Genomic DNA, 272,670 nt, shown 5'->3' with positions numbered 1-272,670 from the left:
TTCAGACGTTCCTAAGACATGAAATCTTTTCGTTTAAATAAGAGTTTGGGAGTCCGTCATAAGAACTGGATAACTAATGGCCCAGTGACACAGGAACATATGTCAGAGACTTTATTCAGAGAAATAAAGTAGCTCAATATGTGCCGATAGCAAAAGGCGCATGGGATCTACTGTGATGTGAGAACAGCTAGGTACAGAACAATATGTGCAAGGTACAGAACCATATCTGCAGACTTTTTCTGTAAAGGGCTGCATAGAAAATGCTTTGGGCGTTGCAAGCCGTACAGTCTGTGTTGCAGCTGCTCAGCTCTGCCATTGTGGCTCACATGAAAGCCATCATAGGCAGTGCACAAAGCAGCTGGGCTGTGTATCAATAAAACTTTATCTATGGACACAGATGTACATTGCATATAATTTTTGTGTGTCATAAAGCATTCTTCTTCTTTCTTTCTTTCTTTCTTTTTTTTTTTTTTTTTTTTTTTTTTTGAGACAGAGTCTCTCTGTGTATCACAGGCTGGAGTGCAGTGGCGTGATCTTGGCTCACTGCAACCTCCGCCTCCTGGGTTCAAGTGATTCTCGTGCTTGTCTCTCGAGTAGCTGGGACTACAGGCACACAGCCACCATGCCCAGCTAATTTTTGTATTTTTAGTAGAGACGGGGTTTCACCATGTTGGCTGGGCAGGTCTCAAACTCCTGACCTCAAGTGATTTGCCTGCCTCAGCCTCCCAAAGTGCTGGGATTACAGGTGTGAGCCACTACACCTGGCCTCAATTTTGTTTTGTTTTGAGACAGTGTCTCACTCTGTCACCCAGGCCAGAGTGCAGCTGTACAGTCACAGCTCACTGCAGCCTCAACCTCCCTGGGCTCAGGTGATCCTCCTGCCTCAGCCTCTTGCGTAGCTGGGACTATAGGCCTGTGCCACCACCCCCGGCCAATTTTTGTATTTTTTGTAGAGATGGAGTCTCCTTATGTTGCCCAGGCTGGCCTCAAACTGCTAGGCTCAAGGTCTGCCCGCCTCAGCCTTCCAAAGTGTTGAGATTATAGGCATGAGACAACGTGCCTGGCCTTTCTTTCAAATTTTAAAAATCATTTAAAAACGTAGAAAGCAGCCGGGCATGGTGGCTCACACCTGTAATCCCAGCACTTTGGGAGACTGAGCTGGGGGGATCACCTGAGTTCAGGAGTTCAAGACCAGCCTGACCAACATGGTGAAACCCCGTCTCTACTAAATACAAAAAATTAGCTGGGCATGGAGGTGCATGCCTATAATCTCAGCTACTTGGGAGGCTGAGGCAGGAGAATCGCTTGAACCCAGGAGGGAGAGGTTGCAGTGAGCCCAGATTGCCCAGCGCCATCATACTCTAGCCTTGGTAACAAGAGTGAAACTCTCTCAAAAAAAAAAAAAAAGTAAAAACCATCTGTAGCTTGCAGGCCATACAGAACAGTGAGACAGATTTGGCTTGAGGACTGTAATTTGCCAATCCATCTATAAGCCCCCGGCAAAACGAAATTGTAGAGAAACACCAGAAGTATAGAGAGGCATGCTACATGTGCATGTGTGCGCGTGCGTGCGTGTGTGTGTGTGTATGTGTGTACAGCTGGCCCTCCATACCCATGGGTTCCACCCATCCATAGATTCAACCAGCCATGGATCACAAACATTCAAAGAGGCTGGGCATGGTGGCTCACGCCTGTAATCCCAGCACCTTGGGAGGCCGAGGCTGGTGGATCACAAGGTCAGGAGTTCAAGACCAGCCTGGGCAACATGATGAAACCCCGTCTCTATTAAAAATACAAATATTAGCTGGGCATGGTGGCACACACATGTAATTTCAGCTACTTGGGAGGCTGAGGCAGGAGAATTGCTTGAACCGGGGCCTGGGAGACAGAGGTTGCATTGAGCTGAGATTGCACCACTGCACTCCAGCATGGGCTAGAGAGTGAGACTCCATCCAAAAAAAAAAAAAAAATTCAAAGAGGCTGGGCACAGTGGCTCACACCTGTAATCCCAGCACTTTGGGAGTCCGAGGTAGGTGGATCACCTGAGGTTGGGAGTTTGAGACCAGCCTGACCAACGTAGTGAAACCCCATCTCCACCAAAAATATTAAAAAATAGCCAGTGTGGTGGCACGCGCCTATAATCCCAGCTATTCAGGAGGCTGAGGCAGGAGAATCACTTGAACCTGGGAGGCAGAGGTTGCAGTGAGCCGAGATCGTGCCACTGCACTCCAGCCTGGGCGACAGAGTGAGACTCTCTCTCTCTCTCTCTCTCTCTCTCTCTATATATATATATATATATATGTATTCAAAGAAAAAAATGTGTCTGTACTGAGCAGGTACAGACTTTTTTCTTGTCCTTATTCACTAAACAATACATTAAAACAACTATTTACATTGGCTTTACAGGGTATTACATATTATAAATAATCTAGAGATGATTTGAAGTGTACAAGGGAATGTGCATAAGTTATATACAAATGTTACTTTATTTTACCTAAGAGATTAAGCTTCTACAGATTTTGATATCTGTGGAAGGTCCTAGAATCAATCCCCCAGGGACAACTGGAGGGACAACTGGAGAGAGAAGGGGAGAGAGAGAGACAGAGATTTGTTTACATCTCTAAAAGAACACACTAAAAACTGGCAACAGGAGGTGCTTCTGTAGAGGGGAACTAGGAACTGTCAGAGGAAATGAGAAGGAAGATATTTTTCACCACATGCCCTTTAACACGACTTGAGTTTTTCTCCACATGCTTGTGTTACTTTTACAAAGCAGAAAACATTCGCCAACGCAAGAAGGATTACTATGCCACAGACAATACAAATGAGACGCTAGAAACAAATATGCACAGTCGCGCATCACATAACGACATTGGTCAATGATGGACCACATATACGACTGTGGTCCCGTAAGACTGTAAGGCAGTATTTGTACCGTATGCTCTCTATGCTTAGGTATGTTTAGAGACAGATACTTCCCATTGCGTTACCATTGCCTACAGCAGGGGTCCCCAACCCCGCAAGGTACCAGTCCATGGCCTATTAGGAACTGGGCTGCACGGCAGGAGGTGAGTGACAGGTGAGTGAGCAAAGCTTCATCTGTATTGACAGCCACTCCCCATCGCTCACATTACCACCTGAGCGCCGCCTCCTGTCAGATCAGTGGCGTCATTCGATTCTCATAGGAGCTCGAACCCTTTTGTGAACTGAGCATGTGAGGGATCTAGGTTGTACACTTCTTATGAGAATCTGATGCCTGATGATCTGTCATTGTCTCCCATCACCCCCAGATGGGACTATCTAGTTGCAGGAAAACAAGCTTAGGACTCCCCCTGATTCTTCATGATGGTTAGTTGTGTAATTATTTCATTATATATTACAATGTAATAATCATAGAAATAAAGTGCACAATAAACGTAATGCACCTGAATCGTCCCGGAACCATCCCCCTCACACTGGTTTTTCAAAAAAAATTTCTTCCACAAAACCAGTCCCTGGTGCCAAAAAGGTTGGGGACCACTGGCCCACAGTTTTCAGTACCGTCACGTGCTGTACAGGTTTGCAGCCTAGGAGCCACAGGTGGGTAGCCTGGGTGGGTAGTAGGCTATGCCATCTAGGCTTGTGTGAGTACACACTGATGTTCTCACCATGACGAAATCGCCTAACAACGCACTTCTCAAAACATAGCCCTGTCATTAAGGGACGCGTGACTTCACAGGCAATCACAGCACAACTCCAGGGGGAGCCATTCACTGGGCCATTTGTAGAATGGAGCCATGGCACACCCCACATGGCAGTCCTGTTGGTAACAAAGCTAACACCAAGAGTTTCTATGAAGTGAAATTTGTGAGTAAATATTAAAGGAGTAGGGTCAGAGTGGAAGTTGTGGGAGGGGAATAAAATCTCACTCTTTCCGTTTTATGCTGTTCCTTATCAGGACCACAATAAAGCCAATCTTCTGCCAATATTTGCTTTTGATTTTTTTCTCCAGAGTGGAAGAAAAATGCCCAGGCCTGACAGGAATCGGACAGTAAGATTGAAAGTTGGAACAAGAGCAGGAAGCTCACCCGGAAGTAAAATCGTCTCCAGAAGCTCACGATGAAAACGCCACTTACTTCACGGAAACACTCAAAAGCTGACTCCACTTGCGAGACACCCCTCTTGTAACTCCAGTCAGCTTTCCCAGGTATATTGGGATTCCATAAAACCCATCTGCAAGCATTTTGACCCAGGTTGGAGTCTCAAACAGCAGCCTCCCACCTAAGAACATGGAAGATGTGGATTTTTGGTCAGCAGTGGTTTCAAAATCAAGACATTTCACATAAATGCAGGAGTTTTTGGCTTCTCTTGAAACACTTGGCTCTCTAGCCACCCTGAGCCCACATTCCCACGTGGAAACTTCAGGCTGCAGTCAAGTGGTAATTGTTCCTTCCAGATGGGGCAAGAGCTCCCAGTTTTGCCACAGTCCCCACCACTCCCTGTCACCCTCCATCAGGATCACTTCACTCAATTCTTTTTTTCATTTGTACTTCATTCACTCAACCAATATTTATTGAGCACTTACTATGTGCCAGAAAGCTGCAAACAAAACTGACACAAATTCCGCCTTCATGCAACTTATATTCTGGTTGGGGAGGCAATGAACAAAAAGAAGGAAAAACATAAATGCCAGAGGGTGAGAAGTTCTGCTGATAGTGAAAATAGTGCTGCAAAGGTGGAGGCATGCTGGGTGTGGTCAAGGAAGGCCTTAGGAGGAAGGTGCATTTGATCACAGACCTGAAGCAGGTAAGGACAGCAAGCCTTGAGGATATCTGTGGAAAGAACGGTCCAGCCAGCAAGAACAGCAAGTGCACAGGCCCTGGGGCAGGACTGTTCCTTGTGTGTCTGCAGAGCAGTAAGAAGGCCAGTGCAGCTGGAGAAAAGTCAGTGAGGGGGAAGGGGGCGGAAATGAGGTCAGACAGGGGATGAAGTACCAATCTTGTAGGGCCTCGTAGGATCTTTGACTTTTACTCTAAGTGAGGCGGGGAGCTGTGGAGGATTCTGAGCAGAGGACAATGTGGTTGTGTGAGTGATAGACTCCCTCTAGCTGTATGTGGAGACTGGACTGTGTGTGTGAAGGGGGTGGGGTGGGATGGTGGAGAAAGGTGGAAGCTAAGAGGCCAGCGAGGACCTACTGCAGTGGTCCAGGTACAGGGTGGCAGTGGCAGGACAGGGCGGTTCCCATGGAGGTGGTGACAAGAGATTGAAGTCTGGACATACCGTGTTTCCCGGCTTTTTTTTTTTTTTGGAGACAGAGTTTCAATCTTGTTGCCCAGGCTGGAGTGCAATGGCGCGATCTCGGCTCACCAAAACCTCCGCCTCTTGGGTTCAAGCCTCAGCCTCCTGAGTAGCTGGGATTACAGGCATGCACCACCACACCTGGCTAATTTTTGTAGTTTTAGTAGAGATGGGGTTTCTCCATGTTGGTCAGGCTGGTCTCGAACCCCTGGGCTCAGGTGATCCGCCCACCTTGGCCTCCCAAAGTGCTGGGATTACAGACATAAGCCACCACACCTGGCCTTCTTCTTCTTCTTCTTCTTTTTTTTTTTTTTTTTTTTTGAGATGGAGTCTCACTGTGACACCCAGGCTGGAGTGCAATGGTACAGTCTCGGCTCACTGCAACCTCCCCTTCCCAAGTTCAAGTGATTTTCCTGCCTCAGCCTCCCAAGAAGCTGGGACTACAGGCGTGTGCCACCACACCTGGCTAATTTTTGTATTTTTAATAGAGACGGAGTTTCACCATATTGGCCAGGCTGGTCTCAAACTCCTGACCTCAAGTGATCCTCCTGCTTTGGCCTCCCAAAGTGCTGGGATTACAGGCATCAGCCAACATGCCTGGCCTGTTTCCCAGCACTTTTTGGCACTTAGGAGAAACTCCCCTCACTCACTGTACTCCAGCCACATTGTGCTTGCATGATCCAACCTCGGGGCCTTTGCACATGCTGTTCCCTCTGCCCTGCACGCCCCGCCCCCAGATATTCCCAAGGCTTCCTCCCTCCCTTCTCAGGGCTGAAGCTGCTGAAATCGCCCACATTCCTGACATTCTCCTCCCTCGCTCTGTTGGGTTGGTCACTACAGTGAACCTCCTGGCCTCAATATACAGGAGACATTTTTTCTTGTTGTTGAGTTGTCTATCTCCTGCCGTAGGGCATCAGCTTGGGAAGGAAACCAGTGATGTCTCTTTTTTTTTTTTTTAAATAGAGTCTCGCTCTGTCGCCCAGGCTAGAGTGTAGTGGCACAATCTTGGCTCACTGCAACCTCCACCTCCTGGGTTCAAGTGCTTTAGCCTCCTGAGTAGCTGGGATTACAGGCATGAACCACCACTCCCGGCTATTTTTTTATTTTTAGTAGACATGGGGTTTCACCATGTTGGCCAGGCTGGTCTCGAACTCCTGACCTCAAGCAATCTGCCCACCTGACCCGCCCAAAATGCTGAGATTACCGGCATGAACCATCACTCCTGGCCAGCAATAATTTCTCTCGTTCACTGCCGTATCCCCGAGTCTAACTATGCCTGGAGCAGAGTAGACCATCAGTGAGATTTGTAGGAAGAATGAGAGAAGGCGTCAGAGATCGATTTTGTTTCTGTCACTCATTAGTGCATGACCTGTGCAAATGGCTTCTCCCTCCATCCCCAGCATCCTCTTCTGTGAAATGGGTCTCTCTACATAACCTCTATAGAGCTGTTGTGAGGATCTGGGAAGCCTTAGGCAGAAAGCCTTTAGCACCATTCGGGGCTCTTAGAAGCTGTCTGTGTTAGGTGTGGCTATGAACCTTCAGAGGGAATGAGAGGATAGCTGGAAGAGAGTCACCCCTGCAGAGGCCAAGAAGGAAGAGAGAAACACATTTGTCCTAAGATGGGACAAGGCTGTTTTTTCCAGGATTTTCAGTAAGAAAACGAAACAGCATCCAAGAATCTCAGAGCACAGGCTGCAAGCTTCTTGGCTGTCTGGCCTCTGCCCGTCTTTCCTGCTCTCTGCTCCATCCTATAGCTCCCTTCCCCGCAGCCCTGCGAGCCCCTCAGCTGCCCCAGGACCCTCTGCTCCTCTGCTCCTCTGGGAATCCAGTCCCCTCTGGCTGAATGCTTCACCTTCCCCTGGGGCTGCTGCTCAGCCCTCTGCAGCCAGCCCAGCTCCTGTGTGGAATTCCCGGACAACTGGTATGAGAGGGTGCCTGGCATCCCCTCCTCAGCCTGTAACAGTGGATAAGGGCCAGCTGTTAGCATCACTGTTTTTATTACTATTACACGAACCCTTCCAATGGATCCACACCACCTAAACAGCACCAGGAAGCCAGGGAAATGCCAGAAGCAATAACAGTCAGCAACTGTGTAGTACCTACTGGGTACTGTGCTGTATTGCACATAGGTACCGTTCCAAGCCCTTCGTGCTATTAACTCATTTAATTGTCACAACGTATGAGGTGGGTACTATGTTAACTCCATTTTACAGATAATGAAACAGATCTAGAGGGGTTAAGTAACTAACCACTGGGAAAGCTAGGTTCAAATTTGAGGGTTGGCTCTAAAACCCGTTGTTTTAATTAACACTACACACTGCTGCCTTATGGCATTTTATCGTTTGAAATAATAACACTTCCTGAGCACTCACCATGTGCCAGTTACTAGGCTCAGAATTGCCACTCTTCACCCCCAAAGACCCTATGAGTTCATTTGATTATTAAGTAGTCCCATTTTACAGAAGAAGAAACTGAGGCATAGAAAGATAATGCCTCACACAGTGTGGCAAATTGTGTTTTCTTTTCTTTTTTTTAAATACAGTGTCTTGCTCTGTTGCCCAGGCTGGAGTCCAGTGGCCAGATCATAGCTCACTGCAGCCTCCTCGGCTCAAGCCATCTTCCCGCCTTGGCCTCCCAAAATGCTGGAATTACAGGGAGTGCACCCAGCTGGGCATCGTGCTGTCTTAAGATGCTCACAGCAGCATCTCTCATCCTCATGATCTGTTTCTTCTTCTTCTTCTTTTTTTTTTTTTGTAAAAAAAAACCCCCAGCTTTATTGAGATATAATTCACATACCATAAAACTCACCCTTTTAAAGTACACAATCCAGTGGGTTTTGGTGTATTCACAGAGTTGTGCAATCATCGCCACTATCTAATTTTAGAACACTTGCATTGCCCCCAAAAGGAAGCTCACACCCGTTAGCAGTCACTCCCCCTTCCCACCATGTTGTAAGGAAACCCAAACCAGCCCAAGTGAAGAGACCACACGGAGAAGTCATGCACAGGTGTCTTTCTGATGGCCCAGCTGCGGCAGCAGCTGCCAGACACACAAGTGAAGACTCTCCGACTGAGGCCAGCACCCCAGCCACCAAGTCACCCTCGGCCTCCAGGCTGTCCCAGCTGAGGCCCCAGCCACTGTGGAGCAGAGACAAGCTGTCCTGCTGTGCCCTGTCTGCATTCCTGACCACAGGATCTGAGAGCTATCATTCCAGGTGAGTAGAATGGCTGCTTTACACCGCTGCGTTCTGGGGTGGGTTTGTTATGCAGGAGGAGTAACCAAGCCACAGCTGGTTAGGGGCAAGGCTCGGGTTTGAACCCCAGTCCACCTGGCTTTGGGGCTGCCCCTTAAACCACATATAGGCTGAATGATCCCCTGGATGTGGAAGAGTCAGTGTTCCCTTTCTTGTGCAATTGACTCAGTGCATCGGGGTGATCAGTGCATCGGGGTGATGTGCCCTTTCTCTAGCTGACCTTCCAGAAGCACATAAACGGGGACAGATGTGCTTTCTTTTTGTTTTGTCAGTTTATTGCTGTGCTGCTGCTGCTGCTGCAGGTGTTATTTAATATATATGAATTATTGTTCTTATTTTTTGCTAGTTAGAGTAAGGCTGGGCGTCGCGGCCCTCACCTGTAATCCCAACACCTTGGGAGGCCAAGGTGGGCAGATCGTTTGAATACCAGAGTTTGAGACCAGCCTGGGCGTAGTGGTGAAACCCCGTCTCTACAAAAAAAAAATACAAAAATTAGCCGGGCATGGTGGCATGTGCCTGTAGTCCTAGCTACTTGGGAGGCTGAAGTGAGAGGATGGCTTGAGTCTGGGAGGCGGAGGTTGCAGTGAGCCGAGATTGTGCCATTACATTCTAGTCTGGCCGACAGAGTGAGACCCTATCTCTCAAAAAAAGAAAAAAAGAAAGAAAAGAAAAGTTAGAATAAATACGTAAGGAAACACAAAAAATCCATGTGCCATCCCCACCACGCAGGAAAATCCTCCACGTAACACTTGAATCTTGTAGAATTGTATCTTCCAGGCATTTAACTCATGCAATTTCACTGTGCATCAGTGGGCCAAAAAGGGTGACAGAGAGAGTGACAATCTTTTTTTCTTCTTCTTCTTCTTTTTTTTTTTTGAGACAGTCTTACTCTGTTGGTCAGGCTGGAGTACAGTGGTGCGGTCTCGGTTTACTGCATCCTCTGCCTCCCGGGTTTGAGCTATTCTCCTGCCTCAGCCTCCAGAGTAGCTGGGATTATAGGCACACACCACCACACCTGGCTAATTTTTGTATTTTTCGTAGAGATGAGGTTTCACCATGTTGGCCAGGCAGATCTCAAACTCCTGTCTGCCCGCCTCAGCCTCCCAAAGTGCTGGGATTTACAGGCGTGAGCCACAGAGCCCAGCTGAGAATGACAATTTTCATATGGCAAGTGAGTGTAGCTGGCAGATCCTACTTTTTGTTCAACATGGCCCCAAACACAAGATGACCCCCTCCATCCAGAGGCTATTTTGATTTGCTAAGTGTTTATAACGCACCACAGTTGAGAGGAAATTTAACATATTTTTCAGGATCATTTTTTATTCTAAATAAAAAGAGACCTTTTTTATCCCTTCCAAAAATGGGACTGAGCTACACAGATGGTTTTGTACCTGACTTTTTCACGTAACAACGTACTTTGAACTGTCTTTGTGCGGGCAGCTTTCTCCTGGCCTTCATCATGGGATGGAAGCACTCTGGGAGTCCACCTGCACTCTCGCAGCGTGGCAGTCAGGGTCTACCGGAACTCCCCAAGCCATGCAGTCAGGATACTGAGCGAAAGAAGCCAGATGGGAAGAGCACACACTGTGTACTTCCCTTTGTGGAAAGTTCAAAACCAGCGAAAGTCATCTATGGGGTTAGAATTCAGGACAGCCGTTAACCTTGGGGGCGGTGGTGGGGATGATTTACCAGGAGAGACATCAACGGGGCTTCTGGAATGTCCTGTCTGTATCTGGGTGCTCATTCCACGAATGTGTCCACTTGGCGAGAATTCACTGGGCTCTTTATGTATGATGTGTGCACTTTTCCTTGCAATTAAAACTCACATACAAACACGCAGATGCATGTGTGTGTGTGTGTGTGTGCACGCGCGCGCACACACACACACACACAGTGTTCTTAGAGCACAGGCTGTGTTTAAATACATGTTTAATGCTTTTGCCACATATGGGCATAGGTGAATGTTGAGAGGACTGGGTATGAAGTTGGGAGCCCAGGTCTGAATCCTGGCTCAGCCATTGTTAAATGTGTGACTTTGGGCAAGTTACTTAACCTCTCTGAGCCTCAGTTTCCTCATCTGGACTCTGTACGAAGCCCACAAGACCACAGGAGCAGCCCCTGCTCACCTCTCCATCTGGCTTTTCCGTTCTTCTCTGGCTGCCTCTCTAAGCCCGCACCACACTGGCCACCATTCTCGTTCCTATCACAGCAAAGCTCAGTGTGGCTGGCCTCAGGGCTTTTACCCTAGGTATTCCTGCTGCCTGGAGTTACCCTTTCCCTGATTTCCTTGTGGTTGGTTCCTTTTCCTCCTTCATGTCTCAGTTCAAAGGTTACCTTCTTAGAGAGGAGAGCCCCTCACTGACCACTCTCCACACCAGCCATCATCAATTTCATTCCCTGGCCTCAGTTTCTTCCCAGTGCCTCTCAGGTTCTGAAATGGTCGTATTTGTTTTTTGCATGTTGTTGCTCTTTACTTGTTATCTGCTTGGCACTCCCCCTAGACCCATGGACTCTAGGAGATGAGGAATCATGATTGTCTTGTTCATTGCTACATCTCCATCACCTAAAACTATACGTTCAATTTGTTGAATTAATCGATCAATCTCTACAGTGATCTGATGCTACTTTATGGAATTCTCGGGAAGTTTTGAAAGGACATTTTAAACAGCCAGGTTTGTAAGAATGAGGGAACTTTGAAAGCTCTGTTTGAATGTGGTTAACTCTACTGAGAAGAATCTAGATAGGCCCAAGATGCTTCGTGGGCTGTGTCTTCCATAATCTCATCTACACTGAAAGTCGCTATACCTTTTGCGACCACCCGTCCCCCACCTCCACCTTTTGCTATTTGCACCTTTTGTTATTGGCCATTTGGCTGGAACAAAATCACTAATATTCTTATTAGTTTATTTATTTCTATATTATATTAACATTTTTTTTGTTTTAGGGGGTTTTTTTTTTGAGACGGAGTTTCACTCTGTTACCCAGGCTGGGGTGCAGTGGCATGATCTTGGCTCACTGCAACCTCTGTCTCCCAGGTTCAGGAGATTCTCCTGCCTCAGCTTCCTGAGTAGCTGGGATTACAGGCACATGCCAGCAAGCCCTGCTAATTTTTGTATTTTTAGTAGAGACGGGGTTTCACCAAGTTGGTTAGGCTGGTCTCAAACTCCTGACCTCAGGTCATCTGCCCACCTTGGCCTCCCAAAGTGTTGGGATTACAGGTGTGAGCCACCGCGCCCGGCCAACATGGTTTTAAGATGGTCCAAAGGTACAAAGAGTGTACAAAGAGGAGTCTGTCTCCCTCTGACTCCTGCCCTAGAGCCAGTCAGTGTTTCCAGGTACCTAGTAAGTGCTTCCAGAAATGTTCTGTGCAGAAACAGGCATATGGGCTATATCCTCATCTTTCCTGTTTACACGGAAAGGATCTAGTTCAATACACTGCTTTATGTCTTTGCTTTTTCTTTTTTCTTCTTCATAATTGATCTTGGAGCTGTTTCCATATCACACATCGTATGTGTGTGTTTTAGTTGCACAGAAAGCTGTATGCATCAAGAGCTCAGAGTAACTGGTCTCTCTCTCTCTCTCTCTCTCCCCCCCCCCACCATCTCTTTCTCTCTCTCTTTTTCTCTCCCTCTCTCTCTCTTTCTCTTCTTTTGAGATGAAGTTTTGCTCTTGTCACCCAGGCTGGAGTGCAGTGGCCTGATCTCGGCTCACGGCAACCTCCACCTCCAAGGTTCAAGTGATTCTCCTACCTCAGCCTCCTGCGTAGCTGGCATTACAGGCGTGCACCACCACGCCCAGCTAATTTTTGTACTTTTAGTAGAGACAGGGTTTCACCATGTTGGCCAGGCTGGTCTCGAACTCCTGACCTCAGGTGATCTGCCCGCCTCAGCCTCCCAAAGTGTTGGGATTACAGGCGTGAGCCATTGCATCTGGCTTTTTTTTTTTTTTGAGACAGGGTTTTGCTCTGTCACCCAGGCTGGAGTGCAGTGGCAGAGTGGCATGATGTTAGATCACTGTAGTCTCTAAGTCCCAGGTTCAAACAATCCTCCCAGCTCAACCTCCCAGCTCAACTTCCTGAGTAGCTGTGACTGCAGTCACTATTTTTAAAAACCGTAGAATACTGATGGACACCTCAGGCAGCTCCAGTCTTTTGCTTCTGCAGGCTGTGCTGCAGTGATGGTCCTTGCGTGCACCTTTGGGCCCAGGAAAATCACTGAGTCCTTTTGAATCTGGTAGAGCAGCCTGAGAGTTTACCACTGCCCAACCTCATCTTCACCCGTCAGCCCACCCCACCCTTGCTGGTGTTTGTGATTTGGCCTTTTAAAGACTTTTTCAAGATTGACTTTGGCTTCTTGGCCTGAACTCTGAAGTGTTTGAGCTGATAAGATAGCAGGCTTGGCTGAGGGGGCCGGGAGTAAACAGTGACCCTGGGGGCCTCCGCCCCAGTGCAGGAGGGGCCATGGCCCCAAGTCTGTCCCGTCTCCAGCTGTGGGAGCAGGCGGTGTGTCTGGAGGAGGAAGCTGAATTGCGTTGGGCTCCAGACGGGTTTGGGAACCGGAAGGAAGTGGGAAGCTGGCCCCACATGGAACCACTTCTCTGGGCCTTGGAGAACAGTGCCAAGAGGCGCAACATGGGCTCAGTATTTGCTGGGGCCTCTCCTAAACCAAACAGGACGCCGTGGGCAAGCTGGAGCAGAGTCCTGCGAACCTGAAGACACATCCCGTGGAGCCCCAAGGAGCCGGGGGTCACAGGAGGGGCCCTGCCTCCAAGGCTGTGGCAGACAGAACTGGCACCATCTCCACACAGCGATTGTAACTGCCCCGCTCTGATCTAGGCCACAGAAGTGAACAAATCAGTTTGGATTCCCACCCTCTAGAACTTTCTTCAGTTGAGGAGGGAAGAGAGAGGATAAACAGGCAAAAACTGGCCAGGTTGTAGGGGACTACAATGGAGAATGGCCAGGCTTCAGGGGCAGAGCAGGAGCACTGCTCAGCCTGGAGGGGGAAGGCCTCCCCAGTCATGCCTCGAACCAGCTTAAAATGCTTCGGGGCCTCCCAGGGTTTCTCAGGGCTCCTGGGACCATGGCCTCTGCATGATCTTCCCTGCCCACCGCTACCAGCAGGGTCAGTGGTGCCAGCTTGGCAACACTTGCTGCCCATATCTACCTGGGGTCCCTGCATGCCTGCTCCCTCTGCTGGCAGCGCCCTCACCTCCCACCTCCCACTCGTGTTTCAGCTCTCAGCTGAGATGTCACCTTCTCCAGGAAGCCTTCCTTGATGTCCCTGGATGGTCTTGGGGCTATCACATGCTCCTGTACATTCCTCATCCCTGCTTCAGTCACTCTGGATTGGGGTTACTTGTTTGCGGGTGGCCCAAGGTGGCCCAGCATGGCCAGAACCCAGCCCTGTGGCTGACCCTGCTGGATTCAAATGCTAGCTCCGCCTCTTAGCTGTGCAACCTGGGGCCTCAGTTTTCCCATCTGGAAAAAGGGCATAGTGATGGCCTCTACCTCACAGGGTGGTTGTGAGGAAGAAGCAATTTAATACAAGTACTTAGAAAGACATCTGGCACCGAGTTTGCACTCAGTAAATGTTGGCTGTGCCATTCCGCCTGTTCTCTCTCCCACAGAACACAGCGGGTGCCCACTTCGCATGTGCATGCTAAACCAGTGCAGCCCTTCAAATATGCTCAATGCGGGGAAAGGCTTAGGTAATTCAGATGCTCCTCGACTCGGGTTGGGGCTGCAGCCTGATAAACCCACTGTAAGTGGTTTTATCATTAAGTCAAAAGTGCATTTAGCACACCTAACCTACTGAACATTATCATAGCTTAGCCTAGCCTCCCTTAAAGGTGCTCGAAACCTTTACATTCGCCTACATCGGGCAAAATCATCTAGCACAAAGCCTATTTTATAATAAAGTGCTGAATATCTCATGTAAAATTATTGTACTCCGTATTGCTAGCCTGATAAGAGATTAAAATTCAAAATTCAAAGCATGATTTCTACCAAATGCCTATCTCTTTCGTACCATCATAAACTCGAAAAATCCTAAAATGAACCATCGTTAGTTGAGGATCATCCATAATGGAAAAATTTTTAAAAACACAAAAGTAAAGAGTGGAACAGTAATGATTTACAACTGCAACACACACACACACACACACACACACACACACACACACACACACACACACAGAGTCCAATACCCTGACTTGGGGAAAAGAAAGAAACAGACTGTTTAGTGTGGTTTTGTTAGAAGGATGGGACAAAAAATAATTTTTCTTCTTTCTTGTTTGATGTGTTTTTTTTTCTAATCTTCTTTAATAAGCATGGTTTCAATTTAAATGGGAGAAAAATAACAACAAATCTAGAGAAGGAACCCGCAAGCCCTTTCTGCTCCACACAAACTGGGGCAGGGGGTGGGGGAGGTGGGGTGTGGCAGGGTGGTCAGAGAAAGAGCTGCTCTTTAGAAATTAAGCAAGAGCAGGAAAACCATCGTGTGCCGGGCGGGGTAGGGTGTCAGCTTGACCAGGGGAAGCTGTGGCGACAACAAAGCAACTCCTCTCCCAACTCTGGACATGGCAAGACATGCTGGATGCCCCCACTCCCCAGACCCCAAGATGGAGCTAGCAACCCTGCCTAACACCACAGTCCTGTGTTTCCCTGCAGCATAACACATGTCACATGGCAGCGTCTGTAAAGAAAGGGCCTTGCCACCTGCCCCTACTCGCATATGTTACCTCACCTCACCTGTCTAACCCTGAAGACCTGCCTGCAAGGAGTAAGGTACTACTGTTAGCCCCATTTCCCAGAGGGAGAAACTGAGGCTCAAAAGGTGTAATAATTTGCCCAAGGTTGCCCAGTTGATCAATGACAGAGTCTGAACTTAATACCATTTGGGCTGGATGCGGTAGCTCAGACCTATAATCCCAACACTTTGGGAGGCCAAGTCGGGAGGATTGCTTGAGTCCAGGAGTTCAAGACCAGCCTGGGCAACATAGTGAGATCTCATCTCTACAAAAATTAAAAAATTAGCTGGGCATGGTGGCATGCACTTGTATTCCCAGCTACTAAAGAGGCTAAAGCAGGAGGATCTCTTAAGCCCTGGAGGTTGAGGCTGCCGTGAGTCATGATGGTGCTACTGCACTCCAGTCTGGGTGACAGTGAGACTCACAAACACACACACACACACACAAATTTTAACACCATTTGGTTCTATCATTGTCTGATTTGTCATTTCCACTAAAGTAGATGTTAACAAATGGAAGGCTGGAAGAATGGATGGATGAATGGGTGGTTGGATGATAAATGGATGGATAGATGGATGGAAGAAAGGAAGGATGGATGGATGGATGGATGGATGGATGGATAGATGGATGAATGAGTGGGTGAGAGATGAATAATGAGTGGAGTGATGGATGAATGTATGGATGGGTGGGTGGATGGAAGGATGGATGGATGGGTGAGAGATGGATGATGGATGGAGGGATGGATGAATGGGTGGATGGATGGATGGATGAATGGATGGGCCAGTGGATGGATGGAAGGATGAACAGATGGATGAAAGGAAGGATGGATGGATGGATGGATGAATGGATGAGAGATAAGATAATGGCTGGAGAGATGGATGAACGGATAGATGGATGGATGGATGAATGGATGGTTGGCTAGGTCAGGGATGGATGATGGATGGAGGGATGAATGAATGGATGGGTAAATGAATGAATTAATGGATGACTAGGCGGGTGGAATGCATGCATAGAATGCATGGGTGGCTGAATACATAAAAGAACTAACTAAATAAATAATGATGAAAGGCAGGGGGCACTAAGAGGGTGAAAGGGTTTATTCCTGGACATTGAATGTGCCCTTTGGAAAGATTGCAAACTGGCAGTTATCAGGGTAAATTGAGCTGCAGACATTTTGTTTGATCTTCACAGGGTTTTTAATTTTTTTGAATTATCATTATTTTAAAATTAGGAAATTTCACATTAAAAATCTAGATTTCTGGTTTCTCCTGCAAAATTGGGCCAGCACCCATACCAGGAAATAATATACCAGGACTGACGGGGCTGAGCCCTCTGAGTGCTCACAGTCCCCACTGCTCCACAATGCAGCCCTGCTATTGAGGTTGTGTCTGCTGCCATTTATCATGGCTGTTTGGGCTGGTGTTTTTCTCAGTACCATTACAAAGAAAAAGAAAAATCTCTTACAGCTGGCTCTTCATCAAAAGTGGAAAATGAACTTAGGTAAAGAGGAAATTGTGGGAGATGTATTTATTTGTGGCCATGGATGTGGATTCAATGGACCAGCAGTGCATCTCGCCTGAGCGGTTAGGGGCACAGACGCTAGAGCCTGATGGCCTGGGTTCAAGCCCCGGCTCTGCTACATACTGGCTGTGTGGCCTCGTGCAAGTCACTGAATGTTTCTGGCCTCCGTTTCGTCATCTGTAAAGCAGAGGTGGTGTCAGTCCCCGCCTCACAGAGTGTCAATGATTTTCTCCCTGTGGGGCTCTCGAGGTGTGAGCTGCTATTATCTGACACAGGGCTGGCTCCTGTCATGTATGTGGCCTGCCCACCCTGGGCGTCCACAGCAGCGGTTATCAACCGAGGGCAACTGTGCCCCCCCAGGAGACATGTGGCAATGTCTAGAGACATCTTAGGTTGTCACAGCTTGGGTGGGGAGGGGCTACCAACATCTTACGGGTAGAGGCCAGGGAGACTGTGAACAGCCTACAAAGCTCAGGACAGATCCCTGCAGCAAAAGATTCTGCTGCCCCGTGTACTCCACCCCGTGTACTACTGCTCAGGCTGAAGAACCCGGATCTACAGGAATCCAAGTCCCCACAGGGGCTGAGCCATGGCCAGATATCTAGGAGTCCGTGAAGGCTACCAGAGGTGATTTCCTCCACACGTGGCAGGAGCCATTTCCTCTGGCCTGAGCCACCTCAGCCCTCAGGATCATCAGGCCCCAAGTACTGCCCCGTCCCAGGGTGCCTGGCCCCAGCCGGCTCCCAGCCCCACACAACAGGCAAGAAATGTGTCCCTAGTGCCTCCTGGTGGCCCGGCCCTAAACTACATGACTCTTCCCAGCCCAGGGTGGTGGGAGGGGAGGATGGGGACGTACCTTCCGGATGTTTAATCCAGACTAGTTGGGAATGTGGGGATTTAAGGTCGTGGAAGGCGGTAGCCAATGTTTCAAACACAAATTGACATGGATTTGAATCTCAGATCTTCCACTGACCATCTGGAAGGCCTTGGACAAATCCCATGACTCTCCTGGGCCTCAGTTTCCTCATCTGGAATGGGGATGATGTTATTTACGTCACAGTTTTGTTGGGAGGATTAAATTAAGTGCATAAACAGATGAAACATACGAGATGCTTAGGATTAAATTAAGTGCATAAACAGATGAAACACACGAGATGCTTCACAAGCCTCCTCTTGGATACTTGTTATTGCTGTGCTCATAGCAATTCAGAGCCACTTGTGTTTGATGAACTTCCAGTGTACTCAGAGGGATTTTTTTCACTAACTATCAACAAATAATTTTGCTCAAAGAAATACAGATATGGGAAAGGATGCACAATATATTATCAAATGACCACAGGCCTCAGAAACATTGTATACAATGAGATCTCATTTTTTTTTTTTTTTTTTTTTTTTGAGACGGAGTCTTGCTCTGTCACCCAGGCTGGAGTGCAGTGGCCGGATCTCAGCTCACTGCAAGCTCCGCCTCCCGGGTTCACGCCATTCTCCAGCCTCAGCCTCCCGAGTAGCTGGGACTACAGGCACCCGCCACCTCGCCCGGCTAGTTTTTTGTATTTTTTAGTAGAGACGGGGTTTCACCGTATTAGCCAGGATGGTCTCGATCTCCTGATCTCGTGATCCGCCCGTCTCAGCCTCCCAAAGTGCTGGGATTACAGGCTTGAGCCACCGCGCCTGGCCGAGATCTCATTTTTTGTTTGATGTGTCTATATCTGTGTGTGTGTGTGTGTGCGCGCGCACAGAGAGCGAGCGAGAGAGAGAGAATCTTGCTTGTTACCTAGGCTGGAGTGAACACGACTCACTGCAGCCTCCACCTCCCAGGCTCAAGCAATCCTCCCACCTCAACCTTCCGAGTAGTTGGGACTACAGGCACCTGCCATCATTTTTAGTAAAGACAGGGTTTCAGCATATTGCCCAGACTGGTTTCGAATTCCTGGACTCAAGTGATCCTCCAACCTTAGCCTCCTAAAGTACTGGGATTACAGGTGTGAGCCACTGCACCCGGCCTGATATATCTATATATATATATATATTTTTTTTTTTTTTTTTTTTTTTTGAGACGGAGTCTCACGCTGTTGCCCAGGCTGGAGTGCAGTGGCGCGATCTCGGCTCACTGCAAGCTCCGCCTCCTGGGTTCACGCCATTCTCCTGCCTCAGCCTCCTGAGTAGCTAGGACTACAGGCGCCCGCCACCACGCCCGGCTAATTTTTTGTATTTTTAGTAGAGACGGGGTTTTCACTGTGGTCTCGATCTCCTGACCTTGTGATCCGCCCGCCTCGGCCTCCCAAAGTGCTGGGATTACAGGCTTGAGCCACCGCGCCCGGCCATATCTATATTTTAAAAATATGAACACTTATAATATGTATGAGAAACAAATACCTCATTTTCTTAGTATATAAAAATCCCTAGCAGATCAACAAAAAGACAATTATCCAAGAGAAAAATAGACAAACAACTTGAATGCTTTGCCACCAGAAAAGAAATATAAACGGTCTTTGAACATATTTTTTAAATGTCCAATCTAACATACAAACAATGAATATGTAGATTAGAACTATGGTGAACACCTTTTCCCCCTATCAGCAAGGCCACAATCAAGAAGTCCAATAATACTTGGCCTTGGCTAGAATGTGGGGAAACCAGAGCTTGCGTAGGTCACCGGTGCAAATGACGATTGGTAGGTACAACCTTAGAAAGCATTTAGACAACTAGCGTCAAAATGTTTAAACGCACCTGCCCTATGACTGGGCGATTCAGTTGCTAAGAATGCATCCATCAGAAATAGCTCTGAATACATGGAAAGACTTCTGTGAAAGGGATGCTAATTGCAGCATTATTTGTTGCAGCAAAACCCTGGAAATACCTCCGTGACTATCACCAGAAAACTTGTTAGATAAATTATTATATTCAGACAATGGAATGTGCGAAGAATGCTCTTCTAGTGCTGATCTGGAAAGATCTGCCAAGGTACATTGCTAAGTTGAAAAAAACAAAATCCCAGTGAAGAACAGGGTGTGTGGTGTACTTCTATTTAGAGAAATGAATACAGGAATCCATGCACATATTTGCTTATTTATGTTCTGGATGTCTCTGTAATGATCCCCAAGAAATGATAACCAGAATGGATTATGGGGAGGGAAGGATTAGAGGGGAAAGACCCACTGTAAATCTTTTGGTATCTTTTGAATTTTTGCATATGAATACATTCCCTCGTTAGTTTTTAAAAACTGAACTTTTTAATGCATTGATAGATGACAGAGAGAAAAATGCCTTGAAGGATATGCTCTAAGATGTCAACAGCACTTACCTCTGGGTGGCTGATGTGAATTAAAAGCGACTTTTATTTTGTTCTTTTCTTTATTTCTCCAATCAATTATTTATTTTGAGACAAGGTCTTGCTCTATCACCCAGGCTGGAGTGCAGTGATGCGATCACCACTCACTGAAACTTCTGCCTCCTGGGCTCAAGAAATCCTCCCACCTCAGCCTCCTGAGTAGCTGGGACTATAGGCACTTGCCACCATGCCCAGCTGATTTTTAATTTTAATTTTTTTTTTTTTTTGTAAAGACGAGGTCTCACTAAGTTGCCCAGGCTGGTCTTGAACTCCTGGGCTCAAACGATCCATCTGTCTCAGCTTCCCAAAGTGCTAGGATCACAAGTGTGAGCCATTGTGCCTGGTCTGTTCTTTTTTAAAAATACAGAGCCAGGGTCTCACTCTGTCACCTCGGCTAGAGTACAGTGACACAATCATAGCACCCTGCAGCCTTGACCTTCTAGGCTCAAGTGATTCTCCAGCTTCAGCCTCCTGAGTAGCTGGGCCCACAGGCATGCACCACCACTTCCGGTTACAGCTTGTTCTTTTTACTTAGATTTTCTAATTTTAAAAAATAATTACCAGCCGAGTGTGATGGCTCACGCCTGTAAATACTAGCACTCTAGGAGACCAAGGTGGGAGGATCATTCGAGCCCAGGAATTCGAGACCAGCCTAGGCAACATAGTGAAACCCCGTCTCTACTAAAAATACAAGTACAAAAAAAAAAAAAAAAAAAAAAAAGAAATTAGCTGGGTGTGGTGGCGCTCACCTGGAGTCCCAGCTACTGAGGAGGCTGAGGCAGGAGAATTGCTTGAACCTGGGAGGCAGAGGTTGCAGTGAGCCCAGATCACACCACTGCACTCCAGCCTGGGTGACAGAGCGAGACTCCGTCATAAAATACAATACAATACAATACAATACAATACAATACAATACAATACAATACAATACAATACAATACAATACAATACAATACAATACAATACAATACAATTTATCAAGGTATATTCAGATAATTGAAAAAAAAATTAAGTAAGTAAACACCTCAGTGTTCTCTTGGTAGTCAGGGGAAAACTAACTTCCACATGAAAAAAAGAAAAGACCAAAAAACACATACACTTTTCTAAACAGGCAGATTATTTTCATTGCCAAGGACATTTACAGAGACTGAGGTCAGGTGGTTGGAAATACATTCTATGAAAAATCGAGAATTAATACAACTGTCCTACCATACACTTTCTGGGCATCAAAACGCCAAGCTTCTAACTCAGATCTGAGTTCAAATTCTGACTGCCACTTACTAACTGGGCAAGTTGCTCCTACGCTGTTGGCCTGTTTCCTCATCTGCAGTCTGAGACCACATTGCTGCTGGCAGGCTCGAGCGAGATCATGCCTGTGAAGTGCTTGGCTCAGGCGTACTCAGAGACTCAGTTCAAACAGGGAACAGGCAGAAATTCTGCATCCCCCAAGGGTGACAGGGCGGAGGGAGGACAGGAGGGGCCCCTTTGCCAGACTGAGGATCAGCGTGCAACTAGCTGGGCCCGGAGTCCCTCACAAACCGGCCAGCTCAGAGGGTCTTCCGACAGTTTGGAGAGAGTGACACCAAGTGGCCAAGTCTGAAACTACACCTTCGAGCCTGAGGGTTAGAATCTCTCTCCCCGAACCCCCTCCAGCTGCGGTCCTGAGCCAGGCACTGAACTTCCCTGAATCTCAGTTTTTTCCAGCTGTGAAATGGAGGCAATGCTGCCTACCTGGCAGAGAGGAGGTGGAAATTAAATGAAGTAACCCGCAGAGAGTCTCTCCAGGACCGCCATGTTGCACAACTTCAGGGGCCCCATTCATGAAATTGTGCAAGGCAGCGGCACCCCTAACAGGTGACTGTCATATTATCATCACTCCCTCAAACACCGAGTTTCCTTCTGTACTCCCCTAGAGCGATTCTGAAGCCGGGTCTTCCAGAGTGCAGACCAAGTACCAGTGGGGATTCATGGAGAGATCTTGGTGGGCACAGCACCCCAGTATGGAATAACATTTCATTCTCTGTCAATCATTCTGATCGCATCTAGGCGGCAGTCTCAGTTTGATAGGAACACGACGTTAATGCCTAACACTCATCTGCCTCCCTTCGGAACTTTCTGTTTGAGAGTGGGCCTCAGACTTAGTGCCTTCAGAAGGCAAAATTATTTGGCTAGAATTTAATAAAGTTACATGTTTTCATAATATTTACTTTTTGTGGTCACCTTCTATTGAGAGCAAGTGGTGCTGGTTTTCCCCTTACAGTAGATGTGGTAGATTGTATTATTGTCGAAGTATTTATCCCATTGGCAATTCCCTGGTGACCCTCCCGACTGAAGTCAGGCTTGGCTGTGTGACTTCCTCTGGGCAACAGAGTGTGAGCTAAACTTTTGAGAAGTGGCTTTGTCGTGTGGTTTCTCTCTGCTATGGGAATAGCCTGCCCCAGGAATGGGCTGTACCTTTAACCTATGACCCAGAGCAGAGCTGCAGCGACCCGCAACCAACAAATAATGAGACAGTAACTGAGGATTCACATCCTCAATCTGAATAAGAAATCGACCTTTGTCATTAACGAGCTCCTGAGATGCTGGGACTGTTTGTTACTGCAGTAAAACATAGCTCGAGTTGACTGATGCAGTAGAGATATCAAGTTTCCTTTAAAAGTAAATATACTGGGCCGGGCACGGTGGCTCATGCCTGTAATCCCAGCACTTTGGGAGGCCAAGGAGGGGATCATGAGGTCAGGAGTTCGAGACCATCTAGGCCAACATGGTGAAACCCTGTCTCTACTAAAAATACAAAAATTAGCTGGGTGTGGTGGCACGTGCCTGTACTCTCAGCTACTCAGGAGGCTGAGGCAGGAGAATCACTTGAACCCAGGAGGCAGAGGCTGTAGTGAGCCGAGATTGCGCCACTGCACTCCAGCCTGGGCGACAGAGCAAGACTCTGTCTCAAAAAATAATAGATAGATAGATAGATAAATAAATAAATAAATAAATAAATAAACAAACTGGCCTGGTGCAGTGGCTCACACCTGTAATCCCAGCACTTTGGGAGGCCGAGGCAGGCAGATTACCTGAGGTCAGGAGTTTGGGACCAGCCTGGGCAACATGGTGAAACCCATCTCTACTAAAAATACAAAAAAAAATTAGCCAGGCATGATGGTACACTCTTGTAGTCCCAGCTACTATGGAGGCTGAGGTGGGAGGATAGCTTGAACCCAGGAGGCGGAGGTTGCAGTGAGCTGAGATTGCGCCACTGCACTCCAGCCTGGGCAACAGAGCGAGACTCTATCTAAAAAATTAATAATAAATAAATAAATAAATAAATAAACTGGCCTGATGCAGTGGTTCATGCCTTTGGGAGTCAGCACTTTGGGAGGCCAAGGCCGGTGGATTACCTGAGGTCAGGAGTTTGAGACCAGCCTGGACAACATGGTGTAACCCCTGCATACTCCTGCCCTCCTTATCCTGTTTGGTTTTTGCTGTTGTTGTTATTGTTGTTGTTATTGTTTGTTGTTTGGTTGGTTGGTTTTTTGAGACAGAGTCTCGCTCTGTCGCCCAGGCTGGAGTGCAGTGGCATGACCTCAGCTCACTGCAACCTCCACCTCCTGGGTTCAAGCAATTCCTCTGCCTCAGTCTTCAGAGTAGCTGGGATTACAAGCACCTGCCATCAGGCCTACCTAATTTTTTGTATTTTTAGTAGAGATGGGATTTTACTATGTTGGTCAGACCGGTCTTGAACTCCTGACCTCAAGTGATCCATCTGCCTCGGCCTCCCAAAGTGCAGGGATTACAGATGTGAGCCATCACACCAGGCCTTTGCTGTTTTGTTTTGTTTTTTGCTCCATATCACCTATCATCCTCTGACCATATTTCACATGTATTTGTTTATTTTCTGTATCCCTGTCCCCATTAGAATATCCTCCTTGCCTCCTTAAAGGCAAGGATTTTGAGGGTTTGGGGTTCCCCCCCCCGACTTTATAGCCCAGTGCCTAGAACACTGCCCGGCACATAGTAGGTGCTCAGTAAGTATTTGCTGAATGAAGGAATGAGTACACGATGGCAAAGGTAGACAACAGCAGCTCCAGGCCCGTGCTGCACTAGCTTCAAGTCCAGCTGAAAACACTTCTCTTTCAGCTGGGCACAGTAGTTCATGCCTATAATCCCAGCACTTTTGGAGGCTGAGGCTGGCAGGTCACTTGAGGTCAGGAGTTCAAAACTAACCTGGTCAACATGGTGAAACCATGTCTCTACTAAAAATACAAAAAGATTAGCCAGGCATGGTGGCAGACGCCTGTAATCCCAGCTACTTGGGAGGCTGAGGCACGAGAATCGCTTGAGGCCTGGGAGGCAGAGGTTGCAGTGAGCCGAGATCACTCCACTGCACTCCAGCCTGGGTGACAAAGCAAGTCTCTGCCTCAAAAACAAAAAACAAAAAATCTCTTTCCCAGTGTTCTGAAAAAAGTACAGGATTGAATCCTTGGAATGGAGCACACTGATTATCAGGCCTGGGTCGGATGCCTGTATTCAAAGCCAGAAGTAGGCTCAGCCCCATTTAACCAGGTGAACTGACAATGAGCCAGGAGTCTTCTCTGCAAAAACTGTGATGCTGTTACAGAGGCCGAGGAAATGGGAGCCAGGTAGGTAAAAACAATAGTCACCCATCACAAGAAGGAGGCTTATTCACCCAGCTGAGTGCCTAGGACTTAGTATGGGTCCCATGAATAATTTGTGTTCACTTTCCTTCTTTCCTTATATGGAATCAAGTTGTATTCAGGTGGTGGTGGGGGCAGGGATAGTCTGTTAATACCAAAGATTAGACTAGTATAAGGGGCAGGCGATTCAGGCCCTCCCTGGACACTAACATATCTATGGAATTAAAATACTGCTGAAAAAAAGTAGACGCCTAGAGCCAAAAAAAAAATCTTGGTTTTTCTACATGTAACTTCTTACATAATCAGCAAAATATTAATTAACCTCTCTTCTGACACTGACAAAGACACCCTTGAGAAGAAATTTAAAAAGAAACGTTGTTGGCTCGAATCTATTGCTGTTGATTAGTTTGTAATCCCACATGTGCTTATTGCATTATGCAACCATAAGGCATATCACAAACCCCAAGACCAGCCAAGTGGGCATCCTGAAATTGGCAGTCATGGTCAGCTAAAATTCTGAAACCGTATGGCACAGTGCTGCTATTGGGAATGAGTAATCTATTTTGTTCCAGAATCTAAATTCTAAGCTCTTTAATAATGCCTCCAGTTGTAGAGTCTGAGAGTTGTCCCCAGTATCAGTTTTTCCCTTCTCCAGTGATAAATGCTCCATGGAAACACATGGCTGGTTGCAATAAAGACTACATTTCCCAACCTCCCTTGCAGCAAGAAGTGGCCATGTGACTGAGGTATGGCCAATGACATGTGAGCAGAACATGGGACTGGCATTTGGTGATCAGGCATTTGGACCTCTGGATGGGGTCAACATGCTGGTGAGAATGGGACAAGTTAGGGGCCCAAGCCTCTGACAACTTTCTGGTACAGAGCCATCCACCCATCTCAGACATCTCTGTGAAAAACAAATAAATGCTTATCATATTTCAGTCTCTTATTTTGTCTCTGGGCCCCACAGATGAAATTATATTCTAATAATACACCTCTAAAGAAGTTGGCCTGGCATATATAAATAAAGCTCTTTCTCCTTTTCTTTTCTTCCTCCTCCTCCTCTTCCTTCTTTCTCCTTCTCCTTCTTCTTCTTCTCCTCTTTCTCCTCCTCCTCTTCCTCCTCCTTCTTCTCTTCTTCTTGATTTTTCTTCTTTTGGTTTGTTGGTATTTTTTTGAAACAGAGTCTTGCTTGACACCCAGGCTTGAGTCCAGTGGTGTGATCATAGCTCACTGCAGCCTTGAACTCCTTGGCTCAAGTGATCCACCTTGGCCTCTTGAGTAGCTGAGACTATAGGTGTGCACCACCATGCCTGGCTAATTTTCTTTGTAAAATTTTCTTTAGAGATGCAGTCTCACTGTGTTTCCCAGGCTGGTCTCAAACTCCTGGACTCAGGTGATCCTCCCTCCTTGGCTTCCCAAAGTGCCTGGGATTACAGATGTGATCCACCGCACTTGGCCTTCTTTTTTTTCATTTTTATTTTTTAACAGAAGGAAGTATACAAGTTTGATTCACTTATATCAGTTTATTCCTGTTCAATAAATACTTAAGACCTTCTAAAGGAAGATGCCTGCCAAGGAGGCCCCTATGTTATAGCAGCATTAAAAAAATAACAATAACTTGGCCAGGCACAGTGGCTCACACCTGTAATCTCAGCAATTTGGGAGGCCAAGGTGGAAGGATTGCTTGAGCCCAGGAGTTCAAGACCAGCCCGGACAACATAACGAGAACTCTTCTCTATTAAAAATAAATAAATAAATAAAACCTACTCTTTGGCACCTTTAGCTTAAGTCCTCCAGGGAGCTGGTTTCCAAAGCTGGCTGACTATCAGCAGCATATGGGGAGTCTTAGACTCCTGGACCTTGGCCCATTCATTGGAAGAAGTAGGACATTGGAAATTTGTAATTTTAAAAACACTCCCCTTCTTACCAGCTGTGTGACTTTGGGCAAGTGATTTAACTTCCGAGTGCTGCCATTTCCTTATCAGTGAAATGGGGACAATAATCATACCTACCACATAGGTCTGTTGTGGGCGTGAATGTATTTCATATGTACAAAGCCCTGAGCATAGTGCCTGGAACAGAGCAAGATCTCTATGTGTGAGTTATCATTATGTCTGTTGGTGGGAATATAGATTAATGCAAACTGGCTGGGTGCCATGGCTCACACCTGTAATCCCAGCACTTTAGGAGGCCAAGGTGGGAGGATCACTTCAGCCCAAGAGTTCAAGACCAGCCTCTGCAACATAGCTAGACCTCGCCTCTACAAGAAATTAAAAAAAAAAAAAAAAAGCCAGACGTGGTGGGGCATGCGTGTGGTCCCAACTACTTGGGAGCCTGAAGTGGGAGGATCACATGAGTCTAGGAGGTCAAGGCTAAAGTGAGTTGTGATTGTGCCACTGCACTCCAGCTTGGGTGACAGAGTGAAACCCTGTCTCAAACAAAATAAAACAAACAAACAAAAATTGATGCACAATTTCTGGAGGACAGTTTGTGCTATCTACCAAAGTATTAAATATGTACTCTTTGACCCAGCAACATGGTAGCTCATCCAGGGCACAAGAATGCTCATTACAGCTTAGATTTATTCAACAAGTTTTTATTGAGCACCTACCACAGTACTTTAGTCAGAATAAAATAGGCTATGCTGTAGGGACAAAGCCAGCATTGCAGTGACTTAATGCAGCAAAGGTTCATTTCTTGCTTTGCATTATGATACAAATTGAGTACTTTTCTCCATCTGGAACAGGCTGATGCAGATGAATCCCAAAATCGGGGCTCAGCCTGGGAGGGTTCTTGGCTTCACTCAGGAAAGAATTCAAGAGTGAGCCAACAGTGAAAGAAAGCAAGTTTATTAGAGCAGCAGTGTGCAGCAGAGGGACTGCTCTGCAGATAAAGCAGGGCTACTCCATAGGCAAAGCAGCCCAGAACAGCAGTCCCTGCAGACCAGGGCTGCCGATATTTATACCCACTCTTAATTATATGCTAATGAAGGGGCGGGTTATTCAGACTTTTCTAGAAAAGAGGCAGAGGGTTCCCAGAACTATATAAGGTAACTTCCGGGTCATTGCCCTGGCATTTGTAAACTGTCCTGGTGCTGGTGGGAGTGTCTTTATGCTAATGAGCAGTGAGGGCAACTAGAGGTCACTTTTGTCACCATCTGCTGGTTTCAGCCAGTTTCTTTACTGCATCCTGTTTTGATCAGCAGGGCTGTGATTTGTGCTTGGAAAATAAGTCCTACTGATCTCCTACCTCACCTTCTTTATCTGGAACAGGAAGTCTTAGAGATGAACACAGCAGGCAAAGAAAGAGCTAGAAGGTAACATGGAATTTTTTAACGGCCAGACCAGGAAGTAGCTTTCATCACTTTTGCATATCCCACTGGGCATAAATGAGCCATGTATTTCCAACCTTACTGCAAGGAAGGCTGCGAGAGGTAGAAGAGCATGTAGATATTGAGTGAGGGTTGTCTTTGTGACATCTACTATGTTCAAAGGACAGTGCTAGGAGCTGGGGCAGTCATGGGGGAGCAAGACCAGCAAGGTTCCTGCCCTCATAGGTCCTCCCTTCTAATGAGGGAGATAGACAATAAACCTCTGCTCTAAATACGACCCCAGATACATGTCATTTTGCACTTGAGCAAGAATATCTGACAGATACATTTTCAGAAGCTGTGGCTGCTGCATCAAAGAGTATATATATATTTGTCATTTCAACAGATATGGTCAAATTGTCCTCCATAGGATTGTGCCAATTTCCACCTCCACCAACAAGGTACAAAAATGCTTTTTTTTTGCCTGCAGCCTTGCCAACACAGTGTGTTATCAGACTTTGGGATTTTTTGCCAATCTGATAGGCGAGAAATGATCTCTGTGTACTTTTAATTTGCATTTTTCTTATTATAAAGGAAGTTGAACATCCTTTCATACGTTTATGAGCTATTTGTATTTCCTTTTCTGTGCACTTGTGTGTATATATCCCTCATCCATTTTCCTCTGAGTCATTGGTTGAGGATATTACTAAATGAAAAAGTGAAGGGACAGAACAGAATGCATAGTAGAATCATTTTTGAAAATGAAAAGTGAAACAATATGTTGGCATGTACATATAAATGTACTCACATAGGCATAAAAATTTTCTATTTTACTTTCTTTTTTTTTTTTTTTGGCATAAACATTTTCTAGAAGCAGCCAGGTGTGGTGGCTTATGCCTGTAATCCCAGCACTTTGGGAGGCCAAGGCCGGTGGATCACTTGAGGCCAGGAGTTCAAGACCAGCCTGGCCAACATGGTGAAACCCTGTTTCTACTAAAAATACAAAATTAGTTGGGCGTGATGGTGGGTGCCTGTAATCCCAGCTACTCAGGAGGCTGAGTCAGGAGAATCACTTGAGCCCAGGAGGTGGAGGTTGCAGTGAGCTGAGATTGCGCCACTGCACTCCAGCCTGGGTAACAAGAGCAAAACTCCATCTCAAAAAAAAAAAAAAAGGTGAACACAGCTACAGATGTCCACCATGAACACCTCCTGTGTGCAAGGCACTGTGGAAGCTGCTGGGGATACAATGGTGAACAAAATATGAGTGGTCCCTGCCCTCAAGGAGCTAACATCTTAGTGGGTAAAAGAAGAAGGGCAAATTAACAAATGTTTTAGGTCAGGTGTGGTAGCTCACACCTGTAATCCGAGCACTTTGGGAGGCCAGAGTGGGTGGATTGCTTGAGCCCAGGAGTTTGAGAACAGCCTGGGTAAAATGGCAAAACCCCATCACAAAAATTGGCCAGGTATGGTGGTGCACGCCTGTTGTCCCAGCTACCAAGCAGGCTGAGGTGGGAGAATCACTTGAGCCCAAGAAGTTGAGGCTGCAGTGAGCCGTGATTATGCCACTGTACTCCAGCCTGGGCATCAGAGTGAGACCCTGTCTCAAAATAAAAGAAAAGATGAATAACTCAGTGGGAAAATGGTCAAAAAAAGGTCGAAGAGAGGAAAAAGCAAATGGCTGTTAAGCATATCAAAAGATGCTCAATTTTGGCCAGGCACAGTGGCTCACGCCTGTAATCCCAGCACTTTGGGAGGCCAAGGCCGGCAGATCACTCAAGGTTGGGAGTTCAAGACCAGCCTGACCAACATGGAGAAACCCTGTCTCCACTAAAAATACAAAATTAGCCAGGTGTGGTGGTGCATGCCTGTAATCCCAGCTACTCGGGAGGCTGAAGCAGGAGAGTCACTTGAACTCGGGAGGTGTTCTGGTGAGCCAAAATCGCACCATTACACTCCTGCCTGGGCAACAAGAGCAAAACTTCAACTCGAAAAAAAAAAAAAAAAAAAGCTCAATTTCATGTATAAAAAGAGAAATGAGATACCATTTCCCACCGCCACCCCCTCCCCCCCACACACACCACTGCATTGGTTTAACCAAAGTCTCGAACTGACAATCCGCTGTGTTGGTAAGCGTGTCTGAAAATGAGCACTCGTAAACTGACGCGATTCCACATGAACATTATTCATGAAGTTTAAAATGACCATAGCTGTTACCACGGCAATTCTGCTTTTAGGAGTTCTTCCTACAGATTTATTCACACACAGCATGGACTCATAACATTTTAAGGGAGTGGGGAGGAACAGAATATATATTCACATTTGCTTGTACATGCATAAACCATCTTAGAAAGATATGCAATGGACTAATAACGGATTGTGGGAAGAAACAGCATATGCAAAAGGCCCCAGGCTGAGAAAGAGGTTGGTGTACTTCAGGAACTAAGAGTGTGCCTGGGAAGGATGACATGTGACAAGTGGTGGCCTGAGGCTGCTGAGCCTTGTAGATCACCACTTAGGAGTCTGGTCTTGAGTCCAAATGCAGTGGGAAGACATTCAAAAGAAGATAATCTGATTTCCATTTTAAGAGCATCTTGCTGCCATTTGGAGAAACTACTGGAGGAAGGCAAGACGCAAATCAGGAGACTGCTCAGCAGGCTGGACAGTTCCCTGAGGGAGGGACAGGGAGCCAGGGGCTGTACCTGAGAGGTGGCAGTGGTGAAGATGAGCAGGCAGATTGAAGACAGTTTGAAATTGCAATGGATGAGTTGGATGTGGCCCAGGAGAGGTAACGGAGCAGACTCGAGGAAGATTCAAGGCCGACTTCTGGCTTATGTGGCCACATGGGTGGTGATGGAGTCTACTGGGCTGGGAAGGCTAGAGAAAGGTGCCCAGATTTTGCTTGGGTACCCCAGGGCGGGGTGTGTTAAGGTTGAGAAGTCAATAAACATCTGAGTGGCAACTTCCCCCTCTCTCCGCTTCCCCAACCCTGCCTAGGGCCATGGTGAGGGTGGGGAGTGGGAAAAGGGCAGGGCATAAAAATAAAAAATAAAAGGCCAAGCACGATGGCTCACACCTGTAATCCCAGCACTTTGGGAGGCCGAGGTGGGCAGATCACTTGAGGCCAGGAGTTTGAGGCCAGCCTGGCCAATGTGATGAAACTGTCTCTACTAAAAATACAAAAATTAGCTGGGCGTGGTGGTGTATGCCCGTAATCCCAGCTACTAGGGAAGCTGAGGCAGAAAAATTGCTTGAACCCGGAAGGCAGAGGCTGCAGTGAGCCAAGATCGTGCCACTGCACTCCAGCCTGGGCAACAGAGCAAGACTCTATCTCTAAAAGAAAATAAAAGAATGTTCATAGCAGCTTTATTCATAATAACCCAAAACTGGAAATGGCCCAAGTGTTCAACAGCAGAATGGACAAATGTTTACTATATATATATGAATGTGTACATATGTATGTATGTGTGTGTATATATATACACACACACACAAATATATTATTTAATATATAATCTGGGAAGTTTACTGAAATAGTCTAAATATATTATTAGTATACATCATTTTAGTGCATATATATATACACACACATATATTAAAAGGATGAAAATGAACAAACTACTGTTACAGCCCACACAAATCAATCTCACAGACATTCTGTTGAGCAACGGAAGCCAGACACCAAGGAGTACGTATTGTCTAATGCCATTTATTCATTTAATTTAATTAATTTATTTATGTATGTATTGAGATGAAGTCTTGCTCTGTTGCCCAGGCTGTAATGCAGTGCCACAATCTTGGCTCACTGCAACCTCTGCCTCCCGGGTTCAAGTGATTCTCTTGCCTCAGCTTCCCAAGTAGCTGGGGCTACAGGCATGTGCCATCACACCCGGCTAATTTTTTGTATCTTTAGTAGAGACAGGGTTTCACTGTGTTGGCCAGGATGTTCTTGATCTCCTGACCTCGTGATCCGCCCACCTCAGCTTCCCAAGGTGCTGGGATTACAGGCGTTAGCCACGGCGCTCGGCTGTCTAATGCCATTTATACGGACTTGTGGAATCAGCAAATCTAACTCGTGATGAAAGTCAAAACTGAGAAACCAAGTTTCCTGGAAGCACAAAAGGCAAGGCAAGATCTATTTTGAAGCAAGCTCAGTGTGATGGCAGATTATGTAGGGGCCACAAGGCAGCCTTTAAGCTGCACCTCAAAAATAGCATCTGTCCCCTGGATATTTTAAGAGTGTCCTCTGCAGGGCATGGCAGGAGCCAGGGGCCCGTTTGGGCATCTCCAAGCATGCACCTAAAGAATTTATCACCCAGTCGGGCACGGTGGCTCATGCCTGTAATCCCAGCACTTTGGGAGGCCAAGGTAGGTGGATCACCTGAGGCCGGGAGTTCAAGACCAGCCTGACCAACGTGGTGAAACCCCGTCTCTACTAAAAATACAAAAATTAGCCAGGCAAGGTGGTGCATGCTTGTAATCCCAGCTGCTGGGGAGGCTGAGGCAGTAGAATCACTTGAACCCAGGAAGCGAAGTTTGCAGTGAGCTGAGATTGCGCCAGTCTAGGTGAGAGATGGAGACTCTGTCTCAAAAAAAAAAAAGAAAAAAAGAATGTATCACCCCGCCTCTCTTTGACCCTGAGCACCACCCGGCTCCGAAGCTGTGTCAGCAGCAATATAAATGGTGCAGAGATAAAGGGAGACATTTAATTAGAAGATGATTTGGAAATCATCTTCTAATTTAGGAATCAAGTTGCAAAATATCTTTCTCCCTTAATGGCACAAATGGGGAATTTGGACTTTGAACCTTTTCTCTTGTCAGGCCACCAAAAATGTCTTCATGTATTAATAGAAGGCAAACGTAAGGATTCAGGGCCAGGAAGGCTGTGGGTTGTGGGTCTTGGATTGTGTAGAATTGGAACATTAAGAACATGAGAGCCCTTTCTGGACCTTTTTGTTTATGTGGAGCTTCTGCTGGGGCTTATAATCACCTCATCACTGCTGTTATTTTTGTGGTAATTATTAAGCACTTTAATATGTGCACCCGGCATGTGCAGTCCTTCAGTTACACTGCGCCTGCCTCATTGTCGGGAGGCGAGTTGGAATTGTTCTCCTTGTTTTGCACAAAAGAAAGCAAAGGCCTGGGTGAATGAACAAGTTCAGGGTCGAGTATGAGTCAGCACAAGGGAGATGGCAGGAGGTGGGTGGAAACCCAGCAGGCACTAGTTCCCGCCCAGCTTGAAGTGCTTGCAGGTCTAAATTCAAGGCGTATGCTACGTCCTTGAAGAAGTGATCGAGGGCCGGGCGTGGTGGCTCATGCCTGTAATCCTAGCTCTTTGGGAGGCCGAGACAGAAGGATTGCTTGAGCCTAGGAGTTTGAAATCAGCCTGGGCAACATAGTGAAACCCTCTCTAAAAAAAATAAAAAATAGACCAGGGATGGTGGCTCACGCCTGTAATCCCAGCACTTTGGGAGGCCAAGGCAGGCAGATCACTTGAGGTCAGGAGTTCAAGACCAGCCTGGCCAACATGGCAAAATCCCATCTCTACTAAAAATACAAAAATTAGCCAGGCATGATGGCAGGTGCCTGTAATCCCAGCTACTCAGGAGGCTAAGGCAGGAGAATCGCTTGAACCCGGGAGGCAGAGGTTGCAGTGAGCCAAGAGCATGCCACTGCACTCCAGCCTGTGACAGAGTGAGACTCTATCTCAAAAAACCAAACCAAACCAAACCAAACAAAACAAAACAAAATTAAACAAAGAAATGATTGAGGAGTATGTGCATGCATGTGCATGTGCGTGTGTGTGTGTGTGGTGTCTGTTTCTGTGTATATGTCTGTGTGTCTGTATGCTAGAATCTCTGTGTAGTGTTTCGTGAGTCAATCTATGTCTGCTTGCGTGTGTCTGTATTTCTGTGTTTGCATGTGTGCTTCTCTGTGTGTCTGTGTATCTGTCTATGTGTATAGAAGGAGGGACAGTGATGGGAGAGCGAGGGTGATCAGGAATCAAGGAGAAGATCCATTTAGTAGACCTTAGAATGACAAAGATGAAACCCTCTTAGAAATCATCTGGTTCAGGCCGGGCATGATGGCTCATGCCTGTAATCCCAGCACTTTGGGAGGCCGAGGAGGGTGGATCGCAAGGTCAGGAGATTGAGACCATCCTGGCTAACATGGTGAAACCCTGTCTCTACTAAAAATACAAAAATTAGCTGGGGGTGGTGGCGCGCACCTGTATTCCCAACTACTCGGGAGGCTGAGGCAGGAAAATCGCTTGAACCCAGGAGGTGGAGATTGCAGTGAGCTAAGATTGCGCCACTGCACTCCAGCCTGGGCCACAGAGCAAGACTCCATCTGAAAAAAGGAAAAAAAAATCATCTGGTTCATACTAAGATGTAATTGTTAATTTTGGAAGGTGTGCTAATAGCATGATGGTTTCACAAAAAGAAAAAAAAAAGAACAACTTAGTATCAACTACTGGTGAAGCAAGGAAAGGCTTACAAAGAAATTGACAAAATGTGGACAGTTGCTGAAGGTGGATACTGGAGAGTTAGTTATATGACTCTATTTTTGTAGATGATGTTTGAAATTTTCCATAGTACATGTTTTGAAATTGTATAGACTAAATGTTGCAAACTTGTATCTTGTGGGTAAAATGCTGCTCATAAAAATCCTGTACCTCCTTTAGATGGGTCCTTGGCTCTCACTGTGCCACAGTCCCCACCCTTCCCTATTATAGCCTGACACTGTTTATCATCACTTTTGGGTCACTGTTTTTGTTTAAGTAGAATTAAAAGGAAACTGAATGAGTTCTCTTGGGGCAAGACTGTTATTTGCCATCCATATGTCCAACCTCTACTTCTTTCTTACTTATAGAAACTCCTACACTATTGGCAATGCATTTTGAAATAACATTTCCCAGTTTCTCTTGAAGCTAAGAATTGCCCAGTGTTTCTCAGTCAGAGCCGATTCTGTCCCCCAGAGGACATTTGGCAAAGTCTTGGAAGACAGTTTTGATTGCCACAACAAGGGCAGGGAGGGAGGCAGGAAGTGCTCTACTGACATCTGGTGGGTGGGTAGAGGCCAGGATGCTGCTGGACAGCCCTCTAATCCCCAGGTCTCCCTCCCACAACAAAGAATTATTCAGTCCAAAATGTCAGCAATGCCTGATTGAATGGCCAAAGAATGGTAAGTGGAAGTTGACGGTGACGGTGGGGTTTCCAAGAAAGCCCTTTGGTGTCTTGCCATTCTTCCTGGAATATAAACATGATGACTGGAGTTTGAGTGGCCATTCTGTGACCTTGAGGAGGTAGGTTCTATGATAAAGATGGAAGGAAATGGGATCCCTAACGACATCATAGAATTGCCGTATCTGTTCTTTGGAATGCAGATTTTCAGACATGTTTTTATGTGAAAGAAATATCTCTCTAATATGTTTAAGTCACTGAAATCAAGTCTCTATTACTGTCAGCCAAGTGCAGTTTCTAAATGATTTGTCTCTGTGCCCAGTTCTCTATGCTAATGGAGAAAGGAAAGATAGACTAAGAGGGCCACATGTTTAAAGTAAAAAGAAAATAAAATAAAAGGCCTGGGGCAAACTGGCTCTTGCCTGGAATCCCAGCACTTTGGGAGGCTGAGGTGGGTGGATCACCTGAGACTGGGAGTTTGAGACCAGCCTGATCTACATGGAGAAACCCCGTCTCTACTAAAAAATACAACATTAGCCGGGCATGGTGGCGCACGCCTGTAATCCCAGCTACTCAGGAGGCTGAGGCAGGAGAACTGCTTGAACCGGGACCCCGGAGGCAGAGGTTGCAGTGAGCCGAGATTTCGCCATTGCACTCCAGCCTGGGCGACAAGAGTGAAACTCCGTCTCAAAAAAGAAAAGAAAAAAAACGAGAAAATACATTTCTTCATAACAATGAAACAGTTCATTCCCTTCATTTATGTCACTTCTTGATCCCTGCAGGCATTTGAGTTTGCAACTCCTGGACTGGTCCTTAACCAAAAACATGAGGAAACTGAGGCCCTCAGCAGGTTAATGATGGGTTAGGAGCAAATCCACAACCTAGTCCCTCTCCCCACATTTCTAAGGTACCAAGGCCTGCGCACTGGTGAAGAATATGGTTTCTACAGCCAGACAGACTTTCGTTCAAACACTGGTACCGACAGGGGAAAAGTTCCCTTATGCTCCTCCAAGGGCATGCGATGGGGGTGTGGCTCACTTCCTCAATGCATCGAGGCTCAAAACCCCTAGGGGGAGCAGGCAGACGGGCAGGTTGTGGGGCCTCGCGGTGTCTAGGCCTGAATGTTTACAGCTCCTGAGGCCCCAGTGGGCGTGTGTTACAGGGTGCTCTTTTCGTTTAACTGTCCATAGACATCTTGTGTTAGCTCAATTAGACCCCCGGCCTTATCTCAAGGACAGAGGCCTTTCTGTATCCTGGGGTTTCTTGCCTTGGTGTACGTGAAGAATTGGATCACACGTGGGCTTGGAGAATGAGCACAAGGTTTTATTGAGTGGAGGTAGCTCTCAGCAGTTGGGAGAGCCAGAAGGGGATGGAGTGGGAAGATGGTTTCCCCTGGACCTGGGCCACCAAGTGGCCCAGGCTCTCCTCCAACCACCCCAGCCAAACTCCACATGGTTCCACTGGTCGATGGCCTGCCGGCATCTGCAGGTGCCTGATGGTGTGCTCTTATGCCGGTTCCTTCTTCTCCAGGTCTAGTTGCTTGTGTCTTTGTGTATTTTCTTTTTTGCTTTTTTTTTTTTTTTTTTTTGAGATCGAGTCTCGCTCTGTCACCCAGGCTGGAGTGCAGTGGCGCGATCTCGGCTCACTGCAACCTCTGCCTCCTGGGTTCAAGCGATTTTAGTGTCTCAGCCTCCTGAGTAGCTGGGACTTTTTTTTTTTTTTTTTTTTTTTTTTTTTTTTTTTTTTTTTAGTAAAGACAGGGTTTGATGGTGTTGGCCAGGTTGGTCTTGAACTCCTGACCTCAAGTGATCTGCCCGCCTCGGCCTCCCAGAGTACTGGGATTACAGGCGTGAGCCACTGCACCTGGCCGTCGCTTGTGTCTTCTTCTGCCAATATGTTCTTCTTGGCATCCAGCCACTTGTGTCTCTGCCTGCTAGGGTCTCGGGGTTTCTATAGGCATAGGATGGAGGCATGGCAAGCCAGGGTGGTCTTAGGAAATGCAACATTTGTGCAGATAAACAGACATGCCTGTCCTCACCTAGGTCCGTGGGCACAGGCCCAGGGTGAAGCCCTACCCAGGTACCACGCCCTTCCCTTCCCAGAACTTCCCTGCCCCCACTCCCATATCAGTACCACTAATTACTAGCTCTGTGGCTTTACGGAGCTCACTTAGCTTCTCTGTCTCTCAGTTTCTGATGTGTAAAACAAGGATGACAATAAAGGCACCTATTGCCTAGGGCCATTAGGTGGATTCACTCAGTCTGGGCCCTGGCAGGAGGAGAGTTTTATGAATGGACTGTCTATAAAATGTAGGTGGGGACCGTCCATTTCTCCATCAGCCACGAAGGATGTTGGTGTTGAGGTTGACATACCTATCAAGGACAGTAATGACCATGGCTTCCGGTGCGTTGACAAAACCTCCGATGCATGGCCTTCTTGTCAAGTGTCTGTGATTTCATATTGTTGGAGTATTCATGGTATCCCTGGCAGTTGCAGCTTTCTGTAAGATTGCTATGGCTGAACCAAGAAAGAAGGCATATGCAGATTTCTACAGAAATTATGATTCCATAAAAGATTTTGAGATGAGGAAGTCTGATATCTTTCAAAGTGCAAAGTGATCTTAGACTATGAAGAATTTCTTTGAGTTGAAATACCTAGAAGTTTGCACTGACTTGTGTTCCTGAACTATGAAACATGAATATGTGAGCTAAGAAATAGTTTCTCTTGGTCAGGCGACATGGCTCACACCTGTTATCCCAGCACTTTGGGACGCTGAGATGGGCAGATCGCTTGAGGTCAGGAGTTTGAGACCAGTCTGGCCAACATGGCGAAACCCCGTCTCTACTAAAAACTAGCCGGGCATGGTGGACACCTGTAATCCCAGATTCTTGGGAGGACGAGGCAGAATAATTGCTTGAACCTGGGAGGTGGAGGTTGCAGTGAGCTGAGATTGCAGCACTGCACTCCAGCCTGGGCAACAGAACCAGACTGTCTCAAAAGAGAAAAAATAAAAGGAAAAAAGAAAGAAAGAAAGAAAAAGAAAGAAAGAAAGAAAGAAAGGAAGGAAGGAAGGAAGGAAGGAAGGAAGGAAGGAAGGAAGGAAGGAAGGAAGGAAGGAAGTTTCTTGGCTGGGTGCGGTGGCTCGTTCCTGTAATCCTAGCACTTTGGGAGGCCAAGGCGTGTGGATCACAAGGTCAGGAGTTCGAGACCAGCCTGGTCAACATGGTAAAACCCTAAATATACAAAAAATAATTTTTTTTGTATACAAAATATACAAAATTTTCCCTCTACTAAATATACAAAAAATAATTAGCTGGGCGTGGTGGTGCTCACCTGTAATCCCAGCTACTCAGGAGGCTGAGGCAGGAGAATCACTTGAACCTGGGAGGCGGAGGTTGCAGTAAGCTGAGATCACGCCATTCCTCTCCAGCCTGGGCAATAGAGCGAGACTCTGTCTCAAAAAAAAAAAAAAAAAAAAAAAAAAGGAAAGGAAAAAGAAAAAAGAAATAATTTCTCTTGATAAATAATTAACAACAAAAACAACAAAATGTAGGTGGGGTTTACAGAACCCAGGGATGCTGCATCACTCCAGGGATAGTAACAAAGGAAGTTTATCACGGCTAGATACTAACAGAGGGGTCCTTAGCACCCCCATATAGTAACAGTGGCCTGGAGGAGCAAAGGAAGAAGTGGTCTCCAGGTCCGGAGAGAAGGAGCTCTACAAAGAGGCCACCCAACAGAAGCTGTGACCTCCTTCAGTCAAGGGACACAGTAGACCATGGTGACCCCACAGGAGAGCTGGAGGAATAAACAGCTCCTCTGGAATTGAGATGTTCATTGAGCCAAGTGCATTTGTTAGCTCCCCAACCACTCTAAGCTCACGAGGGAGCAAGAGAAAGCATGCCTTCCTAGTAGCTACCAAACAAATCCTGAGATGAACTCTGATTGGACCAATTTGTACTACATACCCATCTCTAAGCCAATCATCATAGTTTGTTTGTTTGTTTGTTTGAGACAGAGTCTTGCTCTGTCACCCAGGCTGGAGTGCAGTAGTGCAATCTTGGCTCACTGCAACCTCCACCTCCCAGGTTCAAGTAATTCTCCTGCCTCAGCTTCCCGAGTAGCTGGGATTATAGGCTCCCACCACCATACCTGGCTAATTTTTGTATTTTCAGTAAAGACAGAGTTTCGCCATGTTGTCCAGGCTGGTCTTGAACTCCTGACCTCAGGTGATCCACCCACCTCGGCCTCCCAAAGCACTGGAGATTTACAGGCATGAGCCACCGTGCCCGGACAACCATCGTAGTTATTGTACCTCCGCTGCTCTGGTTGGCTGGTGCTAAGTCACATGCTCCTTGTTGGGTTACAGGCTCAAGGGAACTTCTTAATGGAGAGAACTTCCAGAACGGATGGTTCCCAAATGGAAACTCAGGTTACTTGGCATGGAAGAGAGTGCCATAGATGCAGGGTGGCCCCAAATCAACAACCATCCATTATATTCACGTTATAAAATGAAAGAACATTCAGAAAACAGCATAAAGTAGCATGATACCATTGGTAGGCCCTGTGGGATTTCCCATCAGCCATCTGCAAAACTTATTTTTGGCAAATGAAAGTGTTGGACTAGGGTAACTCTTCCCTGCCAACATTCAACATGTGTGACTATCCCCAGAAAGTAACTACATAGGAACAAGAATAAGAGATGCTCCCAGCTGGAGCCCCAAGGGATATTTCCAAAGCTACCAACAGAGCGTCCTCTGTGTTTCAGTGGGGGTAACTTTCTGCAAAATACAACAAAGATGTTCATGTGAAATAAAGGGGGTGATTTATGTACCAAAGGGTGGGGTGTGAGGCTTGTGAATGCCATGGGAAGATGAGGTCCTTCCACTCAGGGAATAGGAGCCCTGTGGTTTGGCCCCAGATGGTAAACAGGAGTGCTGTTTAGTTGAAGAACAGCATGTTCCATTCTGTTCTTTTGGGGAGATTTAAAGAAAGACTGTTAGCAATTGGATCTAATTGATAAGTGTCTTAGTTTGGAATCCCTTGTTAGCACGCCTCATATCTTAGTTTAGATTCTCCAGATACAGACCCTGAGACAAAGGCTCAAGGACACATTACTTCTTTGGAAGGCAAAAGAAACATGAGTAGAGAAGAAAAGAGACCCAGGGAAAGGACGACAACCAATATTAAGCAAGTTACTGCCCTAGGCAAGTGAAGCTTAATTCCACCTGTGTACAACACATATCTCAGAGTTATCCTACCTGAAGGATCAGGGGGGAGGCTAAAGCAACTCCATCTTGGAAGCTAATCCACCATGTCGGCTTCTGATTAACCCCTGTTCCAAGAAGGCCTCTAAGATTTCTAGTTTATCTATTATTCCTTGTGTAAGAGCAGGTCCTGACCCTAAATTCTGTCCTCAGGTCAAACAACCTTGATGTTATCTTACTTCAATTGTCCTACACATCCCTTCTGAACCACCCCTCTCCTATGGTATAGAAGCCCTGGGTCTGGGAGATAATGGAGTGGGAATCCACCATCTTGTCTGGCCACTGCAGGAGACACAGACACGGCATCTGTTTCTAAGTTTCTATTAAAAGTTTCTTTCTAAGGAACTGAGTATGTCAGCATCATCTCTTCAGCCTCTCAGCTTCCTTGGACTTTGGGGTAAGTCTGCATAGACCTGCCCACTGCAAAACAATCAGGAAGCTGGGGTATTTATATACCACCTCTATCCATTCCTTGGTTGAAGGCAGCTGGAAAGAAGAGAAGGAGTATTCATTCTCCAACCTCCTAGGCTGCTTTGCTCCAACAACCAGAAGAAAAAACCAAAAAAACTCATAAAAAAAAGATGCACATGCTACCAGTTAGAAGATGGGAAGATGGCCAGGGGCAGTGGCTCATGCCTGTAATCCCAGCACTTTGGGAGGCTGAGGAGGGCGGATCACCTGAAGTCAGGAGTTCAAGGCCAGCCTGGCCAACAGGGTGAAACAAAATACAAAAATTAGCCGGGCATGATGGTGGGTGCCTGTAATCCCAAGTACTTGGGAGGATGAGGCAGGAGAATCGCTTGAACCCGGGAGGCGGAGGTTGCAGTGAGCCAAGATCATGCCACTGCACTCCAGCCTGGGCAACAGGGCAAGACTCTGTCTCAAAAAAAAAAAAAAAAAAAAAAAAAAAGAGTTAGTTACCTTTATGGGCAACTGGGGCCTAGTCCCAGAGGGGCCCTCAGGATTGTCTCAGGAAGGGTTGGAGAAGCTGTGCTGTTTATCCGCAATGACCACTCTCAGTGGTTGAAGGTGGTGCCTGGGGCCATCAACTCCAACACACTTCCCTTCCCACACATGTGACCTGCCATGCGCACACCAAACACACGGGCTCTGGGCAGAGAGATGCGGGTGCTGGAAGTTGGATATACGTCACCGGCATTTATAGAACTGTCCATCTAGCTTCAGGCAGCTCTCTGCAGTAGGCTGAGGAGGATGAGTGAGGACTGATGCTGGCCAGGAAACTTAAAGAGAAGGAGGGGAAGGGAGAAAGGAACAAAACTAACATTCATAAAGTGCAGGGTAGTTGCCAACCATTAGCACAGTTACTTTCGTTTTCTGATTCCCATTTTACAGATGAGAAAAACCGAACTCAGAGAGGGAAAGCGACTTGCTCTTGGCTATGTGACAGTTAAGTACTGGAATTCCAGCTCAGATTGAGTCTACAAAGACAGTGTTCTCTATCTCCCTCTTCCTTTTCTCCTTGTCCTCCTCCTCTCTCCTTTTCTCTCCCTCTCCCTCCTCCCCACCCCCTCATTTATTTTTTTCCAAATAATATTTAGAGTTACCAAGACAGTAGTCAAGAGGAAAGCTTTCTGGTGTCCTCAAGATATGCTTTATGAAAGATCGTTTTCATTTGCTCTTTTATTCATTCAACACATTTATTAAGCACCTATGATATGTAATATATAGAGAACAACACAGACACAATCCTTGCCCCTTGGGCTTTATACTTTAGCAGGAAAAAGAGGCATTAAACAACTAAATACACATGGCGGGGAGGGGGCAAGGGAAGCCAAGATGGGGAAGTGGGGGAGTGAGATGGGAACAGGAAGGCAATCATGAAAAAAAATTAGTTGATTACGTTGTGATACAGGTTTCTCAACCTCCGCATTAGTGAAATTTTGACTGGATCATTCCTGTAGGCTGTTCTGGGCATTGTAGGATATTTAGCAGCATCTCTGGCCTCTACCCACTAGATGCCAGTAGCATTCTTACCCTGGTTGTGACAACCAAAAATGTTTCCAGGCATTGTCAAATGTCCCCTGGGGGGCAAAATCACTCCCAGTTGAGAACCACTGTGGTAAATAAGAAAGGCAGATACGAAAACATGTAACAAGGAAATAGAACCTAGGCATACCCCCAAGAAAGTGCCTTCAGGACGAGATCCATGTGACAATAGGCATTAGCCAGGCAGAAAGCAGGAATGGCATCCTGAGTAGAGTAGATGGCATGTACAAAGGCCCTGCAGCCAGACCTGAAAGGAGACTGGAGAATAGAGAGTGGCCTGGTGAAATGGGCAGGGCTTAGTTCACACAGAGCCTTAAGAGTCTGAGTTATAAATTTTAACCTTTATCCATGGTCACTTTTCCTTTTTTTTTTTTTGACAGACTTTCAGTCTTGTTTCCCAGGCTAGAGTGCAATGATGCAATCTCGGCTCACCACAACCTCTGCCTCCCAGGTTCAAGTGATTCTCCTTCCTCAGCCTCCTGAGTAGGCATGCACCACCATACCTGGCTAATTTTGTATTTTTAGTAGAGACGGGGGTTTCTCCATGTTGGTCAGGCTAGTCTTGAACTCCCGACCTCAGGTAATCCACCCGCCTTGGCCTCCCAAAGTGCTGGGATTACAGGTGTGAGCCACCACGCCCAGCCATTTTTACTTTTAAAATCCGTTTCAGCATGGTTAAAATAATGAAGATAAACTAAATGACAACAGACAACATCAAGTGCTGACTAAGACACAGAGCAACTGGAACTCTCATGTGCTGCTGGTGGAAATGCACAATGGTACAGCTTTTTTGGTTGTTTTTCTTTTCTTTCTTTTTTTTTTTTTTTTTTTTTTTTTTTTTGAGACAGAGTCTTGCTCTGTTGCCCAGGCTGAGGTGCCTAGGTACAAGGGATTCTCATGCCTCAGTTTCTTTGGAAGTTTCCAGTTCAGTTTCTTTGGAAAACATTTTGGCAGGTTTGTTTGTTCATTAGTAAAGTTAAACCTATGGTTATCATACAACTCAACAATCCTGGCCAGTCATGGTGGCTCATGCCTATAATCCCAGCACTTTGGGAGGCCGAGATGGGAGGACTGCTTGAGGTCAGGAGTTTGAGACCAGCCTGGTCAACCCAGTAAGACCCCATTTCTATTAAAAAAAAAGTAAAAATGCCACTTCTAGAAATATACTCAAATGAAATAAAAACTTTTTATTTAATAAAGCACAAAAACCTGTACAAGAATGTTTACAGTGGCTTTATTCATAAAGGCCAAAATATGGGAAACCATCTAAATGCCCCTCCACTGAGGAAAGATTGAACACACAGCAGTACATCTGTACAATGGAATACTACTTACCAATAACAAGATAAGAACTCTTTTTTTTTTTTTTTGAGACGGAGTTTCGCTCTTGTCACCCAGGCTGGAGTGCAAAGGCATGATCTTGGCTCACTGTAACCTCCGCCTCCCGTTTGCAAGCAATTCTCCTGTCTCAGCCTCCTAAGTAGCTGGGATTACAGGCACCTGCCACCATGCCCAGCTAATTTTTCTATTTTTGGTAGAGACAGGGTTTCACCACGTTGACCAGGGTGGTTCTGAGCTCCTGACCTCAGGCAATCCAACTGCCTTGGCCTCCAAAGTGCTGGGTTGACAGGCGTGAGCCATCACGCCCAGCTGAGAACTCTTAATACACACAATGATGTAGATGAACCTCAAAAGCATCAAAAAGCCAGACTCATAAGGTACATTTTATATGATTCCATTTATATGGTCTTTTGCAAAAGGGAAAATTATAGGAACAGAAAACAGATAAGTGGTTGCCAAAGGCTGGGGGTGGGCACAAGGGTAGACTACAAAGGGTCCCCAGGAAATTGGGAAGACAAGTAATAGAATGGTTCTAAACCTCGATCGTGGTGGTGGTGGTTAGATGACTGCATTTGTCAAAAAATACAGAACCCGGCCAGGTGCGATGGCTTATACCTATAATCCCAGCACTGTGGGAGGCCAAAGTGGACAGATTGCTTGAGCTGAGACCAGCCTAGGCAACATAATGAGGCCCCATCTCTACAAAAAATAGAAAAAATTAGTTAAGCGTGGTGGCGCCTGCCTGTAGTGTCATCCCAGTTACTTGGGAGGCTGAGGTGGGAGGATCACTTGAGCCTAGGTGGTTGAGGCTGCAGTGAGCCATGACTGCGCCACTGCACTCCAGCCTGGGCAACAAAGAGAGACCCTGTCTCAAAAAAAAGAAAAAAAATCACAGAACTGTATACTAGATAGGATAAATTTTACTGAGATAAATAATGCCTTTATTTTTTAAAAGTAAAAAGTTATTATAAAGAAGACTCTACAGTAGGCCTATCAATTGCACATTTGGGGGGAAATCAAGCTGGGTTCTAGTTCAAGGGAAAAAAAAGAAGAAAGGTAAGAAGAAAAAGAAAATAAATTTTAAAATCTAAAAAGAAAAAGAAAATAGTCCAGGTGTGGTGACTCAGGTCTGTAATCCCAGCACTTTGGGAGGCCAAGGCGGGCAGATCACCTGAGGTCAGGAGTTTGAGACCAGCCTGGCCAACATGGTGAAACCCCGTCTCTACTAAAAATATAAAAATTAGCCGGGCATCGTGTGGGCACCTGTAATCTCAGCTACTCAGGAGGCTAAGGCAAGAGAATTGCTTGAATCCAGAAGGCAGAGGCTGCAGTAAGCCGAGATTATGCCACTGTACTCCAGCCTGAGTGACAGAATGAAACTCTGTCTCAAAAAAAAAAAAAAAAAAGAAAAAAGAAAGAAAGAAAAAAAAAAGAAAATAAATCAAGCTTGGTAAGAACTATGAAGCAAATCTTGACTCCTGGGGGAACTCGGGTAACAGGAAGCTAGAAAGTCCAGGACTTGGCCATGCTCACCATTTGAACCACACTTACCTACGAGCAAACGAAAGAAAGATAAGGCAATGCAGACATTTGTTGCTGGTTGAGAGGAAGGACTGTTTTCCAGCACATACACAAAACATTGTTCCAAACAGGTAAATGCAAAAGCACTCTGGGGAGACACTGCTGGGTCCCACACTTACCTTTGTGAGCTCAGCTCACGGATAGACCAACCTGCAGGAGGAGGGGAAAGCTCAACTGAGCTGAAAATAATCCTCAGACTCTTGGCCATCTTCAGAGTAGACATGTGTTTAATCTTGACTCCATTTCAGGAGCTTTGCAGATTTTCTATAAATGTATCATGAAAATTCAATCTCAAAAACAGGAGGTTGACATAACAGTGAAAATTCAGCAGATCTTCAAAGTTACATCTGGCCCATCCAAACCCCAGATCGAACTTGGATTTCATCTTTTTAAATGAGACCCTTTGGTGCCAGTATCAATAAAGACTGTCTAAGCCTGGCATGGTAGCTCATGCCTGTAATTCCAGCACTTTGGGAGGCCAAGGCAGGTGGATCACTGGAGGCCAGTAGTTCAAGCCCAGCCTGGCTGACATGGTAAAACCCCATCTCTACTAAAAACACAAAATTATTAGGGTGTGGTGGCAGGTACCTGTAATCCCAGCTACTTGGGAGGCTGAAACATGAAAATCTCTTGAACAGGTGAGGTAGAGTTTACAGTGAGCCGAAATCGTGCCATTGCACTCTAGCCTGGGCAATAGAGCAAGGCTCTGTCTCCAAAAAAAAAACCACACAAAAAACTGTCTAGTGAGTCAATGACCCTTGCAATTTCAAAATTGCGGTTTTCATCTGATGGCTGGTGGGACTTCCACAGAACTCACAATGTTAATTCCAGAAAAAAACAATGAAAAAAATAGCAAATGACAGAGGCATAGACCAACATCTGTATGTTTACATGAATCCAGATAAATCCTACATAAGTGGTGTTTTTAAGTACCACCATAAATAGTAAGGCTAGCATGTGTCCCTGGCTCTGCAAGTCGCAGCTGTGAGGCCTGAGGAAGTCCCTTCGTCTCTCTGAGTACCAGCTTTCTCATTTCTGAAATGCTGATGGTAATAGGACTCGTCCCTCAGGGCAGCTGTGAAAATTAAATCAGATGATGTGTGTAAAATGCTCAGTAAGGTGATGTCTTAGTTTTCTATTGCTGCTGTAAGAAATTACCATAAATTTAGTGGCTGAAAGCAACACAAATTTATTATTGTATAGTTCTGGAGGCCAGAAGTCCAAAAATGGGTCTTGTGGAGATAAACTCAAGCTAAACTCATGCCTTGCTTCTGGGGAAGAATCTGTTTGCCTGCCATTTCCAGCTTCTAAAGGCCGCTCGCAGTCCTTGACTCATGGTTGGTCCATCCTTCATCTTTAAAGCCAGTGGCATAGCATCTTCCAGCCCCTCTCTGACCCTGCTTCTTTCCTCATATGGCCTTCTCTGACTTTGACCCTCTTGCTTCCCTTTTATAAGGACCCCTGTGATTACATTGGGCCCACTGTGCTAACCCAGGGTAATCCCCCACCACCCACCTCAAGATCCATATTTTAATCATACCTCTAAAGCCCCTTTTGCCATATAAAGTAACATTCACAGGTTCAAGGGATTAGGGCACAGACATCTTTGGGGGAGACCATTATTCAGTCTACTACAGGTAGCTCTTGTATCTTGCTGGTTATGAAGACGCTGTGACCATGTAGAATAATAATGATGACATAAAAGGAAAGAAAAAAAGAGATGCTCTCAAACTGCTGGATTGAAAACTTGTGTAAGAAAAAAATAGTGGAAGAATACACAACTAAATGCTGATTGTGATTAGAGTTAAATCGGTGTAACTAGGGGTGTTTGTTTTTTCCCAAATTTTCATGATGCTTTTTTACTTTTATAATAAAAATATTTTTAACTAAAATATGAGTGATACAGTGGATGTTCATGCCCTCCAAATCTCATGTTGAAATGTGATCCCTAGTGTTCGAGGTGGGGCCTAGTGGGAAGTGTTTGGGTTATGGGGGCAGATCCCTCACAGATGGCTTGGGGCCCTCCCCATGGTAATGGCTGAGTTCTCACTCAGTTCGTTCACTCAAGAGCTGGTTGTTTAAAAGAGCCTGGCATCTCTCTTGCTGCTTCTCTCACCATGCGACATGCCTTCCCCGGCTTCACCTCCTGCTGTGAGTAAATGCTAGCGCCATGCTTCCTGTGTAGCCTGCAGAACCATGAGCCAGCCAAGTAAACATTTTCTTTATGAACTACCCAGCCTCAGGTATTCTTTTTTTTTTCTTTTTATTTTTTTCAGGCAGGGTCTCACTCTGTCGCCCAGGCTGGAGTGCAGTGGTGCGATTGTGGCTTATGCAACCTCCACCTCCCAGGCTCAAACAATCCTCCCACCTCAGCCTCCTGAGTAGCTGGGACTTACAGGTGCACACCACCACATCCAGCTACTTTTTGTATTTTTAGTAGAGAAAGGGTTTCACCCTGTTGGCCAGGCTGGTCTCAAACTCCTGACCTCAAGTGATCTGCTCCCTTCAGCCTCCCAAAATGCTGGGATTACAGGCATGAGCTACCATGCCCGGCTAATTTTTTTATTTTTTGTAGAGATGCGGTTTCACCATGTTGCCCAGGCTAGGTTTTCCTTTATAGCAATGCAAAATTAGCTAATATGATTAGTAAATATGAAAATAGAAATATCTTTATTTTATATGTATATTATATTGGTGTATTTTTCCAGTTATCAATTGCTGCATGACAAACTACCTCAAAATCTAGTGGCTTAAAAACGACAATTATTTAGTACCACTCACAGTTCTGTGGGTTGACAGCTTAGCTGAGTGGCTCTCACATGGGGGTCTCTCATGCAGTTGGCTACTGGGACAAGAAGTCCAGAACCGACCCAGCATCATTTCCCTTATTTTCTATTGGTCAAAACAGTTACAAGGTCAAGCCCAGGCCAAATTCAAGGAGGTGGATGGGCAGACCCCATATCTCAAGGAGGAGTGACACACACATATGGGGAGGGAAGGAATTGATGACAGTCATCTCTAAAGTCAAGCTACCAGGCTGGCCAACACGGTGAGACCCTGTCTCGACTAAAAATACAAGAATGAGCTAGGTATGGTGGCGCATGCCTGTAATCCCAGCTACTCGGGAGGCTGAGGCAGGAGAATCACTTGAACCTGGGAGGTGGAGGTTGCACTGAGCCAAGATCATGCCACTGCCCTCTAGCCTGGGCAACAGAGTGAGATTCCATCTCAAAAAATATATATAAAAATAATAAAGCCAAGCTAATATATATTGTACTCTCCCTCTCCTCACCCCTCCCCCATATCATTCCAGGATGTCTTCCTCTTCTTTGTAAGAAATGTCACTGAGGAAGTTCATCCCAGTTGAGGTGGGTTTTTTTGTTGTTGTTGCTTGTTTAACATCCGTCCCACTTCCCATGCCAGTATCCCAAGCTTCCTGTGGGGGAACTTCAGGCCAACCACAGTGCCTTGTCCTCTACTAGTCTGTAAGTGGGCAGGTGACCCAGGCCAAGCCAAACAAACCCTCTCTGAAATTTCAATCTCAAACAGAATGACAAAAAAAAGTTCTGAAAGAAAGTTTGCAGTGGAAACTGTGGATGACTCTCACCAGGCTATTATACTCCAGGAGCAGGGATGTGCCTGATTTGTCTAAGCCAAGGTTTCTCAGTCTCAGGACTGTTGATATCTGGGGACAGTTCATTCTTTTCTGTGTGTAAGGGATGGGAAGGAGCTGTCCTGTCCATTATAGGATACATAGATATATCCCCAGATTGTACCCACGAGATGCCACTAGCACCTCTCCTAGTTACGATAACCAAAAATGTCTTCACACGTTGTCAAATGTCCCCTGGGGACCAAAATCATCCCTTGTGCCTCTTGCTGATGATTCGTTCAGGAGTGAACAGGCCCAAGCCCGTTTTGCCCAAAAGGACACCAGGAAAGCTGGCTGCAGTGGCTCACACTTGTAATTCCAGCACTTTGGGAGGCTGAGGTGGGAGGATCACTTGAGGCCAGGAGTTCAAGTCCAGCCTGGACAACATAGTGAGACCCTGTCTCTAGGAAAAAACATTTTTTTAATTATCTGTGGTGGGGCACTCTTGTAGTCCCAGCTATTCAGGAGGCTGAGGTGGGAGGATTGCTTGAGCCTTGAAGGTTGAGGCTGCAGTGAACCATAATCACGCCACTACACACCAGCCTGGGCAACACACTGAGACCCTGCCTCAAAAAAAAAGATAGATTTCTTGGGGACTTCTGGCAGCAACATTTCCTTACTCTCAAGAGAGAGCTATGGGGAGACACTCCCTCTCTTTCACACTGGATGATTTAGCAAATGATCTTACTTTCATAATCACTACTGGCAGCCTGCCCTGTTTTGCAGCCACAGGGAACCAGCTTTCAGATAAAGCCAACACATGGATAGTAATGGGAAGAAAGAAAGAGAACCCTGGATCTCAATTACATTCTTGAACCTCTGAATCAACCAACCTTGGTGTTGTCCTTCCTACCAATAAACTCTCTTACTGCTTAAGCCAGGTTGAGTTGAGTTTTCTGTTACTTGCAGCCAGAGCGTCCTGAGTGCCGCACCCTCAGAGCTGAGGAGCACACTCGTGACTTGATGCCAGCAAGATCCCCCAGCGCATCATGTGACCAATTTTTTCTAAACTTGGTTCCAGAGCTTTCTTGCTCCATTTCCAAAAAGCACCTTACATCCTTCTAACAAATTGCCTTTCTGTTTCTGTTGGTAAGAACCAATTTCCTTTCCTTTTCTTTTTCTTTTTTTTTTTTTTGTTGCCCAGGCTAGAATGCAATGGCGCCATCTCAGCTCACTGCAACCTCCACCTCCCAGGTTCAACCGATTCTCCTGTCTCAGCCTCCTGAGTAGCTGGGATCACAGGCGCCCGCCACCATGCCCAGCTAATTTTTTGTATTTTTAGTAGAGATGAGTTTCACCATGTTGGCCAGGCTGGTCTTGAACTCCTGACTTCAGGAGATCTGCCCACCTCGGCCTCCCAAAGTGCTGGGATTACAGACATGAGCCACCACACCCAGCCTGACCAGAACCAATTTCTGTGATATGCAATGGAAGAATTCTGTTACCTCAGTTGACTAATTTCAGCAAAAAGCCCCAACATTCTTAGTCACCATAAAACTCGTTTGCTGAGTATGACTGACTCACCTGGTATTTCATAAAGTGCTACTTTTGAGACCCACAAGAAAGATTAAGCCAAATGTGAACAGGCTGATGGGAAATCCACACAGAAAATATTTTGGTAAGTTCTAAAGCAGCACCGCATGCTTTAGAAGGTCATGACAAAGGCAGTCCAATGGGGTCATCCCCGTGCATCCAAAGGACCCACCAGCTCCAGGAGGAGAATTAGGTAAAAGGGCAAGGAGAATAGCACACAAGGTTGCAGAGACCCTGGCTCCACCACCAACTCGCTCTGTAACCCTGTGGGAGTGAGTTGAGGGAGTGCATTTCTTTTCCCTCTGAGCCTCAGTTGCCTCAATTGTCAAACGAGCATTCACTTCTCAGGGTTGATGTGAACTTTAACTGAGATGACACATGTCTAACTGGTTCAGGGACACGTCTCAACTTGTTGAGGTGTAACTATGAAACCACTTTATTTTTACAATAATTGCTACCAAATGGTCTCTGTTGAAATTTCTTTTTTCCCTCTGGGGAATGATCAGAATAACAGAGTAGTGGTAGTCAAGGCAGAAGCAGAGGTAGTGGCAAGCTCCTAGGTGGCCCTGCCTCTGTGCCAGGCACTTGCCTCTGCTCTTGGCATACATTACTCATCGAATCTTCACAGTGAGTTTCTGAGATAGGGACCAATAGTTATCCCCCTTCTACAGAAATAGAGAAAAAAAGAACGGAAGTGAGTTGTCCAAAGTCATGGAGCTACTAAGAGTGGGCTTCCTCAACCAACCTCTCAACAATTCCATAGCATGCCTGACTGACGCTTTGGTTACCAAAGCTGTCTATTTCAGGTCTTAAAACCCAAACCTCCTCCACTTAGAATGCCAGTCTCAACCAGTGAAGCACAACGAGACCCAATCTCACGGTCGTGATGTCGAACAAACGAAGACAGATACCAACGCATGCACGGCATGATTTCATTTATGTGAAGTTAAAAAATAGGCAAAAGCAATCCAGGGTGTTAGCAGGATAGCGGTCGCCCTTGGCAAAGGGTAGTGACTAGGAGGGGTACAAGGTAGCTTTCTAAGGGGCTGGGAGAGTTCTGTATCTTGATCTTGGTGCAGGTTATGTGAGCATGTTTAGTCTGGGGAAATTCATTGAGCTGTGCACGTATGATATATCTGTGTGTGTGGACATACATATACTTTTCTGTATATGTTTTATAGTTGAATGTAAATTTCCTTGGAAAAAAATTTCATTCTCAGATTTGATTCAAAGTTCTTCTAGATCCCCTGGCCCCACGTCACCCAGTTCAAGCCAGACTCATGATTCTAGTGGCTTGGAGCTAGGACAGTGGGTAGGGGGAGCAGAAGCAGCAAGGCGTGCTCTCTTTCCCCTTCTCCTACTACTCTTGCCCGCAGTAGTATGGGCATAAGGATGGGCTGCCATTCTGCTGAAATGACTCCACAGCGAACAGTGAAAGAAGGTGGCTGACCCCAACTACTGAATGACCTTTGAACTTAGGCCAAGAGACTCAGAGCACCCCTAACATCATCCTGCGGCACATGTAAAGTGCCTGGCACATGTAAAGTGCCTGGCACAAAGTAGGTGTGTAATGCGGGGGTGCTAGATGGAGATGCAATATTTTTGATATCTTGAGGACTAAAAGTTGGGATGATCTGCTCTTTTAAATATGCCAGAAATTTTTGGATTCACAATCATTTAAAGAAGAAACTTCTGTTTGAAGCCTTTTAGTTAGACAAAAGGAAGAGTGAAAAGTCTGCCATCTTCATCTGAGTTCCTCCAGAAGCCAACTCCGAGACAAGGATTTAAATGCAAGTAATTTACTCCTGGGGAGATCCTTGGAGGCAGTAGGTGAGGAGTGGGAAAGTGGGGAGCTAAGACCACAAAGTTTCTTATTTAGGACAGTGGTGACAAGTTGATGCAGGTGGTTTCTAAAAGATTTTGACTTCCAAGGCAACTAGGGCTCCGGGGAAGGAACATGACTGAACTTCAGACCCATAGGGCTAGAGGAAGATAGAGACAGAAGACAAAGACCATGTACCAGTTAGCATGCTCGCAACTACAAGTAACAAGCCAATCCAAAGTGGCTTAAACAGTAAAAATGCTCCTGATGTCTTCAAATAATGTCTTCAAATAATGTCTGGGAAGGGACATGAATGAGCAGGTTCCCACTGGGTCAGTGGGGCTCAAACCCACCCATGCGAGGGCCATGCCTACATATTGCCGTACCTGAGAAGCAAGGAGCTGGGGTATTTATCTCTTTCGCACTTTGGGAGGCTGAGTGGGCGAATCACCTGAGGCGTGGTGACACATGCCTGTAATCCCAGCTACTTGGGAAGCTGAGGCAGGAGAATTGCTTGATCCCAGGAAACGGAGGTTGCAATGAGCTGAGATTGTGCCACTCCAGCCTGGACAACAGAGTAAGACTCGGTCACCAAAAAAAAAAAAAAAAATTTGATAAAAAGAGAAAGAGACAGAGACGGAGACCTGGAGAAAGACAGACAGAGTGAAAGGGGAGGGGTTAGAATAAAGGGAGGATGAAGATCCAGATGAAGTGACAGAGAGACCTAAGAACTTGTGAAAATGTGCTTACCAAAACGTGAGCAGTGACCAGCACAAGTAGTAAGAGTTAAAAATAAGTTGTGGAAGGCCGGGCGCGGTGGCTCAAGCCTGTAATCCCAGTACTTTGGGAGGCCGAGACGGGCGGATCACGAGGTCGGGAGATCGAGACCATCCTGGCTAACACGGTGAAACCACGTCTCTACTAAAAAAATACAAAAAACTAGCCGGGCGAGGTGGCGGGCGCCTGTAGTCCCAGCTACTCGGGAGGCTGAGGCAGGAGAATGGCGTGAACCCGGGAGGCGGAGCTTGCAGTGAGCTGAGATCCGGCCACTGCACTCCAGCCTGGGTGACAGAGCGAGACTCCGTCTCAAAAAAAAAAAAAAAAAAAAAAAAAAGTTGTGGGCCAGGCGCGGTGGCTCATGCCTGTAATCCCAGCACTTTGGGAGACTGAGGCAGCAGATCACCTGAGGTCGGCATTTCAAGACCAGCCTGACCAACATGGAGAAACCCTGTCTCTACTAAAAATACAAAATTAGCCGGGCGTTGTGGTGCACGCCTGTAATCCCAGCTGCTAGGGAGGCCGAGGCAGCAGAATCGCTTGAACCTGGGAGGCGGAGGTTGTGGTGAGCCGAGATTGCGCCATTGCACTCCAACCTGAGTAACAAGAGTGAAACTCCGTCTAAAAAAAAAAAAAAGTAAAAAAAGTAAGTTGTGTATATTTTATATGCACTTTTCAAGTTTTCTTCATTAAATGCGTATTCCTTTTGTGATAGAAAAAGAAATAAGAACAACAAAAATGTCCTACCTCCAATGCTAGAACTTCCAGCTCTGCGTGTGAAAACACCCAGTTTAAATTTTTTCTCTCTTTAGTTCATCCATTGTTTCTTGAAATGGTTTAAATACAGGCAGAGTTTCCTTCTCTCCCTCCTTCCTTCCTTTTTCCTTTTTTTTAAAGGAGACCAAAGTCAGAGTTGCTCAGTGCTGACCCACTGTTGAGGTTGAAAGTGGGTAGATTAAGGGTAATTTAAGAAGGCAGGGATTGAAAGCTGCTTTGGAAATGAGAATTGGGTTAACCTCTTCTTCATCCTCACTCTCTCTCTCCCTGCAAGAACCATCTTGCCCTAGAGGAATGCAGGAAGGCAGTGGGGAGGGAAATTGACTCTGTTTTGGGAGGTGATAAAATGGGATGTGATGATTAATTCTTCATATATTTATTTGACAAGCATTCAGGAAGCACCTCTTCTCGCCCAGGTCCTGGGCTAGGCCCTGGGGACATAGAAAGATGAATACTACAGGATCCACAACCTTGAGGGCTGACAGTCTGCTGAGAGAGACACACGTGCAGGTTGCTAAGACCAATATGAGAGGATCATTCCGTACCCAAATACAGAGTTGCATGAAGGCTGAGGTTCTGCTTTCACCCCACCAGATACCAATCTCGCTCCTGAAATGAAGAAGTAAGGAGTGACCAGAAAGAATCTTATTTAGCAGGCAGTGATGATAAGTTAATACAGGTAGTTTCCAAAAGATCTTGACTTCAAACAACTGGTGCTCTGGGGAAGGAACATGTCTAAACATGAGACCCACAGGGCTGAAGGAAGGTAGAGACAGAAGACAAAGACCCTGTATCAGTTAGCATGATCTCAGCTGCAGGTAACAAAAAAAACCAACCCAAAGTGGCTTAAATAGTAAAAACATTTATGATGTCTTCAAGTAAGTTCAGAGCTAGGCAGTCCCAGGGACAATTCGATAACTCAGTGATGTCAAGGACCTAAGTGCTTTTTTATCTTTTTGCTCCTCTATCTTAGCCTGGTGTATAAAATATATATATATATTCCTCCCATATGTCTCTCTCTCTTTTTTTTTTTTTTTTTTTTGAGACGGAGTCTCGCTCTGTTGCCCAGGCTGGAGTACAGTGGTGCAATCACGGCTCACTGCAAGCTCCGCCTCCCAGGTTCCCAGGTTCATGCCATTCTCCTGCCTCAGCCTCCCCAGTAGCTGGGACTACAGGCGCCCACCATCACGCCTGGCTAATTTTTTGTATTTTTAGTAGAGACAGGGTTTCACCATGTTAGCCAGGATGGTCTCAATCTCCTGACCTTATGATCCACCCACTTTGGTCTCCCAAAGTGCTGGGGTTACAGTCATGAGCCACCATTTCCGGACTTTTTTTTTTTTTTTTTTTTGAGACAGAGTCTAACTCTGTCACCCAGGCTGGGGCATAGTAGCACGATCTTGACTCACTGCAACTTTCGCCTCCCGGGCTCAAGCAGTCTTCCTGCCTCAGCCTCCTGGGTAGCTGGGATTACAGGTGCCTGCCACCACGCCTGGCTAATTTTTTGTACTTTTAGTAGAGACAGGGTTTCACCGTGTTAGCCAGGCTAGTCTTGAACTCCTGACCTCAAGTGATCCTCCCGCCTCAGCCTCCCAAAGTGCTAGGATTACAGGCGTAAGCCACCATGCCAGGCCCCATAAGTCTCTTTTACAATAAGGGAAAATCTTTCCCAGAAGCTCTTGGGCAGATTTTGCAATACTGCCATTGGCCAGGATTGAGTCCCATACCCATGCCCTAATGCAAAGGAGGCTTGGAAGGGGCCTCCTAGTTTTTCAGGCTCTGTTATAATGGACAGGCACTGTCAGCCAAGAAGGGGGAAGAGAAAGATAAGCAGATAGACAACCAACAGTGTCTGCCTCAGAAGGGAATTAACATTCACTGGGCCCTGTTTATAACCCCAGTTGTCCCCCAGATTTCCAGCTTCCTCTTTAATATTTAACAACAGAACCCCATGACCCTAGGAAGACCAAACTTTCATCAGGTTCTTTCTGCAGGATATTACTCAGAATCTCTGGGGGATGTTCTCATGTCCCCTGGACCATGCTTGTGGTTGCTTGGCAACCACAGTGAGCTGTTTCTCCCAGGGCATCTACTGCCCTTGTCTGCCATCTCCTAACTGTCTGTACCAGGATGCTGCTCCTGTCACTAACACCATCTCAACTTGAAAGTAGTACCCAGCCCTCTTCCTTAACAGCCCCCAAAACATGGCTGGATTGATTAGAATATAAGTTCAATTACTATAACTGAGACCCTCATTAACAGTGGTTTAAACAAAGCAGAAGTTTATTACTTTTTTTTTGAGACTGAGTTTCGCTGTGTCACCCAGGCTGGAATGCAGTGGCGCGATCTCGGCTCACTGCAACCTCCTGGGCTCAAGCGATTCTCCTGCCTCAGCCTCCCAAGTAGTTGGGACTACAGGTATTTGCCAAGATACCTGGCTAATTTTTGTAGTTTTAGTAGAGAAGGGGTTTCACCATATTGGTCAGGCTGGTCTCGAACTCCTGACCTCATGATCTGCCCACCTCGGCCTCCTAAAGTGCTGGGATTACAGGCGTGAGCCACCACGCCCAACCCAGAAATTTATTTTTAACCAGTCAGAATGATATGTACAAGCAGTCAGGATGACTGTAGCTGTGCATATCAGCTGAATATCAGCCATTTTATGTCTTGCTCATGTAACAGTGTGTGATCAGTCTGGGGCTAATGGGGCTGGCCCATGGGGTCAGAGTCTCAGGCTTTTTCTATCTTGTTTTCTTCCATCCCTTCCATGTTGCTCTTGTCCACCAGTTCAAGTTGGTGCCACCATGTCACATTCCAGGCAGTAGTACGGAAGAAAAGCTGAAAGAAAGACCCCAACCCAGCCAGGCGTGGTGGCTCACACCTGTAATCCCAGCACTTTAGGAGGCCGAGGTCGGCAGATCACAAGGTCAAGAGATCAAGACCATCCTGGCCAACATGGTGAAACCCCATCTCTACTAAAAATACAAAAATTAGCTAGGTGTGGTGGCACGCGCCTGTAGTCCCAGCTACTCAGGAGGCTGAGGCAGAAGAATTGCTTGAAACCGGGAGGCAGAGGTTGCAGTGGGCCAAGATCGTGCCACTGTACCTCCAGCCTGGTGACAGAGCAAGACTCTGCCTCAAAAAAAAAAAAAAAAAAGACCCTGACTCCACCCCACACTGTCCCCTGAACCAAGTCTTTAAAGGCATGATTTAGAAATGGCGCACATCACTTCCACTCAGATCCTATTGGTCAGCATGTAGTCATATGGCACATCTAGTTGCAAGGGAAGTTGGGAAATGTAGTCTTTAGCCAGGCAGGCATGCGCCCAGTTACAATCCTGTTTCTATGAAAGCGAGAACTGACATTGGGGACAATTAGTATCTGACCCAGCAGCTAAGATGAGCCCATAGCAGTTAACAAAATTTTACTGAAGCCCTGGGGATAGCAGGTGAGAATTACAATGCAGAAAAGGGAAACGCAAAATGAAATTGTAAATAAATCGTGCTTGGAGGTCATATAACTGCTTCATGCTTTCTTTCCAGCTGGTCTTCACCCTCCTTTCTCTCTAGCATGCTATCATGCTGTGAGAACAAGCCTACTCCCGTGGATGATGGCTGCCTAACTCCTTCTCCCTAGAATTTAGGACCCCCTCTTTCTCCTCTTTGCCCCAGATAAAGCAAAAGGTCCTCCCCTTCCCACAATGCATCTGACTTCCTTGCCTACCCCAGAATAAGGGCATTTTCTCCTGAAGAAAGTATGATTCCCCATATGGTTCCCCTTGCAGCTCACTTCCCTGTGGCCTGGGTGGGGCCATCACAAGAGTTGTAAGTGCGATCCCCCAAGCCTGGGTCCCTCCACTTTCAGTTATTCCAAATGGGAGTCCTCTCCATGGGCTTCCCACCAACACAAGGAGAAGGAAAATTCAGGTCAGCCCCTCTTCTCTGCACAGTCAAGTCTCAAACAGAAGACCATTTCCATCTTTAAATACAGAAACTACTGGAGCAAACACTTGGCCAAAAAGATACACATCTCTTTCAAGGACTTCAAGAACCCTTCTAGCTAAATCAAAGCTTAGAAATTCATTCCTCTTTTCTAAAAGGCTATGGTCCTAGTACAGATCTACCCAACTTACATGCATTATCACAATGCTGGTGTGAACAGTGGGCAAGTCACATATCACTCCAAGCCTCAGTTTCCTCATCTGTGAAATGGGGTTAATGACAATTTCTCTTACACAGTTGTTGGGAAGATCTAGAGAGATGATAAAGGTAAAGTGCTAGCTTAGTGCAGAGCCTAGTCTTTAGTCAAAGCCCAATACACGTAGCTAACATACCTAGTGTTATTAAACAATAAGAAACAGTTCAACATGGGGAGTCTGCATCTGGATAACATCAGTGTCTTAGGATTCTCCCCAAAAGCAGTGATTTCTCCCAGAATAATGGCGGAAGAACATTCCCATCTTCAAAGACAAAAACCGCTCCAAATCTCCTTCAAAAACTTGAAAAATCTAGACTTCACCTCCAGAACTGTTACATAAGCTTAATGCAGAATGAATATGCAGGGCTCCTTTTTCAAAAATTATTACTAATTTCAGCTGGGCGCAGTCGCTCACACCTGTAATCCCAGCACTTTCGGAGGCTGAGATGGGCTGATCTCCTGAGGTCAGGAGTTTGAGACAAGCCTGGCCAACATGCTGAAACCTTAACTCTACTAAAAATACAAAAATTAGCCAGGCGTGGTGGTGGGTGCCTGTAATCCCAGTCACTTGGGAGGCTGAGGCAGGAGAATCTCTTGAAACTGGGAGGCAGAGGTTGCAGTGAGCAAAGATCGTACCACTTAACTCCAGCCTGGACAACAGAGCAAGACTCATCTCAAAAACAAACAAAAAAGAATTTCAAGGCAAAGACAGCAGAGCAAACCAAGTGCAGGCCCCTTCTGAGCATGCGACTCTGCAATCACACAGGTTGCACACACACCATTGAAACCAGCTAAGTTCACCTACAGCAGCAGAACAAAAAATAGGGACATAAAATTGCAGGTTGCAACATATATTATGAAAACTTCTGAAGACAAATGGTAGCCTGCTTTTTTCCATTCAGCAATTTACACAACTGTAGAACAACAGCAAATTTTTTGAGTCCTTGCTGTGAATTAGAGACCAGGCTGAGTGCTTTACACGCATACTCTCATTTAATCATCACATCCCTGCCTTCTGTAAAAGATGGAAAACCGAGGATCGAAGAGGGTAAGGAACTTGCACGAGGACACATGAGCCCAAATCAGCCTAATTCCAGAACCCACACCCAGAACCACCATGCGTGCAATGAAAGTGTCCACGCAAGTCTCAGCCCCGCAAACTAGAGTGTGGAGGATGTTGCAGTGGCCTCTGGAAACCCTCCCCAGACTCCTCCTTTGCTGAAAGCATGGGGCTGGGACTGGTTTCCATTTTGGGGTCCAACTTCCCTCCTTGAACTTTCCCGCACATCTCTGACACTCCTTTCTCAGAACACATGTGATTCCCCTAGTTCCCCCTGAATGCCTCCTCCTCCCCCATCGGGGAAGTTGCTCTTACCAGACAGGCAGTGTGGGATTATATTTATGCATTTATTTTTGTTTCTTTTTAATGACTTGCTGTAAAGCTTAAAATGTTTTCCGGGTGGTAAAGACGCAGGGGAGTCTATAAAAATGAAGCCCGGTAAAAATGAAGCCCAGTAAAGATGTGAGTGGGAGATTCTGGGCTGCTAACCTTCCCGTGAGTTCTGAAACAGTGCAGAACTCATATATTTAATACAATTTCAGAATTGGAAGCAGCAAATAGAGCTGAACTGGGTTCAAATCCCAACTCCACCATTTCTCATCTGTGTGACTGTGGGCAAGTTGCTTAACCTCTCTGTGCCGCGGCTCAAATGGAGATCATAATAGTACAGGCTCCACAGTGGTGGTGTTAATGAATGATTATCGTTATTATTATCCTCATTGTTATTACTATTGTTTTTAGAGCTCATGGGAGTCCTTGGAGAGACTGTATAGCTTCATGGCTGAGAACACAGATGCTAAAATCAGGCTGCCTGGATTTAAATCCCACTTGACTACCTACTGGCTGTATGACCTTGGTTAAACAACTGGCCTCTCTGAGCCTCAGTTTTCTCATTTGACAAATTCTCCCCTGGGCAGAGGGATTGGATTAGAGATGGCATGTGAGCTTCAATTGGATCAATAAGACTCAAGGCCAGGACTCAGGGCCCAGCAGGGAAAAGCAGCTCTTCCCACTGGAGCTGCTGAGCTGACAGGCTGTGAGCCTGGAGCTGCTGGGGCCATCCTGGTTCCCTCTAGAGGACAGCCTGCTCGAGAGTGAAGCTAGCACAGGGGGAGAAAGATGAAGAGAGCGGGGGAGAGACAGAGCCACAGTGATGTTGTTTGAGGCCCTGGATCTGGTGGTGCCTGAAGCAAGCCTCCTTTGGACTTCCCAATTTCATGAGCCAGTAAATTCCCCGTTTGCGAAAGCCACTTTTCGGTTGGGTTTTTCTCACTGGAAAGTATCCAAGCTGACACCAGGACATCCATTAAGCAACTTAACCCAGGCCTGCAAGCTAGTGAGTAGCAGCCTCAGGGGTTAGAAGCTCCTAGCTCTGTACCACGGTGCTCTGTCATTCGGCGTGCAAGCCAGCATTCTGTACTGGGTGTTCATTTCTTTCACCTCTTTAGCCTCTCTGAGCAGCTATTTTCTCATCTCTCAAAAGTGGATAAACACCAGGCTTGCAGGGCTGTGGGGAAATACAAAATTCAAAGTAATGCTTTTAGGCTGGGCGTGGTGGCTCACGCCTGTAATCCCAGCACTTTGGGAGGCTGAGGCGGGGCAGATCACCTGAGGTCAGGAGTTTGAGACCAGTCTGGCCAACATGGTGAAACTCCATCTCTACTAAAAAAATAAAAAATAAAAAAAATAGCCAAGCGTGGTGGCAAGTGCCTGTAATCCCAGCTACTTGGGAGGCTGAGGCAGAAGAATCACTTGAACCTGGGAGGCAAAGATTGCAGTGAGCTGAGATCATACCAGTGCACTCCAGCCTGGGGCAACAAAGTTTCCTTCTTTTTTCTTCAAAAAAGAAAGAAAAAGTAACGCTATTAGTTAGCATGGTTTATGGCTGAAGGTTGGAGTTCTGTGTACCCAGTTTCTAGTGCTTTTGGCCTTGGCTTTGCCCCATACTTATTCCATCGCAGGGACGTCTCTGGTTGTCCCTAAGTCAGCCAACCAGTCAAAGTGCCCAAACTCTGTTAGGTGAGCATAGGTGAATCTTGGAGGGAAGAGCCACCTTCCTTCCTGGCTATGTGTACCTAGTGGTGAGTGGCGGAAGCTAGATGACCTTGAGGATTCTTGAGCTCTGAGTCTATGATGTATAAAGAAGCCCTGTTATGTTCATTTCTAGAATCTTCTAAAACTGATAGGCTCTTCTGGGAATGATCTGTAGTGCAGGGAAGACAGCAATGAACCAAATCGACTTAGTCTCTTTCTTTAAGAAGTTTACATTTACTGGCAGATACAGATGATAAACACATAAAACAAATATACAACATCATATCACATGGTAACACTAGGGAAAAAATAAGTCATTAAATGCCTGGTAAGTGCCAAGAAGAAAAAGGAATAGAGTGATAGAGCACTGTTTATTAGAAGTGGTCAGAAGGGGGCTCTCTGAGGAAGCGACATGTCAATAGAGACGCAGTAAGACTCATTCAGGATCACAAGCTCTTAAAACTGTGCCATCTCCCAGGAAGAAGATCAGGACCAATTTTTCCAGGAAACCTGCTGACCTCACTAAGTCGGGAGTCAGTGATCTGTTGGAGGCTTGGTAAACAGCCATCCTTCTCTACTGACGACTCTTAGGACATTTAAAAAAGTTTAATGGGTCATTGATTTGTAGTGCTGATTTCCTCCATTAGCTAAATCCATGAAGGAAAGGCTGGAGAAGCCGCGTGAGACCATTCCTCAGGCCTGCCTGCCAGGAAAAGGTTTTAGCCATCATGTCACATGATCATTTGTCTATTTCTAACCAGTCATCACTAAAGATTCCCAATCACCACCATCACATCACTGGAAGATCCCAGGGCATGGCTGCTTCTAGGTCAGGCCTTGGCAGGGAAGTGCCAGAGCTTTGCAGGTCAACACCAAGCCTCAGAGAGTCAGGGTAGACCTTGAGTTCCTCCTCTCAACCAAATATCAAGGAGACAGACAAGAAGTCGAGGTCCCTGCCCTCCTAGAACATGACAATGAGGGGCAGGAGAAGAAAACAAGTCAGCAAATAAATAAGACACAGATGAGTGCTAGGAGCCACCAGAAGCTAGAACAGGAAAGAGAGGATCCTCCCCTAAAGAGTGACTGGGGACTATTTTAGGGAAGGTGGTCAGGGAAGACCTGTTCGGGGAGGTAACATTTGACCTGAGACCTGAAAGCTGAGAAGATCTGCAAGAAGTGTGATCCAGGCAGAAGGAACAGCTGGTGCAAAGGTCCTGGCCTGGGAGCCAGCCCCAAATATTTGGAGATACACCTGAGATTGCAGGGAAGTAAGCGAGGGGACACAGTGAGGGGCCAAGTCACGTGGGCCTTGTGGGCCAGGATTAGACATAATTTGGGTTTTCTTCTAAGTAGGATGGGAAACTGTCAGAGGATTTTGCATAGGAGGGCTTCATGATCGAAATCTTAAAAGCTATGTACACAATGAATGGAAGGGCAAATTAACTGGTACCTGAAATTAGGGGTTTCATTCAGGATCAATATTTGTGGCAAGGTTTTACTCTCTGCCACTATAGTAGATTGAGTGGAGGCCTCCAAAAAGATATGTCCAAGTCCCTGTACCTATAAATGTGACCTGTTTGGAAAAAGGGTCTTTGCGCATGTAAGAAATTTAAGGATCTTGAGATGGGATTGCCAAATCGTTCTGGATAGGATGAGCCCTGAATCCAAAGAGAGGCGTCCTTGTAGGAACAAGGCAGAGGGAAATGGCACAGGCAGAACAGGATATACAGAGAAGAAAGTCTGCCAAGACAGAGGCAGGGATCAGAGTGAGGCAGCCACAAGCCAAGGAATGACTGGAGCTACCAGAAGCTGGAGGAGGCAAAGGATGACCCTCCCCTGGAGCCTTCAGAGGGAGCAACGCACTGTCAACACCTTGATTTTGGACTCTGGGCCTCAACAACTATGAGAGAATAAATTTCTGTTATTTGAAGCCACCAAATTTGTGGTAATTTGTTACAGCAGCCACTGGAAACAAGTACAGCCTCTAAACAGCCCAAACTTGGACCCTGCTTGAGGCTGCCTCCAACTCCCCTCTCCCCCACCAAGACCCGGTGTATAGCTTTGCCCCCATTCAAAGGCTACTTCAGGCTGGGTGCAGTGGCTTATACCTGTAATCCCAGCACTTCAGGAGGCCGAGGCAGGCAGGTCACCTGAGGTCAGGAGTTCGAGACCAGCCTGGTCAACATGGCAAAACTCCATCTCTACTAAAGGTACAAAAATCAGCTGGGCATGATGGCACACACCTATAACCTCAGCTACTAGGGAGGCTGAGGCAGGGGAATCACTTGAACCTGGGAGGTGGAGGTTGCAGTGAGCCAAGATCACGCCATTGCACTCCAGCCTGGGTGACAGAACAAGACTCTATCTTAAACAAAACGAAACAAAACAAAAAAGGCTTCTCCAGTCACTGGGTGGCACCCGCTGCAGGCGTGAGGGCCACTTGGGCTCAGGATGGGCATTTATTTACTTACTTAGCTTGACATACAGGGATAGGAATGAACCAACTCTGTTTTCATTCCAGGATGCTCCCAGGGTTGTGAGTTCCAGACAAACTAGAACTCAAAAAGAATAAGGGTATAAGGGCGGGAGGAGCACAGGAGTCTGGACGGTCACTTAAAGGAACTAAGACTTCAATTAGGCAGCTTCCAAGTGTGGCAGCTCCCACAGTTTTCACTGGAATGGGCATCTTTTGTTCAATTTTCCCCTATGGAATGCTTGCTTTCTAAAGATGTTGGTGATCAAGTTAATTGCATGTATTCAGTAACATTTCTTTTTTCTTTTTTTTTTTTTTGAGACGGAGTCTCGCTCTGTCACCCAGGCTGGAGTGCAGCGGCCGGATCTCAGCTCACTGCAAGCTCCGCCTCCCGGGTTTACGCCATTCTCCTGCCTCAGCCTCCCGAGTAGCTGGGACTACAGGCGCCCGCCACCTCGCCCGGCTAGTTTTTTTTTGTATTTTTTAGTAGAGACGGGGTTTCACCGTGTTAGCCAGGATGGTCTTGATCTCCTGACCTTGTGATCCGCCCGTCTCGGCCTCCCAAAGTGCTGGGATTACAGGCTTGAGCCACCGTGCCCGGCCCAATAACATTTCATTTATCTCCTTTATTTGCTATTATTTAAAGATATGTAGTAATGACAGTTAATATTTATTTAGCCACTCAGTATACTAAGAGCATGATATGTACTCATCCAATCTTCACATCAGCCCTATGAGGTGGGCACTTTTATTATCTCTGTTTTACAAAGGAGAGCAGAGATCAGAGATTAATGAAAATTTGCCCAAGCTTGCACCACTAGTATTTATTCAGTTGGAACTTGGACCCACAAAGCCTGGCTCCGAAGCAAGCTCTGGAGACCAGGTTAGAATGCAGGTTTCCATACCAATGTGCAATGCTACTCTGGACAAGTAATTTTGCCTCTCTGTGCCTCAGTTTCCTCATCTCTCTTTTTTTTTTTTTTTTTTTTTTTAAGACAGAGTCTTGCTCTGTCACCCAGGCCCGAGTGCAGTGGTGTGATCTTGGCTCACTGCAACCTCCGCCTCCCAGGTTCAAGCAATTCTCCTATCTCAGCCTCCCGAGTAGCTGGGTCTACAATCACACACCACCATGGCTGGCTAAGTAGAGATGGGGTTTCACCATATTGGTCAGGCTGGTGTCGAACTCCTGACCTCAGGTGATCCCCTACCCTTACTTAGCCTCCCAAAGTGCTGGGATTACAGGCATGAGCCACCGCACCCGGTCCCCCCTCATCTAATTTTTTATTTTTATTTATTTTACTATTTATTTATTTATTTTTTGAATGGTATCTTGCTCCCGTCGCACAGGCTGGAGTGCAGTGGTTCAATCTCAGCTCACTGTAACCTCCACTTCCCAGGTTCAAGCCATTCTCCTTTCTCAGCCTCCCAATTAGCTGGGATTACAGGTGTGTACCACCACACCCGTCTATTTTTTGTATTTTTAGTAGAGATGGGCTTTCACCATGTTGGCCAGTCTTGTCTTGAACTCCTGACCTTAGGTGATCCACCCGCCTCAGCCTCCCAAAGTGCTAGGATTACAGGTGTGAGCCACCGCGCCTGGCCTATTTTTATTTTTATTTTTTTGAGACAGGGTCTCACTCCATCATCCAGGCTAGAGTGCAGTGGTATGATCATGGCTCACTGCAGCCTCAATCTCCCAGTCTCAAGTGATCCTCCCACCTCAGCCTCCTGAGTAGCTGGGACTACAGGTGCACGCCACCACATATGGCTAATTTTTTTTGAGACAGGATCTCACTCTGTTGCCTGGGCTGGAGTGCAGTGGCACAATCTCAGCTCACTGCAGCCTCTGCCTCCCAGGTTCAAGTGATTCTTGTGCCTCAGCCTCCCGAGTAGCTGGGATTACAGGCATGCACCACCACATCCTGCTGATTTTTGTATTTTTGGTAGAGATGAGGTTTCACCATGCTTGTCAGGCTAGTCTTGAATTCCCGACCTCAAGTGATGCGCCCACCTCGGCCTCCCAAAGTGGTGGGATTACAGGTGTGAGCCATCACAGCCAGTCAGTTCCCTTGTCTATAAAATGGAAATAATAGCACCTGTATTGGAGGGTTGTTGTGGAGATTGAATGGGAATGTGTACTTAGAATTCCAGGCATAGTGCCTGCCACAAGCACTCAAGGAATGAGCTGGAATTCAGCTGATAATACCAGGCAGTGGCTCTGGGCAACACGGAATGAAGACAATTCTCTCTTCTAGGTTTTCAAACCTCCTGGAATTCACAACGTTCACATGACATGCCAGGCCCAGAGGGGGATGTTTAAACTAGAGCCTGCAGGAAAGCAACCTGACCAACCTGCTCATGGGTGCTTCAAGGATCACAGGTACCAGAATCAGCTGGAGTTGTTGGTGAAAATGCAGATTCCTGGCCTCATCCCTAGACCAAAGATATCGGAATGATTTGGAGATGGGTCCAGGAACCTGCATTATTCAACACACTTCCCAGGTGATTGTAAATGTCAAAAGACAAAATTATAACAAATTTTTAGTTTAAACATCTTAATTGGCTTCATTTGTGATTCTAGAATCGGGCAAGACTTCATTCCACAAAGCAGCACAAGTGTCCCAATGAGCTGAGCAGAGGAGGTTGGTTTTATAGACAGAAAAGGGCTGAAAAAAGCAGAAACAAAGAACAAAAAGCAGATTGGTCATTTCAAAGCTACTTTCCTTGTAAGGCAGGAACAGGGAAAGAGAACAAGAGAGAAATAACTGATTGGTTCGCATCGGGTTACTTCAGGTTACTTTTTGTTTTAAGGATTAAAGCAAAGCGAACTTCATTATGTTGATTAAAACGGTCTGTTTGGGAAATCAGGGTGTGTATCTCTCTTCTGATTTCAGGAAAGGTTATCAGTCTGATGATGTAGAACTTTAGCATGAGTGACTCCATTTTGATTTTTAGTGTAGTCTGTTGGGACCCTATGCCAGAACTTTTTCTGTTTGTTTGTTTCGCTCTTGTTGCCCAGGCTGGAGTGCAGTGGAGCTATCTCGGCTCACTGCAACCTCCGCCTCCAGGGTTCAAGCGATTCTCCTGCCTCAGCCTCCCAAGTAGCTGGGATTACAGGCATGCACCACCACGCCCGGTTACTTTTTTTTTTTTTTTTTTTTTTTGGTAGAAACCGGGTTTCACCATGTTGGTCAGGCTGGTCTGGGACTCCTGACCTCAGCTGATCCACCTGCCTCGGCCTCCCAAAGTGCTAGGATTACAGGTGTGAGCCACCGCACCCAGCCCTTTTTTTTTTTTTTTTTTTTTTTTTTTTTTTAAAGACAGGGTCTCGCTCTGTCACCCAAGGTGGAGTGCAGTGGCGCCAAAACAGCTCACTGCAGCTTCCACCTTCTGGGCTCAGGTGATCATCCTGCCTCAGTCCCCAGCAGCTGGGCCCCACCACACCGGCTAATTTTTTAACTTTTAGTAGTGACGAGTTCTCATTATGTTACCCAGGCTGGTCTGGAACTCCTGGCCTCAAGGCATCCGCCTGCCTCTGCCTCCCAAAGTGCTGGGATTACAGACATAAGCCACCGCGCCTGGGCTCCTATGATTTTTATTTAACATAACGCACCGTGGAATTTGTGCTCTGCTTAGTTCAGTCTGAGCAGGAGTTCCCTGATACTCTGGGAAACACTTAAAATCCTTCCATCCCTATCCATTCATTCCTGCAGCACCCAAGTGGAAATTCTGCGTTTCAGACAGGGACACTACCCTTAGAGAGTAGTGGGTTCCCCAGCAGCGTGGTGAAACATGACACTGAGTTTCATGAAAAGAGGGCAGACATCTGGCCAGAGCTGGGAGGCAGGAAATAGAGCACGGTGCCCTCCGCCCATACTCCAGCTTGGATTACCGAGGCCGGGGCCCAGGCCCTGCAGGAAAGGAGGTGCATGACTACTTTAAGGCCACTCACTCTGTGACTCAACGGGCCGGGTGGAGGCTGGAACTCAAGGCCCTCCCGGGCCTGGAGAGCCCACGCGCCGTGGGCAGGGCTCCCGGGGTCGCCTAAGCAACGGGCGCGCGCCACGCCCGAGCCCAAAGCCCCGGAGCGGAGGAGGGAGCGCGCGCAATTAGATATCTCGCGGTGCTGGGGCCACTTCCCCTAGCACCTCCCCCGGCTCCTCCCCGCGGAAGTGCTTGTCGACATTTTCGATCGCTGATTGGTCCTTCTGCTCGGGGGCGGAGCCCCTGGCAGGCGCGGTGCGTAGTTCCGGCTGCCGGTTGACATGAAGAAGCCGCGGCGGCTAGGGCGGCGGTAGCGGCAGGAGTCGGTGCTTGCTGCGGACCTCAGGGCTAAGAGCGCGACGCGGCCTAGAGCGGCGGACTGCGCAGTGGGCCGAGAAGGAGGCGCAGCAGCCGCCCTGGCCCGTCATGGAGATGGAAAAGGAGTTCGAGCAGATCGACAAGTCCGGGAGCTGGGCGGCCATTTACCAGGTGCGGGAGCGCCCCGGAGCGTGGCGGGCCCTTCGCTTAGGCCGCTTGAACATCCCCTCAGACCCCCAGGCTCCAGACTCCCTCTGAGTCTTGCCCTCTGCCTCGCTCCTCCTGCTTGAGGATTCGATGGGACAGGGACGCACTGCGTCCCCCCCCCCTTTTGTCCCCGGGGTGGGCCTGTTTCTCGCCGCAGCCTCGGAGCCCCCTTCGATCCCCCACCTCCCTCCTGTTCTGCAGCCCGGGTGATCTCTCAAGCCGGGGATCGCCTGTCTGTGCTCAACGCGAATCCCTCGCACCCCGACCCCGCCCCCTGCCTGTCCACTCTTTGTCCCCTGGGGTGATTTAGCACCCCCACTGTTTCCTTTTCTGGACTGGACCACCTCAGACTCTCTTCCTTTGTCTCCCTGGGGAAAAAGGTTACTCCCCCCCTCCCTCCTTCACATTTCCTTTTCCCTAGTCTCAGTGTGCGTCGAGTCCCAGGGATGACTGTCCCCTTCCCCCTTTCTGTTCATTCATTTATTGGATAGGAGTTGGCGAGCTTATTCTGTGCTAGGCACCGCTTAGGCATTGGAGATGGTGTTTGCTAAACAGGACAGGCAAGATGCTAGCCTTAGTGGAGCGTAGAGTCGAATAGGGCAATCAAACACAAAAGCAAATAATTTCAGATAGAGACAAGTGCTGTGAAGAGAACGAATTCCTAACGGGGTACAGGGTGACTGCATAGAAAGCCGGCTACCTTAGAGAAGGGGATCAGGGAAGGCCTGTCAAAGGAAGAGACATTTGCTTTGTGAGCTGAACCAAAAGGAGCAGAAAACCATGCTAATATGGGGCTAAAGAACCTTCTAGCCAGGAGGCCTGCGGTACCCACTCCATTGGGGCCATGATATTATCCTTTCAGGCAGGGAATCAGGAAGGTTAACGTTTTAACCCTCTCTAAAATAGCATCTTTCCTCAGTGAGCAGCTTAGTCTTTGGTCATGGCAGAGATGACCTTGTCTTAGGAGTCTTCATCTCCTTGTGTGTTAAAAAGTTAGGAAAGTAGGATTTCTCATAGATCTGTAAAACAAATAGTTAAAAACACAAAGAGCTCTTCCTTTCACAAGCAGCTAAATCCTCTGAAGAAAATACATACTCCCAATTAAATGTCATTGCGGGGGTTGTGAAGATATACTAAAACCACACTTGCACAGTATCTTAAGCGATATACAGAATAGAGAGATTTTGTTACTTGTGTAAAGGGAGACGGCAGTTGATTCTGGTTTCAGCTTATAGGCTCAAAAGGCAAATTGTGAGATCCATCAGCTGTAGTATTAAAATCTATTTTGAGCACTGCTTAGAAAGGAAAAAAGGTTTAAGCAGTTCTTTGGTCTGCTTGACTAACAAAAGCCTTTTTTTGGCAGCCTTGATTTTCATGTGGATTTACATCAAGCTTATTTGACAGGACTCTTTTTATTTGAACTGTAGTGTGTATATTAGTTTCTGCTAGACTAATATTTCTAACCACTGTAATCTATATACTAATAAGTATGATTGATCAGTATATAAAATTTGTATGCCATATCTGGTCTCTGAATTAGTTGAATGAATTCCACAAGTGACTTTGAGAATGTGTAGACAAATTTTCTGCATCAGTTTAATGCAGTAGAGTCTAAAGTGCCTTTAAATGAAAATTGTTGATCTGAAGTGTTGGAGTTGATTATGATACATCCCATCACAGTGGAAGCATTGTGGAGAAGTCTTTCCACTGAAACTGACTGAGTTGACAACAAGAAATACGTATTGTAACTTAGTTCTTAGTTGAATTTTATTTCTTACAATTTAAAGCCAGAGTGGGCTGACCTGTCACCCAAGCATTGTTAAAACTGTATTAAGCATGCAACTAGCATGGAGTGTGTCAGTCTTCAATTCATTTCCTTCATTGTTCATAAGTTTTTCTGCCATAAGGAAACTCCACAAGTTAGTCAAGGTGTTGAGATTTTCCCTGTTTCTTAATGGATTGCCACATTCCCGGAGGTAGTTTCTTTTGGTCTTGGAGAATTGTCACGGAGGGCTTTTCTCACCTCCACTGTATGGGTATTTTTCTTTTCTAGAATCTTGAAATCAGAAGCTTTTCTCCTTTCTAAGTGTAAAAGTAACTCTTTGTCATACAACTGTAGGGTTTTCTGAAACAGAGTTCAAATGACCTTGAGTCTAAAGTGGCTGACTTTCCAAGGTGTGTATCAGTTTACCAAAACCATTATTTTTCAGGGATTCAAAGAAATGTGTTTACAATTGATAGAAAATGGAAGTTTAAAAAATTAATATTTTATAGATGTCGAAATGAGGGCAGCCTTATACAAAGTCATACTTTGAGCTTGCCTAGCCTATTGTGATTAGAGAAATAATGTAATTTTTGCTTACAACTTGGTAAACAGGTCAGTTATTCTAACTTATTTTCTAATTAGAACAAAAAGATGTAAAAACTTGAAAACTATTGGGGAAAGAATCAAGAGTGAAGAGGACTTTTGAGTGCTGAGGAATGTGGTGGCTTAGAAAACAAATTTTCAGGCAGAGATTCTTTGCTAGGTCAATTTGATAAAGTGAGCATAACCGTATTTTTAATGAATAGCATAGATGCTAGTAAGCATCTAGGTCTATAAAAAGTCAGCTTTGATAGTGTATATAGATGGCTTTAAAGACATTGTTTTCTAGCATTTAAGCACTTTCAGATCATCCCGTTGCTAGATTGGGCCTAGCTGTCTAAGAGGAGAGAGCGAGCCCAGATGAGGAAAATAGATTGGTTTTACTGAGCTAGAATGAGAGGAGAGAGGGTTGAGTGAATGAAAAGAATAGCTCATGTGCTGCCCTCCATCTGTAGTTTAAGAGGGGTTGGGTCCGGTGTTTTGCTTGTTTTCTCATCTGTAAATTCTTTGATTCTCTGACACCATTCACTATATTTCAGTGTGAATGATTTGATTGTTTCAGATAAAGGGGACTGCAATAGTAGCTTGTGACATGAAGGCAAGATTTATTCATGTTAGAGGCAGGCTTTGTAAAATGGGCCACTCTTCCAGTTGACATTTGTTTTTATAGCTGTTTTCATTATGAAATACAATCTAATGCCAGACTAGGTTAAAACTGTGTAACAATAATTCACTAAAATTCCTTACTGATATACAGCTTATGTTGTTATATTCCAAAAAGATGAATATTAAAATTTGCCAATAACGTTTACTTAAATACCATTTTCTTCAGAGGAAAAAAAAAACTATTTTATGCAAAGGAGAAAGACCTATACACTATGACTCACTTCACTTAAAAAAAAAAAGACAACGGAAATGACATGGAGAGACTGGGAAGTTCTAGTCATCTTGAGTGACCCATTAGATCTAAATGTTCTTGTTTAGCCCTGGTTTGAGTGAACTAAATTTAGGTGTCTGATCAGTACTTTGGAGATGGTGTAAATACCTTTGTAATTGTCTGGACTGATATTAAATTAACTGGGAACACAAGTAGAAATAGTGAAGGGAAGAACTTTTTGCTATTGTTATTTGACATCACTGGCATTTTTATAGGAATACTTTGATGTTTTTGGAAGTAAGTAAACCATACCAGATGGTTCCAAAAAGTCAGTTGGGGGGTAATGGTAATGCCGCTTTTTCTTAGCCTCAAGTTATCTGCCGTTGCTTCTCCTCCATTTTGCATTTTATCATGAATAGCTCCTCAAAACCTATTAAAATACCTAGTATTGAATAATGTAATTGAATGTGTACTGAATTTCACAGTAGAAATGAATAAGAAATTTCCTGTGGAGGTTTTTTGACTTAGCTACTGAAATAATGGCCTTTTCTTTTGTGATTCTTTCCCTTTTCTCTTTGTTAAAGAAAACTGTCCTCTGATCTTGTAGATTACAGAATCCTTTTGGCAATTTTTGTTCCTAGCAGTGCTTTTTCTTTCTTTCTTTTTAAAAATAGAGATGGGGTTTTGCTGTGTTGCCCAGGTTGGTCTTGAACTCCTGGCTTCAAGCGATCCTCCCACCTTGGCCTCCCGAAGTTGGGATTGCAGGCGTGAGCCACCATGCCTGGCTTACAGGTACTTTCTCTGAGGCCTGCCTGAGCCTATATATATTTTGCACAATTTGACATTCCTCCCTACAGTGTTTATGCTGATTTGTTTCTGGTAACAACTACTACTGGCAAATAGGCTGGGCATGTTGCTTTATGCTGCCCCTGTTCAGGAAAATTGGAATTCTAGCTGGGTCATTGTTCCCAGATGATGTAGTTTGGCACCAGCCATTCCATGTTCACATTTTGAGTATCCAGAAGGGTTGGGGACTTTGGAGTAGTTGATGATTCCCTCTGCCACATTTCATTGGTTGGTTACTATGGCATCCTTTCCACCACGCTAGTAGTCTAGGTTCTCAGATGTTGCTTATGAGCCTGCAATGGTTTCTAGTTTCACACTGCAGAAATGATTGAAACCGGTTACCCGTTAATATGGTCCCATCATCACTAGAGTAATTAATTGGTCTAAAACCAGACCTGAGCCTGTCACTCCTCTGTGTAACTACTTCTGATTCTTTCATAACGCTTGTAAAGTCCAGACTCCTCCTTAGCATGGCAGCCAGCTTCCAGTCCTTGCCTCCCATGTGGCTTCCATTCTAGCCAGACAAGAAAAGGGAGCATTCTCCAAACTCATCCTCACCCTTCATTCCTCTATACCTTTGCTAAGTACTTTGTTGAGGATGCCTCTCCCATTCAGTCTAGCTTGCGTCTTCCAGCTCAAATGTGTGCTTCCTTGCACCGGAGTTTTACTCCATCACCTGTGTGTTTTCATACAAGCTGGCACATATCTCTTCTAAAGTCCTGCTGTCATTGTAGCTACGTCTGTAAAATTTTTTAAAAAATTTTTATAAAGTCAAGGTCTCACTATATTGCCCAGGCTGGTCTCAAACTCCTGGGCTCAAGCAAACCTCCTGCTTTGGCCTCCCAAAGTGCTGGGATCATAGGTATGAGACACTGTGCCCGCTGTAGCTGCTACTTTATATCCCAGGTCTATCTCCAGCGGAGCCCAAGTTTCCCGAGGCCACCTGTTCTATCTTTCTCATTCATCTCGAAGTCCTCTGCTCCTGGCACAGAGTAGGTACCTAACAGAAGTTGGGATTGAATTGGTGGTCAGTACTTTGCTAGCCTGATGGTATAAAGATGTACAAAACATGGTTCCTGGCTCCCACTCTAGGGGGGCAATGATGGAGACTAATAGATTAGCCCACATTAGTACCAATAGCAGAGGTCACTCTGGGAGAAAGTCCTAGCACATTTTGAATCATGGCCTAATGAGGTAATTTAGTATTGCCTGCTGTAGTGGCTTTGGAAGAAAGGCTGGCATTCTTATCCAGTAGAAGCTGATACCACTGATTTGTTTCACAGAAGCTTTAAATGTAACAATAAATTTGTACTTGGCCTACGGTGAACCTTACAGGCAACTTGGAGGTAATATGTTTGTCTCTCTAAGAATTGTTGAATTCCTCTGCCGTCATCACTCCTCACTGGTTCTCACAAGCCTTCTAGCGGGCTTTTGCATGTGGTTGGTTTGTAAAATATTTTTTGATTTGGGGATATAAAATATAGTTCGCCATAAAATAGCGACCGTTACCAAGTCTTTGATTTTTTTTTTTTTCCGAACTATAAATGGTAATGACACTTTTTGGCCTTTGATGAGACCACCCTTAGGGCCAAGAGAGTAGTTTCATGTTTTGCTTTTTCTAGTGTCCCCTGTGTCTGGGTATGGTTGTAGTCTCAGCTGTCATACTAACAGTGCTGAGTGAGTCCCTTACTTTCTTTGGGTTTTGATTTCTCCCTTTGTCAAAGTGATCCTGGACTAACAGATCGTTAAGTTCAGGTCAAGTAATAAAAATCTTTAATGTACTCACAAATAGAATTTAATGTTCCTGAATACTCCTTGTAAACACTGCAGCGGTTACTCAGTTTGGTAAGGTGTGGGTGGGTACGATTAGGCTCAAAAATTTATAGGAGGTTTGTGAGTATAGTTAACAACTCAAAAGAATGGGGTGTTTTTTCCCAAGGGGCATGAAACGTTTTTGATAAATGGAGTTCATTTGACTTAGTAATGTGGGAAAATGAGTAGCCCTGACACGGACGCTGTCCCTTTGCAGTTTTTCTCTCAAGTAGCAATTGGGTGGCTTTTCCTGTAAAAGATAGAGGAACTGATTCTTGAGAATTTACGAAAGCTTCAACCCTAACTAGGTACGCAAAGAATAGCTGCCCTTTATGTTGTAATTTTAGGAGGAAACCTAAATCTGGTCTAAGTTTCATTTGAATAATATGATAGTTGACACATCTGCTATATTTGAGAAGAAAGTACCTAAGTCTCCAGGATTTTAGAAATAATGCTTTACTTTGTGTAGAAATGGTCTTCAGAGTTTACTAGCTGGTGCCCTCTCCTTTTTCAAAGCAGCTTGACATAATCATGAGTATCTTGCTGACAGCTTGTAAATTTTGATTGTATGAAAACTGGAAACAAGTCCATTTCACATGGAAGATTCCCTCCTGCCCTGAAACAACCAAAGAAAACTGTAGCCATCAAATCTATTGATGTCTGCGCTTTGGTACAAGTCACACTACAAATAAAATAATACCAAGTACTTATAAATTTATTTATAAAGTCCTTTTAAAATTTATTTTTTTAATACTTTTTTTTTTTTTTTGAGATAGGATCTTGCTCTGTCATCCAGGCTGGAGTGCAGTGGCACAATCTTGGCTCACTGCAACCTCCACCTCCTGGGTTCAAGTGATCCTCGCACCTCCGCCTCCCAAGTAGCTGGGACTATGGGCATGTGCCATCACGGCCAGCTAACTTTTGTATTTTTTTTGGAGTAGAGATGGGATTTTGCTGTGTTGCCCAGGCTGGTGTTGAACTCCTGGGCTTAAGCCATCTGTCTGCCCCAGGCTCCCAAAGTGTTGGAATTACAGGCTGAGCCGCTGTGCCCGGCCCAATCCTTTTTTTAAGAGACAAATGGGTGACATGGTTCGATATACTGAATGCTTATGGTTTTACCAAGGCAGTAAGGTTTTATGGATACCCTATGGTAATTAGATAGAATTAGTGCTCTGAAGTCAGCTCTGTAATATGGACTCAGAGTAAACATGGCAAAGGGACACTTAAGGTCTACATTTTCTCTGAGAAATAAACATATTCTTTACTACTCTGAATCTAGTGCTGGAAAATTCTAAATCCTTCTTGAGGATTAACCACTTGTTGAAGTAAAGTTTTGGGCCCCAAGTAGGCTTGTGTCCCTGTCTCCTTGTCTTTACTTTTCAGATATTTCTTCCTAGAGACTGAGGTATGTTTTACTTTCACAGATGAAGAAGGAAGCCTCGGCTGTGTTTGTGGCTTTTGTGGGTGAGCAACGTCATTCGCAAAGATAAGATGAGCATAGCAAAACTAGGTCTTCAAAATAATTTTAAAAAATTTCTTAGTGATTAGAAAAGGAAAACTCTTCCCTTATCTCTGTTAAGAAATGTTTTTCGACATTTTTTCTTTCTTAATGGATCTTTTATTGGCACATCTCTTCCTTTTGCAGAATCTTACTTAAAAGTCACCATGTTAAATTATAGCAAACAGCTTAGCTAATTTTTATTCAGATGGGCACTGGTTACAGGATTGTACACTATTGCGAATTTCTTACAGGAAAGTGAACATCAACTAATTACTCCAAATAGAGTTCTCTTACAAACGTGGGTTACTTAAAAATGTCTAAGGATGAAGTCACTTCTGAATATAACTTCACTCGAGAACAAATAAGCAAACTGCATTTAGCATAACGTGGTAAATTAGCTTTAATTCTCCTTGATGGTTGAATATTTGTCACTGTCAACTACTGTTTTACTTTTCAAATAGTCAGGACTTAGTTTGCTTCTGTAAGGATAAAGGGAAAATACGCCTTCACTGAGTCATAAATATTTTTGTGGCTAACTTTTGCATAGAGAAAAGCGGCCTCTAAGAAGGTACCCTGTGAATTTTTTTTCGGGCCTGGGGAGGGAATATCATTTTTTGGTTTGTTGTTGTTGTCATTGTTTTGCTTTGTTGTTTTTTACTCTGATCTGAACTGTATCTTGACAGGACTTTTGAGTTAAGAGCATTACTATTATTGTTCTCCACTACCTGGACGCTGCCTCCCTGTTGCCAGAGTGTTAAGGATCATCCTCCGAGGTGGGGTGAGGCAGAATGGGGCCAAGATCAGGAAGTTACATTAAGCTACATCAGGTTTATACAAGCACAGAACCAAATTTTTGGAGCAGTCCCCAGCGTGCAAGCTGGTTTAGCCACACCTAAGAGTTGCTCTTGAACATTCCTTGAGAATCCACATCCCTAGAATGCTGGGTTTTAATGGGCCCTTTTATGTACCTATCATGGTATCATTTCTGAGCATTTCTAAATATTCCTTCATGCCTTACTGACAGTTTTTCTTGGATAAATCTTAGGAATATTGGTGCCATTATCAGTATTTTGTTTGTCCTGTTCACACCACAAATAACTACCCAGGTCTGCTACTTGCCCCTATTTCTCTACCTGCTGATGAAAATGCTTTTGAAAGTTTGAGTAACAATGTTGGAGTGTGCACAGTGGTATTGGTAGGTTCTCTTCTCATCCTTAACCACTTGTTTTCATCCTTTGTGAGCTTGAAGTGTCTCCAAAAAATTTATCACAAAACTTACCAGACATAGTTAATACACTCAGAGAGAGAATCACTGAAAAAGTAGATGTAGTTTAACAAACCCAGTGACTTTTTTCCCCCAAGATTATATATTTGTCAACTAAGCCTCATTTTGCAACTTGTTCCACTACTCGAATGGTGACAAACTTTTGGTTTCCCAATAGACTTGGAAGATGTTGCTTTTGAAAGTAGGAAATAGATGGCTTTAGAAGATGGAAGAATACTTTGGTTTGAAGTGGGAGTGTGGTATGTCCTTAGCTGTCTGTGAAATGCAGCTGGAGATGGGTGTGGGCCTTCATCTTCATTTCCCATCTTCAGTTTGAGGAGGTAGTTACCTTTCTAACCACTTAAGAACTGCGTGGTACATGCTGTTTTATTTACAGTGCAAAACTGAGCTCCCGTGGTTTCCCTGGTGCTTGCTCGCCTTCACATTAATACAATGTCATTGTCTGGCAATGTTTACGTGCCAGGGTCCATGTTAGAAGGAGGAAAGGGTAGAGCTAAAGTTAAAGGGCGCAGCTGGCCTCCCACCTTTGGTTTTGTAAGTGCCTTTAAAGTTTGATTTTTGTAGGTTGATCATAAGGAAGTGATAAGTATGTTAAGTTATTTGTGGTTTTAGCTAATTTTAGTCTCTTTTTACAGCTTGCTTTGTATCCTTTGCATTAAAACATGCTTTCTAGAAAGACAACTTTTGAATGTAGGACACAGTCTATATTCTATACTTGGCTACATTTCAAAAAATATTTTCTCAGTACTTTGGAAGTTGGACAGTTTGAAGCATAGTGACAGTATTTAAAAATCTTTGATTCCGGCCAGGCGCAGTGGCTCACGCCTGTAATCCCAGCACTTTGGGAGCCGAGGTGGGTGGATCACTTGAGGTTGGGAGTTCAAGACTGGCCTGACCAACATGGTGAAACCCTATCTCTACTAAAAATACAAAATTAGCTGAGCATGGTGGTGCATGCCTGTAATCCCAGCTACTTGGGAGGCTGAGGCAGGAGAATCACTTGAACCTGGGAGACAGAGGTTGCCGGGAGCTGAGATCGCACCATTGCACTCCAGCCTCTGCAACAAGAGTGAAACTCCATCTCAAAAAAAAAAAAAAAAAAAAAAAAAAACCTTGATTCCTTTGCTTTGTGACACTTCTACTTTTCCAGCAAGTAAATTCTTTCATACAGGTATGGAATTCTTGTTCCAAGCCAGTGGTTAAAAAGGCACAGTTGATATTAGAGGATTTTTAAAAGATTTTGACCATGCCTGCAATGTATAGAAGCAAGACTCTGCTGGGCTGTGTGTAGGAAACCTTCCCCAGCCTGTGCCCTTGGTTGATAGAACATTTTGCTCCTAAGGGTAGGGGCCTGTATCTGTCTCCAGTGTTGGTTAGTTTCACACAGAACAGTTGTGTTTCAGAGCTTTAGTCTCAAGCTGCCCTGCTCGCCTGAAGCAGCCACCCTGAACATGTACACTACTCACAGGAGGGGACATGTGAGGTCATGGAAGAAGACAACTCAGGACACCGGGTTTGGATTGTGACTCTGCCTTTGACTGTTGTGGGATTTTGAGGAGTTACATACAAGATCTGTAAAATGTAGTCATTAGACTAGACAGCTATATAGCATTACCTGGGTCTCACATTCTACAAAGACACGGTCACAGGAGGAGACCAGAGCGTGGGGTGATCTTTCTGGAAAAAATGGCCTACTCATGCGGGATTTGGTAGCATTATGTGGCTGTTCCTGATCCCCCGATCTAAAAGTGGGACAGAACTTTAAAATTTCATACTAACTCAAATTAAAACTTAAAAAAACCCATTATTTCCTTAAAAATAATAAAATGCCCTGTTGGGGCATAAACCACATTATATTTTAAAATTCCTGAATGCCACATGGATGAATGTAGTTCCTTTTGAAATTCTTCTTTTGTCTAAAGAGGAATGTTGGATTTTGTAATTGGACTAAAAAATCTTCCATTTGAGAGAGAAACACACACAGTCTGTGGCATGTTCTACCCTTGTTCAGGATAAAACCCACTAATAGCTAACATTTATTGAATTCTGCGTTGTGCCTCAGGCACTGTGCAAAGTCCTTTACATGAAGCGCTATTTATTATATACTATCAATTGGGTCTATAATAGCAGGAAATGTTTTAGGAGGACAGTGAGGTCTCAGGCCCTCAGTCTTCTCCTGTGTCCTGGATTCAACTTCACAGTAGCACTGTGGCAGTGTGGCCATTGCTTCAGCTTCTAAATACATGGCTGTGAAGAAAGACAGGGGATTGTGCTAAGCCTCCCCGATTTATTAGGACATAGGAAGAGAGAGTTTGTAGTTTTTGACCTTTGCCTAGTTTTCTAACCTCTTACCTAGATGTCACAAATTGGCCACCGACAGTCATATTTTGCTTGCTTCACACAATGTTTTTTTAAAAAGAGAAGAGTTTAATTTGTGCCATCGTTTATAAATGAATCAGGAGAAATGACATGCAACTCTGGATTCTGGCCTCTCTCGAAAAATCTGAAAATCACACCATCTGATCCTGCACTGGCAGTGGTCTGCTGGACTGAGGGACACAACTCCTTTTGGATGGACATTTGTGTGTTCCAGAGTTTACCACAGTCCCACAGTGGGTCACGCTGTCCTTGTCGGTGTGCACTACCTAGCACTTGAGTTTGCAACCCCTACCCCAAGCTGGGTTTTCTCGTCAAGCTTGATGTTAATGTTATGTGATGCTTGGCCTTGTGTAGGTATTTGGTGTATTATCGTTCAATAAAATTGAAGCAAAGGGCTAAAGGGTTAGTGGCCTGAGGGAGTGCCCTTGACCGTAAAGTCCGGGATAAAATCGTTGGCCAGGTGCTCCTTCCCTTCCTGCTCTTCCTCTTTTCTCTTTATCCTCAGCCCCCTTCTGCTATTTTGAGGAAGTTAGAAGCCACCACCATTTTTTCCCACCTCAGGCAACTGAGTGTGGCTGTATTTCTGTCGTATGTTCAGTTGTTTCCAGGAACTATTTTTGATGACCAACTTGAAGTTAAATTGGGTGGGCCTAATGGGAGCTGATAAAAGAATGACTTGCCCAAATATGCTTGCACCGAGACGACTACGAAGTAAGGTTTTTTTTTTTTTTTGTTTTTTTTTTTTTTTTTTTTTTTTTTTTTGAGACGGAGTCTGGCTCTGTCGCCCGGGCTGGAGTGCAGTGGCCGGATCTCAGCTCACTGCAAGCTCCGCCCCCCGGGTTTACGCCATTCTCCTGCCTCAGCCTCCCGAGTAGCTGGGACTACAGACGCCCGCCGCCTCGCCCGGCTAGTTTTTTGTATTTTTTAGTAGAGACGGGGTTTCACCGTGTTCGCCAGGATGGTCTCGATCTCCTGACCTAGTGATCCGCCCGTCTCGGCCTCCCAAAGTGCTGGGATTACAGGCTTGAGCCACCGCGCCCGGCCGAAGTAAGGTTTTTAATGACTTGTTTTGTGACTGGGTCAGGAGTGATACGATTTGTCATGTGTCCAGCTTCCTGACTAGATGGTTGCTCTACCTTGTCCTCATAGCCGTAAGAAAAGAAAACCCATACACAGGTTGCAGGGAGGAATGTATCTTGTTGAAGGTCTCCCTTTTAGCAACAGAAGTACATATTATGTTGTAGGACATGCTTTTTCTTTGATCCTTCTTGAACACCTGTTACTCTATAGAGGTATGTCGTGTATGGCAAATTAGAACAAGCAATAGATAAGGATGATTCTTTACCATTATAACCCAGTCCAGGTCTTTGTCCTAAGTTTTGTATCTTTCTCCAAAGGGAAAGGTATTTGTTTTTGTTTATTTATTTATTTATGAGACGGAGTTTTGCTCTTGTTGCCCAGGCTGGAGTGCAATGGCGCGATCTCGGCTCATGGCAACATCCGTCTCCTGAGTTCAAGTAATTCTCCTGCCTCAGCCTCCCGAGTAGCTGGGATTACAGGTGCCTGCCACCATGCCCGGCTAATTTTTTTTTTTTTTTTTTTTTTGGTATTTTTAGTAGAGATGGGGTTTCATCATGTTGGCCAGGCTGGTCTTGAACTCCTGACCACCCGCCTCGGCCTCCCAAAGTGTTGGGATTACAGGCATCAGCCACCGTGCCCGGCCAGGTATTTTTAATCTCTATGCCTTACTGTCTCAAATCAGGAGGATTTGGTGATTTATTGAATGTGGGGGAAGGGGAAGAAAAGGAAATGGAAGGAATGTTCCAGATTAGGGAAATAGATAGCTAGATGAAAGATGCAGCCCCTCACCAAGGTGGGGACACAGGAAAAGGAACAGGTGTGCAAAGAAGATGGTGATCTGGTTGTGAACATGTCAATAGAGGATGTCCAGGGGAAGCATCTGGTAGGTGGTGGGGTGTTTAAATATAGAACATTCGGAGAATGCTCCGAAGCTTCAGAGAACCCTTCCCAAAAGGACAAAAACAGCTCAGTGTTTTAGCACTCTGGGATAATATGGCATGACAGCATGGCTGCTTTATACTTTTTTGTGTATGTGAAATTAAAACGACTCCGGACCAATTTCTCTGTGAAGCTTTTTGTCCATCTTTCATTTGCTTTTCTACTCTAGATTGTAAGCTCCTTGCAGCCAGTGTCCATTGATTCAGTCATTCAACAAATAATACATGAACAACTACTAGGTACCAGGCTGTGTGCTGGGCAGTCAGGATATGTGGTGAGGAAGAAAAACTTGGTACCTGCCCTTAGGAAGTTCAGTAGTCCAGCAGACAAAGTGTCTGCATAAAGATAATCCCAGTTTACGGTGATAAGAACTCTTACAGGCTTAGGCTCCAGGTGCTGTGGGGATACTCAGGAAAGGGTATCTAATTGGGATTGGGAACAGGCAAAACAAATAAAGGAGAGTGTATAAAGATAGTATCTAGTTGAAGTTCTGAAGGACAAGGAGGGTATGTTCTCTGAGTCCCTCCCTAATCTGGGATTGACTTCTTGTCCGTCTCTGTTCATATTAAGTGTCACCTAGGCTTGAAAGGATGAGATCATATTTCAGTTCCTTCCTCTTTGGTCTTAACCTTTCTCTGCTACCCCCTCACACAATGCATATGCATTATTCTCTTATTGTATATATTTTTCCTCTCTTCCTTTTTATGTTTCCTCTGCCATTACTTTTAACCTTGACTGCCATATGGCCTCTAAATGCTTCCAGAAGGGTAGCCTAGTGGAGGTTATTCCATCATGACCTTGAGCTCATGAGACCAGATAGTGAAGGCATCTGTGTAGGTGTCTTCTCCAGGAGGATAATATTTGTTTCATTGTAAATTTTGTAGCCCTAGAACACCAACAACAGTGCACTGTAATTAGTAGGCAGGCAGTATAGTATTCATTGAAGTGAAGTGATAACTTTTATCCAAGTATGTGTGCAGATAATCTTTGATTTGTACAAAAAAAACAGAATTATATTTTAATATATAAAGATTTTTTAAAAGAATCTTCAAATTTTAGCCTTCCCACTAGGAATATATTGAAAATATGTGCCTAGCTCACTGACTTGCAGCCGACACTATGAGAATAAAGGTCTCATTTAGTTGTTGTGAATTTCAAGGGATATTTTCAATAATGTTGGCTGGTTTATCCCATTATGTGGTCGTCTTTTTTTTTTTTGAGATGGAGTTTCACTCTGTCACCCAGGCTGGAGTGCAGTGGCGCGATCTCAACTCACTGCAGCCTCCGCCTCCCGGGTTCAAGTGATTCTGCTGCCTCAGCCTCCTGAGTAGCTGGGATTACAGGCGCCCGCCACCACGCCCAGCTAATTTTTGCTATTTTTAGTAGAGACAGGGTTTCACCATGTTGGTCAGGCTGGTCTCGAACTCCTGACCTCATGATCCGCCCACCTCGGCCTCCCAAATTTCTGGGATTACAGGCGTGAGCCACTGCACCTGGCCTATGTAGTCTTACTAGCAATTCTCAGTACACAGATAGCTTTGAGTGATTCTTTCAAGTCAAGCACCTTATTAAAAAAAATTCAAGTGTACTGATAATTATCTTTTAAATGGCTAAGTGATAAGACTGAATTTTTAGGCATTGTAACACTTCAGATATGATCACAGATATTTTTGTGGTTACTTAAGTTTATTTATTTATTTATTTTTGAGATGGAGTTTCGCTCTTGTTGCCCAGGCTGGAGTGCAATCGTGCGATCTCGGCTCACTGCAACCTCCGCCTCCCAGGTTCAAGCAATTCTCCTGTCTCAGCCTCCTGACTAGCTGGGATTACAGGCACCTGCCACTACGCCCTGCTAATTTTTGGTATTTGTAATAGAGACAGGGTTTCACCATGTTGGCCAGGGTGGTCTCGCACTCCTGACCTCAGGCGATCCGCCCACCTCGGCCTCCCAAAGTGCTAGGATTACAGATGTGAGCCCCTGCGCCCGGCCTGGTTACTTAAATTTACATACAAAAATTATGTTGAGGCCGGGCGCGGTGGCTCAAGCCTGTAATCCCAGCACTTTGGGAGGCCGAGACGGGCGGATCACGAGGTCAGGAGATCGAGACCATCCTGGCTAACATGGTGAAACCCCGTCTCTACTAAAAAATATACAAAAAACTAGCCGGGCGAGGTGGCGGGCGCCTGTAGTCCCAGCTACTCGGGAGGCTGAGGCAGGAGAATGGCGTAAACCCGGGAGGCGGAGCTTGCAGTGAGCTGAGATCTGGCCACTGCACCCCAGCCTGGGCGACAAAGCGAGACTCTGTCTCAACAACAACAACAACAACAACAACAACAACAACAAAATTATGTTGAGTAATTCTGAATGATTTCCTGATTGCTCCCCGTTTTCTATTCACACATGTATTAAATTCTTCCCTTGTCATATAGAAGCAGTCCCTATGCCATCTATGCCACATAGATAGCAGAACTAGCTGTCTGCAAACCATTGAAGTTGTGAAAACGTTTCCCCTTTTTTCCTATTCCTAATTCTAGCTGTGAGGATTATATATAGAAGTAGTCCTGGATTTGATTTTTTTTTTAATAGTTGTTGACTACAAATCATTTAAACATCTGAATGGGGAAAGGTTTTCCTTAAAAATGGATGACAAAGGAGAATAAAAAGGTACTTTGACTATTTTTTTGAATGGTGAGATTTTTTTTCCCTTTCTATTTTCTTTTGGAGTCATTTGTGTGTCAGTGAGTGGATACCATGGAACATATGTGACAGAAGTACATGTATGGGGTAAAAAACCCATAGTTCATAAACTCCTTGATAGAATCACTGAAGTGTGCATTATATGGCCACACTATCACAGGGGGAGGCAGCGGTTTTGAAGAAAGGGATGAGTAATAATGAGTGATAAAAAGGCATCCTGGTTAGAAGTCTGAACTCTGGAGAAGACCCCAGTTTGTTGATTATGCTTTTGTTTTCTGATTTGCTGAGAAGAGTGAAAATGCCTGGGGGGTGTGGGGGAGCACATAGGGGGTGTGTGTGTGTGTGTATGTATTTGTATGCATATATATCTTAGCAGTTAAGCTTTCTAGTCAATAAATTGCCATAGTGGGGAATTGCTTACTTGCTTGCCTTCTGTTTTTGTATTTAATTTTATTTTTAATGATTTTTTTTTTTGGTTGGGTACAGGGTCTTACCATGTTGTCCAGGCTGGTCTTGAACTCCTAAGCTTGAGTGAGCCTTCCACCTCGGACTCCCAAAATGCTGGGATTACAGGTGTGAGCCACCATGCCCAGCTTAGTTGTATTTTAAATGGGCCCCTTTGCAGCACTCCCTACTCCCCTTAGTTTACTGGCTCACAACCTATCTTTCCATTTCAAGGCTCTGTCACCCCTGGCCCATGTCAGTGCATTTGGGCAGCCCACCCAGCATCATCACCTCTTGTCCCAGGGAACTTCCTGTTCCTCTCTTCCAGCTATTTCCCTCCCTGGCTGTTGAGGTCGTCTCTACCTTTCACCTATTGTTAAGCTCAGACCTTCTGCTCTCTAGTTACAGCCTCTGTGCTTCCATGTTCCCTCGCTCAGTCACTTTCTTTAGTTTGGGTTTTCTCCTTCATTCAGATTTCCAGCTGTTTCTCCCCTCCTGCCACCACAGCCTCCTCACTTCCCTCCTTCTGCAGTGGAGACTGTGGTCAGTCACTTTAGATGCTGCTTCTCCACTGTACTTGTGGCCATCTTCTTACCTACCACCTCTAGCCCTGGAGCAGGCTCCGCACCTGCCTTTGTCTTCCTGGGCCCAGGCTCCTAAGTGCTGCTGGGAAAAAAATCTCCCAGTATTGAGCCCCTAGAAATCCAGTCTTTAATCTCCAATCTGTCTCCCTCGGCATCTGGCCATCAGCTCTAAAGCTTACCTGTCATCCTTCCCACCTCATTTCTCTCACAGGGGAAAAGGAGCCTTTGCTCCTTGTCTGAGGCAACCTTCAGTCTGCGCTCCTGACCCCTTCCCATCTCGCCTGTTCAAGGCATCTTGCAATAAGGGGTTGGTGACTCTCTGAGGAATGGATTCCAGGCCCTCCCAATTATCATCTTTTGTATGCCAGTTCAACATTCTCAGCTTCCTCCAGCCGAGACTGCCCCTGCAGCCGCTATTTTTTACTCTTCTCCAGTTGAAATTTTTGAAGTAAATAGGTCACTGTGCCCATCGTTCATCTTCCAGTCACTCTGTGTTTATCTTCCAGGGAAGTGAGGCTCTATGCTACCAAGCCACTGAAATAATTCTTTTTCTTTCTTTCTTTCTTTTTTTTTTTTTTTTTTCCCAGACAGAGTCTTGCTCTGTCGCCCAGGCTGGAGTGCAGTGCCACAGTCTTGGCTCACTGCAACCTCCGCCTCCCGGCTTCAAGCAATTCTCCTGCCTCAGCCCCCCGAGTAGCTGGGACTACAGGTGCCTGCCATCATGCCCGACTAATTTTTTGTATTTTTGGTAGAGATGGGGCTTCACCATGTTGGCCAGGCTTGTTGACCTTGTTGGCATGTTGACCACGTTGGCCAGGCTAGCCTCAAGTGATCTGCCCACATCAGACTCCCAAAGTACTAGGATTACAGGTGTGAGCCACCGCACCTGGCCTGAAATAATTCTTGACAAGATCTGCTTCCTTGTTGCTAATACAGTGGATAGTTTGCATCCTAATTTTAATGCAGTTCAGTGTGGCAGACCTGTGTTTGCTTATTGAATATTCTCTTCCCTGTTTTAATAACTCTATTTTTTCCTTTTCTTTTATATCTCCTGCTTCTCTAGCTAATCCTAGACCTCACTTGTCGGTGTCTTCTCTGTTCCTCAACTTGAGGAGTTCCTACAGGATTTACCCCATCTGCTGCTTTCATTTAGCCCTTTTGTTCTTTTTGAGCCATCTCATTCACTCACCCAGGAAGTAGCACTGGCCCTTGAATTCAGAGTGTGCACATATCCACCGTGCACTCTGGGACAGCCGTCAGAGGCACTTTGTTCCTGAAGTTGTGGTGGTCTTTGCCTCTCATGGAGCCTTGCATATGCTGTTTCCTCTGCCTGGAATATCCTGCCTTCTACTTAACTGACTCTTGTTCTTCTTTCCAGTCACATTTTGCACATTTCTTTTGGGATGCTTTCTCTGATTTCCCCTTTCCACAGGTCCAAGTTAGGAGCCTTGTCTAGGTCCTCCCATGGCCCTCTGAAGGCCTCCTTTCATAGCACCATGTCTGAGTATACTGTAATAACACGCATTGCTCTTAATAGTCTGTTTACTTACCTATTGCCAAGTAATCTATCAAATCTCATAAAGGGCGGGACTGCTTTTGTTCTAGTGTATCTATTAGTACCCAATATAGTGTTTGGCATATAGAAAATACCTGATAAGGCCAGTCGCAGTGGCTCACTCCTGTAATCCCAGCATTTTGGGAGGCTGAGGCGGGCAGATCACTTGAGGTCAGGAGTTCGAGACTAGCCTGGCCAACATGATGAAACCCTGTCTCTACTAAAAATACAAAAATTAGCCAGGCATGGTGGCGGGCGCCTGTAGTCCCAGCTTCTTAGGAGACTGAGGCAGGAGAATCACTTGAACTGGGGAGGCTGAGGTTGCAGTGAGCTGAGATCACTCCACTGCACTCCAGCCTGAGTGACAGAGCGAGACTCCATCTAAAAAAAAAAAAAAAAAGTAAATACCCAATAAGTAGTTCCTGAATGAATAGGTAAGAATGGTATTTAGAAGGTTCATGAATTGGAAACTGTGGTTGATAGGGAGGCTTTGAGTTTATGGTATTGTATTGAACCATGTGTTACTTACCCAAGATCAATTTACATTTTACACTTTGTTTTTTCTGTCCCTTTTTATATTCATTTTCTGTATGTGGTGTTTTTCCCCTGTGAGATTGTATACTATTTCTGATTGAGAACTATGTGTAAATGCTTGGTAGCTCCCTCACGGTGCCTTGCATGGAATTGGACTGAATTTCAGTGGATCTAATCCCAGTTATGTTAATGCTCGATGGGGCTAAGTCTCATCTCGAAGCAGTTCGTGTCTTCATCAGCTGGCCCTGCCTCCATGCCCTGCACAGACCATGCCACTCTGGAGAGGTGGTTTCCCTGTGGCTTATTAGTCTTGTGTTCCAGTGTGCTGGCCAAGTATGAGAGACGTCGGTAGTATGAGAGAGTCTCTCTCATTCAAACTTCGTAGGTTTGGTAGCTGGGACTGACCAGTGCTGACTGGAAATAGAGGCATTTATTAAAAGCCGGAGATTTTTCAACTTGCAGGAAGCAAAGCTCTTTTTAGCATATGATTTTGTGGTGGGTTTGGTAGTCCAATATAAAAGTAAAAACTGGATGACAATGGGAGGAGCATGCTTGGGTCTCCAAAGATCATTTTTCCTAAGTAATTTGTCTTTAGACTTTTATTGGTTTGGAATTTCCTGAGATTTTGATCTTGTCAGAAAGTTTATGGCAAAAGTTCTGAGCAGGTGACACTTTTGCATCTGAAACCAAATCATTGTTTTTAACTTTTTTCTTAATATATTATCCTTAGTTCAGCCCTGAAGATTATTCTTTTATTTGTGGATCTCAACTTTCCCCCCATCTCCTGGATCTTTATGAAATAAATGGTATTATTTGAATAGAGAAGGAAGATATAAAAATAAACTTAGTCAAAAACTTGTTCTTGACTAGGCAAGTTGGGCTTTATAGCTTGGAGCTGATGACATGTCTATTCTTGTGGAAAAGGGATTTTTAGGGTAGGTTTGGTTTCTTGTTATATTTGATTTATTATTAGTATTATCATTATTTTTGAGACAGAGTCTCACTCTGTCGCCCAGGCTGGTGTGCAGTGGGTCAATCTCGGCTCATTGCAACCTCCGCCTCGCAGGTTCAAGCGATTCTCGTGCCTCAGCCTCTGGAGTAGCCGGGATTACAGGCATGCACCACTACACTGGGCTGATATTTGTATTTTTAGTAGAGACAGGGTTTTACCATGTTGTCTAGGCTGGTCTTGAACTCCCAACCTCAGGTGATCACGCCCGCCTTGGCCTCCCAAAGTGCTGGGATTCACCCAGGCTGGAGTGCAGTGGCACAATCACAACTCACTGCAGCCTTAACCTCTTGGGCTTGAATGATCCTCCTGCCTCAGCCTCCCAAGCAGCTGAGACTACAGGCATGTACCCCTGTGCCCAGCTAATTGTTTTGTTTTTTGTTTTTTTTTTTGTAGGGACGGGGTCTCACTATTTTGCCCAGGCTAGTCTACAACTCTTGGGCTCAAGCAGTCCTCCTGCCTCGACCTCCCAAAATGCTGGGATTACAGGCACAAGCCACTGCACCTGGCCAAGGATTGTTTTTTAAGTGAATTGAGACCCAGCCTGATTAGTGGTCCCAGAGCAGACCTGGGACCCGAAGGGAATCCTTTTCTCCTGGTCCAGCACCTTTCCTCTGATGCACTACTTTCCTGGAGCCTTTGATTGCCTGTCATCAGAGTAACTGAGTTTGAACAGAATAGACGGTTCCTCTCCAGACCACTGCACTCACCGGCTTTCATTCTGCTTTTCTCACTTAGACTGTGGTTCTGAATCCTCAGTGCTATTTACTGAGTGTTTTTAAACATAAAAATGCCTTTTAATGAGATTGAAGGCCAGAGGTGGGACAGTGGAGAACAAAGTAGAAATAAAACCTTCAAGGCGGGGTTGTTGGTGGGAGTCTTTTTTTTTTTTTTTTTTTTTTTTTTTTGAGACTGAGTCTCACACTGTCACCCAGGCTGGAGTGCAGTGGTGTGATCTCAGCTCACTGTAACCTCTGCCTCCTGGGTTCAAGCGATTCTCCTGCCTCAGCCTCCCTAGTAGCTGGGATTACAGGCGCCTGCCACTATGCCCAGCTAATTTTTGTATTTTTGGTAGATACGGGGTTTCACCATGTTGGCCAGGCTGGTCTCGAACTCCTGACCTCAGGGGATCTGCCTGCCTCAGCCTCCCAAAGTGCTGGGATTACAGGCATGAGCCACTGTGCCTGGCAGGGAGTCTTATAGAAGCTGTCGTGGACAGTGTGGGAAGTAGAGATCCTTTGTATTCCAGTATGCTGGGCTCTGCCATGCTTGCTCTGTCCTCCTAATCGTACTCTGTGTGTTACTGAGTCCCCACCCACAGCCATACTTTTTGTCCTGCTTCTCTCCTTACCATCCTTTCCCTACATGGCCACCACAGCTACCACTAGCAATTACTGACATGTGGGATCTTAGGGCTACTTCCCTATAAGGCTGCAGGGCATGTGGTGTTGGCTATGCACAAGGTAACCATGGTAGCCCTGTGGTTCTCCACATGTGCGCCTTGTGACCTGGGATTGGCTGCAGACTAGTAATAAACTGCATCTTCTGGTATCGAATTTGTCTGTAGTTGTACTTTCTACCTCTGTATTTAAGGGGAGATCTGTGACCTACCAATGCCGGTTGAAGAGGATGGAGGATGGAGATGTTAATAAACAGCTGAAAAACTAACTATAATAGCCTGCAAAGTAGAACAGCATCTTTTTGTGGCAAAACTTTGTGTCCATGAGTTTGTTTTTTAAATATCCTCATATAATCTGTTTTAAATCGAGAGGCTTTGGGTAAAAGCCATGGCCAGTCTTACATGTTATGGAGTACCTAGCTTGTGAGGTTCACAGTTTATTGTTTACAGAGTGTCCCCTTAAATCTTCTTTGGGTCAGTTCAGAGAATGATGCTCAGATGGACTTTTTTAGCTGACATGGAGTCAAAATGGTAATCAAGCATGAAAGTACAGACAGTCCTTAACGCACAAATGTGTCATGCTTGAAAAGTTGGAAAGTTGGAAAGTTGGTTGTCTGGAGCTCTGATTGTATTGTCCTGTAGAATCCGTGTTGGGAATGGTGGTTAAATCCCAAATGAGTCTGTAGAACCTGTGTAATCTGCAACATACCTGCAGTATTCCAATTAATATGTAATTCCCCTATGGAACTATGTATGATAATGATTTGTATGTAATGTATTTAATATTACACATAATAATGATTGTATGAATAAAAAACATTCTGGGTTCCATGTGGACGATCGGGGGTGTGTGTGTCTGTTTGTGGGTGGGTGTGTATTCATAGATCCCCTTCCCTGCAATCCTGGCACTGGAATTGGTTTTATCATTTCCAGTTAAGTTTCGTTCCCATGAATTTTGGAGTACAGACTGGGTTCAGGGATGCAGGGTGTATACTAGAGCCCTGAGAAACAGGATTAGGCTAGAATTCCTGGGGTGGAGATCAGTAGCTTCCAGGAATACTTTTTGGGCCTGGCTGTCTTCACTATCCCCTTTTGTTTTCTCCTGGGGTCCGCAGCTATTGCCCTGTTTTGTTCTTCTAATACCACTTTTTTTTTTTTTTTTTTTTTTTTTGCTTTTGACCAGGATTTTTGCCTCTGGTCTGCAACTGAATATCCTATCACAGTCTCTTGATTTTGAAATAAATATATAGTTTTTTTGATGTGTTCTAGCGAATTTCTAAATCTAAATGTTGTGGCAGAGTTATTACATATTAATTTTGCTGTGAGAAGTTGTAGAATCCCAGATGACTAATCTTGTAAACTGTACACACATTTCCATCTAATTCTCCATTGTATATATCACGTTGCAGAAAATAACAGCCTCTAGAGTTTACATTGCCTCCCTTGACTATATTTCTTATTTAAGATTAGTTTTCAGACAAGACCTTTTCATGGCAGTACATAACTGTACAGAGGGCTTCCAACTTGTCTTGGGAGCTCTCATGTCCGGGAGACATCACTTTACCCACTGCCCCCCGCCCCCTACCTGGATACACTCAGCCTGTACCCCATTTCTGTCCTCAGCCAAACACTGCTGAAATGCAAGAGCATTCGATTGCTAGCTGATGAAGATGCAGGCTAAGGGATTTCCATGTAGAAGCCCACTCTTTTCAATGGGCTTTTTTCAGCTGGCTCGTCGAGAGCTGGAGGCCCCTTGCTTGTTCACATGAGGCTTTTTGTCCCAGACTTGGTGGCTGCTGTTTCACTTCTCAGCAGAAAGGGGCACCCTTGCCCCCTCCCAGAAAGGAAGATTTGATGTACGACTTCCAAAAGGTTCAGTCTGGCATCACTGTAACCAAGAAGATAGGTCAGGTGAGGCTGGAGGTGGAACAGGGCTGCTCCCTAGAACTCCAGATTGTTCCACAAGTGCCTTCTGGCAGAGAGTGATGGAAGTTTTCATCATTTTGTTTTTCTCCTTAATAGTTATGAGCACAGAAGAGGGGCAGGTTGTCTGGCTGTAGAAGCTGTCGTATTTTTTTTGTTTTTGAGATGGAGTCGCTCTGTCGCCCAGGCTAGAGTGCAATGGCATGATCTCGGCTCACTGCAACCTCCGCCTCCCGAGTTGGAGTGATTCTCCTGCTTCAGCCTCCTGAGTAGCTGGGATTACAGGCGTGCACCACCATGCCCGGCTAATTTTTGTATTAGAGGCAGGGTTTCACCATGTTGGTCAGTCTGGTCTCGAACTCCTGACCTTGTGATCTGCCCACCTCAGCCTCCCAAAGTGCTGGGATTACAGGCATGAGCCACTTTGCCCGGCTGAAGCTGTGATATTAAATAGCACTTTCTGCTTTTAGCAAATTTAATTCAAATGAGACTTTAGATTTTCTTGCTCTGACTTACCAGCAGTTCCTTGTAACACGTTTAATTATTTTTGCCAGAAAATCACTCAAGCACTTAAGCTGTATTTTTATCCTGTGAAAATATGCTACATTGTTTTAAAATATATCAGAAGTCAGTTACCCATAAGATTTTATATGTTGTCTAATGTATTCTCTAAGCTTTCTGCTGCTTTTGTTTGAAGGGTGTATTTTGTAATGTAGAGGACTGCTTTATCTGTCTTGTAAGCTTGATTTTTGTTTTTACTATAATACTTTTTTTCTTTTGCTGTATTGAGAAATACATTGAGTAATTATAAAGTCAGTGGACACATTTACAAGTTAATATTTGTATCTATTCCTTAGTTACTCTAACTCAAAACCTAAAGTAATCTTCAACTCTAATTTACCCTAACATCCAGTTGACTGCCAAGTCCTCCAACTTAATTCTTATCCTTTTTTTAAAGAGACGCGGTCTTGCTTTGTCACCCAGGCTGGAGTGCAGTGTTGCAATCATAGCTTACTGTAACCTCAAATTCCTGGGCTCAAATGATCCTCCCACATCAGCCTCTGGAATAGCTGGGGCTACAAGCTCGTGCCACCGTGCCCAGCTAACTTTTTATTTTTATTTTTTGTAGAGAGAGTCTCACTGTGTTGCTCAGGCTGGGCTTGAACTCCTGGCTTCAGGTGGTCCTCCTGCCTTGGCCTCCCAAAGTGCTGGGATTACAGGCCCAATTTTATTCTTGGGATGTATGTCTGAAACTCTTTCCTTCACTTCCTTCCCATGCCTTAGTTCAGGCCCTTCTCATCTGTGGTCTTCAAAGTCGCCTTCAGCTGATTCAGGTCCTTCCTTTCTGCTGTATCTTTTGTGGGAGGACATGTGATGTATTACTGTCCTACTTGAAAACTTCCATTCCCCATTGATGAGGGTGTTACCTCCAGATTCCTAACACAGGTGCTGAAGGCATGCCCGGATAAAGGCACTCCCTTGCTCTCCTGGCCAGGCCCCCGTACACCTGCAGCGCATGCTCCACATTCTGTGTTTACTGATGCTGTGTCTTCTGCCTGCAGAGCCACCCTCCGTTCTATTCACAGCCCCTGCCTCAGCAGAGCACGTGCCTCTCTCTTCCTACACTGAACTGTCCTTTCTATTGAATCCCCCCTTTTTTGTAGTATGGGAAATATTTTATTATGAATACTCTTTCTCTGTTGCGTCTGTGAGCGCATTAACTTTGCCCTAATTCGCCTGAGGACTCCGTCTGCCTAGGGGAAAGTTAGGATTTGGTTACAGAAAGCAAGCTGCTAGAAAGAACAGTCTTTGGCTTCTGACGGGCAGAATAGGATTTTGTAGCATCCTCTTCCTTTTTAATGCTTAGACATTTTATATGAATTAATATTTTTATTCAATTGCTTATGCATTACTTTCTTTTTAGCTAGAATGTGAACCCTATAGGAACATGGGATTAACTTTAACATCTTTGTATCCTCAGTACCTAATGTTCAGTGACCCTATGGGCTTGTGTCATCCATACATTAGCCTTCCTTGATTAAACCATATGTACTGCTCCCCATCCCCCACCCCCAAAAAAGAGAGAAATAAATTCCTTGAACAGCACGTTGCCAATATCAAACCACACTTTGATATCCTCTGGGGAAAGGGAGGCATCTGTTGAAAAGAGAAAAGAGGTTAAAATCTAGGCATTAAAGTGTCTAAGGCTTAGATGCTGGCAATTTAAGGTATGTTTTCCTGAGGTTAATTTTGATTGTGTGCAAATTTTACCTCATATCTAACTATAGGATTTAGTGACCACATAAGATGAGATACCTCCATAAATCCTTCAGAAATGTTTGTGAAATTAAATAAAGCCTTATTGAAGACTCAGCTCTTGAGAGTCATCTACCTACCTAACAGTTATTCTTGAACAGAAAAGTCTTACTTTTCCCTATAAAGCAGCGTGATAGCCATCTGTATATTCATGTAAGTTATGTTGGCACTTACTTCATTAAAAATATATTCTGGGACTGCAGTTGTCAGGCGGTGTGCTGATCAGAAACGCATACCCATGGCCTCTTTTATAGTCGTAAGAGGAAGACCAATGTGAAACAGTCACACAAATGATTAATTTTTAATTGTGGAGGAGTGCTGGGAAAGAAAAATAAAAGATGCAATGCAAGTGTTTACTAAGGAGCTTTGAGCTTGTTTGAAGTGGTCCTTGGGCACTTAAGCAAGGCCTAAAGAATGATGTGATTAGAAGTGGCTTAGCAATTTTGAAGGACACAGGGAAGGTGTGTGGCCAGAACATTGGTCCCTAAAGTACGTCGCCTCCTGACATACCATTCCCTTAAGTTAATGTTTTACCACTATACATAGGCCCTTCCCTTTGTTTACCCAGATTTTTTTAATTTTAGGGATGTTTTTAATAACTTAAAATCCTGTGATTTGTTGAACAGTCCTGTATTCTCTTTACTTATATTCCTTGAGATTTTATAAAATATTTTTTACATGTCCCAAGTCTGGATTATATCTTTTTACCTTTTATTAAGAAATACTTTTTTTCTATTTTTATACTGTATTTCATGTTTACTGTGGAAAACAAAAAAAGTAAAATTTTTCTTTATTCCTATAACTGCAGCTTATAAGCACTCTAAACATTTTGATCTGTATTTTGCCAATCATATATTTTAATTGAAATTGTTGTTGAGATAATTGTAGATTCCTGTGCAGTTGTAAGAAATAATACAGAGCTGAGCGCAGTGGCTCAGGTCTGTAATCCCAGCACTTTGGGAGGCTGAGGTAGGCGGATCACGAGGTCAGGAGTTTGAGACCAGCCTGGCCAACATGGCAAAACCCCATCTCTATTAAAAATACAAAAATTAGCTGGGCATGGTGGCAGGCGCCGGTAATACCAGCTACTTGGGAGGCTGAGGCAGAAGAATCGATTGTACTCCGGAGGCAGAGGTTGCAGTGAGCTGAGATGGTGCCATTGCACTCGAGCCTGGGCAGCAAGAGCAAGACTCCGTCTCAAAAATAATAATAATAATAAATAAAAATAAAAAAAAATCCCATGTACACTTTGCCCAGTTCCCCCATCCACTACCCATAACATGAACTACAGTACAGTATCACAACCACGATATTGACATTGATATAGTCTACTCGTCTTATTCATATTTCCCCAATTTTACTTGTATTCACTTACGTATGCATTGTGTTTTCAATACTCTTTTTTTAGTAAAGCTGTTTTTAATGTGATTCAATTCTAGGTTGTTTTGTTCTGCCCTCAAAAAGCATCCCCTCTCCTAATCATATCTCCCTCATATCCTTGTTTGTTTTCTCTAAACCTGTTTTAAGAAAGCAGCTATCTGTAAGAGAAATAATGAGATTGAAAACAGAATTCCGATCTGCTTGTACTTTATCATCCTATTGATTGTTTAGATACGGTTTAGCCGGTTTATAGTTGGCCCCGTGGCTGCTGAAAGGTATGCTGGATGATACCTAACCAACAGAGAACCGTTGAATGCTGTGCAGAATGGACTGAAGCGTCAGCAGTGTCTGAAAAAGGCCTGATGGTAATGTACATGTCAAGTGGCCTATAATTTAAGCAGAGTAGAGTAAGTAGAAGAATAAACATGGGGAAATTACCAGCAACAAAGGAGGCTTTGAGCTCTTGCTCTTCATCTTGAGTGGATGTTGTTCTCAGGTAGTAATAGACCATCGAACTTTCTCCCCTGGTTGCCTCTCTGGGGAACAAATAACCGAAAAGATATTCACCACCCTGATTGGTACATAGGTGGTCAGTTGATTTATACTTCTTGGCTTTCATTGTTGCTTGAATTTTCTAAATGGAAACCCAGTACCTTTATAATCAGAAAACAATCCCAATTTTTGATTTGAGGGTGTTGTAAAAAATTAAAAAAAAAAAAAGTGAAATTGAAGTTGTGTTAGAGTATTTGGAGTTGAGAAAGCATGAAAAGGACAGAAGAGAAGCTGGTTGTCAGGTTGCATGGGGTAGCTATAAGCACACTGACCAGAAAGTCAGCTGGAAAAAAATGTAGAAACGGGAGATAAAACGGCCAAGGGGCTATGCAAGCAAACAGCAAGGACCTGAGAAGAAAAACTAGTCAGGTGTGACTGTCAGAGTCATGTGGACAGTGTGATGCTATCTGTGTAAAAACAAGCAGTAAGAATTCGCTATTTATGTTTGCGTGTGTTTGGAGAAGAGTGCGGAAGAGTAGACACTGCCAGACCGAACACTGGTTAGGTTATCGTTATATCTTTGTATTATATACGCTGGACATGTTATTTGTATAATATGAAGAGAAATTTTATAAATCATTAAATCTTTTGGTATTTAGGAACATTTGTGTTTTCTAATAGTTGCTTCTATACTAATATCTTTATTGTATGCCCTTCATCTCAGTTTTGGGCTGTTGTTGTGATTCCCTTGTGTGAGCAGTGTTGAAGTTAGCTAATATTCATTTCTTCTCCCTACCTTCACCCTCCCCCAGAGTCTGATTTGAAGTATTCCTAGCTGCTGCTTATAAAACCAATAAGCAAGATTGTTTTACTTTTCACAAACTCATCCTGTTCTGTGCTCCTGCCTTGGACATAGCCGTAGTATAGAGTGTTGTCTCCCTTACATCCTTCTATCTTAGACCTACTAGTAAATATTAATGCTCACTTGTCGCCCGGGCTGGAGTGCAATGGCATGATTTCGGCTCACCGCAACCTCCACCTCCCGGGTTCAAGCGACTCTCCTGCCTCAGCCTCCCGAGTAGCTGGGATTACAGGCACGTGCCACCACGCCTGGCAAATTTTATATTTTTAGTAGAGACAGGGTTTCTCCATGTTGGCCAGGCTGGTCTCGAACTCCCAACCTCAGGTGATCCACCTGCCTCGGCTTCCCAAAGTGCTGGGATTCCAGGCGTGAGCCACCGCACCCGGCCTCTTCTCTCAATTCTTCCTAAAGCTCTTTCTGCCCTAGATTCCTCAGGAAGGGCTTATGGAAACGATATTCTGTGAATCAACAGTACACATTCATAATAGTTTGTCAGCAGCCTATTATTTTAAGGCCATTTTGTCTGTATATAAAAATGTTTGGATCACATTTTCTTTCTTTAAGGTAAATATGTTATTCTATTGTCTTCTGGTATAAAGCATTGCTGTAAATGTTTGACAGTCTAATTATCTTTTGCTTATAACTGACTTAGGGTTTTTTGCCTAGGTGCCCAAAGGATTTTTTCCCTCTTTCTTTTTCTTTTTTTTTAAACAGACAGGATCTCACCCTGTTGCCCAGGCTTTAGTGCAGTGATGCAGTCATAGCTTACTGCAGTTTTGAACTCCAGGGCTTGAGGAACAAAGGATTTTTTTAAGCTTTTAATTCAAAGTCTAATCATTTATTCAACCATGTCTTGGTATTGGCTGTTTTGGGTTGTTCTCCCTCAAAAATCCGTGTGCTCTTTCAATATGTAGTTTTAAATCTTTTTTTTTTTTTTTATTTCAGGAAAATCTTGAATTAGAGTTTTCAGTTTTTCATCTGGTACATTGCTTCGGTTTCCTTCTTCAGGAACTCAGCCTGTTATATGTATGTTTGATCTTCTTTGCCTGTCGTCTGTTTCTTTCACTTCCTCTCACTTTTTTTAACTTCATTTATTAAAAAAAAACAAATTTTTTTCTTGAGACGGAGTTTCATTCTTGTTGCCCAGGCTAGAGTGCAATGGTGCAATCTTGGCTCACTGCAACCTCCGCCTCCCAGGTTCAAGTGATTCTCCTGCCTCAGCCTCCCAAGTAGCTGGGATTACAGGCATGTGCCTCCACACCCAGCTAATTTTTTTGTATTTTTAGTAGAGACGGGGTTTCTCCATGTTGGTCAGGCTGGTCTCGAACTCCTGACCTCGTGATCTGCCTCAGCCTCCCAAAATGCTGGGATTACAGGCATGAGCCACCGTGCCCGGCCTTATTAAAAATTTTTAAAAACATAAATTTAAACTTAACAGAAAAATTATGAGAGAGAAGGGGGAGGTGCCAGACTCTTTTAAACAACCAGCTCTTACATGGACTCGTACAGTGAGAACTTATTACCATGAGGACAGCATCAAGCCGTTCATGAAGGATCTGCCCCCATGACCCAGATACCTCCCACTAGGTCCATTTCTAACATTGGGGATCACATTTCAACCTGAGATTTGGAGGGGGCAAAACTACAAACCATGTCACTCAGGGATTGGAGGAGCCATTACCACCTGTACTTTGGACTCAGGTAGAAAGGCAAAATATCCAGGAAATAAGCTGCTACTGTCCAGGGTTCTGCAGAGGTACCCATCAGTCTGCAAGTACTCAAGAGTCCATCCTTTAGGGATCTAATCATCACGGTGGGCTTTTCGAGGCACAGGGAGCTGGGAAGACAGTACTTGCCACCCTTGTGTCTTCATTGGGTCTTACTGCCACTGGGAATGCTGTGGATTATACACTCTATCTGGCTTGTTTCGGGGCTCCGTGTGAAAATCTTCTTGATATCCTAGCCATCCACCTGCTCAGTCCCTAGTTTGCAAGGAGGCTGTGAGGAGCCTAGATTCTGTGTCAGATAGAACGTACTACATTCCGTCTCAGGAATGTACCACATCAGAGAACAGTGCGACCTGCAGGAGAAGTAGAGGTGAAGAGGCACATTCTTCCGAGAAATGTTTCTCTCAACACCCGGCCATTCCCTGGATATCAGCAGGAAATTACTCACTGCTGAAAAATGCCCCATGAGCCTTCTGTTAAGGAGGTCAAGGAGAGAACAGAGAAAGTTCTCAAAGTTGACTTGGTCACTGGTGCTTTCTTATGCAGTTCTTATTTTGTTTGCCATAGTCATCATCATGCTATGTCTATTTTCTCAATCCACATCCACTGCTTTCACCTTGGTTCTTCCTGGCCTGTTTGGCACACTCATTCAGTAAGTCCTTATGGAGGACCCAGTGTCTGCATAGTTGTGCTGTGCTGATGACCAAGCCAGACCTGCGAGTGTCGGCTCCTTTGAGATGTATGAGGCGGCTCATCTATCATCTCCTCTGGGAAGCCTCTCCAGGCTTGGTGAACAGTGGCAAGACATTTAGCAGTTGTCCATGTGTCCCATGTTCCTTTCTAAGAGCCTGGGCAACAGACCCAGTCACAAGTCATCGTAGTATGGTGTGAGCTTCCTCTCTTCTTTCTGAACCTTTTGTGTTGATGGCAAGAACCAACAGAGTGACACAAGCAGCAGGCTTCTGACGTTGCTCTAGCCTCAGAATGGCCATCCCTTCTCCATCCTGGCCCTCATTGCTGAGGTTTCCTTTGAAGCAACAGTGCTGGAACAGACTAGGGGAAGCAGCTTGGACGCAGCTGTATGATTTATTACCACCCATTGAGGCCAGCCAAAGTTGGCAAGGAGAGGTAGCAGGTCGCTGGTGCCTGGAAGCTTCCTCTTTCCTCTGCACCAGATGTGGCTGCTCTGCAACTACTCCTGAATTTGCTACTCTTGTTTTTACTAGCCAACCTTGATGTTTTTCCCTTCTTCCTGTAGAATAGACTTCCCCTCTGATCAGTACTTTCTACTCAACACTATTTGTGGCCACAGTGGGAACTCATTGAGGACAGGGACCATGACAAAGTCACCTGCCCCATCAACACTTGGCATAACTTGAAATGCAAGGACAGAAATTTGCTGCATGTACAATGTGGACTTCACTCTGAAGGTGATCCTTAAAACTTGGCTTTGGCATCATATTGCCTTAATACACGTAGGGGGTTGGGTAAAACCAGTTACTTTAAAAGAGTTTTACAATTCTGGCTTTCTAGCTATCTTGGCCTCTTAAGAGCACAAGAATATCTTTATACTGTTTGCTTTGAGTAACCTTGTGAAGATTGATTTTTAGCACAGCAGGAAAGACATATTCTAATAGTGATTTTTTTCCCCGAGTTTATATACTGCTGTTGCGTGAAAATCTGACTAGATTTAATGTTGCTAAAGTTCTTTGTTCATCCTGATTTTTGCAGGTCCTAGGGCTTTGTTTTCCTCTTAGCCTAACTTAGATGTCATCATTTCATGAGCTTTGGAGGAAGAGTGTATAGCCAATTGTGTAATATCTTTAAAGGATATTATCTCTGCAACAGCTGTTTATAAGGCCTAAGTTATTTATGTAATAATAGCGACCCCGGATCTGTTTCTAGCAATATGTATATGGATTTTGGTTCCTATATAGTTTTAGTTGTGGCTTTGAGATATTGAGCAAGCCCTCTTAAGAAAGGATTTGGCATCCCTCAGCTTTCAAAAGCTTCTAAAAATTGATCATATGTTATTAGCAAAGGTTTACTGCCTGCTTGTATTGTATAGACAATTTATTTTTTATGTATTCCGTTCTAAGAAGGCAGACAACCAAAATATCTTCCATCTGTTGTTGCCCAAGGCTTGTGACTAGAGAGGAAAGAGATAAGAACACTTTTTTTAAATCCCATTTTACTAAATATTTTGAGGAAGTGGTAAGATATATTTGTTGAGATTTTGCTATTTTATTGACTATTACATGAAATAGATACTCTGAACATTGCTTCTTAATTAAATATATTTGATAAAATACAACTTGCTTCGTTGGAGTTTAGAAGTTTAGAAGTCAGATAACTGCCATGGAGAGCTATGCTTTCTTTGTTTTAAATATCTGCATATGAACATGGTAAACAGAAACAATTTAATGTTTCAGTATTTTCTTGTATTTTACTACAAGTTTATACACAACATAAATGTGGGGGAAGGGGGAAGTGTTTATACCAGAGCCGTCCTGCCCATTCTTCATACAGAAGGACAAAGAAGCAGTATTTAACTACAAAAATACTATTGTAGGTTTTAAAAATTCCTTATATTTTAATCTTGTGTTCCTCTTGACCTTTAATTTGCTAAATAGTTGCAAAGAATGAAGGTAACCTGCATCATCTTCTTAAAAACCAACTCTATCTAATTATAATAGTTTGTCTATCTCTGAAAAATAGTGATGTGTTCATTCTGAAATCAGAACTACCGGATGCAGCTGCATTTTGTTACTGTTTGAATTTCGGGAGCTGGAGGAGGATGCAGCCTTTTGAGCTACTGAAATACACAACGCAAAGTAGTGGAACTGTGTTTAGCTGACCAAACCAGAAGAAACGCCTGTTCTCAGCATAGTATGAGACGTAAAGGCAATATAATGGGCATAGTTGAAAATTGTAGAAGGAAAATATAAACTCAGATGGTTTAATGTTTAATGCTTTTTTAAAAAGGTGATATTCCCATATTGAGGAAGAAGACTTTCTACTTTTAGAAGCAATAAAGGAAATTGCAGAGGAAAGGGTCAATAGGTTGGAATACATAAAAATTAAAGACTACTTTTAAACTTTCTTTTTTTTTTTTGAGACAGAGTCTCACTCTGTCACCTAGGCTGGAGGGCAATGGTGCAATCTTGGCTCACTGCAACCTCCGCTTCCTGAGTTCAAGCAATTCTCCTGCCTCAGCCTCCCAAGTAGCTGGGATTACAGGCATGGGCCACCACTCCTGGCTAATTTTTGTATTTTTAGTAGAGACAGGGTTTCACCATGTTGCCCAGGCTGGTCTCAAACTCCTGACCTCGTGATCCGCCTGCCTTGGCCTCCCAAAGTGCTGGGATTACAGGCATGAGCCACTGCACCTGGCCTAAATTGTTGCAGTGTTAATTTTTTTGAAACAGGATCTCACTGTTGCCCAGGCTGAAGTACAGTGGCCTGATCATGGCTAACTGCAGCCTTGACCTCAGGGCCTCAAGGGATCCTACCACCTCAGCGTCCCGAGTAGCTGGGAACACAGACATGCACTACCACACCCAGCTACTTGTTTTATTTTTATTTTTGTAGAAATGAGGTTTCACCATGTTGCCCAGGCTGGTCTTGAACTTCTGGGCCCAAGCAGTCCTCCTCCCTTGGCCTCCCAAAGTGCTGGTATTACAGGTGTAAGCCATTGTGCCCTGCCTGATTTTTTAAATGTGCAAACAGATAAGTTGGGAAAGTGATTTCTAGTAAAGATAAAGAGTTGATGATCTTAAAATATATAAAGAGCTTATATGAACAAGAAAAACACTAACATTCCAAAAGATTAGAAGGCAAGGGACAGAAAGAAACAAATCACGATGTCTGGGAAGGGACATGAATGAGCAGGTTCCCAGTGGGCCAGTGGGGCTCAAACCCACTGGGGATGTCTGAGAGACTGCGAGGACCATGCCTCCACATTGCTGTACCTGAGAAGTAAGGAGCTGAGGTATTTGTCTCTTTCACACTTTGGGAGGCTGAGGTGGACGGATCACCTGAGGTCAGGAGTTCGAGACCAGCTTGGCCAACACAGTGAAACCCCATCTCTACTAAAACTAGAAATAATTAGCTGGGTGTGGTGGCACATACCTGTAATCCCACCTACTCGGAAGACTGAGGCATGAGAATTGCTTGAGCCCAGGAGATAGAGGCTGCAATGAGCACAGATTGCACCACTGCACTCCAGCCTGGGTGACAGAGAAACACTCTGTCTCAAAAAGTAATAGTAATCGTAATAAATAAAATAACATTAGATTGTTGGCAGAAGTAGCCACAGGTTTCTCCCACCTCTCTGCAAGTTCCTGAGTGTGATTCCCATCAAGAGGTACAATGTCTTCCTTTACTTTTTATTTTATTTGTTTTATTTATATTGTCAGTGTTGTCCAGGCTGGTCCCAAACTCCTGAGCTCAAGTGATCCTTCTACGTCAGCCCCCCCAAAGTGTTGGAATTACAGGCATCAGCCACTGCATCTGGTCCAGATACATTTTCTTGAGTAGGAATTTCGAGTCACCCTGAATATTGCATGACGTCGTAGTGGGGAGAACAATAGAAAACCGTAGGCCATGGGCTCAAGTGAGTTTTGTTTCTTGTAACATCATGACAAGGCATAACACATCTTGGCATAGTAAATAGTAAGCACTCACTGAACTGATGATTTTAAATCTTTGCTGTTTATTCAGCAACATCTTAAATTAGCTCTATGTTAGTGGAATTGCATCTTCCTTGTGGATTAGTCTGAAAAAGATGAGAAATCTGTATGTAGACCAAGTTGTCCTTAAACTGCTAATAATGTATGATACATATGGTTTTATGCGTACCGTCTGGCACCATTGTTCTCAGGTACTTTTTTCAGTGCCAGAACTCTTAATCCCCAGAAAGAAGCAAAAAGAAAGATGCAGGTGCAGCTAGAGGTTGTGGCCTTTGAACGATTCTGCCTTAATAAGGGTAGTCCAGCTGAGCTTAGTGGCTCACACCTGTAATCCTAGCACTTTGGGAGGCCAAGGCAGGCAGATCGCTTTGAGCCCAGGAGTTCAAGACCAGCCTGGGCAACATAGTGAGACCCCCCCTGTCTCTACAAAAGAATAGAAACAATGAGCCAGGATGTAATGTTTGTGAGGGTTGCATATGACAGCGCCTAGCTCAGACATCTGTTTGACTGTCTTCCCCACTGAAGCGCAGGCTCTGTGAGGGCAGGACTTTTGTCTTTCTTGTTAGTCTTCGTATGCTTAGTACGTGCCACATAGTTGATGCTCAGTCAATATTTGGATGAATTGAAGGGATTAATGCATTGAATCTAAACCTTGCTTTCTTAATGCATATGGCGAGTTCTTTGGAAAGCCACACAGAGGAGCTTGGTTGCCTGCTTCCTCTCTTCCCCAGATTGTCTTTTTATTGTTGTGGCTTCACTGAAGCACTCTCGTTTCAAATAATTTTGGGCATTGGTCATATTTTATTCTCTGTTCCTTCTTCATCCTTACCCCTCAGATGGTATGTAGAAAAGTACACTACATCTAGAAAGCACTTCATAAACTCATTTGGTTGATAATACTACATATGCCTTTTCCTTGGTTCTGGTAGCAGAATCTTGTGCTGCTCTTGGAATATAGAAGAAATTCTTAACCAAAGCCAGTTTCATTTTGATGTTCTATTTTCCTTCCATTCACACTCCAATTGTTCACCAAAGTATCATCCCTGTTTTGTGAGGATGGTTCTCCATACTTCAGGGTAGGAGTATCATGTGGGTTCCTATGGTACCTTTCTCCCTGGGACCATGGAGGGCAGAAGCTGGTGATTGGTAGTCTGGTTCCCGGTAAGGAAAGCTGTGAGCTTTCCACTTGCAGATGTCTGCCAACTACATGTGTCCTTAGTCAACTGTACCACTGTCCTCCGGCAAACAGCCAGAAGCCCAGGGCCTGAAGTTCTTAAGCTGTCATTATGGAAAGCAGAAGGTAAACAAAACAGAAGTGAAAGTAGATTTAATTTTTTAGACTGTTCTCTTACAGGAATGGTTTTGTGGTTCTCAGCATTTAAAAAAAATAGTGGTTCCAATATGTTTTATTGACATCAATTACTGTAAGTCTGATTCATTTTCTGCCTATTGATTTCTACCCAAGGTGAAATTCTTGACATTTAACAGAAAACATAAGTGATTTTTTAAAAGCAGACAATATTAAGGACTGTAAAAATAAGATTTAAAATCAAGGACACTTGAAAAAGCAATTTTTATATCTTTGATAACGATTCTATTCTAATTCTTTGTATAAATAATATAAATAAAGGCTCTGGTAGCTTACTATATTGAAGTTGGTGTGCTATTTCTAAATTCTGGTTTTAGGCCCAAATTCATTTTATCTGCGTTAACTTTTCTTTTCTTTTTTTTTTTTTTTGAGAGAGTGTCACTCTGTCACCTAGGCTAGAGTGCAATGGTATGATCTCGGCTCACTGCAGCCTCCGCCTCCCGGGTTCAAGCGATTCTCCTGCCTCAGCCTCCTGAGTAGCTGGGATTACAGGCGCGTGCCACCACGCCCAGCTAATTTTTGTATTTTTAGTAGAGACGGGGTTTCACTATGTTGGTCAGGCTGGTCTCAAACTCCTGACCTTGTGATCCGCCTGCCTCGGCCTCTGAAAGTGCTGGGATTACAGGTGTGAGCCACCGCCCCCGGCCGCGTTAAAATTTTTCAGTGGTAGACCACCATGTCAATATGTTGCTTTTACTGATAACAGTATTTTCTTAAAGATAGGATGCTCCATTCCAGATGAATCTCATTCTAGCTGGAAAATAATTTTTCAGTTCTGAAACTACATCAGGCCTCAGGGAATCAAAAATAGCTATTAGCCACACACATATAAAGTGGCTTTGCTTTGTAAATGATTTAGGGTCACCATCAATGACAGTGGTCCGTTTTTATTGAATTTTTAAGAGTTTCTTAAATGGCTGCATAACCATAGAGTTTTAAAAAATTAAGTAAATGACCATGTTAATGCTCTATTAAGCCTCCAAACAATATTGTAGTTTACTTTGAAGATTTTTTTATTCTCAACATCCTGCATCTTGACCCTTTGCCTCCGTGTCTCAGTGCTGCTTATTTTGAGGTATGGACTGGAGTCCGTTTATCCCCCTTGTTTTTGAACTGCTCTGTTTTGTGTTTCATTATTCGTGCTGCGTCGTGGGCACATTCCTCTGTAGTAGCTTTCAATCTGCTCATGCTTTGACTGGGTTTAATCTAGCATTTATCCTATCTCTTGAGGTTCTTAAAAAATTTTTCATGATTATTCATTTTATTTCCAGGATTTATCATTTCTTCAGTCGCATCTCCTTGTTCTGGTTTTACTTCTTCCTGTTTTTATTCATAACATCTTTTTCATACACGATTCCTTCATGTATTTCTAATCTTAAATATATTTGTTTGCTTATTTTATTCTTTTTTTTTTTTTTGAGACAAGGTCTTACTCTGCCACCAGGCTGGAGTGCAGTGACATAGTCATAGTTCACTGCAGCCTCAACTACTTGGACTCAAGTGACCTTCCCACCTCAGCCTCCCAGGTAGCTAGGACTACAGGTGTGAGAGCCACCACACCCAGCTAATTTTTGTTTGTTTGTTTGTAGGGATGGGCTCTTACTATGTTGCCCAGGCTGGTCTTGAATTCCTGGGCTCACGTGATCTGCCCTTCACCTCCTCAAGTGCTGAGATTATAGGCGTGAACCACTGCACCTGGCCAAGTATGTTTATTTATTTATTTATTTTTTTAAATTTGAGAGGGAATCTCGCTCTGTTGTGTCCAGGCTGTAGTGCAGTGGCACAATCTCAGCTCACTGCAACCTCTGCCTCCTGGGTTCATGCGATTCTCTTGCCTCAGCCTCCTGAGTAGCTGGGCTTACAGGTGCGTGCCACCACACCTAGCTAATTTTTGTATTTTTAGTAGAGGTGGGGTTTTACCCTGTTGGCCAGGCTGGTCTTGAACTCGTGACCTAAAGTGATCCGCCCTCCCTGGCCTCCCAAAGTGCTGGGATTACAGGCATGAGCCACCACGCCTGGCCCAAGTATGTTTATTTTTAAAGTCCCCAACAACCTTACAATAAATTGCATATGGAATGGATTTTTCTTCTAGTTGATTTGTTGGTTATCTTTTGTAGAACTAACTAGTTATCTTCTGCGTTTGATACCTTGCTTGTAGGTCATTTTGAGTTGGGAGCCTTTTGTTTTCATTCTCATGCTGTTTTCGAGCCTAGCTGTGCCTTTATGGTTTTCTCTAAATTTAATTGACCATTGTTTTATGTTTGGAGCAGTGGGTGTACATCAGAGCGTGAAACGAGCCCCAACGTCTCCACCAGGAGGTCTCCATGCCAGTTTCACGAAGCATTTTTTCATACTCTCATTCCTGCCCTTATCTCTTGATTTGTGGGAAGTTTGTAAAGCAGTTGATTATTTTTTTCCATGTAGTTTTCCAAGTGCACATAATTGTTCTGTTAGTGATTTGTAGCTCCAGTATCTATTAACCTTGCCCCAGACCACTGTACAAGCAGACCCAATGCTTCCTCCAGCTGTGGCAGGGACAGTTACTTGGTACCCTGCTGCCTTTTCAATGCTGACCAGTTTTGCTCCTTCCTCCCCTCAACCCCTGTCTCTCATTCAACTATCACATAAGATTCTGGTTTGCTTTTTAGTATGTGTTCTTATTCAGTACATAGTCATTTTAAAATTTAAAACAAAACACACTTGGTACTGATTAGCTTAATTTTAAGCTTTTTCTTTATTATTAAACAGTGTAGTTTATCTTAGCATTTAATATTAAGTATTTGACTTATTTCATATTGCTTATATGAATGTATATGTAAATTTAAAAATATTTTCCTAACGTTTTTGTAGTACATATATATTGTTTCATTAACTTTCATATATGAAGGCTATAGCTTTGCTTTTGACTTGGAAGATATTGAACCTCTGATGATTTGTGTATTCCTCAGAGTATACTTTGTTACACAGAAGTTTTCTCATTTGTAATGAGATTTGTGATTAACAAAATTTGTTCAAGATGCATTACTTTGAAGATCTGGTTTCTAAAATTTTATGCTAGCCACCCCACCCCCCTTCTATATATATCTCCCTATTCAGCGACTACTGCAAGAGTTCCAGGAAATGTACACCGTGTGTTCACTTACTGCATTTTAAATCATTGCCTTTACTATACTTCTGCATTTCCTTTCAATCTAGCTCTGTCTGTACATTTCTGAGAGCCAGTAGCTTCCCTAAAGAACCAGGTAACAACTCGAACAATCAAATTAGACAACCATTTGTAGAATGGAGGTTCCAGGAGAGCTTAGAAGATATGATGGGTGCTAAGGGACTTTGTCGTTCCCTGAAGTTCCAGTGAGTAAAACGTACCCTTGGAATTTTTTCTTCCTTTAGACTTTTAAAACAGAGATCACTGTCAAAAATTACTCTTTCTGCTTTGAATCCATGTTTTAGTAACTATTTTGGCACTGTTTGGTCAGAAGCCTGTGTGGGTCAACTGCAAATAAATAAATAAATAAAATGTAATTTCAGTAACTTCCATTTTGTAACAAGTAATTGAGAAAATAGGATTGGATCAGATATTTGCTTATACATACTCCCTTTCAGGAGCACTTCTGTTCTGTTCTGTAAAGAATGTTGGTATATTGTTAAGGACACTAAGCTTTGGGAACCTTTAGAAGCATCCATTAATTCTGTTAACAAAATTATGTTGAGTGCCTACTTTGGGCCTGGGCCTATGTTAGGAGGGGACACTAAGGTGAGAGTCCAAAGCACTTCTTCTCAGACTCCTGGCTGCTAATGGGTTGCTGTCTCTACTTCTTCACTTAGCAGATAGCTTTAAAATGAGTAATGCATTTTTACCGTGGAGCCTCTAAGAGACATTCACCCAATTGTGGAGCGAGGAGAAGGGTGTTAAACCCAGATTGTGATGTTTCGCTTGATGAAGTGCTTAATGTAAACATAGAAATATTTCCACAAGGCTAAACTGGCTTTTATGCCTGTGTTTTCAGGAGAAATAGAAATCTCTAATCAAACATTGTCAGCTTTTCACCCAAGTTTGACTTTTTGCCTAATTGAATTTGGGAGGTGTTTGAATAATGGATATTGAGCTTTCCTGAATAAATATAAAAATTAATTAACTCCAGGCTCTAATTCATTCTGTTACCAGAGCTTTATGTTACCCCTTTGCGTTCATTGGGAGATCATCGATTATCTTCTTAAATGAGTGGGGGAGGATGGGAAATGAGGAAGAGCTGTAGAAACTATTCAGGTGAGGAAGGTTTCTGCCCTGCTCACTTCCTTCACCCTTTTAAAATCTCCAGCTCAGCAGATGCTTTGTTTAAACTTGATCAAGTGTTTGTGAATCTTCCTAGCCTAGCTAAATCATAACTTTGGAAAGACTTGCTTTTTTCTCCCATGACAATGGTTTACCACAGAAATGATTCAGATCACTTTGGGTGCCTGATGCCTATGTAAAGTGATACAGTAAAATGGAAACCATTTACCTGTAAGCTTTGGGCACACCCAGGCCTGCTTCAGGAACACATGATCAGGCTTGCACTCTAGGAGAGCCATACACATTTGACATCTATGATGTGTGGCGTTTTATTCTATCACATTTCTGAAATCTACACTAGGAGCAAGGGGGCTGTTAAAAAAACCGCTGAGGTATGGACTAAGGGAAGGAGGGATCCGTAAAGAATCTGTTTGTTACCTGTTGATACCATTTCCCATTGGTAAAATTTCTAATTTAGTGTGATCCAGCGCTGAAATGCTGAGGCAGACACTGAATGATTCCTGACATCTTTATTGTTTTTGTTTAGGGGACTCTTCTGGGAATCTGTTTCATGGCAAGTTTATTATTCCCTTTTGGTTTGGCTCATCAGTTTACCCAGCAGTCATCTTACCAGTTTTAAAGGCTTTTATTTTATTTTGTTTTCTCTGTGGAAATTTTACACATTCAGTAGATTAAAAGTATTTATTTAATCTTTGGTTAGCATAATAAAAGATCTTCTAGGGACATTTTGTGCTTGCAGTGGAAGGCTAGTTAAATGTGTTCATTAGTCATGAATCTGCTTTTTCTATAGCTGTTGGAAAGTTAGCTTACCTATGATACAGTTGTAGAATACAGAAATCTTGTTTTGCTGTTATGGTATGGTTACTTTCTTCCAAACCACTAATGTTATAGTTACCTTTTATTGTATAGGTCCTATCACCCCTCAATTTTAAGACTCTAAGCCTGGCATTTTATCTTACAAAATGAAATATAAAGACTTGTACTCAGAGTATGTGTATGTTTTCCATGTACCATTCTAAAATAGGGAAAGATGAGGGATTCACCAGAAACTGTGATTTCTAATAAATTATCCAGAAACCGACCCCTTCTCACCTCTTCTGTTACTGTCACTGTGGTTTCAGCCACCAACATCCTTTGCTGCATTGTTACCTTAGCTTCCTGACTGTATCCTTCCTTACACCATTGATCCCTGCAATCCTATCTGCATGTAGCAGCCAGAAGGGATCCACTTACTGCTGTGAGCAGAAATCCTCGGCCAGGTGCAGTGGCTCATGCCTGTAATCTCAGCACTTTGGGAGGCTGAGACTGGAGAATTGTTTGAGCCCTGGAGTTTGAGACCAGCCTCCAACTGGGTAATATAATGAGACCTCATCTCTACCAAAAAAAAAAAAAATTTTTTTAACTAGCCAGGTATAGTACTAATATACCTGTTCTGGGATCCAGCATGCTCTCCCTGACCTGCAGCTTCATCTCCACCACTTAGCCCCTCACTCCCACCACAATGGCTTTCTTCTCTTCCTCAGACATGCCAAGCGTCCTCCTACCTGGAATATTCCCCCCCAGACATTCCCATGGCTCACTCCCTCACCTTCGTCAGATCTCTGTTACAGTGTCACTTTTACTGGAAGGTCTTTTGTGACCATCCTACTTATCATAAAAAAAAAAACTCCCCAACTTTCTCCTTTTATTTCCTCTACTTGATTTTTCAGTTTAGTACTTATCAGCTGACATATATTTTGTCTTTCTGTCTCTCTGTCTCATAGAAGGTAAATTCTATAAAGGAAGGACTTTTTGTGTTTGGTTCTTTGCTGTAGCTCCAATATTCAAAACAGTGCCTGACACACATTAGGCCCTTTATACTTGTTGAATAAATGTTGACACTCTGATATCTAATTTTTATCTAGTGACTAATACGAAAACTATGGAGTGATAATAAAAGCATTACCTTAGTAGACTGGAAAGGGATGAGCCCTAGGATGAACTTTCTGCCTGGCGATCTTGCTGAGTTTAGGATGCAGATTGGGGTTCAAAGGAGGCTGAAATGGCTAGGATTTGCAGAGCAGGGTACTAAGGATGAGCAGGCTGTGACAGAAAGAACTCCAGAAATCTGCAAAGGGATCACCTTGAGTCTGGCTGGATACAGTATACACTTGCTAGGGTGTATCTTCATGAGCTTGGATAAAGAACAACTGTTGGGGAATGGATAATTCCCAGCACTCATTCAAGTTTGCATCGGCCAGAATGGAGAGACAGACCTCCGTAATACATAGGATATTTGGTAGAAATATTCAACCGAAAACCGTCAGATACACAAGAAGTAATAATAATAAGCAAACAATGTGATGCTAAGCTAGAAGAAAAATCAGACATAGAAACAAGCCCAGAAATGACAGATGATAAATTAGCAGATAAAGACATTAAGACAGCTGTTATAAATAACTTAGTAGATTTAAAGAAAAACAACATAATGAGGATAATGGAAGAAAAAGAACCAAATACCATTTCTAAAGAAGAAAAATACAGTATCTGAAATGAGACTTTAACTGGATAGGATTAGTAGCAGTTTAGGCACTGCAGAAGAAAAAAAAACAGTGAACATCTATATGAGAATATACCCAAGTGAAGTACAGAGAGGAAAAAAATGTGGATTGGGGCGATCCTTAGTGACATATGGAACAATATTAAACAAGTCTGCCCCCAAAATACTTGAAGGAATAATGTTCAAATTTTTTCCAGGTTTAATGAAAACTATAAGGCAACAGATTCAAGCATTTCAACAAACCTTCAGCAAAAAAAAAGAAACCAAAGTAGGCCTGGTACAGTGTCTCATGCCTGCAATCCCAGCACTTTGGGAGCCTGAGTCAGGAGGATCGCTTGAGATCTGCTTGGGCAACATAGCCAGACCCTGTCTCTACAAAAAATAAAATGAAATAAATTGGCTGGATGTGCTGGTCCACACCTGTAATTCTAGCTAGCCTGGAGGCTAAGGAGGGAGGATTACCTGAGCCCAGTAGTTCAAGGCTGGAGTGAGCTAGGACCGCCACTGCACTCCAGCCTAGGCAACAGCAAGACCACATCTCTCAAAAAAAAAAAAAAAAAGGCAGTGAAATAAAGACTTATTTGGGGAAAAAATAAAGGCAGAATATTTGTTGCTAGCAGACTAGCATAAAAAAAAAAAAGGAAGTCCTTGAAGCAGAAGAGAAATAATAAAAGATGGAAATTTGGATATATCTAAAAGAATGAGGACTGCTAAAAGTGACATATATAAATATGAAATATATTTTTATCATTTTAAAATTTATTTAAAGCAAAAGTAATATATTTATAACACAGAAGTAAAGATGTATGATAATAGCATAAAGGGTAAGTGGACAATTGCTGTTGTCATATTTTTGGTAAAATGCGCTATTATTTGAAAGTAGACCATTATGAATTAAATGCATATTGTAAACCAGATGGAACCGCTAAAGGTGAAAATAAAGAGATATGGCTAATGTGCCAATGGTAGAGATAAGATAGATGGAAAAAAAAGGAAAACATTCAAAGGAAGGCAGAGATAGGGGAAAAAAGGAACAAAGATCAAATGAGTCAAATAGAAAGCAACTAAACTAGCAACATGGCAGATTTAAATCCAGCCATGCCAATCGTTATATTAAATGTAAATATTCTAAATACCTGAATTAAAGGATGAAGATTGTCAGATTAGATTGAAAAAGCATGACCCAACTACATGCTGTCTGTAAGAAATTAGAAAAAGAACAAATTAAATCCAAAGTAAGAAGAAGAAAGGAAATAAGAGTAGAAGTTAATGAAGTATAAAACAAAGAGCAAAGAAAATCAATTAAATTGAAAAGCTGGTTCTTTGTAAAGATCAATAAAATTGATAAATTTCTAGCTAAACTGGCCAAGAAAAAAGAGAAGACATACAAATTAACAGTATCGGGAAGAAAAACAGAGAATTCAAAGTATTATGCAAACTGTGTGCTAGTAAATGCAGTAAGTTAGATAGATGGTATGGAAAAAAATGTGAACAATACAAAGCAGACTGTGGTTGCCCTTGGTGGCAGTAGGCGAGTGGGAGTGGAAGGTTGAATTGACTGGAACCAGAAGCACAAGTGAACTTTTTGGGGTGATGGAAATGTTTTGTATCTTGGTTGCATTGATAGTTAAATGGTTGTAGACATTGCTTAAAACTCACTGAACCCTTAAGTGGGTATGTTTTATTATTTGTCAAATATACCTTAAAGGCAGTTTTAAAAACTTACTCAAGTACATACTTAAGATCTTTGCATTTTACTCTGAGTATACCTTAATTTTAAAATCTATTTTTTTAAAAGTATTACGTAGATACCTTTTATTTTCCCAATGTCTTTGTTAAATGACATCTCCACGTTTTCCTTCTTCCATCTCTTCTTTTTTTTTTATTTTTCTCTCAGGCATGCACACACACACCAAAAAAAGTACATATGCATAATCCTTTTGGCTGAATAAAATCAGTTGCATCTGTTATTGACATTTTGGCCCTTATTTGCTCCGAGTATATATTCGTTAGCCGAGTGGTTTATCTGTATCAGATATTTCTTACATCTTCATCCAGTCACACCAGCTGGACTGACCAGATTGTTTTTCACTTCAAGGGCAGAATTTGTACTCACTGCTGAATGCTTCCAAATGATAAGTAGAACAACAAATTTAAGACCTAGATTTTTACTCTTTCAGGTTTTTTTTTTTCTCTCTCTCTCTGTGCTGTATGGCGTTTCCCTGAAAGCTTAATCTCATCTGTAAGTGATGCAGTGGACGTGTTACTATTGGATTAATTTATTCACTTTTAGGTAGGTTTGTAATCTGTCATCATGCTGTCGTTTTTTCGTGTGGGGTTTGTTTTTGTTTTTGAGACAGGGTCTCGCTCTGTTGCCCAGGTTAGGGAGGCTAGAGTGCAGTGATGCATTTGTGGGTCACTGTAACCTCAATCTCCTGGGCTCAAGTGATCCTCCTGCCTCAACCCCTTGTGTAGATGGGACCACAGGTGCACGCCACCACACCCGGCTAATTTTTTAAGTTTATTGTAGAGACGAGGTATCATTTTTTTGCCCAAGGCTGATCTCGAACTCCTGGGCTCAAACAATCCTCCGACCTCGGCTCCCAAAGTGCAGGGATTACAGACGTGAGCCACCACTCCCAGCTCCATCATTCTGTTATTAGTTGCTTTCTAGTATGAGTCAAAAACTCTTACCTGCCATTTTATAGTTTTGTAAATAAATAAGCAGAATAGCAGAATGTGGACATTTTTTTTTTTTTTTTTTTTTTTTTTTTTTGAGACGGAGTCTCGCTGTGTCTCCCAGGCTGGAAGTGGCGTGATCTCGGCTCTAAGCCTTGAATTCATGCCATGACTCAAGGAGTCAACCATAGTACCTTAATCGGTTTCACCGTGTTAGCCAGATAATATCCTCCTGACCTCGTGATCCACCCGGTTTGACTACAGGGTGCGGTGTGGACATTTTTAAAAATCACAATATGCACATGTAAATAGTACCTTAATCGGTTTATGATAATATCCAGTGGTTTGACTGGGTGCGGTGGCTCACACTTGTAATCCCAGCACCTTGGGAGGCCGAGGCAGGTGGATCACCTGAAGTTAGGAGTTCGAGACCAGTCTGACCTACATGGTAAAACCCTGTCTGTTTACTAAAATACAAAATTAGCCAGGCATGGTGGTGCATGCCTATAATCCCAGCTACGTGGAAGGCTGAGGCAGGAGAATTGCTTGAACCCAGGAGGCAGAGGTTGCAGTAAGCCGAGATCACACTATTTCAGAACAATTTTCCATAATATCAGTGAGTGCTGTCCAGTAGACATATAATACAACCCACATACTTGATTTTACCTTTTCTTGTAGCCATAGTAAAAAAGGTCAAAAGAAGCAGGTGAAATTAATAGGCTGGACAACAAGAGCAAAACCCCATCATTTGAAAAAAACAAAATCTGGTGGTTTGCCGCCCCCACCTCAGACCATTTCTCTGGTCTTTCTCATCAACCACCACTCCCAGTCTTTGTTCTGCTGATTGATTACAGCTTGTTTGTATCTCCATATTTCTAAGCAAAATGTTTATCTTTTTTAAACTTATACATTCTTTTTATTATTTTTCAGAGACAGGGTCTTAACTCTGTCGCCCAGGCTGGAGTACAGTGGCACCACCGTAGCTCACTGCAGCCTTGAACTCCTGGGCTCAAGTGGTCTTCCCACCTCAGCCTCTCAGGTAGCTGAGACTACAGGCACATACCACCGTGCCCACCTCAAAATGTTTATCTTTTGGTATATTAATCGAGACCATTACTAAGGTGGAGGATTTAGTTTTCTTAAACAGCCATCCCCTTTCTTTTCCTTCCCTCTGCTTCACCTCCCCCATTCTCCCAATGTTTTACCTTTTGGTTAAATCGGTACTCATTGTTTACATTATTTGCCTCTGTACGTAGTCACAGATAGTATTGTACTGTATTGTGTTTCTTTTTTAAACATTTCTGTTGTTAATAATTGACTTTTTAATTTTTTTTCCTATTTTGTTTTTTAAATAGATGGGATCTTACTATGTTGCCCAGTCTAGAGTTCAGTGGCTCTTTGTGGACACGATCCTACTGCTGATCAGTATAGGAATTTCCACCTGCTCTATTTCCAACCTGGGCCAGTTCACCCCTTCTTAGGCAACCTGGTGGTCCCCCATTCCTGGGAGGTCAACATAATGATGCCAAACTTAGTGTGAACACCCAATCGGCATAGCGCATGCAGCCCAGGACTCCTGGGCTCAAGCAATCCTCCCACCTCAGCCTCCTGCATAGCTGAGACTACAGATACTTGTCACCACGCTGGGTTAATTTTTATATTTTTTGTAGAGGTGGGTTTTGCCATGTTGTCCAGACTCATCTCAAACTTCTCAGCTCAAGTGAGCCTCCTGCCCCAGCTTCCCAAGTAGCTGGGATTATAGATGCATGCCACCATACCCCATGATAATTGCCTTCTTTTTTATTTGCATAGTTTTCTTTGTACCTTTTGCTAATCTTCCCATATCTTCTTATAGCCTTACAGAACAATTTTCCACAAGATCAGGGAGTGCTGTCCAGTAGACACATATTACAACCCACATACATGATTTTCCCTTTTCTTGTAGCCGTGGTAAAAAAGGCCAAAAGAAGCAGATGAAATTAATAGTATCTTTTACTTAACCCAGTTTGTTCAAAATGTTATTTCGATAAATGGTCAGTATTTAAAATACTTGAGATATTTTGCTTTTATTATTTCTTTTGTTACTAAGTCTTCAAAATCCAATGCATATTTTACACTTACAGAACATCTCTTGTCAGACTGGCCACATGTGGCTCGGGGTTACTGTGTTGGACAGAGCGGTTTCAGTTTCAAGTTTTTCCTTGGAGACATCCCACTTGCAATTTCCATTCTCCGTGTATCTAGGTGGTTGGTCTATAGACTTGCCACTCACAGCTGTCATCTTGAGACTTTCTTTGCTTTTCTTCTCTACTGGATATCCAGTTTCCTGAATTTCAGGTCTTCTCGTTTTCCTCTGGTAGTTTTGTTAGGTCATGGTTGGTATGGCATGGTTGGGATAGCGTGTTCACACAGCTATCTCGTGAGTCATACTCCTCCAATCCAGCCTGCTCACTTCCCGTGTCTGTCATGTAGTTGTCACCGTGCTGTCTCTCCCTCCAGTTTTTGCAGAAATTTCCTTTGTCTTCACTCTTGGGTCTTTCTCCCCCACCCCCCGTGTATCCTATATCTTTCTCTTTCTTGGTTTATTTAATCACTCAGGTGGAAAAGATGCTCTGGTGATTACTGAGAAAAGGGGAGCATGGATGATAAAGGTATTGAGACCTTACACATCAGGGAATTTTTTTTTTTTTTGAGATGTAGTTTTGCTCTTGCTGTCCAGGCTGGAGTGCAGTGGCGCCATCTCAGCTCACTGCAACCTCTGCCTCCTGGGTTCAAGTGATTCTCCTGCCTCAGCCTCCCGAGTAGCTGGGATTACAGGCACCCGCCACCACGCCCAGCTAATTTTTGTATTTTTAATAGAGACGGGATTTCACTATGTTGGCCAGGCTGGTCTTGAACTCCTACCTCAGGCGATCCACCCACCTTGGAATGTTTTTGTTGTCCCTTCTCATTTCATGTCTGTTGGGCTAGGTATAGAATTCCAGGTGGAAATCATTGTTCTTAGAATCTTGAAGGCATTGCTTCATTGCTGGCCAGCTTTCAGTGTTCTTGCAAAGTCTGAAGCTATGCTAATCACCTCATCCTTTGAAAGTGAACTGTTTTTTCTTCCCAGAAACGTACAGAACATTCTCTTTGTCCGCAGAATTCTGGGATTGCAATTACTGTGCCTTAGAATGGATCTGTTTTTGTCATTATGCAGAGTACTGGATGGGTTGGGGAGGTTTTCTTGAATTACTTTTTGATGTTTTCTTTCCTTGTATTTTTTTGTTTGCTAATTTTCTATTTTTTTTCTTGACTTTCTTGGGCAGGGGGATTTCTTCTACTTCTATTTGATTCTTCAGTTGAACTTGTCATTTTTGCTATCTTGTTTTTAAGTTTCGAGAGACATCTTTATTTTATATAACATTCTGTTCTTAATACGTAGATGCAAGATGACTTTTCTTTCTTAGTATATTAGTATATATTTTAAATCTTTCTATTCTCTGCAGTTTGTTTCCTCTAAGGGTTTTTTTTTTTTTTTTTTTTCTGGTTTTTGTTTTTTGTTTTTTTGTTAGAGACTTTCCTGTTATATCTGATCATCAGTGGTATCTGCATGTGGTGGAGAGTAAGGGCTTATTGGAGTGTGAGAGTCTTGAGCAGGTGTAAGGGGCCTGTCAACACTGCACTAGCCACAGGGCCTCTAGGGAGGCTGCCAGTTGTGCAGTCTGAGGATGTCTTTTGGTTGTGCCTTTTGCCTGGTCAGATTATCTAGAGATGTTCTGCCTCCTACTTGGAGGAGAAGGGTCTAGCGGCCAGCAGTGTGAGTGTCTCTTGGGGAAAAGGACTTGAGTTCCTGGTGTTTGGCTTGTGCATGGCCGCTCTTACCCCATTTTTGGTGGAGCGCTCACATCTTCCACTGTGCCAGCAGTCTTGCTGCAGTTCATAGACCCTCCTGGTTTACATTTTTCCAGAAAGTATGTCTTTAGATTTCTGCAGAAGTCTGAGGAGCCTGGAAGGAGCTTGGGGAATGAGATGGCAATCCAGGTCTTCCCAGATGGCTCTACCTTTGTCCCCTGCAGGGAATCCCACTCCTCCATGGGAGCACAGCCAGAGCCTTTGGAGGAATCTGGAGTGAAAATCTCGGGCAGTCAGCTCACTGCAAGCTCCGCCGCCCGAGTTTACGCCATTCTCCTGCCTCAGCCTCCCGAGTAGCTGGGACTACAGGCGCCCGCCACCTCGCCCGGCTAGTTTTTTTTTTTTTTTTTGTATTTTTTAGTAGAGACGGGGTTTCACCGTGTTAGCCAGGATGGTCTTGATCTCCTGACCTCGTGATCCGCCCATCTCGGCCTCCCAAAGTGCTGGGATTACAGGCTTGAGCCACCGCGCCCGGCCGGCAGTCTGGCTTTCTTACTGTTCACTTGTAATTTTGCTTTCTCACAACTGCCAACCACTAATCAGCCTGATTTCCAGCTTCCAGAATTCTATTGCTGTTGTCTGCTCTCCTATTCCCACCATGGGGGATGGTGTCTTTTTTTTAAAATTATGGTTAAAATATACAAAACATAAAGTGTTCCATTTTAGCCATTTTTAGGTACACAGTTTAGTGGCAGTAAGTACATTCACGTTGTTTTGTGTATTTTATTTTTTAGTAATAAAACAAATACAAATAAAAGATTTTTAATGTGATTATAGTGGAATTTTAGGTGTGATCAGGAGCCATGGTGTAGTCTTCCATTGAAACAGGGGTGATAGGATTTGTTTACCACCGCCTAGGAAAGCAGTTGGATAGTTTGTTGGCATAAAAGTACATTTTATCTATTTTTAATAATCGTAGCTTTATAGAAATTGCAGTTGGAACTCCCAGGCCTGGCTTTCAAGGCTGTCCGTGATCTGGGCTACCCACCGTGTCCTCCAGCCGTCTGTCATACCTCCTACTGCCCACTCACTGTTCCTGGCATGAGATGCGATTTCCAGCCCCCATGCCTTTGCTGTGCGGAGTGTTCCAGAGTAAATTGTCCCTCCTGTCTGTCTCTCTGCCCTCTTCCTCATCTTTCCATCTTCCTGCCCCACATCACTGCCTCCCACCCCAGGCCTGTGCTCGTTCCTCCTCGGTTTTCCCCCATGACCTGATACATACCTCTGAATTATCACCTTGCGTTTCCCATACTGTCCAGCTCTCTTTGATGTCTGTTTCTTTGCTGAGTCTTCCTCAGTGCCTGGCAGTCAGTTAAATGTCTTTATTCTTTTTTGTAGGATATCCGACACGAAGCCAGTGACTTCCCATGTAGAGTGGCCAAGCTTCCTAAGAACAAAAACCGAAATAGGTACAGAGACGTCAGTCCCTGTAAGTATCCACGTGGCTGGTACCAGTCTTGCTCTTCCTCTGCTGCAGGCCCTTTTAGTCAAGATTCCTTTCGCCTCGGGGTTTGGTATAATAAGAAATATAATAATAATGTAGCAGAGGTTTATGACTTGATTGTTTCCTATAGTAAAGGCATTAGAGACGTATAGTAATGGCTCATTTTTCCACCATTATAGAAGGGCTGAGGTTTCAGTTTCTGGAAAATTCAGTGAAGTTCAAAGCACTTTTTTTTAGCTTTGACTGTTTTTGTGATGAATCATTTTCCTACCAGCTGAAGCAGAGGATAGCAGGCATAATAAAAGCTTTTCTGGGTGACTCAGCAGTAGCGTCATTAGAGCACAAGCACTGTGTTCAGCTGTAGTGAAGCCCCACACAGGCCTTCAGGGGTGGGCACTGTTGTCCCCTGCACTGAATATGCAAGGCAGCTCTGCTTGGAGTCCCCACTGCCTCCACCCCTGCCAACCTCGTCATTTTTCTCCCTCTTTCCTGCTGTTAGTTCTTCCTAAGATTGTCAGTGTGCCTGCTGGCCTGTGGCAGCCCTGTCCGCCTTCTGAGTGATTGGCTGTCAATCTGCCGGTAGCTGAAAAGTAAATAACTTAACATGTTAGGATTTGCATAAAGCAAGGAAAACTGGAATGAGTACAGGACGTGAACTGCGCCATCTCCTCTAGGCCACAGAGGCTTTTTTGAACCCCCTCCAGGTCTTTAGACATTGTCAGGCAGTGAGGGGTCATAGCTGCCAATGTCTCCGTGGTAGTATGCTCTGCCAGGGATGTAGAAGATTATCCAGTCATTCCTCCAGTGAGCACTTCCTGCAGGTCCTGTGCCCGTGGCTGGGAGTGGTGGCTGTCATTGTTCTCTGCCAGAAGGGTTAGCAGTGCATCCTGATCTGACTTAGGTGGCGCCCAGATTCCTGGAAGGGGTCTAAAAATGGACTTAGACTTGGTGTAGAACGTGTGCCTCTTGGCTTGCCACCATGGTTCCCTGCCTGGTTTTGTGTGTCAGCTCTGCCACTTAGAGCTGAGTGGCTTTGGGCAGGTTGTTCTCTCTCATAGGAGTGTGTGAAGATGAAGCAACATAAACCGCTTAGCCCAGCGCCCAGTACCTCACGCAGACATAAGTGCTCAATAAATGTTGTCGGTGGTGGGGATGGTTGTCACCAACATCTGAAGTGCACTTCTAGGTCATCAGGTGACATGATTGGCGCCAACACATGGTACTCTTGATTTAGCACGTCTCAGCTGAGGCACCTCATTGGTATTTGTTTAAAAACAAAAAGAAAAAACCTTGGGGATTCTGCTGTGAAGTCCTGCCAGAAACCTCCAGACCGCTGATCAGAACGCAACAGAACCATCACCGTTCACCTCTTTCACATGGTGCCAGGATACCCTGGGTCTCTAGCTTTTGCTGTACTTGCTCTAATTAGGGAATAATCTTGTCTTTAATATTCCTTTGCTACATTTTTTAACATTTCTTATCTAAATGGTTTTATGAATCAGTTTTACAGAGGAAAAAAACAGTTTTAAAAATATTCTTCCAGGGGCTGGTCCAAGTACAGTAGTGTTTACAACTATATGATCACAACCAGTTACAGATTTCTTTGTTCCTTCTCCATCCCCACTGCTTTACTTGACTAGCCAAAAAAAAAAAAAAAAAAAAATTCTTCCAGGGAAACAATTCTCCAGCTTTTTCACTCCCAATCCCACTCGTCTTATCTTTCTCCCCTACTCCTCTCCTCCAGTAGAAACAGTCATTTGCTGTGAAGGTTATGGGGAAGAATGAGTCAAGGTAGAAGGTCACCTGCTGCCCAGCTCACGGTGCTGCTGGTGATGACAGCAGTCCACAGTTACAGGCACTTGCTGAATGAGGCTCTGTATACACCTCAGCTCATTGACTCTTCCCACAACCCTCTTGTCACCTACTGTTTAGCAAGTTAAAAAAACCAAGGCTCTGAGGTGAGTTGTTTGCCCAGAGTCACCCAGTGCTGTTTGAACCCACTCACATAACCCACCAATACCATTACATAATTTTTTGAGGTCTTTTATCTCTATGATCCACTTAAAAATTATCCAAGTATCTTTATTTGTACTAAGCGTCCATAATGAGAAACAGTATTCCAGATGGTGGCTGGTTCTCAAAGACATCTCTCTTTGGAATCCTCCTTTAGAACAAAAAGCCCCAGACCACTTATCCCCATTCATGTCTCCTTTCTCCTTTGGACGCAGGGAGAAGGTACTATTTATGGGTGGTCACCTGAGTTTATTGTCCCTTGTGCTGTGCCAGAAATAAAGGTCCCCACCTGCTCTTATTAGCTCTACTAACAGGATAAGGAAAGTGGCCCTCAGGGAGCTACTGCTTTTGTGACAAACAAATGATACAAGAAAAAAAGTGGCTTTTGAGTGATCTGGGGCAGAACTTCCAAATGAGAGTTTATTTCTAAAAACCAAAAGGTACATTTAATATGCTTTCAGTGTTTGGGTTTAAATTCTCTTTCAAATGTCTTTGTGATATGCTCTGAATTTTAAAAATTTAGAATCATTGAAGTTCATTATACTTGAACTTAAAAAAAAAACAAAAACCTTGTATAAAGGTCAAGGTATGACTTCATGCTGCTGTGTACTTAGGTTATTTAATCTTGAAACTACTGGACAGAGGTGAGGTTGAAGTTCGATCTTAAATCCTACCTACTGTAGCTCATTGTACTAGCAACAGCTGTAGGGACTAGGTGGAATTTATGGTGGATTTTGTTCCCTTTTAAAGATTGAAGCCACCATATTTTTTGCTCTCTAAGAGTTTATGTCGGCCAGGCATGGGTGGCTCACACTTGAAATCCCAGCACTTTGGGAGGCTGAGGTGGGTGGATCACTTGAGGCCAGGAATTCGAGACCAGCCTGACCAACATGGTGAAACCCCATCTCTACTAAAAATACAAAAATTAGGTGGGCATGGTGGCCTGTGCCTGTAATCCCAGCTACTCGGGAGACTGAGGCAGGAGAATCACTTGAACCCGGGAGACGGAGGCTGCCGTGAGCTGAGAACATGCCACTGCACTCCAGCCTGGGTGACAGAGCAAGACTCGGACTCAAAAAAAAAAAAAAAAAAAAAAAAGTTACACATCACAGAACAGATCCTTTGATGCCCTCCTCTGGTCCTGGAAGGTTTGAGGGGAGAGTAATAAGTGTCATAACAAGATATGACCTGAGAACAGATTTCCCAGATAGGACATGATCCATATTGTAATATGGCTTACCACTGTTGCTTCATAGTGTGAAGTTTCAAACACTTCCGAAAACCCTTTCAGAAAATCCCGGTCGCCCCATACTGATGACTAATCTCAACTAAAACAGGGCTTCAGCCAGTGTGAATGCCCCAATGCCACCAACTCACCTTTGCTTTTCTGTAGGGTGTGCACTTGCATGGACACATTCAGCTTTTCCGGGTTTAACCTCTGAGTTCTGGTTTGCCTTTCAGTTGACCATAGTCGGATTAAACTACATCAAGAAGATAACGACTATATCAACGCTAGTTTGATAAAAATGGAAGAAGCCCAAAGGAGTTACATCCTTACCCAGGTAAGCAGATTGTCTGAATTTTTTTTTTTATGTCAATTTAAGAGTTTGAGAGTGCTGTTATCCACACCTCAAATAAAATCTGCCACATCCTTTAGAAGGTCAGGTTTTCAGCAAACCAAAAAGCAACAAGGAAGGGGGAAAATCTTCCTTCAAAGGTTCAGTTTGGTTGTAAGGAACGCTAATCTTTTCTGGGAAGTGTAAGATGACATTGCTGGAAATGAGAGCTTATAAAAAACAACATTAAAATGCCAGAGTTGCCTGTGGTCTGTTGGCAGAGGCAGCAGTCATGGCTGGAGGAGGGTCTGTACCTGTGTTGCTTCCAGAAGTATTTGTCGTAGAGCATCAAGCACTTGTGATGGCAAATCTAAGAACGTTAGCAGTAGACCAGGAATCTCTGTCCAGAGCCATTCAGAGTAGCTCGCCATGGTTCTCATTCTTTGGCCCAGAAGAAAGGCATCATTAGATCATGTGAACAAGCATGAAAAATGACTTAAAATTTCTGTTGGCTTTTGGCATCTTTATGGAAACAAAATCCTGAAAGTGGTTTAATAATTGAGCCTCTTGTAAAACACTCAGTGGCTTGTGACCAAAAGGGTATCTGGGAAAGAGGATAAAAAGAGTTGCTTTTTAATTAATCTTCTCAAGTCTTAACTTGTTACCTGTAAGTTGGTCTAAAAAGACTGAGTTTCTTGTTTTGTTTTTCATCATAATTTTTGTTTTCTCATTCCATGTCAGCTTTTAGTTTTATATGGCTTTAGGCCATAGGGTGATTTCGAACATTGTAATTTTGCTTAATAATTTGGAAATTAAAATTCTGGGGAAGCCAGAATGCTGTATGAAGAAAGGCTGCTTTGAGCAAGGAGCTAGGTCAGGGTGCGTTCAACTGAGGCCTTTCTTCACTGCCTTTTTGTCTTGTCCCAGTTGCTCCCCATTTATGACCAAAATCAGCCCAGATGCCTCTCGTCATCTGGGATGTAGAGCATCAGCCCAGCTGTGTTCAGTCCTGTGGGGCCATTGAGTAAGTTCTTGGTACATGAATACAGGGCAGGCCTTTACCAGACCCTGAGCTCCTGGTCCTCCCAGCACCACTGGGGTATTTAGGGGAGGCTTATGGGGGAGGGGGTTGATAAGGAGGGAGAGGTCTGGGGATGAGGTTGAGGCAAAAGTGACTTCTTGGGGACTTTGCTTTTTGGAGAAGTCAAATTTCCTGCTTCCTGATTTCAGCCCTTCAACTCTGGTGTGGAGTCAGGAAGCCCTTTAAATACCTGTTATTGGGTGTATCATGTCAAGTGTTGCATTAGCAAATGCCATGTACACTTGTGCTACTGTCCTGCCTACCCCGCATCCTAGCACTTCCTTGGGACATGGGAAGTTCTGTCTGGTTTGTGAGGTGGCACTGGGGATGTCGAGAAACTGTTTACACAGTTTCCCTTTGCCCTGGGGATTTACTAAGGGAGTCAGGCAGCCCGACCCCAAAGTATCACCCCTGGACACTATGACTGAAACATTTTCCTAGTGCCCAAACCAAGAACACCCTTCCCATTTTTTTTCATTATATTACATCATTATGTAATAATACAAGTCTGTCTTCTCATTTTTTAAAAGTCGGAAGTATAGAAGAGCAGAGAATAATGTCCAAGGGGTCCTCCTTCACCTCCCCCGTGCAGTGTCAGCTAAGTGTGGTGTGTGTCTTTGCAGATCTTAGGGGATTGTGATCCTTCAGACCATTCTAAACGGGGGTGGTGTTGGGAGTTAGGGAAGACACGAAGGGAGTAGTGGAGAGCTGCAGTGACTGGAGTCTTCATGCCAGGGTGGAGAATGCAAGGCCCAGGTCATCAGCCATGTGCCACGGGATTTCTGACTGCCAGGAGCTGTTTTTCTGTTCACTGGGGAGGGAAGAGTTAAATGTGGCCTGCTTTTCTCTAAGTCCCTTCAGCACAGGGAGTGCTGACTTGTCTTGTTCAGGCAGTAAGTTCAAGATGAGCTCAGGAAAGAAAGTGAGAGGACACTGAGGGCTAGCATGGTTGAGCCAAGTGTGATGGGACTTAAAGGGAGAAGATTTTAAGAATAAGGAGTTTATGGGCTGGGTGTGGTGGCTCACACCTGTAATTCCAGCACTTTGGGAGGCTGAGGCGGGCGGATCACTTGGGTCAGGAGTTTGAGGCCAGCCTGGCCAACATGGTAAAACCCCGTCTCTACTAAAAATACAGAAATTAGCCGGGTGTGGTGGTGTGCACCTGTAATCCCAGCTACTCAGGAGACTGAGACAGGAGAATCACTTGAACCCGGGAGGCAGAGGTTGCAGTGAGCCAGGATTGCACCACTGCACTCCAGCCTGGGTGACAGAGCGAGACTCTGTCTAAAAAAAAAAACAAGAAATGGAGCTTAGATGAAAATAGATGAGAATGGAAACCATGAGAAGTGATGCTGGCCAAGGACATGAGGACATGACAGGTTCTGATGTGGAGGTAATAGGCGATGTCTCTTCCAGCGACTGCTAATAATTGAGACAAACTCAAGGCATTCATACCCTGTGTCCAGTAAACATCTGTGCCCATCGCCAGGTGAGCTGGAGTGAAATGGGCCAGCTGCTCAGCAGACACCCTCATGCCCCAGTGACTCTGTTCCCTTTGGGCCACCTCAATGACCATTTGTGTTTCTACATCTCCTAAGTTTGTTGCGCCAAGGAGGGAGGCTGTCTGCCATCAGGGTCCTCATTGCTGTTAGTAGGAATAGTTGCTGACATTTCATTGTGTGTTTACTGCATTCTAGGGACTGTGCTAAGTACTTTATATAAATGAATGTACTTCATTTTCACAGCTCTGTGAATAGGTACTATTATTAGTCAAGTAAGCGATGGGGAAACTGACCAGGGAGCGATGAAGTGACTTGCCCAAGGTCACGAGATGACATGATTGGAACCGAGAGGAGTGTTGTGGTTGGTCACGCCCCCACACCGCCTCTCATCTGCACCAAGGAGTTTTGTCCCATAGCCCAAGGGCCTTGGGGACGAATCTCAGTGGAGGCCCTTAGCTGGCCTGCCTGAGCCAGAAAGCAGAATCGGCATTTTTCTGTCCTTGGTCGGCCAGCCCTGAACTGAGATGCGGAAATGGCCTTTTGCTGCCTGGTAGAAAATGGAGCTGCAGTTACTGACCACCAGGCAGAGAGAGGTGGGTCCCTGTCGCAGCCTCAGCCACCACTCTGCCTAAGCTGTGGGGACTGAGGGCGCTATCATTAGCTGACTACAGAAGGTGAGCTCACGCTGTGGCGTGTTATGTTTCAGATGTCACATGTTGTGTTATTGTGTCTGCAGGGCCCTTTGCCTAACACATGCGGTCACTTTTGGGAGATGGTGTGGGAACAGAAAAGCAGGGGTGTCGTCATGCTCAACAGAGTGATGGAGAAAGGTTCGGTAAGTCTCGGATTCATCTGCTGTGTATGTGATCATGCGCACCACTCCATACAGTTAACATTTCATCCAGATTTTTAAATTATTTTTCTTGCTTTTGTATTTCCTTTATGTAGTATTTTTATTTAAAAAAATTAAAACAGCAGCAAATAAATGCATGTTGGTCATCAACCACTTAATGAAGTGAATGAAAGGGAGGCGGCGGAAGAACTGCATGGACCTCTTCGCCCACACCTTCTCCAGAGCGCGGTGCGTGTGGTGCTCCGCCCACCTGCGCTGCCTTTGCGGCTCTCGTCACAGTGTAGACTTGTGTGTGGAGTTATGGAGACCTACTTTTATTGAAAAGCAAATTCTTAGTGCATCTTCATGGTGTCTGATTTTTTGTCTGGTGAGAGTGTGGCTACCTCTGCGGAGCTGTGGGAGTGACTGACTCTAGATGAGATTTGCCTCAATCCAATACCCAGATGCTTGCCCTGCCATACCTCTTCGGAGTGAGCGTTGACTTCAGGATGTGTGTCATTCTAAGTTCTTGCAACTTTTCAAACACCCCTAGGGCTAGTGTGTGGCTGCATGGTGTCCATTTGTGCAGGCCACCACTCCTCTTGCATCTGGGTCTAGCCACCTCTCCTTCTCAACTCACCACAGTTCATTTTTGTACCATGCTTCCAGAATGAGCTTTCTCAAATCCAAGTGTCACCACAGTTCTTCCCAGCTGAAAATGTTTGTGTGGTTCCCTTTGCCTCACAGGTTAGTGCATGGTGTGGCTTACAGAACCCTGCAGGTCTGGCCCTAGGCCCCTGGACACAGACCTCTCACCGCTCTTGGAACTTTAGCCAGGACAAACTTTTCGTTTTTAGTTTCTTACCATGTTCTCTGGGCCAAGGAGTCCCAGTGCCCATGCTTATCCCACTTCCAGGCACCCCTGGATGGCTGCCCACAGCTCCCCAACTGCCTGCACTCTCCCTTGCCCTCCTCACTCTGTTGGAATAGCTGAGGATAGCCGATCTCTGGGCAGCCACTCTCCTGTGTAGACTGTCTGTGTAGACTGTCTATGTAAACTGTCCTGTGTAGACTGTCTCTGTAGACCGTCGTGTATAGACTGTCCTGTGTAGACCGTCTCTGTAGACCGGCCTGTGTAGACTGTGTAGATAGTCTATGTAGACCGTCTGCCCGTGCAGGCACAGGCCAGCATTCAGCAGGGCCACAGGCTCCTTGGCCTCCCTGCCCTCGCTGCTCCCCAGCACTGCCAGCCCTGCTGCGGGGTCCAGGAGGAGACGAGCTAAGGATCGTGGAGACCAATAGGAACGTGTGGCCCAGGAGCAGGGAACTGGGTGTCCCTGGGCCTTGCCAGGTCCAGGCTTAGCTGGGACATTGTTCTCACAGTTGTCCTGGTTGCCTCCAGCCACAGAAGAACGTGGGGGCTCCAGAGAGGCCACCTTTCCAAAAAAAAGCACAGTCATGGCCCTAGAGTGTAAAAATCCAAGTGTTAAGAAGCAACACATCAAAGGAAACTTCAGTAGTGAAAACTTGAAGCATTAACCACAAAGCTTCTCCCTCCACCACACACAAAGAAACGGCTTTAGTTACTCGCAGAAAGCCTTCCTCTTGGGACAGCGCATGTTTAAAATCATAGGGGTTTGGTTTGGTTTGTTTTGGGGTTGGGGTTTTGTTTTGCTTTTTCGCCTTTGCCTACTTTTTTAAAAAATGAAACTATTTATTTGCCCAATAATAACAGGGAGCTTGCCTGAGTGTTCTGTTGATGATATAATGTATCTTGTCTTAGAAAATAACTTTTTCAGTGAAAGGTGGTTTTTAAATTTTTTCTTCCCTCCTTAGTAGCTTGATTAGTAAAATGTGAAGTTACAAATGTGAAGCAAACCCCCACTCTTCACCACTCGTCAGCAAGTTTGAGTAAAGAACAAAGCATCAGATTCTCACAGCACACACTCTCTGCGAGGGAGGGGGAAGCCTGGCGGCCTGTGGAAGCCTTCAGCACAGCTCCATCTGCAGGCTTCTGACCCTCAGCACTACTGATACTTGGGCTGGATCATTCTCTCTGCTAGGGATCCGGACGGGGAGTGGCTGTGCTGGGCATTGTAGGATGTTTAGCAGCATCTCTGGCCTCTACCCACCAGGTGCCAGTAGCACCCCCTCCCCAGATGTGGCAGTCAGCTGTGTCTAGACTCCAGACTTTGTCCAATGTCCCCTCGTAGGCCAAATTGCCCCTGGTTGAGAACCACTGCTCTAGATGGTATTGAGGGTTGGGAATTTTAAATCAAGACATTTATTCAGAAATTACCAGATACAGTAGCATTTGCTTTTTATTTATTTCTTTGTTGCTAAGTGTTTGGTAAAACCTCTTTGCTGTGAGCACAAGATTTGCTTTAGCAATCATTGTCACGTTACAGCAAGGGGCGGTGTCCACCGCTGTGGTTATGTGTTTGAGCAGTGTCCAGCACTGTCGTTACGTGTTCCAGCCTCACCAGGCCCTGTGCTTCATTGTCTGTCACCCAAGGCTGACCACAAATGGCCCACAGATCCACTGTGACAACCTTTCCCTTTGGGTTACTGTGGTGGCATCGAAAACATGGCTGGTTGGCTTTGCTGTAGTTTACTGTGATAACTGTGCCAGCAGTCCCTACTTTCCTTTGTTAAGTATCCCATTCCACTGGAGGATTACTTGGGCATGCAAATTGGCATGAAAAACAATGTATGGTTTGAGATTGTTAAAGTTTCTTTGGGATCAACATTTTCAATTCTGTATCAGCATTATCCTTCCCAGAGGGCTGGCTGGGAAAAATCATGAGAAGTTACAGTATCTTATTTGCTCAGCTAATCTAATTATAAATGATCCACACAGCTTGTGGTAAAACCAGCTTTTGGGGAGTTTTCATTTAATGCATACTTGTTTTCTAATTTCCTTCCTTCACCAAATAGTGTAGGATGCTCCCTCTTACTTTTGGCAAACATGCCTGTTGTCTTTTGGGACCCTGGGCTTCCCGGAAACCAGTTATGCAGAAGATGATTGTGTGTGTTAGACTGGGGTCATCCAGATGGCTAGAGTTCTCACTGGTTCTGTTTAAGGATTGACTTTAGACACGTCAGTGTAGGCTGCACCGTGGCGTAAGGGTTGGGATTGTTGTTTAGATGGGGGAAGTAAGCAAGGCCAGTTTAATTGGCCATTGCAGAATCTCACCTGTATCTCTCTCCTGAAATCCTCGCTAAAGCTGCCGTTTGCTTTCAGGTGCTTTCATGCACAAAACACTGAACTTTGTATCACAGGGTCCGTATAATTCATTTTTCTCTCGTATTTAGTTCTCTGTGTTAAGAATTACTTACTTAGTTCTCTGTGTTAATAATTTTTGGCGAAACCAAATTACCTGTCACAGGGTTAATGTAGATGTCTTTCATAGGTTTTCTAAACACCGCCTGCCCACTTGTTTGGGAAGGCCCCAAGGACTCTTTAACATCTGCCTTCATGGTGGAAACAGCAACTACAAGAGATGCCAGCATGTTGGCACCGCCATGTTTTTCTGGTGCCAACCCAAGATAGGACTCAATTTGAGGCCTAGTGAAGAACTATGTTCTAATAAAAGTCTGTCTACTTTTCGTGGCAGTATATATCAATGTAATAGGGTAACTGAAAATAGTGATCTTGTGCCTTTTAAAAATTTTATGTGTTTAAAACAAAAATTTCTATTGGAAATGGCAGGGCATAGCTTGCTGCTGTAGACACCTGAGAGTCCTTAAAAATAAATATTGGGTGATTGACACTTAGTTGTATGACAGAATTCCTCTTGTACAGTTCCAAAGTCTTAGTCTTTACCCAGATTACAGAGGGTTATTAGGCATTAGGTTTGGTTTTGAAAGTGAGTGCTTGCTGTCTGGAGGTGAAATTTAAGACTCATCTACCCTGCTCATGAGATGAGGAATGGTGGCCTCTTCCTCCTGCATTTCTGTTCTTTGCTTCCTTCTCTGCTCACTGTGTGGAATGCGCACCCCAGCATGGGTGGTGTGGAACCTATCAGATCAGTCTCTTGTTTCTGGGGTCTTGAGGCATTATAAGATCTACTTGTTAGAAGTGTGGGATTAATGCATCTTTTCACATTCTTCTAAGTTCCTGCTTTCAGCTGCCACACCCACTGTGGCTAGGTGGGGGTCTTGCCATGTAATTAGCGCCTCCATGCTGAGTGGCAGAATTGCTTCAGTGGTGACAGATTGTCCCCATTCAAGAGTTCAGTTTTGGCAACTCATCACTGATCCAGGAAGGTGACATGGATGAAACTGGCTAAGACTTCAGACAGGCCCGTGTCCAGACTCTTCAGAAAGCTCTGTTGGCTTCTGGTCTGGCACTGAGAAGTTTGCTGCGATGCTGGCATCACAACCTAGTGTTTCTTAATTTGTTTCTCCCACATTTTGCTTTGGTTTTGTCTTTTGGGCAGCTTCCAGCTTCAGCAGAGCAGGACCAATAGGCATTTGTGGTTCTATATTCACCCTCCTCAAGTGCTTCCTGGCTCCTCATTGCCCCCAGATGATGCCACAGGTCCGTGGGCCTGCTGCCAGTCGGCTGTGATCTGGGCCTCTGCTGGTCCCTTCTCCAGCTGCTCTTTTCAGCCTGGCTTATTTGCAGTCACTGCCTAGGAAATCCTAGTCATCTTTCAAAACCTGCCTCTTGCATAGAGCTTTCTCTGATCTTTCTTTCCTGTAACTTTGGCTGACCTGAAACATTTCCCTCTTCTGAATTCCTGCTGCCTGTCTGTAACATTTCCCCCTCAGCCCTCCTCCGTGGCCCACCTTGTCACTGCTGGGTACAGCAGTCTCTCCTCACAGACAGCTGGCCCTGAAGTGGTTCCCTTCACCCACACCATCCTTTGCCCCAGAGGAGGTATTGAGTGGGTCAGTGCACGTGAACTGCAAGTGTCATTTGCCAAAGAGCTGTTGACACACGCTGACATTTCTTCCGCTGAAAATCATAAGGGCTTTGAGCTTCCCTATGTCCAGGCACATGGTCAGGCTGACCCGGTAGCTCTGCCCCTGTTGATCTGCCATTTTTGTCCACAACAGTTATCCATGAGCAGAAACGTTTGCATAACTGAGGCAGATTCAGTAAATGTCACTAAATTCGAGTCCGTTTTTGTCTTAGACCCTAAATGAAACCAAATTTTCATAAATTTGCTTGTTTTAAAGAAAAATTTAACAAGCTACATTTAAATCGAGAACATCAAATAGTGTCTCAGATTATAAAAATAGAACATCAAAAGTATTTTTCTGAATGAACTGAACCAAACCAGAATGAAAGGGCAAGCCCTGGGGAGCCCGTCTCCAAGCCTTCTCTGAAAGGGAGTCTGCATTTGGTGACAACCGTTCAGCCTTTCCAAAGGGCCTCACCTGCCGTCTCTCCCAGTTTTATTTTTAATTGCCTGTGAGTTTTCTGTGCAGAGTAAAGCACCTACATTCTATGCCAGCAGCCTGATCAGGTCCTGTGTAATGTTTGAAATGGCTACATAGAGGAGTTTCAAAGCCTTTTGTACAATCTGGCTTCACCTCATAGACTGTGAGAAAGCGTCAGAGCCCTGCAGGACCCCATTGCCGTGTTTGAGCAGGGAGCTGATGGGTTTGGAAGTCTGAGCCCTGTCTGCACAACCTGCCCCAGTCAGCAGCTTCGTGCCCTCACCCCCATCTCCCCATGAAGCAGGCATCTGTGCTGACCATGGCTTCCATGTTCAGAAAACCCCAGGTCTTTGGGTTATCATGAAGCTTGTGGGATGTGCTCCAGGCCTCCTGCCATAGGAAAATGGTTGCTCACAATAATTCACTGTTATTTGTTCCCCCAGTTAAAATGCGCACAGTACTGGCCACAAAAAGAAGAAAAAGAAATGATCTTTGAAGACACAAACTTGAAATTAACATTGATCTCTGAAGATATCAAATCATATTATACAGTGCGACAGCTAGAATTGGAAAACCTTACAGTGAGTATGGCACGCACTTCAGCACTTCAGGCGGCTACTGGTTCAGATGCCTCTTCCTTTATCCCTTGGGTGATATTACCTCCTGCCAGTGTTCCTGGCTTTTGTGTACCCCGAGCAAGATGTGGTTTTGGCACTGAGGTGAGCGGAGCTTACTTGTGCACCTACCAAGTGCCCAGGAATGCCCAGGAAGGGTGGAAACCACAGTGCTCTCTCTGACCTTTAACAACAGTTAACACCGGTTCTTAGGGAAAGGAGAGTTTCTGACCCAAAAGACTGGTTCCTGCTTGTGCAGCTGCAGAGGGACCGAAGCAGCAGTCTGCAGGTCCCAGCGGAGCATGCTGCCTTCTTTGTGGTCCTCAGTCTTTGAGTCTGAAGAGAGGGAAGAAGGGGTCTGGGGTCTCACTCCAGTTTTATAGCTAGTGGAAGTTTTCTAGGCCTGGTATTGGGTTTATTTGTTGTGGGAAGAGTTTATAACACCAGCTACTTGCTTGGTAAAAGTTGGTCTTGGGACATGGCAAGGCATTGTGGTAAGCAGCACCACCACTGAAGGCTCTGCTCCTGGGGCTTCAGAATAATTCCCCTGGATCCGTAACTTGGAGGTGTTCGTTTCATTCTGGGGAACAGTGGAGGGAGTGCGAGGCAGCACCTGGGGGCGCCAGTGAAGATGGCAAGCCACCAACCTCTGGAACCTAACTGGGGTGGAATCCTGGTCCCACCTTACCAGCTCGTCACGGTGTCTCCGTTTCCTCTTCTGTCAAACGCAGGTTTTGCCAGGGTTCTGGGAGGTCCTGTGTGGGAAGGGTTAGCAGTTACTGTGGGTGTGTAGCACGGGCTTTGTCTGAAGGGAAGATGGAGCTGTAGGGAGACCATGTGGACTGGGGCTCCAGGGCTGTGTGGGTGGGGAGGGATCTGCTTCTGGGTGACCCCATGCCTCCCCTTCTCAAGCACTACTTTTTAATCATCATGGTTCCTGCCATTCATTTCATAGTTGATGTAAACCAGCTGTGGTGGCTCATGTCTTTAATCCCAGCACTTGGGGAGGCTGAGGCCAGGAGGATTACTCTCGAGGCCAGTAGTTCAAGACCAGCCTGGGCAACATAGCGAGACCCCCGTCTCTACAAAAAAAAAAAAAAACAATTAGCCAGACATAGTGGTACTCCCCTATAGTCCAGCTACTCAGGAGGCTGAGGTAGGAGGATTGCTCATGCCCAGGAGTTCAAGGCTGCAGTGAGCTATACTTGCACCACTGTACTCCAGCCTGGGTGACAGAGCAAGACCCTGTCTCAAAAAAAAAAAAAGAATAGTGAAAGTAAGATCTAGAATTTAGCACAGGTTACCAGGAAGTAGGGAAGGGGTTCAGGCTGCCTGGCTCCTGAGGATGGTAGCAGTGCAGCTGCTTCGAGTGCTTTCTGCCCTCTGGTGGTGACCGCTCCAGAGTCAGCAGTCCTGCCATAGCCCTGGTAGGGCAGAGGGGCTCTGAGTACAGTGGATGGAGGCGCTTTCTGGAAGATTCTCGGAGTAACACAGGCAGCATGTTGGAATGTGCTAGAGGATTTATGCAGTAGACTTTTAAAAAAATGCTTTTTAGCGTTTGCAAACCTGACATTAAGAGTGACTTCTGGGGAACTCTTTGCTTGTTGAGGGAAACTGAATTTCAACAGAGCAGAAGAGCTGTGTGCTTTTTGCTTGGCAGAATGAATACAGCCAGCTCAGAGGTTTTGATGTTAGGATCTGTTTGCTCCAACAGACTTTGTTTTTAAAAGGCTTTTCTCAGCCATGGCTGTCTGTTCTAGCACAAGGCTGGAGTGAATTCCTTGTGAAAGATGTGGGCAGGTGTGAGGGAGGGTATCAGTGGGCGGTAACCCACACCTTCAAGGATTAAAAGAAAACTTGAGTTTGGCATGCTTGCTTCTTACTCAGTTTTAAAATACATTTTAACGGCCAGGCGCAGTGGCTCACTCCTGTAATCCCAGCACTTTGGGAGGCCGAGGCAGGTGGATCACGAGGCCAGGAGTTCAAGACCAGCCTGGCCAAGATGGTGAAACCCTGTCTCTACTAAAAACACACACAAAAAAATTAGCCGGGCGTGGTGGCGGGCGCCTGTAATCCCAGGTACTCGAGAGGCTGAGGCAGAGAATTGCTTGAACCTGGGAGGTGGAGGTTGCATTGAGCCAAGATCATGCCACTGTGCTCCAGCCTGGGCGACAGAGCGAGATTCTGTCTCAAAATAATAATATTAATTTTTTAAAATACATTTTAAGTCCTTTTCTTCCCCACTCACCTGCACGCCCCAAATAGAAGAAATATTTCTTTTTCTTTAATGTCATTAAGGTTATATGGATACCATTTTCTAGAGAGGAAAGAATGATGGAATTGCCTAGTATGATTCTAGCAATTATCCTAACATACACAAATTTCTCCTTGTTCTGTGCAAGATACTGTATTTAATATTTAATAAATATTAAATATTATTTACTAGTGTAGTTAATGGCTGGGGCAGGGTTAAATATGTATTATTTTCATCCCAGCGGAGTTGGGGGAGGTCCTAGTAACTCTGCCATGAGCTCAGTGAGGGTGAGGTGGTATCTTTGCCCCCACCTCCGTGGCACGGTAACTGGCACATGGTTGGCATAGTGTGGACATTCGTCAAGTGAAGGAAGACATCATGAGCAGATCTCTGGCCTGAATCCTTCTGCCATCAGCTGCTCTCCAGGTGGCCCTGGCACTAGGCCACAGGGAAACCCTCCAGGCTGGTATGGTTCCTGTCTGTGGCTGTCTTCCTGGGCCCATGTTAGGAGACTTTCACTTCCGGAGCCCTTTCCCTCTCAGGGCATTGCTTACCAAGTGGTTGGTTCCCATTTACTATGAGCTCTTAGGTCACTGAAGATGTTGGGCACTCCCCCTAGTGAGGGCTGCCTTTTGATCACAGCTGCCGGAAGCCTCAAGGAAGGAGCAGAGCTGGAAACAGACCCCAGGCCGTTGTTTCTGTTCCTGTGGGGCAGACTCAGCCAGGGGAAGAGACACTCTGGGACAAGGGCTGGGGTCCACCTTTCAAAAGTGTCTGCAGCAGGCTTTGAGCGTGGACTCTCTGCCTCCAAATGTCCACCTCCTCCTCAGGAAAATGGATGGGAGTGCCTGCCTGGAGCAGCTGGTGGGAGAGCGCAGTGCCAGCACCCAGGCTCGGTTCATGGGCTGATGTCGTTCGCCTTGACTACCTCGTCAGCTGAGTGTTGAGCCACACCTTAGAGTCACCAGTCTTTGGAGACCAAGTCTGTTACTTTTTTCTCTAAAGTGACAATCCTCTGAAACCTCCAGATCATCTTGAAGCCCCGTCTGAAAGTTGCCCAGAGCCAGTGCCTCACCTGCTGTTCCTTGTTCACTTTTTCATGGGAGGCCTTGCAGGGCTTCATGACAGGATTTTATGGGTGGCCACGCAGCATCACTGTGACTCATGAAACAGAGAGAAACCAGTTGTGACCATGTAGACAGTAGAAGTGATAGGGAGAAAAGAGAAAAGAGGTGAGGGGACTCGTCAGTCGGAAGGGACGTGAAGTCTAAGCAGGTGCACCCTGCAGGTTCAGTGTCAAGCCCAGGGCCTGGCCCCAGGGCGTGGTATTTGTTGACTGGGTGTGTGGACGCTGGGAGAGAAAGTCTGAGAATTAATGTTCCTCTTAGAGGTCAATGAGTGGAAGGTGATTCTGTGTGTACTTGGAATTAGTGATTTCTGTACAGATGATTCTCTTAGAATCATCGTGAGTATTTTTCTCTTTCAGACCCAAGAAACTCGAGAGATCTTACATTTCCACTATACCACATGGCCTGACTTTGGAGTCCCCGAATCGCCAGCCTCATTCTTGAACTTTCTTTTCAAAGTCCGAGAGTCAGGGTCACTCAGCCCGGAGCATGGGCCCGTCGTGGTGCACTGCAGTGCGGGTATCGGCAGGTCTGGGACCTTCTGTCTGGCTGATACCTGCCTCTTGCTGGTAAGGAGGCCCTTGCGGGCACCCTGGGGAGCTCCTCCACCTGCTCTGCTGTGATGTTTTTTCCTAAATAGAAACTGAAGCACTCCTCTTCCAAAATACAGAGACTCACTGTGTTAGTCTGTTTTTGCGTTACTAATAAAGGCGTACCTGAGACTCGGTCATTTATAAAGAAAAGAGGTTTAACTGGCTCCCGGTTCTGCAGGCTGTACAAGCATGGCGCCAGCACCTGTTCGGCTTCTGGGGAGACCTCAGGGAGCTTCCGGTCATGGTGGAAGGCGAAGGGGAGCAGGAGCAAGAGATGGGCAGGTCCCGACTCTTAACAACCAGATCTCTTGTGAATGCATTGCCTCAGGGAGGGCACCAAGCCTTTCATGAGGGACCTGCCCCCCTGACCCAGACACCTCCCACCCAGCCCCACCTCCAACACTGGGGATCACATTTCAGCATGAGATTGGGAGGGGACAGACATCTACCTGTGTTAGTCACATTGCCCTTGAGAACTGGACCTGGCTGACTTATGTCTTCTCTCTGGCTTTCAGATGGACAAGAGGAAAGACCCTTCTTCCGTTGATATCAAGAAAGTGCTGTTAGAAATGAGGAAGTTTCGGATGGGGCTGATCCAGACAGCAGACCAGCTGCGCTTCTCCTACTTGGCTGTGATCGAAGGTGCCAAATTCATCATGGGGGACTCCTCTGTGCAGGTCAGCATTGCCTTTGTTTGAATCCAGGTGTGACCATTTTAACTTTTTTGTCTTTGAAGGAGGCTGTCAGTTGTAAAAGTTCAAACACCGTCTGGTGTCAGGGGAAATAGCTACCCTTCATGTTTAAAATAGCTAGAAAGTTGTCAAAATGTTCACCATGTTGCACTTTGTGCCTTTGAAGTGCTCACAGAGAGCATCGATAGGAAGAAGAGACTTTATTTTCAAAAGATTTCATCTTCCAAGTACATGGCTGCAGCCCCGAGAGGCCGAGAGCCCCTCGCCAAGCCGCCACCTCTGCTCACGCAAGGGGACTTCCTGACAAGCCAGCCGACGCGAACACTAATAGGACTTCCTCTTGCTGCTCTTTCAAGGATCAGTGGAAGGAGCTTTCCCACGAGGACCTGGAGCCCCCACCCGAGCACGTCCCCCCACCTCCCCGGCCACCCAAACGAATCCTGGAGCCACACAATGGGAAATGCAGGGAGTTCTTCCCAAATCACCAGTGGGTGAAGGATGAGACCCAGGAGGATAAAGACTGCCCCATCAAGGAAGAAACAGGAAGCCCCTTAAATGCCGCACCCTACAGCATGGAAAGGTAATATGATTGGGTCCCGGCTTGTTGGGTTGAGGGGAGATGACCTTCTGTTCTAGAAACACACACTGGTACTGAAACCCTGTGGACGCAGCCTCCTGTTGGCAAGCAGTGCTTCCGCATCCTTGGGGAACAGGGCGTGTGGACCACAGCCACTCCACTCCTGACTGCGGGAGGCCCGGTATTGGGCACAGGGTGGCCGCAGGACATGAGCCACTTCTGTGGGCTTCTAGTGCCACCTTGTGGTGCTTGTTGGAATGAGGGGCTCGGTGCCACCGAGTAGCATTTTTCTGCCCCCTGATGATAGCACCCTCCCCCAGGCTTCCGGACAGTCCTGAAATGTGATGTCCAGGCTTGACCATGTGCCCTCAGTCCCCATAGTGGTCCTTTGGGGACTGTAACCTTTTTTATGTTGTCTTGATTAAATCCCATTTTACTTCCTTGCAGGTTAACAACCATTATTGAGTACCTATTGATATGTGTGGTATACTGAGTTAACTAGAACATGTCCCCTGGTCTGTGTTCTAGATCATCTTGTTGGGAAAAAGGCAGACCCAAAGCATATTTTGGTGGGAGCCCATGGACAGTGATGTGATAGAGGTGTCCACTGAGGTGGTCAGGAAAGGCTGCTTGCAGTAGGTGGCCGTGCACAGAAAGCTTGCAGAACGAGCAGGTGTTAGTTCCAGCTGGAGATGACTGCCGGCCGTGCCCTTGGTACCTGCTTTCCGGAGGGAAGTTTTAAGACGTGTGCATACTTGATCCAGCAGTTGTATACATGGAGAAATTTACCCTGCAGCGACTCTCAAAATAAGCATGTAAAGATGTGTATAGGTAGTTGTGTTTGTTGTCGCATTGCTTGTAGTAGTGAAAAATTAAGAGACAGGCCAATGATATAACCAGGGACCTGATCAATTACATTCTCTCCCGGTGTTGGGATATTCTATAGCTCTTAAAGAATGAGATCTGGGTGTACTGATGTGGCCAGACATTGCAATTGCAGTAAATGAGAAGGCAAGTCATACAATAGTGTGTACACCAGTGGATCCTCCAGCCAGATAAATCCTCACAGTGCCCAATCGCCCAGGCACCTTGTGAACCCTACCCTGGCTGTGGGTGCTGTCTGAAGTACCTGGGGGAGGGGGTGACAAGTGGACTTCAGGCTGTTGTGGGCCCTGGCCTGGCCCTCCCGCCAAGAAGAGGGGCTGGCTCGCTGGAAGGTTAACATCACCCTACTCTGTCTACACGTGGCTTGTTTTTTCCCAGAATTCCTGCCACAATAGCAGCATCCTTGCCATTCACTTTCTCCAAAGTGAGTAAACCATCTCTGCCCCTCTGATTCCTCAGCATGAGTCAAGACACTGAAGTTAGAAGTCGGGTCGTGGGGGGAAGTCTTCGAGGTGCCCAGGCTGCCTCCCTAGCCAAAGGGGAGCCGTCACCGCCTAAGAAGGAGGAGGACCATGCACTGAGTCACTGGAAGCCCTTCCTGGTCAACATGTGTGTGGCTACGGTCCTCACGGCCGGCGCGTACCTCTGCTACAGGGTATGTTTCCACTGACAGACGCGCTGGCGAGATGCTCATGTGCAGAGAGCACTGGCCGCTAGCCCGATGGTAGGATTCAGTTCTGTGGCGCATCTGAGCCAGTCTCAGAAGAAACAGATCAAAGGTTTTTAAAGTCTGGAACTGTGGAAGGGCTAACGAGAATTAAGGATCGATGCACTGGGGTTTTAAGGAGCCCTCTGGTCCCAAGAATATAAGAGTCTAATCTCAGGGCCTTAACCTATTCAGGAGTAAGTAGAGAAAATGCCAAATACGTCTGTCTCTCTCTCTCTCTCTCTTTTTTTTATTCCTTTGTTTTTGGAAAAAAATAGAATTACAACACATTGTTGTTTTTAACCTTTATAAAAAGCAGCTTTTTGTTATTTCTGGGAAAAAAACAAACTAGGCACTTAATGAAACTTTCTCGTACCCTTAGGTGATGTAATTAGCTATATAATTTATATTTGATTTCCCAGGGAAGGAATCCCAAACTTTTACGAATGTAAACTCCCTTGGAGAAGAGGGTTAGGACGCTCTTGCGCTCAAGCCCCCCTCAGCTGTGTGCACACTGAGCCAGGACAGGGTCTTTGAGCTTTCCCACTGTAAGAACAGCAACACAAGGCCGCCTAGAGAAACAGAACCTGCCTCTGCTTCTGCTCAGGGTGTCCATTGTCCTTTCTCCATTGCTCCCTCCTGTGACAGCCATCTTGCTCATGTACCAGCCCTCATCACCCCATTCCCATAAAAGAGTGTCCTCGAGGCCTCTCCCTGGGGGTCAGAGGTCACCACAGGGTGGCCCTCAGCATGTCAGCCCTCTGTTAATTCAGAGGAGTGGGCTCCACCTCATTGGGAGAAGTGCCATTTCAGCAGAAATCCACACGTTAGACGTGTGTTGCTGTTAAGTAAGGGGAAGAGAGGACTAGCCTCAGAGCTCTGGCCATGGAATTGACCTCCTGAGACTTTTTCATCGTTTTAAATATTTTACCTCTTTTCAGGTGGCCATCTGAGTACATCAGATGGTTTTGCAAAATGCAAACAATTTTTTCCTTGGGGGTGATTTTTGGGGAGAAGGGGCTACTGTAAAAAATAAAACCAAAACCCCCTTTGCTCCCTCGGAGGTTGAAGTTGCCGGGGGGTGTGGCCGGGGTCGTGCATGAGGCGACAGCTCTGCGGGTGCGGGTCTGGGCTCATCTGAACTGTTTGGTTTCATTCCAGTTCCTGTTCAACAGCAACACATAGCCTGACCCTCCTCCACTCCACCTCCACCCACTGTCCGCCTCTGCCCGCAGAGCCCACGCCCGACTAGCAGGCATGCCGCGGTAGGTAAGGGCCGCCGGACCGCGTAGAGAGCCGGGCCCCGGACGGACGTTGGTTCTGCACTAAAACCCATCTTCCCCGGATGTGTGTCTCACCCCTCATCCTTTTACTTTTTGCCCCTTCCACTTTGAGTACCAAATCCACAAGCCATTTTTTTGAGGAGAGTGAAAGAGTACCATGCTGGCGGCGCAGAGGGAGGGGGCCTGCACCTGTCTGGAGGCTCGCCCCACCCAGGGCTCCCTCCTGGAGCATCCCAGGCAGGTGGTACACCAACAGCCCCCTCGACTCGCAGGGAGCAACTCTCCACTCCATATTTATTTAAACAATTTTTCCCCAAAGGTGTCCATAGTGCACTAGCATTTTCTTGAACCAATAATGTATTAAAAATTTTTGATGTCAGCCTTGCATCAAGGGCTTTATCAAAAAGTACAATAATAAATCCTCAGGTAGTACTGGGAATGGAAGACTTTGCCATGGGCCTGCTGCGTCAGACCAGTACTGGGAAGGAGGACGGTTGTAAGGCAGTCGTTATTTAGTGATATTGTGGGTAACGTGAGAAGATAGAACAATGCTATAATATATAATGAACACGTGGGTATTTAATAAGAAACATGACGTGAGATTACTTTATCCCGCTTATTCTCCTCCCTGTTATCTGCTAGATCTAGTTCTCAATCACTGCTCCCCCATGTGTACTAGAATGCATGTAAGGTCTTCTTGTGTCCTGATGAAAAATATGTGCTTGAAATGAGAAACTTTGATCTCTGCTTACTAATGTGCCCCATGTCCAAGTCCAACCTGCCTGTGCATGACCTGATCATTACATGGCTGTGGTTCCTAAGCCTGTTGCTGAAGTCGTTGTCACTCAGCAATAGGGTGCAGTTTTCCAGGAATAGGCATTTGCCTCATTCCTGGCCTGACACTCTAGTGACTTCCTGGTGAGACCCGGCCTGTCCTGGTGCAGCAGGGTCTCGCTGTAACTCAGACATTCCAAGGGTATGGGAAGCCATATTCACACCTCACGCTCTGGACATGATTTAGGCAAGCAGGGACACCCCCCGCCCCCCACCTTTGGGATCAGCCTCCGCCATTCCAAGTCAGCACTCTTCTTGAGCAGACTGTGATTTGGAAGAGAGGCAACTGCTGGAAACCACACTTCTTGAAACAGCCTGGGTGACGGTCCTTTAGGCAGCCTGCCGCCGTCTCCGTCCGGGTTCACCTTGCCGAGAGAGGCGCGTCTGCCCCACCCTTGAACCCTGTGGGGCCTGATGGTGCTCACGACTCTTCCTGCAAAGGGAACTGAAGACCTCCACATTAAGTGGCTTTTTAACAAGAAAAACACGGCAGCTGTAGCTCCCGAGCTACTCTCTTGCCAGCATTTTCACATTTTGCCTTTCTCGTGGTAGAAGCCAGTACAGAGAAATTCTGTCGTGGGAACATTCGAGGCATCACCCCATAGAGCTGTGGTGAGGTGTGGATAAGGCTTAGGTGCCAGGCTGTAAGCATTCTGAGCTGGGCTTGTTGTTTTTAAGTCCTGTATATGTATGTAGTAGTTTGGGTGTGTATATATAGTAGCATTTCAAAATGGACGTACTGGTTTAACCTCCTATCCTCGGAGAGCAGCTGGCTCTCCACCTTGTTACACGTATGTTAGAGAGGTAGCGAGCTGCTCTGCTATATGCCTTAAGCCAATATTTACTCATCAGGTCATTATTTTTTACAATGGCCATGGAATAAACCATTTTTACAAAAATAAAACAAAAAAAGCAAGGTGTTTTGGTATAATACCTTTTCAGGTGTGTGTGGATACGTGGCTGCATGACCGGGTGGGTGGGGGGGCGTGTCTCAGGGTCTTCTGTGACCTCACAGAACTGTCAGACTGTACAGTTTTCCAACTTGCCATATTCATGATGGGTTTGCGTTTTAGCTGCAACAATAAAGTTTTTTTTCTAAAGAACGTGAATTTGGGGTGCTTCCCATTTTTTTTTCTTTGCTTAATTGAGCTAAACCAGGATGAGCAACTCCTGTTTCTTTCCATCCCTGCTGATGTGAAACAGATGTTGTCAATCAGCTGGGGTTAGAGTTTTCCACTTCTAAGAATTAACCTCAGCATCCCCGCGTTGCCAGCGCCCTCAGGCTGGAGCGCTTTCCTTGAGGGTGAGCTTACTGAACACCTTAGGCCTCAGCCCACTTCCTTCCCAAACCCACGCTTTCCATGTAGAGGGCCCTTGGATAACTTAACAAACTTATCAGTGTTGTTTGAAGAACAGTGTTTTGAGTTGTAATCTCAAAACCATGTCCCTTACCCAATTACCTGTAAGACACAATGGTTACCGCATCTCAGTACGTAAAGTCCATTTGATATAGAGTTGACTTAAAAATAAGATAAAAAAATAGTACAGTTTTTCATTTGTGTACAAAATTAAACAATGTAAAAATTTCCCCCAAAGTGATTTTTTTGACTTTTCGTTTTGAAGTAATTTTGGACTTGCAGAATGTTGCCAAAATAGTACAAAGAGTTCCCCGGTACCCTCCAAGGTTCTTCGACTGTTTCAAAGCTGGCTGCAGGCCCAGGCTCATGAGACTGGGAAAAGGACAGGCTGTGGTCATGTGGACCCGCAGGGGCCTAGGGCTGCAGATGTCAGTGTTGCTCCCACTGTTTCAGGTATAAAAAAGGGCCCCTAAGCTTTCAAGAAGAGAACGCTCTAGGGCAATGGTCCCCAACCTTTTCGGCACCCAGGGACCGGTTCCATGGAAGACAATTTTTCCACAGGCCTGGGGGTGGTGAGGCATGGTTTTGGGATAGAAACTTCCACCTCAGATCATCAGGCATCAGATTATCATAAGGAGCTTGCAAGCTGATCTCTCGCACAGGCAGTTCACAATAACACATGCAGTTCACAATAGGGTTCGCGCTCCTATGAGAACCTGATGCTGCAGCTGATCTAACAGGAGGTGGAGCTCAGGCAGTAATGCTTGCTCGCCGGCCACTCACCTCCTGCCATGCAGCCCAGTTCCTAACAGGCCTCAGACCGGTACCGGTCCGTGGCCTGGGGGTTGAGGACCCCTGCTCTAAGTGGGTACTGCTGATGCTTAAAAAAAGAGGAGGGGGTTTGCCAGAAATCAGATGGGGCAAAAGGGCAAAGGCTGTGCCACAGAGTGCCCATATAGGGGAGAGCACGCCTGGAGCCTTCGAGAGCACGCAGAGAAGCCTGGAGACAGCGTTTACCAGAGCCGCTGCCTGAGGCCGCCCTCCTTTAAGTGTCCCCACAGCGCACCACAAGACCACGGGGGTGACCTCCCCACTGGCAGGTGTTTGGGGAAACAACCGCTGTCTACTCTTTTGGGTAAAAAGTGAAACACCAATTAAAATAGTTTAATTGAAATTTCAGAAAATGGAACATATGAACAAGGCAAATAAATACTAAGTTAAACCAAAAAGCACAAAATATGTACAGGAAGTATCGATGAGAATGTTCAAGTTAAAGTTCTCCAATGCCATTGCTACAGCAACCTCAAACCCTAGGTTCTGTCTGCACTATTAACACAGACATCTCAGGACATGGTTTGCTTTTTTTAAGACTTAAATAGGAAACTAATTTTCTTTCTTTAAAACAGTGTGTTCTTCAGTGAACTCTTTCTTCAGGCCAGTTGATGGCTTCTGTAACGGTTTATTGACGAGACCCTAGGGTAGCTTCCGAAGCTGGCTTGATTGCATTTGGGTGCGGATGGCCAAAGTGAGTGGCCCTGCTGCCCGTGCTACTCAGGGCTCCTGGGCTGATGTGGTGGCTTCTTCCGTTTGTGCTGCCGAACAGGGGGAAAATGAGGTTCTCAGTCCACCAGCCGCTGTCTGGGAGTTCCACCGGCACTCTGGCTGCAGGTCAGGCTGAGAGTGTGCATGTAGAAACCCTGGCTTTGTGCCTTCCCGCCTTCCCCAGCTCACCAAGGTGACACCTGGCTGCTGCTGAAATGACCTGAGCAGTCTTGCATTAACAGGGCCAGCCACCTGCCAGCCTGCTGCATCCCAGCGCCTGTTGACCCAGAAGTGCCAAGCAGCTGACCGGCAGGGAGGCCTGGAGTTCTACACACTTGTCTTGGAGCCTTTTATTTAGGGCCTCGACTTGCCTGGCCTTGGCCCTTTTGTAGGTGGCCACCTAGTGCAGCTCAGCTCTGCATCTCTGGGAAGGTCACACAGACCCGCAGCCAGAAGTCGAGCGCTCCACTGAGGCCTGGCAGCCCCTGCCTTGCTTTTTTCTGCTTCTGTACAAAAGACCAGCCCATGCCCTGGGGCTGGGTCAGTGGCCGGAGCCTCAGGCAGCGCTCTGGACAGCTCACACTCCTGGAGGAGTGCACAGCACCATTACCCAGCGCGCAGGCTACGTCCAAGCCGGGCAGCGGCAAAAAACCGATGTGAGATTTGTGCTCAACGACCAGGATTTTTTAAAATATTGTGATTTCAACATCTGCCTCCTGGCAAAAGACTTCTCTTTGTTCTGAGCAGAGCTTGTCCATCTTCTCAAAAGCTAACCGTCCGTTTTCACCTGAAATAGCAAAGGGACCTGTCACCAGATTGGATCCTGCCTTGGCACTTCCGACTCTCATGGGCCAAGGTGGCCCTAGTGCTTAGTGACTGTGGGTCTCGGTGGTCTCTGCAAAGCGGCAGGGGAGGGAGTATGTGCGGGAGCCCCCACCTGGTGACTCACATGGCCTGGGGGGCCTTGCCTTTAACTCTAGGATGTCCTGCTGAATCGGAACCCTGCCTTGCCTCTGGCTTCTATCCCAAAGGTCATAAAGTCTAAGAAGATAGCGAACACTCCCTGCCACCCAGCCCTGGCAGGATGCTACAAAGGGTGAAGGTTGGCTCTGTGCCAGGGCTGCTAACAGTGCCCATCCCGGGTACCCCAGAGCTGTTCTGCCTGCTGGGAGAGCTGGGTGTGGCCTCTCGCAGGTTCTGAGGGCCCCAGGAACTCCGTTGCACTGCACAGATTGTGCCACTTTACCGAACGAGAGTGTGGTTTCCCGGGCTGCCGCCCGCACGGCCTCCAGGTCAGACTGGCACAGGCTGGCAATCTGGTCGATGCTTTCAATGCCCTATTCGAGATTAGGAGAAAAAGAATCCTTTGGGGGCCTTCTCAACAGCAAGTAGAGTCCACTTAGCGGCCCTGCAGGGCCAGCCCTAGCGTGGTCTCTGGGGCCTCAGCCCCTTCTTTTTCTCCAGGCTTCCAGGTTTTTTAGGTGGCCTCAGGTGCATGAGAGGCACCTCTGAACTGTGGAAGTGTCTCGCCTCTTCAGCTCTGACACCTGCTAGGGAGTCAGGCTGTTGGCAGAACTCGTCTTCCTGGATGCCTGCTGAAAGGCTAGAATTGAAAAGGAGGAGACCTGCTGCTTTCTGGACCTTCCTGCCTCCCCCATGCTCTCTTTACCCTACTCTCCAGGGCAGCCTGTGCCAGTATGCCCGACTCTGGCACATGCCCCCGGCGCGGGTTGCTCCTGCGGGCCAAGGACCAGCATGCGCTGCAGCGCCCTCTACTGGACACCCGGCCCTTGCTGGTTTTCTGATCCTAACCAGCTTCTCCTCTTAGAATTTCCTGTTGATTCATCCCAGAAAGAATGGGATGAGTGAGTTCAATCTGTATTGAACTATCTTTCATCTAGCAGCTGTGCAATTCCAAATGCAGGTGAGGCTAAGGGAAAGCGGGCATCCCCTCACATCCATGGGATCTATGTGTGGGTTGTATCAAGAGTCTCAAAAATGCTCATATTCTCTGGCCCTAGAATTGGGTCTAGCCTAAGGAAATAATTCAGAACTCTATGTTTTTAAAGCTTTATGCACAAACATGATCACAATGACATGCTTTATGATAAAAATTGGATAAAGAAAACTATTTCCTATGACAGCGGGTGAGTAGGTTAAATTAAGGTGTATACTTGATAGCCCCTTCATACAGAATTCTAAAGTGAAAAAAAAAAGACCCCCCAAAAAAAAACCACAAATAAAGAATTCTAAAGTGCTGCCAGTCTAACACAAAATGTTCTTGTTTTGTTGACTGTTTTTAAACTATGTTTGGATCAACAATTTTAAATGCTCACGCATACCCACAAACTTTTAAAAGAAGCATACCAAAATGTCAGCCGTTGCTTCTGCTACATTCTAGGATGATGGATAACTTTCTTTTCTATCTCTGTATTTTATACTTTTTTTTTTTTTTTTTTTTTTTTTTTTGAGATGGGGTCTTGCTTTGTCGCCCAGGCTGGAGCGCAGTGGCACGATCTCAGCTCACTGCAACCTCCGCCTCCCGGGTTCAAGTCCCGAGTAGCTGGGACTACAGGCATGTGCCACCACACCTAGCTAATTTTGTGTGTATGGGTTTTGCCATGTTGGCCAGGCTGGTCTCGAACTCCTGACCTCAGGTGATCTGCCCACCTCGGCCTCCCAAACTGCTGGGATTGTAGGCGTGAGCCACCATGGCCCGGCCCCAGTGAAATCATTTTAAAGTTAACTAACCTTAACCCTAACCACAAGCAGGCTTCTCTGTCAGCCACTAATGGAGAAACGTCTCACCTTGAGCTGTTTGAGCGCCAGGCACGCGGCCTGCTGGAGCCTTGCATCGTTCTCTGCCAGGGCGTTGGTGTAGAAGAGCACAGCCTGGGGAGAGTAAGGAGTCTGTGAATGGAGGGGTGAGCAGGAGTGGAGTCCATGGTTCCGGGTCCATCAACCGCCAGGTGCCGACAGTAAGGCACGCTGTGCCCATCTTTCTCTAAACAACGTTCAGGACAGGATCAGTCCATCTTTGGGCCAGGTGTACACAGTCACAAGAGCTATACTGTGGTGTTTAATTTATCCCTAAAAACTGGTCCCAGGGCTAATACAATGAAGAAAACTCCTTTTGTCTAGTAATATTCCAGAAGTGCATTCTGAAACTGCTGTCTATAAAATGCTGACTGAGAGACATCAGATGCCCAGCTCAGAGCAACAGAAGAACTGATCATACCATGTGCATCGCCCTCTGCAGCTGAAAACGGGCAGCGCTGCTGCCTCAGGCCAGAGGGAAACCTGCCTATTCCCCTCAGCCCCCCTGTCCAGTCTCAGCGGTGACCCTGCCCTCTTCAGTCTCACGCCCATGGCCACATCAGTTCATGTCTTTGGGCCTAACTTGACTCAGCTGAAAACAAAGCTGGCACTTGTTTCATGCGTTGCTGTAGGGTTTGTTAGAAAGCACACGGGGTTGTGCCCGGCCCGCAGGGGAGTCCAGCATCTGCGGCTGCAAAGGGAAACCCAGGAGTGGGTTTGTGCTCACTCAGTCGAGTGGCTGCACCTTCAACTGCACGGGTGGGGCGGTGGGGGGGCCCATCTGCAGGTGGCTCTCCGAAGTGTCTGCTGCTTTGGGAAGACAGGGAGACTGGGAGTAGGATCGGGTTCTCCCGCTCCTCCTACACAGGGCACTGGTGGAGGCTGTCAGGCCATATCAGTATGGAAATGTCACACTACCCACTGCCTCTAATCCCGGGGTGCCAGGTCATGGCAGCCCACTCCCTCCTCAGCACCCTCACCTGAGGGCAAGTGATCTGTCACTGGGTTGGCCCCCACCTCAGTGTTTCCTACTCTCTCAAGTCTGTCACATGAAGACGAAGGGCTTTTTTTTTTTTTGGAGACAGAGTCTCACTTCATTGTCCAAGCTGGGGTACAGTAGCACAATCTCGGCTCACTGCAGCCTCTGCTTCCCAGGTTCAGACAATTCTCATGCCTCAGCCTCCCGAGTAGCTGAGACTACAGGCATGCACTGCCACTCTTGGCTAATTGTTTTATATTTTTAGTAGAGATGGGGTTTCACTATGTTGGCCAGGCTGGTGTCGAACTCCTGAACTCAAGTGATCCACCTGCCTCGGCCTCCCAAAGTTTTGGGACTACAGGCGTGAGCCACCACATCTGGCCATGGAGGCCTTGTTTACAGTATGAAAAGATACCCCCATACCCCCAAACCCAAAAAAAAAATACACCTGACTTCAATGGATCCTGGAAGCCAACCAACTACTAGTTTTCAGGAACTACAGAAAACAGAGAAATATATTAAACTACCATTAAACTTCCTGCAAGCAGCAAAGTCTAGATAGTCTAGAACAACCTGGGACTGTCAAGTTAATTGCAAGCAGAAAAAGAAATGGAGAAAAAGCCTTTAGATTAAGTGGAAATTGAAAACCATCAGCCAATCACAATGTGTGTCCTTATGTAGATCCTAGTTTAGCAAAAAACAGGATGTTTGAGGCTTGGAAATTTGAACATAAGATGTATGATACAAAGAAATTCATGGTTAATTTTTTAGATAAGGTAATGGTATTAGAGTTGTGATTTTTGAAAGAATTCTTAACCTTTTGACACATATAGTTAACTATTTAAGGTCAAATAGGATGCCTCAGGTTGCTTCAAAGTGATACAGGGAAGTGGAGGGAGAAGGGGCAGGATTGGCCATGAATTGATGGTGGTTGGGCTTGGGTTATGGGTGCAGGTAGATTCATTATATTGCTCTGCCTACTTTTGCAAGTTCAAAAGTCTCCAAATAAAGAGTTTAAAACAACCACAAAGTAGGCGGATGGGCTCCAAGAAGGGCTATTGGCAACGTAACTGGAGATTTCCTCTCCAGTCTGGAGCTGAGACCAGCAGTGTAGACTATGCCCTTGATGTCACCCTTCCTGAACCCCTCAGAGTGTCGCGGCTTAAACATACAGTAGTCACAGGCCAAGAGTGAAAAGGCAGAGAGGTCCATTCTCTTGGTTTTCAAATGGACTGAACACAATGACCCATTACCAGGTAGCCACGAATATTAATTGAAAGTAAATAAGGATGACTATCAAAACACTAAGAAAGGCTGGGCGCAGTGGCTCACGCCTGTAATCCCAGCACTTTGGGAGACCGAGGCGGGCAGATCACAGGATCAGGAGTTTGAGACCAGCCTGGCCAACATGGTGAAACCCCATCTCTACCAAAAATACAAAAATTAGCCTGGCATGGTAATGGGCACCTGTAATCCCAGCTACTCGGGAGGCTGAGGCAGGAGAATTGCTTGAATCCAGGAGGCGGAGGTTGCAAGATCATGCCACTATACTCCAGCCTGGGCAACAGAGCAGAACTCTGTCTCAAAAAAATAAACAAACAAACCACTGAGGAGAACATTCAGCGTGCAAAGTGACATCTCAGATGTTTGGCTTTGGCAGCAGCAAGGTGCATTCATGTGTGTTAGGTGGCAGCCCAGGTCCCTCCATCAAAATAGCTCACAGCCACTGCAGCCCCTGGCACTCACTTCTTTGTACTTTTCCATGAGAACACCTGCTTACCTGTGCCCACACATCTGTGGCCAGGGGCTGCCACCTGCCCTGGACAACGTACCTTTTCCCGGAAGCTTCTGTTCCTGACTGCACCCGCCAGGCGAGCGCTGGCCACCCTGGACACCCTCGGAGTGCCGTCCAGCTGGAGCAGCGCCCAGGCTCTTAAAGTCTGGGGCAGGGGCTGGAGCTGGGCCAGCCGCTTCCCCTGCAGCTTCCGGACCGCCTTGGCCTGCCCTGCGCAGTGAAGCTCCTCGATGAGTGTCACTAGAAGACAGAAAAGAGGTGGGCCCGGGCCCCCTGAGTGGGAGTTTGGCAGGACAGCTGCAAGTTTGCTTGGCTGCTGCCAGTAGCCACAGAGGAACAAATCCCAGACCCACCGGGATGATCACCAAGGCCCAGTCTGGACTAGTTTCCCAGGGAGCTCCTGGAATCTTCAGGAAGGCCTTTTAACACAGAATCAAATATGCTCCAAAAATTAATAAAACCACAGCCCACACTCCAGGGACTCTGGCCAGCCAAGATCACCCTCCTACCCAGCTCTGAACTCTCTTCCGTGCTCTTTAAAGCTGACTTCCCTTGGAGCTGATATCAGCCCCCATTGGCTGAATGCGGAATCTCATTAAATCGGGGTTCCCAAAAGAACAGTTGGCGGGGATAGATGTAGTGGCTCCGAATTATAACCTGAGAAACTGCATGTGACAGGGCCCCGTGGATATTCCTCTGCTATGACAGCCACCCACCCCAGCCTTACCTTCCTTGGTGAGCTGGGTGAAGTGCTTCTCCAGGTCGGAGACACTCTGCTTCTGCAGGTAGCCGTGAAACTGGAACCAGGTGATGGTCTGTTCTTCGGGGAGCCCAGCTCCGGGGAGCAGCCCACCACAGCTGACCACCTGCTCCAGGAGCCTGCGGCACACTGGCCAAAGGGGAGAGCACATCAGGAGAAACTGAGACCTCGACCCTCCACACTTCTCAGCTGGGAGTAGCCTGGTCAGCTAAAAGGCTTTCTGGGCTGGGCACAGTGGCTCACGCCTGTAACTCCAGCACTTTGGGAGGCCGAGGTGGGCGGATCATCTGAGGTCAGGAGTTCGAGACCAGCCTGACCAACATGGTGAAACCCCGTCTCTACTGAAAATACAAAATTAGCTGGGTGCGGTGGCACATGCCTGTAATCGCAGCTACTCTGGAGGCTGAGGCAGGAGAATCGCTTGAACCCGGGAGGTGGAGGTTGTAGTGAGCCAGGATTGCACCACTGCACTCCAGCCTGGGCAACATGAGTGAAACTCCATATTCCATATCAAAAAAATAAAAGGGTTTCTGATGGCACAAGGGCAGGTGTCCTTCACTGCACTTCCTGTGCCATGGGGGAGGAGTGTGCCCAGCTGGAGTCAGGACTGTGACTCTGACTCACCCTGAGTCAGACCGTGTTGGGTTCATCCCCATGCCCAGGGCCCCACACCACACCTGGATCTAAATCCCGAGGCAGGGCCTAGGAATATGCGTCAACCAGCAGCCCAGGTGGTGCTTGGAACATGACTATCACCTTTCACTTGCTCCAGAGAAGGCCCTACGGCTCTGCATTCTGGGAAGAATACAGTCCAGCCCACATTTCTAGAGGCCTCCCTTCCCATAAGGTTCATTCTTTACCCCGTCAGGCTCTGGTGGGAGGCATGGAATCTGTCCCCAGAAAAATGCACCAGCGGCCGGGCGCAGTGGCTCATGCCTGTAATCCCAGCACTTTGGGAGGCTGAGGCAGGCGGATCACAAAGTCAGGAGTTCGAGACCAGCCTGGCCAATATGGTGAAACCCCGTCTTTATTAAAAATACAAAAAAAGACAATTAGCCAAGCGTGGTGGTGCGCACCTGTAATCCCGGCTACTCAGGAGGCTGAGGCAGAAGAATCACTTGAACCCTGGAGGTGAGGTTGCAGTGAGCCGTGATTGTGCCACTGCACTCCAGCCTGGGCCACAGAGTGAGACATCATCTCAAAAAAAAAAAAGAAAAAGAAAATAAAAATACACTGGCCCATCAGGGTTTGCACGCAGCTTCAGGGCTCCACAGACTGCTCAGAAGGCCCCAGGTGGAGGCCCCTTCTCGCCCAGTGAAAGGGCGGCGACTTGCACTGAAGCTGAGAAACCACCTCCGTCTGATGGCATGAAAACACTCAGAGGCGAAGACAGGGCTGAAATGAGGCCAGCTGTGGCCACCCTGCAGGCCCTGGAGACTCAATACAGCTTTTCTGTGGGAGGGACCCACCTATTTCCAGCTGTCCCGGGTATTTCCCTCTGACTCTGTACAGGAAGGTTTTCTTGAGCTGGTTCAGCAGCTTCGTGGCAGGGCAGGACAGGACTCTGCCAGGCCCTGTGCACCCTCTCCACAGCTTCAGGCACCCCTTCCTCCGCGAGGCCTGTGGGATGACTGAAAGCCCCCGTTCAGAAACTGAATGGTGGCTCGGGGAGAGCACGTCACAAGGACCCCAAAGGTTTCCCTCCACTGGGACCTGAGGGGGTGGGGAGGACGGTGTGGCTTGATGCGAGGTCCCTTCCCTGCATTCCCATGTGACACATGAGCAGCTTTGGCTCTAAGCATCTTACCAGGGCCACCACCTGCAGTCCCCACAACAACCTGGGAGGGGCTGCTGTCACCAGCCTCTCCTTACAGACAAGGAACCTGGCCTTCTGAGAGGGGAGGTCCCACGGGGCAGAGGCACAGCGGGATCACAGCTACTCTTTGAGGGCACATTCTGCACCTTGAATGTAGCCTAGGCTTAGCCCACTGAATCCTATGCAGTTCCCTCCTCCTATACAGATAGGGAAGCAGAGGCTCAGAGACATGAATCATTTGCCTATAGAGTCACACAGCTGACTGAAGAGTATGCTGCAGCCCCAAGACCTGCCTCCCTTACCTCCCCGCAAAGAGTGTGTATCTCTGAGTCCAGCCCAGCCACAGCCTCCACTCTGGGCCCTGGTTAACTTTGGCTCTTAGGAAGGGAGAAGAGGCTCCCCGAGCTTTGATCCCGTCCCCACGCGCCACTCACACATGCAGCCCCTGGGTGGTAGGCAGCGACTTACTCTCTTCGATGGATGTTGCCTTGCCGACCTTCTCAAAGTCAAGGACAGAAAGTGTCTCCAGAACATGCTTTTGCTCTGCCACTTCTTCCAGCAGGCATTCCTGGACCAGCCTTGATAAATTAGGGGAGGCCAGTTTCTGGGAAGCAGCCCACAATGCTCCAGGTTAGCATGGAGCATGCCCGCTGAGGGCAGCCGTTACGACTCTGGCTCCCACCTGCTTGTGCCCACCTCTTCTGTCCTGGGGGCAGCTCCCTAACTGTCATCTGAGGATTCCCCTTTCACCAAGGTGGCTGAGCTAATGGGATGCAGGCTGGGCTGCCAGGGACCACCTTTGCCCCCAGACGGAGGACCAACCTGCCTGAAAGTGAAGCCAACCTACATTGCAAAGCAGAACTGAGAGAGACCTAGTCCTGATAGCATTTGAACCCGTGCATCCAGCCAGGCCTGAAGCCTACCTCTGAGGCTTTCAATGCCATGAGCCGATACATTTTCCTCTTGGCTGAGCCAGTTTGCATTAGGGTTCTGGCATCTATAGATGAAAGAGTCACCACCACAGCCTTTGGTTTAGGGCTTGGGCTGCCTAAGAGCCACAGGAGTATTCACCCAGACCCTGGTCTGCCTCTTCCACTGGGGAACAGCCTCAGTCTCACGGGCTTCCAGGATGCGGGTCTGTCACCCCTTACGATGCTTCCCACTACCTTCAAGATGAGCCCTTTGCCAAGAGGACTCCAAACCCGTCTGCCCTCCCTGACAAGTCCCCTAGCCCAGCCACCTGCAGCAGAGCTTTGCAGACTCGGAGGTGTACCGTCAGCAGCACGTCCAGCTCCGGGGCACCGGCTGTGAGTTCCCTGGATGACGTTTTCAGTGATGATGGTGGGGGCAGGGGCCGGTCCTTTCTGAGTTGAATTGAGAACTGGGTGACCATTCGGTTAGCAGTTCAGCTCCCTCTGAGGGTAGGGGGAACCCTCCCTTACCAGAGAGCCCCAGGTCAGGGAGGCCCACTCCAGGTCCCAGGGAGTTCAACCGAGGAGGAAGGGGAAAGGAGCAAAGGGCGGCAGCAACTCAAAACAGAGCTGGACGGTGTGGCCCAGGGCCTGGGGAAGGCAGGGCGGGCATTCGTCTTCCAGGATGTCTCGTGGAGGTAGAAGACAATTCCAACTAATCCCAGCTCTGTGGCGCTGGACAAGCCTGCCTCCCCCAGGCTCAGCTGACTCATCTGTCAAGGGAGGCAGGAGCCCCACACTCAAGGCCATGAGGGGTGCATGAAATATGGTGGGCAAGAGCACCTCACACCAAGTCCGCTCCGTGGTAGAGGCTGGACCTGCTGCCCGACCCACTCACGACTACTCAAGAAGGGCAGAAGCGAGTGTGGCACGAAATCCCACACTGGCCCATGGGACTGTGAGAGGCGAGAAGGAATTGAGCCTCCGCTCTTCCATGTGGTGAGATGTGGATGCAGAAGCCCTCGGAGGGTGGGGAAGGTGAGGCTGTGTAGCCTCGAGGGAAGCTGTCATGGGAGGTGTGGGCCCTGCGGTGGGACAGAGGGAACGGCACTGGGTACTGCTGCACCTTGGTTAGAGGGCAAAGAGCTTCTTTTTTTTTTTTTTGAGACAGTCTCACTTTCACCCAGGCTGGAGTGCAGTGGTGCGATCTCGGCTCACTGCAACCTCCGCCTCCCGGGTTCAAGCGATTCTTCTGCCTCAGCCTCCCAAGAAGCTGAGATTACAGGCACACACCACCATGCCTGGCTAATTTTTGTATTTTTAGTAGAGACGGGGTTTCGTCATGTTGGCCAGGCTGGTCTCGAACTCCTGACCTCTGGTGATCCGCCTGCCTCAGCCTCCCAAAGAGCTGGGATGACAGGTGTGAGCCACTGTGCCTGGCCTCAAAGAACTTCTATATACTCGGTGGTTATTTTTTAAGGTTTAAAAAATAATAATAAAAGCTTATTCCTTGGAGCAGAAGGCTCAGGGCAAGGCTGGGATGATCTCACCCACTTCATGGTCACTGAGGACCAGCTCTGAGCCAAGTGGGGGATGTGCAGGGATGGCGTGGGGAGGGGTGCACGATAGAGTGACAAGAGCTGAGCCAAGGAGAGTGGGAGAAACAGACCGGGAGGCCAGCAGGAAATGTGGAGCTCGGGTCACCCAGTGGGAGTGCTGGCCACTGGGTTACTGCTGGAAGGAGGTGCACTCACCGGGGACTCTGGGAGCCCCCAAACAGGGATAGCTCATCTGGGGCGAAGTCGGCATTGAGGAAGGCGAAGCTCTCCAGGATGCACTCCATCAGGCTCTCGGCCGAGGCATGCTCCTGCCGTGCTCTGCAGGGCTGTGGACGAAGTGGCCAGACCTGAGGGCAGCACCGGGCCCCACCCATCCGACTGGGATACTGTTCAGGGGCCTCACGGCAGACCTGGGCAGTGTCTGGTCCTGAGCCCTGATCCCACACACCATCCCCCAGCACAAGCCCAGCCGCTGGCCCAAGGCATGGCACTGGGCATGGCACCCCTCAAAGTCCCTCCTGAATGGCCTGTGACAAGGTAGGAGCAGAATCTTGAGGGAGACAGATCTGAAAACCCTCCCCTGTATCTCAAACCCCCACGGAGACAAGGCCAATGGCAAGAGTGAATGAGCGGCCCCAGCAGGGACCGGGGAGGCAGGAGTACAGGTGCCTCCCCTAAGAGGGGGCCGCGCTCATAGATTGCCCAGTTCTAAGAAAACCCTAAAACATGGATTTGTATGGGAAACTGCCCAGTTTTGAAATACCAACAACAAATTTCAAAGTATTTTAAATAGATGGTGTAGGTCAGGCAAACGCCTCTTCACGAGGCTCAAAGGCCTGTGGGCTTCAGGTTCCTCCACCCTGTTGGGTTTCTCTCCCCAGCAGGTTAACGGAGAGTGCTGGAGCCACCACCCCACCACTGGTCAAGTCACCAGAGCCTCCAGTGGCAGCTCCCTCCCTGGAGATTTCTGTCTTGTCCGCAACTCGTGGCTGGCCCCAGGGCTGGTCCCTGCCCCCGTTCCCAGCACACCCCACCCAGGCCTTGTCCAACACAAACTGCAGCCACGGCACAGCCCAAGCAGAAGCCATAAAGCAAAACCAGGATCCTAACCATTGAGCCCAAAGAGAGAATCTCGAGGACGTAGGGAATAGCAAGGCTAGTTGCAGAGATCCCATTTTCCGATACAAAAATACATGCATACGTATGTACGTGCGTATCAATACACACATGCATATAGACTGTTGATTCTCAATAGTCAAGGTAGTAATGTTCTAGATGCCAAGGCAAGCAGATCACTTGAGGTCAGGAGTTCGAGACCAGCCTGGCCAACATGATGAAACCCCATCTCTACTAAAAATACAAAAATTAGCCGGGCATGGTGGCACAGGCCTGTAGTCTCAGCTACTCAGGAGGCTCAGGCAGGAGAATTGCTTGAACCGGGGAGGCGGAGGTTGCATTGAGCCAAAATTGCGCCACTGCACTCTAGCCTGAGCAACAGAGTGAGACTCTATCTCAAAAAAAAAAAATTAGTTATGTTCTATAAAACTCAATCAGCAAAAGCTGAACCACTGTTCCTAAGGGAGATACTGGGTTAGGTTCCTGTGAACCTCTGGTCACAGCAGTTTTATCAACACAGCAATACAGAACCTTGTATGTGTCTTTCGGTTTAAAGACACCTTGTTTAATAGCTATTGTTGGCCGGATATGGTAGCTCACGACTGTAATCCCAGCACTCTGGGAGGCCGAGGCAGGTGGATCACCTGATGTCAGGAGTTCAAGACCAGCCTAGCCAACATAGTGAAACCCCATATCTACTAAAAATATAAACATTAGCCAGGCATGATGGCAAGTGCCTATAACCCCAGGTACTAGGGAGGCTGAGGCAAGAGAATCACTTGAACCCAGGAGGCGGAGGTTACAGTGAGCCGAGATCATGCCACTGCACTCCAGCTTGGCGACAGAGTGAGACTCCATCTCAAAAAAAAAAAAAAAAAAAAAAGGATATGTTTGATTCATTAACATTGAACTCAACAGCCAGCATCGCTACAACTCATGGCTGAAGGAAGCTCATCTAACACGCATTTTCTCCGTAAGGCATTTCATAGACTTCCTGGACTGAGGAACACCAGCCGGCACTGAAGCTCTGCGCTTGGGAGGCATTTAAACAGTGAAACCGTCAACAAGAAGCACAAAAACTTGAAAAACATGGCATTAAATAGACCATGAGGACGCTTGTTTACCGTTTGGGCACTGAAACAGGAAGGCAAAGCGTTGCCTCACTTGACCTCAGCTGGGAATGTGCGCTTCAAGCAGCTCGGATTTTCTATCACTCTGCCCAGCCCCAAAAACCACTTGGAATCGCCTCGAGTACTGACTTGGGGGTTAGAAATAAATTTCAGCAAGTAGATGAATTTCAAAATACAGAATCCACGAAGAATGAGGATAAATCGTGTATGTGTGTGTGTGTATGTATGCACTCACATGATTTTTTTTTTGAGAGAGAGTCTTGCTCTGTTGCCCAGGCTGGAGTGCATTGGTGCGATCTTGGCTCACTGTAGCCTCCGCCTCCCAGGTTCAAGTGATTCTCTTGCCTCAGCCTCCCAAGTAGCTGGGACTACAGGCACACCCTACCACGCTCGGCTAATTTTTTTGTCTTTTTAGTAGAAATGGGGTTTTGCCATGTTGGCCAGGCTGCTCTTGAACTCCTAGCCTCAAGCAATCCACCTGCCTTGGCCTTTCAAAGTGCTGGGATTACAGACGTGAGCCACCGCGCCCAGCATCATACATGTATTCATATACACATAGATTTGCATAAATGTGTGTGTGTGTAATTTCTCTCCAGAAAGTCAAACTAAAAACCACGGTCTGTAATCAATTTGCATTGTTCTGATTTCGTTTGCCAAAAAAAGAAAAGTTCCTCAAAGATGTTTAAAATGATTACATTATTGCGGCATTAACATTTTTATGTAAATTGGGTGTAATTTTTCATAATACAAGTATGTGACAAATGTGCATGCTGACTCAAATACAAAAAAGAGGCCGGGCACAGTGGCTCAAGCCTGTAATCCTAGCACTTTGGGAGGCCGAGACGGGCGGATCATGAGGTCAGGAGATCCAGACCATCCTGGCTAACACGGTGAAACCCCGTCTCTACTAAAAAATACAAAAAACTAGCCAGGTGAGGTGGCGGGCGCCTGTAGTCCCAGCTACTCGGGAGGCTGAGGCAGGAGAATGGGTGAACCCGGGAGGCGGAGCTTGCAGTGAGCTGAGATCCGGCCACTGTACTCCAGCCTGGGTGACAGAGCGAGACTCCGTCTCAAAAAAAAAAAAATAATAATAATAAAAAGTACAAAAAAGGTACAGGCACGGTGGCTCAAGCCTGTAATCCCAATACTTCGGGAGGCTGAGGCGGGAGACTTGTGTGAGTCCAGGAGTTTGAGACCAGCCTGGGCAACAAAGTGAGACCCTGTCTCTACAAAAAATAAACAAAATTAGCCAGGCATGGTGATGTGTGCCTGTAGCCTCAGCTACTCAGGAGGCCGAGGGTGGAGGATTGTGTGATCCCAGGAGGCAGAGGTTGCGGTGAGCCAAGATTGCACCACTGTACTCCAGCCTGGGCAACACAGTGAGACCCTGTCTCAAGAAAAACGAAAAACATAAAATACCAAAAAAGGTGACATTATTTCTTAAATTTTTTTCTGGAAATTTTAGGCAGGTCCTTTTTAACAACCATAGCAATGGTAAACGGAACATATTTTTAAAGTTATGGATGTAAAGTGAGAAATGAAACTTGTTTCTCCTGGGCTGGTTTGTCCTGTTGGAGGTGTGGGTAGCGATAAAATGTGTTTGAAGAGAGCTGTTAACTATTTCAGTGCCAAAGTGTGTCTTACACAAAAGAGGGGAAAACAGAAAACAGCAAAATCAGAGAAGTACACAGCCAGTCTGAGGGCATAAGGACCGCGGGAACAGAGCAGGAAGGGATGGGCTTGCCAGGGCCCGGTGGGAGTTGCCATTTAAAAGAAGGTGTCCAGGCCGGGTGCAGTGGCTCATGCCTGTAATCCTGGCACTGTGGGAGGCTGAGGCAGGGGGATCACTTAAGGTCAGGAGTTTGAGACCAGCCTGGCCAACATGGCGAAACCCCATCTCTACTAAAAATACACAAATTAGCCAGGCATGGTGGTATGCACCTGTAATCCATGCTACTTGGGAGGCTGAGGCAGGAGAATCGCTTGAACCTGGGAGGAAGAGGTTGCAGTGAGCCAAGATTGCACCACTACACTCCAACCTGGGCAACAGAGCGAGACTCCATCTCAAAAAATAAATACATAAAAAATAAAAGAGGGTGTCCAGGGAAGGATGTCTTTAAGTTAATAGATGTATTAATAGGTACTAGTGGTATACATTTTATGTACATTCAAATTTGTGTAAACACAAGAGGGGAATATAATAATTTGCCCAGGTCAGCGCCTCTGAAAGCCACCTGCCACCTAAGCCCTCCTGTGAACTGAGAATGCCCTGGGGTATGAGCCCTGTGGAGGGGAAGGTTCGGTGCGGGGTGCGTGGATGAGGCAAGCGGAACTGTGTGGGGCCTTCCACGGAGCCAGCTCTGACCCTGACAACACTCCAAGTTTGGGTTTGTAGCCACGAGCCACAGCCCCACCCACCCAGGTCAGAAGGTGCGAGACGGGCCAGGTTCTGGCTGGATGTGCTGAGCTGTTACTGTGAACTCTTAGAATCTTCCTGAGCCCCATGAGGGCTGTTGTTATCCCCACTTGCCGGATGAGGAAACCAAGGCCCACAGAGACATGGCCTACCCAGGTCACGCAGGGATGAGGCCAGGATGCCGGCCCAGGCTGTGTGGCCCCAGAGCCCACTCCCAGTCATCATGCCATCAGCAAAGCAGGGCTGCCGCCCAGGGCGGGGTGGGCATACCTTCAGCCGGTCCCGGAAACCTAGGACCTGGTACTCCAGCTCCCGGAGCTGGGGCTGGGTGGAGTCCGTGGGCCTCAGCAACTCCAGGACCTCCTGCAGAGGCCCCTCGAGGGCCACGCCAGGCCCCTCCTCTCTGTCCCCGGTTGCCCCTTCCTCGTGGCCTTTCTGGCTACTCGGGGCTGTGCCACTGTGGAACAGGGAGCCCTGTGGCAGGCTGGGGCTCTCCACTCCTAGGTTCCTCCAGCCGGGCTGCTCTGCACATGGGCCTCCCGAGAGGTGGGCCATCTCTGGCAGGAGACCTGGGGAAAGGGGCTCCTCCCGGGCCTCCTCTTCAATGGAGGCGTGGGGGCCGACGGCCAAGGGCAGGAAGCCCGCATCTGAGGTGGACGCTGACGTGCTGGTCTCCGTGTCTCGGGGGTCCTCAGAGCTGAAGGAGTCCATCTCAGGTAGCTCCTGACTCTGGCTTCTTAGGCTGGGACCCCGGAGGTCGCTGTCAGACAGGTAGCTGAGGATGGAGGTGGCTCTTGGGCCACCGAGTAGCAAGGCCTGTGTTGGCTGCTGTAGGACAGACTGGAGAGGGGACACCGGAGTGGCCTCACCAGCCACCCCAGGGACCACAGCAAGTCCCCCAGAGGGGCTTCCCCTGACAGACACCTGCTCCGCATGCCCGTGTTCTCAGGATGACTGAGGCCTGCCCAGGCGACCAGCATCCCAGAGGTGCAGACAAGACCCTGTCCCCTCTCTGCACTTATCCCCCATCCCGCCTCCAACTCACTCCCAGCAGCCTCCTGACTGTTGTTCATGCCCCGTGGGCTGGGACCCCTGTGCCTGCCTCAGAACCTTTGCACTGACTGTGCTCTGGCCACTCTTCCCCATGTGCCTTCACGGCTTGTGCCCTCGCCTCCTCAGGACCTTACTTAGGTGTCACCTCTCCTGAGAACCCTGCCCTGGACAGCCTTTTTTAAGTGGCAACTTCCACCTGGCCCCAGTGGGCCCCTTCCCTTCCTGCTGTCTCTCACAGTCCTTACGCCCCTGGGCTGACTGTGCACTTGTCGGATTTTGGTATCATCTATTTCCCCTGTAGAATTTCAGCTCCCTGAGGGCACAGTCTTTGCCTGGCCTGGAGCAGAGCCTAGCATATAATTTCATTTTTTTGTTTTGAAATAGTCTCACTCTGTTGCCCAGGCTGGAGTGCAGTGGCACTATCTCAGCTCACTGCAACCTCTGTCTCCCGGACTCAAGCAATTCTCCTGCCTCAGTCTACTGAGTAGCTGGGATTACAGTGGCACCTCACCACGCCTGGCTAATTTTTGTATTTTTAGTAGAGATGGGGTTTCACCATGTTGGCCTGGCTGGTCTCAAACTCCTGACCTCAGGTGATCCACTTGCCTCAGCCTCTCAAAGTACTGGGATTACAGGCATGAGCCACTGCACCCAGCCTAGTTTTGAATGAATGAAGTGAATGAATGAATGAATGGCCCAATATACACACCATAGAAACAGCAGCAGCTGTCATTAAGCATTCTGAGGTTGCCGGCCCTTCTCCAGGGCCTTCGCATTACCCTCACCACACCCCATGGGGGTGGCACTGCCCTAACCTCAGAGAGGTCCTCAGGCCACACGGATGGTGAATACAGTGCCACAGTGTGAATCTGGGTACATGGACACGAATGCTTACCTCTCATCAGCTGAACCAATGATAATGGTTGGTGTTCATTAACTCAGTTAACTCTCACAACAATCCCATAAGGGCAGTGCTGTTATTCTCACTTCTCTGATACAGAAATTGAAGTCCAGAGAGGGCTGGGCATGGTGGCTCATGCCTGTAATCCCAGCACTTTGGGAGGCTGAGGTGGGTGGATCACCTGACATCAGGAGTTCGAGACCAGCCTGGCTAAGATGCTAAGATGGTAAAACCCCATCTCTACTAAAAATATACAAAAATTGGCCAGATGTGGTGGTATGTGCCTATAATCCCAGCTACTCAGGAGGCTGAGGCAGGAAAATCTCTTGAACCCAGGAGGCAGATATCGCAGTGAGCTGAGATTATACGACTGCACTCCAGCCTGGGCAACAAGAGTGAAACTTCCTCTCAAAAAAAAAAAAAAAAAAAAAGAGGTGCATACACTTGCTAGTAGATGGATTGCTATCTCTGGAAGAATATGGAAGAAACTGATTACAGGAGTTGGCATTAAGGAGGGGACCCTGATTCATGGAGATCACAGGAAAGAGATGTTTTACTAGGCACTCTGTCAAGTAATATTACTAGAAACGTATATATTAAGGCCAAGGCCATGGCTGGGGTGGTAGAACCATCCAGAGAGCCCATTGCAGATGTTCTGAAGAACCAGCCAAGCCCAGAACCCAGGCTGGGATGGAGGCTAGCAGCAGAGGAAGAAAGCGCACAAGAGAACACCCAGGATCACCCCAAACGGAGGCTGAGCCTGAGGCTTGCCATGTCTGGGAGGGCCAGACTGCTTAGCCCAGCCCCCACGTGCTGCCCCCATCCCAGGGTGACCACAGCAGCCCTGCCCCAGGGAAGGCCCACTCACCAGGTAGTATCTCTCCCGGAAGCTGGGGGTGCTCGGGGGTGTCCAGTTGTACAAGGAGCCCTTCCTGCTGCCCATAGAAAACTTGCCTATGGGGCTGGGTGACACCAGGAAGCTCTCAGTATCAAACGGGCTGGAGGAGAGAACAGAAGGCCAGGATGCCATCAGTGCCCAGAGGCCATCTCAGGCCCAGACGGCCCAGGTTACACAGGTAGATGGTCTTCATCTTACAATATAATAGCATGGATGGTGTGCAAGGAACTCTGCTCTAAACTGTTTTTTTGAGACAGGGTCTTGCTCTAATGCCCAGGCTAGAGTGCAGTGGTGCCATCACAGCTCACTGCATCCTTGAACTCCTGGGTTCAAGTGCTCCTCCTGCCTCAGCCTCCTGTGTAGCTATGACCACAGGCATGTACCACCATGCCGGACTAATTTTTAAATTAATTTTTATTTTTTGTAAAGACAGGGTCTCACCATGTTGCCCAGGCTGGTCTCGAACTCCTGGGCTCAAGCAATCCGCCTGCCTCAGCCTCCCAAAGTGCTGGGGCTATAGGCCGTGAGCCACTGAGCCCGGCCTCTGCTAAACACTTTACACAAATCCTTATTTCCACCCCCAGTGGCAGCCCTCTGTGGCCTGGAAAATTATTTACAGGGGAGGAAAGGAAGGCTCTGAGAGATAGGTGACTTGCTTAGGGCAGTGTCACAACCAACCACGCGAGATGGAACTGAATTCACAGAGATTTCTCTGACTCCAAAGCCTTAAAGATCACTAAAGGCTTTGGCTACTCTTCAGACATCACTGTACTTAACGGATTTAAGAGGAAATGGGCCGGGTGCGGTGGCTCACACCTGTAATCCCAACACTTTGGGAAGCCAAGGCAGCCAGATCACTTGAGCTCAGGAGTTCGAGACCAGCCTAGGTAACCTGGCAAAACCCCCATCTCTACAAAAAATGAATACATGAGCTGGGCTAACGTGGTGACCGATGCACGCTTGTAGTCCCAGCTACTCAGGAGGCAGAGGTGGGAGAAGCACTTGAGCCTGGGAGGTGGAGGCTGCAGTGAGCCGAGATTATGCCACTGCTCTCCAGTCTGGGCAACAGAGCGAGATTCTATCTCAAAAAAAAACAGGAAATGGAGGCCTGGGTCTCCAAGGCCAGGGCCTTGCGCATGGTCACAGGTGCAGCCTAGGAACTCCAAGTTACATGGCCTCGACCCCTTTAGAAATGTTTCTCAAGGCCGGGCGCACTGGCTCATGCCTGTCATCCAGCACTTTGGGAGGCCAAGGCGGGTGGATCACCTGAGGTCAGGAGTTTGAGACCAGTCTGGCCAACATGGCGAAACCCCATCTCTCCTAAAAATACAAAAAAATTAGCTGGGCATGGTGGCGGGCAGCTGTGATCCCAGCTACTTGAGAGGCTGAGGCTGGGGAATTGCCTAAATCTGGGAGGCAGATGTTGTAGTGCCGAGATCACGCCATTGCACTCCAGCCTGGGCGACAGAGCGCGACTCTGTCTCAAAAAAAAAAAAAAAAAAAAAAAAAAAAAAAATTTCTCAGCCTCTGACCACCCTGAGGGCCCTGAGCCAGATGGTGAGGGACAATGACTAGGAGCAGGAGAGCAGGATCTGGAGGCAGAAACCTCAGGCCAATGTATGCTAAATCAAGGAAAGACACCAAGGTCTGAAGGGACAGAGAATTGCCAATTAATGCAATCTTCCTAAAGCTAACCCAAAAGGAAAAATCCCGTCTCCCCACACTGAAGGATCAAAGTCCCTACAGCCCTCCCACCTCCACACGGCCCACATGGAAAGGGAGGGTGCCTTGGATGGGCTACTGGCAAAACAAGGGCCGTCCCTCTATCTGCGTAGGGTGCCATCCACCTCAGCCTCTAACCACAGACCAGATCCTTTATCCAGACAAGGGGCAGCCCATAGGAACCTCAAACGGGGTACTTAAAGCCCAGAAACTTTGTAACCAGGCCCTTGAGCCACATGCTTGGGCCCACTCCCACCCTGCAGAGTGCTTTCTTGCCTTTTTTCTTTTTTTTTCCCTCTGAGACAGTCTTGCTCTATTGCCCAGGCTGGAGTGCAGTGGTGCCATCTTGGCTCACTGCAGCCTCTGCCTCCCAGGTGCAAGCAGTTCTCCTGCCTCAGCCTCTCAAGTAGCTGAAACTACAGGCCCGCACCACCACGCCTGGCTAATTTTTGTGTTTTTAGTAGAGACGGGCTTTCGCCTTGTTGGCCAGGCTGGTCTCAAACTCCTGACCTTGGGTGATCTGCCCACCTAGGCCTCCCAAAGTGCTGGGATTACAGGCGTGAGCCACCGTGCCCAACCTGCTTTCTTGCTTTAATAAAGCCCTGCTGCTTCATTCCTGCATTTCATTCCTCTGCTTCTTTTCTGCATTTTGTTCAAGTCTTTGTTCAAAACGCCAAGGACCTGGACAATTCATTATCAAGACCCTCCACCAATAACAACTGGACACCCCCAATTAGAGGCCCCTTTGAGAAGCTCAGCCAATGAGCAGGGGACACTCAGTTCAGACCCCTTGTCTGTAAAAGGGGCGCCCTTACAGAAGAACCTCCATGTGGAACATGCACAGGGAAGGCTGGGAAGCCAGGTGAGCGCATGGGAGCACAGAGGTGAGTGATGCTCAGCCTGTCCTGTGTCCAGCCCTGCACTCGGAGCAGGTAGGTCCCCGTAGACCCTCCTGCCTCGAAGAAACTTGCTCATAATTATCTGCACAAAGGCCTGGCTCGTGGCACCTGGGCCTGGCCTGACCAGAAGTCCTACAGCTCAGAGGCTCTGCAAGTGCCCGCTTCTCTGCCTGGGGTATCTGCAGACCCGCAGGCGCCCTGGGTCCTAGGCTTGGATGGCATTGAGCTGCCCACCACCCTGTACACTTCAGGGGCCCCTGGGCAAGAGGTATTCTCAGCCCTACCAGAGAGGTGAGGACCCTGAGGGTGCAGGTGGTCGCTCACCAGAATTCACCCAGTTCACGGGGGAAGAGGGCAGCAGCTCTGTGACCCCCAGCTCAGACACCCACCCTAGGCAGAGAGGAGAGAGACCAGCCCCGACTGGCCAGAGCAAGCACAGAGCAGAGGAGGCTCCTCAGCCCTCCCTCCTGCTGCCCCTGTGCCAAGGAGGAGGAAGGGAACGCCTTGGAAATGCAAAGCTTCCTTAGAACAAAGAGCTCTGGAGCCCACCACGCTGACGGGCACGCTCATGGGCACGCTCATGGGCTCCAGGGGATGATCTCACGGACATGGGCTTCATGGGTCTGCAGCTGAGAAGGGGACGCAGGTGACTGCTCAGCCCTGGGCCTGAGGGGCAGCCAGGGTCGGCCAGGAATGAGGGGGTGGGAGCAGCAAGGAGGGCCTCCCTGGAGAGGTGAGCCTCCTCCAAGGAGCCAAGCCTGAAGGCCCTGGAAAGTGTCCCCCGCAAACTTCCCTGAGGCTTTAATAGTTGGGTTCAGAAGCAAGAATGGAAGCAAAACCAGAAAGGCAGGAAGGGGCTGCAGAGAAGGTCCAGGCCTTGGCAGGAGTGAGGGACAGATGAGGACCCGTGAGGGCGGGGACACCCTCGGTGGAGGCTGGTGCAGGAACCCAGGGCCAGCGTGTGGTCAGGCCACCAGGGGCAGCCGGCCAGGCCTCCGCTGTCCCCAGGCTGGGCGGGACTCACTTCCACTGCACCTCCAGCTGCAACTTGATGGTACCCAGCTCTGTGATGTCCACCACGATGACCTGTGGCCGTGTCGTGAAGAAGTCGGCGATGTCACACGTCACTGCGCCCACAGCCAGCGAGCCCAGGCCCCGCAGTTCCATCACCTAGGGGTGGGGGCTGGAGGGTGGTGTCTGAGCTGAGCACCCAGGCACCCCAGCCCCGCCCCCAGGCCTCATCCCCACCTTGATGTCCAGGTTCTCATGCAGCGTGGGGACGAAGGTCTTCTCCTCTTCATCCCAGGTCTGACTGTCATCTGACTCGATCCGACCCTTGAGCTTCCAGCGCTGGCGGCCCAGACGCATGAGCACCTGTGAACCAGCCCGAGAGGGGCCGCGTCAGCCCAGGTGGGTGTCCCGTTGCTGCCCGCCCAGGGCCCTCCCTGCCAGACAGAGCCCCACCTGCAACCCTGGTTCCCAGCAGCTCCCATCCCCCAAAGACCTGGCGGGGAGCCCTGAGGATTGACCCTGGAGGGTGGCCGTACCTCATAGTGGTCTCCGGGACAGAGGCGTGCGTAGCCCACCAAGCCTGGAACACAGACATGGCCAGTCTCCCCTCTGCCTTCCACTGTCCCTGACTTGGGACCACATGTCCTCGCTGGGGGTCCCCCGAGTATAGGTTTTCAGTTTCAGTGGGGTGAGGATGGGGGAGGGGAAAACCATCACGATGGATAATGGGCAGGAGGGTGCTGGGCCCTCACACCAGGCTCAGAGAGGGGTGGGACTTGCCAGAGGTCACATGTCACATGGATGCAAAAGCCAGGGCTGGGTTCAGACCCCTGGGATTCTAGCCAATTCCCGCGCTCCTCAGCAGAAGTCTCAGGGCCTCCAGAAAGGCCTCCGCCCAACCCCTCTCAGCCCTGTTACCTTTCATCCGGATGTGGAACTCGCCCAGGTGAACCTCCAGGGCCCCCTCGATGAGCCACATGTCCTGCAAAGCCCCGGAGTTGGCTCAGGAGGCTGCCTGGGGCTAGGCCACAGGGGCCTCTAACCATCCCTGCAGGCAGACAGAGGCCCAGCTCTCGGTGTCCCCACTGCCCGACCCAGCTCCACACTGCCCCTGCTGCCCAGCCCAGCTTGGCCCGGCCCACCTCGGCGCACTCGTGCAGGCTGCGGCCCAGCTCCTGCAGGCTCTCTCGGGCCGCGCGGCTCGGGGGGCACCTGGCGAAGGCCCGCTGCATGCTGGAGGCACCGTCGCGCAGGCGGCACTGGATGCAGTAGTCCTCGTACAGCTCGTCCACCTGTGGTGGGCACACGGGCTGGTGGCGCTGCCCACGCGGAGGGGTGGCCCCACACCTGCCTGTCGACTTCTCCCCTCTGGGAGAGGCCCTCCCTGAGCTAAGTACCCCGCTAGCCCAGCCTATGGCGGCAGTCACTACCTGTCCAGTCCCATTCAAAGCACTCACCCCTGGCCCCAGTAGGACGTGAACCCCCATAGGCAGGGACCACATCTGCCTCACCCACCTCACCCGCCACCCCTGCCACCCCTGCCTCACCCACCACCCCGCCTCACCCGCCACCCCTGCCACCCCTGCTTCACCCGCCTCCCCTGCCTCACCTGCCACCCCTGCCTCCCCTGCCTCACCCGCCACTCCTGCCTCACCCACCTCCCCTGCCTCACCCGCCACCCCTGCCTCACCCGCCTCACCCGCCTCCCCTGCCTCACCCGCCTCCCCTGCCTCACCCGCCACCCCTCACCCCCACCTCACCCGCCACCCCTGCTTCACCCGCCTCACCCGCCTCACCTGCTTCACCCGCCTCACCTGCCCCGCCACCCCTGCTTCACCCGCCTCACCTGCCTCACCCGCCTCACCTGCTTCACCTGCCTCACCTGCTTCACCTGCCTCACCTGCTTCACCTGCTTCACCCGCCTCACCTCTCACCTGCCACCCCTGCTTCACCCGCCTCACCTGCCTCACCTGCTTCACCCGCCTCACCTGCCACCCCTGCCTCACTCGCCTCTCCTGCCACCCCTGCCTCACCTGCCACCCCTGCCTCACTCGCCTCTCCTGCCACCCCTGCTTCACCTGCCTCTCCTGCCTCACCCGCCTCCCCTGCCTCACCCGCCACCCTGCCTCGCCCACCACTCCTGCCTCGCCTGCTGCATACCCAGCTATTGGCAGCAACTGGCACACAGTGTGCACAGCAAAAATGAGTGAAAGGGACAAGGGAATCTGTCCCTTCTCCTCCTCTGCCTGGTTTTTCAACAGTGAAACGGGAGGTGAGTTTGTGATAGCCTGCCACCCACTGGGCAGTGCGGGGAGTAAAGCAAGATCATGAAACTGCAGACTCTAAAGCTTAAGGATCTGCTGTGCGACCTTGGGCCAACCCATGTTCCTCTCTGGACCTCTGCTTTTCCATCTGTACAATGGGCTGGGAGGGTTCAACCTTCCCAGCCATCTAAGACTGAGCATGAGGTCTTTCCGCATAAACTGAAGAAAGAGCCCACGCTGTCCTCAGAGAGTCCCACCTCGGGGCTGAGCCCCCCGACTCCCACCTCAGGGCTGAGCCCCTGCTGTCCCTCAGCTGTCCCAAGGCCCCTGCTTATCCTTAGCCTCCTGCAGCTGCCCCATACCCCAAGGCCCTGACCCCTGCTCCGAGGGCACCTCCCCAGCTCCTGCTAACCTAGCTGAGGCCCAGCAAGCTGGCACTGCCCTGCCCCACCCTGCAACACCCACGAGCCGGCTGACCTTGCTGATGTGAAACTCCATCTTCCGAATGTGCCTTTCCACACAGCGCGTTTGCTTCTCCCGGAAAAAGGGAAAATGTTTGCAAAGTCGCCCGGGCCACCCGCCGGCCCTGCTTGCCCCTGCCACCCTCCTGCAGATCCTAACTCAGAGAATGGGGTTTAGTGCTGGGCCGGGCCCTCACCATCCCTGAGGAAGGCTCATCGCAGAGCCTCAGCCTTCCCATTCCTAAAATGGGGAGGAAACCCAGGTATTCTGCCCATCGGGCAGCCAGGAGGATGCAATGAGGCACAGTCATTCTCATCCAGCAGGGCCCAGCCCACCTCACTCACCATATGCAGACTCACCTTGTCCAGGTCGTAATAGAAAGCCTGTGGGGGAGGAAAGGAAGGCGGAAGAAGCTGTTAGAGTCCCACATGTTCCTCCAAGGCCTATGAGCTTTATGCTGGCATTGCCTGAGCTCAGAGTCAGAGGACAGAAAGCCATGTCTACAGCCACCCCCACTCCTTCCTCTGCCAATGGCAGGCTGCTGTCCATGCCAAGGACAGCACTGATTAAACACATGCACGTTGGATGAGGCAGTTCTAGGTCTGGCTCTTCTATTTCCCAGCTGTGTGTCCCAGGCAAGTCATTCAACCTCTCTGGGCCTCCATTTCCTGCTATGTAAAGCAGGGTAGGAGAAGCGCCTGCCTCATAGGGAGAAAAAAGGACACAGAAGGCCCTTGACAAAATGGGAACCATTGGGATTGAAGGGATGGCCTCAGCCATGACCAAAAGAATGTGAGGGGGATGGAAGCGGGAGGGGCACATGGCACAGAAGTTCAAGCCTTAATGGTGAATTCCTAAGTCTATCTATTCCAGAGACCAGGGTGCGACCATGACAAATAATATATCATCAGGGCAGGCAAACCTTTCCATAGGTTTATAAAGGGCCAGATAGTAAATATGTCAGGTTTGGCAGGCCAGGGCGCCCCATGCCAAGATCTATAAATTAGAACCATCCTGGCCAGGCGCAGTGACTCGCGCCTGTAATCCCAGCACTTTGGGAGGCTGAGGTGGTCAGATCACTTGAGGTCAGGCGTTCGAGACCAGCCTGGCCAACATAGCGAAACCCTATCTCTACTAAAAATATAAAAACTAGCTGGGCATGGTGGTGCATGCCTGTAATCCCAGCTACTTGCCAGACTTGAGGCAGGAGAATCACTTGAACCTCAGAGGTGGAGGTTGCAGTGATCCAAGATCGCGCCACTGTACTCCAGCCTGGGCGACAGAGCGAGACTCAATCTCAAAAAAAAAAAAAAAAGTAGGACCATCTAAAACATACACATCTTTGCCTACCTTAGAGTTACTTCTAGAACCAAGAAAGAGAATGTGAAGTGGGCCTAAGGCATGTGAAGTGCTGTACCTGCCTGTGGGATTAAGTTCATCAGGGTCAAAGTTCTGTCCTAACTAAGCAACTCTGCCATCATAGCGGGAAAGCAGCCACAGACAATATGTACATGAACAAGTGTGGCCAAGAAACTTTTTTTTAAACAAATGTTTAAAAAACTCTTGTTTTTTAAGTGGCTCTAATTTTAAAATATAGTGACTCTAATTTTCACTGGCTGTTAATTGCCAGTGGAGATTACAGTCACTATGTCTGAACCTGGAGGGGTTACCATGAGGTTGGAGATCCACCAGGAAGAAAAAGTAAGCTGTAGGAGAGTATGTAAATTGACATTTCATTTTTGTAAGACAATTATTAACTCACAACTGCTAAACACATTTACATGATTATGTGACCAGAGAGAAAAATATGGAAAGATCAATACAAAATTGTTCTCAAGGGTTAAACAGGGTGGGACACAGAAGATCGAATGGAGGAGGGCATCAATCAAGAGAGAAAGAAGGATTCAACCCCAAAAAGTCCCATGTATGTATTTATGTGAAATTGTACGTATACGATAAAGAAATAAAAATTCCATTTAAGCCAGGTAAAGTGGCTCACACCTGTAATCCTAGCACTTTGGGAGGCCAAGGCAGGAGGATCACTTGAGCCCAGGAGTTCAAGACCAGGCTGGGCAACATAGCAATACCCCATCTCTACAAAAAATGTAAAAATTAGCTGGGCATGGTGGCACACACCTGTAGTCCCAGCTACTCGAGAGGCTGAGGTAGGAGGATTGCTTGAGCCCAGGAGTTCAAGGTGATGGAGAGCTATGATTGTACCACTGCACTTCAGCCTGGGTGACAGAGTAAGACCTTATCTCTTTAAGAATAAATGAATGAATGAATGTATGAATAAATAAATAAATAAAATCTTTTTAAAATTAAGAATTAAAACTTCATTTAAGAAATAAAGAAATAGGACTGGCGCAGTGGCTCATGCCTATAATCCTAACATTTTGGGAGGCCGAGGTGAGTGGATCACCTGAGGTCAGGAGTTCGAGACCAGTCTGTCCCACACGGTGAAACCCCCTTTCTACTAAATAAAAAATACAAAAATTATCCTGGCATGATTGTGTGTGCCCGTAATCCTAGCTACTCGGGAGGCTGAGGCAGGAGAATCACTTGAGCCTGGGAGACAGAGGTTGCAGTGAACGGAGATCTTGACACTGCACTCTAGGCTGGGTGACAGAGCGAGACTCCATTCCGGAAAAAAAAAAAAAAAAAAAAAAATAAAAAGAGGAAAGATCCCAAGCCTTTGAAAAGAAGAGTGACTACCCAGCAACGTCTCGAAAACCAGTATCTGTTTTAAATGAGAACCAGCAGTGTCACAGGAGCAGGACCCAACATAGGCATCTTGCTATGTGGCTCCAGTGCGGTCACTGTGCCCCGGCCTCAGTGTGCCCATCTATGACATGGGAGCAGCTAAAACATACATGTATTTATACTCTTGCCTACTTTAGAGTTACTTCTAGAACAGAAAGAATGGGAAAGGAAGTCCACGGGGTGAGACTTGCTGCACCCGTGTGAGAAGAGGGGCAGGTGCTGGAGCTGGATGAGATCTTGGCAGCACCTCCTCCCACCATCTGCTGCTGGTCACCCGCCCAACTGTCCACCAAGGGTGAAGCATGCTAAGCTTGGCAGACCTTTCCCTCCCCAAGTCCCTGCCTGGCACACGCATGAGGCTGGGCCCTTACCTCTCCCACCCTGCCCACTCCAAGGCCCTCTCTGCTGGAGCCAGGATACAGAGAAAGCTGCTTGTTGGCTTATTTCATTCATTCATTCATTCATTGAAACAGAGTCTGGCTCTATCATCCAGGCTGGTGTGCAGTGGTGTGATCTCACCTCACTGCATCCTCCGCCTCCTGGGTTCAAGCTATTCTCCTGCCTCAGCCTCCCGAGTAGCTGCGACTATAGCTGCCCACCACCATGCCTGGCTAATTTTTGTATTTTTAGTACAGATGGGATTTCATCATGTTGGCCAGGCTGGCTTCAAACTCCTGATCTCAAGTGATCCACCTGCCTTGGCCTCCCAAAGATTACAGGCGTGAGCCACTGCGCTGAGCCGCTGGATGCTATTTTAGTAGAAAAACTCATCTCCCCTCCTCGATTTCCCAGTCCCTCAGTCAAGCTGGTGGCCTGCTCTGCATGTTGGCGCTTTGGAGGAGGGATTCTGGGAAACACTGGCTGGGAGGAGAATCCCACAGCAGCAAGGCCTCCTTGCTTTTGTTTCCAAATCTAATTCATTAAGGACATGTGGGGTTTTTGCAAGGCAGCAGTGGAGACTTCCCAGATAAAAGGAAGATCCTCCCACTGGAAGGATGAAGTCCCTGAGCAGTGGGATCCTAGCCATGTCACCAGATAAAATACAGGACACCTAATTAAAATTAAAATTTCCAATAAACAAGGAACAATTATTTTCACATAAGTATGTCCCAGAGATTCCATGGGATATACTTATACCTAAACAAATTTGTGATTTGTCTGAAAAACCAAAAGGGGAGGCCGGCACAGTGGCTCATGCCTGTAATCCCAGCACTTTGGGAGGCCGAGGCAGGCAAATCACCTGAGGTCAGGAGTTTGAGACCAGCCTGACCAATGTGGTGAAACCTTGTCTCTACTAAAAATGTGAAAAAACAGCTGGGTGTGGTGGTGGGTGCCTGTAATCCCAGCTACTCAGGAGGCTGAGGCAGGAGAATTGCTTGAACCTGGGAGGCAGAGGTTACAGTGAGCTGATACTGTGCCACTGCACTCCAGCCTGGGCAACAGAGTGAGACTCCGTCTCAAAAAAAAAAAAATTTTTTAATGAGGTATGCTATTTGTGAGTGTGTGTGTGTGTGTGTGTGTGTGTGTGTGTGTGTATGTGTGTTGCTAAGTCTGTCTCTGCTAAGAGAAAGGCAAAAACCAGAGCAGGTGAGCCTTGAGCAACACAGGGCCCAGGGCCAGCCTCAAAGACACTGCCTTGGCTGGACACGGGAGGACTGCTGGAGCCCAGGAGTTCAAGACCAGCCTAGGCAACATGATGAGACCCCGTATCTAAAAAAAATGTTAAAAATTAGCTGGGCATGGTGGTGCACGCCTGTAGTCTCAGTTACTTGGGAGGCTGAGGTAAAAGGAACGCTGGAGCCCAGGAGGTGGAGGTTGCAGTGAGCCGGGATTGTGACACTGGACTCCAGCCTGGGCAACAAAGGGAAATCCTGTCTCAAAAAAAAAAAAAAAAAAAGACGCTCCCCTGATGATGGCAGGAAACGCTGCCTGTCAGCTGCACACTGAAGGAACACGCGGGCTTCATCAAGGACAGCGGCAGGGGCCACTGTGACATACCCGAGATGTGACACCTGACCCACTTTCCTGGCATTACAGAAGCCATCTCAAGTCCAGGTCACCTGATGGCCAAGGTCTATAAAGTAGGACGACCTAAAAGAAATGCACCTCTATACTCTGCCCACCTTAGCGTTACTTCTAGAACTGAGAGAGAGTGTGACGTGGGCCTAAAACGTGTGAACTGCTCTATGTGCCAAAGTGAAGTTAACTCAGCACAACATAAAGAGGCTATTCCGTAAACCTCTAGTTCTGAGACAGAGTCACACCGTGACATAGGCTAGGGGGAACGTAGGTTCATCTTTTACTCCTGGCCGAGGCTATCTGGGTGGGAAGCAGGCAGGGAGGGGTCTCACCAGCCTGGAATTCCTCCTGGTGTCCTTGTGGCGTCCAGACAGGTGGTCCAGCTCAGCCTGCTGCACACACAGATACTCCCTGCAAGGAGAGCGAGGAAGAGTTTCAAATGGAAGAGGAACAAGAAAGGGAAAGGAAACAGGCCAAATGGACAGTGTCCCCGTGTGGAGAGCAGACACGGGGCTCAGCGGGGCTCAGAAGCAGGTAGGAAGCCCAGCCCCCTCACACTGGGGGCTGTGTGCCCAGCACCGTGCAAAATTGGTTATGGGGAAGTTCCTAGTGAATTCCCTCACCAGGCCCACAAGTAGGTCCTACTGTTATTTTGTGCATTTTATTTATTTATTTATTTATTTTTTGTTTGTTTATTTGAGACAAGGTCTCCCTCTCTTGCCCAGGCTGGAGTGCAGTGGTGTGATCACAGCTCACTGCAACTTCTACCTCCTGGGTTCAAGTGATTCTTGTATCTCAGTCTCTTGAGCAGCTGGGACTATGGGTGTGTGCCACCACACCTGGCTGATTTTTGTATTTTTAGTAGAGACGGGGTTTCACCATGTTGGCCAGGCTGGTCTCAAACTCCTTGACTTCAGATGATCCGTCTGCCTTGGCTTCCAAAAGGGCTGAGATTACTGGCATGAACTACTGCGCCCAGCCTAGTATATGTATTTTAAAGACAGACAAACCAACCCTCGAAGGCAGCAAGTACCCCAGCCCTGGTCACACAGCAGACAAGAGGCTGACCCAGGTCTGAAACCACACAGTGGCCTTCAGAGCCCAAAATCTTCACCCCCTCCCAAGCTGGGGCCCAGCTCATGGGGAGGCCATCATGGCACACCTCCCTCAAGGTCAAGGGTCTAGACCAGGTGCGGTGGCTCACGCCTGTAATCCCAGCACTTTGGGAGGCTGAGGTGGGCGATCACAAAGTCAGGAGATCGAGATCATCCTGGCTAACACGGTGAAACCCCATCTCTACTAAAAATACAAAAAAATTAGCTGGGTGTGGTGGCACACACCTGTAGTCCCAGCTACTCAGGAGGCTGAGGCAGGAAAACTGATTGAACCCAGGAGGCGAAGGTTGCAGTGAGCCTAGATGGCGCCACTGCACCCCACCCAGGCAACAGAGCAACTCTGTTCCAAAAAAAAAAAAAAAAGGAGGGGTCTAGATATGTGGGGGGCCAGGGCAGGGAGTCCCATCTTGCTGGATTTGCTGAGTCACCCCATGAAGGTCACTCACCCTCTCTGGGCTCTACTGACACCACCTCAAATATGGAAAAGAGAGCTTCTGCCAGGCTGCTACTCACTGAAGTGTTGAGCTTTCTGAGAAGAAGGGACTGCCTTGGCCCCAGACAAGTCTCAAACATGTGGTCCTTAAAGGACACAGAATCTGCCCTTCAGAAACATGCTCTACCCTCCATGCACATCCTAGCTCCAACTCTGCACAATCCCAGCTCGCTGCAACCTCCACCTCTACAGGGTTTTGCCATATTGCCATGCTGGTCTCGAACTCCTAGGCTCAAGGAATCCGCCTGCCTCAGCCTCCCAAAGTCCTGGGATTACAGGGTGGCCACCACTGTGCCCGAACAAGGATGTATATTTTGAAAACCATTTCATTCTAAGGTGGTTTCACTTTTTTTATTTTTTGAGTCTTGCTCTGTCGCCTAGGCTGGAGTGCAATGGTGTGATCTTGGCTCACCACAACTCCCACCTCCCGGGTTCAAGTGATTCTCCTGCCTCAGCCTCCTGAGTAGCTGGGATGACTGACATGCCCCATCATGCCCGGCTAATTTTGTATTTTTAGTAGAGACGGGGTTTTACCGTGTTGGCCATGCTGGTCTCAAACTCCTGAACTTGTGATCTGCCTGCCTTCGCCTCCCAAAGTGCTAGGATTATAGGCCCACCGCGCCCGGCCTGGTTTCAACTTTTAATTGACTCTGGTTCCTCTTTCAGGTGCCCCGTCTATAAATAAGAGATGTAGGGGCTGGGCGTGGTGGCTCAAGCCTGTAATCCCAGCACTTTGGGAAGCTGAGGCAGGTGGATCACAAGGTCAGGAGTTCAAGACCATCCTGGCCAATATGGTGAAACCCCATTCTACTAAAAATACAAAAAAAAATTAGCCAGGTGTGTTGGCAGATGCCTGTAGTCCCAGCTCCTTGGAAGACTGAGGCAGGAGAATAGCTTGAACCCAGGAGGCGGAGGTTGCGGTGAGCTGAGATCGTGCTACCGCACTCCAGTCTGGGTGACAGAGTGAGACTCTGTCTCAAAAAAAAAAAAAAAAGATGTAGGTAGGAGAGAATTTAGGGTCTAAGTACCACTGTATCTGGGGAAAATCACTCCGGGAAACCACTTTTTGGCCCACAAGGCCCCCTGTCATCTGGTCCCCATTGCCCGGTGACCTCATCCTCTTTCCTTTGGCTCTAACCACGCTGGCCTCCTTGCTGCGCCCCAGGGCCTTTGTGTATGTGGCTAGCCTGGCCTGGAATGTTCTTTTCCCATTATCCGCATGGCTCACTCCACCCCTTCAGGCGTGTGCTCCAATGTCACCTTCTCAGCAAGGCCTTCCCTTCCAATTGCCCAATTTAAAATGAACCCTCCCTGCCTCCGCCTTCTTACCCAGGCCTGTTTTCCTCTGTGGCCCTTAACACCATCTGATATTCTCTGTCCTTTTCTTTTCTGCATTGTGTATTGTCTGTCTCTTCCCCACTAGGAGTCAGCTCTGCAGTGGGTAGGGATTTTGTGTGTTTAGTTTACTTTTGTCCCCTGGCCTGGCACTCTGTAAGCCTCAATAAATATTTGTGGGCTGAGCATGGTGGCTTACGTCTGTAATCCCAGCACTTTGGGAGGCCAAGGCAGGCAGATCACTTGAGTCAGGAGTTCAAGACCAGCCTGGCCAACATGGCGAAACTCCGTCTCTACTAAAAATACAAAATATTGGCTGGGCACGGTGGCTCATGCCTGTAATCCCAGCATTCTGGGAGGCTGAGACGAACGGATCACCTGAGGTCAGGAGTTTGAGACCAGCCTAGCCAACATGGTGAAATCCTATCTCTACTAAAAATACAAAAAATTAGCCAGGCGTGGTGGCAGGCGCCTGTAATCCAGCTACTCGGTAGGCTGAGGCAGGAGCTACTCTCGGCCTCTGCTTTCTCATCTGTAAAATAAGGATCCTAGGCCAGGTATGGTGGCTCACGCTTGAACCCGGGAGACAGAGGTTGCAGTGAACCAAGATCATACCATTGCACTCCATCCGGGACAATAAGAGTGAAACTCCATCTCAAAAAAAAGGAAAAAAAAAAAAATATATATCTCTCTCTATATATATTAGCCTGGTGTGGTGGTGTGCACCTATACTCCCAGCTAGTCGGGAGGTTGAGGGAGGAGAATTGCTTGATCCCCAGGGGCAGAGGCTGCTGTGAGCTGAGATTGCACCATTGCACTTGAGCCTGGACAACAGAGCAAGACTCCATCTCAAAAAAAAATTTGTGGAGTGACTCATTCTTCCTGTGCGGGCCTCAGCCCAGCTCATCAGTCAGTCTCTGAGCAAGTCTGTCCTTCACTCAGACACCCACTGCCCTGACCTCCTGTGTGTGTGAGCTCACAGTTCAGGATCCCACTGCGGGGCCTTTGCCCGTGCTGTTGCCTCTGCCTACAACGCTTGTCCCCTAGAGGTGAGCATGGTGGCGCCTTTTCAGACCGTTTGTGTGTCAGACACTGTCAGCACCTCCTCGGTGACTGCCAGGATCATCCTGTCTGCTGAGGCCCTCGACACACCGTCTCTCTGTTACCCTTCTCCACTGCACTCAGCACAGGTGGAAGTTCCATGATGGACTGCATGATTGATTGCATTGCTTCTTGATTGATTGCATCAAATCTGCTCCTCTGCACTGCGTGCTCCACAAGACCAGAATCCTCCTGCCTTAGTCACTGCCAGGTTTCCAGTGCCCAAGAACTGGGCTGAGCATATGGCTGCACCATGACATACTTGTTGACTAAACAAATGACCAGGAACTTAACCTGTCACCTCCTGTAGACAAGACCCACCCACGCTTCCCCAGGAAGAGACAGAGAGAAGGCGAGGTAGAAGAATGCACTTCTTAGAAGCAGCACACAGCCCAGCCTTACTTGAGGCCTCTTTTCAATGCTTCGAAGATCTTCTTCACCTGCTGGGGCTTGGGGTCTGCACAGACCGACCCCTTTCGCAGCGTGCCGTACAACTTGGAGGATTTTGCAGGCATTCGCGATCTCACGGAGTTCCTGTTGATGGACTTTCTGTGAGAAGGGGTGGAGAGGAAGAGAAATCAGAGCCCGGTCCTGACAGCCCTCTCCAGGGGCAGGCACTTTGGAAATAGTGACCAGAGCCACAGGGAGTCAGGAGACCCGGCTCAGTCCCACCCCCATCACCACCAAGCAGTGTGGTCTCCAGAAAGTTATGGAGCCTCTCTGAGCCTCTGCTTTCTCATCTGTATAATAAGGATCTGGGGCTGGGCACGGTGGCTCATGCTTGTAATCCCAGCACTTTGGGAAGCTGAGGCAGGTGGATCACCTGAGATCAGGGGTTCAAGACCAGTCTGGCCAACGTGGCGAAACCCTGTCTCTACTAAAAATATAAAAATTAGCCAGGTGTGGTGGTACATGCCTGTAATCCCACTTACTCCAGAGGCTGAGGCACAAGAATCGCTTGAACCTGGGAGGCGGGAGGTTTCAGTGAGCCGAGATTGCACCACTGCACTCCAACCTGGGTGACAGAGTGAGACTCCATCTTAAAAAATAAATAAATAAAAATAAAAATAAAAATAAGGAGCCTGGATTTGAGGATTAAGAGTAATAAAGCCCTTCTGCCATGGCTGCCACTGGAGAGCAGCAGCCTTGGCTCTGCACTACCCTATAGCCATAGGCCTCAACAAGGACCACAAGGTGACCAAGAGCGTGAGCAAGCCCAGGCACAGCCACCACAGCAGGCGTCTGACCAAATACACTGAGTTTGTGTGGGACATGATCTGAGAGCTGTGTGGCTTTGCCCCATATGAGCGGGGCGCCATGGAGTTACTGAAGGTCTCCAAGGACAAACGGACCCTCAAGTTCATCAAGGAAAGGGTGGGGATGCACATCTGTACCAAGAAGAAGCGGAAGGAGCTGAGCAATGTTCTGGCTGCCATGAGGAAAGCCACTGCCAGGAAAGACTGAGCCCCATCCCCTGCCCTCTCCCAGAAATAAAGAACAGCTTGACAATAAAAAAAAAAAAAAAAAAGTAATAAAAGTCTGATATCAGAAATGAACTTACAGCAAGAAATACAATCAAGCAGCCCAAATGCCAATGCTCTCTGATCAGCATGCTCTGCCTGTGCAGGCAAAGCCGTGTAGGAGGCCAAGTCATAGTCCTGTGCTTTACCCACGGGGAGGCATCTGTTGGCTTTACCTGCCCAGCTTCCATCCCCTCCCTCCAGTAGTAGCACCTCAATTTTCCTCTGGGGAACCTCCCCAGCTTTGCTTTTTATACTTGTGGTTTGGGGGAAAGGTAGCCTGACCAATCAACATGCACACACACATTGCACACGCACACGTGCACACGAGCATTCTTCCACAAATCCACATCCCAGGCCTGCGCTAGTCAACATATTCTGCTCCCCTAGGCCAAGAAATATGGGGATCAAACCTGGCCAGTAGCCAGCCAGGAGTTCAGAATTCACAGAAGGGAGAAGGGTTTTTTCCCCTGGCATTGCTAACCTGGGGAACATACACCCGGGACTTCCAGCCTCCTCCATTTGCCACCATGTAGGGAAACTGGAGCCAACACAGAGAGGAACAAACAGAGTCAGGCCAAATCTCTATGACAGTAAGTTCCTGGATCCAGCTATGTCTAAAGCTGTACCTGCCCATGGGCTTTGCAGTTACATGAGCCAACTGACTCTTTTTTAGCTTAAGCCAGCTGGAGTTGGGAGTGTGGACTGGATGATCCTAAAATCTGCCTTTCAGTGGTGACGGCTGGGTCTCCCAACCTTTAGCGATGTAGCAGCATCTCAAGACTGATTACAGGAGTACGAGGCCAGGGCACCCTCATCACAGCACAGAGCTGGTTTCCCTGGCATCTAAGCCCGTTCTCAGGATCCCATAACTTATCCATGAGGCTTGAGGACCAGGCTGGTTGATGAAGCCTTTGCTCACCAACAGATGTGTTGAAGTCCGCTCTTAGCCCTCTAAAGCCATCGGCCAGGTGCCCTGGCACCAGGTATCACTTAATGACCACATTCTCACAAAAGAGACATGGCAGAAATGACTCTTAGAACTAACTTTGGCATCAGTTCTTTTTTTTTTTTTTTTTTTTTTTTGAGACGGAGTGTCGCTGTCACCCAGCCTAGAGTGCAATAGGTGCAATCTTGGCTCACTGCAACCTCCACCTCCCGGGTTCAAGCGATTCTCCTGCCTCAGCCGCCCAAGTAGCTGAGATTACAGGCATGCACCACCACACCTGGATAATTTTTGTATTTTTAGTAGAGACGGGGTTTCACCATGTTGTCCAGGCTGGTCTTGAACTCCTGACCTCAAATGATCCACCTGCCTCAGCCTCCCAAAGTACTGGGATTACAGGTGTGAGCCACCGCGCCTGGCTCGGCATCAGTTCTCACAGGGGACTACTGGCCCTTCTCTTCCAACTCCTCCTCTTCCCAGGAGCAGGAATAAGGGTATGCTGGAAGCAGCTTCAACCCACCCCAAAAGCTGACTGAGCAACAAAAGAGAAGGAACAGACCCTGAACAGCCTTGTGAAGCAGACCGCCCGCCACACACATGCCCTCATCCACCCACTGGCTCCGGACTGCAGAGAGAGAGAGGAATAACCAAGCTTAAGTAAGCACCTGCATTTTGGGGGTCCTTTTATCAAAACAACTTCATCTCTACACTAACACACCACCCAAGCCTCTGTCTTTTCATCGGTAAAATGGAACCACATAATACATCAGAGGGTGGTGCTGAGAATTCTATTAGATGCCACGCCCAAAATATGGCACAAAGGAGACCTTCGACATGCGAGCTATTGTCAGAATCGTCACATCCTATCTGTATTTTTCCCCTGGCTCACAGCTTAGAAAACATTAGGTGCGGGCTGGGTACTGTGGCTCACACCTGTAATCCCAGCACTTCGGGAGGCCAAGGCGGGTGGATCAACCGAGGTCTGGAGTTTGAGACCAGCCTGGCCAACCTGATGAAACCCCGTCTCTGCTAAACAAAACATTAGCTGGGCATGGTGGTGGACACCTGTAATCCCAGCTACTCGGGAGGCTGAGGCAGGAGAATCGCTTGGACCTGGGAGGCAGAGGTTGCAGTGAGCCGAGATCATGCCACCGCACTCCAGCCTGGGCAGCAAGAGCGAAACTCCGCCTAAAAAAAAAAAAAGAAAAAAGAAGAAAATATGGCCGGGCGCGGTGGCTCAAGCCTGTAATCCCAGCACTTTGGGAGGCCGAGACGGGCGGATCACGAGGTCAGGAGATCGAGACCATCCTGGCTAACACGGTGAAACCCCGTCTCCACTAAAAATACAAAAAAAAAAAAAAAAAAAATTAGCCGGGCGTGGTGGCGGCGCCTGTAGTCCCAGCTACTCGGGAGGCTGAGGCAGGAGAATGGCGGGAACCCGGGAGGCGGAGCTTGCAGTGAGCCGAGATCGCGCCACTGCACTCCAGCCTGGGCGACAGAGTGAGACTCCGCCTCAAAAAAAAAAAAAAAAAAAAAAAAAAAAAAGAAGAAAATATTAGGTACTTCGTAAATATTAAGCTCAGCTGAATGGAGGAAAATATAGCATCCCAAGAGGATTGGAGAACGGAGATCCTGGCCCCTGCAGGCAGAGTGGGACAACGAGTGCACCCCTGGGTGTTCCCAGCTGGGGACAGAGGGAGCAAGGGTGGAGAGGGGCACCTGTTGTGCTCTGGGAGCGGACAGCAAGGAGCAAGGTTTGACCCAAGCAGAAGTGGGAGTCTGCAGAGGGCCTGGACCCAGGGCCTCTCTAGCTTTGGAGACCCAGGATGTGTGAGAGGAGAAGAAGGGCAGCTCCCAAAGAAAGTCCAGCTTCCAACACCTTTACGATGACAAGTAATGACTGTAGAGCAGAGAAACTAAGCTCAGGCCAGGGCTACTGGGCCGCTGAACAGCTGATACCACAAGCCCAAGGGCCCCGGGAGCTTAGTGAGAACACATGAGCTTAAGTAACTGGGGCAACTGCAGCCGCCAGGAGCTCGCTAAGGGCTTTATAGAAATATCTCGACTTCCACAACCACCCTAGGAGACAGGTATTATAATATATATATATATATATATTATTTTTTTTTTTTTGAGACGAAATTTCGCTCTGTCAACAGGCTGGAGTGCAGTGGCATGATCTCTGCTCACTGCAACCTCCGCCTCCCAGGTTCAAGCGATTCTCCTGCCTCAGCCTCCCCAGTAGCTGGGATTAGAGGCATCTGCTACCACGCCCAGTAATTTTTGGTTTTTTTTTAAGTAGAGACGAAGTTTCACCTTGTTTGCCAGGCTGGTCTCGAACTCCTGACCTCAGGTGATCTGCCTGCCTTGGCCTCCCAAAGTACTGGGATTGCAGGCATTAGCCACCGCACCCGGCCATTTGTATATATTTAATGTTAATTGATGCTTTCCAAAGCCCAGAGGGGCTGTGCTCCCTCTTCCCCTTGCCCTCCCTGAGGCCCCATCACCCACCTTTTGAACCGGGCCCTCCGCAAGGTTGCCATCTCAAGGCCGGCAGAGATGGTCAGGGCTGCAGCCTCAGGGAAAGGCGGGTTTCTGACAGGTTAGAGACCCCGGCAGGCAGGCAGCAGGCAGTGGGGCAGGCAGTTTGGAGGTGGGGCTGCAGGAGCCCGCTCACTCCCAGCTCCCACCTCCAGTCCCCAGCAGGTGTGCACCCTTGGCCTAGCCCTGCTTCCGTCCACCTGGGGACCTTATACCCTCACTGCTGCAGCCATACCTGAATGCACCTGCTCCCGGGAAAGCTCTGAGCCCCGTGCTCCTTGTCTGAGGTTCAACAGGCACAGTGGCCACTCTGAGGGCCCGCCCACCCGGGGAAGGTGATGTGCGTGCAGCCTCCAGATGGCCAAATCAGGCTGCATGCCTGGCCCAGGTGTCACAGAAGCCGGGGCAGGGAGAGCCTCTGGGGCCGGATGTTTCACCAGGTCTGGGAGGACTCAGTAAATATTAAACAGCCCCTGGCATGCCAGACAAGCTTCCAGACGGGCACATGCAACCCGCCAGCCCCAGCCCTCATGTGAGGTTGCTACAGCAGTCCTTCTGCCTGTTGTGGTTGGCAGAGGCTTTGGTACTCGGCTGTTGCAAGTGCAGGCTCTGGAGGCAGACAGGGCTGGGCTCAAGTCCTGCACCTGCCCCCAGCCTCCAGGCAGGGCAATAATAGGACTGACTGCACAGGCTTCAGGTGAAGACTCCATGCAACAAGGACATGAGCCAACCATTTACCCAGGTGCCTGGCGGTGTTGGCCGCTCGGTGATGATGACAGGCATGCACTCGGCACTTGCCAAGTTCAAGCTCTGCTCTCAGCGCTTTTGTTTTTGTTTTTTAACTGAGACGAGGTCTTGCTCTGTCTTCCAGGCTGGAATGCAGTGGCGTGATCTCGGCTCACTGCAGCCTCCGCCTCCTGGGCTCAAGTGAGCCTCTCGCCTCAGCCTCCTGAGTAGCTGTGACCACACGCATGCACCATTGCACTCAGCTAATTTTTCGTATTTTTGGTGGAGATGGGGTTTCACCATGTTGCCCAGGCTGGTCTTGAATTCCTGAGCTCAAGTGATCCGCCCGCCTTGGCCTCCCAAAATGCTGGGATTGCAGGTGTGAGCCACCGCGCCCACCTGGCCTGCTCTTGGTGCTTTACCTGTATGGACCCATTCCTCCTGACAGACTTTGAGGTCAGGCCCCCTGGTACAGTCCAGGAGACAGAACTTGTATCACTTGCCTCTGGCTCCAGAGTCTGTGTGCTTGACAGCATCACAGGCAGGGCTGGATATGAGCCGCCTCTTTCTCCAGCCTCCTCTCCTTGTAAATTCATGGCTGTTATTTCGTTTTCACACCCACACTCCTTAGCATCCCAACAGAGGAATTCCCAAGCTGAGGAGGATGTCCCAGTGGCTCCTGGCTCAGGGAGTACCTGCCTGACCGCCTGGGGGAGGGAGACCTGGCTGAGGAGGGGCAGGAAAGGGGGAAGGGCAGCCATGCCTGTCAACTGGGGCAGAATGGGACAGTGTCAGGGCCTGGCCCTCTCCTGCTTCATCCTCTCTGTTTATCCTCTTATCTCTCTATCCTCCCACCCCCCAGGTCCAGCTCTTGGGAAATGGCCTTATTATGTCAATCATTCACATCTTAGTATAAAATTTCCCCACCAGGTTACTTCCCCAAGTGAGCCATCTGACTGTGGAATAAAAAGCCCTGTCTATAGTGAAACGGGTTTCGAGGTGCCGGGTGGGGGTCCAGGTGGGGGTGGGCACAGAGGGGCATCAGCCCACCCTCTCCACGCAGAGCCCCACCCTCCTGCCAGGTTGTCTGCCTGGACAGTGTGGCTGCACTTCCGCCTGCTCGGGTTACCGGGGAACAAGGCCAGAAGGTGGGGCCTGAAACCCAATCATGCTCCAGTCCTGGCTCCAAGGGTCCAGACCCCAGGGAGCTCGACGGAGATAGGAAGTTAAAAATAGATGCACCGCTTCCCCGTTGGCGTGGGCAGCTTCTTCCTTGCCCTCACACAAGGGGGCCACAGAGGCTGAGGCCAGGTGGGGACTGCCCAGGGACCTCTGAACCAGCCCAGGCCCAGCATCCTCTGGAATCCCTGACAATCAGGTGGGGGACAGGAGGGGTCCGGGATACTTAGAGCCATCAGGGCTGTCTTTCCTATACTAGGACTTAGACACCATGGGACCCTTGCTGACAGCCAGCGAGCCCTGGTGTCAAGGCGATGGATCACCTTTGTCCTCCTTCCTCCCAAAGAGCTGATCCCAGGCATCCAGGATGGGGCCAACAAGAGGCAGGGGCCCACCATGGGGGCACTCTCTGGGCAGAGCTCCCCTCTAGGGCCTGAGGGGGCATGTCCCATGGATGCAGGACATTCAGAGGCCCCCACAGGCCTGGCAGGAGGAGAGCTGCAGGCAGGGCCAGTTGTGAAATTTGTGGAGTCTAGTGCGAAATAAAAATGCAAGGCTCTTTATTCAAAATTTATTAAGAATTTTGGGCTGGGTGCAGTGGCTCATGCCTGTAATCCCAGCACTTTGGGAGGCCAAGGAAGGTGGATCACCTGAAGTCAGGAGTTCGAGACCAGCCTGGCCAACATGGTGAAACCCCGTCTCTACTAAAAATACAAAATTAGCCGGGTGTGGTGGCATATGCCTGTGATCCCAGCTACTCGGGAGGCTGAGGCAGGAGAATCACTTGAACCCAGGAAGTGGAGGTTGCAGAGGGCTGAGATTGCACCATTGCACTCCAGCCTGGGCAACAAAAGCAAAACTCTGTTTCAAAAAAAAAAAAATTGGCCGGGTGCGGTGGCTCAAGCTTGTAATCCCAGCACTTTGGGAGGCCGAGACGGGTGGATCACGAGGTCGGGAGATCAAGACTATCCTGGCTAACACGGTGAAACCCTGTCTCTACTAAAAAATACAAAAAACTAGCCGGGCGAGGTGGCGGGCGCCTGTAGTCCCAGCTACTCAGGAGGCTGAGGCAGGAGAATGGCGTGAACCCGGGAGGCGGAGCTTGCAGTGAGCTGAGATCCGGCCACTGCACTCCAGCCTGGGCGACAGAGCGAGATTCCGTCTCAAAAAAAAAAAAAAAAAAAATTAGCCGGTGTGGTGGCCCACGCCTGTAGTCCCAGCTACTCAGGAGGCTGAGGCAGTAGAATCGCTTGAACCTGGGAGGTGGAGGTTGCAGTGAGCCTAGATTGCACCACTGCATGCCTGGGCGACAGAGCAAGACTGTCTCAAAAAAAAAAAAAAAAAAAAATTTATTAAGAATTTCTACTTGGGGCCGGGCACAGTGGCTGACACCTGTAATCCCAGCACTTTGAGAGGCTGAGGTGGGCGGATCACCTGAGGTCAGGAGTTCCAGACCAGACTAGCCAACATGGTGAAACCTAGTCTCTACTAAAAATACAAAAATTAGGCCAGGCGTGGTGGCTCACGTCTATAATCCCAGCACTTTGGGAGGCCGAGACGGGCGGATCACGAGGTCGGGAGATCAAGACTATCCTGGCTAACACGGTGAAACCCTGTCTCTACTAAAAAATACAAAAAACTAGCCGGGCGAGGTGGCGGGCGCCTGTAGTCCCAGCTACTCAGGAGGCTGAGGCAGGAGAATGGCGTGAACCTGGAAGGCGGAGCTTGCAGTGAGCTGAGATCCGGCCACTGCACTCCAGCCTGGGTGACAGAGAGACTCCGTCTCAAAAAAAAAAAAAAAAAAATTAGCCGGTGTGGTGGCCCACGCCTGTAGTCCCAGCTACTCAGGAGGCTGAGGCAGGAGAATCGCTTGAACCTGGGAGGTGGAGGTTGCAGTGAGCCTAGATTGCACCACTGCATGCCTGGGCGACAGAGCAAGACTGTCTCAAAAAAAAAAAAAAAAAAAAAAAAAAAAAATTTATTAAGAATTTCTACTTGGGGCCGGGCACAGTGGCTGACACCTGTAATCCCAGCACTTTGAGAGGCTGAGGTGGGCGGATCACCTGAGGTCAGTAGTTCCAGACCAGACTAGCCAACATGGTGAAACCTAGTCTCTACTAAAAATACAAAAATTAGGCCAGGCGTGGTGGCTCACGTCTATAATCCCAGCATTTTGGGAGGCCAAGGCAGGTGGATCACCTGAGGTCAGGAGTTCAAGACCAGCCTGACCAATACGGTAGAAGCCTGTCTCTGCGTGCACCTGTAATCCCAGCTACTCAGGAGTCTGAGACAGGAGAATTGCTTGAACCCAGGAGGCGGAGGTTGTAGTGAGCCGAGATCATGCCACTGCACTCCAGCCTGGGCAACAGAGCGGGACTCTGTCTCAAAAGAAAAAAAAATACAAAAATTAGCCAGGCATGGTGGTGTGTAGTCCTCCAGCTACTCAGGAGGCTGAGGCAGGAGAATCACTTGAACCTGGGAGGCAGAGGTTGCAGTGAGCCAAGATTGCGCCATTGCACTCCAGCCTGGGCGACAGAGAGAAACTATCTCAAGAAAAAAAAAAAAAAAAAATTTGAGAGACTGGGGTGGGAGGATCGCTTGAATCAAGAAGGTCAAGGCTGTAGCGAATTGCACCACTGCACTACAACCTGGGCGACAGAGTGAGACCCACAAAAAAAACTTTCTAGAGCACAACGGCAGAGCATTCAATTACCGTACAGAGCGCAGGCTGCCTGCTCTTGAAGCTGCCCTTGGCTACAGGGTCTGCAGACCCTACCCCTCCTTCCAGACCACACAGGGGTCCCTATAGTGCTTCAGTGGACCAGCCTCACTCTGGGGCACACAGCTTGGAGAGGGTCAGCTGGGCTGGATGGCCCCCTAGCCAGGTAATCTGCACAGCTGACCTTCCCAGCCTTGATTACAGACCCCTACAAGAAAGTGAGGGCCTCTGATAAAGCCCAGAACAGGGCCTGAGTAGGTGCTCCATGAATATCTGCTGCGTGAACCGGGATTCCTAAGGTGCTTTCAGCTGGGACACTCCAGTATCTTAACCCTGGGGTCCTGGCACCCATGGGAAGGGAGGCCCCAGGGAAAGGTTAGTGAGCTGGGTGGGCTGACCTCGGCAGGGTGGAGGTGAGGTCCTATCCCAGCAGCAAACGCCCCTGGGAAACAGCTTAGGGAGCACACACAGGAGGGACCTGGCCTGGTCTGGGGATCGAGGGTCCTCCCCCAGGACCTAGCAGTAAGTCAATGCCTGCAGGTGATTCAGCAGGAACTGGAGGAGTGGGGCGGGAACTGCAGGAGGAGGGCACTTGTGTGCTGAGGCCCTGAGGCTGGGAGGGGAGAGAGGCAAGCTGCTGGGACCAGGTCCCAGGGGCCTCTAGGCCAGGAGGGCACTGGGTTTATTCTAAGCAGTATGGGAATCTGCAGGGTTTCAAGTCGGGGAAGAGCATGGTGGGATTTGGTTGTTGACTGACTCACTGACCTACTGGGTTCTGCACTCTGCTCTGGCTGGGGACCCCCACCCGTCCACCCCACTGGCTCAGACAGAGGTTTGGCCCCCTCAGGATATTGGAAAACTGCCCCAGTCCCCAGTCCTGCCCACTCGTAAACGGTTCCCTGAGGGCTTGCACAGTGCCTGGCATGAGGCCCTGGAGCCAGGGGGCAGCAGGCCTGAGCTTATCAGGCTGTGGCCTCCGGGAGCAGAAACAACCTTCCGCCTAGGGACTTAGTACCTAAAGCGGGAGGTGACACAGGACGGGGCAGCAGGCAGGGCCTGGTCCAGCCAGCAACCCCGGGAACTCGGCCACAGGGTCAGTGCTGCCCCCCAGGCCCATCTGTGCCAAGCCTGCTCCCTCATCTGATAACCCCCCACGGCACCGGCCACGTTGGTTGCTGGCCCTGCCTCCCTCGTGGTTCCTTCCCGACAGCCCCAGGAACAGGGCGCACCCACAATTCCCACTGTTCAGATGAAGACAACAAGGCTGGTGAGGTGAGGTCACTTGCCCCAGGTCACAGAGCCAGAAGAGGTGGCCCCATTGCCTAGTCTTTCAGACAGGAAGAACATTCCTTCCCAACCCCGCCCTTAGGAGACGCAACCCTGCGCCAGTTTTGCTCTGTGACCTTGGGTCAGTGGCTCCACCTATCTGAGCCTCTAGTTTCTTGGTTTTTCTTTTTTGGTGTTTTTGTGGGTTTTTTTGAGATGGCATCTTGCTCTGTCACCCAGGCTGGAGTGCGGTGGTGCGATCTCGGTTCACTGCAACCTCCGCCTCCCAGGTTCAAGTGATCCTCCCACCTCAGCTTTCCAAGTAGCTGGGATTACAGGCACGTGCCACCACACCCAACTAATTTTTGCATTTTTAGTAGAAACGGGGCTTCACCATATTGGCCAGGGTGGTCTCAAACTTCTGACCTCAAGTGATCCGCCCGCCTCGGACTCCCAAAGTGCCGGGGTTATAGGCATAAGCCACCGCACCCAACCTGATTTTTTGGTTTTTCAAAAAAATGTTTGTAGAGATGGGGTTGTGCTATGTTCCCCAGGCTGGTCTCAAGTTCCTGAGCTCAAGTGATCCTCCTGCCTCCGCCTCCCAAAGTGCTGGGATTATAGGCGTGAGTCACTGTGCCTAGCCAGAGCCTCAGTTTTTTTTTTATCTGCCAAGTGGACCTGCTAAGCTCATGCAGATCAACTTCTGGAGCATTTGAAATGATAACCATTCAGGTCTCAAGGAAATGATAGGTTTATCCCAACACCAAGATACTCTCTTTCTCTCAATCTCTCTCTCTTTCTCTCTCTCTCTCTCTCAATCTCTCTCTCTCTCTGCAAGCCAGCCTGAGAGTGAGCCTTCGGGTCTCTGGCAGCAGGAGGAGGATGTCCCTGCCCTTGCCCATTAACAAGCCCCGCCCCTGCACCCCGACACAGGACACGGGCGGAACTTACACAATCCTCCGGCTCTGTGCGCTGCTGAAGCCTGCGAAGGAGGCGCTCCGGCCCACGAGCCCCACAGCCCCTGTGTCCCCAGGGGACAGGAACCGCAACCTCACTGACATGGCGGTCACCTGCAAGGAGAGGACAGGAGAGTCAGCCTGGCACCATCATCCGGCGAGTGCTGTCCGCAGGTCAGCCACCTTCTACCACCACCTACAGACCTCATGATGGCCCCAGAGTGTTGTGGGGGCTGGTACTGTGCCCGGCTTACAGGTCAGCAAGCTGAGGTCCCATAAGGGTAGGGGACCTGATGGGGGACAGTGATGGGAACAGAATTCGAACCCAGGTGTCTGTACTCTGCACTCTGTGCTCAGGTACCCTAATGCCAGGCAATGCTGCCTCCCAGAGCAGGAGGACGGCACCTCCTGAACACAGCCCTCTCACCCCCACAGACACTCCTCTCCCTCCTCCAGCCCTCCCTGAGCACCTAACACAGGTGAACTCTGCAAGGCAGGCCAAGTCCCCCCATCCTCAAGGGCCGAACAGTCATGATACAGAGTCTGTGTTGGAGTGATGGGGGTCCCCAGAGGGCATCTGACCCAGCTGTGAAGAGGCGCCCAAGAGCTGAGGAGGAAGGCTGGGGTGGGGTGAAGGGGAAGGGTGTCCAAGGCCGAGGGAACAGCCTGAGCAAAGGCCAGGATGCATGAGGGGCCTTGGTGTCATCCAGAAGCAGCAAGAAGCTCAGGGGGCTAAAGATGAGGTCAGAGAGGCCGGCAGGGCTCGGGTCCCGAGGGGCCTTGGTAGCCCCAAGGAGGGGCTTGGCCTTACAATGGGGCAAGGGTGACTGGGAGCCATGGGAGGGCTTTGAGAAGCGGGTGGAAAAGCCCAATTCACAGGAAGCCAAGCTGCTGGCGTCAAAGCTGCTTCCACCCCGATCCATTGCCCCGGCTCCAACCCGCCCTGCAATGGGGTCAACCCCGAGCCCTGGCCATCTTCTCTTTTTGCCAAACCATCTCTAGATTGGGAAAATGCCACCCTATCCCTTGGGAATGTAGGTCAGCATCTTCTAGCACGGGCAACTGGAAAGTTCTCCTTCATATCTAACCTAAATCTCAGCTGCTATGGTTTCATACTTTGCTCCTTTGCCAGGGTGGTGTCAATCCAAGGATTCCAGGGACCCCACTGCCCAGACAAAACCTATGAAAAAGCTCCAGTCCACCTAGGCCCTCATCTTCCTGCACGATGAGACCCCCATGTTCCAACATCTCTTTCCCCCAGGGGCCAAGTCCACCCTGCCACACCTCTGCTCACTTGGGGGCCTCTGCCTGGAAAAACTTCCTCTATCGAGCCACATCTGCGCAGCATCTACTAGTGCATCTCCTGGCAGATCTGTGCAGCCTCCACAGGCTTCCTCCCATATATCCCCCACCCCACAGCCCCACATGTGCTGTACACAGGAAAGCTTGGCAACAAAGAAAGTGGATCTGGGTTCAAATCCCAGCTGTGCCACTCAGGCTCTGGGCCTCAGTGATCACAACAGTAAAATGGGAATTCAGAAAGGACCTCCCATGGAGACTGCTGGAAGGACCAAGGAGAGCACGTCCTGAGAGCCCACAGTGTGCAAGAGACACGTCAGAAGGGCTGGCTCTCTCTGTGCAATTGGCTAAGACCCCAGCCCTGCGGGCGAGCCAGGTGAGCCAGATGAGCCAAGTGACTCAGGGAGAGCCAAGTGAGAAGTGAGCGGCTTCTAGCCCTGATGGAGGAAGGTAGCAAGCATTTGCTGACCACTCGCTGTGTGGCAAGCCTGGTGCCCCATGAGTGGCTACGAATCCATGAACAGCTATGAACCCATGACTAGCAGCGTTGTGTACAGATGGGGAAGTTGAGGCATCATTCATCAAATGCTCATTACTCATTACTAAGCTGGCCCTGCACTAAATGCTTTATGTAAATTATGAAATCCACACAACCCTCTTAAGAGCAGGAGCTTTTGATGACCTAATTCCATAGATGAGGAAACTGAGGCTCAGAGAAGTGATGAGACTAGCCCAGGGGCCCCAGCAGGGCACCTGAGCACTGGGTTTAGAACCCGAGGATGCCCGATGTCAGAGCTTGTCTTACCTGTGGTCAGGAGTGCCTTGCACTGGGGCCTTGCAACTGCCCCCCCATAAAGAGATCCCCCACAGTCCCCTCCTGTGCTGTGCTGTGCTGAGCCAGCTTGTACCAGCTCACAAGAGTCAACTGGGCCAGGCACAGTGGCTCACACCTGTAATCCTAGCACTTTGGGAGGCCAAAGCAAGCAGATTTCCTGTGCTCAGGAGTTCAAGACCAGCCTGGGCTACATGGTGAAACTTCGTCTACTAAAATACAAAAAATTAGCTGGGGGTGGTGGCAGGCACCTGTAGTCCCAGCTACTCAGGAGACTGAGGCAGGAGAATCGCTTGAACTTGGGAGGTGGAGGTTGCAGTGAGCTGAGGTCATGCCACTGCACTCCAGCCTGGGTAACAGAACAAGACTCTAACTCAAAAAACAAAACAAACAAACAAACAAAAAACAAAAAAGAGTCCACTGTTAAATGTTCAGGAATTTTGTGAGCCTGTTGACATCATGTTGGTGGTTTGAAATCAGCCACAGTAAGAGTATTTACACCACAGAAAGTGGCAAGTTCTACAAGTTAGAGTTTCTGTCTGCTGCTTGTTAAACATTTAGGAGCTCCTCACTGCTATTGCCCCTATCAGCACCTATGCAGGGCCTGAGAAGCTGCTCAAACTGCTTGATCCCTCCAGCCAAGCCAGGCAAGAGAATAAGGACGGAGTAGGGAGCGATTCCCCAAGGTGTGTAGTTGGGACGTGCTCTGGAGTCAGCCTGAGGACTGGAGCTGAAAGGGGTCCCCCCAGCCCTTCCCTCTGGACCTCCCCATCAGAGGCCTTCTGGGCCATTCCTGGAGCTTCACCTCAGTCACTCCACTTCAAGGTCAGAAAGAAGGACAATTGCTAAGCAGTTCCTCCCCATGCAATGCTCAAAACAAGCCCCAGGTCCTTCTGCTCAGTGAGAGAGAGGAGGACAAAGGAGGGAAACTAAGGCTCGGAGCAGACCTGCAGAACCTGACAGCAGATTCATCACTCACAGCACTATGAGGTTCAGTGGCCCCATTTTTCTTATGAGGAAAGAAAGGCTCTGAGAGGTGAGAGGCAACTCAGGGACACACATATTTCTTTCTTTATTTCCTTTTCTTTCTTTCTTTCTTTTTTTTTTTCAGACAGGGTCTGGCTCTGTTGCCCAGACTGGAGTGCACTGGCATGATCTCAGCTCACTGCAACCTCCACCTGCTGGGCTCAAGCCATCCTCCCACGTCAGTCTTTCAAGTAGCTGGGACTACAGGCACACCACACCCAGCTAATTTTTGTATTTATTGTAGAGACAGTTTCGCCATGTTGTCCAGGCTGTTCTTGAACTCCTGAGCTCAAGCGATCCACCCACCTCAACTCCCCAAAGTGCTGGGATTATAGCCATGAGCCACCATGCCTGACCAGGACACACATTTTTCAAACTGAAGTCTGGCTCTTCCTTCTTCCACGTGCCATCGCCACATGGATTGGCTTCCTGGCTAAACCCTCCTCATCTTTCAGCCCACGTGTCCCCTCCCCCAGGAAGCCTTCCTGGACACCTCCCCACTCCTAGCTGTGTCTGGTGTTTCCTCTGGACGCCCCTGACTTCCTCTGTTAGAGTGGACTGTGAATGGTGACTTGTCTATCTCCCCATCCTAGACAGGGAGCTCCCTGTGGGCAGGGAGCAGGTGCATGGAAGATTGACAACACATCTTTATTGAACCAGAAAACAATGAAGGAAAGGTTGACGCTGCTTCCCCTACTTCACCAGGCTGTGCAACCCGAGAGGAGGGTGCTGGAATAGTAACAGTAATAATAATAATAATAACCACTATGTGCTGGACTCTAAGGCAAAGATGAACAAATGTTTTCTGTAAAAAGCCAGACAGAAAGGCTGGGCGCAGTGGCTCACACCTTTAATCCCAGTACTTTGGGAGGCTGAGGTGGGTGGATCACCTGAGGTCAAGAATTCGAGATCAGCCTGGCCAACATGGTGAAACTCTACTAAAAACACAAAAACTAGCTGTGCGTGGTGGCACACGCCTGTAGTCCCAGCTACTCTGGAGGCTGAGGCAGGAGAATCGCTTGAATCCGGGAGACAGAGGTTGCAGTGAGCCAAGATAAAGCTACTGCACTCCAGCCTGGACAACAGAGCAAGACTCCATCTCAAAAACAAACAAATAAAAAGCCACATAGTACATATTTTTGGTTTTTCAGGCCATACAGTTTTTGTCACAACTACTCAGTTCTAGCATTTTAGAGCAAAACCAGCTGCAGACATTATGTAAATGAATTATGCCATGGCTGTGTTTCAGTAAAACTTTATTTACAAAAGCTGCAGCAGCTGTTGAGGATGATGGGTGGCCCTGCCTCTGACCCTTGGGTAGCTAGCACTGCTTGCTACCTGCTCTAAGGACTTAAAATTGTCATTTCATTCTCCAACACCATATGAGACAAGTACTATTATTATCCCCCATTTTGCAGATAAGGAAACCGAGGCTCATGCCAGGCATGGCGACTCATGCCTGTAATTCCAGCACTTTGAGAGGCTGAGGTGGGCGGATCACTGGAGCCCCGGAGTTCCAGACCAGCCTGGGTCTCCTAATGAGAGCTGGTCCCTACAAAAAATACAAAAATTACCCAGGTGTGGTGGCGTGCACCTGTAGTCCCAGCTACTACTGGAGGCTGAGGTGGGAGGATCACTGGAGACTTCCCGGCAAGTCGAGGCTGCAGTGAGCTGAGACTGCACCACTGCACTCCAGCCTGGCTGACAGAGTGAGACCCTGTCTCAAAAGAAAGAAAGGAAGGAAGAAAAGAAGGAAAAGAAAAAGGAAAGGAAGAAAAGAAGGAAACCGAGGCTCAGAGAGGACAGAAATGAGTCCTCCGAGGTCACACAGGTAGGAAGTGCCAGAGCTGGAAGTGGACCTGGGCGCGTGGACTCCAAAGCCTGGCCTCAGGACTAGGCTGCGCTTGCTCCCGGAGCTCTGCTGAGGACACGCCCCGCTCCCAGGAGCCAGACCTCCTCCAGGAGGGAAGAGGCCCCAGGATGGAAATAGGATTGGGAGGGAGACCTGCCAAGCTAGAAAGGTAGCCCTGGATGGTGGCCGAGAAAAATCAAGCCCAACCTCTATTGGCTTCAGGGTGTTGCAGCCCCAGCCCCTGTGGGCCCCTTGGGGCCGGCGGACAGTGACGGTTCCCAGGCAGCTCAGCTGCGCCCCCTCCCGGCTGGGCCTAGTGGGACTGATCCATGACGTTGACCTGGAGTCCAGCCAAGCTGTGTTTCTTGTGGTAAAAGAGACAGATCTCCCCCTCGATGATTGGGGATGGGATGGCCAGGCTGAGACCCAGAATCTCAGGAGCCTTCAGCGGACAGTTTCTGACAGGTCCAGTTTGTCACCTGCGACTAAGGGTGACATTCCTGATATTTAAGCACTCGCACAGCAGCAAGTGGAGGCTGGGTGCTGGAGCAGGGTCTTGAAGACCCTGTCCCCTCCCACCATATGTCACCACGCCTGCTGGGGCTGGCATTAACCCTTTAGCTACCGGATTGTGGGCAGGTCTAGGAGGTCCCTGGGGAGGCATCGGGAAGAGAGGAGGGACGCTCGGGGGGCTTAGGGCAGCCCTGGGTAACCAGCACTCTGCAGGCATGAGAGACAGGGCAGAGACCCTGCTGGGCCCCAGGGCACAGCAGGGAGGCACAGAGTCATGCAGTTCCCAAACCTTTGGTGGCAGACAGGACAGCCTCTTCCACTCCGTGTCCCTCGCTGCCTCTCTCTGGCCTGGCACTTAGAACTGATGCCGTTCAGACCTGGCTGGTGCATGCGGGGAGAGGATGCCAGATGCTCCCAGACACTGGGGACTGTCCTGGACCTCCGTCCCCAAGGTGTGGCTGGAGGAAGCAGAGCCCACTCCCGCTAAATCTGTCCTGCTCACTGCTGGCCGAAGCTGCCCTGCGTCTCCTCCCCACTGCCAGCCAGAGGGAACCTGCAATTTCACCTCATTTAGAGGTAAAACATCTAAATTTAACGTCATGGGCTTTCGGGGCTGGGTGGCTTTTATGCCTGAGTCCCTCACTTAGGGCTCTTTTTTATCCACTCAAATGCCAGCCAGGGCTTAGTTTGCTTATAGGAGTTTCCAAAATAGCTCATTTGGTTTCGCATGAAAGGAAATGGCAAAATAGCCCAGGAAGAGGAATGTGAGTTTACACAGAAGACAGACGGGCGCCCGAGGAGGCTTCTCTGGGAACCAGTTTGCCTGTACCAGAGGGGGCCCGAGAAAGTGTGGAGTCCAAGAGTCCAACTCGTTCATTTTACCGATGGCAAGACTAAGCCCAGTATGGTCACACAACTTGCCTGGACCACCCAAAGGCGACTGGAAGAGCCAGAAGGACCCAAACTCCTCCTCCCTGCCAAAGCACGGGCCTCAGCCGGAGCCCCCCTCCAGCCTTTGCCCTGGCTGTGCCTTCTGCCTGGCACACCCCTCCCTTCCCCCAGGACTTCCATATCACTCTCTCCCAGCCTGCAGGCCTCACCACCAAGGCCACCTCCTCAGAGAGGTCCTCGCTGACCCCCTTGGCTAATGTGGCCTTGCCCCTCACCCGTATCCTTCAAAGAACTCACGGTTCTGACTGTCTCATTCATCAGTTAATCAAGTATCCTTCTCAAGAATCTTAGCTCCTGGGGGCAGGGAGTTTTTCTGTCTTTTTAAAAAAAATTTTGGGGCCAGGCACACGCCTGTAATTATGGGCTCATGCCTGTAATCCCAGCACTTTGGGAGGCTGAGGCGGGTGGAACACCTGAGGTCAGGAGTTCGAGATTAGCCTGGCCAACATGGTGAAACCCTGTCTCTACTAAAAATACAAAAATTAGCCGGGTGTGGTGGCGGGCTCCTGTAATCCCGGCTACTCAGGAGGCTGAAGCAGGATAATCGCTTGAACCCAGGAGGTAGAGGTTGCAGTGAGCTGAGATCACACCATGGCACTCCAGCCTGGGCAACAAAGTAAGATTTTGTCTCAAAAAAAAAAAAAAAAAGGAAAGAAAGAAAGAAAATGTAAATATATATAGAGAGATATATTTTATAGAGATGGGTCTTGCTATGTCGCCCAGGCTGGTCTCAAACTCCTGGCCTCAAGCGATCCACATGGTGTGAGCCACCATGCCCGGCCTGCTTGTTTTTAAAGAGTGTATTTAAATGAAAAGAGACAAATTTAAAGGACCCTTGGTTTAAATAGAGCAGGTTGGAACCACCCTCACGGCAGCCCATGGTCCTGGCTCTGCCATCCTCCAGAACCACCTGGAGCCAGGCGGGGACACCCAAGGTGTCTCTCTGCAGAGGACAGCGGCCTGATGGACAGACAGACGATGAGTGCCCTGATTTCTGATTTAGGAGAAGAACAAGCAACTCCTTGGGAAGCCCCAGTGTCCCCTGCGGTCCACTGTCCCAGGACTGCAGGCAGAGGGACGCCTCCTGCCCGCAGACCAGTCAACAGCAGGCACGGGAGTGAGGACCGGCGTCCAGGGAGGCCGCTTCCCTCTGTCTGTCAGTCTGCAGCCCTGGGTCCCAGCCCACTCCACTGGCGTTTCCCCAGATAAAGATGACTCATGAATTTCTGTGAATTATCCAGAGGGTGTTTTAATTCAAATGGCCCCATCACTGCCCCGTCACCACTCCCACCAGCCATGCCAGGGGTCAGGCAGGGGTCACCTTGAAGACAAAGTCTCTCTTTGGGAGAGAAGCCTCTTGAGGCCACTGTGGGGGTGGCTGTGTATCGGGGCGCCAGGTGGGAAGGCAGCTGGGGCCTGCCCAGGCTGGGGAAGAGAGCACGGGGCGTAGGGGGTGAAGGAAGATAAAGATGGGGCCGTGGGAGGGTCGTGGGAGGGTTGTGGGAGGGAGTGGGGGAAGCTGGGCCTCCAAGAAACACAGGCTGACTTGGGGATCCCATCTCAAATGCACCCCACCCTGGTCTCCAGCTGTAGGAGCAGTGATAAGGATGAGGACAGGCAGGAGGGACTGAGATAAGGTGAGAGCAATTGGGGACTGCAGACAGACCCCTGACACTGAGGGAGTGAGGTGACCTGGTCGCTGTTCCAGGCCCAGCAACTTTGTTTGACTATCAAAAACCGGAAACAGGCTGAGTGTGGTGGCTCATGCCTGTAATCCCAGCACTTTGAGAGGCCGAGGTGGATGGATAACTTGACGTCAGGAGTTTGAGACCAGCCTGGTCAACATGTTGAAACCGGATCTCTACTAAAAACACAGAAATTAGCCAGGCATGGTGGCGCATGCCTGTAATCTCAGCTACTCGGGAAGCTGAGACAGGAGAATTGCTTGAACCCAGGAGGCAGAGGTTGCGGTGAGCCAAGATCGTACCACTGCACTCCAGCCTCGGTGACAGAGCGAGACTCCAACACACACACACAAACAAATCCTGAAAACAGCAATAATGCCAGTGGTACCCAACACGGCTACAGGACTTGTGCAGTGCCAGGCATTGCTCAAAGAATTCACTCACTGAATTCCTGGTACCCAGGAAGTCTGGCCTCGAGCCTGTGCTCTGCCCCCACTGAACAGACCCCCTCTTTCTAAATCCTGGACACTGGGCTGGACACACAGCCTGTCACTCACCCCCACAGCTCCCCTGGTGTGGGGCACTGTTATCATTGTATAGACAAGGAGACTGAGGCTCATCGAGATGGAGCCACCTGAAGTGGCAAGTTGGTAGCATTGTGCCTCCAATGACTCACCTAAAACGCCTGCATAAAAAGCCAGGTGCAGTGGCACTCACCTGTAGTCCCAGCTACCTGGGAGGCTGAGCTCAGGAATTTGAGGCCAGTTTGGGCAACACAGTGAGCCAAAAATAAATAAATACAACACAGGTAAAGTGCTTGTGTATAGGCAGTGTGGTGCAGGTGGGTGTATGCCTGACCTGGGGCCCATGAGCGACGAAGGGAAATGCAGTGTGAGGCTCTCCAATCAGAAGCCCTCGCTCTGGAATTGGTTATGGGAGGGTCCCTGGACCTTGGCATGTAATGCTTTGCTGTGGAGGCTGTCCTGTGTGTTCAGCAGTGTCCCCACACCAGGAGCACAGCCCGTGACAGCCTGGCACATCTCCAGACACTGTCACACATCCCTGGGCTAAAGGCATCTCTTTGGATCTGGACTGGAGCATTCATTGACCCATATGGTGGCTTAGGCATAATTTTCCATGGGCAAGATGAGTAGTATTGAAGACACTATGGTATTTGGTTGGCTACAGTATTGCACAGGCACCTTCCCCTCACACGAACAGGTGTGGGACTCTGGCATAACACAGCCTGACACCTACGGAGGGGGCCTGGATCTGCAGCTCCCACAGGGCCTCTGCCACTCCAGCCGTGACACACACACATGCTGTCACCAGCCTAGGATGTGGACAAAGCCTGTAGGTCTGAGACCAAGGACATGAGCTTGGAGGAGCTGGCTGGATCCCTCAGACCTTTGGGGCCCCTTTGCCAGAGCAGAGCCGAGACCTGCCTGAGACCTGCCTTCATTGCAACCCTGGCCTTGCGGCACGGCTGCTCGGGAAGAGAGACCGGGGGAAGGGCTATCTCCCCTTTCCATCCGAAAATAAACAAACGAAAAATGCCCGAGTGTGATGAACACACGCACTGGTCAGGCTCAGCTCCACGTGGGGAGGGTGTAGATTCAAACCCAGGTGGGTTGAACTCCGAAGCGCACCTCGGCCAACCACTGGTCACTGGAGTGAACTGCCCCCAACCCTCTGTCATCTCAGGGACAAAACCCTGCTCCCCTCCACAGGGCTGGACGGCAGAGCAGCTTCCCTCTACAAAACAGTCACAAAAACAAAGACAGACTTCCAGGCCTGCCGCTGCCTGGGAGAACCCTGAGGTTCCTTTTTGGAGTGACCTCTCCATAAGACGCACAGGCCATGCATGGGCCCACGAACATGTGAATTACTTCTAGGATCAGAAGACAAAAAATGATTCTTTAGGTCAAAGAAAATGTGTTATTATATAATAGTAATGTATTCATTGTTACACCAAGTTGTAATATGCACTTCTCCTTTTTTTTTTTTTTTTTTGAGTCAGAGTTTTGCTCTTGTTGCCCAGGCTGGAGTGCAGTGGCGCGATCTCGGCTCACTGCAACCTCTGCCTCCTGGGTTAAAGCGATTTTCCTGCCTCAACCTCCTGAGTAGCTGGGATTACAGGCATGCACCACCATGCTTGGCTAATTTTTTGTATTTTTAGTAGAGACGGAGTTTCTTCATGTTCGTCAGGCTGGTCTTAAACTCCTGACCTCAGGTGATCTGCCCACCTTGGCCTCCCAAAGTACTGGGATTACAGATATGAGCCACCGCCCCCAGCTCACTTCTCCTTTTTTTTTTTTTTTTTTGTGAGAGACAGGGTCTCGCTCTATCATCCAGACTGGAGTGCAGTGGTGGGGTCACAGCTCACTGCAGTCTTGACCTCCTGGGTTCAAGCCATCCTGAGTAGCTGGGACTACAGGTTCGTGCCACTGCACCCGGCTAATTTGGTTTTAATTTGTTTAGAGACAGGGTTTCTCTATGTGGCCCAGGCCGGGGTGCAGTGGTGTGATCATAGCTCACTGCAGCCTCCAGCTCTGGGCTGAAGCGGTCCTCCCACCTCAGCCTCGTGAGTAGCAGGGACTACAGGCGTGAGCCACCACACCCGGCCCTATTTCTTATTGGAAGGGCCCCTGCAGGCCAAGATGCTCGGTGCCCAGGGAAGTAGGATAGCATGACCCTGCCCTTGACCCCTCCCAGCCCTCCTGGGAATCTGTCTCCAGCCACCTCCAGGCCACAGGCTCCCTCCCCATCTCTTCCCCACCCAGGAGCTGTGGTACACAGATCAGCTTAGCGTTTCCCACACTAAACAACTGAAACTGAGGGTTTTATCTCCCACTCTCCTTGCTCCCAGTTCAGCATGGCCACTGGCCTGGCCGAGACAGAGCCGCTGGAAATGCCCGGCCGGACCTCATGCTTGACCTTCAGCATCTTACTTAACCCTCACAATGCAGGGCGGTGGCCTCCACTGGGTCCTGCTCAGCCACTACTCCTAGAAACGGTCTGGGGGGTGAGGGTGGGGCCCCCTGGAGAGCCCGTGGACGTGTGTTTGTGCCATCGCAGTAGTACACCCACCCCCTTCTGCTTCCGCAGAGCCTGGCCAGCTCCTCCCCATTCCAAGGAGAGGCTCCTCCTGCTCCCACTTCCCTCCTTTACATTCGGCTACTACTCTTAGGGGTGGGCCTTTGTTTACTTTGCATTTTCCTGATTCCTAATGAGACTAAGTATATTTCCTTAGGCTTACCGGCTTCCCAATCTCCTCTTCTGGGAATTACCAGTTCCTATTCCTTTGTCCAGTTATCTGCCTTCTTCTTCTTGATTCCTGGGAGCGGCTGATAAATCCTAGATGACCATCCTTTCTCAGTTTTCTCCCAGCCCCTCACCTTTTAATCTTATATTGTTCTGTGTGTGTGTGAGTGAGAGAGAGAGAGAAAGGGGGGGGTGGGGAGAGAGAGAGAGGAGAAAGAGAGAGAGAGTGAGTGAGAGAGAGACACAAGCTTCAAATACTTATGTGGCCAAATCTGTCACGGGTTTTCCTTCTGTGTTTTAGAGTTTGGAAACTGCTTTCTCAGTCTCTAAGATTAAGTTGCTAATCTGTTAACCACTGGTATCTAATTCCCTGGGGGAGAAGCTTGTCTTCCCAGCCAGGCTGCAAAGTCCCCCAGGGCATGGCTCCATCTCCGCCTGAGGAAGGCCTTGGTCAAGATATTCCACTGCTCCTCAGAAATACCCTGAATTTGTCCCCTCCTTCCCACCTCCACCCCTACTCACCAGGACTAATCCCTGCCTCCCCCTTACCCTGTGCCCCACATGAATACCACAGTGATTAAAAAAAAAAAAAAAAAAAAAAATCCATCAGAGGCCAGGCTCGGTGGCTCATGCCTGTAATCCCAGCACTTTGGGAGGCCAAAGTGGGCAGATCACCTGAGGTCAGGAGTTTGAGACCAGCCTGACCAACATGGAGAAATCCCATCTCTACTAAAAATGCAAAATTAGCCAGCCGTGGTGGCACATGCCTGTAATCCCAGCTACTCAGGAGGCTGAGGCAGGAGAATCGCTTGAACCTGGGAGGCGGAAGTTGTGGTGAGCCGAGACTGTGCCATTGCACTCTAGACTGGGCAACAAGAGCGAAACTCCGTCTCAAAAAAAAAAAAAAACCAAAAAGAAAAGTAAAATGTCCATCAGATCTGGATGCAGCGGCTCAAGCCTGTAATCTCAGCATTTTTTTTTTTTTTTTTTTTTTTTTTTTTGAGATGGAGTCTCGCTCTGTCCGCCAGGCAGAAGTGCAGTGGCCGGATCTTGGCTCACTGCAACGTTTGCCTCCAGGCTCAAGTGATTCTCTCACCTCAGCCTCCTGAGTAGCTGGGACTACAAGTGCGCACCACTACACCTGGCTAATTTTTGTATTTTTTTTTTAGTAGAGTTGGGGTTTCACCATCTTGGTCAGGCTGGTCTAAAACTCCTGACCTCAAGTGATCCTCCCGCCGTGGCCTCCCAAAGTGTGGGGATTACATCCGTGAGCCACCATGTCTGGCCAAATCCCACCACTTTGGGAGGCCGAGGTGGGAAGACCGCTTAAAGCCAGGAGTTTGAGACCAGCCTGGGCAACATAGAGAGAAGTAAAAAAAAAATTGGGCACATGTTCTCAGGAGCCCCTGAGGCTATGTCCTGGGCCATGGTCACTCATAAGTAAAATTTTTAAATTAAAACTAAATTTTTACAAATTACCTGGGCATGGTGGTACGTGCTTGTAGTCCCAGCTACTTGGGAGGCTAAGGCAGCAGGATTTCTTGAGCCCAGGAGTTCAAGGTTGCAGTGAGCTAGGATTGTGCCACTGCACTCCAGCCTGGGCAACAGAGTGAGACCACATCTGTAAAAAAAATTTTAAAATAAACAAAAAATTTAAAAGTCCATTAGTTTGTCACTATATTGCCCAGGCTGGTTTGGAACTCCTGGCTTCATGTAATCCTCCCACTGCAGCCTCCCAAAGCGCTGGGATGACAGGCATGAGCCACTGCACCTGACCCCAACCAAAAATTCTTAAGGCACATTTTTGACACTAAAAACATAGTATTTTATAACTGCTAAAATAGATATATTAATTCTAGGCTTTTCTTGTGCACAGAAACAAATTACCACTTTAGTTGCTCAAGGAGAACATGCATACATGTTAAATGCATTAATTTGTTTAATATAAACATGTAATACTTTTTATGACCTGGATTGGTACATCTTTCTCTTCTTTTCTTCTTCTTCTTTTTTTTTTTGGCAAGATCTGGCCCTATCATCAGGCTGGAGTGCAGTGGTACAATCTTGGCTCATTGCTACCTCTGCCTCCTGAGCTCAAGCAATCCTCCCACCTCAGTCTCCTGAGTAGCTGGGACTACAGGCATGTGCCACCATGCCCAGCTAATTTCTGTTTTGGTTTTTTTGTTTGCTTTTTTTTTCTTTCTTCTTCTTTTTTTTTTTTTTTTTTTTGTAGAGATGGGGTGTCACCATGTTGCCCAGACTACTGTCAAACTCCTGGGCTCAAGTGATCCTCAACCTCAACCTCCCTAAGTGTTGGGATTCCAGGTGTGAGCCACGGCACCCAGCCACCCAGCCCTTTTTTTTTTTTTTTTTTTTTTTGAGACGAAGTTTCTCTCTTGTCACCCACGCTGGAGCGCAGGGGCGCAATATCGGCTCATTGCAACCTCCACCTCCATGGTTCAAGCAATTCCCCTGCCTCAGCCTCCTGAGTAGCTAGGATTACAAGTACACGCCACCAAGCCCAGCTAATTTTTTTGTATTTTTAGTAGAGACAGGGTTTCACCATGTTGACCAGACTGGTCTCGAACTCCTGACCTCAGGCAATCCGCCTGCCTCAGCCTGCCAAAGTGCTGGGATTACGGGCATGAGCCACCGCGCCCTGCCCCTATTTCTTATTATAAAGTAGTTTACAAAAAAAATTCCAGCAGCCAGCTCCAGAGAGGCCTTGCTCTGTGGTGTCTAAGGATGGAACCCAGGCAGGGACGGCCAAAAGCTCGCTGCCCACTGCCCAGGAAGGCAAGAGCACCATTGTGTCCCGTTCTACCCCTCAAAAAAAAAACCACAGTCAGATCATATCATAGTCAGGACAAAGCCTGTTCGTAATCCATCCTGTGTCTGTGGATCCTCCACAGGCCTGTAAGGCAGCAGCGGGAGATGCGGCCTCTCCCACTCCACCCAACACGTAGCCAGGGCGAGGTGGGGCCAGGGGAAACGCTGACATTCCAAGGCATCTGAGTGGTAAGAGGTGAGCGGGTGAGGTGAATGGGGACTACGTTAGAAGGACTCTGTAGGTGGGTGAGATGCTAGGGCCATAGCCTAAGGGCACTGGGAACCCTGTAGGCATGGGCAGTTCAAGCCCATCCCTGCTCCCTCCAGCTGCTGTCCATCCCTGCCACACCTGACCATTTGCCCAACCTAGATCCTTCCTGTCTTGCATTTCCTCAAGCATCCAGAGCCCAGGACTGCTGAGTCAGCCCTCTGGAATGCCCGCAACTCCCCACACGCCAGCCGGCCTTGGGACTCCCGCACAGCCACGTGAGCCAGTGGAGCCGGGTCTGTTTGCTAGTGGAGGCTGTTAACAGCACGGGAAGTGGTCAAGGGTTCAACAAGAGATGAGCCATCTGGTCCTCCAGAGGTAAACAATTTACAAGAGACACATCAAGCCGGCATGCTGTTCTAGTTTTTCTTTTGACAGTGAAATACGCAGTTTCTTTTTCATCCTGGTGCCGATTGGAGAGGGAGACTGTCCCAGGCACTCTGACCCCAGCTGAAGTGCCTCCCTGGGGCAGGATCGTGTCTAGGTAGGGAGGCAGGAAAAGTCAGATTTTCTTTCACATCTTTGTTCCATTCCCAGGACTGAGCAACTTCATGTATTTATGTATTTATTTATAGACAGGGTCTCACTATGTCGCCCAGGCTGGAGTGCAGTGGTGCAGTCACAGCTCACTGCAACCTCAACTTCCTGGGCTCTAGTGATCCTCCTGCCTCAGCCTCCTGAGTAGCTGGGACTATAGGTGTGCACCACCATGCCAGAAGATTTTTGTATTTTTGGTTAGAGATAGGGTTTTGCTGCGATGTTGCCCAGTCTGGTCTCAAACTCCTGAGCTCAAGTGATTCACCCTCCTGGGCCTCCTGAAGTGCTGGAATTACAGGTGGGAGCCACCATGTCTGACCTGGGACTAAGTGAATCAGATGGTTAAACCTACATCCTGAGGAGAGTGGATTTCCTCCCAAAGGAACAGACTTATTTTCTAGAACCCAAAGCCTTGAATTTCAAGAACCTTCAGCTTTAAATCCATTTCCTGTTGGAAGCAGACCCCTCCTGGTCTTCCCAGGTATTGCAACCCTGCTCTACTAGCCACTATAAATGCCCACACAAAAGGAAGAGGGGCTCCATTCCTGATGCTCAGAGTGGAGTCAGTAGATTCTCAAGCATGTGAGATATGTATGTGGCCTGACAGCCTGAAATAAACAGCTTGTGCTGGGATTGTAATTCTAGAATTTCCAAAAGTGTTGCAAAACATTCCAGGCAGACACTAGAGTTTGTGTGCTACAAGTTGTTTATTAATTAATTTCTACTTTGCCAAACATTCTTACTTGGGTCTACTGGGAGATGATTTTGTTGGGAATGCATCTCCAATTTTGTAATGAAGATCACCAGGGAAAGAAGGCTTGCTTCACAGGGGCTCACATTACAGGAAATGTGGCTAGCATAGGTAGTTCCCATAAGGAAAAGGATAGTACTAAGTTTTGAGCTCATGTGAAAAAGAAAAGGGGACCGGGTGCAGTGACTCACGCCTGTAATCAACACTTTGGGAGGCTGAGGCAGGCAGATCACCTGAGGTCAGGAGTTTGAGACCAGCTTGGCCAACATGGCAAAACCCTGTCTCTACTAAAAATACAAAAATTAGCCGGGCATGGTGGTGGGCGCCTGTAATCCCAGCTACTTGGGAGGCTGAGGCAGGAGAATCACTTGAACTGGGGAGGCAGAGGTGAGATCACACCACTGTACTCCAGCCTGGGCGACAAGAGCAAAACTCCATCTCAAAAGGAAAAAAAGAAAAGTGACATCTAGGGACTAGGATTTTGGGACTCTTTACAGACATGCCAATAACCTGTGAGATACACAACCACACACTGACACAGAGGTGAGCAGAGGCCATGGAGTCAACACAAGTTCAAGTCTAGCCTTTGCCTCATTCTCACTATGTGATCTTGGACAAGTCACTTATCCTCTTTGAGCCTCCAGGTCCTCATCTATACATAGGAAGCCACTGCATTATCTTACAGTCATTTTCAATTGCGAGGACTTGCTCTTTTTCTCTTTATTAAAAGGAAAACACAAAATACAATGTATAGCTTATCTTACCACTTTGTGCTGCTAAGGTTAAAATCCAGGGTAGTGGCCGGGTACCGTGGCTCACACCTGTAATCCCAGCACTTTGGGAGGCTAAGGCGGGTGGATCACCTGAGGTCAGGAGTTTTAGACCAGTCTCACTAACATGGAGAAACCCCCATCTCTACTAAAAATATAAAAATTAGCTGGGCGTGGTGGTGGGCATCTGTAATCCCAGCTACTCTGGAGGCTGAGGTAGGAGAATTGCCTGAACCTGGAAGGCAGAGGTTACAGTGAGCTGAGATTATGCCACTGCACTCCAGCCTGGGTGACAATAGCAAAACTCCATCTCAATAAATAAATAAATAAATAAATAAATAAATAATTCAGAGTACTCTATGGTTTCCTGGGGCTGTTGTAAAAAAAAAAAAAAAAAAAAAAAGCTACAAACTGGGTGGCTTAAAACAAGGGAAACTTATTGTCTTCGAGTTCTGGAGGTTAGAAGTCTAAATCAAGGTGTTGGCAGGGCCATGCTCCCTCTAAAGCAGCGGTCCCCAACCTTTTTGGCACCAGGGACAAGTTTTGTGGAAGACAATTTTTCCACCGACCAGGGTGGGGGTTGGGTGGGTGGTTTTGGGGTGATTCAAGTGCATTACACTCATTGTGCCCTTTATTTCTACTACTACATTGTAATATATAATTAAATAATCATACAACTCACATTCCCTAATGTGGAATCAGTGGGAGCCTAAGCTTGTTTTCCTGCAACTAGACGTTCCCATCTGGGGGTGATGGGAGACAGTGATAGATGATCAGGCATTAGATTCTCATAAGGAGCATGCAGCCAAGATCCCTCGCATGCATAGCTCATAACAGGGTTTGTGCTCCTTTGAGAATCGAATGCCTCCACTGATCTGACAGGAGGTAATGCAAGCGATGGGGAGTGGTTCTAAATACAGATGAAGCTTCGCTCACCTGCCTGCTGCTAACCTCCTGCTCTGTGGCCCAGTTCCTAAGAGGCCATGGACGAGTACAAGTCCATGGCCCAGGGGCTGGGGACTCCTGCTCTAAAGGATCTAGGAAAGAATCCTTCCTTGCCTCTTCTGAGCTCCCCGTGATGGCCACCAATCCTTGACATTTCTGGTCTTGTAACTGCATGATGCCAGTCTCTGCTTCTGTTGTCCCATGGTACTTCCCAGTGTCTCTGTCTTCACAGGTCTTCCCTCTTCTTATAAGGATATGATGTTATTGAATCAGGGGCAGGGCACGGTGGCTCATGCCTATAATCCCAGCACTTTGGGAGGCCGAGGTGGGCAAATCACCTGAGGTTAGGAGTTGGAGACGAGCCTGGCCAACATGGCAAAACCCCGTCTCTACTAAAAATACAAAAATTAGCCAGGTGTGGTGGTGGGTGCCTGTAATCCCAGCTACTCAGGAGGCTGAAGCAGGAGAATCGCTCGAACCCAGGAGGTAGAGGTTGCAGTGGGCTGAGATCATGCCACTGCACTCCAGCCTGGCTACAGAGCAAGCCGACTGAAAAAAAAAAAATATATATATATATATATAGGCCCCCAGGAAGGATGCCTGGCACACTCAGAGGTGGGACAATGGTGACAGTCCTGACACTTTCCCCTCTGGAGAGCATGGACCCTTGGTCTTGGCCATACAGCCAAGCCTGGCCCAGCCTGCCTGTGCCCCCCACTCCCAGGGACTGGGCGCTTCCTGCCCAGGAGCTATCCTGATTCTGCAGCCCTTGGGCTTTATTGCTTTTCCTGCTTAATGAGGTGAGGTTGCTCGCCCACAGGCAATTCCTGTAAAAGCCATTTGGATGACCCAATGGGGTGAGTTTACAGGGAAGTGCTCCCCGAGGGCTAGGCTGGCTGGAAGCAGATACTTTGCCCCCTTCCAAGGATGGTAATGAGGTTTGAGGCTTCCAGTGGGGGCAGGGAATGCTCTGGGCGCCAAAAGCCCTGGCCTGGGGTCAAAAGATCTGGGCTCCAGGCCCAGCCAGGCTAGCTAGGCAGTCTCCTGTCTGAGCAGTACTCGCCCCATGGGTGAAATGGGGATACAGGCACATATGTTACAGCCTGCAGTCTGTGTGTAACAGAGAACCATAAGCCGGCGGGTGGGGGTTGGGGGTTATTTCTCATGGTTCTGGAGGCAAGGAGTTGGAGATCAGGATGACCGCATAGTCAGGTTCTGGTGAGGGCCCTCTTCCAGGTTGCAGACTATGGTCCTCTCATTTCATCCCCACTTGGAGGGAAAAGGCAAGAGAACACTCTGGAACCTCTGCTATAAGAGCACTAGTTGGCCGGGCGTGGTGGCTCAAGCCTGTAATCCCAGCACTTTGGGAGGCCGAGACGGGCGGATCACGAGGTCAGGAGATCCAGACCATCCTGGCTGAGACGGTGAAACCCCGTCTCTACTAAAAAATACAAAAAATTAGCCGGGCGAGGTGGCAGGCGCCTGTAGTCCCAGCTACTCGGGAGGCTGAGGCAGGAGAATGGCATAAACCCGGGAGGCGGAGCTTGCGGTGAGCTGAGATCCGGCCACTGCACTCCAGCCTGGGTGACAGAGCGAGACTCCATCTCAAAAAAAAAAAAAAAAAAAAAAAGCACTAACCCCATTAATTCCATTCACGAGGCCTCCACCTTCGAGATCTATTCACCTCCCAAAGGCCCCACCTCCTAATCACAGTACATGGGGGTTTGGGTTCAACATAGGAATTTTTTTTTTTTTTTTTGAGATAGTGTCTCACACAGTGTCGCCAGGCTGCAGTGCAGTGGCACAATCTCTGCTCACTGCAACCTCCACATCCCGGGCTCAAACAATCCTCCCATCTCAGCCTCCTGAGTAGCTGGGACCACAGGCATGCACCACCACACCCGGCTAACTTTTTGTACTTTTAGTAGAGAAGAGATTTCACCAAGTTGCTCAGGTTGATCTTGAACTCATGGGCTTAAGCAATTTGCCCACTTTGGCCTCCCAAAGTGTTGGGATTACAGGTGTGAGCCACCATGTCCAACCTCAACATATGAATTTCAGAATGACCCATTCAGTCCATCACAGCCTCCTGCAGGATTACAGATGTAGAATGAGTCTGTAATCCACAAAGTTCTAAGCAAAAGAAAAGAAGTACTAATATCACTATTGCTATTGCTATTGTTATTATCAGCACCCAAGACCTTCCCCAGTCCCTGTGAGTGGCATATTAAGATGATTCCAAAGACACTCTACTTCTCTAAGCCCATAATATTCACAGGTTCCACCCCTTTGATTGTGGGCAGAACCTGGGAATATTATGATCTGACTGCCATGGTTACCGTATATGACAAAAGGGGGATTAGCCTGGGTGGGCCGGACCTAATTAGAGAGCCCTCAAATAGGACTGGCTTTTTTTTTTTTTTTTTTTTTTTTTTGAGACTGACTCTCGCTCTGTGGCCTAGACTGGAGTGCAGTGGCATGATCTCGGCTCACTGCAACCTCCGCCTCCCGGGTTCAGGCGATTCTCCTGCCTCAGCCTCCTATAATACTGGCTCTTACTGGCCAAGGAGGTCCAAAGTATGAGAGGGATTCAGCGTGAGAGAGATTTTCCATTGCAGGCTTTGGAGATGAAGGTGGCCACATGGTGGGGAATACGGGAGGCCTCTAGAAGCTGAAAGGAGCCCCCCAGTGACAGCTAGCAAGGAAATGGGGACCTCAGTCCTATGGCCCCACGGAACTGAATGACCTTGGAAGGGGATTTGTCCCCAGATCCTCCAGACAAGAACTCAACCTGACCAACATCTTGCATTTCAGCCTTGTGATGAGCAGACTCTGGACCAACACAGCTGTGAGCTCATACACGGATATTGTTTTAAGCTGCTAGGTCTGGGATCATTTGTTACACAGCCATAGAAAACCAATACACCCTCTGTCAAGGAAGCCTGAAAATGGAAGGCTCCTACTCAATCTACCCTCCCAGTATAGTCTAGTGGTTAGAGACAAAGGCTCTGGAGTCAGACGGAATGATGCTCAAATCTTGGCAATTCCATCCACTGGCTGTGGAACGCTGTCCACACTCCCTTGCTCACCTCTTATATCCTCGGTTTCCTCCTCTGTGAAAGAGCAGTGGAAATAAAATGCACGGAAATCATCAGAGCAGGGTATGCGTCGTAAGGACACATAGTAATAGCTCAAGAAACACTGTATATGTTAAATATTAGAAACCAGCTGAGAACTAACACCAATGCACCAGTGTTCTTCAATGAACTGCCCACACACCAAAGAAGATAGGGAGGAGCCCAGATCTGCTGCTCTGGGAGCTACAGGCCAATTAGGGAATCAGGAACCTGAACAGAAAATCACAACTTTGGGGAAAGTAGATGGTACATGCGTTATGTTCTTGCGGATACGGCGGGGCAAAGACAAAACCTTATGTCTTTGAACTCCCCCTTGGAGTCCGGCATAGGCCTGAGTGGAGCTCCCTCCTCAAGATTCCCTTTGCATTGGCTTCCCTGAGGAAGGATTTGTATTTAGAGTTCTGCTGTAGAACCTCTTTCTCTTGGTCTAAAATGAAGCCTGAGACCAAGGCCTTACACTGTTAAGGGAGGAGGTGACCCTGGGCCCAGGAAGAGGGTGGGTCCAGTCTCCCAGTTCTGTCCCTGGCATGTACTCTCCCCAGCCCTATCCCACTCCCAAATCCTCCCAGGTTCCAAACCCTGAGGCCCCACTGACTGTCCCTCAAGAAATCACCGAGGCTGGGCACGGTGGCTCATACCTATAATCCCAGCACTTTGGGAGGCTGGGGCAGGTGGATCACTTGAGGCCAGGAGTTCAAGACCAGCCTGGCCAACATGGTGAAACCCCATCCCTACTGAAAATACACAAATTAGCCAGGCATGGTGGCAGGCGCCTGTAATCCTAGCTACTCGGGAGACTGAGACAGGAGAATCGCTTGAGCCTGGGAGGTGGAGGTTGCAGTGAGCCAAGATTGCACAACAGCACTCCAGCCTGGGTGACAGAGATTCTGTCTAAAAAATAAAATAAAATAAAGAAAAGAAAAGGAAAGAAAAAAGAAATCGCCGAGCCCTCTCTATACCCATAAGCACAGCCTTGACCGAAGTCCTGACGACTGGGCATGCAGCTCAAATCCCCAGGGAGATACCACTATACACACACACACACACACACACACACACACACACACACACTAGGGTGGCCATCATCCAAAAGACAGACCACAGCAAGCGCTGGAGAGGATGTGGGGCAACTAAAACCCTGGTACACTGCTGGTGACAAGTAAGAGCACACAGCTGGTTTGGAAAACAGCTTGGCAGTTCCTCAAATGGTTAAGTATGAAATTAAGCAAATGGTTACATGTAAATACGACCCAGCAATTCCACTCCTAAGTATACATCCAAGAGCAATGTCAACATATGTCCACGCAAAACCTGTACACAGACATTCAGAGCATCGTTATTCATAGTAGCCAAGAAGTAAAAACAGCTCAAATGTTTATGAGCTGATGAGTGGGTAAACAAAATGTGGGACAGTCATACAAAGGGACACGATAGGGCCATATAAAAGAGACCAAGCCCTGATGCAGGCTGCGAGACAGATGAACCTTGAAAACGGTACGCTAAGTGAAAGAGGCAGACACAGCAGGCCACAGAAGGTATGGCTCCGCTGACATCCAAGTCCAGAGCAGGCAAATCCAGAGAGACAGAAAGTGGATCAGTCATTGCCAGAAGTTGGGGGAGGGGAGAATGGGAGTCATTACTAATAGGTATGGGGTTTCTTTTTGGGGTAAAACTGCTAGTGGTGATGGTTGCACAGCTTTGTGAATATGCCAAAAAACAAAACCAAAACAAAAAAAAAAAAACCCCACTAAATTCTATACTTTTTTTTTTTTTTTTTTTTTTTTGAGACAGTCTCCCTCTATTACTCAGGCTGGAGTGCAGTGGCACGATCTTGGCTCACTGCAACCTCTGCCTCCTGGGTTCAAGCAATTTTCCTGCCTCAGCCTCCTGGGATTACAGGCATATGCCACCACACTTGGCTTTTTTTTTTTTTTTTTTTTTTTTTTTTTTTTTTTTTTTTTTTTGAGACGGGGTCTCCCTCTGTTGTCCAGGCTAGAGTGCAGTGATGCCATCTTGGCTCACTGAAACATCTGCCTCCCGGGTTTAAGCAATTCTCCCACCTCAGCCTCCCAAGTAGGTGGGACTACAGGCATGCACCACCACACTCGGCTACTTTTTGTATTTTTTTTGTAGAGACAGGGTTTTGCCATGTTGCCCAGACTGGTCTCAAACTCCTAGAGTCAAGCAATCCACCCGCCTGGGGTATTTCTCATTGGCATAATCAGCACTGAAAGATCATTGAAAAGGGACTTGCGTGATCCAGGGGTCACTGTTATTTAATGCGCTCCCCTCATCTCCTGCAGGTTGTGACTTCAATATACCCTCTCATGGAGCCTTTCCTGGCCCCTCATCTGTAAGTGTGACCACCGAGCCCCCTATCTCCCAATTCCCTTTTCCTGCTTTATTTTTCTCTTTAGCGTTTAATACCATCTGACATTCCATACATTACCTTGTCCTTGTCTGATGTCTGTCATCCCAACTAGAAGTGCTAGGAGGCAAGTACTAGGAAGCACAGTTTTTTCTCTTTTTAGATGAAATTTTGCTCTTGTCGCCCAGGCTGGGGTACAGTGGCGCGATCTCGGCTCACTGCAACCTCCATCTCCCGGGTTCAATTGATTCTCCTGCCTCAGCTTCCCAAGTAGCTGGGACTACAGGTGCCCGCCATCACGCCCGGCTAATTTTTGTATTTTTAGTAGAGACGGGGTTTCACTCTGTTGGCCAGGCTGGTCTCGAACTCCTGACCTCATGACCCACCCAGGAGGTAGGGTTTTTGTCTGCGTGGTTCACTACTAAGTCCTCAGCACTAGGAGGAGACGACCTAACATATAGGAGGCACTCAGCAAATTTCCATGAACGAATGAATGGAGGGATAGATGAATGAATGAATCTGTATCTCCAGTGGCTTTGTCCTCTCTTATATCAGCTTTGTTCCACATCTTACACTTAGGAGGTGATTCAATTAAACATTGCTTTGTTTTTGCATGTTTGGCAGTTTTTGTTTGTTTGTTTTGAGACAGCATCTCAATCTTTCCCCTAGGTTGGTATGCAATGGCGCCAGCACCACTCACTGCAGCCTCAACTTCCCAAACTCAGGTGATTCTCCCACCTCAACTCCCCGAGTAGCTGGGACTACAGGCATGCACCACCACACCAGCTACTTTTTGGATTTTTAGTAGAGATGGGGTTTCGCTGTGTTGCCAAGTCGGGTCTCAAAATCCTGGCCTCAAGCCATCCATTCGCCCAACTCGGCCCCCTAAAGTGCTGGGATTATGGGCATGAGCCACTGCACCCAGCCAACCATTGTAAATGAACCAATCAATGAATTTCTCCCTGGGTAGTGAAGCTCCCGCTTTTTGAGGTAACCCAGACTTTCCATTTGTATGTTTCCTGAGTCCCTGACTGTACATTCTTCCTGCATATTGTCTCCAGGACTAAGAGAATGGAGCCTTTTGCCAAGAAGAGGTTGAGTTCTCAGGCCTCCAGTTTAGATTAAATAGTGGTTTTACAGGGGAAAAAAAAGTGAGAAACCCCCAGAAGTTGTGGGGAGCTGAGGGAGTGGGAAGAGGGTTCCCCAGGGACAAACTCCTCCTTGCCCCCCTGCCCAGTGCCCCAGGGCACACTGCCCAGTGGGTGAAAGCAGCCAGACACACGGGCTCACTGCAGTTAGCAAGCAAACCTAAGTGTATCAAGATGGGCCCGCTGACGCCAGCTGCTCTGAGTGGATCTGGAATGAATTGGGGGGTTGTTAAGATCGCCGACTTAAGCCTCTTCTCACAGGAAAAATATTTATTTCACTGAGCTCTGCTTTTTGGAAAGCTGCGCCTGTAACAGTCTGCATCGATCTAGCAGAGTTTTGGCTACTGCTGGGTTTTGTCTCCCTCCTGTCTCAGTTGGCGTGGGCTCTGTGTGTGTGTGTGTGTGTGTGTGTGTGTGTCCACAGCACACCCTCCCATTATTAAGTAATCAGCCAAAAGACTCAGCCAGGACACTCTGCTCTTCTTTAACCAGAAAAAAGATGAACACGAACTGAGTTCGTGGCATGAGGCACGAGACCTTCATGTTTTATCTTCAAAGATGCCTGCTTGAAACTAGCAATTCTTTCTTTCTTTCCCTTTTTATCTAGTAAATTGCTCCCTCTACCTCCTCCCAGTTTGGGAAAAAAATACAGACAACTATGAAGAAGAAAGTAAAAATCACTCCTATGGTTAGATTAGGGTTGACTGCAGAATTGTTCTTTCCTTTTTGAGACGGAGTCTCACTGTTGCCCAGGCTGGAGTGCAGTAGTGTGATCTCGGCTCACTGCAACCTCTGCCTCCTGGGTTCAAGCGATTCTCCTGCCTCAGCCTCCTGAGCAGCTGGGACTATAGGCCCACATCACCATGCCCGGCTAATTTTTGTATTTTTAGTAGAGACAGGGTTTCACCATGTTGGCCAGGCTGTCCCCTTCTTTCATACTCTTTGGAGTTGAAGGGCCTGGGTTTGAATCCTAGCTCTGCTATTTGCTGGCTGTGTAACCCTGAGAATCATGTTACCACTTGGAACCTCTGTTTCCTCATCTGTAAAATGGTGTAACAATAGTACCTACCTCTTTGATTGTTGGGAGGAGTAAACAAGAGAAAGTATATATAGAGCTTAGTGAAGGTTCAGCAACAGTAAATGCAAACAGTACCTATTTTATAGGAGAAATATATACAATATTTATCTCTTTTTCATAAAACAATATAGTGTATACAGTTTCCTGTTTCATTGCCTCATTTTAGAGGCAGAGTCTTGCTGTGTTGCCCAGGTGGGCCTCAAACTCCTGTCTGTGTTCAAATGATCCTCCTGCCTCAGCCTCCTGAGTAGCTGGGATTACAGGCATCCGCCACCACACCCGGCTAATTTTTGTACTTTTAGTAGAGACGCGGTTTCACCACATTGGTCAGGCTGGTCTCAAACTCCTGACCTCGTGATCCACCCACCTTGGCCTTCCAAAGTGCTGGGATTACAAGGCGTGAGCCACCGCGCCCAGTCAACTCGTAAGCATTTCTTTTTTTTTGAGACGGAATCTCGCTCTGTTGCCCAGGCTGGAGTGCAGTAGCGTGATCTCGGCTCACTGCAAGCTCCGCCTCCCGGGTTCACACCATTCTCCTGCCTCAGCCTCCCGAGTAGCTGGGACTACAGGCGCTCACCAGCAAACCTGGTTAATTTTTTCTATTTTTTAGTAGAGACAGGGTTTCACCGTGTTAGCCAGGATGGTCTCGATCTCCTGACCTCGTGATCCGCCCGCCTTGGCCTCTCAAAGTGCTGGGATTACAGGCATGAGCCACCGTGCCCAGCCAGGCATTTCTAATGACTGCAAAATAGTCCATACATTAGTTTTTAAACCGTTTCCTATGGATGGAAATAGAGGTTGCTTCCACAATATTATAAAGATTGCTGTGATAAACATCTCTAGACCCAAATCTTGGTCTATGTTTGAGGCTCTGTCTTTGGGATGAATTCTCAGAAGTTAAATGATTGATCAAATAGTATGATCACTTCCAAGAGCCTTGATATACCATATTTAGCACTGCAAGTTGCTTTCTAGAAAGATTAGCTACAGATGTGTATGAGAGAACCCTATGGCCAAGCGAGGTGGCTCATACCTATAGTCCCAACACTTTGGGAGGCCAAGGTTGGAGGATCGCTTGAGCCCAGGAGTTCAAGACCAGCCCTGGCAACATAGTGAGACCCCATCTCTCCACACACACAAAGAAAGAGGCCAGGCGTGGTGGTTCACGCCTATAATCCCAGCACTTTAGGAGGCCTGGGCAGGCGGATCACTTGAGGTCAGGAGTTCGAGACTAGCCTGGCCAACATGGCAAAACCTCATCTCTACTAAAAATACAAAAATTAGCCAGGCATGGTGGCACATGCCTGTAATCCCAGCTACTCGGGAGGCTGAGGCAGGAGAATTGCTTGAACCCAGGAGGTGGTGGTTGCAGTGAGCCAAGATCACACTGCTGTACTCTAGCCTGGGCAACAGAGTGAGACTCTATCTCAAAAAAAAAAAAAAAAAGAGAGAGAGAGAGACCCATCTTACCACATCCCAGCTGCATTGAGGATTATTACCTTTTAGTTATTGTTAATTTGACAGGCAAAAATAACATCTCATTCTTAAATCTGCACTTTAAAAATTTCACCCAGTATTTTTCTAATACTGGTTTTATTGGCTACAATGTGTTAAGCGTTTACTATATGCCAAACATAGGGTAAATATCTTTTTCATTTTTTAGAGACAGACAGGGTCTTACCTGTTACCCAGGCTGGAGTGCAGTGGTGCGATCATACTTCACTACAACCTTGAACTCTTGGGCTCAAGGGATCCTTCTGCATCAGCCTCCCTTTTAAGTAGCTAGGACTACAGGTGCACCACCATGCCTGGCTAATTTTTTTTTTTTTTTTTTTTTTTTTTTGTAGTAACAGGGCCTCAGTCTGTTGCCCAGGCTGGTCTCAAACTCCTGGGCTCAAGTGATCCTCCTACCTCCTGCCTCCCAAAGTACTGGGATTATAGGTGTAAGACACCACACCCAGCCTCCATAAAATGTCTTAATCAAACTTCTGTGTATATATCCAAAAGAAGCAAAAGCAGGGACTCTAACAAATATTTGTACATCTATATTCACAGCCATATTATCCATCATAGCCAAAAGGTGCAAGAGACCCAAATGTCCACTGACAAATGAATAGATAAACAAAATGTGGTGTGTATATATGCAAGGAGATATTATTCAGCCTTAAAAAGGAAGAAAATTTTGACCCATGTGACAACATGGATGAACCATGAAGACATTATGCTAAGACAACGTGCCCATTACACAAGGACAAGTATTGTACGATTCCTTTTATATGAGGTTCCTAGAGTACTCAAATTCAGAGACAGAAATCAGAATGGTTGAACTGGGAGAGGTGGCTCACACCTGTAATCCCAGCACTTTGGGAGACCAAGCTGGGAGGATCACTTGAGCCCAGGAGTTCAAGACCTGGGCTCAGAGTGAGATGGACAACAAAGTGAGACAGCAGAGTGGACAACAGAGTGAGATCCTATCTCTACAAAATAGCCTGGACAACAGAGTGAGATCCTATCTCTACAAAATAAAATTTTTAAAAATTAGCCAGGTGTGGTGGCACATGCCTACTACTCAGGAGGCTGAGGTGGGAGGATTGATTAGACTCAGGAGATCAACGTTACAGTGGGCTGTAACTGCCCCACTGCACTGCAGCCTGGGAAACAGAGCAAGATTCTGTCTCAAGAAAAAAAAAAAAAAATTCTAATCAATCTTTGCAACGTGTTATTTTATAAGATGTTATTATTACCTCCATCCTTCTTTAAAAGATGATGAAACTAAGGCTCAGAGAGGTGAAACACGTTCCTAGAGTCACGCAGCTTCTAAATGGTGAAGACAGGTTTAGATGCCAGGTCTTACTCTCCAGGGCTACGTTATCCTGCAAATTCTGGTGGACCTGGGAGGTAAAGGGGAAATACAGTCAAGCTCAAGGTGGCAGATGGAGTTAGCAAGTACACAGTGCCAAACGGAACTGCTGGCCCTGAGAGCTCAGAGTTCAGTTCTAAATTTATTCTCTCTGACCTTATTGTGGGTTCTAAATTTGGCCAAACAAGTTCTTCCAGACCGATTAGTGACGTGGATACATTGTTTTGAAGATAAAACCCTTTTCCTGGTATGAAATTAAAAAAATAATAATACAGCATTTGCTTGCAGCAGCCATCCTGCCGCTGGTTAACAGCCATCTGAAAATGATTCTGGGTTTTCCACCTCATGGTGGACACGTGTACTTGTTGGCCGATTTCTTGGGGACAGTGATTAAAACCATTTCCTGAACCGAAGTCTGAATTTCTCCTCCTGAATGAACCAGAAACAAAACATCAGGAAATACCCAGGCATAAAAATTCTAACCAGGGCCGGGTGTGGTGGCTCACGACTGTAATCCCAGCACTTTGGGAGGCTCACGGGGGTGGATCACCTGAGGTCAGGAGCTCAGGACCAGCCTGGCTAACATGGCAAAACCCCGTCTCTACTAAAAATACAAAAATTAGCCGGACATGGTGGCAGGCACCTGTAATCCCAGCTACTCGGGAGGCTGAGGCAGGAGAATCGCTTGAACCTGGGAGGCGGATGGGAGCAGAGGTTGCAGTGAGCCGAGATTGCACCATTGCATTCCAGCCTAGGTGACAAGAGCAAAACTCTGTCTCAAAAAAAAAAAAAAAAAAAAAAAATTATAACCAGAACCAAACTTAAAATTCTCCCAAAATTACAAATTAAGACCAAAATAGGCCTCTTTGGGTGGTTTCCAGGCCAGGGAGGAGTTACAGGGTCCTTGGAGACTCACCAGCTGAGTCCTGACTTCTCTGGGGAGGTATTGGGGTGACTGACCTATTTGTGACCCCTTCTCAGACACCCTGTCTCTAAGGAGGTGGAGGAGGCATGTGACCCACATGGTCTGGCCACTGATGACTGAGCAAGCTACGGACACCGGACCCGGGAGAGACCATTCACTCACTGGCCACAAACATGACTTCAGACGCATGCCCTAAAAGGATGAGCCTGGGTACTGGATTCCCTCCCTCAGAAATGTGGATCAAGAGACACAGGATGTTCCTGCTGGTTCAGCTACTTGAGTTAAAAGGTCATGGATACCTGGATGTGGGGTGGTCATTCTGGGAGTACATCCATATAGAAAGAGGAGCGGGTGCTGTGGGATTCTGGATCCCAGTGATAGAGCTAAGTGGCTGGATCAAGCTTCACCTGAAACCCACTCTACTTGTCTTAGTCTGTTTTGTGTTGCTATAAAAGAATACCTGTGACTGGGTAATGCATAAAGAAAAGAGGCTTATTTCATTTTATAATTCTGCAGGCTGAGACATTTAAAGGGATGGCCCTGACTTCTGGCAAGGGCTTACACGTTGCATCACCACATTCAGGAAAAGGGAAAACAGAAGGGAGACTGCAAAACAGGGGAAAACCTGAAGGTCATCATGGCTTTATAATAACCCACTCTCACAGCAATGGGTTAGATGGAGAACCAATTCAGTCTCACGAGAATGACAGCAAGAACTCACTCACCAGTGAGAGGGTGGCACTTCCAAGCCATTCATGAGGAATTCACCTCCATAGCCCAAACACCTCCCACTAGGCCCTAACTCCCATCACTGCCACATTGGGGATCAAATTGCAACATGAGTTTTGCTGGAGACAGACAACCCCTATCCAAATCACAGTACTACCCCTGAACTTTCTGTTACATGAACCAACAAATCTTCCTTTAAATTAGTGTCATTGGGTTTTCTGGGATTTAACTTTTTTTTTTTTTTTTTTTTGAGATAGGGTCTTGCTCTGTCACCCAGGCTGGAGTGCAGTGGCACAAACACAGCTCACTGTAGCCTCGACCTCCTGGGCTCAAGGGATCCTCCCACCTCAGCACCCCCCACTTATGCCCTCCAAGTGGCTGGAACTACAGGAACCACCACACCTGGCTAATTTAAAAAACAAAATTTTGTAGAAGCCGGGTGCAGTGTCTCATGCCTGTAATTCCAGCACTTTGGGAGGCCGAGGTGAGTGGATCACTTGAGGTCAGGAGTACGAGACCAACCTGACCAACATGGTGAAAACCCGTCTCTACTGAAAATACAAAAATTAGCCAGGCGTGGTGGTGCATGCATATAATCCCAGCTATTTGGGAGGCTGAGGCAGGAGAATCGCTTGAACACGGGAGGCAGAGGTTGCAGTGAGCAAAAATCATGCCACTGCACTCTAGCCTGGGCAACAGAACGAGACCGTCTAAAAAAAAAAAAATTGTAGGTTTGTAGGGACACAGTCTCACTATGTTGCCCAGGCCAGTCTTCAACTCCTGGGCTCAAGCAATCCTCCTGTCTTTACCTCCCAAAGTGCTGGGATTACAGGCATGTACCACTGCACCCAGCCTAACATATTTTTAATAACCAAGAGAAACATCTCCATAGCCTCGTGACCCATCCTTTTTAAACCTGAAATTGGTAGAGTAGGTTTCTGATTCATAGAACCCAAACAAACATTCTTCCCTAAAGCAGGCAGAGGCTCTTTGGGAGAGTTTACATTCAAAACAGTGTCCCTGTAAGTCCCAAGTGACAAGTTCCCCTTTCCTGGGCTGAAGCATTCTGAGGAGAGGCAAAGAGGCTAAGGCTTAGCTGCAGGAACACGCTGTCCCCACGACAACCCCCCTTCTCAGCCTCGGAACTGCTGTTATCAGAGTTGTGTTGTCTCTTGAAGGTTCCGGACAAAGGGTGAAGCAGGGACTCCTGAGTCTAAAGGGCAGGTCGGGGCCTGGGAGAGAAGGGGAAGCTGGCCTGGGGCGGAGATGTTTTCCATTTCCCCTGGGCTCCCGCATGGGACAGCTGCTGTTCATAGCCAGTTCAGCCGACCATGGGAGGAATCACATCCACTCGACAGGCAGGCAGTGAGAACGCTGGGATTTGAACATGGGGCTGAGGGGCTCCAGGCGTGGCACCTGTCCCACTACACTGCGGGGAAGCTCTGACTGCTGCAGCCTCCGTTGTGGCCACATCTGCCCTCTAATTTCCCTTCCAGCTGGTTCCGCAATCAGCAGCCGCTTCAGACATCCCTGGAGGCTCCAAGGAGCTGACTCCTGATGAGGAAAAGGATCAGCCACAGACTCACTCTTCCTCCAGCCACTTCCAGACCCATGGGAGGCGTGGGTGTGTCCCAGACTACCTGGGAGTATCTGCTTTTGTCTTCATCCAGGGCAGGACCCTCTAAAGAAGGAGCCCTCAGAGAAGGGGAAAGCCAAAAGGAATTAAAAGTAAATTTCCAGCCAGGCGCGGTGGCTCACACCTGTAATCCCAGCACTTTGGGAGGCCGAGGCGGGCAGATCAGGAGGTCAGGAGATGCAGACCATCCTGGCTAACATGGTGAAACCCCGTCTCTACTAAAAATACAAAAAAATTAGCTGGGCATGAGCCTGTATTCCCAGCTACTCGGGAGGCTGAGGCAGGAGAATGGTGTGAACCCGGGAGGCGGACCTTGCAGCGAGCCGAGATTGCGCCACTGTATTCCAGCCTGGGCAACAGAGCGAGACTCCATCTCAAAAAAAAAAAAAAAGTAAAAAACAAAAGTAAATTTCCAAATGGAAATAAATAAGCAGTCATAATTGGTCATATTGGTGAAATTGGGCACTAAGGGCCAGGCAATGGGCTGTGGGATAATGTCCCTTGAGAGGAAGGTGCTGAGGTCCAGGAGGTTCAGGCAGGTGACATGACTCACCCAGAGCCACTGGCTGGAGAGTGGCAGGGCTAGGTTGGAGCCCAGGTGGTGGGCTTCACAGGTGCAGCCGTGACCGCTGTCATCCCTCCCCTGGGGAGTTGTTGCAGACAGCAAGACACAGTGCTCTAAGCTATTTCTCCATCTGGTGTGTCCGGATGCCTCTGCCCACCCAGGACCCTCCTCTCAGGTGGCCCGCCACTGCCCTTCCATCACAGTTCATACCTTCTCTCTGGACCCACAGGGGTATCCACTGGACCAGGACCCCAGGGAGGATCCCAGTCCTGATCCCACCACTCTCTGGCCATGGTGACAAGGGGCAAGTCAATTCTTTCCGAGCCTCAGCTTTCTCACGTGTACAATGGGAGTTTGTGCTAGACAAGAAGTTTTCAGGCCGGACACAGTGGCTCACGCCTGTAATCCCAACACTTTGGGAGGCCGAGGCGGGCGGATCACTTGAGGTCAGGAGTTCGAGACCAGCCTGGCCAACATGGTGAAACCTCGTCTCTACCAAAAATATAAAAATTACCCAGGTGTCATAGCGCATGCCTGTAGTCCCAGTTACTCTGCAGACTGAGGCCAGGAGAATCACTTGAACCGGGGAGGTGGAGGTTGCAGTGGTCCAAGATCTCACCACTGTACTCCAGCCCGGGTGACAGAGAGAGACTATCTCAAAAAAAAAAAAAAAAAAAAAGTTTTCACACTGCTGACTGCACCTGTTTGTAGGCCCTGAGCTCAACTGAGTGAGTCACACAGGTATTCACTGACGTGATTCTGCCTCCGAGGCCACATTTTCTCCAGTGCACCTCTGTCCTTCAGCAAGTGACCTGAGGCTGGGACTCCCGCATGCTGCCTCCCATCACCTTACCCAGACCTACTGCTCGCTACAACGTGCTTAATGATTGTCAGGTGACTCACATACCCTGTTCTGTTCTGCTTCACAGTGTCTGCCAGCCCGTGGAGTATGGCACAGTGGCTAAGAGCCAGGGTCAGGCAGTGCGACTCCACCTCTCCAAGTCCCCAGTGCAGCATCTGATCAGAGGGAATAACTCCACCTGCCTCCCAGGGCTATTCTGTGAATACTAATCAGCATAACGCATGTGAAGGTCTTGGCGTGGTGAGCACATGACCCCAAGGTCAGCTCCCTACAATGATGAAGTTCATATCACAAGAGGCCCCTAGAGGTCAGGACAGCCTTTCAGTGCCTTCCTATGGCAAACAAGCGGCTGGCTCTCTGCCACCTGTTTTCTCCCCTTCATTGGGCAAAGCTGAGCTGGCAGAATCATGGCCACCTCAGGATTTACTCTCCACTTTCTGGCTTCCCTAGACTGCTGCCAGCCGTTTGTCCCACCGTCCAAGACAAAACCCTGATCCCCATCCCCAAAGGAAAACACCTCGCCTCTCTCACCATTTGAGTGGCCGCCAACTCGAGCACATTATTAGATTTAATTGTATCTAATGCTTGAATACCTAATATATTACTTATTACTTTCTCTCTCGCTCTCTTTTTTTTTTTTTTTTTTTTTTTTTTGAGACAGAGTGTCATTCTTATTCCCCAGGCTGGAGTACAATGGCGTGGTCTCGGCTCACTGCAAACTCCGCCTCTCGGGTTCAAGTGATTCTCCTGCCTCAGCCTCCTGACTTGCTGGGATTACAGGCGCTCGCCACTACACCCGGCTAATTTCTGTATTTTTAGTAGAGACGGGGTTTCACCATGTTGGTCAGGCTGGTCTCGAACTCCTGACTTCATGTGATCCACCTGCCTCGGCCTCCCAAAGTGCTGGGACTACAGGCGTGAGCCACCGCACCTGGTCCCAATATATTACTTTCAAGGACAAAAACTGCAATCACTTTTGCACCAACCTAATATTTAAGGTAGGACACCGTGAAGCCCAGTGAGATCTCTGTGGTGGACAGTGTGGCTGCTAGGCTGTGAGCCCTCCCGCCTGTCTGTGTGCCACCCCTGAGAGCTGGGTCGGCAGTCGCGCTGTTGGCTTTGCTCTGACCTCAAGTCTGTTTCTTCTCCATGTGCACGTGCAGCTGCTGCCTGGAGTGGAAATCTCCACTGAGGGACAGACCTGCTTTCAAGGCTCACACCAGGCAGGATCCCACAGGAAAGGGGGCTGGCTGAGTCAGGAGGGTTGTGTGCCTGAGTTCCCTGTGACACTGGGCAGATCACTCAACGCTCAGAGTGCGCTTTTCCATCTCCATCTGCTTGGAGCAGGAATTATGAAGAGTTTTGGCTCAGGTTCCAACGCCAAGGTGGGAGATACTGGTTGCTTTGGGTATAGTGTTGAGATAGAGTCTGAGGCTGTGTTTGGGCTCACTAGGAAAGGGTGCTGTGTCTACCATGAAGTGAAAAAGAGGGGGTAAAGAAGAAACCCGGCCGGGCATGGTGGCTTAAGCCTGTAATCCCAACACTTTGGGAGGCCGGGGCAGGAGGATCACCTGAGGTTAGGAGTTTGAGACCAGCCTGGCCAACATGGCAAAAACCTGTCTCTACTAAAAATACAAAAATTAGCCAGGCATGGTGGCGCATGCCTGTAATCCCAGCTACTTGGGAGGCTGAGGCAGGAGAATCACTTGAACCTGGGAGGCAGAGGTTGCAGTGAGCCGAGATCATGCCACTGTACTCCAGCCTGGACAACAGAGGGAGACCCTGTCTCAAAAAACAAAACAAAGCAAACAAACAAAACCCATGGTACTGGCTGGGTGCAGTGGCTCACACCTGTAATCCCAGCCCTTTGGGAGGCCGAGGCAGGAGGATCACTTGAGCCCTAGAGTTGAAGACCAGCTTGAGCAACATGGCAAAACCCCGACTCTACTAAAAATACAAAAAAAAAAAAAGCTGGTTGTGGTGATGTGTGATTGTGGTCCCAGCTACTCAGGAGGCTGAGGCAAGAAGATTGCTGGAGCCTAGGCCTGCCTGGCTGACTTGGCTCTACCTTGGCTCAGAGACCCCTTTTCTTTTTTCTTTTTTTTTTTCTGAGACAGAGTCTTGCCCTGTTGCCCAGGCTGTAGACAAACGGCATGATCTCAGTGCTCTGCAACCTCCGCCTCCTGGGTTCAAACAATTCTCCTGCCTTAGCCTCCTGAGTAGCTGGGATGGCAGGTGCGCACCACCACATGGGGCTAATTTTTTGTATCTTTAATAGAGACGGGGTTTCCTCATGTTGGCCAGGCTGGTCTCTAACTCCTGACCTTGCGATCCACCCGCCTCGGCCTCCCAAAGTGCTGGGACTACAGGCGTGAGCCTCCACGACTGCCGGGCGGGTTTCTTATGGTGAATGATCCCACAGCACGTTCAGTGCACATAGTTACATGGAGTAGAACACAGACAGTCACCTCCACATTCTTCTGGCCACCATGACTGGTTCAGCCGAGGAACCTCCTCCAAGCCAGGTGAAGGAAAATCAGCCCTAAAGCCCCCATCTCCACACACCTCACTGTATCCGGCTATACCTAAAGCCAAACTGAATCCCAGACGTCTAAATTTTATGAGCCAGTAAATTCCCGTCTTGGCTTAAGCTGGTATAAATCAGGGTCTTGTCCCTTGTAATGCTGAGTCCCAAGGCCCAGATTCTGGGCCTTTCGTTTTTCCATTCAGGCCCCAGAATGGATACCAAGGAAGGGTTTATTAACATGACAGTGAATATCTAGGGCCTTATACACATTTTTCTTCAATTCAGCTAAGATAAGAGGCCTGTAATACAGAGAAAGGACACCCTCTTTTCTTTCTCTTTCCCTTTCCCTTTTCTTTTCTTGACAGAATCTTGCTCTGTCGCCCAGACTGGAGTGCAGTGGCGCAATCTCGGCTCACTGCAAGCTCTGCCTCCCAGGTTCATGCCATCCTTCTGCCTCACCCTCCCGAGTAGCTGGGATTACAGGCGCCCGCCACCACACCCAGCTAATTTTTGTATTTTTAGTAGAGACGGGGTTTTGCCTGTTGGTCAGGCTGGTCTCGAACTCCTGACCACAGGTGACCCACCTGCCTCGACTTCTGAAAGTGCTGGGATTACAGGCATGAGCCACTGCACCCAGCCAGGACACTCATTTCCTTGTTTTTTTTGTTTGTTTGCTTGCTTTTTGTTTTTGTTTTTGTTTTAAGACAGTGTCTCACTCTTGCCCAGGCTGGAGTGCAGTGGTGCCATCTCAGCTCACTGCAGCCTCTGCTAGGTTCAAGCGATTCTCCCTCCTCAGCCTCCCAAGTAGCTGGGACTACAGGCACGTGCCACCACGCCTGGCTAATTTTTGTATTTTTTGTAGCAATGGGTTTTCGCCATGTTGGCCAGGCTGGTCTCGAACTCCTGGCCTCAAGTGATCCACCCGCCTCAGCCTCCCAAAGTGCTGGGATTACAGGCATGAGTCACCACACCCAGCCTTGGACACCCATTTCTTCGAACGTAGGAAGAAACATCTTAGGAGCATGATCCCTCCTGGGGAGCTATCTTACGGTCTTATGTGATAAGGTGACCTCTCCTTTGGGTGAGTGGAGGCGAGGTATCTGGAGTGTTCTTCTATCCCTCCTAACCTCTCCTCCAAACAAAGCTTTCCTGAAAGCCTTGTCCTTAGTTTCCTGGACTCTGAACCTAGCTTGGCTAAATTTTCTTTTAAAGCATCAGCATAAATCATGAATACCTTGGGAAGGGAACATTAACCATCAGCCGGCAAAGTTAAAATTCCCCTCCAGCCCACTTAAATGGACTGAAACCTCCACCCCATCCCCAAAGGAGCCTTTCTGGCCTTGTCCTTGAACATTTCAAAATCGAGTTTCTGCTTTAAGTTCTTAACACACCCTCACCGTGGCTCAGCTCACTGCGCGGCCACTGCACAGAGAGGGGAGGGCAGGGGCCGTGATACTGAACTCACAGCTCTGGGCATTTCTGAAGTCTGGCTTGAAGCTTTTTCTACAGCAAATTGTTTTCTTCTCCCTTTCAGGAAAGTGAAAAGTCACACAGCAGCTGTGGGAGTCAGAGGAGCAAAGGCTTTGGGATCACATAGACATGGGACACATGCTTGCTTTGTGATTCTGGGTAAGTTCCGTAACCTCTCTGAGCTTCCATTTCCCTTTCTGAGGAAAGGGGATACTAATACTGCCCACTGCGATGGCTGTTTCTGAGATTCGATGCCGCTGTGACTAGCGTCTGCCTGACTAGCAGAGGGTAGTCACAGTGTCAGGGTCCATGGCCCTCTCATGAGACTGGGGCAGGGGGTGGGAAGAGTGTTTGGGACACCCTGGGAACCTCAGCATCATTCTGCCGTGGGAGTATGACCTGCTGTGCCCTGGCTGCCCTCAGTCTGAGGCTTGCTCTGCCAGCCCAGGGAGAACCATCCACTCATCCTCCTGGCAGAGACAGATCTCTTGCTCCCCTGTGCACCGGTGGGGAAACTGACTCTGCCCAGGCCCCTGAGTCTGCTGACGGAGGCACCTGGCCACCTGTATCCTGGTTCTCAGCTCTGAGCCCAGCAGGAAAGAGAGGAGGACATTCCTAATGGGGGACACAGTGCCCTTCCTCCTCCTGCCCCTGCTGCTGCCACCACTGCGGTCCCTGGTGGTGCCAACCACTCAGGCTCCAGAAGCTGCTTCCCGTGAACAGGCAAAGCTGCTTCCTGCAGAGGCCCCAGCCTTTGCACTTCATCCTCAGAGAATCCGATTCCCTCTCCTCAGTGCGGTTCCTCTCCCACACACACCCACCCAGCAATCCAGACTCAGAGAATGGAGTGCCTCAAATCAGGGGAAATGGCCAGGCACAGTAGCTCACGCCTGTAATCTCAGCACTTTGGGAGGCCAAGGCGGGCAGATCTCTTGAGGTCAGGAGTTCAAGACCAGCCTGGCCAACATGGCAAAACCCCACCTCCACTAAAAATACAAAAATTAGCTGGGTGTGGTAGTGGGCGCCTGTAATCCTAGCTACTTGGGAGGCTGAGGCACAAGAATCACTTGAACACGGGTGGTGGAGTTGCAGTGAGCCAAGACCAAGCCACTGCCCTCCAGCCTGGACGACAGAATGAGACTCCATCTCAAAAAAAAAAAAAAAAAATTCGGGAAATGATGAGGCTGCACACACACATGCACACACCACACATAGCTCACGCATGCACTTGACATGCATTCACATGCACACATGCACGTATGTGCTCACATGTGCACACACAGCACCTGCTCACATGCACACACAGGACAGTCACACACATACATGTGCACACATATGCTCACATATACATAATACACATATGCACACATAGCACACACATTCGCACATGCATGCTCACACGTGCACACACATACACACGTGTGCTCATATATGCACACATGGCGCACACTTACACACACACACACACACACTCATACATGCACATACACACTCCCCTCTTCACCCAGCCACCCTACTCTTCCTTCTGGATCCCCTTACCCAACCCTGGTTCAGGACCACCTCTCCTGAGCCCCGGGCTAGGTCAGGCCGCTCTCCTTACACCCTCATTACTCTTAGGTTTTTTCTTCAGCACTTGTACCACGATCGTGACGAATCACGTGTGTGATCATTTTGGTAACAGGTAATATTAATAGCTCGAAAAATATTAGCGGGCTTTCCTCTTTGGCCTTTCTGGGTAAGTAGCGCTTCCCCTCTCAGGCCTGAGGCACCTGGCTACCTGGGAAATATTTGAATTTGTACAGAAGGAATAAAGAGGACCGTGGCAGATCCAGTTCCTGATCATCAACACAGACTTTGCTACGAGACGTTTAGAAGCCACTGCTGTGCACTGACCCTCTGGGGGCTTGGGAGGAAAGTGTTCTGAGACCACCCTCCAGCAGCTTAGGGGTGGGGCCTCTGGAGGTGCAGCAAGTGGAAAGGAAGGAAGCTCTGGTGTGTCGCTTTCCTTGGCTGCACTGGGTCCTCTCCGGGCCAGGATGGGCTCAATGCGTTCTTGCTCAGTAGGTGACACCTCATTAAGGTGAGGGGCAGAGGGACCTGCAGAAGGGTCTGGGAGTACATGGCCCAGGTAAGGGTCAGACGCAGTAGAGAGTAGATTCAGAAATGCTCTGGGGAAAAAAAAAAAGGCTGTAATCCCAGTACTTTGGGAGGCCAAGGCAGGTGGATCACCTGAGGTCAGGAGTTGGAGACCAGCCCGACCAACGTGGCAAAACCCCATCTCTACTAAAAATACAAAAATTAGCCAGGCATGGTGGCAGGCACCTGTAATCCCAGCTAGTCAGGAGGCTGAGGCAAGAGAATCACTTGAACCCGGGAGGCAGAGGTTGCAGTGAGCCGAGATCGCACCATTGCGCTCCAGCCTGGGCAACAAGAGCAGAAACTCCGTCTCAAAAAAAAAAAAAAAAAAAAAAGAAGAAGAGGGAGCTCTGAGCCAAGGTAGGGCCAAGTCAGCCAGGCAGGCCTAGGCCCAGAGCATGAGTTTTACCAGCTGCTGGTTTCGGCCAAAATGCCAGAAAGTCAAACAGCAATCCTGGGCATCAGACATGGCTGGAAACCCAAACCCCTCTCCTCCTGGGAAGTCTCGTCATCCACAACTGGACACCCCCACCCCCACCCACCCAGTGCCAGCTTAGAGAAAAGCTGGGAGGAGCAGAAGGAAATTTGAGACCAAGCATTACCAAAGGCCTCTAAAGTACTGGATCAGATTGAATTAAATCTAGTTTTTTTCCTTGTTGCCCTATGAGTAGGCTTTGTGAGAAATATCAGATCAGTTGCAGGAAATAAAGAAAGACGTGGGCCGGGCGTGGTGGCTCACGCCTGTAATCCCAGCACTTTGGGAGGCCGAGGCGGGCGGATCACAAGGTCAGGAGATCGAGACCATGGTGAAACCCCGTCGCTACTAAAAATAGAAAAAATTAGCCGGGCGCAGTGGCGGGCGCCTGTAGTCCCAGCTACTCGGGAGGCTGAGGCAGGAGAATGGCGTGAACCCGGGAGGCGGAGCTTGCAGTAAGCCGAGATTGCACCATTGCACTCCAGCTGGGGCGACAGAGCAAGACTCCGTCTCAAAAAAAAAAAAAAAAAAAAAAAGAAAGACGTGTTCTCTGCAGACCCATGTGGCAGGTGAGTAAATGTACAGCACGGGTATCTGTCACCAGCAATGCACTCCCCTGGGCAGGCACTGCACCATCCTGTGGAGCACTGTGTCTGGCACATAGTAGGCGCTCAGTAAACACCCATGAAGTGAGGCTAATGTGTGATTAAATTCCAATCGTGCGTGGCAGCAGACAGGTGGCTGGTCTCTGGGACTGGGGAAGAACAAGGCTCTATAGTTGGCTTCCTCCGGGAGGACAGGTTTTAAGTCAGATCCGACCGGGTTCAAACTTTGGCTTGGCCTTGTGGTAGGCAGTTTCTAGCATGGCCCCCAGTGATCCCACCTCCTGGCACGAGTGTGGGTGGACACTTCTGTTATTTATTTATTTATTTATTTGATTTATTTTGAGACAGAGTCTTACCCTGACACCCAGGCTGGAGTGCAGTGGTGCGATCTCTGCTCGCTGCAACCTCCACCTCCTGGCTTCAAGTGATTCTCCTGCCTCAGCCTCCTGAGTAGCTGGGACTATAGGCGTGCACCACCATGCCTGGCTAATTTTTGTGTTTTTAGTTGTCTAGGGTTTATTTTAGTTGTATTTTAGTTGTTTAGGGTCATGTTTAGTTGTATTTGAGTTGTTTAGGGTTTCACCGTGTTGGCCAGGCTGGTCTCAAACTCCTGACCTCAAGTGAGCCACCTGCCTCAGCCTCCCACAGTTCTCAGATTACAGGCATGAACCACCATGCCTGGCCATGGGTGGACACTTCTAATGAGCAGAATATGGCAAAAGGGACAGGATGTCACCTCCGAGATTAGGTTATAAAAGACAGTGACTTCCACCTCTCTTTCTCCCTCTCTCTCATGTGAGCGTACACACACACACACACACACACACACACACACACACACACTTCTTGGCTTTCTTGCTTTGACATAGCAAGCTGCCATGCTGGAGATACCCACATAGAAAAGAACTGAAATCAGTCTCTAGCCACTAATAGATAGATAACTAATAGCAATAGATAACTAATACAGCCACTCATGAGCTCTGCCCTCAGACCAGTTCTTAATCTGTATGTGCATACCCTCATCTGAAAATGGGCATAACAGCACATCCCCAACATACAGGCTAATTGTGAGGATCACGAAAATGAATGGATGGGTAGATGGGTAGATGGATAGATGGATGGAAGGATAGTTGGGTGGGTGAATAGATGAATGGGTGGGTGAATGAATGGGTGGGTGGGTGGGTGGATGGATGGATGGATGGATGGATGGATGGATGGATGAATGAGTGAGTGTGTGGGTGGGTAAATTGGTGGATGGATAGATGGATGGGTGGAAGGAAGAAGAGATGGATGGATGGATGGATGGATGGATAGATGGATAGGTGGATGAGTAGATGATTAGGTGGATGGGTGGGTAGATGGACGGATGGGTAGGTGGGTGGGTGGGCGACTGGATGGATGGATGGATGGATGGATGGATGGATGGAACTACTAACTGGAGCCATGTGAATATCACAGAATCAGGAAGTGAAGCCCAATCAGCAAGTCCCAATGGGGCTGTGAATAACCCTCACTGAGCAGCTGTCACAAGGCCAAGCACCTGGCTGTCCCCCTAGGAAAGCCCCTCACCAAGGTGAAGCCCTACCTCCATCCTCTTTACCCCAGTCAGTTCCTCCTAGGGGTCCAAAGGACCAGTGTGCTTAGAGCTACCTCTGGTCAGAAGCCAGCAGAGTCCTGCAGTGAAAGGGGTTGGAGCCCCCTGCTGAGCTCAGTGCTGAAGAGGTGTCATGGCCAGGCAACCTAGCACTCTCTGCCCTCCACTGGGCAACCCCCAGGCCACATTCTGCCATCCTTTTCTCGTTGATTATGTTCCCCATGAGGTTGCTCTTGCCTAAAAGCTGGCCCAGTTTGGCACCACAGAGACAAACAAACCAACAGCTACAGCATCTGATAGCCCCAGTAACTGACTCTTGTGGGAAGGCTGCGACCAGCTGGCCCGAGTCCCACAGCCTGACCACAGCTCTGTCAGTGGCCAGTCCTGGGGGTAACAAGGACACAGGGGAAGGGTCAGGTCCCAGCTCTCATGCTGTAACAGATGCCAGACTCCAAGTTAGGAGAATGGACTTTCCACCTGGATGCACGTCACAGTGCCCGGAACCCTAACAGACATGCATCAGACTTGACACCTTCCCCACCCACCACCCCAGGCTTGGCTGCCCATAGAGGTGCACACCTGTCCTCCCATCTCCTCCTGGTCTGGAGCCATGTGGGCAGAAGGGGATGTGAAGACAGATCCTCGATGTCCACAGGTGCGGGGACTGCTTGCCAGCCCATGGCAACTCACCTGTAGTGCATAGAGATTTGGGGGTAAGCCCAGTGATGCTGCTTATGTGGGCTGTCCAAGCTGGGTGGTAACCAATCCCAGCATTGAATGTGCTGAGAGCCGGACCGGTGGATGTCCCCATTGCCCTGAGGCAGGTCCAGGAGAAGGCTCCTACTTGCTGTGCAGAAGACAAGGTAACTCTTGTCCTTGATCTACAGCCAGAAGACAGCAGGGCTGCTTCTCTCTGCATCCCAGCCTCCACTCTTCTCTAGATACCATCACCACCGTGACAACTGCAGTTAACACTTAGTGAAGACCCCTAGGGCCATGTGCCCCTGCGATGCCCACAGATGCCTCTGAGGTGGGCCCTGTAATGGTCCCTATGTTAGGGAGGGACTGTCCCAGGCCCAGCTGGTCAGTGAGGGAGGCAGGATTTGAACCCAGGCAGCCTGGCTTTGGGGCACTGCTCTCTGCCATGTGGCTAGTTCTGACACCCTTGCCAGCTAAGGTGGACACACCTGCAAAGGTGGGCAGCCTGGCTTTGCCCTTCAGGAGCCCCTGATCTCTCTCAGGGGCCTCCAACCCACCCACTGGCTCTCCCTGCTGACAGAGCAACTATTTCCTGGCCCCAAAGCCCCAGTCTCTGGAAGTGACCTTCCTTTCTTCTCTAGCTCACGGCTGTGAGAGGTTCCTAACTGCACCCACCCCCGATCAGCCAAAGCCAGCTACTCCACGTCCAAGACACAGGCATGTTAAAATGTAAACTGCCGTTCATCATCCGGCAGCGTGACTGTTTGCCTCCATCAGGCCCCAGTCCGGCCTCAGCACGCCTCCACGCTCTCCTCAGTGTCAAAGAAACAGCCTCGTCCTGCCAGGGCCTTCGCCAGGCCTGGCCCGGGAAGTCAGGGCTCCCTGACCCGATGGAGCGAATCGTTGTGAGCATTTATTTAATAGTATTATCTTGATGATGAATAAATCACACCTTCATGAACCATTTTTCCATTTGTAGCCCCAAGTCAAGACTCCCAAAATGTTACCAGATGTCAGGCATGAAGTATACACTCCTGGCAAGCTCTGCCATGCATGGGAGTCATACCGCTTTCGACCCACAGGAGAGCCGGCCACGAGCGGTCCAAGGCAGGAGCAGGCCAACTCCATGTTGGCCATTATAAAGACAAGATTCCTTTCCCCCCGCTTTTTATGGCCTCTCTGGGGAAGATGTGTCTGGAAGGAGGTGTGGGCCCGGAAAGAGCGTATCTCTGATGCCTGGGATTCCGGGACAGAATGTGCAGCTGACTCTAAGCTCTTGGGACGGGATTGGAGGGTCTCAAAACCTTGCTAGCTTTGGAGTCAGAGAGAAAAGAGTCCCAACCCCAGATTTACCACTTGCTAACATGTGTGACCCTGGGCAAATCAGCTCACCTCTCTGGCCCTCGGCAGAGATAATCCTGGTACCTACTTCACAGAGTCACGGAGAGGATTAAATGGGAAGAGGAATAAAAGGAGTTTGGAGGAGTGCCCAGCACATAGTGTGTATTGAGCAAATTCTGTCGTAAGAGGAGTATTCGTAATAGCTACTATTGATTAGGTGGTGGTGTGAGTTGAACAGTGTTCCCCCAAAATTCAAGTCCACCCAGAGACACAGAATGTGACCATTTGTGGAAATAGGGTCTTTGCAAATCTAAGCAGTAAGATGAGGTCATACTAGATTAGGGTAGGCCCTAAGTCTAATGACTGGTGTCCTTATTAGAAGAGGATAGGGGCTGGGCACAGTGGCTCACACTTGTAATCCCAGTGCTTTAGGAGGCTGAGACAGGGAGATGGCTTGAGCCCAGAAGTTCAAGATCAGCCTGGACAACATACTGAGACCCATCCAGTCTCTAAAAAAGAAACTAAAAGCCAGGTGCAGTGGCTTACACCTGTAATCCTAGCACTTTGGGAGGCTGAGGCAGGAGGATCGCTTGAGGCCAGGCGTTCAAGACCAGCCTGGGCAACATAGCAAGACCCCATCTCTATTAAAAAATAAATAAATAATAAATTAACTTAAATTAAAAAAAAATTTTTTTAATTAGCCAGCCATGGTGGGAGGATGAGGCTGCAGTGAACTATGATCAGGCCACTACACTCCACCTTGAGCAACAGAGTGAGATCCTGTCTAAAAAAAGCCGGGACACACAGGAAGTGGTGGGTAAAGATGGTGCAGCTAGAAGCTGAGGAGCAACAAGCATCCCTGACCACCAGCAGAAGCTAAGACGCAAGAAAGGATTCTTCCTTAGAGTCTTCAGAGGGAAAGTGGCCCCGCCCACACCCTGATTTCAAACTTCTAGCATCCAGAACTGTGAGAGAACAAGCTTCTGTTGTTTGAAGCCACCCAGTTGGAGGTGCTTCATTACAGCAGTCCTAGGCAGCTAATGCAGGTGGTTGCTATGCACTAGATTCCCTGCATTATAAATGCATCATATGTGTGAATTCACCTAAATCCTCACAACAACTGTAAGAGGAAACCACCACTATTACTCTACCATTTTACAGAGGGAGTGATCAAGACTCAGAGAAGTTGGCCGGGTGCGGTGGCTCAAGCCTGTAATCCCAGCACTTTGGGAGGCCGAGACGGGCGGATCACGAGGTCAGGAGATCGAGACCATCCTGGCTAACACAGTGAAACCCCGTCTCTACTAAAAAAATACAAAAAACTAGCCAGGCGAGGTGGCGGGAGCCTGTAGCAGGAGAATGGCGTGAACCTGGGAGGCAGAGCTTGCAGTGAGCTGAGATCTGGCCACTGCACTCCAACCTGGGTGACAGAGCGAGACTCTGCCTCAGAAAAAAAAAAAAAAAAAAAGACTCAGAGAAGTTAAGGGACTCATAGCTGGATCTAGATTTCAATTTGGTCTACCTGGTCTAAAGCCTGCTTTTAAGGGCCAACTCTGTGCCAAGTGCTAGAGCCACTTCCTTGCTCAGTCCTCACCGACCACACTGTGCTATCTTTATTCACATTTTGCAGTTGAGGAAACAGATTCAGGCAGGTGTGTCCAAGGCCACCCTATTTAGGGACTGACAAAGGCAGGTTCATCTGACTCCAATGCCAACGCCCATGCTGTTGACCAGACCATCCCTGCCAACTTCCCAATACGAATGCTTTGAGTGGCTCTCAGCCCCCAGACAGTGGAACACCAGCACACCAGTGCCTGGAGGGCAGCAGCTGTCCAGCAAATGTCTGCTTTTTCACTTGTTCACTCATTCAGGGCAAGTCCAATGGCAGAAGGGGCAGGAGATCCAGGGCTAGCATCAGTGGTGCAGGGAGCCCTCTGGCCCCTTAAATATCCTCAGACAATCCCAGAAATCATTCCTGCATCTACCCTCTATGAGTTTTCTAGAGTAGCCACTGCTGAACTGTAGGGTAGTGAGGGAGAGACACAAACACAGGCAAAACCACACAACAGTGAAGATTCCATCAGAGCAGGAATGTTTTTCCACCAGGAAACAAGAACCAGTTCATCTGAGTTTCTTCGCCTTTTGTCCCAAGATGCAAAAATGTCAAAAATGTGCAAGGGCTCTGGCCACAGATGGACACTGTATCTCGCCCCCACGGGCCGCTTCCTGCATGGGGCTGAAGGTCAGGGTGAAGGTTGCTGCCCTGAGAGTCAGGGGAAGTGGGTCTGCCTCCTGCTGTGTCACGTCCTTGCCATGGTGTGTGGGATAAGGCCCATCATCTCCCAGAATTAAGCTGTAGCTGACTATAAAACCACAGGTTAGGGCTGGGTGTGGGGGCTCATGCCTGTAATCCCAGAACTTTGGGAGGTTAAGGCAGGAGGTTCACTTGAGCCCAAGAGTTCAAGGCCATCCTGGGCAACACAGCGAGACCCCGTCTCTACTAAAAATACAAAAATTAGCCGGACATGATGGTGTGCGCCTGTGGTCCCAGCTACTCTGGAGGCTGAGGTAGGAGAATCACTTGAGCCCAGGAGGTCAAGGCTGCAGTGAGCCGTGATCATGCCACTGTACTCCAGCCTGGGCCGCAGAGCAATACTCTGTCTCAAAACAAAACAAAAAACCCACAGGTGAGGTCACATCAGGCTTTTTCCCTTTATTCTCCCTAAGGGCTGCACCCTCTATCAGTGCCTCCTCCAGATTCTACCTTTTTTTTTTTTTTTTTTTTTAGTAGAGGTCTTGCTTATACCCAGGCTGGTTTCAAACTCAGGCTGGTTTCAAACTCCTGGGCTCAAGCAATCCTCCTGCCTCAGTCTCCCAGAGTGCTAGGATTACAGGTATGAGCCACCCACACCCAGCCCAGATTCTACTTCACACTTGGCCCTGTCCGTCAATCCATTTGCAGTCACTAAGCACCAGCTGCATGCACCACATCGTGCCAGTGTCTGGAAGGATGCTCACAACTATCAACACGGATAACTAATAATATCAACAAGACCATAGTGTAAACGCAAGGCAATATGTGCTTGGTCTCATTTAATTCTCACATCAAACCCGTGGGATACATATCATTAGCACCCTCATTTTCTAGAGAAAACTCAGTTCTGAGGGTGGATGATTTGCCGAGTTCCTGGGAATTCGGCCTAATTCCCTTCAGAGGTGGCTGCAACTGCCTGTGGCCCAGGCATTCCCATAGATGGGTCATTTTCTCACACCAGCTTATATTTCTTGTGCCAAACACAGGGTCTAACCCCATTTGCATTATGTCTCTGAGACCACACAAGACCTTCCCGTGAATTTGTTGCCATTACTATTATACTTTTCTTGTTTTCTTTAATTTATTTTTTGAGATGGAGCCTCACTCTGTCACCCAGGATGGAGTGCAATGGCGCGATCTCAGCTCACTGCAACCTCCGCCTCCCAGGTTCAAGTGATTCTCCTGCCTCAGCCTCCTGAGTAGCTAGGATTACAGGTTCGTGTCACCACGCCCAGCTAATTTTTGTGTTTTTAGTAGAAACAGGGTTTCACCATGTTGGTCAGGCTGGTCTCGAATGCCTGACCACAGGTGATCCACCCGCCTCAGCCTCCCAAAGTGCTGGGATTACAGGCATGGGCTACCATGCCTGGCTTTTTTTTTTTTCTTTTGAGACAGGGTCTCGCTCTATCACCCAGGCTGGAGTGCAGTGGGGCGATCTCAGCTCACCGCAACCTCTGCCTCCCTGGTTCAAGCAATTCCCCGGCTTAGCCTCTCGAGTACCTGGAATTACAGGCACGTGCCACCATGCCCAGCTAAATTTTGTATTTTTAGTCGAGATGGGGTTTTACCATGTTGGCCAGGCTGGTCTCGAACTCTTGAACTCCTAACCTCAAGTGATGCACCCGTCCCGACCTCCCAAAGTTCTGGGATTACAGGCATGAGCCACCGTGCCTGGCCTTATTATTCGTCTTCTTAGTCTGCTTTCAGATGAGGACACAGAGCCACAGGAGTTACAAGGGTGGAGGTGCTGGGAAGTTGGGACCAAAATCAGCCTCCTGACTCCAGAACTCATTTTCTCAATCATCATAGGTTTTGCCCCGCAAGAAGAGAACCAACCACCATGGGTGCTAAACCAGTGGCCAATATAGCAAAGTGTGTTGGAGCAGAGATCCCAGCGGGCTTCCTAGAGGAACAGGATTACAAAAAAATGGGCAGAGCCCAGGTGGCACAGTACAGGTTTCCTCTCTCCAGACCACATAAGGGCATTTGCCAGGAACATGGGGGCTGGGTGACCTTGCAACCCTCTGAAACTCACCCCATAGCTCCTCACTCACCAGAGGGACACAGTAGGAATCTGTCCCACCTGGCTCAGGGAGGGCCTGCCCCCACCTCCCACCCCACCCCACAGGCCTGTCTGCATGCCAGGCCAGAGCTGGCCGCATGCCCACACATCTCTCCTCGTTCTGCAGGCTCCAGGAAGGAAAGTCCAAGGCCAGGGTTATTATGGGGGTCACATACCTTAAGGAGTGAGTGGAGGGGCTGGCACACAAGCCACAGGTTATTCAGCGCAGTGCTATTCGTGATCACCAAAGATCGGAACTGATCTCATGTCCATCAGCAGGGGACGGGACTAAGATATTTTGGCACAACCACATACGACTCAAGTGTCAAGGGAGGAAGAGTGGGGGAGTCTTGAATAAATAACAAAAGCTGGCGTTTACCCAGGACTTTGCACATGGTGGGGGCTGCTTGCAAGTGCTTTGCATGTTATTAACTCATTTAATCCTCACATCACCCCAGGAGGAGGAACCCTTATTATCTCTTTAAAATGACACCTTTAAAATGATACCAGGTGGGAGGATCACTTGAATTCAGGAGTTCAAGACCAGCCAGGGCAACAAAGTGAGACCTCATCTCTACAAAAAATTCAAAAAATTAGCCAAGCCTGGTGGTCCACACCTGTAGTACCAGCTATTCAGGAGACTAAAGTAGGAGGATTGCTTGAGCCCAGGAATCTGAGGCTGCAGTGAGCCATGATCATACCACTACACTCCAGCCTGGGTGACAAAGCAAGATCCTGTCTAAAAAAAAAAAAAATAATATATATATATATATACACACACACACACACACACACACACACACACACACACAGAGACATATATATATACACACACATAATATTTTAAAACATTATATATACCTCAAAAAATATTATATATACCTCAAAAAATATTATATATATAATATTTTAAAAATATATAAAATGAAGGTGCCACTTGGTTGAGTTTATGATTAAAAAATAAAATTAAATTAAAAAAAAAACAAACCAGAGGCACCAAGAAGTGAAGTTCCTCGAACCCAGATTCATGGTCAACAAACAATGGACTGGGCCAGGCACTGTGGCTCACACCTGTAATCCCAGCAATTTGGGAGGCGGAGGCAGGAGGATTGCTTGAGTTCAGGAGTTCGAGACCAGCCTGGGCAACATGGCAAAATCCCATCTCCACCTGTACGGTGGCTCACGCCTGTAATCCCAGCACTTTGGGAGGCTGAGGCGGGCGGATCACGAGGTCAGGAGATCGAGACCATCCTGACAAACATGGTGAAACTCCATATCTACTAAAAATACACACACACACACACAATTAGCCAGGCGTGGTGGCGCTCACCTGTAGTCCCAGCTACTTGGGAGGCTGAGGCAGGAGAATCGCTTGAACCCAGGAGGCAGAGGTTGCAGTGAGCCAAGATCACGCCCTTGTAGTCCGGCCTGGGTGACAGAGTGAGACTCTGTCTCAACAACAACAACAAAAAAACCGTCTCTACTAAAAAACTGCAAAAATTAGCCAAGTGTGGTGGCACACACCTGTAGTCCCAGCTACCCGGGAGGCTGAGGTGGGAGGATCACCTGAGCTCGGGAGGTCAAGACTGCCGTTAGCTGAGATCACACCACTGCACTCCAGCCTGGCAACCAGAGTGAGATCCTGTCTCAGAACAAACAGACAAACAAACAGTAGACCTGAAATTTGGTGCAAGCAGCAGGCGCCAGACCCATGCTTGGTCCCATCCTCCCAGCATCTCTGTTTTGTCCTGGGTCGCTCTGCCAGGAGCTCCCTGGAACCTGGGAAGGAAGAGAAGCGTGCAGACAAGCGTCAGCACCCCCACCCTCCACTGGCCTTGGGGAGCAGGTGTCATTAGAGGAGGCTCAACTGAAGCCTGCATCTGAAACAGATTCTCATAACTCAGGCGCTGTGGTAGCCAGCTTCTCTCTACAGTCAATTACGGCCAGCGGGGCCCACTGATTATTTTTATAGCCTTTCCTGGAGTCATGACAAGGAAAACTAAATGATCCACAGGACCCCTTTCATCACTAACAGCCGGGTTTCACGGTTGGGGGTGGAGGAAGGAAAGAAAAATCACTTTTTTCCCCACTTTGAGTTAATCAACAGAACTCAAGTCTGGGCAGCCAATATGTTGGTGTTGAGAAAAGCTGTTCTCAAGCAGAACTAATTGGCAACAGAAATGGAATTTTCTTCCCCACCTCCCTAAAAAATATAAACATGCTTTATCCCAGAGAATTACCCTTCAGAATAGGTATTGCAGACTTGTGTGCAGCCGCCCGTGCGCGGCTGGTAATCTCATGCCGACCTGGCCAAAGGCTGCCTGTGCTGGTTACAGCTCAACCAGAGCAGCCTCTTTCAGAATACAATGGTCACGAAGGTCAGTGGCCCAAACCAGCCCAGCCAGCCCAGAGTGGACACTTGCTTTCCTGACGCCCAGCGCCTATCTCCTGCTCCTACGAACAACCTTTGGCTTTTGTTAGGTCAGGGGGTGGGAGGGCACCCTGATTTGCAGGTACGAGTGTGAGTGGCATTGATACCCCCTCAGCTCCAGGGATAAACTCTGACAGGTGTAAGCCAAACAACATATTCCAGGGAAACTTCAAGAAGGGGAATATAACATAACAAGAAACAAGAGCTGGCACAGTGGCTCACACCTTCATCCCAGCACTTTGGGAGGCTAAGGCGGGTGAATCTATTTCAGCTTAGGAGTTTGAGACCAGCCTGATCAACAAAGTGAGACCCCAGTCTCTGCAAAATATAAAAACTGACTGGGCATGGTGGTGCATGCCTGTAGTCCCAGCTGCTTAGGAGGCTGAGATGGGAGGATCTGCTTGTGCCCGGGAGGTGGAGGCTGCAGTGAACCAAGATCGTGCCACTGCACTGAGCCTGGATGACAAAGTCAAACTCTGTCTCAAAAAAACAAAAGAAGAAAAGAGAAGAAACAATAAGGCACAAGAAAAAAACATATAATGAGGCTTCTGGAAAAGATGGCTCTTTTCATTTTAGAGAAATTGAGGTTCAGAGACGTGATATAACTGCTCAGAGGTATACAGTGAGGTGGTAGGGGATCCAGGGTTTGAACCCAAGTCTGTAGGACTGAGGAGTCTGCAACCCTTAACTGCAGGCACTACTGAAAGGCAGCATAAACCTCGGAGAAAGCCAGAAGAGCTGGATTCAAACCCAGTTCTGCCATTTACTCCCTGTGTAATATCAGGCAAGTTACTTAACCTCTCTGTTCCTCAGTTTCCATACTGTAAAGTGGGGCTTCTAAGGGCACCTCCGTTTGCAGGATCTGAGGGGTAAATAATTAATAGCAATATCTGTAAAGTGCATGCAACAGTGCCCGTCACGGACCAAGGATTTGCCCCTTCCCCACCACACCGTTTCCCACACGCAGTGAGAACCAGACCAAATAAAAGGAGGTGGAGGGGAGGAAGGAAAAGTTGACGTTATTAGATCCGTAATCCCTACTCCACGTGTTCCTTTCTGTAGTACAGCTGCCAGGCTTGGCTCTCCTCCAGGAGAAGCTGTGCCACAAAGATGTGGGACGTCACGAACATGCAGCCCATTCAAGGCTTTTGGACATTCCAGCCCCGTCCTTGGTGTCAGTCAAGATCTAGGGGAAATTCCACCCATTCAGGTGGCAAAAAGTAAGACATCTGACAAATGCCATGTGTAGAGGGTGGCTTGTGAATTGGTATAACCATTGGAAGATAATTCAGCATACGATTTCATATTCCAGCAATTCTACTCCCAGGTACATACTTGAGACACACTCCTGTATGTGTGCGATGGGACAGTACACGAACCCTCAAAGCAGAACCGTTTATGTAGCAAACAAAACTGACAAACGGAAACAACCCACGTGGTCATAGACAGGAAAAATAAATGCTGGTATGCCATGGAATAGTACACAGCAGGGAAAAGTAAATGAACAAGTGTTACGCAATCATATCAATGAATTTTAGCAATAAAATGATTTATAAAAATATAAGTGCCAGGGGCTGGGCACCGTGGCTCACACCCATAATCCCAGCATTTTGGGATGCTAAGGCAGGCTGATTGCTTGAGGCCAGGAGTTCAAGGCCAGCCTGGGCAATATGCAACACGGCAAAGCCCTGTCTCTACAGAAAAGTAGCCCGGTGTGGTGGTTCACGCCTGTAGTCCCAGCTACCAGGGAGGCTGAGGTGGGAGGATCACCTGAGCCCAAGAAGTCAAGGCTACAGTGAACTGAGATTGCACCACTGCACTCCAGCCCGGGTGGCAGAGTGAGACCCTGTCTCAAAATATATGTGTGTGCGTGTGTGTGTGTGTGTGTGTGTCTGCGTGTACGTGCCAGAAGACAAGATATATCTTTATGTAAAATTCAAACAGCAGTAAAAGTAAATGACACATTATTTTGGCATACATGTAAGTGATAAAACTATTTTTTTAAGCAAGGGAAATAGAGAAGAAGAAAATGTTCTGGAAATGGATGGCGCTGATAATTGCACAACATTGTGAATGTGCGTAGTGCCGCTGAATTGTACGCCTAAAATGGCTAAAGTGGTGAATTCTGTGTTTTTTACCACAATTTTTAGAAAGGCAAGGGAAAGCTAAACACAGAATTCAAGAAGCAGCTACTACCACAGTGGGAGAGGGAGGGAGGCAAGATGGGAAAAGAGTTCGGAAGTAGATGTAAAATGGTTGTCCGAGTTCCAGCACTTAGGCGGGGCCGTGGCTTCACAGGTATTTATCATTTTATAAATAGCTATAAAGAGCTTGTTAGATGGAAGGGTAGGTGGAGCTGTTCAGTTGCCCTTTCAGTACGTCATTATGGAATTATGAATCATTCAATCCTACTTACTTTTTCTTTTTTTTTTTCTTTGAGATGGAGTCTCACTCCATCGTCCAGGTTGCAGTGCAGCGGTGAGATCTCAGCTTGCTGCAACCTCCACCTCTTGGGTTCAAGTGATTCTTCTGCCTCAGCCTCCCAAGTAACTGGGATTACAGGTTCGTGTCACCAGGCCTGATTAATTTTTGTGTTTTTAGTAGAGACGGGATTTCGCCATATTGGCCAGGCTGGTCTCAAACTCCTGACCTCAGGTGATCCACCCGCCTCGGCCTCCCAAAGTACTGGGATTACAGGCGTGAGCCACTGTGCCCGGTCAATTCTGCTTACTTGAGGTCCGTTTTTAAAAAAGGAGGCCGGGCGCAGTGTCTCACAACTGTAATCCCAGCACTTTGGGAGGCCAAGGCGGGTGGATCACCTGAAGTCAGAAGTTCGACACCAATCTGGCCAACATAGCAAAACCCTGTCTCTACTAAAAATACAAAAATTAGTCGGGCGTGGTGGTGTGCACCTATAATCCCAGCTACTCAGGAGGCTGAGGCAGGAGCATCACTTGAACTTGGGAGGCGGAGGTTGCAGTGAGCCGAGATTGCACCATTGCACTCCATCCTGGGTGACAGAGTGAGGCTCCATCTCAAAAAAAAAAAAAAAAAAAAAAAAAAAAAAAAAAAATCCCTACCTTCAGGAAACTCACATTCCAGCATCCAGCAGGGGACACTTAAGAAAATAAGAATATATATGTATGTTAGATGATGAGAGATGTGTGGTAAGGAGAAAAATAAACCAGAAAAGGGATAGAGAAGACCAGGGAGTGAAGGAAGGCTATAATTTTAAATGGAGAGTCAGGATGGCCTCACTGCGAAGGTGATGTTTGTGTAAAGACCTGGGCGATATGAACAAGTGGGCCACGTGGATATGTGAAGAATGAGCACCCAGGCAGAGAGAAAAGCGATTGCAAAGGTCCTGGGGCAGGACTGTGCCTGACCTCAAGAACAGCAAATGTGGGGAGTGGGAGGGAGGAGAGACAAGGTCAGAGAGGCCCAGGCCCTGCAGGCCTTGTGGGCCGTGGTGAGGACTTTGCCTGTGCTCTGGGCAAGGCGGGACCAGGGCTGGCTGGAGACAGGAGGTGTCCTGAACAAAGAAGGAACGGGATCTGATTTCATTTTAACAGGACCTCGCTGGCTGCACACGGAGAGTAAACCAGGAGGGAGGCAAGAGAGAAGCAGAAACACCGGTGAGGAGGCAACTGCGATAGTCCAGAGAGAGACACCGTGGCCGCTGGGACCAGGGTGGAGGGAGCGGAGGTGACACAGAGCTGTCAGCCTCTGGGTGCAGGTTGACAGGTGAGCCAACGGAATTTCTTTTTCGTTCCTCTTTGTTTGTTTTTGAGACAGGGTCTCACTCTGTCACTCAGGCTGGATTGCAGTGGCACAAACATGGCTCACTGCAGCTTCAACTTCCTGGGCTCAAGTGAGCCTCCTGCCTCAGTTTCCTGAGTAGCTGGGACCACAGGTGCATGCAACCACACCCAACTAATTATTTAAAATACATTTGTAGAGACAAGGGTCTTGCTATGCTGACCAGGCTGGTCTTGAACTCCTGGTCTCAAGCGATCCTCCTGCCTTGGCCTCCCAAAGTGCTGGGATTATAGGCATGAGCCACTGTGCCTGGCCTGATGGGATAGAATTTTTTTTAAAATAGGCTGGGCACAGTGGCCCACACCTGTAATCCCAGCACTTTGGGAGGCCAAGGTGGGCGAATCACCTGAGGTCAGAAGTTTGAGGCCAGCCTGGCCAACATGGTGGGACACCTATCTCTACTAAAACTACAAAAATCAGGCGTGGTGGCGTACACCTGTAATCCCAGCTACTAGGGAGGCTGAGGCAGGAGAATCTCTTGAACCTGGGAGGCAGAGGTTGAAGTGAGCCAAGATGGCGCCACTGCACTCTAGCCTGGGTGACAGAGTGAGACTCTGTTAACAAAAAAAAAGAAAAAAAAAATGCACGTTTTAGTTCTCTTTTAAACTGCTGTGGGCATGGTTCTCCTCTTGTATTGCAGTCGCGCTTCTCTTAGCTAATGTCCCACCTGGGCCTCCTCTTTGGCCTGGACTATAAGAGAGCAGAACTTGGGAATGAGAAATATTTTCCTCTCGTGCTTGCTGGCTTAGGCCCTTACAACTGGAAAGGGCCCACCTGGCTCCTAGAGTTTCTAAAAATAGCAAGCTGTCTGAACTTTCCTATAGGTTTGGCTTAGCTGTTCCTCTGACTTCTTCCAAGATGCCGTTTCTGTTAGGGCATCATTCGCTGTGCATGAAAACAAAGAATGGCAGGAGAGAGACTAGAAACGGAACAGGACTAATCGGGAGCCGCTGCGGACCGACTCGAAATGCCCTGCGAATGCAGACACAGTGGACGCAATGGAGAGTGCGTCCCAGGGCCTTTGGCGCTAGTGGAGCTGGGGCCCAGATGCTGCTAGTGTAGACAGGGTCTCTACCCCACCCGATATGTCTGCATCCACTCCAGTGCTTCCAGCAAGAGAGAGCAGTTGGGCTGCTGGTTTAAGTGAGAGGAGAAAGTTGAAAGATTTGCATCCAAGGCCTGTGCCTGGGGTCTGAATTCCTTTGGAAGAGGACTGAGGACTGTTCGTGAGAGGATTTTGGACAACCCGGACACGACCATAGGTGCTGTGGAACCAGTGGTGCGCTGGCAAAGGTTTAGCAACCAGCTCTCTCCCCCGGAAAGTGAGTGTGTGGTGCACGTGTGTGCATGGGCGAGTACATATATTTGCATATCCACACACACTACTTCGGTTTATTATAAATTGTAGTGATGTAGGCTGGGCGCAGTGGCTCATGCCTGTAATCCCAGCACTTTGGGGGGCTGAGGTGGGTGGATCACTTGAGGTTAGGAGTTCGAACCAGTCTGGCCAACATGGTGAAACCCCGTCTCTACCAAAAATATAAAAAATTAGCCAGGCATGGTAGCAGGTGCCTGTAATCCCAGCTACTTGGGAGGCTGAGACAGGAGAATTGCTTGAACCTGGGAGGCGGAAGTCGCAGTGAGCCGAGATCACGCCACTGTCATCTAGCCTAGGCGACAGAGTGACTCCATCTCAAAAAAAAAAAAAAAAAATTGTCTTCAAATAAAGGATGTGCAGCACACAATTTACAAATAAAAATAAAACTTACAATACCCTTTTTTGTACATGTAATATAATCATTTCATTCACAGGTAGCAGTTTTGTTGATTTTTTGCCCCCAGCAAAATCTGTAATCAACCTATGGTTACAATTGATGAAGGAGTATAATTCTTCAGAAATACCAGTTAATATTTTCCTTTCTAAAAAATTTCTAATTATTTGTTTATCTATTTTTATTTTTTTGAGACAGTGTCTTGCTCTGTGGCCCAGGCTGGAGTGCAGTGGTGAGATCACAGCTCATGGCAGCCTCGACCTCTTGGGCTCAAGCAATCCTCCCACCTCAGCCTCCTGAGTAGCTAGGATTACAGGCACGCACCACCACACTCAGCTAGTTTTTTCTCAAATTATTTGTAGAGATGGGGTCCTGCTATGTTGCCCAGGCTGGTCTCAAACTCTTGGGCTCAAATGATCCTCCTGTCTCGGCCTCCCAAAATGCTGGGATTACATGTATGAGCCACCACACTCAGCCTTGATTACCTTTGTTTTTCATATAATTTATTTAATTGTAAGTTCATATAATTTAATATTTAACAATGGCTGCGTTTAGCAACCCGTTCACCTAATTCCTGAAAATCTGACAATCAGCTTTCACAAGCTGGTACAAGCTAACTCCAGCACACCTCTGTGTGGGGACAACATGGCAAAGAATATCACTGAACTGAGGAGGAAGCCATTATCTTCGTATCTGCCCAGAACCCAGGGCATCTCAAGCGCTAAGTAGCAGGAAGCTTTGGGAGTTTACAGAGACGGCACCGTGGGCGCCGCTGTGCTGGGCAGGGAAGCATCTCCAAACGGCCCCAGAGGAAAGAGGAAGCAGGAAGGATGACTAAAACAAGAGACTGGTTCGCGAGGGCACGTGAAATACCCCTTTGGAGCTCCCCAGGAAGAACTGGGGGATCCTGGGGGAGCACTGAGGTTCTAATGGGGAAAACCTCAGCAACCAGTGGGCCTCTGGGTCAAAGCACTCAGTACAAACGCTGGGCCACAAGATCATGACACGCTTTCAACAACCCATGAGGCTCCTCAGAAGCTGCAGGGCCATCGGGTTGTTACAACTGACCCCCGTGCCGATGGTACCACAGGCCATCAGTCCTTTTCCCCAAGCCCACCTTCATTCCAGCCTCCTCCAGCGCCATCCTGGACTTCTCTAGGGAAGTGGCGGGGAGATTTTCCTCCTCTCCAAACTTCTTTTTTTTTTTTTTTTTTTTTTTTTTTTGATGGAGTCTCGTTCTGTTTCCCAGGCTGGAGTGCAGTGGCACGATCTCAGCTCACTGCAACCTCTGCCTCCCCAGTTCAAGCGATTCTCCTGCCTTAGCCTCCCGAGCAGCTGGGACTATAGGCACGCACCACTATGGCCAGCTAATTTTTTGTATTTTTAGTAGAGATGAGGTTTCACTATGTTGGTCAGGCTAGTCTCAAACACTTGACTTCAGGTGATCGGCCTGCCTTGGCCTCTGAAAGTGCTAAGATTACAGACGTGAGCCACTGCATCCAGCCTCCCTCCAAACTTCATCTTACTTTCAGACACCCTCACCCAGAACTTAAGTGCTCTTCAACCAGACTCATGGAATCTGAGGGTTGCAGAGAGATTGTACAGCTTTCCTAAAATAATCCCTTTGTTTTAAAGATGAGGAAGCTGAGAGAAGGGAAGTGACTTGCTCAAGGTCACAAAGAAAATCGAGGGTGGAACTGGGTAGGGTGACCAATTGTCCCAGTTTGCCTGGGACTGGGGGAGCTTCTGGACAAGTTGCTCCCAGAGCTGAGACCACAGACTCAGGGCTGACTCGTTCCCAAGGTGGGCAGTGGGGGATTCACAGCCAGTTCCTGAAAGGAAAGGAGGCCTGGATCAGTACAGAGCTGCTTCAGGATGGAATTTTCCAAGGGAAGAAAAAAGAAAAGGCCACATCTGGGTGCTGGGACTTTTGACTCTGGCCTGATGCCTGGAACCCCAGGGATTCCCCACCTGCTGTGTGTTTCCTGGCTCTTGAATGTAACCTGCACCCTCCCTTTCCGTGCCAGGGAGACACGAGCTGACTTTATCTGTCTCTTATCTCTTGGCTGCTGCCAGCCACAACTGCAGGGATATATATGCAAATAGCTTACGATAATATTAATATGTGATTCCCTCCAGGGGAGGCATGTGGAAAGTGCTGTACGCGTTTCAGAATTCTATTTCATCCAAAAACGCTGCACAGGCCCAGAGTGATTCGAAACAGATTTTCTGCAAAGGCAAAATAAAATTGGAACAAAACCTAGTTGAGGCATATGCCAGTTTCCCTGCCCCCAGCTCTCTCCACCTCTGACATATTAACCCTCTTCTCTCATGCCCCCAGGAGCCTCCTACAACAAGGCAGCAAATCTAGGAAATTGCACTGGGCGCTCGTCATTCAAGCCTGAAACCCCTGCTCCATCCCAGGGCCGCCAGCCACCACCCTGGCTTGACACATCCTTTAGAGAGTAAAAGGCTGCTTGCCGGTGTCAGCCTGTCACTCCTGTCCCACCTCTGCCTCCCTCCTGCAGTTGATGTTCCATCCACACCTCCTTCTCCTTCACTCCTGCTGCTTGGGATAATTGCAGAACCATGGAGCACAGAATACAGAATCCTGGGGGTGTGCGGAAGAGTTTAGCCAAAGCAGAGTCGGAAAAACCTAGGTCTTTTCTAGTTTCTGCCACTGACGGACTGTGTGACCTCAGCAAGTCAGTTCGCTTCTCCCAGCTGCTGTTTCTTACCTACCCCACAGCGGGCTTACAGGGATTTCCCCAGCGGAGGCTTCAGAAATGCCTACACAGTGCCTGGCTTATCGCAGTTGCACAAGGAATAGCTGTCATCATGAGAATCTCTTAAAGATCACCCAGTTCAACCACGGTTTTAGAAATGGACAAACGGAGGCCTGGAGAGGGCAAGTAACTTGCCTAAGACCACACAGCACGATACCGCCATCCCAGCTCAGACTCAACCCAGGTTCCCTCCTCTGGCCTTGGGAGTTCCAGGTGGCCTGTGAGGAAGGGCTGCCTCCCCCCCGTCACCCCCAGCTCCAGAAGTCTGTCCACACAAGGCAGCGTCGGGGCACACATGGGAAGCAGTCACTTCACACTCACCATCGAGCAGGTCTGGACACTCAAGTGCAGTCCCGCCGCCCTCCTTGCAGCTGCCTCACTTTCTCTATTGCCGCCAGTAAGCGTCTGCCCCCATCTGGCCCGGGACTCCCGGACTTGAGCTAGGGCTCGGCAAAGTCCATCCACTCTGGCCACCAGCCGCGGGTCCGCTCTCTGGGAAGATCGCCTTGAGGACCTGCTGCGCCCCCAGTCTTCCTTCTGGTGCAGGGAGACCGGTGCCCTGCCGGGCTCTGATAATGCAGCCAGGACTCTTATCTGGCCTGTGTCAGGGTGCAGGCGGCCATGGAGCTGGGGTTCCAGGAAGCCCTCCTGGGGCCCCCCAGCCGGCCCCGCTCCCCCCGGATGCCGCCTGCTGCTCTGGACGCGGCCGATTGCTTGTCAGTGTCACTCCCAGCTCTGCCGGGGGGAATTCCATGCTGGCCCCCCGCAGGCGGGGCCCCCACCCCTTCACGTCCCACCCCCCACTCCCATTTTGGCAAGGGGACTGGGAAAAGGCAGCTAATTTCAAGTCCGCACAGCGTTTGTGGTCGTGTCCTGAATCCTCCACGATTAATCACAGAGCATCTGATTTCTGCTTTGCCTCAGAGAGGGGCGGAGGGGACGCCTGGAAGTTTCTGTTTACTCCATTCTGCACTAGGCTGCGTGCTAATCACAAACAGACTGGGAGGCAGCCTACCCCTCCGAAACTGCTCTTGGCCACCCCTCCCTCCTCCAGCCCTCTCCTTACTCTTCTTACCTTGTCACTGTCCTCCAGCACCTTCCTCACTCTTTCTCCTTTCCCTCCTTTCTTTCCCCTTTCCCATCTGTCCCCTTCTTCAATCCAGATCTGATCCATTGCACACCCCTTCCTTCCGTCCTGGGTTTCCCCCAAGCCCCTTTCCCCCTTTGCGCCTCCCACTTCTCCTAGATGGAGAGTCAGCTTGGTTCTTTCCTTTACATCCGTTAGTGAGGGTCAGGCTCTTTTGTTATGTTTTTTCTTTTTTATAACTTAATTATTTCAGGGTTCGGGGTGGGCGCTCGCCCCATGCCCCGTCACACTGGTGTGTGTGCAACTTCTACAAAGTTAACAGTTTCTCCGGGTCAAGGGGTGGGATCCAAGCTTGGGGATGGGCACAACTTCTTTTGTCCACTTGACAGGTCTCTGCGTTCTGATTCTGCTCAGGGACGAACCCAAGAACAAAGTAGCCATTTACCGCCTCCGGAGGAGAGGCCGGCCCTGTGGCACATCCAGGGCCTTGGAACACCTAGAGACGGATTTCTCTCTCCCTCCCCTTGGCTCCTTTCCACTCTGCAGCTAGTGTGGAAAAGAAACCAGAAATAAACAGCACCAAAGAACAGGAATGGACACCCTTCCCCACTAAAGCGCACACACAGACTCTGAAGGGTAATTTGGCAAAGATCTCTGAAAACCAGAGATGAGCATCTCCTACCAGCCAGTACATCGCTTATGCCTGTGCACAAGGAGACAGGAACAGAGGTGCTTGCTGAGAGCTGCTTATCATAGGAAATGATGGGAAATAACTGAAATACTCATCCAATAATGACTGCTTGAACAAGATGTGAAAGATATGGTACGTCAGGCAGCAGTTTTTTGTTTTTTTTGTTTTCTGAGAATGGGTCTTGTTCTGTCACCCAGGCTGAAGTACAGTGGCATGATCTCAGCTCGCTGCACCCTCCATCTGCTGGGCTCAAGCGATTCTCCCGCCTCAGCCTCCCAAGCAGCTGGGACCACAGACGTGAGCCACCACACCTGGCTAATTTTTTTAAAACATTTTTCATAGAGTCAGGGTCTTGTCATGTTTCCCAGGCTGGGATGAGGCAGCAAGTTTTTTTTTTTTTTTATTATTTTTTTAAATAAAGATGGTGTCTCACTATGTTGACCAGGCTGGTCTCAAACTCCTGGCCTGAAGTGATCCTCCCATCTTGGCCTCCTAAAGTGCTAGGATTACAGGCGTGAGCCACTGTGCCAGCTGAGCCAGCAGTTTTAAAAGAGCTGTGTCTGCACTGAACAGCAGAGGTGGGTCTCCAAGGCATATTACTGAGTGAAAAGGGGGTCAGCAGGATACATTTGGTAGAATCCTGATTGTGTAACATTCCCCCTTTACACACATAAAATGAAACACTGTGGAAACGCTTAGACAGCAAGACAGGCTGGAAGGATGTAAGCCAAACTGAGTTGCCACCTCTGGGAAAAGAGTTTGGGAGTGACGCTTTTACCTGTAATCCTTTCATTTCTAAAAGTGAAAATAGATGGATCTGTTACTTTTGTCCCAACCATCTTCCTTCTTTTTAAAAAATGTGTTTTATTTTTTATTTAAACGGAGTCTCACTGTGTTTCCCAGGCTGGAGTGCAGTGGCACCATCTTGGCTCACTGCAACCTCCACCTCACAGGTTCAAGCGATTCTCCTGCCTCAGCTTCTCAAGTAGCTGGGATTACAGGTACCCGCCACCACGCCTGGCTAATTTTTGTATTTTTAGTACAGACTGCTTTTCACCATGTTGGCCAGGCTGGTCTCTAACCCCTGACCTAAAGTGATCTGCCCCACCTTGGCCTCCCAAAGTGCTGGGATTACAGGCATAAACCACCGCGCCTGACCCATCTATCTTCTTTAGGGACATTGCGCCCCTATGTGGAGAAAATTTCATCACAACCATTCACCTCCTCGGACTAACTAAAATAATTCTACAGTAGGTCAGGTCAGAAATAAACAGCATTCTGCAGGAAACAGTGGCTCATGCTCATGTAATCTCAGCCCTTTGGGAACCTGAGGTGAGAGGACTGCTTGAGGGCAGGAGTTTGAAAACAGCCTGGGTAACATAGTGAGACCCTGTCTCTATTTTTAAAATTAATAAAAGAAAATAATAATAATTAAAAGAAAGAAAGAAACAGGCTGAGCATGGTGGCTCACACCTGTAATCCTAGCACTTTGGGAGGTCGAGGTGGACAGATCGCTTAACCTCAAGAGTTCAAGACCAGCCTGGGCAACATGGTGAAACCCCATCTTTAATAAAAGTACAAAAAAAAGGCCGGGCATGGTGGCTCTTGCCTGTAATCCCAGCATTTTGGGAGACCAAGATCACCTGAGGTCGGGAGTTCAAGACCAGCCTGGCCAACATGGAGAACCCCTGTCTCTACTAAAAATACAAAATTATCCGGGTGTGGTGGCACATGCCTGTAATCCCAGCTACTTAGGAGGCTGAGGCAGGAGAATCACTTGAACCCAGGAGGCGGAGGTTGCAGTAGGCTGAGATCGCGCCATTGCACTCCAGCCTGGGCAACAGGAGCGAATCTCCATCTCGGGGGAAAAAAAAAAAAAAAAAAGGAGTACAAAAAAAAATTAGCTGGGTATGGTGGCTCTCACCTGTAGCCCCAGCTACTTGACGGGGCTGAGGTAGGAGGATTGCTTGAGCTCAGGAAGCAGAGTACAGTGGTGCAATCTCAGCTCACTGCAACCTCTGCCTCCCGGGTTCAAGCGACTCTCCCCCTTCAGCCTCCTGAGTAGCTGGGATTACAGGCACAGTGAGATCACATCACCATACTCCAGCCTGCCAGCCTGGGTGACAGAGTGAGACCCTGTCCCAAAAAAAAAAAAAAGAAAAAGAACACACTCCCCGCCCCCACCAAAAAGAAAGAAAGAAAAAGAGAGAAAAGAAAGAAGGAAGGGAGGAAGGAAGGAGAGAAAGAGACAAAAAAGAAAAGAAAATGAAAAGAAAAAAGAAAAAAAATGAAAGGAAGGAAATAAGGAAGAAAGAGCAATCCTTAGGGGTAAACCCAGAAATTCTGCAAACATTCTAGTTTGAATCACCTCCGGTTAGATGTCCAGACCCATGAGCCAACAGTGACTTATTCCAGAGTGAAATTCCTTTAGGGCAGCAGAGCCGTCCGAGTTAGTTTGTAGTGGGCTGAAGTCTCCTGGAAATGACGATGGCAGATACATATTGGAAAGCAAAGTCTTGGTTTCAGGAAGCAATATCACCTACTCTAACTAATAAAACACAAAAACCACTTTGCGGCATTTTCAAGGAATGAATATGAACAAATTCAGACATTATGCAAAGGGCAGTTGAGAAAGCCATTTCATTTCAGCCACGTCCGACCCCCTCACTGACTAAAAGTATGGCCACATGCATCTCACCGACAGGACGGGCAAATAAATGGCCCTTGTGTTCGTGACAAGGAGCTGTGGACAGAATTCTGCAGTGTGCTGTTTTCTGTCCATCACTTGTTAAATGCCTGCCAGCTTTGGAAAAACAGCTGGGGGAGTTACTAGAGAAGACAAATGACATTCCCCACAGCCCCCCATCCCCCTCAACCACCACCAATCGGGGCACCCAGCCCTGACCCCATCTTCCAGGGCAGAAGGAAGCTCCAGGTTTGGAGCCTGGCAGCCTCAGGTCTGGGTTTCCAACCCTCTTCAGATGTGGCACAGCCAGACCACTCAGTGTTTCTCAAAGGTGGGCTCCTGAAGGGGTGCCACCCAAGCTGACTTTAGATGACACAGACTGGGCACTAAACACTGAATCTCATAATGAGAAAGCCATTTCGCTGCTATGACCATGCTGGTTCAATGCCACTTGGCCGGGAGAAAGTCTCAGCTTGATCTAGCCTGTCTTTAACACCTAACATTGGCCAATCTCCCTTTTTAACAGAGAGAAAGCAGGCCCCACGCTTATGTCATTCCGCTGCTAACAGCATCTAGCTAGAATTGTGTTTGGCAATTGATCATGGTTTTCCATGAACATTCTATTTTTAGGGTTTTTTGTGTGTGTGTGTTTTTTTTTTTTTTTTTTTTTTTCAGTTTAAAAGTACGTCCACCAGATAAGGGAACAGCTAACAAAAACCTAATAAAGTATAAAGTTAAATTAACAATAATGTATCCATAATGGTTCATTGCTCTTGACAAAGGTACCATATAATGTACGATGAACAGTTAAGAAAAACAAGAAATCCGTAGAGGGTGGATAGAGCCCTCTGTACTATCTTTGCAACTTTTTTGAAAATCTAAAACTATTCTGAAATAGAAAGCTTATTTAAGGCCGGTTGCAGTGGCTCACTCCTGTAATCCTAGCACTTTGGGAGACTGAGGCAGGTGGATCACCTAAGGTCAGGAGTTCGAGACCAGCCTGGCCAGCATGGAGAAACCCCCGTCTCTACTAAAAATCCAAAACTTAGTCGGGCATGGTGACACGGGCCCAGCTACTTGGGAGGCTGAGGCAGAATTGCTTGAGCCTGGGAGGCAGAGGTTGCAGTGAGCTGATATCATGCCACTGCACTCCAGCCTGGGTGACAGAGCAAGACTCCCTCTCAAACAAAAAAATAAATAAAAGAAAGAAAGAAAGCTTATTTAAATATCTTTAATGCCCCCCACCATAAATCCATGGGTTTTTTGTTTTGTTTTGTTTTGTTTTTTTAAGTGTATATATGGAGAGAAATAAAGATAAACCAAATTGTAGGCTGGGCAAGGTGGTTCGCACTTGTAATACCAGCACTTTGGGAGACCGAGGGAGGATCTCTTGAGTCCCCGGAGTTTGAGACCAGCCTGGGCAAAATGGAAAAACCCTGCCTCCATTTAAAAAAAAAAAAAAGTACAAAAACTTAGGTGTAGTCCTAGCTACTTAGGAGGCAGAGTTGGGAGGATTGGCTGAGCCTGGGAGGTTGAAGCTGCAGTGAGCCATGATTGTGCCACTGCACTCCAGCCTGGGCAGTCACTTGCAGACACCTGGGCAGTGTCTGGGCAGGGTCTGCTGGCAACAGAGCAAGACCCTGTCTCAAAAAAAAAAAAAGAAAGAAAGAAAAGAAAAAGCAAAATGGCAAAAATGTTAACAATTGGTGAATCTAGCTAAAGGGGTATATGAATGTTTTTCGCACTATTCTTTCAACTTTCCTGTAAGTTTGAAATTTGTCAAAATGAAAAGTTGTGGGGGGAGGAAGTGAATCAATTTAAATACAAATATTAACTACATAAGAGCCCAGGTGGCAAATGAATATGGCCAAAGTTGTCAAGGTGGGAACTGAGCTGGTGGCATTTGGTGGACCCTAGATAGATAATATATATTATAATATAATTATATATATATATATATATATATTAGAGAGAGAGAGAGAGAGAAAGAGAGAGACGGAGTCTCGCTGTTGTTGGCCCGGGCTGGAGTGCAATGGTGTGATCTCGGCTCACCGCAACCTCCGCCTCCCAGGTTCCAGCAATTCTCCTGCCTCAGCCTCCCAAGTAGCTGAGATTACAGGTGTCTGCCACCAGGCCCAGCTAATTTTTGTATTTTTAGTAGACGGGGTTTCACCATGTTGGCCAAGCTGGCCTCAAACTCCTGACCTCAGGTGATCCACCTGCCTCGGCCTCCCAAAGTGCTGGGATTACAGACGTGAGCCACCAGGCCCAGCCTTCTTTTTCTTTTTTTTGAGACAGAGTCTTGCTCTGTCACCCAGGCTGAAGTGCGGTGGTGAGATCTTGGCTCACTGCAATCTCTGCCTCCCAGGTTTAAGTGATTCTCCTGCCTCTGCCTCCTGAGTAGCAGGGATTACAGGCGCCCACCATCACACCTGGCTTTTATAGAGATGGGGTTCTGCCATGTTGGCCAGGCTGGTCTCGAACTCCTGACCCCAGGTGATCCACCTGCCTCGGCCTCCCAAAGTGTTGGGATTACAGGCATGAGCCACCGTGCCCGGTCTATATATATATATATTTTAGAGATAAAGTCTTACCATGTTGCCCAAGTTGGTCTCAAACTCCTGGCCTCAAGTGATCCTTCTGCCTCGGCCTCCCAAAGTGCTGGGATTACAGGTGTGAGCCACAGTGCCTGGCCTGGGATGATTCTAAACGACCTTGCAAGTCCCTGAGCACCCACACCCACTCTCCGTTGCCCCAGAAGCTTCACCATCCATGAGAGTTCCCCCATAGAGGTGTCCTTGAAGAGTGCAGAGGGCACTTCAAGAGCTCAAAGCATCTGTAAACCTTGTAGTGAGTCGAGGGGCCACCTTTCATCTCCCACCCCTCGGCAACCAGAGGGTCCCTCTCCCTCTCCCACGCCTCCACATGCATACACTCTCCAAATGCCGTGGCATTTCTCACACTGTCAAATGATTTCTGCACCTCTCTCCATGCTAGAGCGTCCTCACCATGTAAAGAGGGCAGGAATATTCATCCCAGATGCTAGAACAAGGAAGAAATACTCAAGGCCAGGCACAGCAGCCCACACCTGTAATCCCAGCACTTTGGGAAGCCAAGGCAGGAAGATTACTTGAACCCAGGAGTTTGAGACCAGTCTGGGCAACATAGCAAGACCCCCATCTCAACAAATACTTTTTGAAAATTAGCCGGGCAGCTGGGCACGATGACTCACACCTGTAATCCCAGCACTTTGGGAGGCCAAGGCAGGCAGATCATGTGAGGTCAGGAGTTCGAGGCCAGCCTGGCTAACATGGTGAAACCCTGTTTCTACTAAAAATACAAAACCTTAGCTGGGCATGGTGGCAAGTGCCTGTAATCCCAGCTACTCGGGAGGCTGAGAGAGGAGAATTGCTTGAACCTAGGAGGCAGAGGTTGCCGTTAGCCAAGATCGCACCACTGCACTCTGGCTTGGGCAACAAGAGGGAGACTCCATCTCAAAAAAAAAAAAATTAGCCAGGCATGGTGGCATGTGCCTATGGTCCCAGCTACTCAGAGGCTGAAGTGAGAGAATCTTGAGCCTGAGCAGTGGAGCCTGCAGTGAGCTGTGATGGAACCAAGCACTCTAGCTCGGGTGACATCAAAACCCCATCTCAAAAAAAAATTTTTTTTAAGGAAGAAATATGCTAGTGAGAGACAGACATATAAATAAGGACCCACGGCCAGGCGTGGTGTCTCATGCCTGTAATCCCAGCACTTTGGGAGGCCAAGGCTGGTGGATCACCTGAGGTCAGGAGTTCAAGACCAGCCTCGCCAACATGGTGAAACCCCATCTCTACTTAAAAAAATACGAAAATTAGCGGGGCAGTGGTGGTGTGTGCCTGTAATCCCAGCTACTTACTGGGAGGGTGGGGCGGGAGAATCGCTTGAACCCAGGAGGCAAAGGTTGAGGTGAGCCGAGATCATGCCACTGCACTCCAGTCTGGACCACAGAGTGAGACCCTGTCTTAAAAAAAAGAAAAAAAAATTGGGACCCACAGCACCAAGCGCTCAGTGCAGGGGGAGGGCAGTAGAGGCAGGGGGATGGGCCTTTGCCTTTGAGGACCAAGGGGGTATCCCAGGAAAGTATGTCAATAGGGTCTTGAAGGATGAGAGAACAGAAAGGTTCCCTGATCTTTCTAGATTGAGCCTCTGATATGGCCCTCAGGGGAGGGCCATGCCTGGCAGCCTAAGGGTCCTGCAGAGGCTTTTGGTCTCTGACCCCAAATCTACTTTTCCCTTTCTACTAAATGAACCTCAGTCCTTTTAAGGTGCCAGCCTCTCTCCTGTGTCCTGTGGTTCCCCCAGCCTGGATCTTTCCAGGTCCCACCCACCTTGCCTTTCACCTGGTTAATACCTTAACTCTTAACCCACTGGAATCCAGCTAAGGAGTCTCAATCTCCCAAAGCCTTCTCCAAGCCCCCACTCTGGGCACAGTGCTCCTCTACCAAGCATCCTGGCTGCCCCATCAGGGCAGAACTGCGTGAGCACATGGGCCCTGAAGTTCCATCCCGGCTTCTCTGCTTCCGAGCTGCATGACTTTGGGCAAGTAACTTGGCCTCTCCGGGCCTCCATTTCCTCATCTGTAAAATGGGGATGACAACAGTGCCGCATTGCGCTGCTGTGAGCATTAGGTAAATAATACTTGGCTGCTCGATGTGCATATAGACCAGCAGATTGCAGCATCCCAGGCCCCACCCCGAAACTATAGAACCAGATTCTGCAATTTTTTTTTTTTTTTTTTTTTTTTTTTTTTTTTTTTTTGAGACGGAGTCTCACTCTGTTGCCCGGCTGAAATGCAGTGGTGCGATCTCAGCTCACTGCAACCCTCCGCCTCCCAGGTTCAAGCAATTCTCCTGTCTCAGCTCCCGAGGAGTAGCTGGGATTACAGGCGCACGCCACCATGCCTGGCTAATTTTTTTGTGTTTTTAGTAGACACAGGGTTTCACCATGTTAGTCAGGCTGGTCTCAAACTCATGACCTGAGGTGATCTGCCCGCCTTGGCCTCCCAAAGTGCTGGGATTAAAGGCATGAGCCACTGTGCCCGGCCTCTGCATTTTATCAGGATCTCTAAGTGATTCACATATGTGTTAAATGTGAGAAGCACTGAAACATTATATGTAAAAAGGTGAGGCTGCCTGACACATACTTGGCTCCTATTAAATGTATGTTGTTGCTATCATCATCATCATCATCATCATCCCACAATATTGCCTGTTTTCTCATCCTCCTCCACCCGAGAGGAAAGACCACAGAGGGAGCATTTAAGCCAGCCCTAGTCAGAGGAGAATCACCAATCCCAGTGGTCTGAACATGAATGCCTGCAAACCTTGCCACCGAGGGCTACAGTACTCTGTGTCACGACTGCCACGCACACCATGGCATGCTTGTGCCTAGAGGGGGTGCTTGATAAATACTGGGTGGTTTTAAGTCATTTGTCTAATTCACATGGAAAAGCCGGACTGGAACCAGGCAACGTCACTCTTGGCTGAGCCGTTCTGGACTCGTTACTTCCCAATGCCCAAGCATCCTTTGGATGAAGAGCAGAGACAGAGTCTGAGTTTGGGGAGAGGATTAGGGGATGGTACTTAACAGAAGGAAGAGTCTCCAAACCTATTCTACTTGGTAAAATCCATCATTTACCTGAGGATAATGGCACAAAAATTCTCCCCTATGATCAGCCCCATCTACCTTCTGCCCTGATGGGAAAGGTCAGATTGCGGCAGTGTTTCTGGAGATAAATATTCTAATCCATCACTCCTAGGCGTCTCCGCTACTGTCGTCTTCGCCCATCCTGAGCCTCATTCCACGACCCTTTGATCCCATGTGACTAATCTATCAGATAGGAGTCGGCTCTGTGGAGCTGGCGAGGCCTTTGGAATGACAAGATCTCCCTTTGGCCTCAACCAGGACTTTAAACCTTGGTTCAGCAGAGGAATGAGGAATGAATCTGCCCTGAAATCTGGAGGCCTTATCAGTTTTGGAGATTAGCAAAGGCCGAGTCCTGACCTGAAAGAAAATCCCAGACACTCGCCACACTCCCTTTGGGATCTGCAAAGTCAAATTTTTTCAGAAACCAATTCCAGTTAAGTAAATAGTTTCTGCACATGAGTGCCCACAGGGTTTCTCAGAGGACCTGACATTCTCCACTTGGTGACTGTCATTTCCTTACAAACACAACATTGAAAGCGATCTTTGCATTCCCAAAATGATTCCGCCAGCTGAGGAATTCTACAGTTCTTCTTGCGTTCAGAGCTGCCACTTCATGCAACAGCCCCTAAATGCATCCTGTACGATTTGATAAGGGCCTCTTGGCCCCACCGCCCCCACCCCATGCGTGTTTCTCTTTGCCACAAATTTCCAGCACACTGTTCAAATATGTACCACCTAAATTGAACCCTCATGCTGGGAACACTAATGGGACGCCCCTTCAAAGCGACTTTCTGCAACCCAACAGTTTACATGTTTTTGGAAACAATGGACTTAAGCACACAATTTATTTGTGTTGGCTGGTTTCATGCTGGTTGGAATCTGCTTTGGGGAGAAAACAAACCCTGCATCTGTTTAGATTTATAATTTATATTGAAAGCACAAATACCTCGTAATAGGGCTAGAATGAGACCCGGTTATGGGCAGGAGTCACCATACGTGCTGGCTTTGTTCTTTCATGAATGCCCTAAGAGATTACAAACTGCCTTTTATTTTTATTTATTTATTTATTTATTTATTTATTTATTTATTTATTTGAGACGGAGTCTCACTCTGTCACCCAGGCTGGAGTGCAGTGGCACAATCTCAGCTCACTGCAGCCTCTGCCTCCTGCTTCAAGCAATTCTCCTGTCTCAGCTTCCCAAGTGGCTGGGATTACAGAGGTGCATACCACCATGCCCGGCAAAGTTGTTTTTTTGTGTGTGTATTTTTTTTTAGTAGAGATGGGATTTCGCCATGTTGGTCAGGGTGGTCTAGAACTCCTGACCTCAAGTGATCTGCCCAGCTGGGCCTCCCAAAGTGCTGGGATTACAAGCGTGAGCCACCGCGCCCAGCCGACAAACAGCTTTTTGTAATATTTAAGCCATCCTCTTTATTCCCCCACGCAACCCCCCGCCTCCACCCCTGAGAAACATCTGCGGCAGGGGCCGTGCCCTGCTTGCCTGACCTCTACACAAGCACTCTGATCTGGCTCTTTTCCCCGCTGCCCTGTGGAGGTGCCTACTCTGTGCATAGTCCTGGTACCCAAGATTCGGGGGCTTCCCGGGGGTGCCAACCACTGCTCTTAGGGGTTTGCATCAACTACCTCACTCCATCCTCACCACCCTCCCAAGCAATGGCATTCTCATGATCAGGGATTCCTCCATGATCAGGAGGAAACTGAGGCACCTTCCCAAGGTCCCACAGCTAATAAGTGACAGAGCCAGGATTCTAACTCAAAGGGTCTTGCTCTAGAGTCCATGCTCTCAACTCTTAGGTGCTTTTGCCGCAAAATCTACAGAATAACTAGCTGGATTGCTCCATTGCCTTGACTTTTCATTGCAGGTGAGTTGGAAGAGAAATAAGGCAAGTGGCAAGAAAATAAAATATCATGACTTAAAATATCAAAGCCACCAAAGCAAAAATGAGATCACTCTTCCCAAATGAAACCAAACAAGACCCAAACAAAATCTGGAACAGAACATATTCACCTGAGTGCACTGGCTCACACACCCGTAATCGTAGCACTTGGGGAGGCCAAGGCAAGAGATTGCTTGAGGCCAGGAGTTTGAGACCAGCCCAGGTAACATAACAAGACCCCCATATCTACAAAAACTTTAAAACTTAGCCAGGCACAGTGGCACATGCCTGCAGTCCCAGCTACTCAGAGGCTGAGGCAGGAGAATTGCTTGAACCCAGGAGACAGAGGTTGCAGTGAGCCAGGATCAAGCCACTGCACTCCAGCCTGGCCAACAGAGAGAGACTCTGTCTCAAAAAGGACCAAAAGGGCCGGGCGCCGGTGGCTCACACCGGTAATCCCAGCACTTTGGGAGGCCAAGGCAGGCGGATCACCTGAACTCAGGAGTTCAACACCAGCCTGGGCAACTCGGTGAAACCCCATCTCTGCTAAAAATACAAAAAATTAGCTGGGCTTGGTGATGTGTGCCTATAGTCCCAGTTACTCAGAGGCTGAGGCAGGAGAATGGCTTAAACCCAGGAGACAGAGGTTGCAGTGAGCCAGGATCGAGCCACTGCACTCCAGCCTGGGCAACAGAGCAAGACTCCAGCTCAAAGAAAAAACCAGACAAACAACAACAACAAAAACCCTAATCTTCTTCACCTTCTTCACCTCCATCTTCAGGCCCAAAGAGATGCCAAGACCAGAGGGGAGGCTCAGGCTCCCAGAGGATCCTCCATCAGTAAGAAAGAGCCACAGCTGCCCTTCAGTTTTCAGGACAAGGGGCAGAAGAGCGCATTCCAGGGAGCTTGCTGCCTGAATCACTACAAGCAGCGTCCCGGTAAGCAGGCCTCCTGGAACCCGTGCATGGGCCAGGGCTGCCTCTCCCATCAAAGGTGAGCCTATCTCTCCAACCCCTGCAGCAGGTTGTCACTGGGACATGCTTTGACACACGCATGAGGCGGAAATGACCGTGCACCACTTTGGGACCAGGCCTCCATTTTGCACCTTCCACCTTTGTTTTCACTTTTTTGGAATTTCTTCTTTTTCTTTTTCTTTCTTTCTTTCTTTTTTTTTTCTTTCAGATGGAGTACTGCTCTGTTGCCCAGGCTGGAGTGCGGTGGCATGACCATGGCTTACTACAGCCTCAAACTCCTGGCCTCAAGCAATCCACCCGCCTCAGCCTCCCAAAGTGCATTAGCCACCATGCCTGGCCTGTTTGTTGGAACTTCAAGACTACAAATGGGAAATAAGCTGCACTAGCCTACTAGAAGGTGGAAGCCCGGCTGGGCATGGTGGCTCACACCTGTAATCCCAGCACTTCGGGAGGCCGAGGCAGGCAGATCACCTGAGGCCAGGGGTTCAAGACCAGCCTGGCCAACATGGTGAAACCCCCATCTTTACTAAAAATACAAAAATTAGCCAGGCATGGTGGTGCATGCCTGTGGTCCAAACTACTTGGGAGGCTGAGGCAGGAGAATCACTTGAACTTGGGAGGTGGAGGCTGCAGTGAGCTGAGATTGAGCCACTGCACTCCAGCCTGGGCAACAGAGCAAGACTCTGTCAAAAAAAAAAAAAAAAAAAAAGGTGTGAGCTGGAAGAGCTGGTGAAGTGACCTGATGCAAGAGGAGGGAAGAATGTTTGAGGCTGAGGGGAAGAACCTACACAGGTGATTCTTACCAGGAGGGGTTAGGTCAATCTAGAACCTGGCTCCATTTTACATATAAATACAGAGCACTTTTTGCATGGTTTTAACAAACACTGAATTTTCCTGGAATGCAGTGACCACATAAACGGAGAAAGGCCTGTGCTTAACTTCACTCAGGAATTCACCAAGCACTCATGACTGCTCTGGAGTAACAGCCCTGGCAGCAACTCCACGCAGCCACAATGCGCCACACCTGGATCTTTCTGCAATGATCACTGTCACCTGCAAAGCGTTTTCCCCTGTGAGTTCAGGCACCTGGATACTTCATCAGACCTTCCAGCATTAAAGTACATATGATTTGATTATAAGTGACTTTCCATTTATTCTCCTTGATTTTATAGTTTGAGAATTACACATACATGTTTTCATGATCTGGGTAGGTAGGTTATGTTATTTATGAATTTCATTTCAGGGTAGACGAGGAGGCATTATGTCTGGTAGGGCTGAAACCATAGGCATCTTCAAGCACCTCCTTTGGCTGTGTGAGAAGATGAACCAGGCTGATGTAAGAACTAACAGGAGGTATGGAGTTAAGAGCTCAGAGGGCCAGGAGATGATGTCAGAGGAGGATGTGGGGAAATCAGAGCGCTCATGCAGTGCTGGTGGGGATGCAAAACCATGCAGCCACCATGAAAAATAGTCTCCAGGTTAAACATAGAATACAATTCTTTTTTTTTTTTTTTTTTTGAGACGGAGTCTCGCTCTGTTGCCCAGGCTGGAGTGCAGTGACAATCTCCACTCATTGCAACATCCACCTCCAGGGTTCAAGCGATTCTCCTGCCTCAGCCTCCTGAGTACCAGGGATTATAGGCGCCTGCCACCACGCCCAGTTAATTTTTGTATTTTGTTTTAGTAGAGATGGGGTTTTGCCATGTTGGCCAGGCTGGTCTCGAACTCCTGACTTCAGGTGATCCACCCGCCTCAGTCTCCCAAAGTGCTGGGATTACAGGCATGAGCCACCACGCCCAACCCATAGAATACAATTTGAACCAGCAATTCCACTCCTAGGTATATACCCCAGAGAAATGAAAATATATGTTCACATAAAAACTTGAACACAAATGTTCATAGCATCATATTCATAATAGCCAAAAAGTGGAAACAACCAAAATCCTCATCAACTAGGGAACGAATAAACAAAATATGGTCTATCCGTACAATGGAATATGATTCAGCCATCAGAGTATGAACTACTGGCCGGGCACGGTGGCTCATGCCTATAATCTCAGCACTTTTGGGAGGCTGAGGCGGGTGGATCACCTAAGGTCAGGAGTTCAAGACCAGCCTGGCCAACATGGTAAAACCCTGTCTCTACAAAAGTACAAAAATTAGCCGGGCATGAGGGTGGGTGCCTGTAATTCCAGCTACATGGGAGGGTGAGGCAGAAGAATCACTTGAACCTGGGAGGCGGAGGTTGCAGTGAGCCAAGATCGTGCCATTGCACTCCAGCCTGGGCAAGGGAGCAAGACTCCATCTCAACAAAAACAAATAAACAAACAAACAAACAAAACCAAGTATGAACTACTAATACATGCTACAATGAATGGGGATGAATCTTGAAAACATTTTGGTAAGAACAAGAAGCCAGACACAAAAGGCCACCTCTCGTATGACTCCAATTGTATGAAATGTCCAGAATAGGCAAATCTAGAGACACAGAATGTAGATGGGTGGCTGCCGGGGACTAGGGCTGGGGACAGCAGGGAGTGACAGCCAGTGGGTCTGGGCCATCTTTTGTAGGTTATGAAAATGTTCTGGAATTAAATAGTGATGAGAGTTGTATGACTCTGTGAATCTAAAAACTACATCCGATGCTGGGCGTGGTGGTTCATGCCTGTAATCCCAGCACTTTGGGAGGCTGAGGTGGGAGGATCACCTGAATCCAGGAATTCAAAACCAGCCTGGGCAACAGAGTAAGACCCCATCTCTACAAAAAAATGTAAAAATTAGCTGAGGGTGGTGGCATGCACCTGTAGTCCCAGCTACTTGGGAGGCTGAGGTGGGAGGATCACTTGAGTCTAGGAGGTTGAGGCTGCAGTGAGCCATGATCGAGCCACTATACCCCAGCCTGGGCAATAAAGCAAAATCCTCTCTTAAAACAAACAGCTCACACCTGTAATCCTAGCACTTTGGGAGGTTGAGGCAGGCGAATCACGAGGTCAGCAGATCGACACCTCCTGGTTAACACAGTGAAACCCTGTCTCGGCTGGGCGCGGTGGCTCAAGCCTGTAATCCCAGCACTTTGGGAGGCCGAGACGGGCGGATCACGAGTTCAGGAGATCAAGACCATCCTGGCTAACACGGTGAAACCCCGTCTCTACTAAAATACAAAAAAAATTAGCCGGGCGAAGTGGCGGGCGCCTGTACTCCCAGCTACTCAGGAGGCTGAGGCAGGAGAATGGCGTGAACCCGGGAGGCGGGGCTTGCAGTGAGCTGAGATCCAGCCATTGCACTCCAGCCTGGGCAACAGAGCTAGACTCCGTCTCAAAAAAAAAAAAAAAAAAAAAAGAAACCCTGTCTCTACTAAAAACACAAAAAATTAGCCGGGCGTTGTGGTGGGTGCCTGTAGTCCCAGCCATTCGGGAGGCTGAGGCAGGAGAATGGCATGAACCCGGGAGGCGGAGCTTGCAGTGAGCCGAGATCGCGACACTGCACTCCAGCCTGGGCGACAGAGCGAGACTCTGTCTCAAAAAAACACAAACAAACAAACACACACACGTATGAAACCAAAAAGTGCATCTGTAAATTTTAAAAAAGAAAAAAGGAAAACAAAACAGAGGAATCACTGAACTGTATAATTTAAAGGGGTGAATGTTATGGCACGTGAATGATATGTCAAAAAACAAAGATGAAGCTGCAGAGATAAGGAGGGCACACCTAGACTAATCTGGAGCCATTGAGGGCTTTAGGCATCACAGTGGCAATACAGGTTTGCGTTTTAGAAGGATCACTGTGGGGGATGAACTGGAGATGGGCAAAAACAGACGGCTTTAAAAGGTGATGAAGGGTGAAGCATTTGGAACAAGCCTAGCTTGGGGCTTGAGCAGCTGGTGGAGGCGGTGCCATTCACAGGAATGTTGGCAGCAACGCGTTGGGAGCAGTTTGCACTAACTTCTGTAACCAGAGGCGCAATCACATGGAGGGTTGATAAGATAAGAGCTGGGAGAAATTACTTCTGACTGGTGGCATCCAGGAAGGCATTTGAAAGAGGTGGCATTTAAGCAGAACTTTGCAGGTCAGCATAGGGCATACAAAAATTCAAAGGGCAGCCTAGGAAGAATGAGTTGCACCAGCAAAGGTATGGGGGCTAGAAAGTGCCCAGGTTTGCTGGGATTCATTGGCCAGGTAAGACAGGAAACAACAATTATGGTAACAAAACTAACCAAAAAGCCTATCCTTCCATTTTTCACAACCTCTCTATGAGGCAACAGCATCTTTTAATAGGAGCCAAGACTCAAAGGAGTCCAGGTGACATACCTAAGGCCACACAGCTATGAAAGGGCTGGCCAGTTTTGTTTATTTGTTCATTTTAAGAGACAGGGTCGGCTGGGCACAATGGCTCATACCTGTAATCCCAGCACTTTCCATTTATTTTCCTCGAGGCTGGTGGATCACTTGAGGTCAGGAGTTTGAGACCAGTCTGGCCAACATGGTGAAACCCTGTCTCTACTAAAAATGCAAAAATGTCCCAGGTGTGGTGGTGGGTGCCTGTAATACCAGCTACTCAGGAGTCTGAGATGGGAGAATCACTTGAACTCAGGAGGCAGAGGTTGCAGTGAGCTGAGATTGCACCACTGCACTCCAGCCTGGGCGACAGAGCAAGGCTGTGTCTCAAAAACAAGAGACATGGTTTTGCTCTTTTGCCCAGGCTGGAGTACGGTGGTGCGATCATAACTCACTACAGCCTCAACCTCCTAGGCTCACGTGATCCTCTCACCTCAGCCTCATGAGGAGCAGGGATTACAGGCGTGTGCCACCACACCAGCTAATATTTTTAAAGAATTTTTTTGTAGAGATGGGCCAGGCACAGAGATCCTCCAGCGTTAGCCTCCCAAAGTTCTGGGATTACAAACATGAGCTACCACACCTGGCTGTTGGCCAGTTTTTAATCTCAGGTCTGTTTGAAAAAGAGGTACACAGATGGGTCCGGGCCAGCTCGTGGCACGCAGACCTTATTTTTACAGTCAATAAAGTCATTCTTCCTCTTGAACTAGGAAACCCTCTTCTCTGCATCTCTGTTTTGTATTACACATTCCAGTCTCTCGCATCTTTCAGTAAGTTTTCTTGAGGGAGAAATTGTGCTCATTGTTTGGGAAATATAATCTGCTCGACACAGGAGATGATTAAGGACTCTTGACACTTATATGTAGGGATGGAGAGTGTGTATATTTTAGGTGCCAGAGAAACCATAATCTGTGAACAATATATCAATCGGGGCGATGACAGCTGCTTAATATTAAATACGAGATGTGGGTTCTTTCTGCTGCTTAACCTCCCTTACTTTGCTCTGAGCAATAAGCATCAAAAACAAATACATATTCATCGAATTTTTGTTTCATTCTGTTTGGATTCCAGCTGTTGAGATATAATCCTTTTTATATAATACATTTGAAAGAAAAACACTTGAATTTTTACCTTGTGGTTTTAACAGCCATGGAAAAAGTCCTGGCCGGGTGCAATTGGCTTATGCCTGCAATCCTAACATGTTGGGAGGCCGAGGCAGGCGGATCACTTGAGCTCAGGGATTCGAGACCTGCCTGGGCAACATGGTGAGACCCCCGTGTCTACAAAATATTTAAAAATTAGCTGGGTGTGGTGGCACACACTTGTGGTCCTAGCTACTTAAGAGGCTGAGGTGATAGTACTGCTTGAGCCCAGGAGGTGGAGGCTGCAGTAAGCCATGTTTGCACCACTGCACTCTAGTAGGCACTAGAGCAAGACTTTCGTCTCAAAAAATAGAAATAAATAATAGGCCAGGAGTGGCGGCTCACACCTGTAATCCCAGCACTTTGGGAGGCTGAAGCAAGCAGATCACTTGAGGTCAGGAGTTCGAGACTAGCCCGGCCAACATGGTGAAACCCTGTCTTTACTAAAAATACAAAAATAAAAAATTAGCCAGGTGTGGTGGCACTTGCCTGTGATCCCAGCTACTCTAGGGAGGCTGAGGCAGGGAATTGCTTGAACCCGGGAGGTGGAGGTTGCAGTGAGCCAAGAACTCGCCACTGCCCTCCAGCCTGGGCAACAGAGTGAGACTGTGTCTCAAAAATAAATAAATACATACATAAATAAAATTATAAATTAAAAGGCTGATTTAAGGGCCCCATCCCAGACCCAGTGAATTCAAATGGCCAGGAGAGATTGTTGTGTTTGTTTTTGTTGTTGTTGTTGTTTTGTTTGTTTTTGTTCTTGTTTTTGTTTTGAGACAGGGTCTTATTCTGTTGCCCAGGCTGAATGAAGTGGCTCGAACATGGCTTACAGAAGCCTGAACCTCCTGAGCTTAAGCGATCCTCTCGTCTCAGCCTCCCAAAGTGCTGGGATTAGAGCCATGAACCACCACGCCCAGCCTACTCTGCATCCTGATCAAACCTTAACATGGAATCTGTGTTATTTTGTGGCTGACACCACCAGTGCCATTTGTTGGTTCCCTCTTTGCCAGATAAAGGTAAAGTTATGTCGTGCTGCCTTGGGTCTGGGCCAAGGTAGTCTCGGCCTCTTAGAACCATATGGATTTTGACTGATCACCCCATTCACTCATAAGTGCAGACTACATGCCAGAACGATTTTATTTTTGTTTTGAAACAGGAGCTCGCCGTGTCACCCAGGCTGGAGAGCAGTGGCACAACCTTGGCTCACTGCAGTCTCAACCTCCTGGGCTTAAGCAATCCTCCTGCCTCAGCTTCCAGGGTAGCTGGGACTACAGATGCATGCCACCATGCGTGGCTAATTTTTGTATTTTTTGCAGAGACTGAGTCCTTCCAAGTTGTTCAGGCTGGTCTTGAACTCCTGGGCTCAAGCAATGCTCCCACCTCGGGGTCCCAAAGTGCTGGGATTCTAGGAGTGAGCCACTGAGCCTGACCAAAACTATTTTAGATACTGGAAATAAAGCAGGAAAAAAACCAAGTCTGTGCCTCTCACGGAGGCCTTCAGGGAACTCAGGTTCTAGCAGGGAAGACAAACAGACAAAGCAAGTAAATATGTCCAGAATCTGACCTGAAGCAGAGAGCTGGGGGCTTGAGGGAGTGGCAGAGGCAACTTCGAAGGACCTGAAGGCGGGAGATGGTGTGGGAGCTAGATTGCATAAAGGACGAAAGATCACAGGAGATGGAAGGCTATTGTAAGTTTAGCATTGACTCTGAATGCGATAAGAAGCTTTCAGAAAGCTTTGACCGGATGAGGGACACCATCCGACAGGTTTTACCAGAATCCTTTCTGGCTTGTTGTATAGAATCAACTGGAGAGGGACAAGGGTAGATGCAGAGGGACCAGAGAAGAGGCTGCTATGAGAGTCCGAGCGAGAGATGGTGGTGGCTTGGAACAGGGTAGAAGATGTGGACGTGGTGAGAAATAGTCGGATTCCGGATATATTTTGGAGGTCAAGCCAACAGGACTGGATGTTGAGGGGTGAGAAAAGCGAAGGAGTCAGGGATAATTCCTTTGTTATTTTTATGATTTATTTATTTACTTATATTTATTTATTTATTTGAGACAGAGTTTCACTCTTATTGCCCAGCCTGGAGTTCAATGGTGTGACCTCAGCTCACTGCAACCTCCGCCTCCTGGGTTCAAGCGAGTCTCCTGCCTCAGCCTCCTGAGTAGCTGGGAATACAGGCGCCCGCCACCATGCCTGGCTAGTTTTTTATATTTTCAGTAGAGATGGGGTTTCACCGTGTTGGCCAGGCTGGTTTCAAACTCCTGACCTCAAGTGATCTGCCCACCTCAGCCTCCCAAAGTGCTAGGATTACAGGCCTGAGCCACCATGCCAGTCCTGATTGATTGATTGATTTTGAGACAGGGCCTCCATATGCTGCCCAGGCGAACTCTTGAGTTCAAGTGATCCTCCTTCCAAAGTGTTGGGATTACGGGCGTGAGCCACCACACCCAGCCTAGGGATAATTCTAATGGTAGTCATCTGGAAGATACAACTGCAAAGATGGAGCTGTGATCTGCTTCTTGATGAAGAGGGAGGTGGGGAGTTCAGTGTGGACCATGTTAAGTGTGAAATGCCTACTAGATAGAAATAATGGAAGGGCCAAGTAGGCAACTATATATGCATGAATGGAGTTCTGGGGAGAGGCTGGGGACAGAAATATCAGTGTGAAGGCCACCAGCACACAGGTGGTATCGAAAGCCATGACCCTGGATGAGATCCTGGGAAAGAAGTCAAAGAAGAGAAGAAGTGCTTGAGGACCAGGAGGTCCTCAGCATTTAGAAGTGGGGGCCAATCACAATATCACTCCTTGGCTGGGCACGATGGCTCACGTTTGTAATCCCAGCACTTTAGGAGGCTGACGTGAGAGGATCATTTGAATCCAAGAGTTGAAGACCAGCCTGGGCAACATAACAAGATACTATCCCTAAAAAAAAATTTAAAAATTAGCCAGGCATGGTGGCATGTGCCTGTAGTCCAAACTACATTGCAAGTTGAGGTGGGAGGATTGCTTAAGCCTGGGAAGTTGATGTTGCAGTGAGCCGTGATCATGCCACTGCACTCCAGCTGGGGCAACTAGTGAGACCCCATCTCTAAAAACAAACAAACAAACAAACAAACAAACAAACAAACTTCACTCCACAGATGGGGCATCTGAACTTGATCAATTTAGTCACCAATCTCTGGGCCTCCTTTGGTGTATTGAGAGTGGAGGAGAGTAGAAAGAGAACTGGATTTAGGTCCAAAAGACCTGCCCTCTGTCATTTACTGTGGGACCCTAAGCACAGCATTTCACTTCTCTGAATCTCCCTATAAAGAGGGAACACCACTTCATCTAGCCACAGTACAAGATGATTATAAGGACTATATGAAATAATTAGGAGAGAGTGTGCCACCAATTATAAAAGGCAGAAAATCTTGGTCATCAGCCGGGCACAGTGGCTCATGCCTGTAATCCCAACACTTTGGGAGGCCAAGGTGGGTGGATCGCTTGAGGTCAGGAGTTTGAGACCAGCCTGACCAACGTGGTGAAACCCCATCTCTACTGAAAATACAAAATTAGCCAGGCGTGGTGGTGCATGCCTGTAGTCCCAGCTACTTGGGAGGCTGAGGCAGGAGAATCACTTGAACTCAGGAGGTGGAGGTTGCAGTGAGCTGAGATCATGCCATTACACTCCAGCCTGGGCGACAAGAGTGAAACTCCGTCTCAAAAAGAAAAGAAAATCTTGGTCATCATTTAGTTTCTCCTAAAGAGAACTGTGCTGGGAAACCTTCCACCTAAAGTTTCTGCCTCTAAACAGAAAATCACATCTTACATCTCATCTTTGGGACAGCTATATTATCAACATTCTTAACATTTTTTTTTTTTTTTTTTTTTTTGAGATGGAGTCTCGCTCTGTCGTCCAGGCTGGAGTGCAGTGGCGCGATCTCAGCTCACAGCAACCCCCGCGTCCCAGGTAAAAGCAATTCTCCTGCCTCAGCCTCCCAAGTAGCTGGGACTACAGGTGTCTGCCACCATGCCCGGCTAATTTTTTGTATTTTTTAGTAGAGACGGGGTTTCACTGTGTTAGTCAGGATGGTCTCGATCTCCAGACCTCGTGATCTACCCGCCTCGGCCTCCCAAAGTGCTGAGATTACAGCTGTGAGCCACCGCGCCCAGCCTATTATCAACATTCATTCATTTGGTAAATAATTCCTGAGTCTCCTATGTGCCAGGAACACATTTTATCCAGCAGCAAAAGTAGACACAGTCCCTACCTTCATGGAGCATATTTTCTGGTGAAAGGACCATCCTCCTAACAGCCACCTTTTATTGAAGTCTACTACAATTTGAACACTTGCATGTTGTGTTTTAAATTGTGTGTGTGGTTTTTTTTTTGTTTTTTTTTTTGAGATGGAGTCTCACTCTGTTGCCCAGGCTGGAGTGCAGTGGCGCGATCTTGGCTCCCTGCAACCTCTGCCTCCTGGGTTGGAGGAATTCTCTTGCCTCAGCCTCCTGAGTAGCTGGGATTACAGGTGCGCACCACCACACCCAGCTAATTTTTTGTATTTTTAGTAGAGATAGGGTTTCGCCATGTTGGCCAGGCTGGTCTTGAACTCCTGACCTCAGGTGATCCACCACCACATCCAGCTAATTTTTTGTATTTTTGGTAGAGTTGGGGTTTCACCATGTTGCCCAGACTGGTCTCGAATTCCTGGGCTCAAGGGATCCACCCACTTCGATCTCCCAAAGTGCTGGGATTACAGGCGTGAGCCACTGCGACTGGCCTCCGCGTTTTGTTTGTTTGTCTGCGGGGTGGGGTGTCGGGAGTTCCGTTTTTTTTCTAATGCTGATTTTTCAGCCTCTCAAGCTCCTCGCTAACTTGTCAGATTGAACCAATAGTGTTCTACTATGGTATAAAGTAAGCAATATAAGTCTAAGAAGGAAAGTCATTTGATTCTTAAAACACTGTATCACCCACATGGTGCTCAAGGTGTTTCACAGAAACCAGGTAGGTGGCTGTGTGATGTTCACGCTCACCTGATCTGCCTTCCCTGGGCAAGCGGGAGCTCCCATGCCACCAGGTTTTTATTTTATTTATTTATTTATTTATTTATTTATTTATTTATTTATTTATTTTTGAGACGGAGTCTCGCTCTGTTGCCCAAGCTGGAGTGCAGTGGTGCAATCTCAGATCACTGCAAGTTCTGCCTCCCGGGTTCGTGCCATTCTCCTGCCTTACCCTCCCGAGTAGCTGGGACTACAGGCGCCCACCACCATGCCTGGCTAATTTTATTTTTGTATTTTTAGTAGAGACGGGGTTTCACCATGTTAGCCAGGATGGTCTCGATCTCCTGACCTTGTGATTCACCCGCCTTGGCCTCCCAAAGTGCTGGGATTACAGGCATGAGCCACCGTGCCCAGCCCCATGCCACCAGGTTTTTAAAGGAAATTTTAAAAATAGTAACTCTATTGATCTTTTGAAAGTAGAAATTGATGGCCAGGCACGGTGGCTCACGACTGTAGTCCCAGCACTTTGGGAGGCTGAGGCAGGTGGATCACTTGAGGTCAGGAGCTCTGGACCAGCCTGGCCAATATGACAAAACCCCGTCTCTACTAAAAATACAAAAATTAGCCGGGCGTGGTGGTGCATGCCTGTAATCCCAGCTACTCAGGAGGCTGAGGCAGGAGAATCACTTTAATCCGGTAAGTGGAGGTTGCAGTGAGCTGAGATGGTGCCAATGCACTCCAGCTGGGGCAACAGAGCCAGTCTCTGTTTTAAAAAAAAAAGAAAGAAAGAAAAAAAAATCAGCTGGGTGTGGTGTCACACACCTGTAGTCCCAGCCACTCAGGAGGATGAGGCTTGAGTGCAGGAGGTCAAGGCTGCAGTGAGCCATGATCACAGAACTGCACTCTACCCTGGGAAACAGAGTGAGACCCTGTCTCAAAAAAATAAAATAAATAAAGTAAACATTGAGACAGAAGCCATTGCTATTTTTGACATTTCATGGGACCCTCTTAACACACCCATGGGGGATGCTGGGACCACTGTTTGGGAAACTCAGGTAAAACAC

At 47.8% G+C, this 272,670-nt stretch overlaps 2 protein-coding genes and 1 pseudogene across 8 annotated transcripts; 2 read left to right on the top strand and 1 right to left on the bottom strand.

The window, feature by feature from the left end:
* The first annotated feature begins 68,004 nt into the window (after positions 1–68,004).
* On the top strand, positions 68,005–142,070 carry PTPN1 (protein tyrosine phosphatase non-receptor type 1). Its single transcript, XM_050807474.1, has 10 exons — positions 68,005–68,273; positions 119,121–119,211; positions 122,701–122,801; positions 126,115–126,213; positions 132,045–132,182; positions 135,956–136,165; positions 136,705–136,866; positions 137,238–137,461; positions 138,803–138,998; positions 140,211–142,070. Exons 1-10 carry the CDS (start codon positions 68,211–68,213, stop codon positions 140,232–140,234), a joined length of 1,308 nt encoding a protein of 435 aa, XP_050663431.1. The 5' UTR covers positions 68,005–68,210; the 3' UTR covers positions 140,235–142,070.
* A 1,583-nt stretch (positions 142,071–143,653) lies between these two features.
* RIPOR3 (RIPOR family member 3) lies at positions 143,654–248,917 on the bottom strand. 7 transcript variants are annotated; one of them, XM_050807440.1, is made up of 24 exons: positions 248,437–248,834; positions 218,011–218,118; positions 217,252–217,398; positions 189,250–189,368; positions 177,804–177,950; positions 173,690–173,768; positions 168,935–168,958; positions 168,591–168,644; positions 166,992–167,141; positions 166,768–166,831; positions 166,386–166,429; positions 166,087–166,212; positions 165,863–166,008; positions 162,188–162,317; positions 159,636–160,205; positions 154,899–155,029; positions 153,474–153,597; positions 152,702–152,837; positions 151,887–152,048; positions 150,385–150,546; positions 149,695–149,897; positions 146,875–146,958; positions 145,313–145,403; positions 143,654–144,853 (listed from the first exon to the last, which is right to left on the bottom strand). In XM_050807440.1, the coding sequence occupies exons 3-24, from the start codon at positions 217,255–217,257 to the stop codon at positions 144,753–144,755; spliced, it is 2,853 nt and encodes a 950-aa protein (XP_050663397.1). In that variant the 5' UTR covers positions 217,258–217,398; positions 218,011–218,118; positions 248,437–248,834; the 3' UTR covers positions 143,654–144,752. The 7 variants fall into 7 exon arrangements, with proteins under 7 accessions (XP_050663397.1, XP_050663398.1, XP_050663395.1 ...); XM_050807438.1 differs by adding an exon at positions 202,156–202,297 and having other exon boundaries at positions 144,767–145,403; XM_050807435.1 differs by having other exon boundaries at positions 144,767–145,403.
* Positions 178,111–178,865, top strand: LOC126929249 (60S ribosomal protein L36-like; annotated as a pseudogene).
* Positions 248,918–272,670: the final 23,753 nt, after the last annotated feature.

Source organism: Macaca thibetana, chromosome 10 (genome assembly GCF_024542745.1).
Source record: "Macaca thibetana thibetana isolate TM-01 chromosome 10, ASM2454274v1, whole genome shotgun sequence".
In the NCBI taxonomy this organism is placed as follows: Eukaryota; Metazoa; Chordata; class Mammalia; order Primates; family Cercopithecidae; genus Macaca; species Macaca thibetana.
The sequence above is the reverse complement of the archived record's forward strand: the minus strand, read 5'-3'. Positions and strand labels throughout refer to the sequence as shown.

Excerpts from the sequence above, each read along its gene's own strand:
- RIPOR3 (XM_050807435.1), bottom strand. Across the intron at positions 177,951-189,249 it reads GCACAGAGCCGGAGGATTGT|AAAGTCCATCAACAGGAACT; the intron begins GTAAGTTCCGCC and ends CCCTTCTCACAG. Across the intron at positions 166,213-166,385 it reads GTCCCGGAGACCACTATGAG|GTGCTCATGCGTCTGGGCCG; the intron begins GTACGGCCACCC and ends GCTGGTTCACAG.
- PTPN1 (XM_050807474.1), top strand. The coding sequence starts at position 68,211 with ATGGAGATGGAAAAGGAGTTCGAGCAGATCGACAAGTCCGGGAGCTGG. Across the intron at positions 122,802-126,114 it reads GGAGTTACATCCTTACCCAG|GGCCCTTTGCCTAACACATG; the intron begins GTAAGCAGATTG and ends TTGTGTCTGCAG. Across the intron at positions 136,867-137,237 it reads TGGGGGACTCCTCTGTGCAG|GATCAGTGGAAGGAGCTTTC; the intron begins GTCAGCATTGCC and ends TGCTCTTTCAAG.